The 268,361-nt window shown below is 46.2% G+C and overlaps 1 protein-coding gene and 1 long non-coding RNA gene across 18 annotated transcripts; both read left to right on the forward strand.

Moving 5' to 3' along the window:
• The first annotated feature begins 11,173 nt into the window (after positions 1-11,173).
• LOC119437274 (ankyrin repeat domain-containing protein 17-like) lies at positions 11,174-201,219 on the forward strand. 17 transcript variants are annotated; one of them, XM_037704328.2, is made up of 32 exons: positions 11,610-11,825; positions 11,914-11,948; positions 26,087-26,258; positions 29,833-30,284; positions 33,311-33,455; positions 34,766-34,999; positions 35,392-35,534; positions 41,154-41,378; positions 54,351-54,507; positions 62,372-62,481; positions 62,797-63,219; positions 69,377-69,464; positions 69,549-69,928; positions 72,763-72,849; positions 77,736-77,966; positions 80,561-80,807; positions 94,574-94,785; positions 95,169-95,444; positions 103,281-103,637; positions 103,942-104,179; positions 114,270-114,670; positions 116,839-117,118; positions 131,292-131,904; positions 136,063-136,440; positions 142,535-142,645; positions 147,326-147,503; positions 155,370-157,080; positions 163,682-163,834; positions 167,203-167,408; positions 171,686-171,841; positions 181,742-181,876; positions 191,519-191,797. In XM_037704328.2, exons 4-32 carry the CDS (start codon positions 29,946-29,948, stop codon positions 191,555-191,557), a joined length of 8,253 nt encoding a protein of 2,750 aa, XP_037560256.1. In that variant the 5' UTR covers positions 11,610-11,825; positions 11,914-11,948; positions 26,087-26,258; positions 29,833-29,945; the 3' UTR covers positions 191,558-191,797. The 17 variants fall into 17 exon arrangements, with proteins under 17 accessions (XP_037560259.1, XP_037560246.1, XP_037560255.1 ...); XM_037704331.2 differs by lacking the exons at positions 11,610-11,825; positions 11,914-11,948 and adding an exon at positions 11,174-11,188; XM_037704318.2 differs by having other exon boundaries at positions 11,608-11,948; positions 171,689-171,841.
• LOC125942234 (uncharacterized) lies at positions 13,228-15,375 on the forward strand. The gene is made up of 2 exons (XR_007464923.1): positions 13,228-14,784; positions 14,936-15,375. It is a non-coding gene; the product is annotated as an uncharacterized LOC125942234 (long non-coding RNA).
• Positions 201,220-268,361: the final 67,142 nt, after the last annotated feature.

The raw sequence follows: 268,361 nt of genomic DNA on the forward strand, positions 1-268,361 counted from the left end.
CTGTCTGTCTGTCTGTCTGTCTGTCTGTCTGTCTGTCTGTCTGTCTGTCTGTCTTTCAGGACACTATGTCTGCGCCGCGGGGAAGGCATTTGGCCACGCTGACTTGGGTCACTGATTAGCTATGGTCTAATCGAAATTATGTGACAACATGACAGCAAGGCTGACGTCACTTGTGGGATAGGTGACACACAGAGATACCGTAACACAAAAGGGTATAGCCTTTTTCCTTCGTCAGGTGAAGGAGGGTGGGGTCGTTGGTGAACGGGTATGTGTCTCGATTGGTCGGTGTTAATTTGTTTGTGCGTTTTTCCCTCACCCGAAGAAAACAGGACAGGAAAGCTTCAAAAGGGCAGCACGAAGTATGTTGCGCGAGTTTTCGAGCACTCGCTTTATGATTTCGCTCCCTCGAGAGCATTTTTTCTCCTCTTCTGGCACCTTCTCTGTCAATATGTTAAATAGACGCAAGCTTAATTTCCTCCTAGAGCTTCATAACTCGTTCGGCAAGCAACAGCCACTAGGGCTGCGAGAGCGTTTCAAGATTCCGGACACCGTCCTGGTAAGGAGAGTTACCGGGCGTCCAGGAAGGACCTCCTAACCTCGGAATCCTAAACAGCTTGGAAGATGCTTAGTGCAGCCAGTGGACCACTAATTTAGGCTCGTATCTCCTCGCGGCCGGGCCCGCTGCTCCTTGACGGACTTTGTGGTGCAGGCCTTGAGGGCAAGCCGTCCTCAGTCCCCAATCATCGTAAACCGCTGTGACTGCTGCTGTATCTTTACGACAGCCAGACGTGGATTCCTCCAGTCCCTGCCGGAGGGTACATCTGTCAGCCAGTGCCCGGATGCCGTCTCCCCCTTGACTGCCGCCGTAGGCGAACATTGTAGGCTGGGGAGAGGCGGGAAACCTTCCTCACGCGGGCTGCACACGAGAAGCGCTATAGGGAGCCTACAAGTATATATGTAGGCTCTCTGAAGTGCAAGCGCTATCGGCGCCACCGGGCGAGTCTCGTGATATCCCGCCGACATCGCCGACTCTCTTTGGCATGCTCTTTGGTCCCCAGCATGCGGCGAGAGCGGAAGTTCTCGTCGCCGCTATTGATATTGCGCGCGTGATTCGCCAGCCATGTTTGTGCCGTGACAGACGCCGCGGCTGCCCGTGTACTCCAGCCGTTATTGACCCTTTTCGCGGCGACCTCGTGGGCGCTGCCATGTTTGATCACATGGTGACGCGTCCGTTGCTTGCCTCAACTGCCTTCGTTGCCTCCTTGTTAACAAAGGAAGTGTATGACGCCGGCCTGGCTTAGAAAACCTCTGTTTTCGAAGATATCGTAAACGGTGACTTGGTTGGATGACACGAAGCTTTCATCACAGATTCAGAAAACATGCAAAAGCGCTTTCGTAGCTGATTAAGCTATGCCCAAAAGGCGCAAGCAGCGTATATGGTGCTTGTTCTAAAAGCGGGTCTACCTATGTATCAAGCTATCCAAATGTTCCGCTCATGAATTCAGTCAGGATTAGTGTGTTTTGCTCTTTGTTCTTTATTCGGCAAATATTTTGATGCAGTGGCTTGTAAGTTTCTGACTCATTGAAGTTCCTCGGTCTGGATATCTGATTATTTTCCGCCTAATCGCTCGCGCGTGTGCTGCAGTTCCGATAGATTTGTTCTTTTTGCGCACGAAGCTTGAAACGTAGCTGTTTTTTACATTGTAATACCTTGTAGCAAATATATATTACAGCTAGTAACTCGCTTACGCTTGTGGACCGTCGCGAAACATTCAGCTTCGACCATTCGTGCGCCATCGGTGTAGTCCGTCATTTATTGTGCGTATATAGTGCGCATATATTCAAGTGTGCGCCCATTCACTTATTCTTGATACGTCGGCGATAGAGTGGGCGTAAGTTTTCCTGCCATTTGAGACAGATTTGTATAGATAACGTGCGCTAAACTTACTATGACAGGAAGCGGTGCTGTCATTATTTAACAAATGGTACTAACCCTTGCCGACGTTCTGGGTATGAAGCCCTTTCTTTGAAGGTGAGCGATACAAGGCTGGCGGATGAGCAAATTTCTGTATCCTCGAGGAAAGCCGTACATCACAAAGTGCCGGTAACACGTTCGGACAGTTGCAGCAGAGGTCCGCGAACTTGGCTCTACATATTCATTACATTCCTTAATATGCCAGTCACTATTTTTTCAGCCAACTACTGTACACGTCTTCAATCCACATTATTCAATCTAGCATGATTGGAGCACAGTGTGTTAGCGAAAACTCGGTTGCATTTCCGAGAGCTGATCGCACAGAAGCAAGGTAGAAGCGGCAATGGTTTCGTATTGGTGCGCGGTCGCTGAGGAGAAGTATGGCGCGCCGCCGTTTGCGCCATCTCGTTTCTCTAAAACAAACTGCTCCGCGAAAAGGGTCAATAAGTCGGAAGTACCACTTTAGCTAGCGCATTCTCTTCGAGGAGCTAGTTTTTTAGTGATGTTAACTATAGATAGCTGGCCTGCTCGAACTATTAGTTGTAAGCGCAATAAACGTGCTTTCCTAGTGAACACGTGGTGGTCGTCCATTGTTTCCTCTAACTTGAACCGGACCGTGGTTGTCGAGCAGGTATGCCTCAACCGCGGTGTGCCGAGGCGCAGCACCGTTCACGGTCCCCTTATATCCCTTCACATTTTCGGTGTCTATAGAAGTGTAATTTACGAATCCAACTTAATATTCGACCCTCTTTAGTGTAGATCTCCTAGACAGCCAAAAGAATACACGCAAAATTGCCGCGCGACTGGCCACTCGAGGCACTTTGCGTGTATTCGCGTGCTTCTTTCACGCTCGGAAAAACACTTTTATGTAGCACGTATTGAGCACCAGAAAGATGTATCGGGAGTTTTTCATGTTGCTCTACAATTTTCTCATTGACACTTTTCATATAATTATAATATTTGAGAAGTTGATAAATTAATTACGACTAATTATTTAATTAGGCGGAATGCAAAAAAAATTATATAAGTATCTCCAGGCGGCAGCCAACAACACTATGCCTTGGTTCGATCTGTCCAGCTACGTGGCATTTGCATACTTTTCAAACTTGGTGCATGATAGTTGGAACACCCATGTGCATATATATATATATATATATATATATATATATATATATATATATATATATATATATATATATAGGGAGACAGAGAGTCGGATAGTTCGAATTTAATGCACAAAATTTCATGTCAGGCGTACAATTTTTACTCTTAAAGGGCACTAAAGAGAAACACGATACGTTCAAACTGATAAAATATTCTCTCAGAACTATATTTTCGTTCCTTTCGCTGTAATTAGGTTGATTATTAGAACTAAAAACTAAAGGCAAAAGTTGAATATATACATATATATTTTTTTAATTTTGCGCTGAAACCTACATGTCACTGTGACGTCATGGATTTCAAGTGCCTTTCGTATTTGGACAGTTGTGGCTCAATTGAAAAATTTTGAAACTTGCTATAGTTCACTCTGGCTTTTCCATAATACAATGTATAGTCCACCTTTACTAATATAAGATAACTATAATCCTGAGCACACGCCGTTGAAATTCCTGACGTCACCACAAGCTGGTGCGGTAACTTCAAGATAGCGTCGCCACCAGTCTTCTGCGTCTTTTCTCACTTACCAAATCTCTTGTCATTGTTTACGAGTGCATTTTTAGATATCGTATGGAACAGTAATTTACTAATACAACTCAAATTATTTTCTCTTTAGTGCCGCTCTCTCTCTCTCTCTCTCTCTCTATATATATATATATATATATATATATATATATATCATCAGCCTATATTTAAGTCCACTGCAGGACGAAGGCCTCTCCCTGCGATCTCCAATTACCCCTGTCTTGCGCTAGCGTATTCCAACTTGCGCCTGCAAATTTCCTAACTTCATCGTGTCCCACCTGGTTTTCTGCCGTCCTCGATTGCGCTTCCCTTCTCTTGGTATCCATTCTGTAACCCTAATGGTCCACCGGTTATCCATCCTACGCATTACATGGCCTGCCCAGCTCCATTTCTTCCGCTTAATGTCAACTAGAATATCGGCTATCCTCGTTTGTTATCTGATCCACACCGCTCTTTTCCTGTCTCTTAACGTTACTCCTAGGATTTTTCGTTCCATCGCTCTTTGTGCGGTTCTTAAGTTAACTCCGACAATTAACTATATATATATATATATACGCCAAATAAATATTTTAAATTAGGCATCATTATATAAGTTTCAGGATTGGCGAAAAGTCATTTTTTACAGGGAGGAGGAGGTTCGCGAAGGAAAACAAAATCACCAGCCCTACCCCTGTTGAGAAAATGGGGGTAAGCGAAGGTTGTGGCAAGACGACGCTGAAGTCGCAGGCGTTCCGCTTCGTTTGCCCTAAACTCAGGGTCGGCGGCTCTTCGCTGGCGTTTCGCCTAGGCTTCGGAAGCCCTCACGTTAGAATCGGCACGTCGACGACGAGCCCTTTCCCGAGCGAGTCCGCGGCACCGTTGCTCAAACGCAGCTTGCTCCTCGGCGGAAGGCACCACGCGCGGCCTTCCCATCCGGGCGCCGAATCTGATCTGAGGCGAGGGAAGCCAGGCGAAGCGCGCGCCAACACCCTGTCCTTCCCTTTCCCTCCCCGCGACACACCAAACGACCCTGATTGGTCGCGCGAGTCACGTGATCCAGCGCCGGCGCAGCGTTCCCCGCACCTGCTCTACTCTGGGAGCAGCCGGGTTTTAGGGTGACACCACCACCACCGTTGACTCTTGTGCACCTGTAGCGCCCACCGACGCTGCTAAGCGGCGACGCTAAGGTCAGCGCTCTCGGCCGGCGCCTTGGGGCCGGCTGCGACTGATGAGACCCGAGGGGTCGCAGCGGAGCGCCAGAACAAGAGGACCAGCTCAGCAGGCTTTCAGAACGGACTAGCGCGTGCCGTGCTTGCGCCGCCCAACTTTATTTTTCTCGTCAGTCGCAGCCGGCCCCAAGGCGCCGGCCGAGAGCGCTGACCTTAGCGTCGCCGCTTAGCAGCGTCGGTGGGCGCTACAAGGCAATACAGGTTTCGCTTGAAAGACGCAACAACAAAATCCGCGTGACGACGCTTCCAAGTTCCCCGCACTGGTTCGTCAAGACGTCATGGATTTCGACAAACGTTTGCATGAATATAGTTAATTGCTCTTCATTAAATAATGATACGTTCCTATGGACTCAAAGGCTCTAACTTGCAAGTTTCGAGAACTTATCTGGCGCGAAAAACGGCCCAAATACAAGAAGAAGAAAATTGAAATTCGTGATCTCACACTTGATTGCGTACTGCGCTGAGGTTCCGGCACAAAATTAAGAAAAATGAAGTCTGGTCTTCGTTTTCTCAATTATTTACACACATTTTCTTGCAGAATGAACTAAAGGAGCTTTTAAAGAATGCTTCACCATCGTAAACGGGTTTCAAGTGGGTCTCAGAAGAGATTCGACTTATGGCTGCGCCGTTCCGTGTACGTCGACCTAGAGGCGCCCACATGTGTGACGCAATTTTTGCCACAGCGGACCCGCAGCATATATAATGGGCCACGTAGCAAAGACAGGGGAGCCGCAATCCGAAAAACGATAGCGTTTCGGAAGCGTGCGAGCAGCACACCAGCCGCTCGCCTCCAGCACAATATATATATAGCAGCTTTCATGGTCCGTAGATGAGAACTCTCAACAAGATTCTCTGAGCATAGGGGAAAAAAAGAAAAAAAGGAAAAAAAAAGGGGGGGGGGGGTTGTGATCAAATGTTATCATCTTGCCATAAATTGTCAGAACAGGTCCGGAACGACCCTCGCCTACTAGCTGATCTCCTTAATTTGGCATAATGAGAAACTTCGGGATATTTTTCCAGTGTTTTCAAACGTTCAAAAGAAAAAAAAAAACACCCTTTCTTATTCATCTTATTTCACACGTTCAAAATTTCCGGAAAGCATACATCTCTACCTGCCGGAGACTCCTGGGCAGTTGCTTCGCCAGTAGGTTGGCTGGTAGGTTGTCACTTCATGAAATGGCGCGAAACCTGCTTTGTGAGATCGTCCGGAAATCGGGGTACGAGTTCAAGAACATGAAATAATTTCGAGGAAAATAAGTTGAGACGAAATTAAAACAGTGCTGACATGAACATTTTCTCATTTTAATTTTTTTACGTTAAATGATTCTTGATCTCGAAATCCTGGAGAAAAAAAAATGCAAATCCATCACACATGTTGGAAGGTAGGTTATGTAAAGCAAAGCTTTAGTGAAGCGGTTGTGTGCGGATGTATGCTATACATCCAACGGCGACGCGTACATCCTTGTCTACTTTCATCCTATGTAACGAGTAATCTCGTGGAATGTTTATGCTTATAATTCCACTACAAAGGTAACAACATTATTGTCATGCAGTTTTTATGTTTATGCACGACATCGCTCACAATAATTAGCTATGCTAAATTCCAAACTCCAATTCAGGTGCACGCACATGCAGCGTGAGTCGTCTATGCGCAGTGACGTCACAAGGACGAAGACGATGTAAGCTGCTTATCGAGGGAAGAATGCTGATGACAGGTGTGTGCACATAAAAGTACGACACGCATCAAGCAACACTTAGGGATTCCGTACCTCTTGTGTCCCAATGGGACAAGACCCATTCTGGAGGATTGGCCAAGAACGGGCACACCTCCAGTGGCAGATACCGAAGGGCTAAATAATAATTAAAAGAGTAAATGTGAGAATCCTTGGATTATGTCACGCTTTGGAGATGTCTGTGAGCCGCCATTAAATGTCCAGGTTTTATGTATCGTAATCTTAGTGGGACATGCCAATTCTGGAGGATTGGTCAAGAACAGGCATACACACAGTGGTAAATATATACTGTGCGGCTAAAATAAAAAAAAAGTAAGTCCAAGGATCCGTTAAAACATTAAGCAATTGCGTTACACATTCCTAAAACGTGAAGGCGAAAGCCTGTCGGCCGCTCCGACTGGTAGTGAGCCAGTGCCGTCAGCGCCTTCGCAGAGGGCGGGGCAGTATATACGGGAACGCTGGCATGGTGAGCGGCATCGGAGCCAGCTGTGGAAACAGACGACGACGAAAGCGCGAGCAGTGGCGCGAGCTCGTCTCTGTGACCACATGACGTTATTGCTCACAGAAGCATCGACACGGTTTCTTTTTTCAAGGTTGTTTGAAGGGCATTGTGCGATGAGGCATATAAGGCTTTCGCCTTAATATACTTCACCGTTCCATTAACAAATCGGTGTAGCCAACAAGTATATTCACGTAGGAAGTAATGTCGTTGCGGGTCCCGATGAAACGACTGAACGAGCCGCAGCGAGCGCAATAACTATGGTCCCTACCAAAACGCCGCGATGTTTTGCTCTCACGTGACCACTTTTCTGTGTCATGACGTCACGACGCATACACATCGATCCTGAAATACCGAAACTGGTCGTAGAAAAGCTGTTATTATATATTATTTAGGTCACTCTGAGGCTCGCCAATATTTCATCTAGGATTTCGAGAATCTTCATTTAAAGCTAAAAAAATAGTTACTGAAAATTTCGAAATTAAAAGTTAACAGATGCCATTATGATATTAATAATAACTGAATCTTCTTGCAGTAACAAAAATGAGAATACAAAAAAGAAGAAAATGTAACATATGCAATTGTTTTTGCCTCCCTCAGGAAATTGAATGAAGATGGCATTACAACAGTTCCTGTGGCTAAATAAAACCCGGTAGCAATCGGGCCGCAACAAGGGGGAGGGTGAGGGGCTTCTGACACCCCCGGAATCGTCGCTGCGGCGTTATGCTGTTGTTTAGGGCACCTTACTTATATGTATATGTCAGTATATGTATACATACTGCTGTATGCTATTATATGTGAGCGATGTGCTTGAATAATTGAATATTTCAAGATGGCCTTTGCTGTCCCCGCAAGACCTCTCGAGAAAATAATTCATGGGTACGGCTATATATAGTGTTCTATATAGTACGGCCCTTCAGCTGGTATAGTAGATCAGCAGGACCGTGCTATACTGCACTATAGTACGGCCCTGCAGTAACACCTAAGCAAAGGACCTCTGGAAGAGTCAAGTTCACGCAAGGGATCCTGTCGTTCACGCAATAGAGTTGGAAATGCTCGCCCGAGAAACCTGAACTCACACGAGTCTGGCGAGGCCGGGGTAACCACACAGTCCCCACAGACCCAACACGAAAACTCTAGGTACACCTCAACGGGGGCCTCATACCAGAAACGTCTTTGCTCAGGGTGCTGGGCATGTGGCTACAGTCTAACCAGCGTGCTACCCACACCCTTACGCACCTCAAAACCAGTGTCAAGGCGATATCACGCATGATATCCCGTGTAACATCCAAGAATAGAGGCATGAAGGATCGAAGGGGACACCCTCCGACTGGTCAAAAGCCTGGTGGCGAGCAGAATCACATACCGCCTGCCCTACTACCATCTCACACAATCCGAGACGAAGCAGGCCGACACGCTCTTGAGGATGGCTTTCAAGACCGCTCTCCGCCTGCCGATGAGTACATCGACTGAGAAATCATTGGCGCTGGGGTTACACAACACCCTCAGCGAACTCACAGAAGCCCTTCACGTCTCACAACAACAGAGACTTGCGCGGACTCACACGGGCCGGCAGGTCCTACTAACCTTGGGCTTCAAAGCCACAACAATACGAACCCAAGAAACCTGCACGATACCTCGTCACGTTCAGGACAGGTATCACATTGCCCCAATACCACGCAACATGGACCCTAACCTACACTCCGGAAGGAGGAAAGCGAGGGCCCAATACATAGAGAAAATATTCAGGTTCGATACCACGGCCCGTTTTACGGACGCCGCTATGTACGGAACGAAGAAAAGGGGCGCAGTGGCAGTGGTCTGCGACTGCCGAGGCCACGTCAACTCCAATGCATCGACCCCCCCCCCCCCCCCCCCCCACGATCACGGAAGCCGAAGAGCTGGCCATCGCGTTAGCCATCCGCGAAGGCCAACACGCAAACAAACCACTGACGATCCTCACGGATTCCCAGCAGGCCTGCCGCAACTTCCTACATGGAAGAATCGCAAGACCTGCGGCACAAGTCCTAGCCCAAATACCCAAGGAGGACACTGACGACAACACCATCAAAACCATCATTTGGATACCGGGCCACGCTGCCATCACGGGTAACCTGTATGCCGACAGAGCAGCTCGAGAATTTGCACATAACCGAGCACTGATCACGCCGACTGCATATAACCCTGACCCAGTTGACCCCGAGTATTCAGCAATCCTGAACTACCCACAGATGGAGTCGCTTGCGATATCCCCCACCCCATCGAATACTAAAGACGGAGGATGCCGCTGCCTGGCGTAGGCTCCAGACAGGCACTTACACGAACCTACACATATTACATTGCATGCACCCCGCAGCCTACAGGGACGAATGTCCGTGGTGTGGGGCCACACCTACCCTATACCACATTACATGGGAGTGCACGCTACACAACACAGAACACCATGACACGAACACCACGAGGGAGCAATGGGAGGTACTGCTGTCCAGCTCGGCCCTCGACGACCAGCTCAAGCTGATCCAGAGAGCAGAGAAGATGGCAAGAGCCAGCGGAGCCCCTGGACTAGGGGCCCCGACCATTAGCGATGCCCCATTGGGGCAAAACAAAACTCTATCTTTGCAATAAAGTTTATCTATCTATCTATCTATCTATCTATCTATCTATCTATCTATCTATCTATCTATCTATCTATCTATCTATCTATCTATCTATCTATCTATCTATCTATCTATCTATCTATCTATCTATCTATCTATCTATCTATCTAGAGTTGGAAAGGGAGCTTGTAGAAAACAACGGACGTTGTGGAGTTGCCGCTTCACCTCACAGGGCTTTGAAGCGCTAAATTTCAGTTCAGTAGAACGAACTCGGCTTTTTCGCACGTTTCCGCACGTGCGTAGCTAGTTCTATTTGTCTGAGGGCAAGCGGAGACATTGCAGTACGCCAAAAGCATGGTTTCTGAGATGACGACGCGCTCCATTGTAGAAACATACATAACGTTTCCTACAATTTTATTAATGGGCCTCTTCAATTTTCCACTTCTGGATACCCGCGGGCTGCCAGAGTAGAAAACCTATGGCAACAGCGAACACCACAATCTTGGAAGCTATGCAATGCTATTGCACATGCGAAACTTCGTCGCGGAGTTAACGAAGCTGGACAGCGCGCTTAGTAAATATATAGCACTCCTTGACCGGTTTCACTACCATGAGCACTTTCGATACTACATCTCGTTGGCGTACCGTTGCACTGAGTGTGCAGTCAGCGCAGTGTTGCAGCGGTTGTAGTGTAGTTGTAGCAGCCAGCCATGCAGCGAGCGCAGCATCTCGGAGGCCATCTATCATGCGGCGTTTACGAGACGATAGCGCCAAAGTAGCGCTACTAGCTGTAGAGCGTTGTAGCAACTAATGTTACTAGGCGGCACTTGTAGTGATTTAGTAATTATCATAGCTTTGTAGCATTGTCATAGCTTATCATAGCCTATGTTGCCTACATAGCGCGCGACTTTTAAGTCGCGCGCGTATGCTGCTCCAGCTGGCTTCCTACAGTGGCGGTTCCTGGTGACTGCATCGGCACACGCCATTCCAAAATGCAATACTTTGTTCTAGGTTCGTACCCGTTTACTTAGAAATAAACTACCTTCAAAGTTATGAGAAGTTTAAACTTCAGTTATTTTATAAGCCTCGGAACTAGCAAACATTGCAGTTATTTATTCGCAAGCAGACGACGTTCTTGTAGGTAATGTATTTCCGTTTTTCTTGACGTTCGGCTGAATGCCACCCTACCTAGCTTTCGCAGCGAATCATTTCCTAACTACCTTCTAATTTATTTCACACAATACGCGCTTATAATGACTGGATTGTTTCTTTTTTATTTTTTTTTTATTTCTCTGCACACGGTGAATGCAGTGTAGTTTCTATACTCACGGTTACTCGTATACAGCACTCGCTGCACGGCTTGGTCAGGCACTGCTTAAACGCGCCTAGCTCAGGATCGAGATTTCAAGCCACCTGATTACTGAAGGAACGCAAATGAGTACAACACTGGAGTGTGTACATCACCAGCAGAGACATATTGAAACAAAACTGAGGTAAGCACGCTCAATTCAGTGCACGTCGATCGAACCGCCAGGTGAACGCTTTTGACTTTATCCAGCAACACAGATCATCAATTCAACGGGCTACAGCAAGCTCATTAATTTGCGGTGCGGCTGTGTACAAAAGTAGCAGTGCGAGAAATAACAGACCATTGCTCGTTTGTAGTGCAAATGCGTTACAATGCCCTCAAGAATGTTGATTCGGGGAGGAAACTTGCCGAACAACTCTGCAAGCTCATGATGTAAGCAAGCGCAGTTTCGTATTAAGCTTGGCGTAATCGCAAATGGTTATTGATTTTTAAACGTGGATAAAATATCTCTTAACAAATTAATTGTTTAAAGAATGATAATAATATACTAAAATAATATTTTTAGGACAAATTTAAGTACGCAACTGTTTACATCCGGGATTTGGCGTGAAAATCCTTCAATGCTTTAATGGCCGCCTTTGCTGGCATGTAAATTGTTTGAATTATTCTCTGTAAATTGCGTGGACATCTAGACTGTATTATAAAGTCGCGTATCTTCGGAAAGTTGTAGGACTTGATGTGGGCCCGTCGGATGTGAGAAAAAAATGCAGAATGTAGTTCATGGAAATGCGTGCGATGCCGTGAGAGAGGAACCACAGGAGGTTAGTAAAGGACGTACAGGAACTAGCGATAATTTCGAGACGGGCCAGAGGCAGAGCTTGAATTCCCTGCATTCCAATTTTATGGCAGATTTAACCGAGAGTGACGACGACGAGGCATCCGAGGTAACCCTGCTTCCTTTATTTTGATAGCTGCTCTTTGATCCCTGCGTGTGCGACTCACTTGTATGCGTGTGCCATACGAAACGAGAAAAAAATGCTGCTGCGATCGTTAGGCCTAGGAGGGCTTTTTCTGTCCCTGTCGCGTCGGCCAGTCGCTCGCCCCAGCATTTTTGCCTCGATGCGGTGAGTAGGGCCAGGGTCCCGGCCGGCTGTGCGGAAGTCACTGGTGGTGGCCAGTGAGCTCCGGTCGCGAGCCGACGCGGCTTCGCGAGTCTGGCGCGTCCATGTCGGGACTGGCGCGGTCGCTTACGGGGCAGCACGAGGGTTGCGGTCACGGCGGCGCCAGTGCGGTACTCCGCGCTGTCGCCGGCCACGATGGCGACTCCGCTGTGCCGCGTGTGTTCTTTTAGCGATGTACGGAGTCGCGTTGCGGCGTGCTGTGCGTACTTGCCGTGTCGGTAAAGAAAGAAAAAAAAGAAAGAAATGGGCCCGACAGCAGAGGGTCTAGGCCTATCGTGTGCCGACCCCCTACCCTTCCCCCTTCATTTTTGCACCTCGGGATATTGCACCCTTCGGTCATTTGTCTCGGCGGCCCCGGCAACGGGTCATCGTGGCACTGTTTTCTAAATTGTGGATTCATTGCGGCAACACGGCGCATGTGCTGGTACGGTGAGAGCAGTCGCAAGACGTTTTAGGACAGAGGAAGTGGGCCCCGTGCAGTGCCCTTTCGCGGATCTGAAATATTGGGAGCTTGGCCGAATGAGTGTAGGGGGGGCCTAGTACCGGGCGATGTTTCGTTGCGCGGACGCCTATCGGACTTGTCAACGCTGTAGCGTCCGAAGCAGGGCGCGCGCCTCTTTTATTCTCTGCTGTGCCTTCTCCCCGCGTCACGTCGCGAGACACCGCCGAGCCGTGCCCCCGTCGAGAGTGAATGCCCCGCTGCCAACGGACGCAGACGGTAGCCAGTGCGGAAGACTGTTTGGGTCCGTGGGGCTGCATCGCGGCCTCGTTACGCAGCCCGTCTGGAAAACACGAGTTGCCCACTGTTTATTCTGAGTGAGTCCAGCGGAATGTTTACAGCTTTACAGATTTTTTTTTTTTTTTTTTTTGACATAGGCCGTTCGCAGGCAAACACAAGAACGCTACGAAGAGGAGGGGAAGGGCGATAGGGGAGGGGGCTACGTAGCGCTAGGCCTAAACCTTCGGGCAACGTGTATTGTGCGCTGTTATTAAACCGCGTTAGGGACGGCCGCAAGCCTGTGAACGGACTCGGGTGAGCTGGCTGGGCGCAGAAGGGTCACTTGTGTATGGTGTGGCGTGTCCGCAGTTGCGTATGCATGTGTGATCCGGCGTTGCTACCGTCTCCTCGTGTCGGTCCCAGAACCGCTTTGGATACGTCGCTATGGGCCGTTTGCTCGCTAGTGTGTCGACAGTGCGCTGCCAGCCGCGCACTGGCCAGTGGGCACACTAGCACCGTACAGTAGCGGTTCGCATCGGCCAGGTCGCTTCTTGCTCCCGTCCGTCAAACAGCGCGAGTCTGCTGCAATACTCACCCGCGCCGTCCGGCTGCGTTCGTACTACACACGCACTGCGGCAAGAGTGCCCTAGCTCAGCGATGACAAGCGGTCCTAGAGCTAGAGAAGCCATCTGTTTTACTGCGCGTACGCATATGCCTCCGTCACTGGCCCGTCGTCTGCTGACGCGAGCACTCGTTCGAGAAGTGCTGCCATGTTTGTCGTCTGCAAAGCCGTCGGTGAGACGCGCCTATTCCACGGTTGCTGTTAGCGGTGCCCTGTCTATGGTTTTTTAACACCTCTCGGTGTGCGATGGGAGCTTACCGCCTTGCCTCCACGTGAACAGAAGTAACGCTCGCGGCTTTGTTTCGTTCGTATTAAACTTGACAGGTGGGCTTCCTAATGTACGAGTTTTATGGCGTAGCGCGTATACTGCGATTCTTCCGCGATCACTTCGTTGAAGCTCGTAGTTAACAGCTGTGCATGACCTTGACTCATTGAGCTTTTGCCCCTGCGTGTGAATTGCTTCTGACAATTAGAGAACCTGAGTGGGTTCTGTTGAGCTGCATGTTGCATTTATACATTGATAGGTTGCTTGCTCAGGTGTTACTTGACTGGGCTCTTCGTGTTACAGCAGTGTTATTGGTCCGATTGTTTTGCATGTCAGCTCACATTAGTCGAGCATATTGTGGCTGTCTGAATAGGCAAGCACAAAAAATGTGCATTGTTATCTCTCACACATGTCAAGGCAACATAATTTGAATTTCTAATTCTTAAGGGATCTTATTCTTTGTGTGCTGTTAAACAATGGTGCTTGCAGCATGTCACTAAATTTTGTTTTGCACCCTAAGTGATTTTGTAAGTAGTGTAGAGTTGTAAAAGCAAGTGCGCTTTGAAGAGAGAGAGCGCTGCAACTAGTGTGGTGCGATTTATATTGTATATGGATAAAGTTGCTTGTTAAATTCGTTCAGCTATGACATCTATTATAGCAAACAGGTATTGACATTGAATATCCATTGATTTATTAGAAAATTTTCCTTGTGGTCTTGGAATATTGTTCCCTGGGAGCCTTCTGTAAACTAACATTGGTATGTTCTTGTGTTTTACTGTGTTAAGTAGAAACTGAGAAAAAAAATTATGGAAGGTGGGATAGAATGTCTATTGCATTGCAGGAATGTGTAGTGCTTATAGTTCTAGCACATGTGAAGACTTGTGTACACTCTTTAGTAGTAATTGCACATGCCTTTAAGGTTTGTGTGTTGACCAGCTGCATGGGGATAACTGTTAAATAAGGTCTCAGAATAGGTCTGTTGCCTATTGGCTAGGTCAGTATTATGGAATAGTTCAGCACATGTGAGGACTTGTGTACACTCTTTAGTAGTAATTGCACATGCCTTTAAGGTTTGTGTGTTGACCAGATGCATGGGGATAACTGTTAAATAAGGTCTCAGAATAGATCTGTTGCTTATTGGCTAGGTCAGTATTATGGATCTGCTTATTGTAGTGACAGCAGTAGTGCATACTAAGGACTGTTGAGTTGTACTTTTGTGACCAGTGTCTGGTTCCTGCAAGGCAGTCTTGGAGGATGTGTTGGAATCACACCTCTGTTGTTGATAAATGGCTGTTGACAAATCGGTCTGCGTAATTATAGTCTTCACTTTTTTAAACCTTGTGCGAAATTTTGGTAATTGTGCATGTTGACGTGTGCATAAGAGTGGTGATGCAATGGAGAAACGCATACGAGCATGTATGCTTTTCTTCAATTTCACCTCATTTCTTTCAGTGCTTACATATATGGCAAAAATGAATATACAAATGCATTGTTGTTATTGCATCTGCACTTGTGTGGTTTTTATGCAGTTGAGCTTCGCGTTTAAAAAATGTTGAGTTACTAAATAAAGCGGGAGCTGTCTTGATCGGCTCTTGTGATGGCTGGTTTCCATAGCCTCTTGGTTAGCTTGCAGAGCGCTTTATTGGTGTGTGATGCTTTCATAAAAGTAGTTGTTTTAAAACACAGATTAGCAATACACTGCTTGCTGTTTTTTGGTTGCTTACACCTTGCTTGTTTTTGATGCTTGCTGGGGCATCCGAAATATCTGGGGGAAAAGTTCAGGCAGTATTGAAGAGATAAAGATAAAATGCCGCCAATTAAATGAGGATCAGCCAACTCTGCAGCATTAATATTTTCATTAATAACATTAGTAGTATAGAATTTTAAACAGTGTACGCAAAATTTGAAGTGCGGAGTGTGGTGGTAATGTGTCCTTATTTAAGAAGCTGCTGGAGAAAGTAATTTCAAAACTTCTGCATGACTCATCTTTTCTGAAAAAATGAACAAAATAAGTATGAACATTAAGTATTTTTGCTCTTCATGCATGAGTACCAAGCAGTGCATTAAGACATTTGTGACCCTGTGGTCAAGCTAAGATGTTTGTTAAAGGTCTGTTTTCACATGGAGTGTTAATCACTGCTTGTACTTGTTTCCATAATCCTACAGTGATTCTTTAGTTGGTTGTTACACGGAATTATTTGCAGGAAGTTTGGTTCCTTGTTCGAAAAAAACGGAGCACTGGGGAATTGGCATAGTACTTTGTAGGTGTTGCATTAACCTTTTCATTCACAACCTTATTTGAATAGCACATTTGTTTCTTCAGGAAAAAAAAAGGCAATATAATTATGACTTCTTTTAATTTGTGGTGGCTTTCCTTCAAAAAGAATTCCATTGAGGCAAAAGTTTATAAAGGCGTGATATTGGTGTGGCTGTTGTAACTGTTGTACAGATTGCCAGTGCTAAGGATTTTTGTATTCCTACTGAGTTCAGTGAGTGGGTAATTTTATTCTGATAATTTGAGTACAGTGTGGGATTGGGGGTGTATTTTCAGGTATTCAGTTGTACTGCGTCTGTGGGTACATTAGTAATAATATTTAGTGTCAGCATAAGTTAAAACATGAACAGAAATAACGGAGCACACTGCCCGTTATGCATAATTACATGTAAATGTGATGTGATCACTGTGGCCAGTTTCTAAGCATGGGGTACGCCCATGTGTATGTCTCAGAGTCTGAACTAAGCCACCGTTACAAATGCAGGTGAACCTGGAAGTGGAACAAAACATTGGAGTAGTTTTGGAATTGTTTGCGTTTGAATTTATGCCGATAGTGCAGCCACTTGACTCGGAACAATGAAGACACATCAGTGGCAGCTTAACCTTTAACAAACACGGTCCATAAAGAGCAAACGAATGCTCTGGGAGGAAGAAGCATTAAGCTAGCACATTCAAGGCGACCCAACCAGAAAACACCAGCACCCTGTGCAGGAGAAGCGAAAGGGCACCTAAGGTGTGTGTGCGTCAAGTATGATTGGGACTGTAGTCGGAGTAACGTCGGAATCTTCCTTCAGTTTCAAAAGGAGGGTCATTTCTTAAGCTGTATCAGTGTTCATTTTAGCATTGTGGTAGGGACTTCAGGTGAAGCTATATGTTTACTTTTTTTGAGGCTTTATTTTGTTTAACCTGTTTTGGCACTTCATTAGTGATGTTCTTAGTCTAAACTGAAAAGGGAGGGGCATGCTTTCTTTGCATTCCTTAAATCTGCTTTACCTGAAAAAGTTTAGTATTTTTAACAGCAGCATGCAAAAAAAAAAAATGCAGACGATTATGCTCTGGTGGTGTGCAATTTTGTAAATTCACTTCATTTCAGAGCAGTGCATAATTGAGATTGAATTGGCACAAATTGGCGTATGTGCTAAAATGTCAATTTTCACTGTTGTAAGATAGCTCCAGCGAAGGTTCAAGATGAGGGGTTTCTTGTAAAAAAGCTATGCGAGAGCTTGTCAAAATGCGCCACTGACTTTGCACTCATGTTATGCATGTATAATAGTGCTATTACGTATCCCTTGCGGTAGTGAGCCAGTTGCTACCTTTATAGGGAGTGTTTGTCACATTTTCTTAGGTGAAATTGTGTACTCGTGGATATATTAGGTGGAGAAAAAAATTAAGAAATTTTATTACTAGGTAAGACCTGGAACAGTGGCAAATTTTGTTTAAGGTTTAGGCAGCTATATATTTACATAGAAATTGCTTAAACCTTTAGCTCTTATGCTCGTGGGTAATTCCAGCAGCCAATTTGGAGCAGGTTTTGTTTTGTGCGTAGGAATCTATATATATATATATTTTTTTCAGTTTCAGGTAAGACAGCAGTTTCACGAAGCAATTCTCATCTGTCATTGTGAATTAAAAAAAGCATGCATCCATACAAATTGGCAACTAGAATTCACCATTTGTTATTAAGTTGTGTCCACTGTGACTGGGTTGTGTTGTGCTTTGTTGTTGGATATGGTAACTATAACTGTTGACAATTTTAGTTGTGACGGCTTCATGGTACGGCACAGGCGGTTTGATATGTCTCGAACTGAAGCTTTCAGAGAAAAGACTATTCCTCATGTTTGGCGCATCATAACTGTCATGCTGGCAGTGTTTAAAAAAAGGCACACAATTTGCCATTCTACTTGTCTTTCCAAGTATTAAATGTAAATAATGCTGCATTCAGTAGTACCTCAATTGTTAACCTTTCCTGGTCAGAATTTTTCAGTCAAGTGAAAATATTGTATTACGTGCATGTGAACGACAAGTCACAAAAAAAAAAAATAATTTCTGCTGGGGATTTTGGCAATGGATGTGATTTCTTTACACCTATAAAATAATAAATGAATTGTAAGTGGCATATCATTCTTCAGACTTCCTAATAAGACAATCACAATGATGTGAAATATGGCCACAGATTATTTGAAGGCCATTTTTATGTAACCCTAGGCATGCTATATGCATTAGCAGCAAGCTCCAAATATAGTGTGATGGCAGTGCATGGACATTTTTGAAATTTCAAGTAGAGCCATATTTATCTTTAGCACAAAATTGACATGTTATGAGCTAGCATTGCTAAGACTCAAATTTCTGAGAATAATCTTGGTCTTTTTTTTCTTGATGTCGAATATTTCCTGCAAAGCCTTATGATTCCTACAAGAATCACTGGGCCAGAAAGGGTTAAAGCTAAGCTCATGCAAGATAGCCAGCCGTTTTTTGTATCACTTGGACGTTCAATGAATTTTTTTCACCACAAGGAAAAAACAAAGATGACAGAGAAGCACACACAGACAGCGCTTATGTCTGTCACCTTTGTCTATCTTGTGTTAAAACTAGCCAAACTTTCAGTTCTGTTAAATGGGAGGTCAATGCACTTTCAGCCTAAATCTAGTGCTAGTCCTTAGAGTACCATTTCTAGGCACCTTGCAGTTTTAAATATACCAAGAACCTTGTGATTTTTGCTAATATTTTGCTTTGCGAGAAATGCAGGGAGGCTTTGTGCTCAAAGTGCAGTCGCTTTATGCTGACCTATGTTTCCTGGAGTCATCCAAATGTTAGAATTTTGCAGAGCTATGAGTGAAAGCATGACAGCACTAATATTGCTGGCATAAAATAGCCACTGCAACAATAACAATGTTAAAAAAATTTGAATGATTGTGTAAACTTTTGTGCATGAAACTTTAACTTTGTTGGCCACTTGCACAAAACATTTTGTGTGCATAAAGAGGTTACATGACAGTAAATTGCCACACTGTAAATATATTGACAGAGGAGCAACACTAGTTCAAAGCTTCTTACCTTTGTCATGTGACAACTTTATGGAAGGAGATTACCAGGAACAAGATGTATGCAGTTACAGATAAGCAGGGCAATGTCCTTGGCAGTTCCATTGATATAGTGAAGGTAGCAGAGGAATTCTGGGCTATGTAGGGCCCTGAACAGCTATGTAACCCCGGTGAGATGCAATCGCTAAGAAGTTCAGTAACGCAATACGACATTAGAATTGCTTTGCAAGAAATGTTGAGGAAAAAAGCAGCTATAGAAGATGGAATATAGAAGATCAGATAAATGGTGGCAGGGATATTGTATTCTAAAAAAAAGCATGCGTACCTTTATATGCAAGGCCTCATGAATGAATTAGTGTACTATCGGCGTCAAATGAAACGCGAACAGCGGAGCGCGTGACCGAAGCATAACTGAAGGTATATAAGCGCGCCGTCCTGTCCTCACCATTGACAGGCGCGCACGTCCGCACTGCGAGGTGATGCTGCCTCTTTTCGTTTCTGTTCTGGTTCTCTTTTATGGTTCGCGCCATCAACTGCGCCAGTATCTTTTCTTGCTTTGAACTAAAAGAGAACCAGAACAGGAAACGAAAAGGAGGAGCATAACCTCGCAGTGCGGTCAAACCGGCAGTACGCCCCTGTCGATGGTGATGACTGGACGGGTGCGCACTATACCTTCAGTTATGCTTCGGCCACTCGCTCCGCTGTTCGCGTTTCATTTGACGCCGATAGTACAAGAGACTTGGAAAGATGTTGACAGATTGATTGATGAGAAAGGAGAAGTTCAAGAACTGAAGAGTTATGGGCCCATTAACTTGCTTTTGTATTGCACAAAGTAAAGTTAATATATTGAATAGAATCGGAGCGACTCTTCATTCAACCAGAGGAGAGGCTTGCTTTAGCAGGCAGCGTTCAGCAGTTCATGTGCATGTCATCAGTCAGGTAATTGAGAAGGTGTCAGAGTATAACCAACCTGTCTATGGCTTTCATAGATTACGGAAAAAGCTTTTGATTCAGCCGAGAGACCAGCAGTAATGGAAGTATTTTGCATGGTTGAGGAGCAGATCAACCATACATGAATATCTTTGGATTAAATATCTAGAAATACTTTAGTTACCATAGCTATTTACAAGTGGAAAAATGCCACTGAAAAAAGTGTGTTGGGCAAGAAGACAACGTCTCCTATGCTATGCACTTCATGCTTCAAAGAGGCAGTTAGACTGGGAAGGATTGATGCGAGGATCAGAGGGGAATATCTTGGCCACCTGTGGTTCGCAGATGACATTATCTGTTCGGCAACTCTGGAGATGACTCAACCAATTATTGAAGGCCATAACTGTAAAAAAAATTTTATGGTATGTTTGAAGATTAATATGGCAGAGGACTAAGGTTAGTTATCGACAAGCCTACCAAGTGAGCATGAGTTTGGGATTGGTAGACAGCCTCTGGAGGCTGTGGAAAAGTAAATTTATCTAGGCCAAGTAATCACGGGGGGGGGGGGCTTGGTATTATCTGAAGAAAACTTTCGCATGAATGAAAATGGGTTGGAGTGCATATGGCAGACATTCCCCAAGTAATGACTGGCAGCCCACCAATGTCCTTAAAAACAAAAGTATACATTGAGCGTATCCTACCGGTTGTAACCTATGGGGCTGAAACTTGGAGAATAACAAAGAAGCTTGAGAAATAATAAGCGTAACATTAAGAGACTGCAAGATGGCAGAATGGATTAGGCAGTGAATGGGTGTAGCTGGTGCTCTGCATGAGAGGAAGAAATGGAGTTGGGTAGGTCTTGTAATGCGTAGATAACTGGTGGTCTATTTGAGTGACGTAATTGGTTGTGGGAAGGGAAATGAATGAAATTGAGGGCAGCAGAGGATTAGCTGGTGTGGTAAGAATGTAAAACTTACAGGCTGGCTTAGGATGGAGTTGTCTGATGCAGGACAGAGGCATACAGTCGCAGTGGAAAAAAAATTAGCATAAGTGACTGGCGGCCAGAGCGGCAAAATCACGACATTCTTTCTGACAGCCACCCCTGCTTTGGAAAATGGAATGTGCCTTTCCGGATACTAGTCAGTTGTGCTGCGTGTTGTAATTTTGCCGCTGCGGGGCCCCCAGTCACTTGTGCTAATCTTTTTCTGCTGGGCCTGTACATTGCTGGGAGAGGCCTTCATCCTGCAGTGGACATAGATAGGCTGGTGATTATCAGTTATTGCTGCATGTTGACTGTAGGAATAGTTGATATGCCAAAAACTGGTAAGTGTACTTGTCCACACAGCTCTTCTGACCTAACCAATATGGCAGGCGTCAAGCTAGAATCATAGAATGTGTCAGCGTGCGGACTGGTGCTGTCATTCGTGCTGTCTCTTGGCTTCGAGAGTGCTTATTTAGCGGAAAGTTGGCCACCTTGGTTAGGGCAAGTCAGGTGCGCAGGAAAGCCTGTTTGTGGAATTTCACATATTGTCTTGAAATGAGAGTTTTGGAACTGGGTATGGGACTGGAGAAACTCTGTGAATGAATAAGGAAGCTTGTGATTGGATAATCCCCCAGTACTTTCATTGATTGTGGCAAACTTAACTGCAGTTGCATTATAGTGAATGTTTGTAGAAAGCATTCAAGTATAAAAATGTATGTCTCCCTAGCCCTTTGAAGAAGTACCCTGATCAACAGCTTCGTTTGAACCTCAGGCTGAATCTCTCAGTATTGCCTCTGATGGTGTACAATGTGTACCCTAGATGGTGCCATGAATCCTTCCTCTGTTGGCCTGCCAAGAAGATTGACTGCGGCACAAAGAGATGCCTGGGTAGTCTGCATTTGTACTGTCCGAATCTTGGACACTGTTTTTAGAATTCCACAAGGAACAATGTTAGTACAAGAGGGGACCCCATGTGCCGTGTATGCAGTGGCATCTTATGTTTTGTGCGACTCAAGCTTGAAAATGAGAGCCTTGATTAGCACAGAAGCATCCCCTTGTCTACTACTCTCTTGGGTGATGCTAGCTAGTGGAGCCCACATACCCTCGTATTCAGAAATGCATCGTAATTTGTAGCCCATGCTCGACTTGATCGAAGTGACGCTTGGCGTGTACTCACCCCAGATGGTCATTGCATTTCCTTCGGTGCATTCACGACAGGCGTCATTTAAATAAAGTCAAGCGTGGGTTTCAAGGTAAGATGCACTTCTGAATACGGGGGATAATGTCACGAAGCCAAGCAGAAAGCATTGCATGGCTCTGTTGGGAGTTCCTAAAACAAATACCAACAGGGCCTTAATCTATCTGATCGGTAGTTATTTCACGTCAGGAGTACGAAAGGCACATACTTTTCTAGAAAAACATTATTTTTTTAAAGAAAATTCCGCATCTAAGTCTCCCCATAACTTGCAAAGCTTTGTGTAGTGATTCAAATTTCAAGATTTTTAATGGGTCAGTAACATGTAAATTGTCCTTAGTCTCCATTCATTAGTCAGTCAAATCTACATTAAAACTGTGTTGTAGACTTGTCTCTGTAAAAATATTGGTGTTAAAAGCTTTGCATAGAACACATCTACTGGCACTGCTTAGCTACAGTACTTCACAGGAGCAGTGAAAGAAAATGAGAGCACTGCTGGTATGTGCGGTTTGTCGCTTTTTTTGTTTTGTTTGTTTTTGCGGGGCAGTATGAAGCAGATACCATTTTTATGTAGCTCCCTCATGAGAGGAGAGAAAGACGTTTATTAAATAAAAGAAATTGTGAAACCATTACAAAATATTCATGCATGCCTTTAGTAAGTGAGGGAAATGGCAGTACCTGCAACTGAATGAAGCCGCAGTCATTGCCGTATTGGTGTCACAAACTCTATACTGCACCACAAGTTCAGTGTGAAACTTGGAAGGAACAGGGGGTCCTTTAGCGTAGATCATGGATTTTCAATCTCATAAAGCTGTATTGCTATACCCGTGGACAAGTTTTTGTGGCGCTCGAGGAAAAGCTATGGTGGCAAAGCTTCTTCACATGTGTAACTTTGTCCAAGTGATCTGGCAGAGTTTGCCAGCGCTTTCTGTTATTGAAGTTTCATTTTATTGTAGCAGATATTGAATCAGTGTAGCTTGTGCTTGTGATGGTTTCGCATTTGCCAAAACATGAAAGAGAATAACGAAAAAAATCAAATTCAAATTTAGCACTGAGTGATGTTTTGTCTTCAATATACGTGCTGCAGTACAAACGTGAGTGAGACAGTGGAAGTATTTTCAGGAGCACTGTCACTTCTGCGGTTCGCTTCCGTACCTTTTTCCTTCATTTCCACAGAATGTTGTCTGTGATTGTAGGGGAAATGTTCTTTCTACATATGGTGCTGTTCACTAGTGTGTTGCTTGGTTTCAAAAACGGAGCACAATTTTTTTTGGTTTCTTTTAAACCTTTCTACTTTTGCACATATTCATAGTGTGGGCCCATTAAAACTTCAGTAGGGTCTGCCAGTAGCTCACCCAGGATCTCTGCCAAGGGGGGGGGGGGGGGGTTGACAGTTTGCCAATACCATCTAAACAGCACTAATTCGATTTCTTCACGGGAAATTGTCAAAAAATTCACTTTTTGCGAGTGTGCAGACGATTGCGCGTCTTACATCTTAGTTGCAGTACTCAAATGCGTAAGGAAAGAAAAGGGGTTAAACAAAAGGGGGGTCAAGTCGGCCTCAGGGGGGCGGGTTACAACCCCCGAATCCCCCCCCCCCCCCCCCCCGTCGGTGCGCCACTGGGGTCTGCAATTGTCCTTGTTTTCTTCACTGTTCTTGTTTTGACCCCAACAATTTATACCAATTGGCCCAAAATACTGGTATATGTCCCATTTTCCATGTTATTAAAACATGCACAATGGGTGTGCGCAGAAGTGATGTCAAGTTCAAAGAAAGGAATTTCATGTAAAAACTGCGCGCACATGCTCGATTTTCTTGTGCACGTTGGATACATGCTTAGTGCACCTGCATCTAATATGTATTAGCTTACATTACAGTGGGGTTCAGTATGTGCTGCAAGAAAGCTTGGCTTGCAGTACTCCAAAGTGGAACAGTAGACCCGCTTCGCAGCTTTTTTAAAAAAAATTTTTAGTTCTGTGAGCTTCTATGTAGGCAGCACATCTGGTTGCCTGTAGCTGCAAATAAGCCTGTAGAAATGTTGACTTTTTTCCTTGCAAAATTTGCTATAAAAGGTTACAAGAGAAAATGATTGATCAGAGTTTTTAAATTGGGACTTCACATCTAAAACTATGTGGGCTTTGTGTAAAGCCTAGCATAGGTATAAAAGTTCGTTGCAGCAATTTTTGTATTTACACATCTGATAGTAGCTGTTCCTTTTTTTTTTTTTTCGATGGATAATATCTGCCGAGAATAATTTGCAACTTGAGCTTGTGTAAGTAAATACTGCAAATTGGGTGTCGGGAAAATTGCAGCAATGCAGGTAGCTGTGTGCTCTTGACCTACGATCATAGGTAGCTGTGTGCTCTGGTCTTGTTTCACGTTAACGTTTACGTTTTGTACAAGTAAGATGATGTCGGCTGTTAATGTGTTGGTGCATATGCAAACCGCGTGCCCCGAGTTTTATTTCCTGCTGCTGATGTGCTGTTGTCAATGCGAACAAGAGATCAGGCGGTGTACTTTCAGAAAAGTGAAACTTGAATCTAATAGAAAAAAAATACTTCTGTTAAAATTTTCAAAGCTGCTGACAGATTGACGATAGATTAAAGTGCCAAATTTAGCATTTAATTTAGGCAGGAAATAGCAAGGTGCCCGGCACTATGAGAAACACTCCATCAGTTTAGACTGGTAAAATATTTTTTAAAAGCTGCATTTCCTGTAATTTTGAGGCAATAGGTTGATTATTATAAAAAACATGTCAAAGTTGTAGTATTTTTTTAAATTTTGTACCGAAACACCAGTGCATCACTGTAATGTCATGAACTTAAAAATACTTTTTCACAATTAGGTTATTGCAGCTCAGTACAAGTTTTCTTAGAATTCAATATAGTACATCTTAAACTAATAAAAAAAAAAACTATGCCCGAGCAATGTCAGAGCAAAGACTGTCAAAATTCATAATGTCATGGTGAGCTGAGGGCGGTGTCAACTTCTATGCGGTGACCAGTCTTTAACTTTTGTGCTTGTTTTTTTTTTTTGGCCTACTGAGCCTCTTCTCACGATAAGTGTCGTCTTTGTTTCATATTGGTGAAGGGGTATTTAACAGTTCAGCCTGAATTATTCTTCTCTTAAGAGTCAACTACCTTTAGTCAAAATAAACCAAGAACAAAAGAAGGCACATTGGAAGCATCGGGAAGAGCGTGTGTGTCCAATGTGCATTATTTTGTCCTCGTGTTTCCCTGCGCTCAACCACCATTATTCCCATTAGTGTCCCTTTAACATGTGTGTTGTGCAAAGGTGTGTGTTCTGTCTTTCTGTGAAATGGTCATACACTTCTTGCCTCTGCTTATAGTGACTTTTATTTTTCGGTTGAGCTGTATTCGTGATGCTGGTAGCTACTTAGCCACATTGTGCTTGGTGCATTTGAGGCATCACCACTTTAGCTTTAGCAGATGGGCGCATCTGTGAATTCTGCTATAAATGGCAAAAAAATATATCTTGTTAAATATTGCAATAGAAACAGCCAGTGAGCATGCAATTCATTTGACGTTGGTGTGCTGACAGCCAATGGCTTGTTAACTTTGTATGTTTGAAGACTTTGCTACTTATGCTACATGTTTCTGCATATTTCTGCCAGGACCACATTGCTGGCTAGTTTTGCCATATAGCAAGTGATGAGGGTACTGACAACAGTGATATCGGCTTCAATGTAAACTGTCAGTCTGTGTATAGCTGCACCTTTGTCAGTTAAAGCTGTGTACTTGTGTCCACCTTATTTAGGGCATTCTGGGAGCTTGCCACTCTAAGTGCCACCTTTGTGAAAGTTGTCCCAAGAGTGGTGTTTGTAGTGTGACTGTTGGTACAATGAAATGCAGGCCGAGTCATTCATCTTGGACCCAGAAGAGCTGGAGGAAGAGCGCGTGCTGGACACGTCCAAGTTCCTGCTAAGCTCATCGGAAGGTGGTGGAGGCGAGAGCCCTGACCTGCAGGTGGGCAGCGTCGATCCCGACACCCAGGCGCGCCTTGAGGCACTGCTTGAAGCCACAGGTGGGTGGTTTCTGGGTGGTACGCTTTCATTGTTTCACTTTACTGCTTGATGCCAGGTAAAAAGTTTATATGGCATGGCATGGGCTTGGCACATTCTTCTGCTCGCTTGAGAAGCAAGATTTTATGCGAGGCTTGTGCAGTGGGTTGGGGGGGGGGGGGTGCAGCTTTTGGAGAGTGAGAGAAATGGTCAGATTTTTTTGAAATGAAACCTTTCGTTTATCTAGGTGTTTTCCTGTGCATTCCGAAATTTTTGCTGGAACCAACTGTAAGGGCATAAAAAGAACCATTTCATCAGCCAAGGTGACAAAAATACCTTTGTGATCAGGAAAGAACAGCTTATTCAGGGGTCTGTGTTTTGGCAATGGCACAGTGCAGATTCACCATCTCGGTCTCTATGAATTGTTTTTTTTATTAGTCTTCTAAATGGCCAACTCAACTTCTACTCAGCAGAAAAATATGCGTAGACTGCCAGTTTCAAGGTTCAGCAAAAGGAAATGACCGCTTTCTATTGCTTCCCATGCCATGGGACTCCGGCATGCTGTGTCACTGGCCTGACATCTAAGAACATCCAGTGTTAGAAAATACAAAAAACAAACAGCACACACCGACACACGCATACATGCTCAAACATGAACACACGTTTGCACACACACATTCACACACATGTGTATGCACGCATATGCAGGTGCACACACACAACCAATATATCGCATAATATTTACATATGCAGAAGTGACTTTAAACGACAATGAAAGCTACTTTAAAAATTTTATCAGTAATTAGTTTACAAGCTCAAATGCTCAGTGTTTCTGAGCCATGTGTTTGACCAGATTCTTCTTGCATCATAACAAACTATCCTGAAGTGGGAGGAAAAGATGCATATGCAAGAAAATAAAGGCAACAAGGAACAAGTGCCACTGGTTTTAGTAAGTTTCCATTTCCTGATTCTGTTCTTGCCAGTCAATTCGTCTTCATTTGTACTGTTTACCAATGAACTTTGGAAGCTGGTAGCTGTTGTGCCATCTGAAATGCAATTTTTTTGAAGTCATTATTACAACTTCAGAGTTGTGTGATTGATTTTCAGTCAATGCATAGGCACATACTTTCTCTCTTGATTGGCATTAGAAGATCATTGTGTTGAGGGCATGTTTCGTACAAGCAGAACATTGTGCCGGCAGAACATTGTGAAGCTAAATGGAAACACATGTTTAGGTCTGTGTGGAATTGGGAACATTGGACACAGCTGAACATATTAGCAATATGGAGTTTTACTGCTTCAGTGTACATTAAATTGTGAACCTTGGTCGACAGATGAGTGTAGTAGAGTACTGTAACCAGTGAGAAGGAATAAATGAGCATGCAGGGAGAAACTGCACTTTTTTATGCATTGATTACATTACATTTAAAGGGACACAAGAGAAAAATGATTTCACCTGTAATAGTAAATTGCCCTTCCACAATACCAAAGAAATCACTCTTGCTGCGAGAAGAGGCTTCGTAAGTCAGAAAAGCAGCAAAAATGAGACTGATGGTGACGCCGCCGCTGCCTTCAATTTCTTGCACCAGCTCGCTGTGACATCATAGGTATTGATGGTGCCTGCTAGTCTTAATTGTCTATTGGTAAAGATGTCTATTGTCTATTGGTAGAGATGAACTAAATTGTGTTCTAAAGGAGATAAAGATTGAACTTGGCAAGTTGCTTGAAAGTAAACAGCGGCTCGCACAGCAGACATAAGAAGATATGGGAAGCTGGTAGCTACTGCGACCTGGCAAAGAACTTGTTAGTGCAATGCTGATGACATGCTGCTTTGCTTGCACAAGTGTTTTGGAACTATCTATATCGGCAAGTATGCTATACCAACTTGCCTGATCTTCAGAATTAGAAATAGCACTTGTTCAGTCTGGGCAAGAGGAAAAAGGCTACTATGTAAATGTACAACTAGCTGTACTTCGTGGTGAAAACAAATTTTGAAGTGTAATCGAACACTCTCGTACCATGACGCAAGTAGCAAGTCACAATCTGTTGTTTTCGTTCACACAAAGCCCCTTGTTACCACTAGACGGCTGCAGCTTGCCATGACAAATAGATTTCTTATGCTGGATCTCCCTAAATCTGAAATGTGCTGGGAATGCAAATACACCTAGCTGCTGAAGAGTCAAGCCATCCATTTTGCTGACCCTTTTCAAAGACCCTAGCCTCACTGACACTTACCTTAGCTGTAGCGTAGCCAAAGGTGCATGCAATAGTGACGCGTGCATTTCTGCACTGGTACCACTATTGCATCTTGTGCACAGACACGCAAGCAATGTGAGGCCACGGGACCCTGTAAATTTCTGAATATGTGAGTGGGATGTCATGTTCACACACATGGTGAACCATCATGAACAGCGTGTTCAGAGTTCGAGGGGCTGACGCGAACAAGTAACATGGTAAACAGCACAGACGACGGACAAGAGATATAATTTACTATAAATCAATCCACTGTCCACTATATGGACAGTGGATCCACTATATCAATGCGTCTGTCCAGTTTGTATCGCTTGTTTTGTTGTCTGCGCTGTTAGCCATGTTGAATGAAAAACAATCTATCTTCAAATACTCATGCAAAAAAGAGATTAGTTTAGAAATTGTTGGCCGGGCTTCGTAACTAGATTTTCTAAAAACACAAGCTGTCTTGCTTAACTCTCTCGGCCTGTGCGGGGGTGTGCTAGAAAGCAAGGATTGAGTGAGGGCACACAGACACATATGGGACTGCACTAGCAAATTATGTTTATTGAAGTTTAAAGTGTTCATAAATAGGCACATTACTTTATAGCCATGTGACTGCTGAAAGGGTGCCAAAGAAGTGTTAGAGCCCTTTTATTTCTTATGCAGAAGGAGTGATTTACAACTTGCTCCTGTCATGTGGCCAAAAATGCATTGAACAGGCGGGCTGACATATAAATGACCGGGATATGAGAATACAAGAAAAATATGTGTTACAGAGATGGGCACTTGTCAAAGCACATTGCAATGATTTTGACTGAAATGAAATGGCCCATTGAGTGAAAAAGCTGGTGGCATCTGTAGCTACGAAAAAACGGCACCTAACTTCCCATTGGCTGTGATGTCACGCTGCTTACTGGCTTGGGCAGCATGTACTGCTATGGAGTCTGAATCATCTGTTCAAAGTGCTACATAATCAGCTCCCACAAAGATAAATGTGTACAAGAAAGGTACAGTACTTGCCTGGCTAACATGGCAAGGAATATTGATAGAGGTAATCTTAACTGTCAGGGCCAACTGCACAACTAGAACCATGACAGAAACTAAACATTTGTTTTTGACAATGCAACAGAAGAAATAAGAGAATGTGCAACTTAGCTGTCGGGCATTATTAAAATTAACTATGGTTTTTATTGACTGTTATTCAGTAAAGAATAGTGTTAGCTGTCACATTTCGCCGTCCCTACACTGAGGGTCAAGTCGAGACCCTGTTCTGCTAAGGTCAACGGGCACAGACATGCCCGTTGCAGACAGATCGGGGACTTTTATGGTTGGTTAGTTAATCTGAGCATGTCTGTGCGGGTGCAGGGCTGAGCAAGCTGTCCCTTGAGGGCAAACAGTTTGCAGACCCGGAGGTTCTTCGGCGGCTGACGACCTCAGTGAGCTGTGCCCTGGATGAGGCGGCGGCTGCGCTCACGCGCATGCGGGCCGAGCACGGCGGGGGCGCCCCCCATCAGCAGCAACAACCACAGCAACAGCAGCAACTTCAGCAGCAGCCACAGCAGCAGCAGCAACTGCAGCCACAGCAGCAATCGCAGCAGCCTCAGCAGCACTCGCAGCAGCAACAGCAAGGATCAACTGGAGGAGCACCTGCAGCAGCAGCCAACAGCAGCCGGACCCTGGCGGAAGCGTGTAGTGAGGGCGACGTACGTGCCGTGCGTCAGCTGCTTGACGAGGGCCGCAACGTCAACGAGGTCACCGAAGAGGGGGAGAGCCTGCTCTCTCTCGCCTGCGCCTCGGGATACTGCGAGCTGGCACAGGTATTCCATGGCCTCTGATGGCTGTCCTCATAAAAGAACCCAATGGGTTTCAGTGACTGCATGGCGGTTGTGGCATAATCACTACAAGTGCTAGCAAGTGCTTGTGCTAAGTGAGGGATACGAATTGACTTTGCACTGAGATGGCACTGAGGTAGGACAAAGGCAGAGCATACTCACCTGTGCTGTTATTTGATTGGTCCCAGTGCCTGAACTATCCAGCCTATCTTTGGACTACGGTGATAACCATGACCAGTGCTCAGTGGTGGAACATCTGTGCAAATTGCACCAAACTTGCACCAGACACCTGATGATGCCTGTGTGTATTATGTGTGTGTATGATGCCTGTGTGGCATGTGTTTTATACAGAAACACAAGAAAAAGATTAATACATTGATTTAAAACTTTGCATTTTTAGGGTTTACACCCTGCTGTGGTGGCATAGTACTACGACTTTTGCAAGCAGGATCGAATCCCGGCCACGGGAGCTGCATTTCGATAAAAGCAACGTGAAAAAATGCCTGTGTACTATGCATTGGGTGCACCTGGGGTTAAAGAACCACAGGTAGTCAAAATTGATCCGGAGACCCCCACTCGTGATCATTACGTTGTTTTGGCATCATCAGGCATCTAAAACTCCAGAATTTCATTATTTTTTGTTATGGTTTAAGTGAATTTTCAGCTGTAAGCAAAATAGTGCTACTATAGCTACTTGGCAAGGCACGTCACAAAAAATAATTAGGGAAGCATTCGATTAGCCTTACAGGGACATTAACTTCTGTGACTTGTACTGCTTTATGCTGATCCTGGAAAAGATCAAGAACTTATTCAGTAGTTCAGTGAAATTTAGGGATGGTATTACATTTTTGCTAACTGATTATTCACACGTGGCACGGATTGGCTAAAATTTGGGAATGCATTTCTCCCTATAGCACATTTTCGCACCTAATGGCAGCATCGATCATGGTTAAAGTGGCAGACAACCGTTAAGAGCGTGAATTAAGATAGCCTCGCTGATGGAAAGATCATGTCTCGTATTGAGTGAAACGAGCTCTGTTTTCCTCATTAAATGAACATCTTAATTTTAATTCTTCACAACAAATTGCGAGAAATGACCTCTGGCGTCCTCGCATGGCAGAAGCATGACAAAGGTAGGATGCCCCCTCACATGTCCTTTATTAGTGTACGCGGCTTTTTGGTCTTCTTTAAATATTGAAATGCAATACACTTCTATGTTTTTTCTGTAACTTATAATGCCCCGCTAAACCTTAGCTGGTTATGAGTATAGAAGTGGCGCCATGGCCTCGTAGATTGGGCGGCTCATGCTGTAACCCATTCTTGGAGGCTGTTGTGGCACTGTAAAGGCTCTGTTATACTCCGACGTTCTCGGCGGGCGGGCGGCGGTTGTGGTCGGATACGTCACGTCGGCGACGCCGCGCCAGGCTCAAGTCCGACTCTCTACAGTGCAACCACTTCCGACGCGGCGCAGCGGCCGCAGCTGGAGAAGCGCATGCGCAGTTAATGCGCAGAACGTCGCGCCATCTGTCGTGAACCCGCGAAACAATTCCATTCGCCACACGGACCTGTGCCTGTGGAGTGTCTCCCTCGTTTCGTGCGGATACAGTGCCTAGAATATATATTCTAGGCACTGTAGTGCGGATTTTGCACGCGTTTTCGTGTGAAGCGGCCATTTTGTACTGGCGGTGAGTAGCTACAGCGACGAGAGAGGGCGCTCCGTGCTGACGTGTTCGGCGCGGTCGGCGCGAAATGCAGGCGGTTCTATTCAGAGCCGAACGACGTCCAAGCGCGTCAGGAGCCGCCGGTCACGTCGGCGGTCGGGAGCCGTCGGACTGTAGAGGGTGGCGCTTCAGCCGACGTGACGTCGCCGTGCCGCGCGTGTGAACGCTACGACGGAGTATATCTGCCCCTTAAGAACTTGCACACATGACCAAAAGAGGGCGCCACATTGTCACTAGCTAGCACTAGGATTTGCAGCAGCCACAGCTGCAGCAGCTTATTACAGCAGCGTTTTATTTTTGGACTGGTTGAAAAAAGTCAAAATGTAGATGGGATGCACTGAATAGGCGTTGCTCGCAGTGTTGTTGGCGTCGGGACTCTTGTTTCTTTAGAGATTGCTCATATTGAAAAATACTGCGTACTTAAATTTCTATGTGCTTTTGGAAGTAACCGCTGCAAGTGTAACTACCGAGGTTGAGCATTTCGTTGCGCCATAAAAAAAAAAAAAAAAGAAACTGGGCCCTTAAAAATCGGTTTTCAGTCCCTTTAAAATGAAGTGCTAATTGCACATGCTGACTCTTGTCTCCTGCGCATGGTTTCGTCATGAGAGCCACGTCTACATTTTCCATGCTGTAAGATAATTGGGCTGCTCAACCCGCTGATTGCAAAAATGACTATGCTGCCATTAGCTTGGCAAGCTGCCTTGCACAGACGTTATCTTTACAATTATGAAAAGGGTCTATTTGACGTCTGAAAAAAATTTCTGCCATTGTTTTGCATTTGTATATGCTGGTTGTGCCTCGGTGCTTGGTAATCGTGCCCGTATAAATTTTTGTGTCTGAGAAATAGTTCAGCGACTCTGCTTCACTGCTATTGCATCAAGTGGTTTAGTACTTACCAAAAAAGCAATATCTTCCAGTTGTCATTTCCTTGCCAAACATACCTATCTTTTCTGTTTCCTGTGATGGTGCAGATTTGTGTTTTGCCTTACCTCTTGTTTTCTCTGAAATGTTGTAGCAGCTTACAAATTATGGGAATAAGTTTTTTTTTAAAGTCACTAAATGGTTAAAGATCTTAGAGTGGCCACATGCGAGGACAGAAAGAGGAAAAATTTTTTTGTGTGGTCATTATGCAAGGCATGACAGGTAAATTTGGCTGCAGTATTCATGCTTGTGCATACTTACACTTTCTCTAAGTGTGAATCTTTGGCTGTTTGAAATACTGTACTTCAAATTTGCATCAGTTATAAAGGTGTAGGATGGCAAGTCACTGCTGTTTCAACAATTCTGCAGTTGCTGCTGGCGATGCGTGCCAACGTGGAGGACCGAGGCCTCAAGGATATGACCCCGCTGATGGAGGCGGCCACTGCGGGCCACACTGACATTGTGAAACTGCTCATAGAGCATGGAGCTGATGTCAATGCGCAGACGGCGCAGGGTATGTGTCTCACTCTTTCTTTCTCTTTGGTTTGCATGTTCAGAGGTTGCGTGGCGAGAGGGACTGACCAAACATGCCACAATATGTCGGCAAGGTTCTTTAGGCGTGTATACCGAGGCATCCAGAATTGCAGTGCTTGATTTTAGAAAATGTCTGACAAAGGTTTTCAATTTTTTTCTCTCTGTGTAGATATTCAAAACTTAGTGCACTTTGGTGTATTACTGTGAAAGTCTTGATGTAGCATAAACATATAGCATATGAGATTTTCTAAGATCTTCATTTGTAACTTTTGAATTCCTGATTCTCATTTTTATCAAAATTTTAATTGTGCATCCCAAACTTCAGAGGGCTCATACTGAAATAGTTGAGCTATGTTCATCATTCAGGCCTTCCCAATATCATAGTATACAAGTGTGTTTCATTTTAGGTACAATCGTAGCTTTGTCGTGTGTGGGTGTGTTCAGTAACTTTTCAGCAGTATTCATCTTGTATTATGTGATTGCATATGTATTTTTTAAGGTGAATGCTTATTTTTGTAAAGAAATATCTAGCTGAGAAGCAGTGGCGTCTATTTGTGGAGTAGCTGCACCATGGATTTCAATGCCAAATTGCAATGCATTGCAAAGGGCTAATTTAGGCTGGTTGGTTGTAAAGGCAAGATGAACCTATGTCGATGCCCGTCCTTGGAACAGTTTCATTCTTTATTATGCAATTATATATGGAACATGACATGATGAAATGGTCAGTGGTAATGTTATCTTCCAAATTTTATCAGGATGGAGGCCTCATTAGCATGCATTCTTCTGTTTATAATTTTCCTCTGGTTGTATACTGATCTGAATATTTGCAAGAACAAATTTGGTGCTGCTGGAACAGTGACTTGTCCTTATGCACACCATTGCCATATGTACCCCTTGCATTGAGTTTTGTTCTACAAGAGTTCCAGAATGTGGACAGAAGGGAGGTAGTTTTGTAGCATTTCTTCAAATGCAACAATGTTTAGACATTGCATGCATTTCATAATTGCCATCCCCTTGCGCACTTGCATTACTGTTGCACTCAAACGGATGACAGTTACTTGTTGCTGCCTTGCATTGAAATGCGTAGTGGCTGGAATTGGTAGTGTTTCACTGCACTAATTTTTAGCAAATGGTTTCTTTTCCATACCCGAGCTCATGCCTGTTGGAGAGATCTCACCTTCACTGAGGTGTTGACTGGGTTTCAGTTGGATGCACATATTTGTGAACTGCAGGAATGCATAAAACTGAACATCTGAAAGAGTACTTGAGATGAAGCACCATGCTGTGCAGGGCACACGCCACTGATGTTTGCCTGCCTGGGGGGCCACGAGGCTGCTGCTCGAGCCCTGGTGGAGGCGGGTGCAAACCTTGAGGAACACAATGAGAACGGCCACACCCCCCTCATGGAGGCGGCCTCTGCCGGGCACGTGTCGACTGCCCGTGTCCTTGTGGCTGCTGGCGCCTCCATTAACACCCACTCCAATGAGTTCAAGGAGTCTGCACTCACGCTCGCCTGCTACAAGGGTATGCTGGCTTGATCACTTGTGCTCCCGATTGGTGGTGTAGGTGAACATGACTGCTGACGCTTCTTTGCTTTTGCTCATTTTAATGCTGCACGGAATGAGCCCTGTCTTGGGGAAGCTGCTTGCCAAGATAGCCATAGTTTTTGCCAACTAGTGATGTGGAACGTAAATGTGTCTCTTAGATTTGTGCTATGCTTGTGCCGTGGTCTCAGTTTTGGGGGGGTTTAAGATATCGAATGCAGACAGGTAGTGAACCCATTGCTGTGTTTTGCATCAGTCTGGACACTGCACTTTTGCTGTTTTGGTGCCCTTAAGTTGGCTGGCTGTTGTGGCATAGAAATGGGGCTGAAAAGGCTGTATTTGTTGTGTTTTGTATTGTATTTGTATGTGCAGGGCACCTTGAAATGGTGCGGTTCCTGCTTGAAGCGGGTGCCGATCAGGAGCACAAGACTGATGAGATGCACACTGCCCTCATGGAGGCCTCCATGGATGGCCATGTCGAGGTGGCCCGGTTGCTGTTGGACTCGGGGGCTCAGGTATGCTGTGCAATGTTCAGTCTTTGTCTAGGGGGGCACTGTCCGAACTTTTCAGTGTTGTGCAGTGCTCAGGCAAATTTCTTTTTTTTTGGAGGCGCAATTCAGTGATGAATGTCTCGAAAAATATTTCTATATATGCTCAAGTGTCCCGATCGTGTCCATTATCATGTTGAGTGTGTCAAAATTCAGGTATTCGTTGTTCATTTGCAACAACACTGTTTTATTAGCCAAGTGCCAGTTCTTATTTTGAAAGATCGACTCCTGAAAAGTGATCACAGATGCTGTGTGGCTTAGGAGGCCTCAATTGAAATCACGTGCAGTAAAAACTCGTTCAATTCGAATTTCACATTCGAAAGGGTAGCGAAAGGCTACCCTCAGATACCAACTTTTTTGTTTATTGAGATATCTTAATGAAAATTTCAGGATAGACTCGTAGCTAAAGCATTAGTAGAACTACAAAATTTCATGCAGTTATGTTCACTAGTTCTAAAGTTATAGCATTATGTCAGAATGGTGCATATGGTTTTCTTGTTCCAGGCCTGGAGAATTTTCAAAAGGTGCTGCAACTGTGAAATTCACTATGATGATTCCCAAATGGATACCTCAGGGCAAGACAGAGCCCTTTTTTTAAATTTCCTCGCTGAAAACTTTTAGCAGACCACCGAATTTAGTGTTGGTGATTAAGATTTTATCAATCAAATTTTGATTAAATATCACAAATCACAGACAGAATATATAAAAAAAATGGGCTTGTCTTGCCCTCAGAAATTTATTCAGATACACAATAAAAAAAAAAAAAAAACCTTCTGGAAATCTGATGAGCGGTTACAGAGATATGGCTGCAACAAGCAGCCTCAGCAGCCAAAAAAGTCATTTTGAGAAAATGAGCTTTGAAAGTTTAGACCACATATATTGGTCTAAAATGACCCAGCAGCGTAACTGGAGATGTCCTTAGGCACTCTCTTCCTTTGCCGCCTTTCCACCTTCTCTTGAGATCGCTTCTTGGCCTTCTTCAAAAATGTTCGGCTTCACTTGTAGCGGTGGCAGCTTCAGGATCGCGCTCCATTGCTCGAAATTTCCGCTCCGTCGCCGGCATAGCGCCAAGTCGTCGTTGCACAGCAGCGCGCTTTTTATCCGCCGCCTCTTTCTCCTCACACGTCAGAAACGTGTTTGCAATTGCACAGTGGACGACGCAATCGCACTGTCCGAGGCAGATGAAAGAGGGTATGTGGAAGCTGCTGTTATCTAGGGCCAGTATTTTGTAGCGATGTGTTACGCTTTATTCAATGCTAGTCTTATCATCCACCGCTCACGGCCGGCTGATCCCGTTGATAACGTTAGCGGACCGTCGCTCTGATTACTGACCAAGCGCAAAAAGGCATTAGCATCGGAAAGGCATCGCTACAAAATACCGGCCTAGGGCACTGTACTGCTGTCGATAAACACGAGACACCAGGCGCGCTCGTCACGACAAATTCTCGCGCCGGTGGAACAGGAATCACGTTGCTAGGAGCGTCGACGCAATCACTCTCGCGTAGATGAAGCAGAAGCTGCCCCATAGGAACCGTCGGTGCGGTCATCGGCGCGCGGGCGGGCGGGCGGCGAGCTTGGCCATGCGGACGAGCTCCATAGAACGCTTCCTTGCACCGAACGCATGTAGCGTCTCGAGTTTAATCGGGCGCATCGTGACCGACCGCACAACAATCGGCAGGCTAAACGCAACAACGGTCTCGTAAAGACGGTAGAAACTTCGAAAATATGCGGACGGCAGCAAAGTTAGACGATAGCGAGCACAACACACAAAGGTCGCCGGCGATGGAGGAGCCGAAGCAGACGACGGCCGGAGTATTATGCAGGAGACCACTACGTCATCGCGCCCAGCAGCCAATGGGAGTTGCGGGCTCCCCCGCGTCTTTGAGGAGCGCGCGCTTCGCCCAATCTCAGCTTCGCCTCTCAGCCGCGGGAAACTTGAAAGCTCTCGCGAGCCCTCCAATCATGAGCGATTTACGCCTCTCCCGCGCTGCCCCCGCCGTCGCGGGTGGCGAAAAAAAAAAAAAAAAAAAAAAAAAGCGCAAGAATGCACGAACAAAACAATACCAAAATGGCGGCGCTCGGTGGAGCGGTAGAGAAATGGCGTTCGCACCAAGTAGGGGTATTTTGAGCACTCGCTCGCCGCTCGAGGGCTGCCGCGGCTCGTTATAAACTTTATTTGAAATAGTTTCGCGATGAATTAGACGTTGATATTTACAGAAATTGTAGTTTGTAAGACATACTGCCCGAATATGGGATTTTCCAAAAATCGCCTTTTTCGCGATTTTTCGGTTTTCAAAGGCCGCGTCCCCCCTTAACGAGTTCGAATTAAACTGAATTTGAACTAACGAATGTCATAGCACGGGTGCAACAGCTGCGCCAATCGATAGAATTTCGTATTTTTGCGCTCAGCTGCGCCAAAACCGCGATATACGTGCAAATTGCGCCACGCTGCACCAAAATGCCCGAACGGCCGCGAAATTTCTCTGTTACGCTAGTTTTAGCGGGAAATAAAGGCCGCGTTGGCAACGTGTAGCTTGACACGCCATTACAGTCATACCAGTAGGGTAGACGAGATCCAAACTGGAGTGCCTAGATTTTGGCGTGTTTGGTGGTGAGCGCCGAAGAATATTTTCGCTGCTGGTTGCAGTGCGGCAGGTTGTATATGCAGTAAGTGCTAGCGGAGTGCGCATTGCTTGCAGCAACGAAAGCAGTTGAGTAGCAACAAGAGGTCTCGTAAAGACGGTAGCCATTGCCGCGGTGACTCGACAAGATCGCCGCCGTATCTGTGCACGTGGTCACGAGCGGAGCAGGTACGAATACTCCACGGGAAACTCGCTTGTACGGTACAGCAAGCGACCCGGCACTGACGGTGTGAGCTTTGTAGGCGACACAATGCACAAAACTAGCAAGAGTTCGGTTCCATGCGGCAACAGGCAACCGCGGTAATGAAACGGTGCCGATTGTCGCTGTACGCCGCCGAAACGCCAAAAGATTGTCAAACAGTTGCTGCATGTTTCGACTACCGCCGGAACGTCGCGACATATCGTCGGAAAAAAAAAAAAAAAAAAAAAAACGAAAGGGAACCACTCGCGAAGAAATGCATGTGTACTTTCCACGTGTTTGGCGGAAACAGTTGCGTGCAGTTTACTGCTGGGCATGGCCTAGGTCAACCGTGCACGGCGAAACTGAACGCGCGCTCCGAACAACGATCTCCGATCGCGCCCCTGCCCTTACCTACGCTGCTAATGTGAATTACCGTATACTAGCGTAATGAACGCACTTTTTTCCCCCCCCCAGAAATCTAATGCAAAGTTGGGGGGTGCATTTATTATGCGGGGTAAATTTTATGGTGTTTTGTGAGTAAGCGTTCTTTGTGAAACTGCTCCAAATTTGGGATTTAGTGCTTCAAAACGGTGTTGTTTTATTCCCGTAATATGCTGCAAATTTGGATTTTCCTGCTCCAAAAATTGCTCCAAATCCTATTTTGGCTGTTGCACCACTGCATTGAAAAACAGGCAGAATTGAGACCGGGTTGCTAGAAAGCACTTGTAAGTCACAATATTTATTGACCAATATAATCTGTAATCACTTTTTGCTTCTTTTCTTTGAAAGTGATGGTCATCAGTTCGTCTTTCAATGTGCGAAGGTGACACATAGCTTCATCTTTGCCCTCCTTGAAGTTGAAAAATAGGTGCCCAACACCAGCGCGCACCTCCATTACAGTAGCCGATAGATTTTTCGGACTTGACTGATATTTCTGCCTTCATAAATGCACCATCAGGGTTCCCATAGAGCTAATGCAATACAGTAGAACCCTGCTGATACGTTTTTCACGGGACCATAAAAAAAAAAACTTTAAGAGCCGGGAAACAGGAAAAATTGAGAAATGGTAGTAGTGTTGAACTGCACACAATATTATTTTAATTCTTACATGTGAAAAAAACTTGTAGTTTCACCCGACAGCCGAAGTATCGATTGCGATAGCAAATTAGTAGACAGCTATACAAAGTAAGATTAATAGTTTTATCGTCCGTATAAAGTTGTAAACATTTGCTTATTAACTCGATGATCGCGGAGAAGCGCTGTCAAACGCTGGCGTGAGGAATTTAAGCACTGCTGCAGAAGCGAGCGAAGGGACCTTCGTGCTGTTGTCTATCGCTTCAACGCAAACTGAGCGCCCAGAACACACAGCACACACAAAGCTACGAGGCGCCGACATACCTACACTGCGTAGACTCTGCCCCCAACGTAGATCACTTTCAAGATACGGCCCGCGAACGCGCGCCGCCGCGCAGTGCGCAGCTGATGGCCAGAGTATGCACAACGCAGCCCGCTATTCCTCCCCCCTTGCCGGTGCCTCGAGCGCAAGGGATGAAGGCACGCGCTTCCTCCTTGCTTTTCTTTCTCTCGCGGGCGAGACTTAGACGCGGTCGTCGGCTCCCCTCACACTTCACTCGCACATACAGCATACGGCGCTATATCGCCCTTGGACTTTATACGGAACATCTATGAGCCAAAACCAATTTTAGGGCCACAACGCGTCATAGACACCATCTTTAGATAGCAAATGCGGATCTCAAGGGCCATACTTTCCGAAAATACGTCATAAGTGTTGCCCCCGGCACTTCGGGCAGCCAATGCCATCGTCAAGCAACCAAGCCAAGCGACATAAAAAGTCAAAATGGCCGCTCGGGCCGGCGCGGGATGGCAGTTCGCAGCGTATGATGTGGGAACGGTCCCACAGTTGCGACGTAACAGCGGGGTTACCAATGCATTGGGTTCTATAGGAGCTGTGCCGGGACCGGCCGAAAACGACGTAACAGCCGGGAAAACGCATCACTCGGGAACGTAACAGCGGGGTTCTACTGTATTGCGACTGATTTTTTAGACGATTTTAGGTCCCAGAGTTTGATTTTTCAGATTAAATCGCTCGTTGCGAGTCACGTTATCCGCTCTTTTAAAGGGCACCATGTTGGATTTTCCGCTGGCTTGGCCAAGCTTGGCTTCCAGTGGCTTGCTCGATGGCCTCCATAATTGGCAGTGTGTGCCATTCTCTCGTCTCGGAGGCCATGCCCGCTCTTCCTTGGCTGACAAAAAGCTCCAGGGGACGGCACTTTTTCTGTTTTCTTACAAATTTCGTTCAGCACTATCGTCATAATCGCTTATTGCAGATTCCTTTTTTTTGTGTGTGTGTGACCACGTGGCTGCATACAGTTTGGTGGCGCGCAGTTCGAATTATTGATGGAGGAGCCGATGTGCATGCGAAATAACGAGTTGGTTTACCCATAGAGGCCTATGCTGCGTGGCTGTACCGTGACAGTCAGTTCGAATTAATGAGGTGCGAACTAACAAGCTTTTACTGTACTTAGTCTGGACCCAAGTTAGCACAAAGGGAGGCCTTGAGCCAGTGGAAAGAAAATAGTTTTCATCCTGTATAATGTGCAAAAAAAGTATGTTTATCTGACACCTGAAGCATATCTTGGAATGCCTGGCGATTCATTCAAACAGCAAAGCAAGCCATAATAAACAGTTGTGCATGTGTAAGTGCATTTGTGAATGAGTATTTTTTGTTTCTGTGCATCGTAGGTGAACATGCCGACGGACAGCTTTGAGTCACCATTGACATTGGCAGCCTGTGGGGGCCATGTTGAGCTGGCTATGCTACTCTTGGAGCGGGGTGCCAACATTGAGGAAGTGAATGATGAGGGCTACACACCACTCATGGAGGCTGCCCGTGAGGGCCACGAAGAGATGGTGGCCCTGCTCCTCTCTCAGGGTGCTGACATCAATGCCCAGACGGAAGAGACACAGGTGAGTTTCACTCTCGGGTGTGTGCCACTTTCCTGGGAAGTAGTAGGTGCACTTGCATCTAACCATGCCGGTATAGCCCAGCTACAGTCTAACCCTGCAATAACGAAAGCCCAAGACAACGAAACTCTTGCCACAGTGAACTTTTTTTGTATCCCCATAGGATTTAATGGATTTTGTAAACCTCTACACTGAAATGTCACTAAACCACAATCCCACATTAAGGGGGGACATGGGTTATTGAGATAACATTATTTCTTCATGAAATTTGATAAAACTGCATATGCTCATTCAGTTTTTTGTGTTGATTTTAAATATCCAATTATATTTCCCATATACATAGTGGTTGCCAGGATAATAATCACCATCTATTGTTTGCTGAAACAAATAAAATTGACCTGCTAAAGCGAAAGTTGTAAAAAACATATAGTTGGATACTACAGTGCTTAAGGATAGCAACGCTGCAAGCAGATTCGAAATTGAACAATAATTCGTCATTTTACAGCCCATTGAAGTTATGTGTTCACATTATCAATAAGAGCAAATGTAGATGTAAATAAAAATTTTTTGAAGTTGAAGATGAAAAATATGCTCTCAGCGTTGCCTTGCCAACAAATTTAGCTTTGTGCTGCAAAAAAAAAAAAAAATAGCTCTAGCTGTCCTAGGTCGTAAGATATTGATGCAGCAAACAAGCAAAGTGACCAAAAACCATGTTTTGAGAAAAATCCGAAAAAAGAAAACAAACTTTACTCAGTGCAATACAGTTAGGCTATTTGTATGTTTACATTCAGAATTGGCTCGTAAGCCCCGTAGTAATCTGCTTGCAGCACTTCAAGCATAATGCATTTAGCTTCATATAGCAAAATAAAAAAAATAAATAAAAAGGTGTCATTTGTTGATTACCAGTGCACGACATTTCACGCGCAGCGAGATTGCTCACGAGGGATGGGTTGCACGTTTAGTCGACGCAGCATCAGCATAGATGGCGCACGAGATGAATATCTTTAATCCCAAAAAATGTCATTGCCGTTTGCCAATTACCGGTGCTCCGCATGTCGTGCACAGCGAGATAGTTCACGAGAAACGGCGTGCACGCGTGAACGGCGGCCGCTGCTTACGCGCCGTGAACTCCGCGCCGACGCGGCATCGTCGCAGATTGCACGCGAGATGACCATCTCTAAGGCGAGACCGCTGTCCTGTTCACCTTTGCCCACTGCGGCACTGCAACCTGCGCTTTACACAAGACAGCAGAGTATTTATAGAATTGAGGCTTACGATAACAAGCGCGTCGCCAGCTAGCGCATCCGAGCCAGCCGCGGCGGCATCAGCGTGGCGGCATCAGCGTGGCGGCTTCAGCGTGAGCGAGAAAATGCAATTTTCTCTTTGCAGCCGGCGTCGAAGCAGCCTCGCACTTTTTTCTTGAGTCTTCTTCGCCTGCTCCAAATTGTCAGGCTGCAGTAATTGTGCTGGACTGCCGCATGAACACAGGCCGCTGTCAGTACCACTTTCGTCTGCTAAGCCTATTTCGCAGTCACGGGGGGAGGCGTCGGCGGCGCCGCCGTGCCGAGCACATCTTTCAAAGCTACTCTGCACTTTCGAAAGTTGAACACCCCGCATTTCTTCCGTTCGCGGCATCCAGCAAACCGAATTTGACATCGTTTCATGCCGAGTTTCGCACGCCAGAGCGGCCCGAGCAGACGATGGCGAAAATCCGCCAATGGCATGGCGTGCTTACGGTCACGCGTCTCAGTCGACGAATGAAATTGCGCATCGGGACAACTTTTTTTTGGCTTTTTCTTCGTAGCCATTCAGCGCACAGAGTAGCAGTGGCGCGAAAATTAAACGAGAAGAGTGGCTTTTTCAAACAAGACCAAGATGGCTGCGATCGGAAACGTAGAACGGCAACTGCGCATCACGGAAAAAGGCCCTTTTTGGCGCGTTCATCAGTAAAAATGCAGCTCGCCGACGTGATAATAAAAACGTAATTGTGACCAAAATATTGGTCCAAGATGCGTGAAAATTTCTGAGATAATGCATCAGACACTGTTGATCCCAAAAATAATGTTTTCAAAAAAGTGATTTTTCCACGATTTTTTGGTCTCGAAGACCCGTGTCCCCCCTTAATGAAAGCAACCTGAATGTTGATCTGCATATTGTCTACTCATGTAATGCTAACAAAGTCCAAAAAGTGCTCAAATGCATTTTCTGCCCATTTGAATTACGTACAATACCGCCACAGTGTGCTTGCCTCTGCCATTTTTGTTTACAAAAGCTGCAAAGTGCCGAAAGCGATTGCCACCATATTCTTGTTGATCGCCAATTTGAAATGGCATGGTCGTTTTGCTATAGACCTGTACTGGCAAGTGACGATACAGTGTAGACCGCTTATAACGCAAGTCGCCGGAGTCGCGAATATCCGCACTATAAGCGGTACCGCACTATAACCAAAGCAACAATTTTCAAGGCCCACACATATGCAAAACATGTGCACCGAGCCGCTACGCGTATGCGACAGTCAAGGAATGCGGCTACAACGTTTGCATTCAATTTACAGTCGAATCTTGTTAATTCGAACCAAATCACGTGGCGGCGCGTCCGACCGGCATTACTCTGGCACCGCTATAGAGTAAAAGCTTAGGGGAGACCCCTCAATGTCGCGCGCTAACAAAAAAAACAAAAAAAAACGCGGCGGACATTTCACCCTCTCTCAAATGGCAAGGTCGCCGATTCTGCGTTGCGCCGGAACATGCGTGTACCAGAGAGCTGGAAGAACGCCAACATTATACTTATCCATAAGAAGGGAGACGTTAAAGAATTGAAGAATTACAGACCCATTAGCTTGCTTTCAGTATTGTATAAAATATTCACCAAGATAATTTCCAATAGAATCAGGACAACACTTGACTTCAGTCAACCAAGAGAACAGGCTGGCTTCAGGAAGGGGTATTCTACGATGGACCATATCCATGCCATCAATCAGGTAATCGAGAAATCTGCGGAGTACAATCAACCTCTCTATGGCTTTCATAGATTATGAAAAGGCATTCGATTCAGTAGAGATATCAGCAGTCATAGAGGCATTGCGTAATCAAGGAGTGGAGGAGGCATACGTGAATATCTTGGCAAATATCTACAAGGATTCCACAGCTACCTTGGTTCTCCACAAGAAAAGTAGAAAGATACCTATCAAGAAAGGGGTCAGGCAAGGAGACACAATCTCTCCAATGCTATTCACTGCATGCTTAGAAGAAGTATTCAAGCTCTTAGACTGGGAAGGATTAGGAGTGAGGATCGATGGCGAATATCTCAGCAACCTTCGGTTTGCAGATGACATTGTCCTATTGAGCAACAATGGAGAGGAATTACAACAAATGATTGAGGACCTTCATCGAGAAAGTGCAAGAATTGGGTTGAAGATGAATATGCAGAAGACAAAGATAATGTTCAATAGCCTGGCAAGGGAACAAGAATTCAGGATTGCCAGTCAGCATCTATTGTCTGTAAAGGAGTACGTTTAGGTAGGTCAATTACTCACAGGGAACCCTGATCATGAGAAGGAAATTTACAGAAGAACAAAATTGGGTAGGAGTGCATACTACAGGCATTGCCAAATCCTTACTGGGAGCTTGCCATTGTCGTTGAAAAGAAAAGTGTACAATCATTAGTAGAACGGTACTAGCATATGGGGCAGAAACTTGGAGGTTAACAAAGAAGCTCGAGAACAAGTTAAGGACCGCACAAAGAGCAATGGAACGAAAAATCTTAGGAGTAACGTTAAGAGACAGGAAGAGAGCGGTGTGGATCAGAGAACAAACGGGGGTAGACGATATTCTAGTTGACATTAAGGGGGGAGGAGGGGATGAAAAATAACTTTTTTGTTTCTTGGCAGAAAGGGCTGAAATTTGGCACACACGCTTTACATTGCAATAGAGGGACAAATCCAAAATTTCATTAAGATATCTTCATTAGTTTTTGTTTTATAAGAATTTACAAAAGTTTACAAGTTCCTTGCTCGTGGAAAGCCTGGCACAGTAACGAAACATGGTACGGAACTGGGAATACTTTGTATGTTTGCCCAGATGTCTAATCTATATCAAGACAGTGTTAGATTTTTTTTTAGTGCCCTTATAATTTTTTACTCAACATGACATGCATGTAACTTGTGTTTGACTGCATAGAGCCATGCAGTAATTGTGAAGTAATTAAATAATGGAAAAATAAATGAACATTTGAAGACTGTCTTGATGTGCAGCACAGTTCATGGATCACAGCAAAACAAACTGGATCAAAATCGGTCCAGCCATTGTTGTGCTATGCTTTCCACGAGCGAGGTGACCGACCAAAAAAACACTATTGAGAAAACGAGCTGCAAAGTTTTGCAAGCAGTGCAGGTTTATTAGAACGCATCAGGGCGGTAATTTTTGGCATCAGTGCTGTCAAGCATCTTCTTGCACCTTTGCCTCTTCGTTTGGTGGGCTTTGAAAATTTAATAGCCTGGCTAGTACATCAAATTGAACTTCCGTTCAGTTGCGGACATCGCGCGAAGGGAGTCGCGCACGCTGCATGCTCGCGATTCTGCCGTCACCGCTGACGCGAAACGCGGCTCGAGGCGCGTCTGAATGGTGCGCCGTTCGGGCGACTATTTGTCCGGTGAATTTTCGGTTATTACACTGTAGCTCGTTGACGGTTGGGGCTCGCTCAGAGGCGGCGTGTTCATGTCGCACGATGCATCAAACTAAGTAAACCGTCTTCGCCGGCGATGGTGACCTTCGAACCGCGTCGATACGATCTCGGCTGGTTCGCGCGGCCGTACGCCGAGGCGCGGGAGCTTCCGTTGGCGCGTCTTCCGTCGACTGCGTTATCGGTACCGATGGCACAGGGCGATTGTCGGTTTCGCTGCTTGAGTCACACGGTGCAAGATAGCGCGGAACGTAATCCACGGTGCAAGGTAGCGCGGCACGTTCAGTCGGGTGCTCCTCCGCTAATCGCCGTACGTTTCTCGCCGTAGGAGGCTTGCGCTTCCGTATTCCGAAGACGTGCTTCGTCCAAAATTTCTTCTCCAACAAGCGACGATCCTTAACTAAACTGGGCGCTCTCAGAAATCCGAATTCTGCGTGTCAAGTGAAGACGCCGGCATGGTTTGCGAAGCGAACAACTGCGGTAGCCATCTTGCCCGCTGCCGCAGCAGTAACCAATGGGAAGACGCCATTCAGCACGGCAGCCAATCGCAGGCCCGCTTTCATCGGAGGGCCCGTGTGACTACCTCTAGCAGACCCGCGATTCTTTTGTGTTTGTGCGTTTGTTACAAGATGGCGAAGACCGACGAATTGAGAAGCGGAACGGCGAAACTTTGAGCTTTCGAACGATACCAAGATGGCGGCGCTCGGTGGCGGGAAATACGAGATATGGCTCCGTGAACTGCGGTGATTTTGCGCGATTTAAAGCTGTTTTTTCGCCCTCTGCACTGACAAATTAATTTTTTTCGGGCACTTTTAGTGCGTTTCCAGCCAAATCATTTTGATACAGCGTAGATTAGGCGTTGCAGATACCGAAATGCGGGGTTTCCAAGAACCGATTTTTCTCGTGATTTTTGCGATCTGATCCCCGCGTCCCCCCTTAAGCGGAAGAAATGGAGCTGGGCAGGCCATGTAATGCGTAGGATGGATAACCGGTGGACCATTATGGTTACAGAATGGATACCAAGAGAAGGGAAGCGAAGTCGAGGACGGCAGAAAGTCAGGTGGGATGATGAGGTTAGGAAATTCGCAGGCGCAAGTTGGAATACGCTAGCGCAAGACAGGGGTAATTGGAGATCGCAGGGAGAGGCCTTCGTCCTGCAGTGGACATAAATATAGGCTGATGATGATGATGATGATGCGTGTACGTGCCGACGTCTCAGCCACGCTACCGTAGCCACGCGTAGAAAACGGCAGTGAACCCTTCTTTCTCCTTTATGCTTCCTCTACTTTCTAGTCACGTGTTGACCTGGCACGCTGCGGCTACAGCGCAGAGGGAAGCAGCGGCGCTGTCCCAGGCCGGCCAACGAAACTACCCACGCCGACAAACGCCCGCTTCCCGATAACGGCAGAAAACGAAACTTCGGGGAGCTGGCGCCGGGCCGGCTGTAGCGGCGGCGCCTGCACGGCGGTGGGCGCGCACGGTGACAGTCGAAAGTGAGGGAGCTACGAGGGAGGGCGAGGGGAGCCACCGAAGCGGCGGAGTTGCCGAGGTGAAATCCACTTCCCTGCCGCCCTCCTCCCTCACATTCCACGGTCTCCGCGTGCGCCCTTCGCCGTGCCGGCCCCCGCTTGCTCGCTGAAGTTTCGTTTACTGCTGTTATCGTGAAGCGAGCGTTGGCCGTTTCGTGGCCCTCGCTCGCTATGCGTGCCGTGATATTTCACCACTCGCACTCAAGATTCTGGTTACAGCCTCAGTGACTGTTCGTTCGCACCACGTGCCCTTCTGCTCCACTTCGTCTCTTTCTTCCTTGAGCACTCCTTGGGGCGCCCGTTTGAGGGGAGCGTTCGCCGTCTCCGCTGACTTCCGTACTCCCAGGCAGCCGCACTGTAACCGGTATTTCGTTTCCCGCAACTGCACTATAAGCGATACGTGTATACATGGAGTGCTATGGGAAAATTAACGGGAGTCTGAAAAGACCGCACTATATCCAGTCCTGCACTATAAGCGGTTACGTTATAAGTGGTCTATACTGTACTTGGTGTACCATGTGCATTGCATCCTCTGTGGCTTGGCATGCATTGAGGTTGACCTGCGATGTGCAGATAAAACGAATGAAGTTCAAGTCCCACCAACCCTGGAGGAAAGAAAAACTAGGAGGGTGCGTTACGGTTGGGTATCCAACCTTTGCAAGGCAACCTCCTCTGATGCCTTACTTTCTCTGCTTTCACTAGTAGAATCAAGGCAAATGGGCACATTGCACATTGAATCCTGGGACCAGCATGCCATAAGTGGCTTGGTTCGTGCTTATTTCACAATTCGTCTTTTTAATTCTTTTTTATGAATTGACTTCAAAATTGTCATGTGACGCTTCCTCCTAGTCTTCTTCCTTCCTGCATGCCACTGATCTGGTCTTGGTTATGCCGATTGAAATGGCGGCTGCATCATTGGCTGCCATGCTTCTGGCCGTGATTGAGAACAGGGGATGTATTGTCGCAGAGTTGCTTTCAAGGATACTTAAGCTTTCGCAATACAGTAAAAGCTCGTTAATTTGCACTTCGTTAATTAGAATTTTCGAATAATTCGAAATAAGTGGCACGCTCTGGCCATGCTCCATAGAGAGCCCCATGTACTGAAAAGCTCGTTAATTCGAACTCTAATCTGGTCCGCCACAGATCATTCAAACTGCGCGCCGCCGTAGCCAGCTCCACAGTCTCTGCTGTTGATCAACAGATGGTGCGACATACGCTATCATCATCGCGTGTTTTTAGGGGCAGCACTTCAGTTTATTTGCAAATGCTCTGCCGCATCATCATGGACAGCGGGATATACAGTGCGTTCGGTGGCAATCCCAAGATCGGCCATTCTCTCCGTCGCCAGTGCAATCACGTCTAAGCCTACAAGTGCGCCGTTGCTCTCTTTTGTTCTGTACGCGTCTGTCGCAGACCGACACTGCTCGCGTGCCCCTATGTCGTCGCGTGGAAAGTACCGTGCTAAAACATTGAAGGAGAAATTCGAAATTCTGCGGGAAGTGGATGCAGGGAAACAGAGCAAGAACGAAATCGCCAAGAAGCACGACATACCGAGAAGCACGCTGTTGACATACATCCGTAATAAGAAGACGATTGAGGACTCCAACGTGGCTGAAACTTTTGCCAAGGATCGGAAAATGCTTCGTACAGCTATGCACCCGGACCTGGAGGCAGCATTGCTCTTATTGATCAAGGAAAAACGGAGCCAGGAGATCCCATTGAGTGGCCTCATCATCGTAGCTAAGGCGGCTGATTCGGCAGGGGCAAATTTTCCTCCTCGTCGACAACTGCTCGGTGCACAAGATGGAAATCGAATTGAGAGCCATTGAGCTGGTTTTTCTTCCGGCTAACACCACTGGGGCTCTTCAGCCTATGGATCAAGGCGTTATAAAAATTTTGAAATGTTTTTATAGATGCCACATTCTCGAGAATTTGCTCCTGTGCTCCGATAATGAGAAAAGCTACACCGTGACTCTGCTCACAGCCCTGCACATGCTTGTGCGTGCCTGGAATTGGGTAACCACAGAAACAATTGCAAATTGTTTCAGGCACTGTGGTTTCGGAGCCCTTAACGCCGACGCTGATGAAGTTGAAGAGGACGTCCGCGCTCTGGTTCATGTACAGGAGGTGCTCGGCGATGTGGACTTCAGCGACTATGTGAATGTCAGCAGCTGCGCCGCGGTCTGCGGTGCCATGACCGATGATGAAATTATCGTCCAAGTCGTCGGCGAAGACGACCAGCCGTGGACGATGACAACGCGAATGATGAAGATGTTGGTGAAACACCGTTACGACCTTCGTTGGCACAGTGATGGACGGACTGAATCACGCCCGGCTTTTCTTCACTTTCGAAGAAGGCAAAGACGATGCTTTCCGGCTCATTCGAGATCTGGAAGATAAATCGGTAGCAATCGCTTTCAGAGGGAAAAAGCAAAAAACCATTACGGATTTTTTTTTTGCAAATAAAGGTACCCAGAGGTGCTCTACTTTTTATTTGCCATCTGATGTGGCAAATAAAACACATAAACAAATAAATGAGGACAAGTGGCTCTCCGCTATCAAGAGCCCCGATGCCGAGGCGCAACTATGGGCTGTCCAGAGGGCCCACGATGCGGCGGTCGGGCATGGCCTGACTGTCCCAACGTGGGAGCGGCCCGCTGCGCGCTGAGTCGCGTACCTCAGGACGTTCATTAAAGTTTTCCATCCATCCATCCATCTGATGTGGCCTTTTCTTATTTACTTTAGTTAGTTTGAATTTTCGCTTAATTCGAACTCGTTAAGTGTCCCTGTGAAATTCGAATTAACGAGCTTTAAGTGTATTTCTTGTAGGTGTCACTGTCTCCGGACAACAGGCCTCCTGGCACTGTTATGAGCCGGCGTGCGTGGCACTGCCAAGAACGCAGTCAGTCGTAGACGCTGTGGGCACGCCAACTCCATCGCGTTCCTTTATATTGTTTTCCCTGCATAGCTCTTGCACCTCCTGGAACCCAGTTTCCCCTCGTAGCACAGGCCGCGATGGGAGTTGGTAGCTATGCAGTATGACGAGAGAAAGTGCAAGTGTTTCGATGCTTGTGCTACTGGATGGTGTGGGTACTTAGGGCACAAGAGGAACTTACTTCCACCTTTTTTGGCTTGGGGATAACGTTGTGCACGGTCGATCCTTGTGCTAATCGGCATGCTTCGCGGGACCGTTTGGCGAAAGGCTTCGGATCGTGACTCTGGGACGGACGAACATGATCGTTTAAATGTGCCTCCGTTCGTAAGACTGTTATGGTAGAAATGCTGGAAAAGGGGTTTGTGTTTGAGTTTCCTCGTAACAGAATTGCGTTTTCTTGTACATTCAAATTACAATCTGACGCTTATCATGCCTGTAGGTTGTATGTAGTTAAGGGGGGACGTGGGGATCATATTGCGAGAAAAATCTATTTTTGGAAACCACGCGTTTCGGTATCTGCCTAATCTACGTATGAAAATGGATTGGCTGAAAACGCACTAAAGGTGCCCGAAAAAAATTTCAGTGCACAGGGCGAGAAAACAGCTTTAAATCACCGCAGTTCACGGAGCCATATCTCGTATTTCCCGCCACCGAGCGCCGCCACCTTGGTATTGTTCGAAAGCTTAAAGTTTCGCCGTTCCACTTCTCGATTCGTCGGTCGTCGCCATCTTGTAACAAACGCACAAACACAAAAGAAGCGCGGGTCTGCTGGAGGTAGTCGCACGGGCCCTCCGATAAAATAGGGCCTTCAATTGGCTGCCGTGCTGAAAGGCGTCTCCCGATTGGTTACTGCTGTGGCAGCGGGCAAGATGGCAGCCGCAGTTGTCTTTTCGCAAACCACGCTGGCGTCTTCACTTGACACGCAGAATTCGGATTTATGAGAGCTCCCAGGTTAGTGATGGATCGTCGCTCATTCGAGAAGAAATTTTGGACGAAGCCGCCTTCGGAATACGGAAGCACGAGCCTTCTACGGCGAGAAAAATACGGCGATTAGTGGGAGAAGCGGAGGAGCACCCGACTGAACGTGCCGCGCTACCTTGCACCGTGGATTACGTGCCGCGCTGTCTTGCACTGTATGACTTCAGTAGCGAAACCGACAATCGCCCTGTGCCATCGGCACCAATAACGAAGTTGACGGAATACGCGCTAACGGAGGCTCCCGCGCCTCGGCGTACGGCCACGCGAATCAGTAGCCAAGACCACATCGTTAGAGGCGACGCAGGTCGAAAGTCATCATCGCCAGCAAAGACTGTGTACTCAGTTTCTGATGCATCGTGCGACACGGACACACCACCTCCGAGCGAGCCCCAACCGTCAACAAGCTACAGTGGGATAACCGAAGATTCACCGGACAAATAGTCACCCGAACGGCGCACCATTCAGATGCGTCTCGAGCTGCGTTTCATGTTAGCTGTGATGGCAGAAGCGCGAGCATGCAGCGTTCGCGACTCCCTTTGCGTGGTGTCTGCAACTGAACGAATGTTCAATTTGATGGACTAGCCAGGCTATGAAATTTTCAAAGCCCACCAAACGAAGAGGTAAAAATGCAAGAAGATGCCTGACAGCAATAATGATGCCAAAAATTACCCTGATGCGTTCTAATAAACCTGGACTGTTTGCAAAACTTTGCAGCCCGTTTTTTTTAACTGTTTTTTTTTTTTTTTTTTGTCGGTCACCTCTCTCGTGGAAAGCATAGTACAACAATGGCTGGACCGATTTTGATCCAGTTTGTTTTGCTGCGATCCATAAACTGTGCTGCACATCAAGACAGTCTTGAAATGTTCATTTATCTTTCCCATTATTTATTTCAGAATAACTACATGGCTCTATGCAGTGAAACACAAGTCACATGCATGTCATGTTGAGCAAGAAATTATGAGGGCACTAAAGAAATCTAACACTGTCTTGATGTAGATTAGACATTTGGGCAAACGTACAAAGTACTATTCCCAGTTCCGTACCATGTTTCGTTACTGTGCCAGGCTTTCCACGAGCAAGGAACATGTAAACTTTTGTAAATTATTATAAAAACAAAAACCAATGCAGATGTCAATGAAATTTTAGATTTGCCTCTCTGTTGCAATGTACAGTGTGTGTGCCAAATTTCAGCCCTTTCTGCCAAGAAACAAACATTATTTTTCATCCCCTCCTTCCCCCTTAAGTCGTACTTTAAGATTTTTCTGACGGATTTTACTTTGACAAATTCAATTTTTGTTCACTAACTCCTTGCGCCACGTGGAGGGCCTGTGTAGTCGGGGTGGTTCGGGATGAATTTCTCCGCCACGGATGCCGATGCTTATGCCGGCGCTCACACCGACGCCGACGTTGGATTTTCTGCGACATGGGGGCCCTTAACGCTATCTCGTTAAAATGAGCTTATTAGTAATGGTAGCACATGGGCAGACAATGTTGCTCACCTAGATCACTTTCTTTTTGACTAATTGTCATCCTGACTACGGTTCAGTTGAGCATTACATATAAACTGTCTTGATGCAACATACATTTGAGCTTCATTAAACAAGTTATTGGATATAGCTAAGGTATTTTCGTGTCAGGTGTGTCGTTGTTATGGCGACTTTCAACTGTATTAAGCTGTAGTACAACTTTGAATACAACTTTTGTATTTGGTTTGAAAACCAAACTGTGCGGGAGCAGACATAATTATTTGCATTTGTTTCTAATTTGCAAATGTTTGCTACCAAGAATGCTTCTGTCAATGTGAAATTCGATCCTAAAATTGGCCTTCGTCAGATAAATTGAAATTGACCAGTCAGCAGGCACATGCCTGAACCCTATGGTGACCCCAATAGCTACCCCTTTAGTGGTAGTGTTCTCGGCGGAGCTTAGGGGGCGGTGAGTGTGTCGCCTTTTATCAAAAATGCCTATTTTCAGCCTGCCTTAGGAAGGTTTTCAAGCAATAACCATAGCTCACAATGTCTGATAACAGTATTTACTCAATTCTAACAAGCATATTTTTTTTTTCAAGAAAATTGGTCTAAAAATTGCCTGCGCAGTGCAAATACAAAACCAAAACCGGCTATGCTGCGTTCATAGCTCTACCACTGAACACGGACGTATTGCGCTGAAGCTGACTTTAGCTGACTTTGCGCTGAACTGGTCGCCACGGTGCCGCACGTTACACCCTTTCACATTTCCTTGCTAAAAGCTCAGGTGTGTGTTTGAGTTCTGCTTTGTTTAAAAGCGTTAATGTCATTTCTACTTTAGTTTTTACTTATTACACATAGAAAGTGGGTGCACTGCATTTGGTTCAAGGGTGTGTGTTAGAATTGGGCAGGTATTGCCAATGAATCAGCGGTGTGTTTTTGTTTTTTTTCTGCAACTTGTTTAATTCTACTCGCCAGATAATTTCATCGGGATGGAATTAACACAAGTCGACTATTTAGTAATGGCTTACTAGTTTATTTATGTTGCAATTATGCAATTATGTTGTAAATATTGCAATTATGTTGGCAACGTAATTGCAATATTCTAACATGATAAAGAAATTTGCTCATAAATTAATCTGCAAATCATTATTTTATATTCAATGCAATATTTGAAGTTGAGCAGTCGTATTTGATTCAAATTTAAAAAGTTTAATGTTCACACGTCATTACAAGTAATTCATGAGTCTGTAGCAGTAAATCTCGTGTGTTCCCTTAGGCAGGGTAGTGAAAACATCTTGTGCACGTTTGTGCATTGCTCAAGGCAGAAAGCTAGGCGAATTATTTCTTGAGGGCAGGACTGACCTGGTTGTCTCTGTGGCTGCAGGAGACGGCCCTGACACTGGCCTGCTGTGGGGGCTTTCTGGAGGTCGCTGACTTCCTGCTCAAGGCGGGTGCCCAGCTGGAGCTGGGTGCCAGCACACCGCTCATGGAAGCTGCCCAGGAAGGGCACCTAGAGCTTCTTCGGTACCTCATCAATGCTGGTAAGGAATGCTGGCCAGCGGGCCCTGGTTGTTGGGCTAAATACAGTCGACTGTGCAGTTAAACCATGACGAAACCCTTTTCGTTATTGTAAAGCTAGCTTTTCTGCGAGAGCTTCTGCCCAACTAATGCGGTGTAGTAATTTTTGCTAATAGCGTTTACAAGCACTGTTTCCTTGTATTATGACATGCAAAATGTAGGTATGGCTCTCGTGATGAAACCAAGTGCTAGAGACAAGCCCCCGCATGTGCATATAGCAATCCGTCTTTGTTTGAACGATGACCGGTGTCGCCATTAGCTGGGCAAATGTGCAGTGCAGAGAAGAGCATCTGATGGAAACGTTTTATTATATCGGTGTCACACATACACTTCTGATCCTGATCAGGGCCAATCCGGATTGAGCTTGATCCAGATAGACTGTTGCTAAATGGTTATTTGCGATCATGATCTTGCAGGATCTGGATCCGGACAATTGCGATCAGCCTCTTGATCGCGATCGCAAGCTGACGTCTGCGCCCTCTAGCGCAATACTCTGAAAACGCTAAAAACAAAGTGAAGGCAGCTCAATAAAAAATGTTCAAAAACCTTTTTATCAGCATTAGTAAGCTGTAAAATTGAAGTATTGTCCAAATTTCACCATATTTTGCAGAACTGAATTTGTAGCCAAGGCATTATGGCAGTTCTGAGAGTTCCCGACGATCCACAGACGATATGGATCAGTCCCGATGGGTTTTAATGTTGTCTTTGTCTTAACCAAATTAGGTAAAAGCTGGCATGCTTGTTTAGTTTGTTGTTCTGATTCTAAAAATGCACATATTTTTTTGTAGGTTCATTATTTCATGAGATAATTTAAAAAATGTTTCCTTTTGTTTATAGAACAATGGACAGATAACCACTGCACAAAAATATGCAAAGGCACGTACTTGAATACTAGAAAGCGTAAAACAAATAGTTTCACTTTCGCGAAATTTCGCGTGGCTCAGCACCAAATGTGTCTCAGACAAGTGTTTCTGGCGCTGTGCCAAGCTATCTTTGCACAGTGTCAAGAGCGCTGTCGGCCGTATACTCTGACTCTCTAGCATTCGGGCAGAATGCCCGAATGCTAGAAAGTCAGAGTGCACAAAAGCTATGATATAGGGTTTTAGGACACTGCAACATTTTTAAATCCTCTAGAAATCGCCAATAAAAAATTCACATTTGCAAAGCTGCAACTCTAGAATTTCATAACTTCAGGTAAAATACATATAAACATTCAAATGCAAACTTGCACTCTCTGAACATTGAACATTCAGGAAGATACCTGCTTAATTTTAGCTCTCTTGGTGCCGTACATTTTTTGCAAGTCACATCCCAAATTTATAACACATAAATAATGGGAACATTTTTTTTTGATTGACTTGAAAAAAACCAACTTCAGTGATTCCACTCCTGCGCCAAAGTGCGCCAATTGGGATTTACTGCGCCATCCTGATACAATCGACGAAAATTGCGCCTAACTGCGCCAAACAGTCTCGGATTTGACGGCGTCTATCGCCAATTGCACCACCGGGGAATTAAAACGTTTAACGTGACGATAGGGCGAGGCTTAGTTGCAACCTTAGTTGCAAACAGGAGACGAGAAAGCTCTAGCGCGTGCGTCCCAATTAAGGTCACTGGAACCTGGAAAGTACCGCAGCCCTTTTCTCTTAGCCGCCGCGTCGCCGATTGGTCAGTTGCCGTCAGGTGATCACTTTCCACTATAGATGGCGGATCTAAGCCGCGCCGGAGGAGATAAGCAGACAGACATCGCTCGCACACGCCGCGCGTACGAGTCATCAACGAGGTCAGATTTTGCATTTTGTATAATTTAGTGTGTATGTAACTTTAGTAAACTTAAAACAAAACGAAAGGAAATGCCCGGGTGCTGCACGTTCGGGTGCAGCAACCGCCGGGAGTCCGGGAAAGCGCTTTTCGCGATACCAGTTAAGCGGAAAGAGCAACAGCAAGCGCTGTGCTATCTCTGGCTGCACCGGATAAAGAGCGACAAGTTCACTCCCACTTGGTGAACTTGTTGATATCGCAAAGCTGAGAAGCTCCTTGCGGTATTTCATCGAACTCCCTAAATGCCATAATGTGATGGAAAAGCTTCTTCGCGCATTTGCTTTGAAGACTGCGGTTTGCCTTGAGTAAACAAAGCGAGGAGATGCTCAGAAATATGCAGAACCGAGCAAAATGTGGCTCGAAGAGCGACGGAATGTGGGCGGCTGTGTCAAAAATAATGAAGTGTAGTGAGAAAACCACTGCAATAAAGTAGCCACGTTAGAAAGCGATAATGTCCACGCGTATAAACGATTCGGGGCAGCGCTTGGTACCTAGTCATCCGAAAAAAAAAAATCTTGTGTGACAGACGAGCATCGAGATCGCTTTGCAATTAGAACGGGTGGCGCACAGTTGAATGCTTCACTTTCCGAGTACAGTAGCCGACCGATTGTCCGGACTTCGCGGGGACTGAAAAATCTAGCAGTCCGAAAAACCGAAGTCCGAAAAACTGAACAGTCCAAAACCCCCCCCCAAGAGAAAAAAAAATTATGAGGCTGAGAGCGGCTTAAGAAAAATGTCGCCCTTTCGCCCAAAAGGCGGAGCATCGATTGCGATAGCCAATTAATAGACAGCGATACGAAGTAAGGATGTTAGTTATATCGGCCGTATAAAGTTGTAAATATGCGCTTACCAACTAAATAAGCACGGTGTCACGCGCGCACAGGTTACATGAACACATCTCGTTCGATGACCGCGGGCATATTGACCTTCGCGCTGTCTATTCTCTCGCTTCAACGCGAACGTCGAAAAAAAAACGGAAAAAAAAAAACGGCGCATACGAAGCTAGTGGCACTCGGCGCACGCCCTTTGTACCCATCGCAGATCGCGGGCGCACACTTCGGCCACATAGCAGATCGCTTTCAAGATACGGTGCCTGCGCGGCAGCTCCGTCGGCAGCCGCAAGAGCAGAATGCAACTCTCCATCGTCTCCGCCGCCTTCTCCCCGTGCCCCGCGAGCGAACGAGGTCCGCGCGCGCCTCCGGCCGCCTTCCTCTCTCGCGTGCGTGAGATTAAAATTGCGGTTGCTGGCTGACCCTCGCAAGCTTTCACCCGCACACAGCGTACGGCGCAACCGAAACTTCAAAAAAAAAAAAAAAAAAACGCTTTCCGCTTAAATGATATGACGATAGTGCCGAGGTGACTGAACAAAAGAAAAAAGAAAAGCAAGTGCAGCTTTTTAGAACGTTTTGTCGGCCAAGGAAGAGCGGGCATGGCCTCGGAGACGAGGGGATAGCATGCGTCTACTAATCTTGAAGGCTATACAGGGGGGCACTGAAAGCCAAGCCCGGCCAAGCCAGCGGAAAATCCAACATGGCGGCCTCCAAGATCGGTTAGCGTGGCTCGGAGCGAGCGATTTAGTCTGGAAAATCGAACATTGGCACCTAGATTCGTCCGAAAAATCGCTCGTGAAAATGCATTAGCTCTATGGGAATCCTGCCGGTACATCTATGAAGTCCGGAATATCCAACAAGTCCGAATTTCTGCAGTCCGAAAAATCCGTCGGCTACTGTACTTGTAATTTACATCGTATCTAGCTAAACGAAATGCGGTTTTGTTTGTGGATTTCACAGGGCCCACTGCGGCAGCCATCGTGCAGTTCTTCACTGTAGCAAGCCTAGAAAACCCGAGGAAGAGCTGCTCGTCTTTTCCGCAACACGTCGAATAGCCACGAGTTAGCTACGAGGGTGAAACAGTTAATCTAAACAAGCCCGAGGTTCACGTAGGCCTGCCACGCATAAAATGCTTAAAACACGAGTAATGTTGCTTAAATATGCACGTTGTTAAGCAATGTAGTATACTCCTTGGATAGTGTTCCAGCGAGCACAAAACTTATTGGGAAGGAGAACAAACGAAAGAATCCCCTCTCAAGTGCCCGTCCTGTCGCTGGTCTTGCTTCATCCAATTTGGCGCCTGTAAAAATATTACGATCGTACTTCGCTGTACTGCTTCTCACGCACAGTAGATGCACCATCTCATCTTCTATGTAAAGGACGATGAAATGTGTCGATTTGCGATAACATAAACAGCTGAAAGCGAAGCTACATAGCTGAGCCATAGAATAAAGACCAACTTTGGCTGAGCTGCCGCCGCCCGAGATACGCGTTGGACCAAATCTGGCAACAACAGCGCTCGCTCCGGCGGTTGCGGTACTTTCCAAGTTCCAGTGACTTTAGCAGTGCCACGCACGGCGCCGACGCGGCGTCTGCCTTGCAAGGCAGCTTGACGGCAAAGTGCGGTTTCTGCTGAGGCTCGCGGCTTCAAGGTTAATTGGCGATTCATTGGCGGACGTTATCTACTCCGTTAACGCAGCTAGTTGCTTGTTTGAAGCGCAGCATGACGTGGTTATAATAACTGCGTGCCGCCAATGTGTCCATCATTTCTGTTTCTGGATATTACCGATGACATCTGGGAAAACTAGCGATATACGAAATGATATCAATTTGTGTCTGTGTGTGTCGCATGCACACAAGTGCATTTTTTTCTCCACGAGATCTGCAATAGATTGAAATGTTTACGAAGCTTCTCGGGGTGAGAACATAAGAATTATTCAGGTAATTGAATGTAAATTGCAACTCGCTTTTTCGAAATACTTCAGGATGTGAAAAATCAGCTACTCCAAGCTGCTCCAAAATGCCAAATTGCCTGCTCCAAAGTGCTCCAAAATGAAATTTCTGATGCTCCAAAAATATCTCCAAATCATAAGTCCGCAGTAGCATCACTGCAACTTCATATTTCTAATCAGCATGCAAGGTTGAATATTTCCTGAAAATTTCACGTGTCTAGAGTCAATAACAAAAATGTTTTTATCTGGGACCCATGTCCCCCCTTGAAGAGGGCCTCCCGCTGGTCCCGCCATCCGTGAATCGTCGACTTTTTGACGTCTAGCCGCCGAGCCGCGGCGGAGTTTCGCAGCTCCTCGGCTATCACAATTGCTCATCTCTCGAAGAACTATAACACCAGTCGCATTTCGCAGCTCCTCGGCTATCACAATTGCTCATCTCTCGAAGAACTATAACACCAGTCGCAAGCACTGCGAAAATGGCGTCAATTCGAACAAAAACATAAGTTTTGACTTTGATCGACTTGCCTAGAGATTCGATTGAAACGTAAAGGTACAGATTGCCAACATCAGGCTAAAACGGCAGGATTTAAAAATTGTTTTAAAGGGATCAATTTTTCCGTTCGAATGTGTGGGGTCTCCCTCAGGATCTTGGGACAAAGGAACGACACCACAGTAGTAGGAGCAATCAAAAGGGAATTTATTGCACCTTTCCTAAGCTAGCGCCTGTTAGCCGAATTGCTACCCATAAAACATGCCGATTGGTGTGTGACAAATCGAGGATATTTGACTCATTGCAACCGAATAGCAAGCAAATATGTTTGCCCCCATGCTGGACACAAACGCCTAATCGTTCACGTGTACAGTCACGCGAACGGTGACGTGTTCGAACGATTGAGTTCGTTCATTCCGGTGTCCTGCTCCGTAGCCTTTCTTGGGACGGGTCCTGCGAAGCATTGGCCATCGTGCGAGACTGCGCAAGCCACCATCCCCAAGCCAAAGAACGAGAGCCTACTTATTTTCGCGGCCCAGTAACGTGAATACAGTTAAACCTGCTTATAACGAACCTCCATATAACGAATTCCTGGATATAACAAAGTTTTTCTATTCCCCGCCGTTACTCCTTAGAAGCACATGTATTTGAGACCTCTACGTAACGAAGTAGCAGCGGGAGGCCCCCTCGAAATAACGAATTTTCCCCGCCGACAACCTAGAGATTTCGCCCCAAATTTTGTCATTCTTGCGCAAGCAGCAACCGGAAGCACCTTCTCCACCGCGACGGAATGCGAAGCGGCGACATCGCGCTTGGCACGCTCGAACTCGTGGCGACTGCGAGGCGAGAGCAAGTGCATGTGTGCGTGCGTGCGAGCGTGCATGAGGCGGGCCTGCATCCCTCGACCCGGCTATCTTGCCGCCCGGGCATGACCTTTCCTCCTCCCTCCCTTCATTCAAACCTGATGCCGCCGCTTGCTGCAGCTGGCCTAGCCCACCAAGCCGGCACTCTCCTTTTCCAGTTGATGTTGCCGAAGGAAAAAAAAACATTTTTTTTTTCAACGCGCTGGCAGCGCCACTCTTTGGTTAGTGCACAAGTGTCTGTGCTTCACTTCACTAACCTTACACTAGGTGACACTATACGCCGCTACGACGCCATCGTGTCGCTCGCTCTTCGTTTCCGACGCCTCGCGCTTGTGCGAAACGATACGCGTCCGCGGGACTTTGTTCATCGCAACTTTAATGCAGTGGGAGTAAATCTTGAGCGATAGTTGTATTTCTGTATGAAAGCATGAGGGGCACAGTACTGTAAAGGATTTTTTCCCTCTTTTGGTCACGGGAAAACGGGTACGCGTTACAATCGAGTGCGCATTAGAATTGAGAAAATACGGTTAGCGTTTCTTTTTCGAATTTTTGTGCCAAACCTGCATATAACGAAATCCTCTTTATAACGTAGTTTTTTGGGAATTTGTCAATTTCGTTATAGCCAGGTTTAACTGTACTAGTAATTCGGGATGGGTGATTTGGTCGAATAATTTCGAATCAAATAGTTCGAATAGTATATATCACATATTACAGTAAAACCTAGTTAATTCGAATTTCAGGGGACCGAAAAAAAATGTCCGAATTAACCGAATGCCGAATTATCAGGGTATCCAGAAAACAATAAGCAAATGCTTACTACATCAGCACGATTTTATTAGTGTAATGGATGAGCAAATCCTTTTGCTATTTTGCACAAAAGCAGTGTGGAAGCTGCAATTCTCGCCATCTCGTGACTGATTGGCTCTCGCAGCGGCGATCGAGGCCTCGCGACTTCCTTCGCAGAATGGCCGCGGCGCGTGCCATCATTTGCGACACGCTTTGCACAACCGCGCGCACATCCCGATTATTTTTTTGCGAGTAAGCTTACCGCCAACAGATTGCACGTCCATCGCGATGTAGCCGGTGCTCTTCATCCTCGACAGCTTTGTACTGAGTCAAACGGAAACAACTGTTTGTTGCAACCGCGGCCGCTATCGACGCGATTATGAACGGCGACTTTTCGGTGGGTACGGCCACGCTAGCGGCAAGAACGCGCGCGTCATGCCACTAGCGGCAACGCGTCATGCCGCGCGTGGCAGGAATCGGGGGGTTTTGCGGCGTGCCGCGCGAAATCGGTTTGAGACCCATTTCTGTGGCAAATGCCGCGTGCCACGAGATGAATGACCAATCAAGAGCGTCGAGGCTGATGTCACGGAGCCATGGCAACCGGACCGCCGCTGCTTCGCGCTGGCTTTCCAATCGACGATCGTCTCTCGCGGTTACATGGAGGGATTTGTGGACGCTCTCCGATCATGCCCGTTCTGTTCACGTTGATTGCGCGTTCCGAGACCGCACGAGATCTTATCGCGCTGCCACGCGGCGAGACGCGCTTGCCACGGTGGACTTCGCGGCAAGGCGCTGAAGCGCGGCAACTTGCCGCTCGCGGCATGACGTGCGCGGCAACCTGCCGCTAGCGTGGCTGTACCCTAGGCCGACGCACGCACTGAGTCAGAACGAACTGTATTTGATATTCGCATACCCCTAGTTACTTCGTGAACACCATTAAAAAATTTAGTTCAAAGTCGAGGGGCTCTCTTTAGCTTTGTCTGCAGCAGCTCATTGTAGACTGTCCATTTGCTTTTGAAGAGCACTTGACGTTGAATGCTCACAGGGCCTTGTTGTTTGCCAACCATGATCTATGTTGTGTGCAGGGGCATGCGTCAATGCGAAGACTGCCACGGGGGACACGGCTTTGACGTATGCTTGCGAAAATGGCCACACGGATGTCGCTGACCTGCTGCTCCAAGCTAATGCTGACTTGGTGAGTGCAGTTCAGTGTCTTATTTATCTTTTGCTCGGTAGTGGATGTTTGCTTTTTTTTTGGGGGGGGGGGGGGGCGTACTCGCTACCCCTTGGGATCAGTGTCATGCTGCAGCCAAATTGCCGCGCGTTGAAGTTGCAGCAACAGCAGCCCTTCTTACTGTGGGAAAGATGTGGAAACAAGTAAAGAAATGACTGGACAGGAAAAAATGTGCTTCGCTGTCCGGTTGTTTCCTTACTTGCTTGAAGTCTTTCCCACTGCAAGAAGTATGAACCAACTAGCCCAGCAACAAGTATTAAGCAGCAGCCCTGTCAGCAATGCTGCCATCATCTGCAGGAGCACGAGTCCGAGGGCGGCCGGACACCGCTGATGAAGGCGTGCCGGGCTGGCCACCTGTGCACGGTGCAGTTCTTGCTCAACCGTGGTGCAGACCCCAACCGGCCAACCAGCAGCAATGACCACACACCCCTGTCTTTGGCCTGTGCGGGTGGCCACCTGTCGGTGGTGGAGTTGCTGCTGGCTCATGGGGCGGACCCCAGCCACCGGCTCAAGGACAACTCCACCATGCTGATCGAGGCATCCAAGGGGGGCCACACGGCAGTTGTGCAGCTCCTGCTGGATTACCCTAACCTGGGCACGGCTGCGGCTGCAGCTGCTGCAGCAGCAGCAGCGGCGGCCGCAGCCGTGACCTCGACGGCTTCAGGAACCACAGCAGCTGCCCCTTCTCCTGCAGTTGAGGTGAGTGCCACGTGTTGTGGGATAGGCACCATAAAAAGACTATCCCCTGTAATAATGCATGCTGGGCATGTTTGTCACTCTGGTTTGAGCAAACATTTGCAAGAATTGCAACGCTACACATGTGTCGGATAATGAACCTTTTTGAAGATTGTAAGGCTAGCTTCCTGTGAGGCAGTTTCCATGCTAATGGTGATAGTCATTTTTGCAATCGGTGTGTATATGACATGGAAAATGTAGACGTGGCTCCATTGATAAAACCCTGTACAAGAGCCATTAATTGGGCAAGTGTGCTATGTAGAGAAATGCACTGCCAAATTAGGAAAAGTGTTTGTTTGGTTTAAAATGTTGGCAGTAAAATCTTGGTTAAACATTGATGACTGCAGCTGCAGTCTTGTTGTAGAGTGGCCACCTTGGTTGCAGGAGGCATAGGTTCAATACCCATTGCCACTGGGCACCCACCAGTTTTCTGAAATGGGTACCAGCATTCCCCTGCCAGGTGCTGGTACTCATTTCTAGTTAGCAACCGGGAGTCGGTGTCAGAGTGAACACCCAGTTGTGTAATGCAGATTCTCTTCACAGTAATGTACAGTAAAACCTTGTTAATTCGACCCCTGCCCCTGTTAATTTGGAAAATTGGGCAATTTGGACTCGTTCTCTGGTCCCAGCAGGCGTATGCATTATTTAATGGCATCAAATTTTTGTTATTTTCGACGTATTTGGCTGCACACCAGTTAATTTGGACAACGCTGGGAGCGCGGCAAGTGTGGAGTGCCGCAAATGTGCCATGTGCACAACCAAAACAAAGCGGTGGAGTGTGCATCGCCAGTCATCAGGGGAAAACGGCCGGAAGAATTCGTGTTTGTCTTTATAGGCTTTATTGTTGCGTTGCGGCCGCGCATGACACCGCGTGGGCAAGTGCCTTAGAACTGTGTAGTACCCATCAGTGATTGCGTTGATAGTGATCATGGTTCCGTCCGCAGTGGTTGCACCTAATGGTAGTTTCGTTTTCTCTCAGTGTGTGCATTGCCGGCATGCCTTTCAGTACTGCGTAGTCACCATCTATGATTGCGCCGATTGCAACCGTGGTTTCGTTTGCAGCAGTTCAGCAAGTGGTAGTTTTGTTTTGACTTAGTGTGCGTTGCATACCTGCCAAGTCTCCCGGATTACCTAGGAGACTCCCGGATTTGGACCATTTCTTCCGGTTGTATGGCTGACAGGAAAATCTCCCGAAAATTGATATTGTGTCGTGTTCCCGTGTCCAGTGCTTTGTCAGGCCACATTGGAAAAAAAAAAAAAAAAAAACTCCAGCCCACTCTAGTCCAGTGACAAGTTCATCACGCAAAACATTGTTAAGAAAGTAGTCTGGAAACCCTATACATGCGCTACTGTATTTCGTTATCGCAGAGCCGCTCCTTATGCTGACGTGGTTGTTGGGTGCTATAGTGGCCCTAGTCCCATTAAAGCTAGCCAGTGAATGCCGCCTTCCACAACTAGCAACACTAGACTCTCCATTGTTCTCCTCGGCATCAGCCGCTTTGGCATTGCGTAGGCCTATTGTCAGTCATGGCTTTAAAAGCGAGGAGCATTAGCGCGAAACGTATCAAGTATTTTTAATGTAGTGCTTAGTCGCAGTGACGCTGGGTATGGGTATTTTGTTGATACCACAGAGCAATGCAGAGTGCGAGCGGCAATTTAACTTCGTGAAAAATGCAAGCGCGGACGCAGTGCCGCTCGTTCATGTGTCGCTCGTTCAAGACTCTGGGAAATGTGAACCTCGCAAAATGTGATAGAATTGGAATTTCGTACAATCAAACATTATGTGAAGAATTTTTCAACACCAGCCATGGTTGCTTAGTGGCTTTGGCATTGCGCTGTTAAGCATGAGTTTGCGGGATGAAATCTAGGCCGCCGCGGCCGCATTTCATTGGCAGCGAAATGCAAAAACGCCCGTCTGCCGTCCATTCGGTGCACGTTAAAAACCCCAGGTGGTCCAAATTAATCCGGAGTCCCCCACTACGCTGTGCCTCATAATCAGATGGTGGTTGTGGGACGTAAGACCCGAGAATTGAATTAAATTGTAAAGAATTTTTGAAGGCAAAATTAGCAACAGCGAAATGCTTGTAAAAGTGAGACCTTGATGTTTATGTGATCATTTGTATATCGGTAAATAAAAGTGCAGTGAAGTTCTCCTGGCAGTACTTGAAAATATCGACCTTGGGGGAAGGGGAAAACTATTAATAGGGGGGTTGTGTAACTGACTGACCCCCCCCCCCCCCCCCCTGCTGGTAGGAAGATCTCCCAGATTTAGTTTCCTCGAACTTGGCAGGTATGGCGTTGGCAGTGTTCCTACAGAATTGTGTGGTCGCCATCATTCATGATAGACGGACAACTCACCAGCTCGCTGGGAAAAACATAATCGGAATGTGTGCACGATAGCAAAAAGCATGTCTCAAATGAAGACGCAGGCATTGCTCTGTGGCCGCAATATGAAAGAATCTGCGAGGCCTTTGTGGCTGCAATCACTAATCAGTCACGAGATGAAAATTGCAGCTTTCCGCACTGCTTTTGTGCAAAATAGAAACAGAATTTGCTGATTCATTCGCTGAATAAAATTGTGTTGATGTTTATGATTTGTTTATTGTTCTCCTAGTACCCTCGATAATTCAACATTCGGTTAATTTGGGCAAATTTTTTGGTCGTGTGAAATCAGTATGACCGTGGTTTTACTGTAAAAAAGAAATGCAGTGAAAAGAAAAGCAAATTATTTGCAGATGTGCTTGAAAAATTGCGCATATGAGTGGGGTAAACACCAAATTTGTTAGCCTAGGCACCACACTATATTAGTATAAAATTCATGCATGCATTTTTCAGAGCTTAGTTTCAGAATTCAGCCCAAGCAAAGAGCAAGATATCAATTTAATTTTCTTAATTTCATCACTCAGGGATTTCATGCACCAGGATATGTTTGTGTTTGAGGGTTGGTTTTCTTCCTCTTACTCGTACTCCACTCAATTGGCTCTGCAGTGGAGCCAGGGCAGTGTTGGGGTACGGCCACACTAACGACAAAAAACGCGTGCGTCATGCCGCGGGCGGCAAGTTGCCGCCCGTCAGCGCCTTGCCGTGAGGCCACTGTGGCAAGCGCGGCCGCGTGGCAGCGCGATAAGATTTCCCGCGCTCTCCGAACGCGCGAGCGCTCATTGTTTCATGCGAGAGACGGCGATCGTCAATTGAAAACACGGCGTGGACCGGCGGCGGTCCGGTTGTGATGGCTCCGTGACGTCACCCTCGTCGCTCTTGATTGGTTCATCTCGCGGCACGCGGCATTTGCCGCATAAATGGGTCTCGAACCCATTTCGCGCGGCACGCCGCAAAACCTCCATTCCCGCCGCTTTTGACGCGCGTTTTTGCCGCTAGGGGGGCGTGGTGGTACCCTTGTAGTGCACGTTAAAGAACCCCAGGTGGTCAAAATTATTCCGGAGCCCTCCACTACGGCGTGGCTCATAATCAGAACTGATTTTGGCGCGTAAAACCCCAGAAAGAAGGATGTGCCAGGGCAGTGCTCTGCCTTCCACTCCTAACATAAGCGTTGCGTACACAAACTCTAGTGTTCCTGCTGAGGAGCAAATGCTGACTATTTTCTGTCGGTCTTGCCTCGTGTACCAACAAGGCTTGCAGCACTGAGCATTGCGAGGTGCCTGGTAGCTGACAGGGTTTCAGCAGCAGTTGCCCCTGAGTCGCCCTTGTGTATTGTAACACTGTTCGAGGAGCTCGAGCACGACACTCAGCTTTGTCATTGCTTTCTCTGCCTCAAAACTGACAATTTTTTCTTTTTTTATCCTTTGAACTCTCGCAGTTCTTGTTCTAGGGTAGACTAGGCAGAGCAACAAGGTTTGTCTTAATGGATTTCTTGAATCATGTAAAGGCATTAATAGTAACACCCTACTTAATTAAATTTGAGGCACTTATTTTTCCCGAACTTGGAGAAAATTGGAACTTTGTGAGATAAAACGAACGGCATGTTCAAAAGGAGCCCATACAATTACAGCTCAGACCACTTACAACGTGACCGCTTATATTATGTAGGACCTGATATAACACGAGGTGTTCTCCGACTCCTATTTACCCTCCATAGAACTCGAATGCATATGGATACTGGTTATGACACAGCCGCATGAAATATAGTTGGCTTCCGTTAATTGAACCCTGACAGGACCGATGAAATTGATTGAAATATCCGGCAGGTCTAATTAATATGATGCAGAAAAGGGACACAACACACTACTGATTTGTTTGGCAGTATTTGCCCTATTCTAACATGCCCCCTAATCAAATGCACCCCCACTTTCTATGTGTCCTATGTGTCCGAAGTAGAAAACTAACATGAAAATGACATTAAAACTCCTCAACAAAGTAGAAATCTAACGTGCATCCAATTGTTTAGCAAGGAAAATGGACAAGGGTGTAATAAGTGTTGCGCACATTGGTGGCTGGTTTCCTGAAGTCAGCTTTGCAGCAAATACATCTGTTCTGCGGCAAAGCATACAAACGTTGTGTAACTGGTTTTAGTTTTGTATCCGATCGCACTGAGCAGGCAATTTTTGACGCAATTTTCTTGGGGAGAAAAAGGGGCACATTAGAAATAAGTAACTACTGTAATCAGACATTGTGAGCTACTGTTATTGCTCGAAAATATGCCTAGGGCAGGCAGAAAATAAACGTTTTCGACGGGAGATGGCGTGTATTCAATGCATTCACTGTTCCCTAAGCACCGCTGAGACAGGCACTGCCAGTAAAGGGGTCGCTATTGGGGTCACTATAGGGGTCAGGCATGTGCGTGCTGACTGGTCAAGTTCAAATTATCGGGCAAAGGCCAATTTTAGGATCAAAATCACGAAAGTTTGGGCCCAGAAAAATGCATGGGCACCGCCGGCAGAGACTTTCGGTTGGGATCAAATTAGATGGAGTCGGATTATCGGAAGTCCACTTTACTGGTTATAATGTGGTTAAAATCCCGCAGACAAGCACGGCAGCAGGCTCATTTGTCAAGGGGGTGGCGCTGGCAGAGGAGGGGAGAGGGACGAGGGCAATGCGGAGGAGGAGGACACGTGAAGGAAGCAAACAAGGAGCAGAAAAAATGCAGTGCGCTGTATGCGCTGTATAAGCTTCACGGTATGAGGTTCTCTACGAATGCAATGGCAGAAGCTGTGAACGCAAGGTTGTTGCTTAGGTGACTGAGAAGCCTGCCTCTGCTTACATCCTTTGAGATCGAAAGGTGCACCGCAGCTCGTTAGCAGCATGGGCTCAACGTAAAGCTCTGCACCAAACACAGGCATTCTGTTACTTTGTCTTTTCACTTCCTGTGCAGAAAGTATTTTCTTTTACATTCTTTTTCTATTACTTGGGCTACTTCATGTGACATCCGTCTGGAAAGGCTAGTCCTGAAGCGTTAATTGTTCATTTGCAAATTTAAAAGGATGCGAACGTCCAGAATATGTGCTTCAATTGTTGTAAGTGCTCTACGGCCTGGTGTAGATGTTTTGCACATGTGCTGGCCTTTAATGCTGATATTCGTGACTCCAGCAATGATCACTATAAGTCATCTACGATGTGCCTATTTCTGCAAGCTTTCAGCACTGTAATTCGGAAGAGCAAAGAACAGAGAAAATTTTTTTGGTCCAGACACAACTTCATAATTAAGATCTGCAAATATTGTTTTTCCTTGTCTGACCACTTGTGTTCGTAAATTAGCTACATTGTAAGATTTAATGTGCTTTGAACACTGAATGCATGGATAGGGCTGGATGTCTTGTCAATGGGCCAACAAGCACCTTTCTCTGCTTTCTCCATTGAGTGCGCGCTCCTAATGCTGCCTGCCTAGTGACAGTTTTTTGTTGCCTGACGAAAAGATTCTGCTTTGAGACAGAGTGTCAGTTTGTGGAATGCTTTACACTGACAGCTTGGCTTTTGTGTGCCCTTCACTGCACCTGTTCTTAAAATGAGGCATTTGAGCGGAGGTAGCAAAGTTGGCAAGAGGTGTTATAGAGGTTCCTCGGATAGCTTCTGTACTTTGGCCACTATTTCGGCACCGATAGTGTGCAAGGGTGTCGAGCACTACATGGGGTGTCCCCTAAAGGTATCATGTGACTGTGTGGTGCAGGTTGTCCCCATGACTGAAGAGCAGAGGGTGGCAGCACTAGCGGCAGCAGTTGCTGCCGGGCACCCCTACCTTCCACAGGTTGCTGGAGGTGAGTGTTGGTCCTGCTGTTGTGAAAAGCACGTTGAATGGAGTGGGTGGCATGAAGCTCACGTGCATTGTGTTCCCTTCTCAGCGGCAACGCCCCGGGTGGCGTCGGCGTCGTCCTCTTCGGTGACTGCCATTCCCTCGGCTGATGCATCGTGGCCCAGCAGCAGTGCCCCTTCGACGAGTGGCAAGCGCAAGGCCAGTGGGGACTCCCCTTCCTCCTCTTCCTCGTCAAGCCATCCACCCTTGATGTCCTGTGGCGGGGGCACTGTGCTGTCGCGGGGTGGGGCAGACCAGTTGACAAAGCCAAGCCAAGGGCAGCCCGGCCTTCGGCCCAGCGAACGGCTGGAGGCCTGCATCAGCAGCATGATGCGATCGGCTGAGCTCAACCACCCCAGCCGGGAGGAGCAGATTATGCAGAAGCAGCAGATCCTTGAGGAGTTGCAGAGGGTGGAGCGTGAGCTGCAGGTGGGTCGGGATGGGAAACAGTATCACGCACGCATGCACGTCCCTGGCTGCGCTTGGACGTCTCCCTGCACCCGGACTGAGAAGCCTATTTCCGCGGGCAAGCCTCAGGCTGGTGGCTTTTTCTACGCAACAATTTTAGTCGCGCCTCGAAGGAGGCCCATAGAGCAGGTGATGGATCTCTTGATTATCTTGCACTGCATGGCTTGATTGATTGGCTTGGTCACTGCAACAGTCTGCTCCTCCCTATTTTGTAGCATGTGTTCCCCAGCATGATGGACAATTCCACATGATAAAGGGCAGACTTGTGCTCTTTTTTTCATTGATATGAAAGGCATGACCACGCTTTGCAGAGGCGGGACGGCTCCTAGTGCAGAGCTGCATTGCTGTGGCTCCAGAATGCTTGGCAGTAGGAGTTAATTGGACTGCATGCACTGTTTGCAAACAAAGCATTTCTTGTCTTGTAATGCACAGTCTGCCCTGTGCATCTAGTGCATCTTTAACTTAGTCATATCCTCAGGTTGTGCAACCTTTAAATCAGCTTGCACGTAATCCTGGATTACAGTCGAGCCTGCTCATAACAACCCCAAGTGTCACAGGGCATCAGTTGTCTCTCAAAATTCCTGATAAGTGGACGCTTTGAAGTGAAGTTCGCTAGGTCTAATGGTGCCCCTCGGCGGTGGCGCTGAGCTGCTTGTGTGATCTTCCTCGTGTGATCCCACAACTATTCGGAGTATTCGCTTCGAAATTATTTGACACTAAAAATTATTCGCTTTGACTTCGCTTCGAACCAAAAAGTTGATATTCACAAAAGCGTATTCCAATGCAATTGCGCCTTGTTAATATGGAAACTCACTGTCTGGACAATGGGCAGGGCAGAAACATGCAAGCCCGTAGAAGCCCATGTATTTTTGTCTCATTAATATAGACAGCATTGGCATGAACAGGACCTCCTCTAAGTTTAAAGGGAGCCTAATGGCCCGAGCACACTGGCTGCGAAACTCTTCGTGGTGTACCGGTGGCTGCATGCCTTTCAGGTTGTGCCAACAAGCAGCACAACCTGTTCATGTACATGTATGTACACAAGAAGGGTTGGTGTGTGCGGTGGTGAGTGCGAAACTTGATGCATGCTGTGGTGTGGCCTAACAATTACATATGGCACCACCGTATTATTTGTGCAAACATTTGGCATTGTATAGTCGGCTACACAGTGGTGCATTGTTTTAAAGTGTACGGGAGTACGACGAGACCATATGAAAAGTATAACCATGGCAATGACACCATTGACACGTTCAAACAGGTTTGGGAACCATAGCATGCCAACATCCCCTGTGTAACACAATGTCCCACTGCTACAGTCAACATCCAGTATTTTTTGAACTTCCCATGGGCTGCAAAAACCTCAAAATAAAGGGGGGGGGGGGCAGTTGAAAAGGATGCATGCTTTTACTGCCCCCAAGGGCTCAAAGCACCACAAGGCATGTCCAAAATAGCTTTGAAGGCCTGCCAGTTCACTGATTAGCTTATCTGTGCACATACTGTCACAGGAGACGGTAGATGCACGCATATATATTAAGGAATGCAAACTGAGTCCCATGACAGTGACCCCATTCCACTCTTGGTATGCTTCACCACAATACGTTCCGTTTGTCTAACATCGCTATATTGTGGTGAAGCTGACTTTTGGAAACGGGCGTTATGCAACGCTTGACCCGTGCCGTTATTTCCACGCTTTCAAGCCATTGGCGACAATGACAAAGACTGAGTCGACGCCAGTGGTGATAGTGGAGAATTGGTCCTGTAAAAAAAAAAAGGCACCGAACAGGAGGAAGCTTGGTAGCGAACGTCAAATCAGCTAGGCCTATCGTTGCTGCAGTCAGTCGTGGCTGCGAGAGAATCAGTGATGACTGCGATACGGCTGCCTGCCGATCGTCGTGCGAAAGTGCTGATTCAAGGCTGCGAGACTGTCGAAATGGTCTCCGTGGTGGCTTCGATTAATGCTGTTTCAGGCCTGTGCTCACGGCAAAAGGTCTGGAAAATTGGACGGTGAAGGTTTTCGGTGTCTGAAATTTCGGACATTCTTATACATTGGCTCTGTGGGGTTCATGGGGGTGCTGCAAAGGTATTTCGGTGTCTGAAATGTCAGACATTCTTATACATTGGCTCTGTGGGGTTCATGGGGTGCTGCCAAGGTGTCTGAATTATCGGGCATTTTTGAAAAATCAGGCGTCCGAAAAATCGGTCGTTGACTGTATTGGGCACACATTGTGGGTGAGTGAAATGGGGTATCAAGAGACGCAAAAATGTTCGAGTTAAGCGTAGCTCTGCGTTTACTTTTGTTTTGAGGCTTCCGCATTTGATGACTGCAGTTTGCACCCGTTGTCATAGATTTTGTTTCCATCTTTTCAACATGCAGAGAATAGATCTACCAAAAATGGTGCCCCAGAGAAAGCTTTGCAAGGCCTCTTATAATGGGGCTCCTATAGGCGGGCTCAGCTGTAGTCAAAGATGCACTGAAGTGAATGCGTATGCATGCCAGATATATTGTTTTGCTGTGGCTGCTATGCATGCGAGCAATGTGCATGGTCTTGCATGTCTTTGCTATGGTGTCCTTTGTTGCCGAGCAAGAAAGGGTGCCATGCAAAGCACCTCTCAAACTTTGCTGCTGCTGCTGGGAGCCAAAATTGTAGCTGCGTTGCCATCACAACTCTTACTCGGGGACTTGACGCTACAAACGGCACATGCGACCAACAGCGACTTTGTATCATGAGCTGATTTGCGTAGCACAGGAACGCTGTCCTGGTATCAATTTCGCTTTGGTCTGTGCTTCACTCCAGGGTTCCGAGGACATGATGCCCAACGAAGATGGCGCCCCTGCATGTGCTTGCCAGGCGCACACCGCATTCAGCTGGCAGCAGGCAGAGGTCGGCGGTCTTGCGAGCCCTCAACCAATATTTGCTCACGGCAGGCCGAGATTTTCAAAGCTAACTCGCACTCGCCTCACTTACTGCATCACGCGCTCATACTCACCAGAATGAAAGCTACAAAATCGTGGACAAATGCGTATTTTTATTCTGCTGTCCAACTAACTCGCTCCATCACTGCTGCTACTAAATGTCAGCTAATTTGACTTTCGATCATCTCAAGTTCACAACTTATGTCCTTGTCTAAAGACTGCTAACTCCACTAACTTGCGCCAATGGTCAAGCTTGTTAACACCATTCTGGCCTCGACTTTTTCATGATGGCATTGGGTGTTCAGGAACATCAACTTATGCTTAGCTGTGCACGTGTAGAAAAGAGAGGATAAAAAATGTAATTTAACGAAATGTAAAGACAGACTCCCTTCTAAATGTTGTACTATAGCGCAGATGACAGGAACTGAGAAAAAGAGTTAGACCGTAACATTCATTTTGCTTGTTTTCATTCATTGTCCATGTGTCATCTGCGCTGAATTGTGAATTGCCTACATGCCTGCCTTGATGTCTTAGCAGATTCCTTTGGTAGCTACCAGCAATTAAGGAAGTAAGGCCCCACTTTTGGTGAGCTTCCATTCCTTATGGCATAATATATTTCAGGAATCCACAACTTTGAAACTTGCCAGAAGATTTGATTTCACAGTTTTTATTTCCATGTGTCCGTGCACTTGTGCGATTCACTCGTAGCTTTCTGAATCGATGGACTAGTATGTAAAACTTAATCACTTGCACATTCAAGCAATGACAAGCTAGGAGGAGTGCTTACCAAAGTGAAGTAGGTACCAGGAACCTTGCTCCTGTTGCCTAATTTGTGCTATTTAACCTGAACAGCCAGGTTCAGCTGAATTTGCACAGTGCCGTGAATGTTCATTGAAAGATCTGCTATTTAACACTTTCCTGCCCATGAGAAAAGCAGCCGTTTTTAGGTAGCCTAGTAAATACTTTTTTGTTATCACAGAGCATGCCAGATACTAAGGTTTATACTATCAAATTGTAGATGGAGAAATTCTCATGCCAATTCAATTCAATCATTGTTGCTTCTAAAAAATTCAGGATATAGATTTTAAACGGAACGGACGTGTGCAATATTCCAGCAAATACAAGCTTTCTGTGTGAAAAGAATTTCTTTAGTTACGAAAACGTTAGCCCTAGTGACTAGCCCCAGCGCAATGCCGAGGTCCATTCCCAGCAGTCTGTTCAGGCTAAAAACTCAACTCCTTGTGTGGCCGCCGCCAAGTGATCCCTACCGAGGGATGTTGACACCTTGCAGATAAGAACTGTGACCTTTAGGACATGCCCAATATCTTTATATCAGTGCTCGCCAGCTTTAGAATAATTCGGACAAGAAAGTGAAAGTCCTTGGCTAACTATGACAAACCAAAGTTGTCTTCTGTGTGAGTGTTATTTGCAAAGTCCCAAAACTTGCGTGTAGGTACATCAGAATTGGTATAAATGCAACATTTCCATGGATGAGCGGTGCGGGACGTCATCTTGGGAAGTACGTGTGCTCATCGTGCCAACCATGCCCCTTCTCTGTAGGTGCTTTAAGAAACCTCGTGTGGCGGAAACAGAAAGGCGAAACCGATTAAATAGTTGGTAAATAACCCAATGGCTGGCGCTAGTGCGAGAGTGCTTGGAAAGCAGCAAAATATGAATTTGCAACCATTTATAGTGGTCTATCGATGGGAATAGGCGCGGACAAGAAAGTGTTAAAGTGCTGTCAGCGTAAAGCACCAGAAAGTTGGTTTAATTTTGCAATTGGATGACTGAATTAATAAGAAAAATATCAGGTTAGCTCATGCCATAATCTTTAAGGCAGTTCTTGTGGTGCCATGTGGATGTGACATTTGCATTTAAGTGAATTTATCATAACTTATTCACACCCACTGGAGGCATACTTTTGTCCATTATTAACTACCGTATTTACTCGAATGTAGGCTGGCCCCAATTTGAAGCCGATCCCACAAATGCAGAAGGTCAAAAAAAAAAAAAAAAAGCAAGTCTACCAAAATAATGGTAAATGGCAACAGCCACAAAAAGCAAATGCCATTTATTACCATTGTATACCACTAGCCACACACATTGTCCCAGTTCACTGTCGGCACCGCTTTACTAACACCGCTTGCTTGGTGCCAGCGTCTTGTCGAGAGCTAACTTTGAAAAAACATTGGCTGAACCCGCACTGCATGCATTAAATGTGGTGAAAGTGGTGTACTGTTACAGTGAGTTGTAGTACTGCTGGGATATGGCAGCAGAGAGTAATGCACACCTGCTTACTTTTACAGTTTTATCATAGAATACCAGATTTTTAGAGCTTGTTTATGATTGTCGTATTTACACAAATAATTTTACAGCTGTTCATATGTAGCCAGTTTAGGGCAGGACTCGTTTTATAAAAATAGTCGCCCACCAATTTTTCGGAGGCTATTTTCGGATGCGCTCATTTATTCTGACCTACCAGTAGCAATGCCATTCCTTCATAGAACCAATGTATAACAGCTAATAAAATTTCAACTTCTGATTTGTGAATATTATATGACAAAGTTAATGGACATTCCCATATTTCTGTGGCACAGGTCATTCCTCTTGTGACTACATAGCAGTTTGCCTGTTCACAGTGACCCTAGAGAACAGTCTGTGTTTTTTTTAATACACAGTTAATAATTTGATTATTGAAACAATTTTAGGATTTTTCACCAATCTTTAGTATTTTTTGGCTTCAACTGCAGTATTTCTTAACTGTTATGGTTGGCAGGTCTGGCAATGGCTACAATACTGTCTTTTAGTGTAGGCGTTAGCGGGGTGACATTTTCCAGTTCCGACGGCTCCTAACAAAATCCTTGAGTCGAAGCCGATGTAGGAGTTTCATCACTCATCTTTAAAAAAAAAGGGCCTATATTAGAGTGAATATGGTACTTGGAATATTGCATTCATTTTAAGCAACAAATTATTAACTACAACTTTGAGTTGGGAAGAAACATCTTTATCCAATCGTGTTTAATATGACAGGCACTCCTGTAAACGCTTAAAACGGTTAACCTGCAAAAAGTTTAACAGTGCCAGCAGTTCCCCCACCAGTTCGCTTGTTTTGTGAGGGCACCTGAATGTCTTAATTGCCATACAAAGCAATGGGCTTGCAGCGCAAACAAGTGAAATGTGCAATCCTGTAGTATGCAAGACTGCTTCTTAAGTCGGTGCTGTTTGTAGTGAGCATATCTTTATGAAAACAAATTCATATTCACCATCAATGGAATACAAACTACTACAGTTGAACCCGCATATATCGAATCTGAAGGGGATCACGGAAAAAAAAAATTGATATATAGCCATCTATAAAATAAAAATGTTATACCAAAATTTTCAAGGGGATTTTACTGCTCTTCGTTGAACGCACATATCCAGGTTCGACTGTACTACAAAAAAAAAAATTGTGTACGAATTATTTCTACATAGTTCAGTCTGATAATGTTAGTATAATGAATTAGCTGGTGGATCAAACATCCTCAGTATTCAGAAGTGCATATAACCATGGTAGCTCATGTGAAGTCAACAGTAAATTGAGTAATCACTCAATATTCTTCCCCTATCCTCTAGACATAGCTTAGTGACCACATTGTATGAAGTACCTGTGTACCAATGGAATAGTTTTCTAGGCTCTGTCGTACTGGCATATGAAAATAAATCTGGACATGGGGCATTGGCTTTATAAAGCCTGTCATCAAGGAACTTTCACACTTAGTGCCATTAACCTTGCCTCTGTGGGAAGGGTGCAAGTTACTGCACAGTGTCAAGTGAAGCACCTGAAGTGTGAGGGGCAAATTTGCATTCCAGGGAGTGTGTTAAGACCTGGCAGCTAGTTTTGAGATGTGTATATTTTTGTGTGATGCATGGTATGCATGCCTGCTGTCTTGTTGCTGTTTTCATTTGCATAATTGTTACCATTTGTACTTCAAGATTCAATTTCTTTGTTTCTCTCTCTCTCTGTGGGGAAATCTGGGGATGTATTCTCGGATGATCACTTTCGGCGATATCACTTTCAGTGCATGCTTATTGGCTGGCTGAGCACTGTGTCACGCGAAGACGCCGAAAGTAATTGTCCAAGAATACGTCTCCTGCTTGAGGTTTATATGCATGGAGGGCAATCATTTATTTGCCTGACCACACTGATTCAGCACCAAGCAAACATGAGGGAAGCAAACTGTACAGTGCAGTTTATTCTGAATCCACTGATGCACCACGAAGTGTGATGCTAATGCCCTATTCGAGATGTTGCATTGGCAACCAGGCTACTTTTTTTTTTTTTTTTTGCCCGAGATAGCTCTTCGTTGTTGCTGGTAGCAGGTGCATTATTTTTAATTTATTTTATTTTATTGAATGTGATCACAAACAGCTTGGCGCCTTTATTGTGGTGCACTACAGTACAAATTGGATGGTAGAGCAAAAAAGTCAAATAACGAAAAACACCCCCCCCCCCCCCCAAAAAAAAAAAAAATACTGCATGTTTTGAGATCTGGGAAAGTCTTGAACTTTACGGTGGATTTCACTGCCGACTCATGCTGCAAATTGCGCTGGTGTTGGATCTTTTGGTCTGGTTTTATTTTTCTTACAAGTGGCTTATGAGAACAGCCTCGTGTTCTGTAGAGAACCTGCTGTCTTGCCGATTTTTTGCTAGTGCAGTGGTTGTGACTGTGCCGCTGAGCATGCCTTGAGGTTACAGTAGTGGGTGGGCACTGCACCAGTGTTTGCCTCTTTTCCTTCCCTGGGATGGGTCATAAAGGGGCGGAGACGAGCGGTGGGCTGCATGTCTGTTGTCCGTGTGGGCCGTGCGTGCAGGAAAAGGCTCATGCCCAGATCGTGCTGTCTGCCCAACATCACCAGCACCTGGCTGCAGCCGCATCGACCGAGGACGTGGTGGAAGAGCTGAACCTGCGCAATGCTGCCCTCTCCTCCTCATCAGCGGCTGTGCCCCCCTCCTCCGGTGCAGAGATCACTGCCCTGCCCTCCTCCTCGTCCGCGACAGCACCTACACTACTACCCGCTGCTGCCAAGAGGCATCTTGACAAGGCAAGTGATGTGTGGCTTTGAGTTACTGTGTTGCTTCTGCAGCCCAGTGGTGATGTCTTTGGTCATAATTCTTGTTTAACTATTTCCTGCCTGTGGGAAAAGAAGCAGTTCTTGGGTAGTCTAATAAATACTTTTTTTTTTCCTATCGCAGAGCTGCACTCGGGTGCAGGTGCATTAGAATCTGAAGCATTGCTTCCGTGCGTAAGCGGCGCGCGGTGCTGATGCCATCTTGGAAATTACCAGCGCACATCACACCAAAAACTGCAACTGAATAAATAGCTCCAAAAACCCGATCAATAGCGCTAGCCGTCTGAATGCGGTCGGAAAGTGGAAAAATACGAATTTGCAATCATCCATAGCGAGGTATTGATGGGAATAGGCGTGGACAGTCAAGTGGTAAGGAGTGACATTGGATTGAGGGGGAAAAAAAGGTGTCTTATTTTTCATTGTGTGTAGGGTATTGCTTTTTTTTTTCTTCAGCCCAGTTCTTTTGTGCACTTCAGGCAAAAAACTTTGTTGCCACCGTAGGTGTAAAAAAAAAAAAAAATTGATGTTCACATAAGCATTGTAGCGCTATGTTTGTAGTGTGAGTGAGGTCTTGTTAGTTGAAATTGGCAGTGACCAATACAGTCAAACCCACTTATAACGATTCCAGATATAACGATTTGTCGGTTATAGCGACCACATTTCACTGCATTTTCGATTTCCTGACCCTGCCTATTGAAGCTGTGTCCAGATATAACGGAACGTTTTAAACAGTGGCGTACTGTTACAACGAACAGTTCAAAACCGGTCGCGGGAAAAGGAGGGCACACGCGAAGTTCCGAAGCATGAAATCGCAGCCGAAGTGGGCGCACGGCAGCACGCCCTCGCTCCAGTTCAGCACTGGTGAAGATACGACCGCCGAGATGAGCGAGTGCCGTGCACGGATTTCAGAAGCCGCGAGGAAAGTCACTCTTTCAACCATGCTTCAAAGCATGTCTCCAGTATGCTTCAGGGTGAGGCAAAACAGTGGCCATGGCCTCCGCGATAGCACGCGCCGATGACATCGCGGAGGCCACGCGGCTCTTTAGTTCTTGCGCGCAGTTCTCCCAGCGGCACCGCGTGCTATCTTAGACGTCCCAATAGCGGCACTCTCTTTTAGAGCTGGTCGGCTGACGTTACTACGGCGTTATCTGGAGATTGCGGTTCGTCGACGCTTCGTTAATGTAGTTGCCGATAAACATCACGATGGCATTCTACCTTCGAACTTCATACTTTTTCGACCGAAGTGAGATACAAAAGGGAACTTCACGGCTCTTGACGCGCACACGTCTGGCACTGCAGCCATAACGGCAAGACGCTTGCAAAATGCCGGCATTGTTGCAGTAGTTCCAGCCAATAGATCGCTTCGCTATCATTCCGAATCCACTCAAAATATAATAATTAAGCTCTCAAAAATTGCGGCGGCTGTGCTCGTAGCTTCGAAATGGCCGGTGATTGGAATCGGCTGTGCTCCATTTTTGAAGAGCTGCAAGGCTGCATGTCGCTCTTTAGATGACGTTTATAACGAAAACTTTGAGTTACTAGATGCGGGAAAGTGCCGGTAACAGAATGTAAAATACTAAAAATGTGATTTTCGGACCAAAGTGCCGTCTAATCGTAACTGCCACGGGCAGCTTCAGTGTCGTTAGTTTTTGTGAGTTTTGAAGGGCGAGTCCACATGTAACGAACTACTGATACAACAACCACTTTCCGTGGAACTATCAAATGCGTTATAAACGGGTTCGACTGTACTTCATAAGTGCTAGGATTCTGCTGGGGAAAAGAAAAGTTGGCTTGGTCAGGAATGCTTCAGTACATGGGTGTTTTAGTGGAACCAGTGACTTTCAGAGTATGTATTGACATCTGAAGGATTGCTGGTGTTTTCATAGTCCCATTGCACTGTTGGTTTATGCCATAGTTAGTGTGAACTGGCACTCTTGTTGTGTGCTGACATTTTGTTTTCACAAGTTTTATTTTCATTTTTCTTTGGATAGAAGGCAATACAGTCACAACAGTATGGGTTGGCTGTCAGTGTGCCTGATATACCGTATTTAATCGAATATAAGGCTTGCTTCTTTTTCCAGGAATCCTTAGCCTGCTGCCGTCTTATCTGCAAATTTTGCCTTGAAGTGTAGCTTTACATCAGCACGTGCTGCAATGCTGTGAAGCCACACTTAGAGGTGAAATTCGTGCTTCCGTGAAGTTGCACTTAAAAAATGGGTGCTGGGTCCCGCGATCTTGGAAACACTTGAAAGCGGTTCATGTGCTTGAGACTCCATTAAAGGCAAAATTCACATATAACCCACACTCCACGTGTTGAAGCTCCATTCCCCCCTATTTCATGGTCGCCATTTTGCGTTTTGGTTGTGTTAGTAATGAAGTATTTTGGGCAATCCCCAGCGAGTCTGAGTAATCCATCTGCTACTCTATGTCGTTTTGTTTTAGTGTGCATAAGGTCCCCCAACTGAGTGCGCTCGTCTTATAGACTGCCTTATATAATTGAATAAATACAGTAGTAATACTAGCCCAGGTCATGAGAAAGTGTCTGAGGCGGAATGGCACTCCTCCAGGCGAAGGCAAGTGGTGGCAAGCAGCAGTTACCTCTGGCTGCCGCTGCGGGGGCTATCCCGTGTGCCAAGGACGCCTGCAGTGGCATAGTGTGTGCGGCAGCAGCAGGAGCGGCGGCAGCCGTGGCGAGCAGCTGCAGCGGAGCCTCCCTTCTTGGCTCATTTGGGGCTGCACCCCCGCAGGCTGAAGGACTCATGGTGGCCGCTCCTGCACGCACGCTCCATGAGGCCTTGGGCGAGATTGTCACTGGTAAGTGAATGACTGGCAGGCATGTACGTGGTGGTGGCGGTAGCTTCTACAGCCAACAACCTCTTGACAGGCTCCGAGAGCAGTTGTGTCCTCCCTGATTAGGAAGGGCAACAGTTAGTTTGCCAGTACATGTAACTCATCCAGCTGGCTCTGTACTGTGGGCTGAGCACGTGGTGGCCGATGGCCTTGTGAATGAGCCAGTGATGCCAAAAGTGAGTCTCGCGTCTGGCACGGCAATGTTGTAGCTTCCCCTTTTGGCATCAAGTTCTTTACACCTGGCCTTTGCTCCAGTGCTCTGGCTACAGGCTGGTCATGCTGGCTGTTCTGGCAAACTCTTGGTGATTTGGGCATAGAGACAGTGTCTGCACATACGCGGTGTGCATGCCTGGGGATGCTAGCGCCAACAGTCACAATATGTGCAACTAAAATTGAGGTCTGCTACAAGCTCTATTGGCATTGAGGTGATGTAGGATCAAGCTTCTGACTTATCGATGTCTGCCTTGTTTCCTTTAGAATTTGTAGAACAAAGCACTTTTATTTATTTCGAACATATAATGGTATAGAAATACTCAAAACTAAGTACTGTGAAATCTCGCTATTAAGAACTTCAAGGGACCGCGGCACATTCATTAGTCTGAAAGGTTGTTATAGTAAGAGCTCCAAGATTAACCATCAATTTTTTTAACCATGAATTTTTCATACATTCTGCTCCCACGCTCCGCCTTAGCACCGTATAGCAACCGTACTGCACACAAAAGAGACGCCAACAAAACCACTAACAAGAAGGAAGCTCCATGTCGCCTCGACAGCGGAATATTTCTTTTTGTCACATTCCTTGTTTCATGGACACTGCAATTGTTTCGTTCAAGGCGGGCAGCTTAAGTATTCTGAAGTGCAAGTGTGTGTAAACGACATCGTCCGGATAGGGCTGGCTCGCAAGCATTGATATTCCATTTCTCCATGCGTGTAGGAAGAAGTTCGGAGAGAAAAAAAAGGCATATGCAAAAATAAGTGACAAAAGGAAGATATGCACCTTCATTGCTAGACGACAACTGTGTGGAGGGAGCATGCATTAGCGTGGTGGCCTAGGCAATAAAAAAAAAAGTCCCTCCTGCACGGTGGGTTTTCTGAGCCCATGCACTGTGCTTCCCTGGGAGCAAGTTGCAAGGCGCCCGCTTTCTGGGCCGTGTCGTCTGCTAGCCTACAGCTCCAGTTGCCGTGAAGGATATACAGAGCAGATTTAGGAATATGAATTTGTGGTACTGAGGCGGTGTTAACGTGACCTGGAAATTGAATAACAATTGTCATTCTAAAAAGTTCGGTATTCTGAAGTTCGTAGTACTGAAATATTGTTACATTGAAACTATAAAGCAGTCAGCGCGGGATTTCTGAAAAGTTCGTTAATCTAGAGTTTGCAGTAACAAGGTTTCACTGTATTTGTCAGTGGGTAGTCTTGATTTTTCCACAAGGTTATTTGACATAGACTTAACAACATTGAGGCTTCTGGCATTGTTCATTCCTATCACAAGGATTTAGTAGTGATTTTTTGAGCGACCATTATAGTTATGCATATTCTTCCTCGTCTGGATGCTGGCACTGATGTTACCTCGCTCATTTATCATCAGATTGTGAAACTTGCTGCACACTTGATGACAAGTATGACACATGACATCTGGTGCACAACCAAACACCTTCCATTTAATGAGTGTGTAATGCTGTAGGATAAGAGGGCCCAGATAGGGAATTAAAATGTATGAATTGAGGATCAAAGAAATGAGTCTTCACTGTTGTAACCAGGGTGTCGAACACAAATAATACTGGTTCGGTTCGGGTTCGAAGCACTCAGATTTCGTTCTGGTTCAGTTCTCGTTTCGGAGAAATACCGTATTTATTCGAATCTAGGCCGATAGTTTTTTTCAAATAATCACACACGAAACTCTAGGGTCGGCTTAGATTCGAGGATTTTAAAAAACGCGCCAGTTCTTAACCGAAACTGATAAATATGGTGCATAGTTAGCGCCATCTAGAAAAGTCAGTATCGCAGCCGCTACTAGCCGCGCCAGTAGCCAGCTGAAGTATACGAGCGACGTCGCCATTTTGACCTGCGTCGTATCGGTAGTATCGGTATGGTGCAGCATCGGCGCGCGGTGTGGCGTTATCGTAATGGCACCAAATGGGCGATGCAACTATAGTGCCGCTTTCTAAACGAATACTGTATTTACTCGAATCTAACGCGCACTTTCAACACGACCCTAAATCTGCGTCGGCATTTCAAAATGGCCGCCTCGCACGCGCGTCGTGCCTAGCTACCGTAGCATGCGGAAGCTTCCTCCGTGTGCTGCAGTACACAGTGCTTAGACAATAGTCTACCGTCTGTCTTCACGTTCTCAGCGTCTGCTCTATCTATCAGCATGAAGTACCGAGTTCATCATGATGCCGCATTTAAAAGGAAAGTGATCATCTGTGCGGAGACGGACGGAAATCGGGCCGCATCACGGGCGTTCGGAGAATCCGAAACTTGCGAGCGGGACTGGCGCAAACAGAAGGAGAGGATTTTCGCCAGCAAAGCAATGCGGAACGGTTTCAGTGGACCGAAGCAGGACGTAATCTGCGACGATTCACTCCGGCGATACGATCAGGCTTGGCCCTATCTTGAAAGCAATCTGCGACTGGTAAAGTCCGCCGCGCGCCGTGTTTTCGCCGCGTTGAAGCGAGAGGCATGCTAGCACGAAGGCGCGCTTCGTCTCCAGCGTTTTGACAGTTCGTTTCCGCGGTCAACGAGCGAGGTGTGTTCATGTTTGCTTGAGCGCGCGTGACACCGTGCTTGTTAATAGCGGTCTACTAATTTGCTACCGCATTCGATGCATCGCCTTTCGGGCGAAACTGCGACTTTTTTTATTCATCGCAACATCAGTGCATCGGGAGGAAATCTATTTTTCCAAATTTTCCCTCGCGGAAAACGGGTGCGCGTTACAATCGAGGAAGCGTGAGAATCGAGTAAATGCGGTAGTTGTGCTAGCCGTAGAGGCATCGTCAAACGTTCAAACCGGGCGGAACTTCGGCATCGGTCTGTCATTGGAGGGGGCCACGGAAGATGGTTTTTGCGTGCGCCGCAACGTGCGCTCCTTCCAAAAATGCAGCATCTCTAATGCGCTGGATGGTACTGAATATAGCGCACTGTTTGAAGATGTCAGCAGTAAGGAAGATAGCGACGAGGCTAGCAGCGATGGTGACATAGAATGAGCTCGGCATGTTCAAAATTAATAAATGGTGTTTCATTTTGCGAATGCTGTCCTCGCTTTTTCGTTCGGCCTACATTCGAGGTAAGTTTTTTTTTTTTTTTTTTTCAGACTTCGAACTTTTGGGGGGTCGGCTTAGAATCGGAGTCGGCCTAGATTCGAGTAAATACGGTAAAACATTCTAACAGTTCGTGAACCAGTTTGCGAAGCACTCAGATTTCGTTCTAGTTCAGTTCTTGTTTCGGAGAAATAAAAAATTCTAACAGTTTGTGAACCAGTTTGCAACACTGAACCAGCTCAGCAGAGTAAACATTATCCTGTCCTGTGGTGAAATGCTGCAGAGTGCCATCGACTTGCCCGCATAGTACAGGCTTTGCAGGAGTTTGAGGGATGGGCTTTCTGGCACATTAGAGAAAAATGAATGTGTTTTACATTGATACAGTCAAACCCACTTATAATGATCCCAGATATAATGATCTATAAGTTATAACGACCACATTTCAGCTTATTTGTGATTTTCCGGCCCTGCCTATTGAAACTGCTTCCAGCTTTAAATGTTTTGAACCTGGTCATCGTAAAAAGAGGGGATGCGTGAAGTACCAAAGTATGCAAGCACGACCAAACTGGGCGCAAGGCAGCACGTGCCCATTCCAGTCTAACCATGATGATGATACCGCCTTAGAGGCCTCCTGAGAGGACACGTGTAGCATAAACAGCATGGCGCATGGCATGTGCCTGTGCGATATTGGATGCCACGACGGCATCACTCTTGTTTTTGCAATTCTCCGTGCGGCACCATTATGCCTGCTTCGATTTGGAATGACTGTCTTTTCACCATGGGGACAAAGGCCTCTCAAGCATTCCTTTCGACACTGCCCGAGTCGGCGAGGACGCTGCACCATGCACTGCCGCCATGTTAATGTTGCAAAGGATTGGCGGTTACTACGCCGTTATCAGGAGATCACGGTTCGGTGGCGCTTCGTTTACACGTGGTCGATTGCTGATAATGGTTCGCAGTGATGTTTTACCTTTCGAACACTGCATTTTTTTCGCCCAAAGCAACATAGATAACGTAATTTTACAGTTCTTGAGTGGCCGATGCGCAGTCGTAATGCCAAGACTATGATGTCTGTGACATTCGCTGAATGGCGGCATGCCACAGTAGTTTCCGAAGTTTACGCTTCTGGCCAACTAGAACGCTTCGCTCTCATGTGCAGGAAACAGTGATGTCCCCCCGCTGATAGTAAAATATGTCGCTAGCTCTCAAGCAAAAAAATGGTAGCTGCGTTTGCAGCTACTAAATGACAGGTGATCAGAACCAGGTGTTGTTTTGAAAGAGCTATACGACGCTGCATTTCATTCTTGAGATGGACGTTTCTTACGGAAGTTTGCAGCTAGGTGCAGTAATGCACCGGAAATAAAAATGTAACTGAAAATGTGGTTTTCAGACCAAAGTGCTGCCGAATTATAACTGATTACACCAGCTTTCATGCAGTTAATTTTTGAGCATTTTTAAGGGCAAGTTCATATATAACGAACTACTGATATAATGACTTTTCGCAGAACTATCGAGTTCGTTATAAGTGGGTTCCTGCTAGTTTCTCAGGTAGATTTTATGCTAAAGAATATTGTGTGCCAAGTTATTAAATAACATCTGGCCTCAAAGGAGAAATGTTTGATGAATGTGTATTGCTCTGCTTGCAGTCTCAATCACAGTTGTCTAGAACAGTGAAATGGTTATTGCTGCATGTAATGTGTTGAGTGAGCATCTGTGGACAGATCTTGGCTAGCTGTACCTTGCCAATTGTATATTTAAGTATTGCCATTAGAGATTTCACTCAATGCCTCTCATTTGTAATGAGAGGCACCATCCTAGCTATCAAATAGAAGTTAATGTTTTTAAGACTAAGTGCCTCTCCACTCAATCCACCGAGGCACGGGGTGTGGCAGGTGTTATGGGGCATTGCTGTGAGGGGATTACAGTGCTTGGCACGTGCTCATTTTAGAGTAAAGCTTTAAAAGATTATATTCACATGAGACTATGAACGTAGAAGTCTTGATGAATTTGAGAGGACCGGAAAGTACAAAAGTGAGTGCATATTCGACCTTATAAAACAGTGTCATGTATTGGCACGCTCTTTTGACTGTATCTGTGCCTGAGGGTTGGAAGCCAGCTCCATCTTGTATTGATATATTTTTGCTTTGTTACTTGTCTGTCGACTGTAATTGCAGTATGATGCCTCAGTTCCTCGCGAGCACAAAGAATTAAATCACATAATGTAGTCTGTTCAAAATTATGTGCCAAGTGCAGAGCAGCTTCACATGAGAAGGGGGAGATGGTTTGTCAAGGCAACTGAAAGCGGTGGTCTTGTGCTACTATTATAATCACCACTGACATACGCACCCACACTTAGACCGTACTGCTGAGAGCCGAATCCATTGAGCGTGCATAGAGATAAGGTAGAGCAATGTGAGAGGGACCTACTGGTGTTTCCAGAAGTGACAGTAAGGGACCAGGCTTGAACAGTGTCGAATGCAGACATCTGCCAGCTGCACACGGCCATCTTTTGACCTTCAACAGCACCGGGCCATCTGGCATGTGTGGTTTGTAATACAGTAAAACTTCGTTAATTCATATTTCGCAGGACTGGAAAAAAATTTCCGAATAAACCCATATGTCGATTTATCGAGGGTATCAAGAGAGCACTGTGAGGAGGGAGGCGGCTCAAGCGGACCGAGAGCTTCAAGTGAGGCGAGGCAAGGTGCGGTTCTCGGAGGCTGCACGCGTGTTTGACCGTAATTGCCAGAGAGAGGACCAGGTATCGCGAGTGCGGGGGCGAGAGGGGAAGGAAGACGCGGGTGGCGCGAAGTGTGTGTGATGTGCACGGATGGACAGCATGTGTACAGCATGGGGGAAGAGTTGCGTAATGCAGTAATAAAGTGGATGTTTGTGACGAACGTGTCGGTCTGTCGTCATTTGTAACAACACAAAACAAATGCTTACTATATCAATGTGCTTTTATATCTGGACCCTGTGCCGTCATTGTCGGACTTCGCTAAAAAGGGGCCATGTGACCTAGCGGGAGAGGAAAGGAAAAAAGCTCAACAGAGGGAAAGGGGTTGGAGTGACCCCTTTCCCCCTGGGAGAATGCTGTGAGAGGGTGCAGATGAAATGGAGAACGGGGAGGGGGTGAGGGGCCTCGCGACATCCTTAATAGTGCAGCCGCGGCACGAGACCCGGCCTTGTTTTTTTACGAGATGTGCTTCTCACTACCACGCACACATCCTGATTAGTTTTTCGCCAATGAACTGAGCTGTGATTTCGTAGCAATGCTTTCCACTCTATTTTATGCCACTATTATAATCTACCGTTTACAATTGGCTGATCCAATTGCTATCACGGGCGGAGCGTACTGCAAAAAGGAATGGCATTTGAAAAGGCATCGCTACAATATTGTAGCCCTGGTCGACAACAGATTGTCCGTCAATTGCGATGCAGCCAGCGGATTGGTTGCCAGCAAGCCGGCAGCAGTAGAATCGCTCATCATCCTCAAAACGTTTTGCCATGTTTGTGACATTGTTTGTGTTTGCACTGAGTCGAAGCAAAACTAGTCTTTGCTACTATTTAACAGTGGTCACTGTCTATGCAATCACGCATGGCGACTACACAGTCGTGAAGCCACGTGGCCAATGCTGTATCATCACAGCGGTAAACGCAAGTATAAAGGCACAAAGACACATGAAGTGTTCCGGTACAGTTTCCGCTGACGACTGTGGCAATACTCTGCTGCTTCGTTTCAGTTGGATGCTAGTACTTCTTTAGTTCTTTCATGTTGCAAATTTGCAGTGTTCCGCGCTCGGCACGCTTTGAAGGCCGTCCGAATTAGCCGTGTTTTTACTATGGTGAAGCGCAATAGTTGGGACCAAAGGAAGGTGATACACACAGGACTTTGGTCCTGTCTATTCTGCTTTACTGTAGCCAAATATGCATGACCAACTGGCCCAAAGTTCTACTCTTCTATAGAATGAACCGGTGTGCAGCCAAGGACGTCGGAATTAAGTAGAGTTTGAGGCCATTAAATAAAGCTTACGCTTGCTGGCACCAGAGGATGGGTCCGAATTATCTGATTTTCCAAATGACCGAGGGTCGAGTTAACGTTTTACTGTACTATGGACCACCACTGCTGGTTTCTCCGACTTGTCCAGTCTCCACCTAAATGCCTGAAGCTGTGCTGCACTTAGTATGCATTTCAACTGTTTGCATGGAGAGGTGATGTAATTATTTGTTGTGCTTTTGAGAAATTCCAGGCTGCATACCACAATCATGGAGTTGACAGCTACCTAAGAAAGCAAAAAAAAAAAAAAAGAAAAACAGAAAAATGTAAATCAAGTCGATCCCAGATGTATCAAACTCGTATAGAATTAGTCTTTATTGAACATTGTAAAATCCCCTTGACAAAAATTCCATGCAAAAGTATATCGGTGTACTATGCTTAAATCACTCCCATTCACCACCACATTCACTACATCGAACGCTGTGCCCCACCGTGCCCCTGCAATTGCGCTTCTCCTAAGGAATTGCGGTCACCTCACCGGAAATATTTAATGCTGGCAAATTTGTGATGGCACTGTTTTGGCAGATGCTGTCAAACAAAAGACTGTAGTGCAGTACGCTATGGAGGGGGAAAAAAACAGGGTGCTCTCAGTTTTGCTCACTGCACATATGAATGGCTCGACTACAAACTGCAGCCGTTCATTATATTGGCAAGAGCAGATCACCACTCTGCTTCAAGAACGCAAAAGGCCTCCCGGTCCGATACGAGTTCTACAAGAAAGCGTGGATGAAACTTGTCTTGTAGACAAGGGCTTTCTGCGAACAGCATTTTAGGATTGCGCGAGCTGCCAAAACAAATCCAACCCCAACCTCCACTTGGATGTATTTTTACATTAGAGTTTGAATTTAACTAAGCCACCACACGCCACATCTTAACTTTGCGGAAATACTATTGCGGCAGAGGCACGCAAGACTCATTGCTGTGTGATTTACGGGTCTGTGCTGAATGCATTTTATTCGGGCTCGCACAGTTACATGTGAGCAGGAATTGACTCTGGATGTTCTGCAAGCTGAAAGCCACATTCAAAACTAACAGTGTTTGTGTAGTGTTGGCAGTCACCGATGCATAGGCTGGAGGGGAAGGGCCGAGAAGGAAGTAACGTATCGTCTGCAAGGCTTTAGAGTGCTGAGCGACACGCAAGAAGGGGTGCGCAGGCTTTTTTAGGGCGGTCGAGAAGGGAGGACAACTGGTTCCGAGAGGAAGACGATTCCGAAATCTGACATAATAGTCCGCCTGGCTCACTGGCCATGTACGAAAGTAGGCCGTTATAACGGCATATTGTAATGGACATGCAGCTGAGCACGTTCACGCATGATTCACAGTAACAAGTGGCATGGCGCATATCCATACAGGCTAGTTTGCTCCCGCAATGCTCCATTTCTACCTTATCTTGAATAAAAACACGCAACAAGCACTTCAACTCTCGTGAGGCACACCGCGGTCATGCCGTTTGGCCGACGCTGGCATTAGGTTTAGCATTTCGAAGACCATTCTGCAGCACGAGCAACTTGCAGTGTTTGTGAGCAAAAAATAAGTCTTTTGTGCATTCGACACGGCCTTCACGAATCAAATCGGTAAGTTCCCGCTTTTCACGATCTCGGGGCGGAATCTGTCTGGGATGTGCCGAGATCTCAGATAAGCTTCAGGTAGACATACCTTATATTTTGAATTATCGATATTATCGGTATATCAAACTATTTAGCTCAGTATATCCGGGATCGACTGTATACACAAGCGCACACCTAGTACAGTAGATGGTCGTTCATACGTTTTATAAAAAAAAAATACCACCCGAAGTCATCAATCGTTTCAGGACGAGAGACGAGAGCCAATAGCTTTTGCAGCTTTGGCAAGGTTACGTTTGCGCTCCTCGAATTCAACTTGGGTCAGCAGCTTATTCGGCCGGGCATGTTGCCGGGAAGTTTTTACGTGCCCACTCGGGGAGCCTCAAGCTGGTGAGGCCCGAAGCAGCCCCAGACCAGCTTTGTCATGTGTTTGGATGGGAAACCGAGATTAGATCTTGCTGGTGAGCTGCACTGGAATATGATGCTGCCAGAGTGAAACATGATGCTCCCGCCGCCTGCAGCAGGGGCACAGTGTGTCCGCCTAATTAAAATATGCAGTACGCTTCCAACAGCTCTGTGCCAGACGCGCTGGGAATTAAACAGATAGGTGAAGATGCTTATCGCAATAGGGTTGGAAATGACGGCTGTGAATGCAATGTGCGACGACGAGCGAGTAGATTTGCTGGTACTGGAAGAGGAAACTGAGCGTGTGCCAGCGTTTTCACACGGCATGGGCGGACAAGTACTGCGGGGAAGCTGTGGCACTCGTGCCTCGCGGCTTTTCTCACATCGGATCTGGTGGTCGGAAAAAGTATCGTATGATTGCAGTTTGGCAATAAACCGAACATTGGTGCCAAAAGATTGTTTTTCGTGACCGTAATAACTGGTAAAGAAGCATAACTGTATTGGGTCATTTTTTTGTGTTTGGTGTGTATGTGTCAGCACTACACACCACTGATTCATTTGGCAGTAGTTGCCCAATTCTAACAAACCCCGAATCAAATGTGTGGCCACTTTCTAGCTATCCAAAGTTGTAAACTAATGTAGAAATGACATTAAAGCTCCTAAACAAAGCAGTAATCTAATGCGCAGCTGATTTTCATTTTTAAAAATGTTGCACAATTGCAGCCGGTTTTCTAAAATTGAATTTGCCACACTTTTTTTTTATATATAGTCAACTTCCCCGCAATTCATTTTGTGTCACGCGTTAAAGCATGCAAACATTGTGAAGGCGGTTTGGTTTCGTGTCCTGTTGCACCGTGCAGGCAATTTCCGGCCCAATTTTCCTAAAAAAGCAAAAAAATAAATGTGTGTTAGAATTGGGTAAATACCGTAGTCATTGTGAGCTATGGTGTAGCTTGAAAATCTTCCTAATGCGGGCCGAAAGTAGGCGTTTTCGACGAGAGATGAAGGTGTGCTCAATGCATTCACTGTCCCTTAAGGTCTGCCAAGACAGACGTTGCCACTAAAGGGGCTGCTGTTGGGTTCACCATAGGGGTCAGGCGCCCGTGTGCTGACTGGCAAAGTTTGGGCTCATAGAAATGCATGGGCGCTGGTTGAGACCTTCGGCTGGGATTGAATTAACCGAAAAATTGAATTAACGCCAGTCTACTGTGTTTGTGTGATGCACTTATGCAAGTTACCCCCTTTTTTATTATGCTAGTAACCTTGAAAAAAATGCATCAATTTAACAAATGGTTCATATGCTCATTCTGCTTGTGTGAAACGTTTCCATCTCTAAACCTGCATTGCACAGATGTTGGAACTGGTTCGCAGCATAATGTGCATATCTGTTGAAGGAGCTGCTAGCCTGAAGCTGAGCTTGCATGCACAAACTTTTCACAGGCCTACAACAATTTTGGCCTAGACTTGCTGCCGTCATCCAGCCAAGGCAGTGGGTGCAGCCGAATATGAGTTGCTGGCAAGTAAACCATGAGTGTGCAAAAAATGGGGGTTGTTTTCTGGTTTTTTAGACAATGTGATTGAGACTGATCTTGTTTCTAAGTGGTATTGGGGGGAGGGGGGATATGGTGTAACCTATCCTGTTAAAATGCAGTTAAAATTTATCTTCAGATGTTCTTTGCTTCACACTGTGGTTATTGAATGATAGTGCTAGCAATTATGAGGGTGTAATTATGTATGGTATGAAGGTATATCATTGGCCATTAGTGTGTGAACGTTAAATTCTCCTTTGTTGCTTTGGGCTTGAATGTTATTTTGTCCAATACATGCATTATTCTGTTGCATCAACATTCATTATATCAAAGGAATTCGCTGAATGTTGCAATTTGGACAATCCGTGTAGCTCCGCTGCAATTGTGTGGAGGATAGTAGTAACGAGCAATGGCTGAGAGGAAGTCATTGCCAGAGTCATCACTTTGACAAAAACTGGAAAGCAGCTGCAATGCCTTAAATGTATTGACTTTGCTCCCCCCAGTTCACATTTTCGACGTGCATGTGCAAGACTCGTGTGGGAGAGTACGTGCAGCAATTTAAAATTTCATTTTTGTTACGCAATGTAGTGTGAAGTCGCACATTGAAGTGGGACCTGTACGCCTACACTCAGCCCAATCATGGTGTATGATTACTTTGCTGGCTGGGTCTTAAATGAGTTAATTGGTGATGTTTTTTTTTTTTTTTTTTTTATAAACAGCGGGCTTCATGTAGTGATATGTGTGAATACTGTGAGAGAGTTCACACAGCCCTTGCTGTTTCGGAGAATTTCCACGCGAATTCCCCTAACAAGTATTTTTTTTTTTCCTAATCCTTGCATGTGTCGGAAGATTTTTCTTTCCACGCATTTTAGTAGAGCAAAAAAAGAAAGGAGTGTAGTGGAGTTAGTCACTAAAGTATGTCGATGCAACAACCATTTGTTAATTGTTTTCATTGTGCATTCAGTAAGTCAACACAGAACAACTCGGGCATTTTTTCCCAGTTGCATGAAATTTGAATTGTGAATCTTTTTCTACAGTGTAGACTGCTTATAACGTAAGTTGCCGGAGTCGCGAATATCCGCACTATAAGCGGTACCACACTATAACCAAAGCAACAATTTTCAAGGCCCGCACAAATGCAAAACATGTGCACCGAGCCGCCACGCGTATGCGACAGTCGAGGAATGCGGCTAGAACGTTTGCATTCAATTTACAGTCGAATCTTGTTAATTCGAACCAAATCACGCGGCGGCGCCTCCGACCGGCATTGCTCTGGCACCGTCATAGAGTGAAAGCTTAGGAGAGACCTCTCAATGTCGTGCGCGAACAAAACAAAAAAAATTAAAAAAAAATAAAAACGCGGTGGAAATTTCACCCTCTCTCAAATGGCAAGGTCGCCGATTCTGCGTTGCGGCGGAACATACGTGTACGTGCTGACGTCTCAGCCTCGCTACCGTAGCCACATGTAAAAAATGGCAGTGAACCATTCTTTCTCCTTTACGCTTCCTCTACTTTTTAGTCGCGTGTTGACCTTGCACGCTGCGGCTACGGCGCAGAGGGAAGCAGTGGTGCTGTCCCAGGCTGGCCAACGAAACTGCCCACGCCGGCAAACGCCCGCTTCCCGATAACGGCAGAAAACGAAATTTTGGGGAGCTGGCGCCGGGCCGGCTGAAGCGGCGGCGGCGCCTGCGGGCGTGCACGGTGACAGTCGAAAGTGAGGGAGCTACGAGGGAGGGCGAGGGGAGCCACTGAAGCGGCGAGGTTTCTGAGGCGAAATCCGCTTCCTTGCCGCCGTCCTCCCTCACATTCCACGGTCTCCGCGTGCGCCCTTCGCCGTGCCGTGCCGGCGCCGCCCGTTCCCTCCCTGAAGTTTCGTTTACTGCCGTTATCGTGAATCGAGCGTTAGCCGGCGTTGGCAGTTTCGTGGCCCTCGCTCGCTATGCGCGCCGTGATATTTTCTCGCACTCAAGGTTCTGGTTTCAACCTCACTGGCTGTTCGTTCGCACCACGTGCCCTTCTCCTCCACTTCGTCTCTCGTTCTTCCTCGAGCACTCCTTGGGGCGCCCGTTTGAGGGGAGCGTTCGCCGTCTCCGCTGACTTCCGTACTCCCAGGCAGCCGCACTGTAACTGGTATTTCGTTTCCCTCAACTGCACTATAAGCGATACGTGTATACATGGAGTGCTATAGGAAAATTAACGGGAATCTGAAAAGACCGCACTATATCCGGTCCTGCACTATAAGTGATTATGTTATAAGTGGTCTATACTGTATATTGAATTTTAATTGCATAGGAGAAACAAATGGTTACCAATGAATTTTAATGCACAAATGAATGAGGTGTGAAATGTTCACTTAAGCTCTTTAACATTTGCCAGTAGATTCTGGTCAAGAGGTTCTAAGGTGGGGGCCAAAGGCAGCAAATTCCATTCCACAGCTGCCAGCATTGTGGGCACACACTTAGAAAACGTCTGTTGAGTTTTGAATTGGCACCTTGAGCAGGTACAAAGTGGAGAGGCTTCCACCTTCTTTGCCAATTTGAAGACCCATCTTTGTCTTCAATTTGACAAGTTGATATCCACACCTTCCACACTGGGTATGTATCTCTTTGAAGCAGCATGTCAGGTGGTGTTCTACCCAAGCCTTAGATTTTCATTTGAGGCCTAGACTATGACCACAAACTCGGCTGATGCGGTCAGGATTTGGTGGCACTAAACTGTGCACAAGCTACCATAAGAAGCTACTACTATTTTAAAATTGCAGATTGTCTATTTTAAAATTGCAGGTTGTCAGGTACCAGGAACACCTGACTTTGAAATGCCCAGCTGCTTGAGGTGCCGCTTATAAACACTCGAGTACATATAAGATTGGATGGTGTTGTACACAGCATTTTTTGGTGTGACTGGGAATTGCAGGGCCCACGGTAGTGAGTACTCCATGTGGCGGCGGAAGTGGTGCCCAGGTGTCAATAACAGCGCAGCAGGCGGTGACTGTGTGCCCTGACCACCATCATCACCACCACCATCACCACCACCATGGGGGTGGAGCTCACCCAGCAGCATCCACCTTGGGCCAACAACCACCTACCCTGGCCTTCCACCCGGCTGCCTTCCCCATTCATGCCCAGGTTAGCACTTCAACGCAGTGCCCTGCGGTACAATAGAAAGCAGGGATTGTTGATGAAAATATCAAAAAAGCAGGCCATCCCAACTTTCCTGATGTTGCTGTGGGGAGCACTTTCCCTTTGCAGTGTACTTCCAACCTATTGGTATGCTGCATGTTTTAAACAATGGAAAGCACAACAAATGCAGAATGCATTTGTTGTGCCACACGCAGTTTTCATTTTTCAGAGCCTATCTGTAGGACAGATCATCACAGAGTAGCTTGCTCAGGGACTTTGAGCTTGCCCAAGCAGCCCGGGTGTAGCCCATTCCAGTGAGAGGCCCAATAAATGGGGATATTAGATGGGGACTGCGCAGTGTTATGTACGAGTAACCTCGGTGACCTTAGGTGGACCTCAACTGGCAGACGGAGAGCAACCATGACACGGCTCTGACGCTGGCGTGTGCGGGTGGCCACGAGGACCTGGTGAGCCTGCTGTTGAACCGGGGAGCCCACTTGGAGCACCGCGACAAGAAAGGCTTCACACCACTCATGCTGGCTGCAACAGCAGGCCATGCGGGCGTTGTCGACATCCTTCTCTCGCATGGTGCTGACCTGGAGGCTCAGTCAGAGCGCACAAAGGACACCGCCCTCTCACTTGCCTGCTCGGGGGGACGCTACGAGGTATGACCCCACTTGTTGTGCACACTTCTGAAGGTTTTGTCGTGTCACTAAGTTGTGCTTCCTGACTTAGAAGGAAGTGTGTGAAGGTGGGACAAAAGAGAAAAAGTGCTCACTAAAAACTGTGTGAGGGACTTGCAATAGAGAAAAATAGACTATGCCAAGCAGGGCAAGCAAAGGTGAGCTGATGCATGAAGGTAATATGCTACTAAGATTCATACCTTCATGCAGTCTTCCTGCCTTGCTTCTGAGGAAGTGGAGGGACATGAAAGCATGGATATTGTTGTGCAGTCGGAAACAGAATTTGCTCCAATTATGATCATGGGCTAGGCTGTTCGGAAACTTGAGTTCCAAGAAAAACATACGTGTGCAAAAAAAAAAAAATTCAGAGACAGACAATATAGTCTAGTAGATGTGTGATGTCCTGTCTACATTAACTGGGTGCTTTGTGTTCTTTCGCGCATTAAAAAATATTTCTAGTAGTAGTATTAGTAGTTATAAACTTCATTGAGATGTAAAAGGATTTGAAGTGCGTCTTTTCTCGGGGAGGGGCCATTAGTCCAGGGCTGCTCTGACCTACATGGAGTTATAGGGATGACCGTACTGTGGTGTAGGAAAAGGTCCTGGCAAAACCCCTATAGAAATGATGTATTAAGGGAGAGACGGGTCTTTGGGACCGGAAAATGGCGAAAAAGTATTTCTTTTATATGACATTTTAGGGTTCTGCGAGCCTTTTTCTATCTGTCTGCCAATTTTCTGACTCCAGGAATTGGTAACTTATTTGTAATAACATTTCAAAGAGCACGCGCGAGTCGAGCTTGCGCAGATTCCGACGCCAAAATGGCAGTTTTCTTGCGATGGAGAGCTGTCGTTTCGCGAACACCGTTTGAACACCGTCTCGTTTGAAAGAGCATTTCTTCGTTTTGAAGTTCCCGCTGCTACTTCGTTTTGCTCATTGATTGCTCACAAAAAATGCAAAAAAAAAGCAACATGCGCGATTCTATTCATTGTTAGGCGCACGTGAGGTCGCGGAGCTATCTCATTGGCAGAGCGTGACTCGCGTCGTCTGCTTGGCGCGTCGAAACGCGACAAACGTGACAATTGGACCGCCATTTTGCCAGCACTTCGATCTGTGCGCTTACGATTAAAGCTCTCGCGATGCCTGGTTTAGCGCGAAAGTTTCATTCGCGGAGTAAGTTTGGCAAGGAAAGGAAGAAGTTGTTGGCCAACAACTTCGAGGCTCGTCTACCACCGGGAAGCGTCGACGAAGAATGAGATGAGTCGCCAGCCGCCGCCGATGTAAGCTTCTTGGGCCTATCAGTCTGTGATGCTCCGCCAGACAACAGGGGCGTCTGCAACCAAGGAAAGAAGCCGCTGGCGTGTCGATCAGCGGAACGCGCGGATGAAGATAGGGGCTCCGCGTCACCCACCCCATCCGCCGACAGAGAATGATTCGCCGAGCCGCCTGAGGCCGCTGACGGAGAATTAGGCCTTGCTGGCCAGCCGGCCTGCGAAGTTCGGACGAACAGCGGCCGGCGACCGCCGTGATACATTAGACAGTACTGCGTATGTTGCGTACGCAACCGGCGTTGCGTACGTAAGGTCGCTACGTTCTGCAAAGTGCGCATGTGCAGAATGCAACACGGAACGGTACGGGATGCGTACCCGGCAGCTGTGACGAACGCATCCAATTCTTGCGCACGTACGTGGGGAGCCTCTCGTGCTGCTCTCATGGTTTGCATTTGTTCAGGAGAGCGCAAGAAAATAGAGTAAAAAAAATGAGAGCGAGACAAAAGGCGCAATAGGTTAACGTACGTAGGCGTTTCCTTGTACTAAAAGCGCTGTCGTGACATGCGCTGCCACGTTCCGCAAAGCGCTTGCGTGCTGCGTATGTATCATGCCGCAGTACTAAAGCTTTCTATTGATGCGGACGCTGTCAGATCTGCAGGCAAGGCAGACAAAAGCCGATGCAAAACTGTGGGAACTTGCTTCAACCGCTGCAACGAAAAGAAAATTCGATTTCTTTTATGACAGCAACGACGCACCGGCCAGTGCTGCTCCGACTCGGCTGAGCGACCAGGAGAGTTTTTACAGCGAAGCTGTTAAGGGCTCAGTCTTCGATGGTCGCGTCCGGATGTAGAAAAAAAACTTTGTTGGCCGTATGCTGTATGTGTGAGTGAACGCACGGCGGAGAGCAAATGCCACTTCCGTCGCGCGAAAGGCCGTGGGGGCGGACGGAAGGGAGGGGAGGTGACGTTTAGCTGCGGCACCAAATGCGTATATTGTGACCAGGCGCAAGGGGAACTGGTGACTCAATCTCTCACGCGAAAGGAGGACAGCGGGAAGGCAGCTCCGAAGGGAGGGTTTGCGGCTTCTGCTCTGCGAGCAACTTGTACTTTTCGCGGCGCCGGGCGGTCGCGTGCACCGTATCTTGAAAGCGATCTGCAACAGGGTTCCTACCTTTGTATGCGCTGTGCTTTTGCTGCTCAGTTTCCGTTGAAGTGATCGATCCCATGAACCTTTGCTCGCTGCTGCTGCTACTGGCGTGCTTGCTCACGCCAGTGTTTTGAGAGCGGTTGTGTGCGGTCACACAACGCGCAGAACTGTTGTCGACGCGGGCGGCGTTTTGCCCGTGTTTATGAAGAACGTGCCAACCTTTGCCGTACACCCTATGGCGGGATACTGAAGCGACCATAAGGCCATGGTGAAATATAGGCCATGGGTAAATGAAAACCACCGGATCATATATATTTCTCATTCTTTAAGTTCAAATAACCAATTACACCATCACATCTTAATAGTCATACTTGGAAATACCATAGTACAGCTTCGCTGGTCTTCCATCTCCACCCCAGTGGAAGGGCTGACAGTTTTTTCATTGCCAATATTCAGTGTATGAGTGGACTGCTGGCGTTCTCAAATGCAAGTTTTGCGGCGGCGGCAACGTCAGCTTATACAAACGCGAGAGAGAGTACGGCCTTGCCGTGAAAGTGTGTGTCAGCTGTGCGAACTGAGGGGACATCGCGAAAGCGGGTGTATGGCGATCAAAAAGTGAATCCGTTTGCCATGAACATCCTCGCTGCTCGAGCCGTGCAGTCTATTGGCAATCATCAAGCGGCTATGAATGACATTTCCCATCGCGATCTCCATAAGAAAACGTGGCAGGGATATGTGAAACAAAAATTGACTCCTGCAGCAACTCGTGCAGCCGATAAAGTCACCAGCGAGTGCGCGACGTTGGTTCGGGAACTTTATAAAGAACTGAACATTCACAACGCCAACAACATTGCTGTTTCATTTGACGGCTCGTGGATGATGCGCGGGCACTCGTCTCGCATAGCTGTGGGCGCGGTGATGGAACTCTTCACTGGGCTAGTGCTCGACTACGTTGTCTTGAGCATTTTCTGTGCCTGGTGTGAACGAGGGCCGAAGGAAAAAGATCCGGCATATCAGACATGGTGGGACAGCCACAAGTGCCAGAAAAACACTGCAAAGAAAGCTGGCGAAATGGGGGTGGAAGCAGCTGTTCTCCTTTTTAACAGGTGTCTGAGAAAAAATGGCCTCATATACACGACCATTCTTTCAGATGGTAACTGCCTTCCATGCTTTGCAAGAAGCAGATGTGTATGGCTTCATCAAAATCCAAAAAGAGGATTGTGTGAACCATGTACAGAAGTGCATAGGCACTGCCTTACGCAATTTGATTGCAAGGCACAAGGGAGGCGGCTCTGAAATCCTCGGAGGAAGGGGAAGGCTTACTGGCGACCTCATTACAAAGTTGAGCTCGTATTATGGCTGGGCCCTCAAATCTTACAAGGGATATGTTGAGGCCATGCAAAAGGCTGTGATGGCGACATATCATCATGTAACTTCAAATAACAATGTGTCAAATCACAGCGGGCGCAGGCCCAGATTCTTGATGCCGCCAAAATGCAGCAGCAGCTAAGGGGGAACCCGCTCCGAGGCACCATTATAATTAGCCACCCCATGTGTCTACAGCTCTGCTACCGATTTATGAGCGCCTGTTGGAAATAAAGCTTTTAGAAAGGTGCCAACAGGGTAAAACCCAAAACTCTAATGAAAGCCTTCATTTCCTTATCTGGGCACTGGCTTCTAAGGAACGCCATGCTTCACTGTTTATAGTTGAAGCTGCAGTTGCAGAGGCAGTGATGAAGTTCAACTGTGGCAATTTGAGAACCTCGTCGGGCATCCTGGAGGAGCTGAATCTAAACCCCAGACTCCCAAGCACCAGATGGATGACCGAGAAAGACAGGCATCGAGCGACTGAGTCTGCACGCAAGCACCGAGTGTGTCCAGCAGGCACTAAAGAAGTGCACTGCAACGCTAAGCAGCAGTCGGACTATATCCCTGGTGGCTTTTAGCACCTGCATGAAAAAATATGCACATGCTACTTGTTATTTTTTAAATGAACTGTGTGCTATTTCTTTTTTGCACTTTTCCTAAAATGTAAATTTGACTCTTCAATTTTGAGGCCTACATATTGTGGGAATCCTCGGGTCCCATGACCGCCGCACGCGCTGCGAACGTCGCGTCAGGCGGTTGTGCGCCAGGGAGAGTTGGAAGTGGGGAAACTTTCCTTCCGCGGGCGGCGCACGGGAATCGCAAGCGCTATCAGCTAAATATTGAGTTCATCTGAGCAAAATAAGCTTTCTGTTTCGAACGAGGTTTCTCCGCTCGGGCGAGTATAGTAAAACTAGCGAATTCATTTGAACCCGCTAAATGTCGCGGCATGGTCGTCTTCGAACATGCGACCAGCAGCTCCGAAGGGCCTTAGGCCTAATTGCGTCTATGACGGATACCAATGCCACAAAAGACCCATAAAGGGTTCCAATGAGCCGCCGTGAGGAGATGCAGGCCTAGCTAAGTGGTCCCCGCTCGCTGCTCAACCCACAGCTTCCGAGCTTACTCCGGGGACTGCGGCCCGCTGATGTCCTAGCCAGCCTTTCCGGCGCCCCGCTCCCAGAGCCAAAGAAACAGAAAGGAGGCTATTTACAAATGTACAGGGAAAATCGACCACCGCGTCGGCTGCTGCACTCAGGCGTACTCTTAGGAGAAAACTCGCTACAAATCTCAGCATCTAAGTACGAGTTCGGTAACACTGGTGCAGCGTTAACTCGCACTCAAGAAAGCACATGCCCAATCTAGTTAGCAATCACGCCTTTGGGTGAGGCGTAGCGCTGGTGCGGACAAAGCCTTCCTCGCCCTGAACCGATCATCGTCCTGTTTTCCAAGAGCTTGCCCCACGTTGGGAACGCCAAAGTGTTGGGATATGGGGGGAAGCCAACGGCTCTCTGCCTCGGCACAGCTAGCCCCGCGGTTGGCGCATGCCTGCGCATCAGCCGCGGTCCAGTACAAGCTCGAGGAAACAATAGACAACCACGTGTACACTCGGAAAGCATATATTACGACTGCAACTAACACTTCGAGCAGGCCAGCTAGCTATAGTTGACATCACTGAGGGTTCCCTCGAAGAGAATAATACACTAGGTAAAGAAGGGCTTCCGACTTAACCAACTGGGGAATACGGGCGGCCGCGGAAGAACGCGGTTGACTAACCACGTGCGGGAAAACGGGATTGGCGGCGGAGACTTACGTGATTTCATGTGACCCACCCGGTGGCGCTGATAGCGCTTGTGATTCCCGTGCGCCGCCTGCAGAAGGAAAGTTTCCCCTCTCCCAACTCTCCCTGGCGCGCATGCGCCTGATGCGACGTTCGCTGCGCGTGCGGCGGTCATGGGACCCGAGGATTCCCACAATATCTCGGCACCTAGGGCAGGTACAATAATAATTCTTTTTGCAATCGAAACCTAAATGTGTACAGAATCCAAGTAGGGGAATAGATTTTTGAGCACAAGCCTTCATAATTAATGAAAATTATAACTGCATGGCAGGTGCTTTTCAAAGTGTAAAGTTAGTTGTTGTGCTGTAAAATAGCTAGGAATGGCCAAATAAAGAAAGTGCTTGCATTACTTCAATCTTTAGTCATTAATGAGTCTATTCAGCCATAGCTTTGTTGAATTTCCCGCGTTCTTCCTACAAGAAAGAAGAGGACAAGGATCGGACCAGGGAGCGCGTGAGCGCGTTCGAAGGAACTAGCGGCGTTCTTAGACGTTCTGGGCTGAGGCGGACGCTAATAAACGCTTCTCTGCGTCTCGAGTTTTTTGTCGGCTGTTCCGTGTGCCACGTAATCTAACAGCTTAAATATAATTTTTAATTAAACACTTTTTTTCCTATTGTCTCCTTAAACAATGGAGGATGAACTTCAGTTATCTCAGGAACAAAATAACTTACTGGAAAAGTAATTACATATTTGAAATCAGCAGGAAAAACTGCACAAACCTGTGCAGTTGCATTAAAATTGATGGATAAATAAAGAAAAGGTGTCTAAAATGAGTCTCATCCCTTAATAACCTCAATTATATGACGCAATTTTACGACGACGACTCTGGTACCATCCGTGGAACAAAAAAGGTCTAAGACGCAGGCTGGCACGTAAGCACACTTTCCAGTCACGCGAAATCAAGAAAATAAAACCGCTAATGTAACGCGAGATGAACGGAAAACGAAATGGTACCTTTATTCAAGGAATCGCAATTCGGAAACATTCTCTTCACTTATCATAGTCGTCTGAAGAGGAAGCGGAGCTTTCCTTAGGTGGTCTTCTCTGGCGATCACTTTCGCGAAATTTCACGTGACTTTGGAAAGAAAGCGTCCCCGACAAGTGTTTCTGGCGCTGTCCTAAGCTTGCAAACCGTGCCGAAAGCCGGGACGAGTCCACTCTCGCGAAAGCGAAACTATCTCCAAAAGTGATTGCCCGAGAATCAATTCATCCGTCCCGTCGAGCTTGTTTGAGATTTAAGTAGTACTTCTTAAAAGACCATGCAATCATGTCACCGCACAATCATGTACCAGGCCACTTCATGTTGCACAGAGCCTTCCCGACTGGCCTCGCATATAAAGTTAGCCTGCCGCTGGTTTCGCCATCCGCAAATCGTCGATACACCAAGCCTTGGCAGACTTACCCAGCTCCATGGCCATCAAAATTGCTCATCTCTCGAAGCGACCGTCATACCGAATGTTGCCATAATGTTGCGAATGAACAAAGTCGAACTGCAAAAGGCTGTAGGGTATAGCAGCATGGTAACCAGTCACAAGCACAGCAAAAACAGCGTCGATTCCAACCAAAAACAAGTTCTGACTTCAAGTCGACTTGTCTTTGGATTGGATTGTGACGTAAAATTACAGGTTGCCAACGTAACACTAAAAATCGCTGGATTTAGAATATTTGTTTTAGAATGGTCAATTTTGCCATTATTCGAATGCAACGCGAGGGTCGAGTTCAAGTAATGAAAATTATGACAAGAAAGAACTGTTGTTACAATCGAGTAAATACGGTAATTTTTAATAATTTAATCTACCTTCCTTGGAAGCAGCGCAGATTCATGACGCGGGCTTATTCAGGCGGTCTGTACCCGTTTGTTGGGCAAGACTGAGCGTCATTGCCGATATTCTTAGTTTTTCGATTATACGACACCCGGATTATACGACGGTTTTGCGCGGCCCCTCAAAGTCGTATAATCAGGGTTCCACTTTATTTCTTAAGCTAGTTAAACTAAAACTGAAAAATACCAATTAAATAAGTGAAAATTAGCTTTGACTGAGTCGTCGATATACACCAGCAGGTATGTGCAGAGGATGATTCTTGGGAATTATTTGGTTTGAAGTTTTGTCACATAGATTTGTTAAACAGTTATATAATGGACTTCAGTCTAGTATATATGCATGCATCTAACAATCAGTGATTTGGGTGCCGCCCAGGTGGTGGAGATTCTGTTGGCCCGTGGCGCCAACAAGGAACATCGCAATGTGTCCGACTACACACCACTGAGCCTGGCCGCATCTGGAGGCTATGTGAACATCATAAAGCTCCTCCTGCAGCACGGCGCTGAGATCAACTCTCGCACGGGCAGCAAACTGGGCATCTCGCCTCTCATGCTGGCTGCCATGAATGGTCACGTGGCTGCCGTGCGTCTCCTACTAGACAATGGCAGTGACATCAACGCACAGATCGAAACCAACAAGAACACAGCCCTAACCCTGGCATGTTTCCAAGGTCGCCAGGAGGTGGTGGCGCTGCTGGTGGACCGTAAGGCCAATGTGGAGCACCGTGCCAAGGTGAGTTTGTACTGCTGAGCAGTGTGCACCATTATTGCTGCCATCTTTGTTAATCAGTTTGAGGGCTCATGCCATACAGGGCCAGTCATGCAAGAGTAGTAGCCAATCCTAAGATGGTCCTGCAACACCACTGTTCTCCCGGTTTGTCAGTTCATCATAATCCTTTGACACTGTTGCATCAGTAAGTGCGTGTACTTGCACATAGGCACACACCTATGGATGGGCTCAACAATGTCGCTTTGAGTTCAGCTTGAATGACCTGACCAATCCACTTTGTCTCAACTCGACTCTGCTCAAATTTCAGACTGGGCTTACACCCTTGATGGAGGCTGCATCAGGCGGCTATGTGGAAGTTGGTCGGGTGTTGCTGGACAAAGGAGCAGATGTGAATGCACCCCCAGTGCCATCATCACGTGACACGGCTCTCACTATTGCCGCTGACAAAGGCCATTATGCCTTCGTTGAGCTCCTCATCAAGCGCGGAGCAGCCATTGATGTCAAGAACAAAAAAGGCAGCTCGCCCCTGTGGCTCGCATGCAATGGCAAGTATTCTAGTTTTCTCTCTTGTATAGGGGTATCATTTCGGTGTTTATGTACAATGTTCAGTCAGGACTAGGTTCTTCACATGTTTGTAAAAGCTGCAAGTGACACAGTAAGTTTCCATACTAGACATTTCAATGAGAGCTCCCTGGGTGTCGACGTAACGCTCTCTGGGCTGCTGTAATTACTAGGGCTGGGCGAATATTCGAAGTTGGGAATAAGAATCTTGATACACACTAACTAGTCATATTTGGAAAGAACTACAGTTGACTCCCGCTGCAACGAAATTAGCGGGACACGAAAAAAAATACAGTAAAATCTCCTTCAAGAGACATTCAGGGGTGGGACTCCTGCACCAATTGCGGCATTTTGATACCAACGCAAATTCCTGCGCCAAACTGCTCCAAACACAGAAAATTGACCGAAATTGCGCCATGCTGCGCTAGAATGGTTTTGGCACGTGTGCTCTGGCAGTGGCCACGGGCAGAGAGCAGATTCGTTCTCCGAGAAAGAGTGCAGCCATTCGCATTCTGCACCCCGTGCGATGGCGCCTCCCGCACATTGTCTCGTAATTTTTGCGCTCATAAAACTGGACTTTCCGGCGCTTCTGACAAGTGGCCAGCGCGCGTGTGCGGCCACTCCCGGCTGTTGTCGCAATGACCAGGGCGGCTGTATTTTGAGTGTACTAGAATATGGTAGAGTAGGCCGAGTGGTGCGGTGCTTCCTAGCTGAGGCGTAAAACAACGAAAAATAGACTGAGGTCGCTGCGAGCGAAGTAGATATTAGGGACGTGCGCGCCGCGGGCAGGCATTTTTCTGTCCTCAGGACCGGTATAGCCCAATACTATTCTAGTCTGTGTTCATGCCCATATGCACGATGCCTCAGCCATTTTGATCAACCACGAAGGGCTAATGGCGGATTTGGAATAAAAGGTCGCAGTTTCGCCCTAAAGGCAAAGCACCGATTACTAGACAGCTTTTCGCAGTAAGGATATAGTTTTTTCGCCCCTATAAACTTGGAAACATTCTTGGAAGCATGGTGTCAGCGCGCACAAGCAAACATGAACACATCACACTCGGTGTCCGTGCACGCTTGCTGTCAAAACGCTGGCGTGAGCAAGCGTGACAGCAGCAGCGAGCGAAGTGACCTTCGTGCTGTCTATCGCTTCAGTGCAAACTGAGCGGTGAGAACACAGCACGCACAAAGGTATGAGCCGTCTGCAGATCGCCTTTCAAGATACGGCGCACGCGGCCACACAAAGTACGCAGTTGCTGGCGGAGTAGAAGCTGCCACCCCTCCCTCCCGCACAGCCTCTTAGCTCTCCTCCCTTTCGAGTGCGAGTGAGCCGCGATCGTCAGTTTCCCTTGCTGCCAGTCGCGAAATGCGCAGTTGCTGCGGGAGCACAACCCCCCCCCCCTCTCTCCCATTCTCCCACGGTCGTTCGCGCGACAGAAGACGATGCATTTGCTTTCCGCTTTCCACATTAGCGCGAAAGATTGAGTCGCGATCGTCGGGGCTCACCTGGCGTGCTTTACTCGCACATGCAGCGTGCGGCGCTCGGCGACGGTGTTGTCGCCTTTGGACTTAATATGGAATGTCACGGCGACGGCAAGAGTGCGCCTGGAGTGTCCATGTAATTGCTATCACAATAAAAAGAGTTTGGAATAGTTTTACGTTATACAGTAGAATCTCGATAATTCAAACTCGAAGGGGCCCGAAAATTTGTACGAAATTAATGGACGTATTTTTGAAGTATTCGAACACTATAGCACGATGCACGAACGGTGCGAGTCGTGAAATATCGCGCTGCGCAAGCGCACAGCGAGCACAACTGCCCACGCCGGCCAACGCTCACTTCCCGATAACGGCAGAAAACGAAATTTTAGGGAGCGGGCGGTGCTGCCAAGGTGCCGGACGCATTGCTGGTCGGAGGCGCCGCTGTGTTATTTGGCGCGCTGCTGAGAGAGAGAGAGACAAAACTTTATTTTGATGAGGCACGGAGAAGCGTCGATCTCCGTGGTGGGTGGAGTCTTCCGGCCAGGGCCCTAGCGGCAGTGGCAGCACTTTCGGCTCTGGCGATAAGCTTTCGCTGATCCTGCAGTGCCGAGCTGGCAAGCACCATCTCCCACTGCTCGTGCGTTGCGTTTCGATTTGGGGAGTTATTGGGGATATTTTGGCATGCCCATTTGGTGTGGTAGAGGGTAGCTCGCTCTGTACACCTCTGAGAGAGGCTGCTGGCTCTGGCTGCTGAGAGCATTGTCAGTGCACGGTATGTTCGAATTAACCGTTGCAAATGCTTTCGCGCCCATTGGAGTACACATACCGTATTTACTTGATTCTAACGCGCCCTCGATTGTAACGCGCACCCGTTTTCTGTGACCAAAAGAGAGGAAAAAGATTTTTTACAGTACCGTGCACCTCATGCAATAATGCTGAAATACAGCTATCGCTCAAGGTTTTCTCCCAATACACTAAAGTTGTGATGAACAAAAAAGTCCCAGTTTCGCCCGAAAGGCGAAGCATCTATTGCGACAGTAAATTAGCAGACAGCTATATAAAGTAAGGATAGTAGTTTTATCGGCCTTAAAAACATGTAAACATTCGCTGTTTAACTAAATTGGTAGACTAATGCCTAAGCACACGTACCACAGCAAATCGTCGAAGCTACGGGAGCTAGGCTCGAAGTGCATAGGAGGCGGCCATATTGAAATGCCGATGACGATATGGTAGCGCAAATTTAGGGTCGTACTCGATTCTAACACGCAGGTAATTTTTTGACCCTTTTTTATCGGGAAAAAAGTCCGCGTTAGATTCGAGTAAATACGGTAACTTTGACGCGACCACAGCGTCAGTTCGAATTAACGAGATTCGACTGTACCAGGGTTTATCGTTCCTATCTGGGTCTGCGGTTACATATGATGACTCACAAATTTTTACTGCGGCGATTGGACCACATAATTTTAGAAAATTTTCTGCTATCATCATGAACGTCGGTCGGGGAATATATAGTTCAATTGTAGTGCTACCGATGTTTTCGGCTTTACAGAAAAGCATGCCCCGTGCTACCGTTCGACCCACTCTTCCATATTATAGTACGCTATAGCTACAAAGTGTGCTTCTACTATGCGCTTCGTGTTGGTATATTTTGTCTTTCGCCGTTGTTTCGAAGTGCACTGCCATATTCCATTATTCCACCAAAATCCAGATTTGCCTGAATGATGAAATTTCGTATGCTCCAAACTGCTCCAAAACATAGTTTTACTTACTCCAAAAATGGCTCCGAAAAGACTTCGGGCAGTCCCACCCCTGGACATAGCTACAAGAGACACTTGGTTATAACGGACATTTGAAAATCGTTTGGTTGGTTTTCCTATGTTTGCCATGTTAACAGCATTGCGTACAGGAGACATGATTACAAGAGACAGGACAACTTTCTCATGTCCCTAGACGAAGTTCTTCACTATTTAGGAGAGACACAACCCAGGCACACAGGATGGAAAACTGCCCTGAAGATAAAGCTTCGGCCTGCATCCAAGAGACCGCAGATGTGGACCTCGTGTGCTCCGAAGAGCTTACAGATCATGCAATCCTCGCGCAAGTCAATGGTACATGTGCCCTAGAAGATGAACCAGAGGAGGAGGACGACGACAACGAGGACATTGCAGGGTAGAAAATGTTGGCAGTTGAGGCTGACGAACGTCTAAAAGCACTTCAAAGGTATTGTGAGCAACAGGAAGGCTTGCAAACTGAAGTGCTTTACCCCCAGAAGTTGGTATGGAAGCTAATACCATCTGCAGTCACTAAAAACAAACTACAGTCGAATGTCGAATGTCGTTAATTCGAACTGCCGGTTTATTCGAACTGACGCTGTGGTCCTGTCAAAGTTATGTGTATTTCAATGGGCGAAAACGGTCGGTAATTCGAACGCTAAAGCATTTGCTACGGTTAATTTGAACATACTACGGACCGACAATGCTCTCAGCAGCGCGCCAAATAACGCGGCGGCGGCTCCGACCGCATTGCTCCGACACCGCCATAGAGCAAAAGCATAGGAGAGACCCCTTAATGCAGCGGCAGAGGCCCAGTACAGCCAACGAAACTGCCCACGCCAGCAAACGCTCGCTTCCTGATAACAGCAGAAAATGAAACTTTAGGGAGCGGGCTGGCTGTACCGGTGGCGGGCGCTCACGCAGACAGTCGAACGTGAGGGAGCTGCAAGGGAGTTTAGAGGGCGAGGGGAGCCACCGAAGCGGCGGAGTTGCCGAGGCCAAATCTGCTTCCCTGCCGCCCTCCTCCCTCACCTGCGCCCGCCCGTCACCATGCCGGCGCTGTCTGCTCCCAGAAGTTTCGTTTTCTGCCATTATCGGGAACAGAGCGTTGGCCGGCGTGGGCGGTTGCACTCGCCATGTGCTTGCGCGCCGCGATATTTCACGACTTGCACCGTTGGTGCATTGTGCTATGGTGTTCAAATACTTCAAAAATACGTCCTTCCTTCAATCCGAACTTCTTTTAATTCGAACAAATTTTCAGGCCCCTTCGAGTTCGAATTACCGAGATTTGACTATACTTGAATGACTTGTTTAAGCCATCCTAAGCAATTTCCTGTAGATGTGTTCAAACACACTTTGATGCTGATGTATTAATAAGGTAATCTAGTCCGACTACTCAGTGTTTTTAGAATTTTTGGTTACAAGAGACCTTGGTTACAAGAGATGTTTCCCGGTCCCTTGAGTGTCTCTTGTAACGAGGTTTTACTGTAGTACTCCGAACGGCAAAGCTGCGATGGCATGGGGGCAAAGGTTGCGATGTACCGAAGGCGGTCAATAAAGTGTCAACTTCACGGGAGAAAGCATTTTGCGCTGCTGTTACAGCATTTTTCTTACATTGTGGTCAACGCCTAACCTAACGTGCGTGGCCGGCCGATCGCGAAACACTCATTTTGCACCACATGCACCGCCGCCATGAAGCGGTTTGAATTGGCAAGGTTACGCTTACCAGAAGTTTCTTTTCCAGACAGCTTGGATTTCTTACGTTTCATGGCAAATGCTTTACTCGAGTTACACAGTCCGTTAAAGGAGCCATCGCAATGTCATTGTCATAGGCTCTGATAACTTTTCTGATAAAGTCAGAGGGATCCATTATTTTCAAAGCAGTCGGCCGGAGTCCGTGTTTCTTGCAGATTGCTATTTTCCCCAGATGGCGGGACGTCATAGCGACTGCTGCCTGCGGTGCCGTATATTGAAATCGATCTGCGACGTGCACAAAGTGCGTGCCCGCGCGGGCCTCCTCTTAAAATAGATCTGCAATGTGGGCAAAGTGCAACTTCTGGTGGTAAAGTCGTATGCGCTGTGCTTTTCGACGTTCGTGTTGAAGCGAGAGACTGCACGTATGTCAATTTGCTCGCGGCTGTTGCTGCGCCTCCTCACTCCAGCGTGTTAAAGAGTTTCCGCGGTCATCGAGCGAGATGTGTTGATGTTTACCTGTGCGCGCGTGACACCGTGCTTGGTAATTTAGTTTGTAAGCGAATGTTTACAAGTTTGTACGGCCGATAAAACTACTATCCTTAGTTCGTATAGCTGTCTACTAATCTGCTATTGCAATCGATGCTTCGTCTTTTGGGCGTAACTGCGAATTTTTTTTCCTTCTGCATTCTGCCTCGGCGATCATATGTGCCTCCTCCTCGAGAGAAATTTATGCTTCTTCGCTGGTGTAGCCATTTCAACCGGACACACACCAGAGAGGAAACAGCAGCGATTGTGGTGATCCCATGCAATCTCGCACAGGCGCGTGGTGACCATGTGTGGCTATGGATTGCAGTGGCTCAAATCTGTACTTTGAATTTGATTTCGATTACGAAAACCCCCGTTCAAGTGGACATACGATCGTCACAGCTTTGGAAGGGCCTTCTAATTTGACTGCTCGGCAGTTCCAATTTCAGTTCTAGTTTCAGTTCTCGAAAAGCTTGTTGAAGTGGAAATACCGAATAAAGCGCCTTCGTTATGTAGAGACTTTTTTTTTGTATTACTTTCTATGGGCAGGTGACGGGGAATCGGAAAATTTTCGTTGTGGCAGAAATTTCGTTGTAGCGGCGTTCGTTGTAGGGGAGATTCGACTGCATTCAGGATTTTCGAATACAGTGAAATCTCGTTACAGGGGGCACTCAAGGGACCCAGGAAACGTCTCTTGTAACCAAAAATTCTAAAAATACTGAGGAGTCGGACTAGGTCACTTCATTATATATCAGCATGATAGCGTGTTTACACTTAAATCTCGTTATAACGAAGTTGGACGGGAGCCGAATTTTTTTTCGTTATAACCATTAGTTTGTTATAGCCACTGACTAATTATTATACAGCTAATTATGGTATGCGAGGGTGTACTCACTACAGGTAAGTCAACAGCGCCAGTGATGACTTCTTGCTGCTGAGAATTGTAGAAAGTGTGTTCGGGTGCGATGCCGAAGTCCTTGGCCATTTGCGTTTTCTTCGTCCCTAATGCAACAGCTCTTATTATGGCTGCCTTTTGATCTAGAGCAATAACTTTCCGTTTTCGTTTCGCTACCAGCAGTCATTTTCCTGTCGTGTAACCGGCAACACTGCGTAAATAGCAAAGGGGCTGACTGACCTACGCCCGCTTCCGAAACAAAGCAAACGAGTGCACACAGCGCGCTAACAGTAAGTTAGGCTTGGCCAGCTTGGCTTAGCTAGCTTGGTCAGCTTGGGCTTGGCTAGCTTGGTCAGCTTGGCTTGGCTTGGGGTGTTGCCGGTGCAGCACAGCCGCGGGAGATTTAAACTGGTACATTAAGAGGCCCGCAAAGTGCCGCGCATTTTAATAAATCAGTATTCTGTGTGCAAAGCGGGTGGTTAATTGTCATTTTGAAACGAAAATGTTTTGTTATATCCCTTAATCAGTATAAAAAAAATTTTGGTAAAACGAAATTTTAAACACATGGGTTTCTATGAGGACTTTCAAGGGGAATTAAGATTCTTACGTTATATCCATTATTTCGTTATAAACCATTTCGCTATAACAAGATTTAAGTGTATAAACATCTGCAGGAAATTTCTCAGAATGGCATAAAGAAGTAATTCATAGTATGATTTTTAGTGACTGCAGATTTTATTGCCTTCCTTCCCAATTTCTGGAGGTTTAAGCACTTCACTGTGCAAGCCTTCCTGTTGCTCACAATACCGTTCAGCTCCGCACAACCTAGTAAGTGCAGGAGCAGAGAAGGGGGGCGGGGGGATGCAAACTGCAGATGGAGGGATAGTGGTATGCAGCAGAAAGTGCGAAGTCCCGACGTGGCAATGATTCACAGCAAGATAACCGGGCCGGTCACACATCCGCCCGCGTCTGCTCGGCGCTGTTCGGCTCCCGGTGATTCGAACAGAGTGGTCTCATGGAAACATGGCAATGGCTCCAGAGTCCGACTACCGGCATACGAAGTGACTAGTGCCCTGGACGCTGCTATGTAAATCCAACTCAATGGTACTCTGTTACAGAGTCGGTGTGGGAGCATGACAGCAATATGAAAGCATAATGACAAAATGTTCGGTGCAATTTGTAGTCGCAACCATGTGAGGAATGACATCCGGCTGCGGAACGGAACAGAGTCGAGCCAAGGGAATGAAAATAACGTTTGGTACAATGTTGGCTGCGTTGTGTGACCATATCTGGGTTGTGTCTCTTCTAAATAGAGAAAAATTTACTCTAGGGACCTAAAAAAGATGTCCTTAGTAACCGAGTGTCTCTTGTTGACAATATTGCTTACAAGAGACATGGTTACATGGCAAACATAGGAAAACCAACCAAACCATTTTCAAATGTCTCTTATAAGCGAGTGTCTTGTAACCATGTCTCTTGTAACGAGATTTGACTGTATTTGGAACTCTCCAAATATTCCGCTACAACAGACTAAGTCCTATTACTGTTCTCCGCCTGCTAAACAATGTACAGTTCAACTCCGCAGTAACGAAGTCGGCTCCGAAAATAAGAATATTTGCTTTTGCGAGATTTTCGTTATGAAATCAGACAGCACAGATAGGCAATGCGTGGCAAAATGAAACTTTACTGTCTAAATTCTGTTAGCCGGCAAGCCTTGCTTGAGAATTATAATCGCATGCAAGATAACTGAGGTGTGCATCAAGCCACCATCCTCCCTTGCTCCTGGTGCGTAATGCGCAGACTGCTCACTGGAAAAGGTCTATAAACACACTTCGTTATGTTTGGGTTCAAAATCCATCGTTTTCTATAGACAAGTTATAAAAAGTGAAATACTTTGTTATATTGAGAATTTCATTATATAGAAGTTCGTTATATCGAGGTCTAACTGTACTTCATTTTTATTCAGTTCCGTGTATCGAAGAATTCGACCAACTGGCACAGTCCTACCAGAGTTATAACGAATTATCGGATAGGTTAAAGTAAATCTAAAATGGACACAACAAAGGTGTTAATAGAGAGTTTTAGAATAGGGGCCCCAAAGAGCTTTGCGGGTGTTAGCGTTGGGGCATGCAAGAGTGAAGAGTTTTAGAATAGGGCTTTGCGTTTGCGAATAGCGTATTGCGCTTGCAGCGCCACTACGGTGTCAAAGAAAGACTATTATAAATATTAAAATAAACTATACCATTTTATGATAGGAAGAGTAATTTTGACTTTCGTGGTTTTGCGTTTAATTACAATTGAGAGATTATTCTATTAGCAGCAAGCGATTTGTTGCGCCTAATTTTGATTAACCAACTTGACGTGCCTTCACCAGCCAAGCTAATCCATGTTAGGCCTACGAGCGATGAAATCGACAATCGAATTCGGAATCAGCGGCGTCTAATGAATCAATCTTCATTACACACGTTAGTTGAGAGAAAGCGATAACCGCAGTCACTTCTCCTAGCTTACGAACTTCACGCGTTACCAAGAATCAAGCCGAGTTTGGTACTCGGAGAGCCGTCGCTTCGATGGGTGCCGCCATGTTTGTTGACGCAAAGCTTTTGGGGCTGCTTTTGGGGCTCCCGCTAAATCGGTGAAATAGCGTGCCCAACGCAAAACCCAAACGCAGTTAGCGTCTCGCGCATGCGCAGTGGTGTCGACGCTATTTCTTTGGGGCCCCAAAACGTTTGGGGCCCCTATTCTAAAACTCCCTAATGTGACTTCATTGTATTGAGGCTCAACTGCACTTGGAGTTCGGGCGGTCTGGAGTTAAGCTATTTGTCAGCCGTCATTGGGGCTGCCAGGAGGAGCCGCCTTCGAGGATGTGCCAGCTTGAAGGCTCTTTCCTGTCTTTTAACAGAATGCAGTGCCATGGCAGCGACTGTAATAAGGCAAGATATAGCTGTGCGAATGAGGTTTAAGAATGAAATAAACAGTAAGTGGGAGACTCGCAATGACACCTCCATAAAATTTCTTGGGAAGTGCTCGTTGTTATGGTACATAAGTGGCCTGGGCCAGTTAAAGGCTTTCAATTAGTTTTTTTTTTATCTGTGTTCCTAGTGCTATTGATGCCTGCTTAATAAAGTGACGTCTGTGGCTTTCAATCTGGAGTACAGCCACTGGATTTCCTTATTGTTTTTATAGTTTGCTTCTGCTTCAGCATCGTTGAATTGGCATGTGCTCGTTTGGAAATTTTACAAAATGAGTGTTGGTGCATGAAAAAAAAAGGGGGGGGGGGGTGGCGAAGGGTGAGTAGACTGTTATTTTCAATATTCTCTAGGGTTATCTTTTTCTACTTGACAAATGCTGTGAGAGCTTTATAAGAGTACAGTATTTATTTTTTTTTAACTATTGCAACGTTTGTGCTGCTTGCTGCCTGTGTACATGTGAATTATACTACTGGATTTCGGGTTTTATGTTAAACCAGTGAAAGATATAGGTTATTTTTTGGCTTCTGCTGTCTCTGAGCTTCAATGATTGTGCTTTTTTTTATTTTAAAAAAGTTTTTTTTTTGTAATGCCTAAATTGCACATTTGACTCCTGTGGCCTTAACACTAGCTGCAGTCATGGTAATCAGTGTCCTAACATTTCTTGCTTCGTAGCACCCTCGTGAGCGCTTGGCTTTGCATTGCATCTGTGCTCACGATGCCCATATGTTTGCCGTAGGTGGCTACTTGGATGTGGTGCAACTACTGGTGGCGGCGCAGGCCGACATAGACAGCATGGACAACCGGCGGGTGTCGTGCCTGATGGCGGCATTTCGGCGAGGTCACGTGAAGGCGGCCAAGTGGCTGGTGAAGCAGGTCGCCCAGTTCCCCTCGGATCAGGAAATGGCCCGCTTCATGGCCACTTTGGGGCCGGATTCACGGGATCTCCTTCGCAAATGTCATCAGTGCACTGAGGTGATCCATGCTGCCAAGGAACGCCAGGCAGCCGAGGCCAACAAGTGTGCCTCTTCTCTGCTTGAGGAGCTCGACCTCGAGCGCTCACGGGAGGAAAGCCGCCGGGCTGCGGCCGCCCGCCGGCGGGAGCGAAAACGCCGCAAGAAGAAGGAAAAACAGGAACAGGTTGGGTGGATTTCTTTTACTTCTACCTGTCAATTGCTCAATCCGTCCAATTCATTGTTGGGCTCTGGTGAAACTTGCATTAACCCTTTCTGCTGTAATTGAATGTGTGCTGTAATTAAGAGATGCTACTTGAAACAACTATTTTTGAATTATTATTTGACTAGAGATTTGAAAATACTGCCATTCGTAGAGCTTCTTGTGTAGATTTCAAATATGTCATTAGTTTTGTGTAGCTACTATACTTATTTAGGTATGTCCTACACAACTGCAAAGTATAGTGATCTTTGCAGGCACTTGGTAGTGTATAAAATTTTAACAAACAGCATCGTGCAGTAGTTTGTTTAGCTTGTTGTAGACCGCAAAGTGCTGATATATATCCAAATGGCATGTACAATTACTGGACCTATGCAAAGAAAATTAAGACACTTTAATTTTTTTCATAATCTCGTGAAATATAACCTTGTGCTTTTGCAACTACTGCCGAGAGATTTTGCTATTTCAAGTAGACATCAGTATTCACATATCTTGAGTATGCACGTAAAACTTTGTTAGTATAGGACAATTACCGTATTTACACGATTGTAGGTCGACCCATTTTTTCAAATTTGACAATCCCATGTTGGGGGGTCGACTTAGAATCGAAACCGAACCGTGTACCGCTAGTAGCGGCAAGAGAAACGAGAAATCAGGGGTGCTACAGCGTGGTTACAACATTGCACCTACGTCTCCGTGGTTTCGGTAGAAGCGGAGCGTACCGTATTTACCGTATTGCATACATTTCGATGGCGCGCACCACGAGCGCATGGCTCTTGTGGGAGCATCGATCATGGCAGAGCCGCCATTTGGGGGGTATTGATAGTTGGCGGAAGAGCCGTCGTTTGGGGGGTATTGATAGTTGGCGGAAGAGCCGTCGTTTGGGGGGTATGGTAGTTGGCGGAAGAGCCGTCGTTTGGGGGGTATTAGTAGCTGGCGGAAGAGCTTTTCTTTGAGATACGTTTGTTTTCGACGGCCGCGCGCATCTGCCACTTCTGCTGTTGTGCAGAATCGTCGCGCCTGTCATGAGTGCCAAGAACTTTCGGTGGTCGTTCAGCATTCAAACGGGCTGCTATCCTCCATGCCGAGGAAACTAACAACTGCGCAGCGGGACGCAAGTTTGGAGTCAGTGAACGTGTGGTGCGGCAGTGGCGGCTTCAGCACGAGGAAATTTGGCCTCCCTGGTTACTATGTGCGCGTGGGTCCTCTCTGCGTGGGCGGCTGTACCGCGCGATGTCGTGGTGCAGTCGTTCGCGAAGTGTGGACTCGCACTTGATGACGACGCGCTGTGGGACCGCACAGCTATGACGGCAGCAGTGCCAGTGAGGTCGACTCTAGTGACGATGAGTAGTCTTAGCAACCCCATGAATAAATTTCCCTTGTGAGAATGCACTCGCGTGGTTTTTCTCCACCCCCCCCCCCCCCCCTTTTTTTTTTGAGACATGCAATTTTGGGGGGGTCGACCTACATTCGAGTCGACTTACAATCGTGTAAATACGGTATAAGTGCTCAAGGTTATGCTCATAGGATTGTGAAAAAAATTAGTTCAAGTGTGCATAGTTCGCATACTTTTATGCTCAAGCCCCAATTGTCTTAAACTTGGTATTTTTTTGTCTTTCCTGCATGGTTTATTCAGCCCTCACTGCCACACCAGCTTCCCTCAAATCATTTTGGTGACCGTAGTAACTGTAATTCAAGCTGAAGAAGAGGCCTTGGAATTACTTGCAGGATACTTCTTGTGTGTTCATTGCTCTCATGCTGTCGCTTGTAGATATAAAGCACAATGTGTAGAGTATAAATAAGCAATTTAGCAGCACAGGAGCACACCATCTGAATGCATGGGATGTTGAGAATGTGCTGAAAGGCTATGCTTTCATTTTGGTACATGTGGCTTCACACGCAATGTACACTAGTCAGAAAGCAAACTTCTCCGCTAATCTGGGCTGGTTTTACAGTTCCAAGAACTTGTCTCTCTCTCTCTCTCTGCTAGACTTGTTTGCCAGTGCTATGTGTACATGACAAGCAGACGCTTTGGCACTTGTGCATAATTTATATTTACTAGTGCAATAACCTGTGCGTAAATGTTAAATATCGGTACGGTCACTGTGGATGACGCCATATTTGCTGGCCTGCAGATGCGGCTGGCCAAGCTTGAAGCGGAGGGCGGGGACAAGGCAGCTGTGGCAAGTGCTAACAACGGCAGTGGCAAGGACTCGGACAAGGACTCCAAGAGCGAAGGAGACAAGCCCCCAACAAGCTCCCAGTCGGAGGAGGAGGACGACGATGATGAGGAAGAGGATGAAGAGGACAACCGGACTTCTGCCCCCAGTAGCGGAAACAGGACAGCAGAGCTGGACGAGCGGCTACCTAATCCTGGAGGGGGTGGAGTGAACCCTTTGGCGTCTGCCACCTCCGGTGGGTTTGATGGATGATAAAACAGATAGACCCACCGTGGCAGCCCAGTGGCTGCTCAAGGTTGTTGGCTTTATCCCGGCTGTGGCGACTGCATTTCAATGCGGGCGAAATGCAAAAATGCCTGCATACTTAACTCCATCTCACAAGTTATTTGCAGCACCGTGGAAGCTGCAGGCTCCTTAGTCAGTAGGAATGCTGAATGCCCCTTGAGATGTTTTTCCGTGCCGCGTCGTCTGCTCAGCATCTGTTGCCATGCTATCGGTTTTTGGATGGACGCAACAAATGTTTTGCCGTTGTGAGCATAAGCTGCACTTGCATGAATGCGACAGCAATGTTTTCCTTCATCTAAATGCTTTCACAGCAGTTCCTTGCAGCCTGCTTATCCATTAGTAAGGACGAATGCTCTTATAAATGTTCACCTGTGCCACGTCGTCTGCTTAGCGAGACTTTGGCATTTGCTTGCCACCGTCATCCCCTGCCATACTAGAGCGTAGTAAAATTAGGCCTTTATATTAGGGGTGTGCAAATACTGAATAGTGGATTTTGAATCTAATATCGAATTGAATCAAGAAAAAAAATTAACCAAATGTCGAATCGAATATCAAATATCACAAGTTTTTACAAAATTTAATGCTACACATATTGTGCAAGGAAATACGGTGCTCCTAGCATTCGAGCCTTCTAGCATTGCGTAACAAGAATTTAGCAAGATATCAGTAATTTAGGTACATAAAAAATCGAGATATACAATACGATCTACTTTTGTTAACTCTCGTTATTGCACCTTTGGAAATCAATAAGTTTGATTGACAGTTTTTCATCACGTTGTTAAACATTTCTGTTGGAATTCTTCTAGCTGCATCATGCTCAGTCTGAAATCGTGACTGAACTTTAACTATATGTATGCCAGATTTGAAAATTTTTGGCAGATTGGGGAGTCTAAAAATAGAAGTTTGAATGGGGTAATTGCCGAAACTAGCCTCCAGTGCTCCTAGCACTTTAATAAGAAGATGCAAAACTTGCGCTTTGGTTGAATAGGCAACGTAATTTTTAAATGACAGCAGCAGTGAAGGCACAGAAGCTTCACTCGGTTGTCAATTTTCTTATCCGACATTTAGGCTGTTATTGTTTTAACAATGTCTCGAACAACGATAGATGCTCATGAGTGTGTTTTATTTTTATAATTGTGTTCGACAAATATCAAGCCCAACATTACTTTTCCCACCGTGGATTCCTTTTATCCATCAGCACTTCGACAACGTATATGCAAGTTATTCCGAGCAATCCTTCCCGTCGTGAGGGGTTTTCACTCACACGAGAACTCAGTAGATTTCAGACCGACCTTCAACTGAATCTTGACTAGCTGTCTGTTCTTAGAGTTTAAAAACTGCCTGTGCAAGTGCCCTTTATTCATTATTGTAAGATATTATGCAACACTCCACATTACTGCACAGCACCATACAGGAACTTAACAAAGCATGTGAAGGTTCCAGTGCCAGTTGAACACACACCTAGACACGTTTGCTTGCACAGAAAATCTAATCGAACGCAATAACCAAGTATGAGCAGGCTTCTGCATGCTTCCTTGACCTGACAATCATTGCTTCGCAAGCCTAAAGAATGCAGTAAAACAAAATCAATGTGCCTGCTGCAATTGGTAAAAGCAAATGCTCCCTGTACTATAGGAACTTACCTGTTTTCACATTTGCAACGCTACTGCTTTCCCGCATAGCATGGGCTGGGCATCACTATGGCTAGTATTGACGCCAACAAATCTTCATAAAAATTTGGTTGCGTGATCTGAGTTGGAAACTAGGAACCAGGTGCATGTTTAGTATATTTCACATTCTTTAAGCTCTCGGTACTTGCAATAAAAATACCAAATTATTGCTTTCATTCGTGTTCCTTGAGGTCCTCTTTTGAAGTTTCGCATAGGAGTTCTCAAATTGTTTGATCAATTAATGCTATGCACCCATTCAAAACATCAGTGATCAGGCTATAATTTTGTGTTTTGAAGTGTAGGTATACGTCTTGAAATAAAATAGTAAACATAAAAGCACCAAAAAGGTGCACGTTTTGAGCAGTAACGAAACATTTAAAGGGAACACCAAATTAGTATGCCAGCTTCGATTACAGCTCAGTTCTAGTATATAAAGGTCTGGAAAATGTTTTTTTTTTATCAGTGGAATTTCGTTTGAAAAGAATCAAGTGCTTGTTTTCCTCTGAAACTAATGAATTAGTGGTGTTCCGTTGTACAGAATACCAATGAGATTCTCAGTTTAATGGCAGACCTGTGTTTTGCGGCAATAATTTATTTATTGCATAGGAAGTTTTGCTTTCCAGTTTTTCTCCAACATACAGAAGGGCTATCCCAATTATACAGCAGGTGGGTTATTGTAAGTCAATCTGCGCCACAGACAAAAGAAGGGCGTGTGATGACTTGATCACTGCTCTGCGCGTAGCAGCCACCTTTTGATTGTCAGGTTCAGTGTGATTTGCCACCTGCCAAAGGTGCTGAAATCTGGAGGGTCACGGCAAGTTCGCATGATGCTTTTACGACTTATTTTTTGCTGTCAGAACAGAGAGCTAGTAACAAGTGCAAATTTGGGTCGAAGTGGGCGGTCTGTACTGTATGGGTGCTGCCATGTTGCTACGTAATCACTGTGGTTGGCTATTGCCGGTAACCGCTACAGTAATTCACAGTATACAATGTGCATGCGCAAAGGTCCTAACATGTCACATATCGTGTACCAAGCAAAAATTAAACTTTAATCCCGCCACTAATCAGACAGTTATGCCCGGACTAGGGATGGGCAAATATTCGGTATTGTCGAATATTCGATGGAATAATGCTATATTCATTATTCGCTTCGCTTCGAATTCAGGTATTCGATATTTTCGAATTATTCGGCGCTCCCGAATAGGCAGCCAAAGCCACGGACGGCTGGTACACATCTCGGAGGCTATGCTTCACGTCATGGCTTCCATACATCAACCATAAATCTCGAAGGCTATACGCTTTTGCATTAAAGAGCCGGAAATGTGCGACGTAAAAGAGCAGAAATGGCACTAGCGTACAACCGAAACGAAGCGGCGGAGTCCGCATCGCCAAATCGTACGTGAATGACAGCAATGACGGAACGCTTCGTGCCTTTATTGCGTTTACCGCCGTGCATAACATCGCATTGGCCACGGGATTTTATAGTTTCCATCCATGATCGCGTCGATGGCTACCGCGGATTCTTCCGCAGAGGTTGCGGCAAAAAGGAGTTTCATTTTGACTCAATACGCACGTCGGCCGCGTGCCTAAAAAGCTGCGTAGTGGTCATCCATGATCGCATAGATAGCGAGCGCGATTTCGTCGGCAGTTGTTGCAGTGAACGGTAGTTTCGTTCTAACTCGGTGCGGGCGTCGGCCAGGGTATGGCCACGCTAGCGTCAAAAACGCGCATGTCAGCGCCTTGCCGCGAAGCCCACCGTGGCAATCGCGTCTCGCCGCGTGGCAGCGCGATATGATCTCGGCGCTCTCGCAACGCGGAATCATTGTGAGCGAACACGGTGCGATCGGACAGCGTCCAGAAATCCCTCCATAGAACCGCGAGAGACGATCGTCGATTGATAACCCGGCACGGAGCAGCAGAGGTCCGGTTGCCATGGCTCCGTGACGTCACCCTCGTCGCTCTTAATTGGTTCTTCATCTCGCGGCACGTGCCGCAGAAATGGGAGACCCATTTCGCGCTCCCACGGTTGTGACACAAAGTTGTTTGGGTTTGACTCGGTGCAAAGCTGTCGAGCACTGGCTACATCACGATGGGCGTGCGATCTGTTTGCGGTCAGCTTACTGGCGAAAAAATCATCGGGATGTGCGCGCGGTAGGGCAAAGCGTGGCGCAAATGATGGCACGCACCGCGGCTGTGCTGCGAAGGAAGTCTCGAGGCCTCGATCTCCGCTGCAAGAGCCAATCAGTCACGAGATGATGAGAATTGCAGCTTCCTCACTGCTTTTGTGCAAAATAGCAAAAGGATTTGCTCATCCATTACACTAATAAAATCGTGCTGAATTAGCTTATTGCTTTCTGGATACCCTGATAATGCGGCATTCGGTTAAATCGCACATTTTTTTTTTCGATCCTGTGAAATTCGAATTAACTAGGTTTTACTATATATATATATATATATATATATATATATATATATATATATATATATACTATTCGATTCAAAATTATTCGACCAAATCACTATTCGCTTCAAATTCGCTTCGAACCTAAAATTTTTTCCAACTATTCGCCCATCCCTACCCAGAACTATATTCCACTGCGCAGGATATTGCCTGTGTACGCCTCGCACCTTTTTTATTGCTGCAAACGACCTGTGAGATGGAGATAGATTTAGGTGCACGTTAAGGAACCCCAGGTGGTTAAAATTAATTTGGAGTCCCCCACTACAGCATGCCTCATTATCAGAGCGTAGTTTTGGCACATAAAACCCCAGAAATATTTTATAAGACTTAGGGTTTGTGCAAGAAAGCAGCGTTTATTTGAAAGCAGGTTTTTTTTTGTGCCCTAAGCTGGCACCAAGTGAAGCTGCTTGATCAATCCGGGCAGCAAGTATTCCTAACAGCAACCAAAGAAGTTGCCCAAGGCTGTTGCTATCAGCAGTACTGACTACTAATTTTTCATGTTAAGTGAATGTCTGGGTCCACGGAACTATTGAAAAAGTAAAGCGAACCTCAGAGTGCCCTGAATAATTTGTTATAATAGTCAAACCTCGATATAAAGAACCTCGATTTAACGGAACTATTTTAATTTCCCCATCTTAGTTATATTGAATTAACGAAACCTTGATGTAATGAAATTCTCAATATAATGAAGTTTTTCGTGGTAAGTACAACTTTGTTATATCGAGGTTTGACTGTAGCTTTTATACAGCCGGTTTCGGTGTTGTTTCCCAGAAGGCGACTGTGTTGCAGCGTCATGATGCAGAAGGTGGCTATGTGAGAGCAGGGCCGGTATTTTGTAGTGATGCCTTATGCCTTATTCTATAATAGTCTTATCATCCACCGCTCATGGCCGGCTGATTCCGTTGATAACATGAGCGGACTGTCGCTCTGAGCACTGACCAAGTGCGAAAAGGCATTAGCATTGGAAAGGCATCGCTACAAAATACCAGCCTGGGACACTGCAACATTGTGGCTCTCGCTGTGACTTGTTCAGTCATTTGCTATGCTGCTAAATCTGGCCTCACAATGAGTTGCAGCATAGGAGGCAACCAAGCAAGCCGGAGTGAGTACCAAAACATTGTGATGCCCTGCTCCCATGCGGCCACGATTTGCATCATGACGTCACAATGCAGTCGTCTTCTGGGAAGCCACACTCAAACTGCTGCAAAAAAAGCTTTTATATTGATTTATTAGGGCAATCTGAGGCTTGCCTGTGTTTTTTGTATGGTCTCGGGGAGTCGGAGCTTCATTTAATGTGAAAAATGAGTAAAAGATATGTCGGCACTCCTTGAGTAAGTGACCCTAGAGCACAAACTTAAGTTTTGATAGAACTCTGTCTCAATTACACAAGTGTATCAAAAAAAGTTGGAGGATCCCTAACATATTCTCACGAGATCAGAACATGAAAGCATTTCTTTTGGCTAGGTTGTTGTTACGGAAGGGTGCTGCAATGTGGTGTTGCCTCATTGTTTGTGTTTTCATCTCATAACAATGTGCTTAGGGATTCTCCAACTTTCTTTTTTCTTTCTTATTCGTAGTTGGTGAATTGAGTGCCACTTCTTGTCGCTATCACTATCCATGCTGCTGCGACAGTACCTCCACAGAAACTGAAGGCAAACTGAGACTGCAGGCGAGGGTGCGCTCCTTTTGTAGAGGCTACGTCGGTGACCACATGTTGACCGCGCCGACTATTGCAATCCGCTTTCTTTCTCCCCTTCGAGTCGGGGCTTCCTCTTGTGCTGCGGGGATTCCCCTCTTCTATGTCACGGCTGCAGGCGGTTGCTGCCTGCAGCGGAGTGGAGTGCACGTTGAGTGTTGCTGCGGAAGGCGTCAATTGCAGTGGGAGATGTCACATGCTTTCCAGCATGGCTTGTGCGGACGCCTTTTGCGGACGCCAGCCGGGTGCGCGCTTTCGCCAACCTAGCCAAGAAACGCTTTCGTGTTAATAGTTCACATGCTTCCCTTATCCCAGGCCTGTAGCATTTGTAAAATGTGCTGGCACTGTGAAATTCATTATGATGATTCTTGGGATAGCTACGCCGGGGCAAGACGGAGCTTTCCCTCAATTTCGTTGCAGAAAAAGTTTGGCAGTGCATTAAATTTATTGTTGATTACACTTGCATATAAAATTTTAAATATCCCAAATTCTTGACATCATTCATATCTTGGAAAAAAAAAAACAGGCTTGTCTTGCCCTGACCAATTTATTGAAATACAGAATTAGAAAAGAATGTGATGGAAATTCAATCACCAGTTTTCGAGCTTTTGCTGGGACGAGCAGCCGCACCAGGCAAAAAATCAATTTCGAGAAAACTGCCCTCGAAAGTGCACATTTTCTTGTCTAAAATGGCCCCACGTTGGTCAGGAAATGCATTTCCCAGGGAACATTGGATGGTGCGTTCCCCTTTGCGGGGCAGGCGCGTGAGAGAGATAAACATCTTTAGATTGTGGGGGAGGCCCCTACATGGCTCCTATGACGATTCCCGCATTGCCCTGTGCCCGCAGGATCGGGGCCCGGCGGACATCGGAGGCCCGTTGCCGAGGGCATTGTCCCACTGCTTGCCAGTGCGGGTGGTGAGGGTGGTGTTGCGGCCGGGGGTAGATATCCGGATATCGTGTGGGGTAGATAAGGAAGAAAGTGTAAATTAGGGAAAGTCTGTGTTTGTAGCTGCCTCAGTGACACTGATTTCTCGTAGGAGAACGATGGGTGAGGCAGGGGAAGAGAACGCATGATTGTGTGTAGTTCCGAACAGTGTCGCAATGTGATAGTAAGGGTTTCTCGCAGTCTGGGTTGGTCACCTCGTCGCACAGGGGCTGTTCGAAGGGTAAGTTCTTAAGCGACCGCGTTAGTTTGTTCATTGCCCTGCACTGAGGCATGAACAGGCGTTCAGTGCAAGTGTAAGTGGCGTTGGTCGTGTATGGTGGTGTAGGAGACGTGCTGGAAGATGGGGTATGCGGCTGTTGGAATGTCACATCCTGTCAAGAAGACGCGACACGAAGTGTCCACGTAGAGCTGCAGTGTGTGCTGTATGACAAGCGACACCACAAGGATCTCCCTGTGCACAGCTGTAGACTTGCGTGTAGAGGAAGCCTTTGCAAGGGTGTGAATACTGTGAACCACCACCACCACCACCACCACACTGTGCCCCAGAGGGCCCCTGAACAGTGTCCGTGTACAGAGCTCAAGTCTCACTGACGATGCCCAGCGTGTGCATCAATTGACTTGCCCGAGCCTTGCAACACCCACCATCGTGTTTGGGGTGCATGTTTCATGGTGTAGGATGAACCTTCAGGGCTGTTGGGTCTATAGGGTTATGGGATGGGGTATCCTAACTGTAGGAGTAGGTGTTGCCTCATGGGGGTGTGTAAGGTGTTTGCTGAACCATTGGTTCTCAAGGAGCTCACCAAGGATGTTGTGTGTTCTAGGGTCATGAGGCACTGCGTGGCAATGTAGTGCAAGAGGCAGTGAGCTATTTTGGTCACCCTAAGTATTCAAATGTCAATGCACATCTGCTGGGATTGTGTAAAGTGGTGAAAAGGTAGATTGGTGCGCTCCAGACAGCAGGTGCACTTGAAACGACACATCGTTGTACTGCTGGAGCAGAAGCTATGACTCATTGTTGGCAGCTCACTTTGCCATACGAACAAGCCTAATGGAACGCTTTGGCACACTGAATGCCCGTAGCATCTTGAACTTCGTTCCATGCGTTGTGTCCAACCAAGCAAAATCAGGCAGGCAACACGGAAACTGTCAAGAAAAAGCTTGGAGTTTGTAAAGGCTGCGAAAAGTCAACAAGACAGTGCATTGAGCCATTATGAAATACCGAAAAGTGACGCAGAACACACAAAGACCGGCAGCAATGAAGCAAGCAAGCAAACAGCAGCAGCTCGGTTACCCTTGCATGCTTAAGGAGTGCGCGCTTGGTCCAATCCCAATTTCGCATCCGAGACGCAGGAATCTCGAGAGCTCTCGTGAGCCTCCCAATCACAAGAAAACTTTGCTTCGCCTATGCCCCAACCACAACTGAAGGCACAGTGAAAGAAAAGGTGCAGCAGATCCAACAAACCCTGTTGGAATTAATATACAGCCAAGCTTACGAGGCAGTGCTCATGCCTCACCTTCTAATCTGGCTCAAGGATACCTGAATGAGGAGCAGTAGGTTAGACGGCATGGGAACTGTGCATGTGTGAAGTTGGGGTTTGTTTTGGAACTAACTGACCATTCAGGAGCTGCCGCGGCCTGTTATGTATTTTAATTGAAGTAGGCACTGATGAGAGAAAATGTAGTTCATGACATATAGACCTCCTGCATGTTTGCAACCAAACCAGAAGGAATAAAACTTTGGTTTCGGCTAGTTGGTTCATTATGTAAGTAACTTCGCGATCGAGAACACGGACACCCAATACAGATACGCCTCTATTTCATTGGTTGGTACGTTTCCGGAAAAAGCAACCTTTCGGCACCAACCAATGCGATCGTACGATACATTTTCCGGCCGCTAGATCCCAAATAAACAAGGTACGAGGCACGTGCGATTGACTACAGTAGACGCCTGCAAGGTCAGCTTCCTTGCTGTACTCGCCCGCCCGTGGCCCGTGAAAATGCCGCTACGTGCCCAGTTTTCTATTCCGTTACCAGCAAATCAGCTCGGGAGTCGTCGCACGTTGCCATTCGCAGCTATTACCGCCAACCCAGTTGCGTTAAACATCTGTGTCACAGCGCGCGTAGTGTAGTGCCATTGTAAGTGTACCGCCCGCTTTTAATAGGCGATACATTCGTCGCCGTTCCGTGCTCCTGGCAGCGCGAAGTAAACTTCATGTTTCGCTGCCCACCAGCTCGATTTCGTTTCGGTTTCCCATTGCCGTCTTAAAATGATCTTTTAGAAAACGCGCGTCTCGGGGCGCCCGAGGCCCCGCACGGGCTTCGGTGTCTTGTGCTGCAACAATGTTGCAGGTTGTGGGTTCGATTCCCGCCAAAATGTCCCACTCGATGAAGCTAGGCCGAATTCGAGGAGCGGAACCGAAAAACGGGAAACACTCATCTCTAGGCGCTCCGGCTCTACTAGCTTCTCCTGCTGCAACAATTTGCGCAGCGCTTAGCATTAAGTAGATTTCCACTACAGTTGAGTCTGCCAAATTTTTAGTGACTTCAGATCGTATGTTTTCCCGGTCGGTACTTTTTTTTTTTTTTTCTCGATGTTTTTCCAAAGCGTATGAACGAGGTTCTACCATACCGGTCACTGATTTACGGGAAAAGCACACACTCGACATGACTTTATCCAGTTAGTTACTGTTTCATGTCAGTAACAAACTACAGCCGATTTTTATGCTGGTTTGAGTGGCGATAGGAGCGATTGCCTCGGCTTTGCTGTTGGGACTGGCGAGATACCGGCCCGGTTCTATGGCGAGCAGTCACATGTTACCTGCACTGTTATACACAGCCAACCAATCGCGCGGGTCATTGTAGAATGATGTTCAGGCACTTAGTCGTTCACCCGGTGTCCGATCCAACGCCGAACTTGTCGGAATCTGCTGGGTGCAGTTGTTGGGGCAAGTCGGACGCCAGATCGGATGCTGACAATTCTGGTTGTGCACGGAGATTCACGAACCCGTTAAGATACGTGTAATATAACTACTTTCTGCGGGTGGGAAAGTGTGCCATAGTTGTTTGAGGTGCGCATGCTCGCTCTACATGAATCTGACAAGCGAATAGGCGAGGCTAAATAAACACTTTAGTCGGGTAAAGCATACTACACCAGCTGAAAGTTTTAAATAACAGGCGAGAACGTGTTGCGAGATGTTGGTGCAAATGAAGAGACCATGATTTAGTTATAGAATCGAGCATCATATTCGTGATGTAAGTAGGAATTATAATTTTAAATTTGCACGGAAAGTCTCAAAAACCGGTAAGTGGCGCGAACTGGGGATGAAGCCTTGATACTTGGGTTGTGTAGTATACTAAATTAAGTAAGTCGGCTGTTAAGTGCAGCATAGTTATTGTTAGTACTTATTAGGCCCTTGCGCTTTACGCGTATTACGAAATTAAATAAAAAGTACGTGCGAACGGGCGGCACTGCTTTCTTGGTAACGAGTGGAGCAGCAGACCCGTTCAATGCATGCGGCGCTGCATTGAACCGAATGCTGGTGTACGTTCACGAGTTAGTACCCCGAGTTCTGTGGTCTCTGTGAAATGCAAAATGCCATCGACAAATTGTGCCGTGAGTGGGTGCTAGCACAGTAATAATAGCACTACGCGCATATATCTTGCCACTTGGCTTTAAATGCATGCAGCCAGCAAAATCGTGGGTTGCTGTTATTTGGAGGGAGCTGTTGCTGCGTCTTGCATTTGGACACCACCTATTGTAAAAAATATTTCAACACTTCAGAAAACCCGAATCGCAGGAACATTGGCTCGATAAACAATATAATTAAGGGTGTGTGAATATTCGATTTCGAAGGGAATGACTAACGTTCGAATACAATTTTCCGAATGAACCGGCCGTGGTCGGTGCCTTGACGCGCACAATCATTTCGGTACAGGGTTCGACCAGGTCGTCCGGAACGATTAACGCTACGCATTAACTTACACGCAGCGCATGTGGAAAGCACGGAGGCATGTGTGAAGATCGGGCCAATTAGCCACCGACAGGCACGCTGATTTTGTCGAGTACGCGAGTTCAGTGTCCCCGCACGCAGATTCGCGCATAGCTCTCTACTCGCATTCGAGCACACACCCGTGCTCGCGGTAGTTGCCGGCTGGTCGACCGCGGACCCGACCGCCGATATATCGTATCGAACTTGTACGCGTGATCTCGCTACATGTCACTGATGAACCATCCGTAGTCGCATCAGCGACAAGCTTTCCGCGACCGATTGCGACCCGTTAGGCCTACGGAGCTGCGTCGTCGGGTGTCGGCGACTAAAGTTACGGTTACCGAATTAACGCAGATCGATTCACAGCGGTCGCACGAGCCTCGGAAAGCCGACAAGCCGCCACTCCAACGGAAGCTAATGCACGGGATGATCGTTGCGTGTTCACGGCCGCCGTCTTTGCGAAATACCGTACGGTGACCCCTCGTTCCGAACGCCGTTCGTAGGCGCACAACGGTCTTTTTTTTTTTTTTTTTTTTTTTTTCGTAGCTTCGAGCAACCCGTCCCAAGACTAGCTTTGGATTTGCATGGCGGCCTCCAAAATATTATGTGACAGCGCGCTGCCCCCCGGCTGCAGACACATTTTACACGGACAGCAGGTGGACGCGGAAGACGTTCCGCGAATCTTGCCGGGGTCCTGCCGATTTCAGAACTCGTACCGTGAGCGCCGGCCGCGGTCGACGCGGGCGGCGCCGAGTACCACGATGCGCATTCCCTGCTTGTCTTGCGCAGATTGGCCTTAACGAGCCGACGATAACACACAACCACCTGCCATAAGATGGATAAAGCCCTCCTGTTTTCTGAAAACAAAACTGGAATACTTTCTAAGCAATAGAAGATTGCCGTTAAGCACATTATGGCGAACTATTAAACTGAAAGCCCCATTGGTATATAGGAGAACTTCGTATCTCTTCAGCTTCAGAGGGAAAAAACTGGGAAAATTCTAGACATTCCATGGATATACGAACTGAGCTGTTACCAGAGCTGGCATAATGTTTCCTTTAATTCATGGGTTCTCAAAGTACGTTCCGCGGAACCCCTAGTAGGCGCCTGCTCGGGGTTCCGCGAGCCACTGATAAATTTTCCCTGGTCCCGCGCTCGACAAGTGAATAAAACGACGAACACGAGGTGTGCTCGATCCACAGAACTTCCATTACCCATGCCCGAATGTCATAAAGCACATCACAGTGCGTAACAGCAACGCGCGAACTGCGCAATAAATACGCAAGCCGCTTTTAGCCACCCAACCTCTGAGAACGATCAGCGCGCCTAAGCTTTCGCATTTAAATCTCGGAAGCCGTAGCTTACCACCATGCGCCTTTCTCCTATTTGTAGATAGTATACGTTAGAGGGAAAAAAAAAAAAAAAAATGCGCGCCGCAGAAGAGCAAGAACGGCGTTAGCGTCCAACCGAAACGAAGCGGCAATCGTACGCGGCACGTGACTGACAGCAACGCCGGAGCGCTTCGTGCCTAATTGTGCCTTTAAAGCCTTTATTTTTGCGTTTATCGCCGCGCGTAACACCGCATTGGCGGCTAGCTGCGTGCCTCCGCAAGTGCGTAGTCGCCATCTATGATCGCGTTGATAACCACCACAGTTTCGTCCGCAGCGGTTGCGGCAGATACTAGTTTCGTTTTCACTCGGTGCGCGCGTCGGCTGCGTGCCTTCACAACTGCGTAGTCGCCTCCCATGGCAGCGTCGATAGCGACCGCAGTTTCGTCCGCACTTCTTGCCGCGAACGGTAGTTTCGTTTTGACTTGGTGCGTGCGTCGGCCGCCTGCCTTCTGAACCGCAAGGTTGCCGTCCATAATCGCGTCGACAGCGGCCGCGGTTTCGTCCGCAGCGGTTGCGGCAAGCAGCAGCAGATGAAGAGCACCGGCTACATCGCGATAGACGGACAATTTGTTGGCGAGCAGCTGAGTGGCGAAAAAATAATCGGGATGTGCGCCCGTTGGTGCAAAGCGCGTCTCAGTTGAAGACGCGCGCCGCGAAGGATGTCGCGAGGCCTGCGCCGCTGCTAGCGCTAATCAGTCATGCGATGAGAATTTAAGCTTTCGCACTGGTCTTGTGCTAAATCGAAACAAGATTTGATGATTCATTGAGTAAATAAAAGCGTGTTGACGTAGTTCAACATTTGTTTATTGTTTTCTTGATACCCTCGATAATTTGACATTCGGTTAATTAGGGGGGGGGGGGGGGTTCCTTGGCACTTTATGGAGCTTAGCAGGGTTCCCTGGGATGAACGTACTTGAGAACCCCTGCTTTAATTAGAGTAGAGCATACTTTGCATCTCGATTCATAGGTACCTAAGTTACTGATAGCTAGCAAGATTCTTGTTAAGTACTGTGATTAGCCTCATGAGCATTTGCAACACTGTTTTTTGCGCCAGATTTGGAAGCATAATAGTTTGTTAAATTTTCTGATATTTCATATTAATTTTTCTTGATTTGGTAATAAATTCTAAATCTATTGGGTATTTGCACACCCCTAAAAAATACTTTCTTACAGCTGGGGCAGCATTTGTCATCTGCTTCCCACCAATACTGAAATATAGTAATCACTATCGTGCTCACTTATCACTATTTCCAGCATGTTTCTTGAATTTTAACCTAGCAAACTGAAGTAACAATATACCAAGTAATATAATTTTAATTTATGCGTGTTCTTTACAGAACTAGTAGTTCATATTAATTTATGGAGTCAGCACCACCTGCACAGTCCCATGGGAGCAACAGTCTTGAAAGTACACCAGCAAAGTGAGCATTAGGAATTGTGCCAGACATCTACCCCTTATTTAAAAAATCATTCTCCAACAGGCCAGAAAGCTAACATGTAAAGCACGAGAGAGAAAAAAAAAAAAATCTGCCTTTACTGAAATGTCAGGCAACCTCGTAACATTAGCAGATATCAGTAACAACTGGTGGCCAACTGCACCTAGGCAGGCACCTGTGCTTGCTTTGTCCAAGCTTCTTTCAGTGGGCATTACTGTCTCGCCTCCTAGCACGTTCTCGCTCAGGAAAAAAAATGTTCTCAATCAAACAAAGGTGAACAAAGTTTGGGAAGATCAGGCCATTTGGTTGTACAGGAGACACAAATGAGTGTAGAGCAAAGAAACGTGGCTGTGTGCTTTGTTCATGTACATGGAGTCTTAAAACCCCTTTAGTTGAAGACATTTTGTCATACAGGGTATTCCAGATAATGATGCTGTTTTGTCTGTTAGCCTGAAAATGTTTTATTTTGTTGTTTATCAGGGATTCATACCCTGTATGTTAGTCACTGTTGTGTGTCAATTACTGTGTACAGGCTCCTCTGATCGTGGTGGCGGGCCACCCAATGCACCTGGTCGACCCAAGTCTAATGGAGCAGCAGTGTCTTCCTCTTCCATGCCTAGCAAGGTTCGTTTAAAAGACATCTCCGACGATGCACCACCCAGTGGCAGCCACGAGTCATCGAATAGCCCTTCCTCCTCTCCTCCCAAGACCACTGCCCCTTCATCCGTAGCCGTGGAGGGCAGCAGCAAGAATTCACGGAAGAAGAAACAGGCAGCAGCCTCCTCCACCATGGAACGCCCTTCCGAGTCGACGCCACCCCGGTTGAACCACGCCGCATCTCCGTCACCTGCGGCACCCAGCAAAAGCGGCGGCGGCAGCAAGCAGGGAAAAATTGCTCAGACAACCCAAGCTCTACTGCAGCAGCCAGCATCTTCAGTGACTCGATCATCTCTGGGGTTGGGGCCACCCTCAGTAGTTCAAGTGCATCGCCAGGCAGCTATGGCAGGCAAGCAGCGAAGTGGCGAGGTCATGGTGAACGGGCTTGCTGATGGTGAGGACTTCTCGACCGTGGTGAAGGGGACCAAGCACCGGGGACAGGGACAGGCTCACCATGCAGTCACTGATGGCTCCTCCAAGACCAGCACGTAAGTAATTCGTGTGATGGCTTTACAGGACTCGCAGGATGCCACGGGCAAGAGCTTGGTCAGCTGCAGGGTCAGCTTCATGGAAAACAGTTCATACCTGTTACAATGGATCTGCCTACACTATATTTACCGATATAACGGACCATATTTCTTACTTACTTTCTTCTGCTTATAGTCTTGATGAAACAAGTTTCACTTTTAACAGACCTGGATGTGTTGGACTGGTGGCTACAGTTCATAAAACAATGATAATATCATCAGAGCTTCTTTCGCAATACATCTAGACAATGTTAAAAAGTAGGTATCAGTTAACATGCGTTACCAATACAATAAGTAAAACGATAATAACATATTAGCAGAACTTTTGGTAAAATACATGCAGGGGAACCTCGATAATACGTCCCCCGGTCATGCGACGACCCGCATTTTACGACGAATTGGTTTGGTTCCGGCAAATCCCCCGTAGAGATAATGTATTAAAAACTTCGATTATACAAAGCAATTTTACGCCCACCCCACCTCGTACGACGCCTCTCTGGTACTGTCCGAGCAAACGTCCTAAGCAGACGCAGGCTGCACGTGAGCACACTGCAGCCAGATAACGGGTGTGCAATACCGTATTTATCAGAATGTAACACGACTGCTATTGTAACGCGAGAGGCGACTTTCCAGTCCTGTGAAGTAAAGAAAATAAAACTGCTAATATGATGAACGGAAGAAGAAATGTTAACTTTATTCAAGGAATTACAATTCGGAAACTAGTTCTCTTCACTCGTCGTCTGAAGAGATGGAGATTTCCTTGGGCGGGGGGGGGGGGGGGGGGGTATTCTTGGGCAATCACTTTAGTAGTTCTACTTTCGTGAAATTTCGTGTGGCTCTGCACTGGAAGCATCCCTGACGAGTGTTTCTGACGCTGTCCTAAGCTCGCTATCAAGAGATAGCTCCCAAGAGAGCTGTCGGCCGTATTCATCTAGGGGTTCCGTGCCGGGACGAGCCGATTCTGGCGAAAGCGAAACTACATCTCAAAAAGTGATAGCCCGAGAATCAAGTCATCTTCCGTGCCGTAGAGCTTGTTTGAGATTAAAGTATGTCTTAAAAGACCGCACAACCATATGATTCGGGGTCGGTACCAGGTCACTTAGCAAGTTTCACAGAGCCTTTCTGACTGGCCTCGCATTTAAAGAGGGCCTGCCGCTGGTCCCGCCATCCGCAAAACGTTGACGTTGAGACACTGAGCCACGTTGGACTTTCCTAGCTCCTCGGTGATCAAAATTGCTCGTCTCTCAAAGCGGCCGTCATACTGAATGTGCTGCGTCGCCATAACGTCGCGAATTAATGGAGTCGAACAAAAAGCCATAGGGTATTGTAGCATCATAACCAGCCACAAGCACAGCATAAGCAGCGTCGATTCTGTCGATTCCACCCAAAAACAAGTTCCTACTTCGATCGACGTGTCTATGGATTGGATCGAGACAGTTACAGGTTGCTAACGTACCGCTAGAAATCGCGGGATTTAGGCAGAATATTTGTTTTAAAATGGTCAATTTCGCCGTTATTTGAATGCAACGCGAGGGTCGAGTTCAAGCAATGAAAATCATGAAAGAAAGTTGCATTAAAATCGAATATGGTAATTTTTTAATAATTTAATCTACCTTCCTTGGAACAGTGCATCTTCGTGCCGTGGGCTTATTCAGGCGATCTGTACCCTTTTTTGGGGTAAGACTGAGTATCACTGCCTATGCAGTCGAACCTTAATATAACGAAGTTGTAGCGAAAAACTTCGTTATAACACGACTTTTGTTAATTTCAGGTTTTGTTAATTCAATGGAACTAAGATCGCGACATAAAAATAATTCGTTACATTGCGATTTTCGTTAAATTGGGGTTCGTTATATCGAGGTTTGGACTGTATTCTTAGCTTCTCGATTATACGACGCCTGGATTATACGATAGTTTTGCATGGTCGCCTCAAAGTCACATAATCCAGGTTCTACTGTATAAACATTGTTAAACAGTAGGAATTGATTGACATGGGCTACAAAAACAACACTGGCTGAAACATGGGCTTCGATCGAAATAAGAGCAAGAACTTAAACTCGCATAGAGCAAAGAAAACATCACTATACAGAACACTGACGGTACTGGAAGGCAATCTATTCCAATTTTGAATAGCTTTAGTAGGGGGTGTGTGAATACTGAATAGTAGATTTTCGTATCCAATACCAGAATTTTTCACAAAATTAAATGCTTGTAAAAAATTTTGGCCAAGAAAATACGGTGCTGCACGTGTTCAAGAGTCCCCTGGCATTGCATAACAAGAATCTAGCAAGCTATCAGTAACATTAGTACATAGAAATCAAGACATACAGCAAGGTCGGCTCTTACTAAAGGAACACCAAATTAGTATGCCAGCACTGATTATAGTTCAGTTCTAGTATATGCAGGTCTGGAAAATATTCTTTATCAATAGAATTTCTGTTGAATAGAATCAACTGCTTGTTTGCCTTTTTTGCATAGCATTTTGCATTTATTGCATAGAAAGTCTTGCTTTCCGTTTTTTTCTCCAAAATGCAGAAGGGCTATCACAACCTTTCGGAAGGTGTGTTAATGTTAGGCCAATCTGCGCGACAGGCAAAAGGGTCACGTGACTTGCGTTGCCGGCACCGACAGTATTGAGCAGGTGCCGTCTGCACCATTTCATTGTCAGGTTCGGCGTGATTTGCCACCGGTCAGATTGTGCAATCTGTAAGGTCACGACAAGATTGCATTATTACATCACATTATCGAATTATTGGGATGTTCACTGTTCGATTTGATTCGGTGATATCTGATATTCGCGCACCCCTAGTTTTTAAAAAGTAAGACATCTTGAGCAAATCTGACTTGCAGGCAAGTTCCAGGACTTTTAGCGAGTAGTCAGCACGTAGTGGCCGGTAATGGGGTTGCATTGTATATCTCTCCCTTTGTATACCAACTGTGCTGTGATAGATGCTGTGGGAAAGTTTCAAACAGTCTTTTTCGTTGACTCTAGTCTAGAGTCTCCCACTTTAGTTCTTTCTTAACATTTGTCGCACTAAAATTTACACCGTATTTTCGTGAAACATAACAGAGCAGCTAAATTCTATATTCTTTCAAGCTTCTCTGTCGCGTGTTGTGGGAGGGTCCCATAATACACTGATCTAACATATGTTTTATAAAGTAACTCGTGTGTAGGTTGGCTTAATAATGGAGAGTTACGTCGGAAGAAACCCAGTTTTATTCGCTTTAGCTGCAACATTGTTGACTTGTCGCTGCCATGATAATTCGGCTGTGCAATGTACCCCTAAATATTTAAACTCTGTGACTTTAGTTATTAGGTCATTGTTAACACTGTAGGAAGAATTGAAGGTGTTCTTTTTGCGAGTAAACATCATATGAACTGTTTTAGTGCGATTTAATTATCTAGGTCCTTCTGAATGATTTTAGCATCATCCATTTTAGTAATCGCTGTATAAAAAAACGCAGTCATCTGCAAATAGCCTAATGTGTGATGTAACACCTTCAGTAATATTATTTATGTTTAATACGAACAAGAGGGACCCCAGAATGGAACCCGAGGTTCCCCGGACGTAACCTTCTGTGAACGCTACTTACCTCATTTATAACCACAAACTTGTCGTAATGTAAAGTAGTTTGTGAACCGAGTGACAATCTGAGGATGGATATTGACATGATCATTTTTTTTTCTATGAGTAAAGAATGCGGTACCATATCAAACGTCCTTCTGAAGTCCAGAAAGATGCATTCAAGAGAAAGTCGTTTATCTATAGGAGAAGCAAGATCATGTATTAATTCAATTAACTGTGTGATACAGGAGAAGTCCTTCCAAAATCTGTGGTGACAAGGCAAGGCTGGATGTACATTGTCTTCCTTCTAACAGTTCGCTGTTGCTGATGTAATCACCAGCTCTTGAACCAGCTCTCTTTACACATCTGCTTTAGTGTAAAGATGGCAGGCATATTTCACATTTCACAGCGGAATGGCAGGGCCAGAAGCAGTGAAGCATAAATAAAAAATAAATGAGTAGGACATTCTTCTTGCACCAGTTTGCTCCCTGCTCTTTTGGTTGACTCGAACATGCTTTTTGGCAGGATTGTGACCCCTCCTGTTCCCTTGCAGGCTAGGTGAGCTCGCCCTGGATGTGATGGACTCGTGTGGCGGGCCCCGCAGTCCTGGCGGCGCGGGCCGACCCTCCCCCGGCGTGGCCTCCTCGCCCAAGAAAAGTGCCTCAGCCGGCAGCACCAGCCTGAACACATTGTCTTCCGCCATCACACCTGTGTCTTCGGGTGCCAGTGTGACATCCAAGAGTCACCATCGGGGTGAGGAAGGTTGGAAGGAAGTGGTACGGCGTTCCAAGAAGGTGACGGTGCCCTCAACGGCTATAAGCAGGGTGATTGGGCGCTGTGGCTGCAACATTAATGCCATCCGTGAGGCCTCAGGAGCCCACATCGAAGTGGAGAAGCACAAGGGCCAGGGAGAGCGCACCATCTTGATCCGGTGGGTGCTTCCGCCTATCTGTTGTAGTTTTGAATTTGTAGGGTCCTTCCTTGGTTACAGTGTCTTATGTGGTGGGGGGGAGACATTGGTGCACTGAGTGCTCATGGGGATTGCTCTTCATGTGGCTAGCACCGAAGGCAGGCTCTGGTTCTAGACAAACTCAATCAAGAGCCCATAGTGCAAGTAATTTGCAACTATAGAGGTTTGGGTGACTAAAGCGGACTCGTGTTTCCCACAGGCTGAAACAGGCACGATTTGGTGCTTGAGTTAATTTTCCAAATCCATTATTGAGGTATTTTTCAGCATATTAGATGGGGACAAGAAATTGGATACAGTGCCTTAGCGTCTAATACGCTAAATAATACTGTAGTAATAATAACAATAATAATGTTTATTTACCATCATACATAATAGATTGGATATGTATTGGATGCATACATAATGCAGTACCAACTAGCCCAACGATCAACCTTGGTGAAATCCTAATAGCTGGTTTAAAACTGTCCCTTCCTTTGGAATGGCTGTGACATTATCTCACGTGGCATCATCTAAGTCAATTTCAGTTGGAGTATTTGCTGGCCACTCAGAGACACCCATCAATTTCAGTTGGAGTATTTGCTGGCCACTCAGAGACACCCATTTAAAGTATTCATCGTTATGCTTTGTCTTTTAGCATGTGCTGTCACACACCCTACTGCAACACACATCTTGGAGAAATGTCCGAGGACATATCAACACATAATTGAATGGACATCTCAAGTATGTCATGCAAACAGGACTGAAATTTCCACAATATTCTTGGCATCACAGATTACTGGGGAATGTTTGTCTGCAAAATGTATTACAAAATGATATTTCATTGCAGTCAGTTTTGATAACAGCTTCTACATTCTTTCATGTTGTTGCCCAAGAACTTGGTTTTGCATCCAATGGCACCGTGCTGGCAATCTTCTGCCCAATTTTTCTAGGGCAAAAAAAAAGGCGCATGTTAGAATCTGGTGATACAGTTGAACCTCGTTGATACTACCTCGTTTCGTACGATTTCCTGGCGCCAATATTCACGATCAAGTACACAAAAGACGACTGGATACAGTCACGCTTTGTTTTTACAGGTTAATACATTGCCGGAAAACACAATCTTTCGGCACCAACATTCAGTACATCTGAAACTGCAATCATGCGTTAAGTTTTTCGGCCACTAGATCCCATGTGAACACGAATGGAGGCGAGACGAGCCATCAAAAGCAGTAGGCGCCCGCCACGGCAGCTTTTTCGCAGTACTCGCCTGCCTGTGTCACGTGAAAATAGCATCACACACTCTTTCCTCTTCCAGTACTAGCAAATCTCCTTGCGAGTCATTGCATGTCGTACTCGCAGCTATAGCCACCAATCTTGTTGTGATAACTTGGCCCATCTGTTTCACAGCATATGTGGCGTAGTTCCATTGGAACCGTACTGCACGCCTTTAATAGGCAATAACCTAAGTGTGCCGCCATTCTCTGATGCAGGCTGGGCGAAGTGAGCATCGTGTTTCGCTGTGGCAGCATTGTTCGGCATCACCTACCAACTATATTTCATTTCGGTTTCCCGCCGTCTTACACTAAGTAATAGGAAAAATGACACTGCGCGCGATTCAGCCCACTTGAGCTGCACTAAGTTGACAGGTGTCATCTTGTGCCGCAATGGTTCTCACTGAGGGGGCACATTAACGTCCTGCCAAAATGTCTTGATTCAAGAAACTGCTGACCCAGGCTGAATTCGAGGAGAGCCAACATAAGCTTGCCGAAGCCGCAAAAACAACCTGTGTCTTGGGCAACTTGGGGAACGCCATATGCAAACGCAGGCTGGCACGTGAGCCCACTGCAGCTGGCTCGTAACGGTGTGCAATACCATATTTACCCAAATGTAACGGGACCGCGATTATAGCACGACAGGCCACTTTCGACTCAGCAGTCACGCGAGATACAAAAATAAAGACGTGAATGTAACGCAAGATGAACGAAAAAAGAAATGGTACCTTTGTTCGGAATTACAATTCAGAAACTAGTTCTCTTATTGTCGTCTGAAGAGGAGACGGAACTTTCCTTGGGCGGTATTCTCGGGCGATCACTTGCGTACAGTCAAACCTCGTTAATACGTAGTCAGCCGGGACCGACGTTTAGGTATGCACTAAACGGTGTACAAATTAACTGCCAATGCCAGTTTAGCGGCTACTTACCGGCCGGAAAAGAACTACGTCATGATGCTTTTAAACATATGCACTCTGACAGGCTTTATTTGCCGGTAGGCAGGACAAAATCGGTAATCGTCACTTGCTGCTGTGGCGGCCTCGCCGCGATGACAGCATCTTCGAACTTGATAAGGCCGCGAGCCAGTTTGTCCATGAGGCCCCACTTACTAAATTAACAAGCACGGTGTAACGCACGCACAGGTAAACACGAACCCGTCTCGCTCCACGACCGTAGAAATTCGCTCTCAGAACGCTGGAGTGAGGAGGCGCAGGCAGTGAGCTTCTCTCACTTCAACGCGAACTAGACTTCGAAAGCACAGCGCCTATGAAGCTACCGGCACTAGTTGCACTTAAAGTCCCTATATAAGAAAAGTACCGCCATCCTTTGATCAACGCCGCTTCTCTCTCTCCTGTATCTTCGATTGGACGATGATAGCGCGCACTTTCACTTCTTTATATTTTGTTTTTTCCGCCTGAGAGCCATGTTGAAAGTTCTCTGCGCAGTCGCCGGCGGCGGTGCGCGCCCGGCCTGAAAGCTTCAACGTGGACTTTCTAGGTGCGCCACCATCGCAAGCAAAAAGTAAAGAAAAAAACGCGCTTTAGGAGAGGAGACCGCGGAGGAAAGAGTAGATGGCGGTACTTTTCTTATATAGGGACTTTAGTTGCACTTTGTCTGCAGTTGCTTTGAAGATAAGCCCACGCGGGCGCACACTTTTTCCACATCGCAGATCGCTTTCAAGATACGGCAGCCATAGAGTTAATATAACTGACTCTAGAGGCAAAGCTGGGCCGAAAAAGGTGGGACCGCTAGGGCGCCGCCATCTTGTAACTTGTCAATGCGGCCAGCGCAATTATTTTTGTACTATGGAAACAAGTATAGGTCGCCTTATGCTGTGTCATAAAAAACGAATGCCTGATGGCTTTATGAAGGTGACGTGTGGATATTAGGATTACAGGAAGTGCTTGCTAACGTAATTTAGGCAATTCTTGATGTACTCGTTCATTCAATAACGCGAGTTTCGGTTTCGGATATTTATTATTTCTCTTTTCGGATGCGTGGTAGTTTCGTTATGGATGTTCTGTGGTTTCGTTTGGTATAGTTTAGCTCTGACATGGGATCGCGTGACGACATCGGTTGACGCGATGGCACCTTCGTGCCTTTTATGCAAGACTAAAGCTCCAAAGGGCTCTGGCATTTCCCTTCATGCGCAAGTAAACGTGTCTGACTTGTTCAGAACATCATGCGAGTAGACAGCTTCCGTGATTCATCGCAATTGTTCGAGAAGCATTACAGTACAGCATTTTTTTTTACCTATTGCTCGTCAAATGACACTTGCGACAGCAAACAGGGAAGCCTTAACAGCTATACGGTATTTTTGCTGGTGCGTGACCGTTGAAAAGCACACACCGCCGGAAATTTTAACAGGATCATCCTTGGGTTGCGTAAATGCCGGCTGCACGGCCAACACCTCCCACACTCACACGCACACGGCTGCACACACACTACAAGCTATAGGTTGCCAGATTAAAACCGATTGCTATTGCCAAGTCTAGCAAGTGTTTTAGGAGCTGGCAACATCAGCTTATCATAATGGCGGCGCTCTTGCGGTGACCGATTTCAGTGCATGGGCCCTATGGGCAGCTTGTCCTCTAGAGTCGGTATATTAACTCTATGAAGGCGGCCGCCGCCGAAGTAAACGCCTCCCTTTCTCGCCTCCCCCGCCGTGCCTCGCGCGTGCGAGATTCGAGTCGGCTAACCCCCACAAGCTTTCACTCGCACACACAGCGTGCGGCGCGCGGTGACGATGTTGCTGTGTTTGGACTTTACACGGAACCGCAAAGCGACGTCCACGGTGACGGTGACTTTAACGTGCACTACAACGCAAGGACACGGGCGTTTTTGCATTTCACCTCCATCGAAATGTGGTAGCCGCAGCCGGGATTCAATCCCGCGATCTCGTGCTCAGCAGCACAACTCCTTAGCTAACCGAGCCACCACGGTGGGTTGCAAAAGCGAAACTATCTCCAAAAGTGATCGTCTGAGAATCAAATCATATTCGTTTCATCGAGCTTGTTTGAGATATAAGTACTTCTTAAGACAGCACAGCCATTTCATTCGGGGTCAGTACCAGGCCACTTCAAGTTCCACAGAGCCTTTCCGACTGGCCTCGCATTTAAAGAGGGCCTGCCGCTGGTACCGCTGTCCGCAAAGCCGCAGCGGACTTTCCCAGCTCCTCGGCTATCAAAATTGTTCGTCTCTCAAAGCTTCTGCATACCGAATGCACTGTGTCGCCGTAACGTTAGGAATGAGCGGAGTCAAGCTGCAAAAGGTAGGCTGCAGGTTATGACAGCATTGCAAGCACAGCGAAAATAGCATCGATCTCACCCAAAAACAAGTTCTGACTTCGGTCGGCTTGTCTATGGATTGGATAGAGATGTAATGTTACAGGTTGCCAACGTAACTCTAAAAATTGCGGGCTTTAGAATATTTGTATTAAAATGGTGAATTTTGCTGTTATTCGAGTGTAACTCGAGGGTCGAGTTGAAGCAACGAAAATTATGAAAAAAAAAACTCTCGTTACAGTCGAATAAATACGGTCGTATTTTATAATTTAATCTACCTTCCTTGGAGCAGTGCAGGTTCGTGCCGCGGGAATATTCAGGCGGTCTATATCCGTTTTCTGGGCAAGACTACGTCATTGCCTATATTCTTAGTTTTTCGATTATACAATGCCCGAATTATATGACGGTTTTGCGGGGGTCCCCTCAAAGTTGTATAATCGGGGTTCCACTGTAGTTGCGTGTTGCGCATAGGGAAATCCGTTCAATTAAATGTAATCAAACTAGTTTGGTCATTTTTAGCCTGAATGCCTCATTTGTGCATGTAAAACTGACTCTGATATGCTTATGGACCGTATCTGGTGTCTACAGAACGTTTCAGTTAACTTGAACCAAAGTTTAAAGAGGTACACCTTAGACAAGGCCCCTGGCATGTTTTCTGCTGTCGTCTCGAGTTACTCACTTTTTTGAAGTGCGATTAGTGAGTACATAGAAAACCCATTGATACATTCCTTGCTGTTGCGTTTTCAGGTTGCTATATGGCATTTTCTCAGTCCGGACGTAAAGCCCATTGACTCCTATGTAGTATTATGTTGCCATTTGATATGTCGCTATTCTGTAACGTTCCCGCATATTGTGTTGCGTGGAACGCGGTTGTCACATATTTAGTGGTGCAGAGATGAATTCACTCTCGCAGTTTGCTACGAAAACAATAAATGTATACTTGCTGTTAAACCAAGTCTCGCCCATGGCCTCACCCGTGGCCCCTCCTCGAAATGCGGAAAGTATGCGATTGTCAGTCCTGATAAGCGTGTCTCTGCGCGGTTGTGCTTTTTGCCGGTTATGGTACCTGTCCCTTAATTATACAGGCTTGCACGTGCTGTCTCGCGTCGCAGTACGAGCACCGAGACGCCTAATAACTGTACTGTCAACCATTCAGAGCTGTTTCTGACATTGCTGTGGCAATTTGGAGCCTTCCTCACTTATGTTTTCCTGGCGGTACGTTTTCTTTTTGCAGTTTCTTGAAAAACGTATCAACGGGGTTCTGCTGTAAATAGTTGGTAGTAAAAAAAAGGTAGCAAAAAAAAGCACAAATAGCACACACAGCCATGCTTTGCAACAAGTGTTATGCCTTTCTTTGTCTTGCAAGCCCTTGTTGACGTGCATTATAATTTTTGCAATTTCAGCATTTCGTTGTCCATCCTAGACTTGTTGGAACTTTGCGCATACCTTAGTTGTATAAAAACGTCCTCTCAACGTTGCTAGACGTCATGCTTTCTCCTAATACTTTTTTCTTCCATGTAGACGAGCCAGTGACAGAAGCTCAAGGTCCAGTGAGATTGCCTCGTTAGTCTCCAACGCAGAACGGTTGCACAGAAACGAGACACGACCTTTGAACGAAAAGCATGTTACGGGGTGTGTGTGTGCCGCCGTCTCTGTGAGGCTTCCTGTTTCTTTTCTTTTCGCGTTGCACTAGCAGTGCCTTGGTTTTACGCGCATGCACATACCCACCGATAACACTGTCAGCTTGTGCCTGATTGTGGAAAAAGCGACTATTATATCTCGCTTTCGAAAAAAAGGAAGAGAATTCTGCTGGCCTCACCAGCCACGACTGACACCTGAACAGTGGCCAGAAAGGGGGTGCAACAAAAAAGGGGAAGGAATAGGGTAAATACAATTAGTGAGAAATAAAGTAAACAGGAACTACAGTCTAATCTCGATAATACAAAGCCCAAGGGGCCTAAAATTTATTGCAATTAAAGGAAGCTCATTGAATGGAATACTTACGTGCAGCGCTGCGTTACTTTACTTTCGAGTTTTTGAATTTTTGGTGTGCCAAGGTATGATATTTGCAGCGGGAGACGGGAGCAGCAGTCGGCGTGCAGACACACTGCCGGTTCAGAGGTGCTGCCGCATGAGATCATGCTCCGGAGTCTATGGTCGGCGACACAGTGTGTTAAAATTAGCAGGATTTCAGTGGGTATGGTATACTTACAATAGCGACTGTTCGTGCAATTTACACAGGACATTTCACTTCCCGTGCAGGGTACATCAGGAGTGCATGCTTGGTTGTTGGCAGGATAAGTGCCCACAAGCCATTGTGGATACAATGAGGTTCTAGAAATTTTCAGTTCTCTTCACTTTTATTGGCAATTTTGAATGAACGCTGACATATGGTGGGCCTCCCCTCGTAGAACACATTGGCAGAGGAAAAATTGAAAACTTTGTTGTACTAAGTGGTTCAGTTCCTGTACTTTTTTTTGTCCTGATGTAATAGTCGCTTTTTCCACAAGAACCATCACATGTCGATGAAGCGGCGGCGTTCATTGGTCTTTAACACCTACATATTTTCTTACCCTTTACGAAAGACTGTACTTAAAGGAGAAATAGGGTTTAATTAACACTTTCCTGCCCACGCCTATTTCTATCGATGGTTGCAGTATTGTATTTTGCTGCTCTTTATTTTGCGCTCTGATACAGCTAGCACCATCTAATGCATTAATTATAAACTCTTTCTTTAGTTTCACTTTTCTGTGCAATTGTTCCACTGCATGATGACGAAAACCCTCTGACTTACATATGTATTCAACGCCCCTGCTTGTGTTTGTGAGGTCCTTCCATCTCTATGGAGTCGCACAAACTCGTTTGAAGTTGTTTCCCCTCACCGGGCCACACAACTTGACTTGTTTACCTCCGAGTGTTCGCTCACTTATTCGCGCACATGTCATTCGCTACCTCCAAGACGTGTGGAGGAGATGCTATCGTTTTTTTATGGCCGCCACTATTGTGTTTCCGGTAGCTTAGATATAGCCTTGCATGGCTGAAGTTCAGTGATAAGTTTAAAAAAAAATTCTTTTAGTAATAAGGTTCCCCTTTTGGTAGCCGTTTGCATATTCCTGTACACAGGAATGCGTGCAGTTGTGATTTCTGTATGGCTGCAGTGCCTCTTCTTGCAGCAACCCCTCAAGTGTTTCTTCTTCTGAATTTTTTGTACAAACCAAGTATCGAGTCAGAATCGACGGATGACAGCTCGTCATTGGATGAGAAATTTCTCACGAGCCGCTCAGATTCGAGTGCAATATGGCCCAGAACATAGTGCAAGCGGGCACAATGCGACGATGCTATTTATGGAGCAAAGGGGACTTTTCGCCCACTCTGTTCTTCTTTGACTCCATTTAAAGTGGCCAGGTTGCTGGCTCTGTGCTACCACCAGACGCTAAGGAAGTGGAGTACAAGCTCTTCTTTGATGACAGTTTTACTCATAATGAGCGAAACAAACAAGTACGCACGTGAGAACTCGTCTGTATCTACCCTGTGGATCGCACCTCAGAACCTGGGAGAACGTTTGAGGTTGCTGAACTTTACTGTTTTTTTAAGAGTAATACTCCTGATGTGCCTAGTCCGGAAGAATACATTGTGAGATTTTTGGTCAGTTTACTCCATGCTATAAAGACTCCGTTTTTCTGGTGAATCTTGTCGGTCCACCTCTTGGGTCTCATCCTGCGGGTCCTGCACTTCAGCTCTGTAACAGACGTGGCGAATTGCCTGAGAGCTATCGGATCGATTGTGAAATCCATTAAGGACAAATCGCCTCATCTTTTTCTTCCCTACCAAGACCTTTACGTTGAGTGATAGATGCCTTGGAGGGGCTGACTATCATTCTGCCAATACATAACATCTAAAAGGTGCCTATGTGGTGTGAACCTTTTTTTTTTTATTTATGTGTGACATGAAGACCGGATATGTGTTGAGGTTCTTAATCTACACTTGGGCCTCTACAGACGTGACCGTCAACAAAGAATTAGGTTTGTTGGTCTCCATTGTTGCTGACCTTCTAGCTGATTTTCTATACAAATGACATTCTCTGTATTGTATTTGTAGACAATTTTTACACCAGCCCAGCGTTATTGAATTTTCTGCAAAGCAAGAAGACCAGTGCTTTTGGAGCTGTGCGTCAGAACAGAAAGGGCCAACCGCCATGCGAGAAAAAAAAAATTAAAAAAGGGTAACTTGAAGTTTTCACGTCAACACATTGATGGCACTAAAGTGGTGTGACAAGAGAGAGATGCATGGACCTGAGCTGGGAGAGACTGACAAGGTTGACAAGGGACAGGGGGAAATCGGAAGAAGCCTGCATGTGTGCTGGAGTATAACAAGAAAATGGGTCTTGTTGATAAGGTAGACATGCATCTCAGCTTTTGTGAGAGCATTGGATAGGCTCTCAAATGGAACAGTGAGAGCACTGCGTCAACAATGAAACTTGAAGAATTTAGAAGGCAGCAGATCGAGCAGCACCAGACACTGAAAGGACCAGTCACGGATGACCCCGCGGAGAAAACGTTCTGAAACTGACAGCTCGACATTTTCTCAAAGCTGCCACAAACGTTCGCCCAAGGCAGCTGCACGCAGTGCAAGTGCCATGTGGGTGCGAACACAAGCCGCCGCTCTAGACAAAGAAAGGACACACAATTTATGTGTGTTGCTTGTGACAAGGCACTCTACGTAGAAATCTCTCTGAAAAGATACCAGATACCTTTTTTTTTTGTTGTTTTGTCTTGTTTTTGTGTGAACATTTCTTTGTCTATGTACTGTGCGTGCATGGAAGGTTTTTTTTTGGTGGGGACAAATTGATAGCCATAAATTGTACTAAACATTTTTCTTGATCCTACTGTATAGCATACTTGTATGTATACTATTGGTGCGATTAAAGTGTTTTTAAGACAAAATGTAGCTTGCAGCAATTTTTTGCTGTATTCGTGAGTTTTAAATAATTTCATATAAAACTGCAATAAAAAAATTGACTACAGGGAGGGGCAGGGTTCGTACAAAAAAATGACCCTCATCAGGAAGGGAGCAAGGTTCATATGAAAAAATTTTACCCACAAAGGGTTAAGGCATCTCCAGAGTGTAGTTAGGGCACAGTCGATGTCCCCAAGATGGCATCGACGTTGCAAGCTGCTGCTTCACTGAAAAGCCGTATTTCTGCCGATTATGATGCATCTGCACGCAAGATTTTTAATTATGGCAGCATCACTGAGATAACTTCCATTTGTCAGATTTTAGCACAGAGTTTAGCGTTCTTCTCCGAACCGTTCTGTTGCAGTTGATAAAGATATCATGTGTGTTCTAAAGGTCAAAGTTCTTATGTGCAGGGTGTAAACATTCTTTGGTCAAGATCACTTGCTGGAGACCATGCAGGGAGTTGAGCTTTGCCTGAAAACTGCCCAGGGGTCTACCTTGTGCTAGAGCTAGTCACTACAGCTACAGGCGATCAATACTTCTGATCACGAACTGCTATGGGAGCGTTTCGTATAGCGCCCGCAGTGGACGCACTGTGACACTGGCGCAGATAGAAAGGCGTTGAAAATGCAATGAAAATGTATATTCTAAAATTTGTTCTCTCTCTGTGCGAAGCAACGATGTTTTTATACAATATTTACAAAACGGTTGCGTAGATATTTTTTTCTTCATATTCTTAATAAAAATGTTGTTCGGAACTAGTACCTTTAGAAAGAGAATTTCTTTCTCTACAATTTGATAGTATGCACTTAGTATTGAGCATGCTCAGAGGAAAAAAATATTTGCTAGACTACCTGAAAACTACTGCTTTTCCCGTGGGCAGGAAAGTGTTAACCCAATTTTCATAAAATTTGTTCGGAGGTGCAAAAATTGAAACCAAAGGATCCTAATTATAGTGCCTATTTCAGCCCCTATCGTAGCTAAAATAACGATATAAATGCCGGTTTAGGTGCCTAAAACTCGCATTTTTATTGCAATTGGGAATTGAACTGACTCATGACTGACTTGAACTCGTGCGATCTTGCATGGCATAGTTGGAGACTTGTTTTATTGTCTAATTGAAGTTTCGTATGTCTCCCAAACACCCAAGAAACCTGTGGTAATGTTTCTACAGCTTCAATGTTTTGTCTTTAGGGCTATTTACACAAAAGGGCACTAACATGAAACATTAAAGAAACTGTACACCCATCACAAAGTCGGAAGAAAATGTTTTTGTAGCATGCATGATATTGACCTACAAATAAGGCAGCATGGGGAGTAACAGCTTGACCGGACTTGTGCGATGTACATATGCAGAGGCTCAGCGGAGGCAACCAAGCAGGCGCAGCTTCTGATCCAGGGCCTGGTCCAGGAGCCTGACCGTGACCTCTCGGACATAATGGCCCAGCATGGTGTTGCGGCTCCAACCTCTGCGAAGGCATCGACATCTTCCGCAGACCATCGAACCTCCTCCGCCTCTTCTTCAAACCACACGGTGAGTCATGTGACTAGCTTGTCTCGCTATACACATGTCACAACTGTATTCTCTTCATTTTGAAGCAACTTAATGCATTGCCACTGTAATGACATTGTATCGGTAGCCAGGGCTCTCTCTACAAAGGTATTTCAAGTTATTGTCCAGAGCGGCAGTGGTAATATCCTAGTGACAATCCGATACAAATAACATGATACACTCATGGTGAACAGCTCGTACATTTGGAATGCTAAAGGGCTTGAAACTAAGCATTGAATCTGAAGGGCAGTACATGCCATGGAAAAAAAATGAGCAAGGTGCCTGTCCCAGTATTGCTTGTGGCAAATAAGAATGGCTTGTGCAAGCTGTGGCCATGCATTATCAGCAAGAGCAGGTCGTCATGTTGCTTCAAGAATGTGAAAGGCCTTTCTGTCTAATGACACTCAATCTTTTTACTGAGCCACTCTAGGCATGGGATGCTGAGTTGGCGATGTCTGTGCCACGAGGTTTGCCTTCTTTTAAGGAGTTCCCACTGGCAGCCAAAAACAAATCCAACCCCAACCCCCCACTTGGAAGGATTTCGACAATTAGGTTTGGAGTTTGGACTTAACAAAACCATCGCACGTCACATCGCACTTCTAGCAGACCATTGCAGCAAGGGTCTGCAAGACACTGTGATTTGCAAGATGCTGTGTGAAGCATCATTTGTTGCATTAGAAATGCAGCACAAGGAAGAAGCACGGTCAGAGGAGACAGACCAATGCAAGGTCCCGGGCTGCAGTGGTATCACAGGAGTAATGTAAAGCAACTGAAATGTACGGCTATGTTTCACATTCGACAAGAACTGTCTGTACAAAGTTTCAAATGGCGCCGTAGGTGGCTTGAAAAAATAAAGGTCTCTACTTTGTGAGTGGCCAGAAAAGCTTTGACACAAAGGGTTCCAGGTTAGTCTTATATTCAGGCCATTGTCATGTTGTTGCCATAGACAGACAAAAGTGCCTGCACCAAATTTGCATTTGTTTTAAACAACAAACTGAGGTCATCTGCTCTCTGCTAGCACAGATCATGGCCTTCTTCAACATTTCCACTGTCTGGTACTGCCCCTGCTTAATCGTGGCCCTCGTTGACAAAGTGTGGGTGGAGTTTGCACCATTTGAAGCTCCCTGGTGATTCTGAGTGACAAAAGTTGGTTACAAGGGACAGGAAGGTCGCCCAATACTGTTGCTATTATTATGTTAAATGGGCCCTGAACCACTTTTTATCGAAGGGGAGGAATGCATTTGAAGTCAAGCTATCTCATAAATACTTTGCTGCAAAAAGTACTTCAATGTGTTCAGAAAAAGCGGACTTATTGGCAATCAGACTCGCTGTGCTTCCACTTCAGTGCCTTGCACTGCAAAGCTTACTGTGGAGCAGGGCATGACCACAACGCTCCGCCTACTGAACATCACAGTCGTGTGCAGTTCAAATTTGATTTTGGATGTTCACGTAAACCCCACTACTTCCGGTTGTCCTCAGTGAGCCGCAGTGCGCTCAGCCAGCAGACCGCAACTACATGCAACTCTAGTGCATATATGCACAGCGTTTGCTTTATGCATGACTGGATTTGAGTGCGAGCTATCCTCCAGTCTGGCCGTGCTACTTGGTGTGGACCGGCTTTGTCCTGCACCAGCTTGACTGACAGACAACAGCCGCATCCAACTTGTACATTTTGAAGTGCTGTCAATAGCTCAAGTCTGGCAAGGCAGGAGCAGCCACGAGTGAGCGCGTGCTGGCAAGTGTGCGTGTGGTCTGACCTTAAGTTTCGCGTGGTTCAAGGCTAGTTGAGTGTTCAAAAGTAGTCTAAATTAGCGAGAACCGACGGCTATGAAACTGATAAGCAGGGCGGCCGCTAGCCAGGCGTGAGCAGACGATAGTCGGCTTCCTCCAGAAGTACATAATTGTTATAGAAATTCGAAAGCACATTTTCGCTTACTTCAGCCTGTTTATTAAACCTAATGAATTAATATACACAGTAACTGTAAGAAGTGCACTGATCCAAACACCCTTCTTGATTGATGTCAGCTATTGGCCAATAGCAGCCAGGTGTGGGAATCTGCTATATGATGAAATAAAATGTCCAGGTAAGAGTGAGGAGCAGGCTTTTGTTGAAAAGAGAGCGTTTGAGAGGAATGCGAGCTCCACGGACCGCGCATGACTGCAAAATGACACCACGCGTGCCATACATGCGTGGTGTGAGCGATGGGAAATGAAATTGAATCTTAAGAAAACGGTGTGCATAAGGTTCTCCAGGAAGAAAGAAACCTGGAAATTTTGAATACACAACTGCTCTCCGGTAAAAACAGTATGTGAATATAAATACCTAGGCGTTTACTTTTGCCCCTCTTTATCATTGAATAGGCATGTGGATTATACAGTAGGCAAAGCTTGCCAGAGCTTGATATTTTTACGATGAAATACACGTGCGTTTCCACAAGAAACCCGGGAGTTACTATATAAATCATACTTCAGCGCTGGAATACTGTGTGTGGGATCCTTTAACAGTAACTAACACAGAAAGGCTAGAAAAAGTTCAGTCTATGGCGTCAAGATATGTACTTGATATACCAATGTATGACAGGCAGTTCAGTGTAACGAAATCTAAGGCGATGCTAAAATGGGAATCTCTGCAACATCGAAGCGCGTCATTTCGATTGAAGCTTTTACAAAGCAGATATCATTTTCGTACTCGAATTTCCCGTGACATTAACCAGCCTCACTACACATCAGCACACAAAGATCATGGACACAAGATTAGAGAACACAAATGTAATACATTGGCCTTTAGCAGCTCTTTTTTTCCAAGTACCATCAGTCAGTGGAACCGACTACCTTCCTCAGTTGTAGTAATCTCGTGTACTAACAAGTTCTTTTCTGCATTAAAAACGATAGAATCTTTTGAACACTAATGCTTGATGAATATCGCAGTTATGTCTAACAGTCACCATGACCGATACAGAATCCTAGTTGCAAATAATATTTTTCTTTTAGTGCTTCTTTTTTGTTGTACTGTACCCTTTATCACTATCGTGTGTTGCTGCTATTTTTCGCTTGTTCTTTGCCTTTTTATTATGAATCTTTGTTATCATTGTGCTTCCTGTACTTTTTTTTTTTTTTCTTTTTTGTCATGCGACATCTGCAACGCGTCTGTGTCCGACATGGCTGTGTGCAACGTGGCCGTATGCTTTCGTGTCTGCGTATAATCTGTTTTTCATTTACACGAATTTATGCAAACCTGCAATTTTATTTTTATGCTTGTTATGCTTCTGTACCCCCCCCCCCCCCCCCCCACTGTAATGCCTGAATGGGTGCTGTGGGTATTAAATAAATAAAATAAAACTTGGCTGAGATGTTCACAGCAGCATATGCTGTCCATGGATTGTTTTTTCACCAAGCCTGAGGGGTGATTCAAGACCCCTTTAAGCAACAAACGCAAGTTGCGCAGGACACTCCGATGTTCATGCTAATGCTTGCCACCCAGCATGGTAGCTTAGTGGCTATGACGTTGCGCTTCTGAGCTTGAAGTCACAAATTTGATCCCGGCTGCAGCGGCCACATTTCAGTGGGCACGAAATGCAAAAATGCTCGTGTACTTAAATTTAAGTGCACACTAGAGAACCGTAGGTGGTCAAAATATATTAGCCGGTCAAATCCCACATTACTGTGTGCCTCATAATTAGTCGCCGACAGATTTTTCGGACTTCATAAATGGACCGTCAGGGTTCCCATAGAGCTAATGCATTTTCGCGACCAGTTTTTCGGACGAATTTAGGCCCCAGAGTGATTTTCTGGACTAAATCGCGTTCCGAGCCACACTACCCATTCTTGGAGGCCGCCATGTTGAATTTTCCGCCGACTTGCCCAGGCTTGGCTTCCAGTGGCCCGCTCTATAACGTCCAAGATTGGGAGACGCAAGCGCGCGCCTTCCCCCTGTCTCGGAGGCCATGCCCGATCTTCTTCATTAGCTGACAAAACGCTCTAGGGGACGACACTTTTTCTTTTTTTTAGTTCTTTTTTCGGTCAGCGCTATCATCATAATCGCATTGCGAAATCGGTTTTTTTTTATTCTTATTTTTTAAGTTCAGTTGCTATTTTGCACGAGTTGTGTGCGCCACCTTCTATGCCTTCGCGAGAGCCAAGTGGAGCGTGGTCTCCGCGATCAGCTCCAGCAGCACGCCATTGCTGAGCCGTTATGTGTTTAGCAAGATGACACTTCTCCACTGGGCTACGCACCGAACGGGACGGCCAGAGCTGATCGCGGAGGCCACGTGCAAAGTGGCGGGGCTCGTTTTCTTCGATCGCCAACGCTGTGACGCTCTTGTCGACTGTATGCGGAGACGCCAGTCTTGCGCAAATCCAAGCAAATCTGATCATTTTTCGGACTATTTTTTGGTCCCCGTGAAGTCCAGAAAATCGGTTGGTGACTGGTACATCATGGTTTTACATAACACATAAAATTAAATGTTTTGCCAGCTTAGCTAATCTCACTTGAATTTAGACGAGACTGGCAACTGCTGGATTGACTAATGCCAGATGAGCAGCATGTACACTGCAAGCACTGACTATGCTTTTGTCGTGTCTGTGGCAGCGGCATTGCAATGGCCTGAATACGAGACTGACCTGCCTGACAGCTTATGTGTGTCGAAGCTTTTCTGTCCAAATGTCAAAATGCTAGTATGTATAGATTTAGGTGCACATTAACTCTTTTGTTGCAAGAAATGTGCTCATTTTCAGTGCTTTCGTGTTTTAACATTTTATTTCGAGACGTAGTAGTAGTCGCAACATATACTGTGATACATAAGATTATAGCCTGATTGCTGGTGTTTCAAATGGATGTCTAGCAGTAATAATTGCTCAGACAATTTGTGAGAATTCTTATGTGAAACTTCAAAGAAGCACCTCATGCAACATGAATGAAAGTAATAATTTCCTGTTTTTATTATAAGTACAGAAAGTAAAAAAAATATATATATCTGCAATATACAATATATGCACTTGGTTTGTAGTTCTCAGCTTCTGTAAGTCAGGTCAAGCAAAAAATTTATGAAGATTTGTTGGTGTTAATAGTAGCCATAGTGATGCCTATGCTATGTGGGAAAGTAGTATCTTTGCAAATGTGAAAACGGGTAAGATCATATTGTACAGGGAGCATTTGTTTTTAATCATTGCAACAGGCACCTGGATTTCATTTTTTCCTGCATTCTTTAGGCTTGCCAAGCAATGATTATCAGGTCTGGGAGCATGCAGAAGCCTCCTCCTACTTGATTATTTCGTTCGATAAGCTTTTTTGGGCAAGCAAGGTGGTCTAGTGTGCATTAAACTGACGCTGGAGCCTCGACACGCTTTGTTCAGTGCACTTCCGTAATGTGGAATGTTGCACAATATTGTACAGTAATGAATAATGGCACTTGAACAAGCGGTGTTCAAAATGGAAGAGCTTTGACAGCTAGTAAAGCTTCGGTCGAAGGTCGGTCTGCAATAAACTGCGTGCTGTTGTGTGGGTGAAAACCCTACATGATGGGAAGAATTGCTCGTAATAATTTGGGCAATAAGTAGCGCTGATGGATAAAAGCAACCCATGGGGGAAAGAATAAAGTTGCACTTGGTATTAGTCAAACACAATTATCAAAATAATGCACACTCATTAGCATCTACCATTGTTTGAGACATCGCTAAAACAGCCTATACCTCTGATCACAAAAATGACAACCCGAGAGAAGCTTCTATGTTTTTGCTGCTGCTGTCATTTAAAAATTATCTTGCCGAATCGACCAAAGTGCGAATTTTCAGTCTTTTTATTGAAAAGGTGCTAGGAGCACCGGAGGCTAATCTCGACGATTCCTCCAGTCGAAGTTTTATTTTTCCAGTCTCCCCAATCTGTCAAACACTATCCAATATGACAAATAGCTAAAGTTCAGTCCTTATTTCTGAGATTGCTTGATGTTCCTAGTAGACAAATTCCAACAGAAGTGTATAACAACATGTACAAAAACTGTAGATAAAATTGATTGATTTCTATGGATGCAATAGAAGTGTACAACAACAAGTACAAAAACTGTAAATAAAATTTATTGATTACAATGGATGCAGTAACGATCGAGTTAAAGAACCCAAACCCGTCGAAATTGATCCACAGTCCGCCACTACAGCATGCCTCATAAGCATGCCCTCACTACAGCATACCTGGATTGTGGTATTAGCATGTAAAACCCAGAATTAATTAAATGTGTATTAGGGGTCATATTGCTGTCACTATTTACAAGAAGCCAGGGTTCGCCCCATGGGGTATGGTGGGGGAAATGTTGACCACCACTCCTTTGAGGGCGATTGGGCAATTAGAATGGTTGATTTGGTCAGTTTCTGATTCTTTTAATGTTATTTCCAGGTGTTCCTTTGTTATCCGGAGAAACATTAGAAAAAAAATATTAAATAGAAGTTGACAAAATCTTGCTTTTCTAGTGGGGAAGGTCCCTTCACATCATGGTTTGCGCAGCTTCCCATTGACTCAATGCCGCCATCTTGGTAGTGTCGTAAAGAGGAGAGATCGGCGCTGTATTTGCACTAAAAGCAAAAAAAAAAAAGCAAACGAAATGAGGATTCACTGATGTTGTGATTTGCATGGACCGTCTCTTCCCTTCATGGCGATTCCTTCATGGCACATAAGCACAGGAAGTGCTCCTATTGGCTGACGAATGGCAAGCTGTGCATTCGTTTATTGTGGTGATGTTTGGCAATCACGGTAGGCTGCATCGCTGGCTTGCGTTTCATTTGAAATGTGAAAGTCTTGAATGTAAATGACGGAATGGTCATACTAAAAAAAAAAAAGGCTTATTTGCATAAGCCATTTCTTATTCACTTCGAAAATTCACTATTTGAAGCTTTTGAATTTTTTTGTTCAAATGCTATAAGGGACAACAGCAGTTGGTTGCAGTCTACAGAAAGCAAGTCTGATACAAATGGAGGCTTTTCTTAATTATTCTGGTGCAGGGGAACTGCAGTTGTTGCTCAGATGGTTCAGTTCCTAAACAAAATCCTAGAGGAGGTCATTTACGCACAATAGTTAGTAGCAGTTGGGTAAGCAAGTCTCACCTTAAGCAGCCCTGCTGTCTGTGTTTTGCTGTCTCTGTTAGACAAAGCAATTTATTAATTGGCCTATCTAGCCATGTTTGTATTCCTTCAAAACGATGCACAATGCTTCAGCTCCTTCATTGAGCCCTACACTCCACTTCATGCATCTGTGACGTTTTTTCATAGTTGGCATTGTTGTCAAGCACCAGATATGATTTGGATTTCCTTTGTTTCCCATTGATAAGCTTCTCAATTGACCTGACATCTAGGTAACAGCATTACATGTATAAAATAATGTAAATAAGCCTTTTGTTGCCAGAGTCCATAGAACTTCTTTTTTTTTTTTTCTTTTTTTTTTTTGAAATTGTTACTGTTCGATTCGATATTTGAAAGTAATTTTTTTCTCAAATACGTGTTGCAGATCAATTTCAAAATTTCACTATTCAACCACCCCTCCAAATGACACAAGCATGAATTTGCTATGTAATTCTTGTACCTTTAAATAACTGCTTCTGCTCCCCTACAATTATTTTGTACAACATTGTTTTCGTACATTTGCTAAACAAAAATGTTCGTAAACAGTACGCCATGTTCATTTTGTGCTTTGAATGCCTTGTCCTGAAGGCCACCAGATGAAGTGCTCCTAATAGTGCTTGCCACACTGGTTCTTGAATTAAAGTTAAATGCTAATAAACGCTTGCCAGTTTAAGCTGAGAGTAAAATTGGAAGCCCAGTTCTGGTGAAGCCTGATGGAACTTTTGTTTTTCTTCTTTGCTGCAGGGGTCTTCTTCAGTGCTAGTCTCTGGCAGTGGTGGTAGCAGTAGTAGCAAGGTCAGTCGACAGGGCAGCTCAGCCAAGGTGGTGGGTGTGAAGGCTGCATCAACACCTGCACCCTCTCTGCCACCGTTTGGTCAAACACGCCCTGCCCCTCGGCCTGGGATACCTACACTCTCGGGTGGAGGCAGCAGCAGTAGCAGTGGAGGCTCTGCACCGGTGACATCGTCTGCAGCACCACCATTTGCCTCGGGCTCTGCTGGCTGGGGCACTCTAGCATCATGCTCTGCCTCTGCAAAGCCTGTTGCGACCGCTGTAACAACTGTGACAACTGCATCTGCAGTAATCACTGCAATCCAATCTATGTCATCCACTTCAGCTACCGTGAATGGGACAGCTGCTACGTCAGCATCGTACACCCAAGCTGTTATTTCACCAGCCAAGAGCTCAAGCCGTGCAGCTTCTGCCGATCCACGACCTAGTTCATCACCAAGCTCAGGTGGTGGCAGCCCTTCACCGACACTAGGCAGTACTGGCCATGTGGCAGCGTCGTCAACGGCTGCTGCGGCAAGCAGTACCTCTGCAGCCACTTCAGTGCCAGCTAGTACCTCCTCGACCAACACTGCGCCAGCTATCAGCATTCCGCAGACCTTCTCGCCCTTCAACAACGTGTTCAGCAAGGAGACACAGCCGAGTGTCTGGGGCCAGCGGGAATCCTCCAAGCCTAACTTTGCCTCCGTGGCCGCTTCTGGTGTGTGTGGCGTCCCTAGCTCCAGTGGCGGCAGTGTGGGAAGTGCACCAGCACCGCCTGAACCTCTTGTGGACGCAGCCAAGGCTCCGGGCTATCGAGGCAACCTGCACGTGTCACCACCAAACTTTGGCCCTATTGGCAGTGGACCACGGAGTGCCCCCTGCACACCCCCCATTGGTGCAGGGGCACCACCTTCACCACCTTCCCAGCCGCAAGCACAGTCCCAACCACCAACGCAGGCACAAGAATTTTATGAAAGTGCTTCGACGCCAACGACAGGGGTGCCACAGGCAGTGCAACCCGCCCCACAACCACCATCGTCACGCATGGTGTTTGGTCCACCCCACTATGGGTCATCAGCACCCGAGCTGGCACCACCACCCCAGCAGCAACAGCAGCAGCAGCCACAGCAGCAGCAGCAGTCACAGCAGCAGCAGCAGCAACAGCAGCAGCAGCAACAGCAGCAGCAGCAACAACAGCAGCAGCAGCAGCAGCAGCAACAGCAGCAGCAGCCTCAGCAGCAGCAACCAACCATCCAGAGCACCCTGAACCCCAATGCACCGGACTTTTCTAGTAGATCAGCGCCACCAGTGATGCTTGCAGCACCATTCCCGCAAGTGGGTGCAGGTCACCATCACCACCACCACCACCACCACCACCAACAACAACAACAACAGCAGCAGCAGCAGCAGCAGCAGCAACAACAACACCACCCAGCGGCCACAGCAGGTCATCATGGAATGCGAGTGCCTTTTGCACCCCCGCAGGAATATCTGCACCAAGTGCAAAGTGGCAGCCACCTTGGACACCACCATCAGGGAGCAGCAGGAGCGCTGGGAGCGCACCCTGGGGTATATCCACTGCAATTGATGTCACACCTCCAACAGCAGTACTCTGGTCTAGTGGCCCCTGTGGGACAGATGCCCAAGGGTGCCGACCGCGCACCGCTTGGGGTGCGGCTTGCGGGTAAGTAATGACATTCACTTTCTGTATTTAACTGTGTCTAACACATCGGCAGTTTTTTCATATTCATGTTAACTGTCCCTTTAGGCTCTGTGGGTATAGAGTTGCATATACAGTAAAATCTCATTAATTCGGATCTCGCGGAACCGCAGAAATGCTGAATTAACAAATAAACAACAAAAACAGCATTAAAATAAAGCTGGAGCGGCATACCTTCATTTGCTGAAGTATCGTGTTATGGACTTCTGCCTTATTGCACAAATCCCAGCTCGCATGACAGTTTTTCTGAGTCCTTCTAAGTAGACGACAGTGCACAAGCTGTCTGAAGTGCCTAAACAAAAATCTTCTAAAAATAAAGCGCCTCCGTTGCCTATCTTGAGGTGCAATGAGGTTGCGGCTACACCTCGCATGGCCTTTCTTCGTCTGAATTGTGGTCGTCCTGGGAATGCGCAACATCATTTATGATTTTTTCAGTTAGCCGGCCAGCTGTAGTGACACTAGTCAATCGTGATGTAGTCAGCAAGTCACATCAGTTCGCAAAAGAGCATCAAAGCTCAGGCAGTCATTGTTGCTGGACTCCATCGGCAACTCCTCAGGCGCAGGCCTAACAAAACCGCTGTGTCGAAGGCAGTTGGCGATAACATATGGAAGTGTGTTCTTCCACACATGAGCGATCATGTGCACCGCGGTAAGTAGGTCCACTTCGTATTGCTTCCCAACTTCGCGGACCACAAGAGCATCAGCTCTAGCACTTCTCTGGTATTTAGATTTCACATGCTGAATCATAAGGGTTAAAGAGAAGTAGTATTAGGCGGCAAAAAAAAACTTCAATGCTTTTCAGTTTGATAATGCGGTTATGTGCACTGCAGTTGTCGACGGGCATTATTATTTTGCGCCCCTTCGAAGAGAACTGTTGGTCCAACTTTTGAGCCACCCTCAAAAAATATCTGAGGTCATCCAAGCCTTCCTGTTTGCTTGGTATTCAACAGGAAAACTTTTGACGTTTTGGAAACAACGTGGGTTTATAAGCCTTCCAAATGACAAGAGACAACCACTTTGGCCCAGTCATATTGGCGGCAAGAAGCACAGTTTATCTTTGCTTGCATTTTTTGCCATTGACGCACGGGTCTTCTTTGAAGGCCACTGTCTTGTCCTGAAGAGCTTGAAAGAGAGCACCGTCTCGTCCGCATTCAACACATCATTTGGGTGATATGCATGCGATGTGCTGAAGCAGCCGCACGTTCCTCCGCTCGATGGTCACGTTTTCATCAACACTGCTCTTTTTCCCACACAAACTTCTGAAAACGAGTTCATGCCTATCTCGGAACCTTGTAAACCAGCCTTCAGAAGCTTTGAATGAATCGGTGTTCATCATCGTTGCATACTTCCCCACTTGTGCCATTAGCAGAGGTCCACTCAGATGCACATTGCGGCAGTCAGTCACCCACCGAAACAAAGCTCCTCCCAGCTTAGGATGGGCTGTGGTTCGCAGCCGCTTTCTTGAAGCATGAAACTTTTCACCTTCAAAGGCTTGCAGGATCTGTTGTTTGTTTTTCACATACGTACCTTTCCATGACGCCTTGTTGCGATGCACCATTCTTCAACACTTGCAAAATTTTGGCTTTATTCGCCAAGTCCTTGGCCACATACTTTTGTCGCTTTGCCGGCGTTGCCATCAGGCACGGTGGAACGGCATGCACAACACGGGAACAATGAAAAAGAAAACTCCCGACGAGAAAAGACAGTGTGGACACTACAATGACAACAGGGAAACAGGCAAGCAAAGAGAACAAGAAAATAAATAAAATTATAGTGACGCTTAACTTTGTGAACGTGGGTTATGCGCGAGAGTGTGGGTGCTGTTCAGGTGTTTCTAAGCTATGCCATCTTGCCTGACACACCTGCATTGTCGAAAGCCGCCTAGCGCATTCTTCAGAAGTCTCCTGGACACACGTAGCCCACGCCGTTTGATGGTCTTGTTCAGCTCGTGCCCGGCGCTTGCCAACGACTTCAGGATCGATCGACTCGCCTCATCTCTACCTCCAGGCTCCCTCCTCCTATAATAGCTTTTCACCAGCAATAGCTTTTCACCCGCCACTCTGCCGGCTGCATTGTTTAGCCTAACCAGCGCCGCTTCATCGGGAATCTGCTACCAAAGTTGCAGTTTCGTGCCTAGCCAAATTTTATATTTACAATTCTTTGTATCCGATAATTTGTTATCCACCACATTCATTATGCCAACGTTGTACTGTATGTGCCTCTATGACTTATAGCTGATCATTCAGGTGCATAATTATTCCTGGAACTGCCTCTGGAATAATGTAACTTACAAAACGAGACAAAGCAATGCCAGAGTTAACTCATTTGCAGTAATACATTCTAGTTCTTACATTTGACTGCAGGTTTTGGTCTGGATGTCTGAGCTGCTGGAAGATATCACAGTGGTGGCATGTAGTTTTGTGATTTCTTGTGCGTGCATGCATGCAGTGTGTTTCTTGCCTATGATCAGCACCAGCATACCCCCCCCCCCCCCCCCCCTTTTGTTTATTTCTCTTCATAAGCAGCAATTATTTTTCTCAGCTTCTTTATCTCGGCGTTGGCGGAGTGATGCAGCTTCAGCGGCTCATTGTAGGATTGGCCTGTCGATGACGTGCCCTTTTACGGGCGATCTCCCGTCGGCACTCGGCGAGAGCTGCCTGTTGTTCAGCGGTACGCACAATGTGCGGCCGTCCCATCGTGTTTTTTTTTTTTTTTTTTTTTTTTTTTTTTTTTTTTTTTTTGAGACTGAACTGAACTACTAAGTGGTTCGTTATCAGAAAAGGAAAGGTTGGGGCTACCTTCTGCAGCCCTTGAGGAAGCACGGCTCTGTGCCACGAACTGAATGGAAATGACGTGGGCGCACCGCGCACGAAACCCTTTCCTGCCCTTTTTCTTCCCGGCGGAAGCGAAATGGCTCCAATTGCCTGTGCACGTGGCGTGAGCACGCACCTATGCAGCTGGCACCGTGCCTAATGACTCGTGCTCTGTGGCCAACGAGCCGCCGCTGAAGCCACAGTTTTAGCGTTGCATCGCCGGCACAGGCTAGCATGTACAAGCTTCGCTTGAAAATGTGAAATTGCACGTGCTCAACTGCTGTACAGTTATGATATGCGCTCGCTTCTTGATTATCTTGTTTATATTATTGTTGTAAGTGGCGATTTAAAATTTTCATAGAAAGGCGCCGTCTGTGGAAAACACATGAAGACCAAAACTAGCCTACAATTTCTGCACACTAATGGAGAATAAAGAATTATTCAGTATGTCACGAATTCATGACACTGGGCATTAAGGGGTTAATTTTAATGACAACTTCAAGAATAGTTACAATCTGATTGTTGACTCTGCCGCCTGAAGCAGCAATAGCCACGGTTGGCTTTACAGGGTTCTCACTCATGATGGCCTCCACCTGCTAGAGAAACTCGACTGCCTTTACCTACATCTGATTTCTGGCAGCACATATTTCTCGTTGTGAACGGCTAAAACAATGGATTTTATGACATTCAACAAGGTAGTGATCTACAAGTTGCTGTTGTTCACACGTAGGACGACTAAAACGGTGTACTGCTTCATCTCCTGTGTCAGGCTGGAAGCTGCTACTTTGTAATAAATGTTCTAGGTGGCAGATGGGTCGGTGAAGACAATGTTAAGTGCCCAGACAGATAGAATGGGAATGTTAATACATATAGCAATTCGAAGCCATGTCCTCAAATACCTTGCACACCCAGTAAAGGTCCTGTAGAAGTCTTCCAAGTATTTCTTTAATCGAGCAGTACAGTTGAGCCTCGTTATAAGAAGTCATATTCACCTAATACATTCATTATAAGCACAAATACATTGATATCAGCTAAAAGAAAAATCGCAATCAGGTCTATGTGAAAGAAAAAATGCAAGCATAATGCCTCTAAGCGTAGGGTCCCCGGCGGATTTTGGTGGCCTGTTGGCAGCTTGTCATGCCATTATGGATCACCAAAACAACAATAAATTACATGCACGAATTTTGCAGTTTTACTAATACACAACCATGCAATCGGCATGATCACACGGGATCTGCACATTGGCTTCCCAACTGCTGGCCAAAACACCCACGTCCATCCCTAATGTGCCATTGGAAGTCGCTTTTGCAAAGTATAGTCGCTGATTGATTTTTCAGGCATGGAAGGAGGCACTCGCAGACCTAAACTTCGCTACTACAGCCATCAGTCTAGCTCGTGTGTGCGATCCCACGCTTAATTGCCAATGAGCGAGCTTCGGCCATTCTGGCATTGGCAAATTTACTATCACGGCTGAACATGGGGATGGTTTAGCCTATGCCGCTAGGCCTAACAACCATCGCTTTGTCAGCAGTCAGCAACCAAAGTGCTGCAGTCAGCAACCAAAGTGCTGTGGTGCCAAGTCTACATGGCAGCAACTTTGTTCACAACTTCCATGTTAGTGGCATTGTGCACGTAGATGATGTCCAAAGAAATCTAGTGGCACAGCGTACGGTGTCTGAAATTTTGGTTGCCATTAACATTGGTGATAAGCGTATGTGGTGGTGATGCTGCCGAGAAGTCTCAATAATTGTGCAGGTCCATAAAAAGTGGCATCTGAAAAATCAGTTGACAGCTGTATTTGACATTTTTGCTACCAGTACACATTTCCAGCCACATGTATTCAACTGTACTTACATATGTTAGTAGTGTCCAAAGATGTACTTAATTTGTGAGGTACATCTTAAGGGTTAACTAACCTGTGCACCATCTTACAAGCATCCATGAGCTGTTGCCCCAACCTTATACCCTGGAAAAATTGGTGGTCAACCATTTTTCACTCATTTTTTCACTCATGCTTAGTGTGCTTCCTACTTGGCTCTGAAGCTGTAAGCAGGCTTACTTGCACACCACTCCAGAAAATGACACAAGGGCAAATGGACCACTGTTTCCTAGACTTATTTCTGCAGGCTTTTCCTGCTCATCTTAGGTTTCGCATTGCTCAGCTTCATTTGCTTGGCAGGGGCAAAAAACCTGTCACTCAAGTAGGGGGAAAATGGCCGAGGCGTCTGGTACTTCTTGTTTTCTAACAATGTCATGGACGAGGTGGTTTTGTCTCGGTGGTTTGACGTGTTTCTCGTATATGGTAGCACACAATCCATGGGGCAGCACAAGCAGGAGCGATGCTTTTCCGGTGGAGGAAGTAAAACATGTTGGCTACTGGGGTCTTTAAAAGTTGGCCATTTTTGGCCAGAATTTGGGGTAACAGTGTGGCACAAAAGGGGTTAAAGAACCATAGTTGGTCAAAATTAATCTGGAGTCAACCGCTACGCTGTGCCTCATAATCAGATTGTGGTTCTGGCGCTTGAAACACGTGATTTTATTTTAATTTAGATTTTGCTAGCCAGACGACTTCCAGAGTGCTACCCGACTAAAATCGTCCTGGCAGGTTCTGGCAGCCCGCAGGTAGCCAGAAGTGGAAAATGAAGAGCCCCTCTGGGTGAACGAGGAAGTTTCGGCCTGGTGCGAGCGTTTCAATAAGGAGATTTGTCGTTGTCGGGGCAAGTCTCGGTGTCAAAACATTAGCTCCAGGCTGAGGCTTCTCTTGTTATCTCTTTGTAAATGTGCAACACTAATTCATTCCTGGTAAGACAAAGGGCTTCATTATCCGCATTGCGAGACCCGAACACTTTTTGAGCTGGCGAACCTCTTTACATGTTGTTTCCTCCTCTTGATGGTGGTGAGACAGTCATTAGCAGTTTGTTTTAGATTTGAGCTGCCAACACAAACCAGTGGTCAGATTTGACACAATCGGCTGTGGTTTGTATGACTGTGGACATCTTGAAAATGTAGATTGTACTGATCTTTACTGGTCTTGCTTCACTGTCTGTGCCTATCTGTGGCACTTTTCATGGGAACAGAGTTAAAGTAAGAAGCATGACGTCACGGTTGGTCATAAAGTTGTATAATATGCTAGTGGTGATCAATAAGCTTTTGTCACCCGTCAACCTGGGTCCTTGTACAAATGCAGCAGACTATAACCTTCAATTACAGTACGGACAGGATTATTCCAGTGACAGGAATTGCTGGAAAAAATTTGAAGAAGCTGAAGGGGGTGACCCTCTTAAGTTTTGATTGCTGCCTATTTGGTGTTGAAGAGCCCAGTGCGCTCACTTGTCCACAAACAAATCTTTCAGCCTGGTCGTGGAGCTGATTCCAAATTAGGAACGAGCCCTGCTTATAAAGATTTCTTGGATGCAAAGCGGAAACCACTAACACAGCTGATAAGCATGTGAAAACATCTCTGCGTGCTTCCTGCCATTGCGGTGGTTCAATGCCTGCCATTTCATTTTTCGTGGTGTTTGCAAGGCAGTGCCACAGTGCTAAGCAAAAGGCGACTTTCTGAAAGCAGCTTTATTCCCACTATCTATTTCATCACTCCTTTAAAAGTAGTAACCACGTGCAGGTCTATGCATGAATACATGTTCGTCTGATGCAGTCATATTGAGAAGTGCCCTTTCAGTAATACTCGAGTGACTCTTTCTCCGTTCCCACCATAAATGCTGACACCTTATCCACCCTGCTTGCATGTGCAGACGAGGGTTCCCCGTCGGCGGTGTCCCCTCAGGGGGGCCTGTCTCCCGGTGGGGGCCTGGACGACCGCAAGCTGCCTCGCCCCATCGGGACGGAGCGGGCCCAGAAAAAGGGGGCACATGCTTCCTACCCGGGCATCTGGTCCTACTCCAACAGTGAGCTAACTCGCTGTTCGCTTCTCATTCATGTGGCCTACAGGGGTCTTTTGGGCCTTGTAGAGTGTGCCAGCTAGTGGGGTTTGGTGGCTGTGATCTCACCTCGAGCAGCTTTTCCTCCTTAATGTACCAAAAAGTGCAGCCTGGAATGAGACTGTGCTTCATTCCACATGATCAGAAATGGGGATAGTGAAGCTCAGCTTGAAATTATTGTGGGATGACATTTTGAAACTTCATCAGCAAATTATTCTCATGGGTGCCCTAAAGTAGCACTTGTAGCAGTTTGCAGATTCCTTTGCTAGCTCATCGCACCCAGTGAGACAGGTTTAACCTCAATGTAAGCCTAGTTAGTGGGAGTGCTCATATTTCAGGGTTTTTGTGTTGCATCCACAGCATTGTTCATGCTGTAACTGTGTCAGTAGGTAGAGTAGTGCTTATACAAGGTGCATTCAAGGTCTTTAAATTAATTTTTCTTGAAATAAAGATGTAGTAGCCATCATTTCCAACACCTACCACGGTGGTTCAGCAGCCATGGCATTCTGCTGCTAAGCACATTTCCGGCCAGTGGCCACATTTTGATGGGGGCAAAATGTAGAAATGCTCGTGATTTAGGTGCAAGTTAAAGAACCCCACCCCGTGGTCATAATTAACCTTGAGTCCCCTACTACAGTGCCTCTCACAGCCTCAGTGTTACTTTGGGATGTTAACTCTTTTTTTTTTTTTTTTCCCCTACCAAGGCTATTAAATATGGGCCACAGGCAACCCATAACTGCCGGCTGCCTAAGTACACAGCACCCGGTGCCCTTACAGGCTTGCTGTGACATCTAGAACATAGCCTAAAGGCCAAACTACATGTACACGTGCCGGCGTGCGAAAGCTCGTGCCCAGGCGCCTCATGCATGCGCAGATGGTGCAGAACAGATCGTACGCGTCAAAGCTCTGCTCGAGTACGGATATCTAATGTTTACACACGCTAAGAAGTAGTGTCCAACATGGCGTTGTCCAACAGCCATGGATTCTACAGCCACGTTCTCACTCGTGTTGATTGCCAGTAACTATTGAAATGAGCTTTCACTTTCTCTAAACTGAAACATTAGTTATCAGTGCGTAGCGTGTCCAATTTTTTAGATTGTTCTGGGACTCCGGCTTGTAGGCCTAACAAGACGCTTGCACCTAACAACGTGGTGGTTGCTAAAGGATTGTCTTGGCTTGGGTATGTTTGGTATGAGGCACCAGATGAAAAGATGTCTACCAAGGCGAAAATGTGAGCCAAGCAAGCGCGCGCTGGCACGCGTCTTGCAGGTGAGCTGTTACTCGTGAGGCGCGACAAACGCTAGGCGCTTGGGCGCAAGCTTTCGCGTGCCGGCATGCGTATGTGTAGTTTGGCCTTATGAAGTAGACTTTTGTTTTTGAAATGCAGTCTAAGGCACGGACTTAATTTTCTGAAAAGTTTATTTTTGGAGGCAATTTCTTACGAGCACGCAGAGGTGTGCATCTGGTGATTGCGAAAATGGCAGGCCCTCTTGTATCTGAGCTTGTGATACTGCTCTATCCTCAGATGAGTTTTTTTTTTAATTAACTGTTGGGATGCTACTAGTAGTAATGAGACCAAGGAAGATGTCAGATGATGGGATTTTAATTGTTACGATAGAGACCCACAACACCAGCCTGGACCAGCTGTTGAGTGGCTAGTTTCGTTTTTTGCCTGTTGATGACCGATGATTGCTTGTGCTGACTGAGATGTCGTAGTGATGTTGGCAATTTTATAGGTCTTATTTACAGTGACTTGCAGCATACGGTGGACATTTGCTAACATGAGCCCAGCCAAGTATTTGTGGCACCTGCCAAAAAGAGGTAGTTAGCTCACATTCCTGATGAGTTACAACATTAAAACTTCCATGTGCTGTAGGTATTTGAAGCAGAAAAATTTTGTGTACGTATTTGGCTTTCTTTTTTTTTTTTTTGTCATCAGTGTAACATTCAGTTGTTACCAGTAACTTATATTACATATTAGGCCCTGACATGAGTTGTTGAAAATATTTTAGCTAAGCACATTTGTTTAGCTTTCTTGATCATGTATTCAGTAAGTAATCACTACTAAAGCATTAAAAAAGGGGGGGAGGGCCATTTCTTCTATGGTAAAGAGTTAAATCCCATGAATCAGTCATTTTCAATCATGGTTATTTTGCAGGCATAAGCATTTTTTCTCAAGGTCGGGTAAGTGCGTAGAATGGGGAATAAGAATTGGTGCTGACACAGAGCTACTTCTGAACGTGAACCACTCGGTCTGCAGGAGCATTGTTTTGATAGAGCCCAGCGTCTCTCAACTGCTCTCCTTGCATTGTGGGAAACTCCCATTTTCAGGAAGGGCGAGATTGTGGTTGCAGCCACCACCATTGTGGTGCCTTTTGCTGTTGTCCAAAAAAGATGCTATCATACTTTTTCTAAGCACATGTTGACCCAAAATTTTTATAGTGGCTGTGATTCACCGAGTACCTATTAAGCTAATCACCATTCTGTTCCATGATTGCATATCCACCAATTAAATTCCAGCTGCACCTTTTCAGTTTTTTGCAAAAATGACACAGGATTTCTCCAGTGTGTGTGGCGCCATTATTAGCCAATGTTCTTCCTCAGCACTCATTTTTCTCTGAATATCAACATCGCAGTTGTTACCTCTGCGTGTGTGGCACTTGGCCATGAGTGAAAAGAATTGGGATAACTAAGGGGCTCGATTAAGGAGCAAGGAACTAAGGAGCCAGCACTGAACCAAGAAAAGCATAGCGGAAATGTACTGTGTTATTTATTTAAAATCTACAAATTTTAGACTTGGGGGGGGGGGGGAATGCAAATTTAAGTGAAGTATCGCTGCCGCATTTCTTGCCATGCTTATTAACATAAAATAGCAGTATCTAAAGTTCCTAAATCACACATCACAGATATCAACATGCATCATTAATCGTGCAACTTCATTCTGGTTTGTCTTGTGCATACTTCCCCATTCTGTCACTTATTCAGTGACTGGTCTATCCCACAGCATATCAGACTTCGCTGTGCCCTGCCACAGTGACTTAGTTGTGAGGAGGAAGTGGACAATTGTGAGTGGCTATTCAGACATGAATGTCACTTTTGTTGGTGTCTGCGTAAAGCCGTTTCCAGACCAACTTCCCGCAAGCTCCACAGCACTGCCATCTGGCTCGCTTGACTTCGCTGGTTGGCCGTGTCCTTAAAATGGACTCTTGCATTTGTGCTCGCTGCTATTCTTATGAGAAAAACCACAGAACTTAAATGCACCTTGCATAGATGTAAGTCATTGCCTGCCTGCGCGAGAGTTCCCCCTTTGAAAGACGAGAACCCTTGCTTTGCAGGTGCCGCAGGTGTGGGCGGCGGTGCAGGCGGAAGTAGCCTGACTCCAGACCTCAGCGCCATGCAGGCCTGGGTTCAGTACCAGCATGCCACGGGGCCCCAGGGAGATGGCCTGGCTCCATTGTTGCAGCACAACCGCTTTGCTGCTGCCGCTGCTGCAGACACGGTGTCAGAACAGCAGGCACTTGAACAGCACTCTTACCACCACGTGAGTAGTAGTAGTAGGTGGGAAATGTCGTAGGTGCAGGTGGGAAATGTCTGTTGCACATTTGAGAAGCTGCATATTTCTCCCATTAAAGGCCCCCTCGCCAGGTTTAGGCATCACGATTGTCTCCAAAATATTACACCGATGTATGCCATGAAAGTTGCTGAAAATTCTGAAAGTGCTCTCGAAGGAGCCCTCAGCCAACCTTCAAGAGATAACGTGCATGTCAAATGGAATGCGAAAAGCAGAGTGCGTGGCCAAAGCATAACTGAAGCCACAGTATGCACATGTACGCACATGTGGTTTCCACGCGGAGTGTGAGGCTGGTCACCCTACTACAATTATGCTGCTGGTTTTCTCACACCATTGCTGCACCGGTCAGTACCATTATGCTGCCCCGGGCCATTGCCGCTCTAGAAATTCTTGCGGTAAAATCATGCCTGCCAAATCCGACGTAAAGTTTGCGAATTTGGGCTTGTTCTACAATTTTACTACTGTTGCGTGATATTTGCGAAAAATAGATTCTGTTCACAAAAAAACTTTTAAAGGTGTTGAAGAATGGGGCGGCACAAGATTGCAAAAGATACATGCAAGAAAGAAATTTTGATGGTACCTGCACTGTCCTCTTGTGGCAGCGCAAGGCACCGTATGGCAGAGGGTTACTTGCTTCAAGCAAGTTTACTCTTACAAGTTCCTGAAGCATGTCATATCGGCAACAACAAAATTGCTGAAAATGTCACTGTGATCGCTGTGAAAAATAATGTGTAGCTGTGGCTTGTGTGTTAAATTAAATTGAAACCTTGCTATTGCTTTCACTGCTTCACCTTTGGGTGAAACTGATTTTTTCTTTTAAATGTGACGTTTTGTCATTTTTTCTTGCAAGGATTCTGCTTTAAGTTCTGAGTCTGCTAAAGTTCTCCTACAAGAAAAACCAACAAAAGTATATTTAATGCCTGCGAGTACCAATTAGTAGTACTATATTGTGGTAGCGACACTGCAATACAGGAAAGTGCTTATTGAATCCCTATGAACAAATGGTTCATGTTTAACTGAATGTTGCAAATCTGCAGTAAATGACATGAGACAAATTTTATGTAAGACCCACCAAACTAGATTATGGGAAAAATCTGAAATGGCAACTCTAGTGACTCCTGTGGAACTAGAAAAAAAATCGTTTGTGGCAATAAGTAGACTTCCGTTAACTCAACTCCGGTAAATTGGATTGTTCGGTTAATTCGATCCCAACTGAAGGTCCTGGTCGGCGCCTATGCATTTCTAGGGTCCCAAACTTCCGTTATTTCGATCCTAAAGTTCACGTTTGCCGGATAATTCAAACTGGGCCAGTCAACATGCACGCGCCTGACCTCTATGGGGACACTATTAGCGACCAATTTATGGCAACATGTCTCGTAACGGTAACTCACAATGGCTGATATTTCCCCCGATTCTAACATGCGCCCCCCCCCCCCTCCCCCTGACAAAATTGACCCTTAAGTTGCCTTTGCAGTGCAGTCGGATTGATGACCAAAACCGCCTTAGTGGCTTACATATACTTTACTGCATAACACAGATGTATTGCAGTGAAACCAATTTTAGGAAACCACCCACCACACATTACACTCTTGCCCATTTTCCTTGCTATAAAATGAGGTGCACGTTAGATTTCTACTTTGTTTAGGAGCTTTAATTTCCTTTCTACATTAGTTTTCTACTTGGGACACAAGTGCAGTGTGTTTGATTGGGGGCGTGTTAGAATCAGGCAAATACTGCCAAATGAATGAGTGGTGTGTTTCCGCGTTCTTTCTGCTTCTTGTTTAATTCAGCCCACAAGATAACTCGATCAATTTCGTTGGTCGAATTTTGTGGGTCAAATTAAATTCTTTAGCATTGGAAATCAACTATGGCAAATCAGTTCTGCAGAAGCTTGCAAAGTGTAAAAATTGGAAAACTTAAGAAATTTGCTGTCCATCTGACTGAAGCACGAAGCTACGAAGGAAGCCCATTCATGTCTATCAGAAAGAAAGCTTCATAGTTGAAAAAAAATTCACCCTGATCCGGGATTCGAACCTGGGACCAACACCTTACTGGGGCAATGGCTCTACCATCTGAGCTAACCAGGGCGCTAGTAGATCGCAGAGTGAGGGCGAGTTAACCGAAAGCTCTAAGCAGGGAGACACGAAGCTGCCTTGGTAGCTTCGTGTCTTGTAGCTTCTGTACCTTGTAGCTTCCCTTTCATGAATTCAACTACGTGCTGTGAAATGATTTGACGAATGTGGTTTGTTTGTGTAAACCTTCTCATGGGTGAGGAGGAAAGGAGGGAGTAGACCTCAGCCTCTCGCTGGAGTGCGAAGTGAGAGTGACTGGATGCCTAGTGTGATGTCTAGTGACACACTCAGAAACGCTCACTTTTCACATAGATTTGGAGTGGCATATTCTACAAGTTTGGTCGCCTAGTGAAAGCATATGGCATCGCTTCGCTCATTAGCGAGACTTGGTGAAGACTCGGCGGGATTGCATTGTCCCAAAGATGTCACATTCTGTGAAAAACACGCACCAATCCATACAGTCTTGAGAAATGTGTCCTTCCGGGGTTACATTTCTTTTTTGCAGGTTTAAGCTCTTCAGAGTAGCTTATTTCGAGAAAGAAGACATACAGTATTTACTCGTGTGAGGCCCGCATTTCTTTTTTCCTAATTTTTTACTGGGTCCATGCTTTACACAAGTCAGGCTTCTGGCTATTTACTAAAGCATCGAACTACGCTCAGATTGCTATTCATAATAATGCAACCACTGGCAGCTAAGTATGAGCACATTTACAGTCACCGGCAGATTTTTTCAGACAGTGCCACGAAGATGTTCGAATAATTAGACAGTCCATAAAAACTAATTCTGATGGTAAAATCGGTTTTGTTGGTTTTTAAAGTGCCAGCACAGCAGAACATTTATTTGTTCAGACTTTTGCTTAGTGTAGTGCTCATGGGTGTCAATTGTCGTGATGGTCACGAGTGCAGGTTTCCCCATTGTGCAGCACTATGTGTGTTGTGGGTCATCGTGAGGTGCAGATACCACACGCATGACCTTCACTCCGCAACACCTGTCAGTTTAGACTGGTGCACACAATCAATTCGCAGCTTTATTGCCTTTATGCCCACACGCGAGCTTACACTGTTCCATCTAGTAAGTGCACACTCAAATTTGGTAGGCCTTCGCAGTAGTTGCCGGCTGATCGCCCGTGGACTTAAACTTCGCTGCAGCCTGCAGCCACAGAGGCCGTAGGTCCAGCCCATCCATGTATCTCAAGCCTGATCACCAGTGTAACCTACTGGTAGCAACATTTAAGGTGAACTTCTCACAGACTTTCTGCCCGCCGCACCCGCTGTCTTGGCCTAACCAGTACCGCTTCGTCGGAATCGGTGACCAAAGTTGCAGTTTGGTAGTTTTTCGTGCTAAGTGCAAGTATGGTGGGGATAATGCCATTGTCGACAGAACAACTAGTGCCCTCTAGTAGCGGGTTGCAAAAATGAACCAGCATCAGGGTATGTCGTTCCAGAGTCCGAGCTGGCGCCGCTCCACCGGACCACGAATGAGTACACGCTTGACGCTTAGTGAAACTCGTTTCGTGAAAGTCACTCTGAGGATTTTAAATCTGCAGTAGAACATGTGACCCTCAAACTGCTTCACACGCACAGTTACAATGTGCACTGCCTTCGCATCCTGTTTTTATGACCTGTGACGTGCATCTGTGTGTCTTCTTCGTGGTTGTGCCCTTGCGCTACATTATGTCAAGATTAGTAGTCCTGTCCGCCATTGTCCCTTTATTCCGGCTAATAAGGAAAACTTCTAAGATGTGAGAAATGCTGGAATCTCATGCTACAAAGGCACCCACGAAATGTGCATAGGAAAGAGTTTTTGAAAGCAAACGTGCTGATTTTTTAACTGAGGAAGCATGACCCATGTGAAAGCATCATCATGGGTGCCATTTCTTTGTTAGCAAGCCTTCAGTAGGTGTAGAGGCATTTTTTGTAGCATCTATGGACACAGTGCACAAGTGCACACATTACGAAATTATGCTGTGTGAAATTGCTCTTTATACAGACATTTTTCAATACACTGATTTCAGCATGGTAATAAGGTCATTGTATGCCTTTCAATATATGGCAGGCATGAATGAGTGTGGCAGCTAATTCATAGGTAGGGAAGTGCAGAAATGATTGTACTGCTACCAGCTTGGGTCAGATGTGCAACAAGCTCTCCTCTTTGCTTTTTTTGCTATGCTGCAGCAGCCTCAGCAGGCAACAATGAATGCTGGAAGCCTGGGTGGCTGCCCGCCTTTCCTCAACGGTTTCCCTGGCGGAGCAACTGGAGCAATGCTAGGAGGCGCTGCGCAGCTTTTCTCCTCTGCTAGAGTGGCCGCCGAGGCGCCGCACCAGCCTCAGGTGGGTGCATATCGAAAGGGAAATGTTCCTCCATTGGTATTGGCTGCCAACATGCCAAAAGTTGCTCGTGTGGCGACATATTCCTGTTTCGAGAACCTTACTTGAAATCATTACTGTGTAGGCTCATGTAATGTCCACATCCCCAGCATCAAGCAGAGAGTTCTGCAAGAAAAGTATCTTCAGGGTGTGTTCAGATAAATTTAGCTAGGCATGTCCGGTAAGCATTTTTAATTTTGATCAAAACATTTTCCGTTGCCCTAGTGCTAAGGACAACAAAATCAACCTTAGTCTCACGAGAAATAACAACATTTGCCTTGGGAAACAGAAGCATTATTTGCGAATATTGCCGAATCCGCAATTTGGTTAGCTTCAAAAGAAAAAGTGTTCTGGTTAGCAGCTCTATAAATATATTGTGATAGACTGCACGTCGATAGCATTGGTTCTACCTCGTGACAGAGTATCACTGCCATGATGTAGAGTAAAAAAAAAAAAAAAGTGAATGCAGACCATCGAGGGGGGGGGAATGCGAATGCAGCCCATTGCACAGTATTTGTCGAAGTCTGGATTTTTTTCTCTGCATCCGGTGTAAAGCACGGTTTTCAAAATTTGTCAGCCTGTTGCCGTGACAGTTGTTAAAATTTTAGGTAAATATCTTGGCCCTAGTTGGGCAAAAAAATTATGAGAAGCGCTCAAGCTTAGGCATGTTAGTAAATTGGCAGTAATTGAAAGTTTGTTTTTTTTTTTCTTTTATTTAGAAAAGGCCATCCTTGATTTTCTTTAAAATTTCCGAAAGTAAGTCTGTTGACTTGAAACTGATGTAATCTAGAAAAACATATTGCATCGTTTCTTTTGTTTTGGAATTACAAAGCGAAAAATGTGACCGAATAAATGGTACCCCCGCTACTATATACATGATCTGTGCATGCTCGTGGTTGCAGCAGGTTCCTTTATTTTACGACACGAAAAGGCTGCAGGATGGTTCGAAAAACGAGAGTTGACAAAATTGAAAATTTTGGGAGTGATAACACTCGGTGTGTTCTTGGACGGAAAGGGCAAAATCTGTGCATGCAGCAACATAAGGGTGGGGCATTGTCACATGGTTTGGAACACTTCCTTGGGCCTTTAAGTGCATGTCCTGCAGACAGTTCTTTAGAAACAAAGTAGAGAGGATGCAAGAATAATTTTCTTAGCCAACGCTGGGTAGTACAGTGAAATCCTGCTAATTTGAAACCTCTTAATTCAAATTGACAGATAATTCGAGCTGGTCTGTTCATCCCAGCAAAGTCATGTATTTGAATAGAGCAAAACTCCAGTGAACTCGAATCCCAAAAACCACAGAACGGTTATTTCAAACAAAATCGCTCTCTCCCGTGCACCGCTTTTGGACAAACCCGAGCCAAAGCCTTGTGTTGCAGGCTACCGTAACGTTGCTTGCATGTCGTAGCCATAAAAATGACCAGGAAAGGCGTGCAGGTAGCCAAGACCGAACCGGATGCACGCCCTCTTTCCCCTCCAGATTCTTGAAAGGAGCAGGAAGGGGAGCCCCCAGATCAGATTACAACCTAACCCCTCCTCCTCCTAGTGTGCTTTATCATGTTACCGCGTTATCACATTACCAGTGCTCACCTATGCCCCCTTCCTAGCGTGCGCTGGATCAGGTTATCTCCAGCATTGGGCACGCAGAAGTGGGGCGTGCTTCAGTTTACCATCCTTCTCAGCTAACCCTTGCACATTTTCCCTCACACCCACAGCAAGCTGCACACAAGGCGCAATCTTATTGAACTTTCTACAGAACCTAGGCTTCTGGCATATGTTGCGTGCTGATGAAGGAAAGATACTTTTTTCGGTGCAAGCCCAATGACTGTTTTGGGTTTTTGGGTTTGCACACTGCACTGCACAATTGATTGGACCCTATATTTGAAGGAGCTCTCCTTAGTTCGACCTCCGTTTTTACTCCAATAAATGTCCGGTCCCCTTACAGTTCGAATTAACGAATTTCTACTGTAATTTGATCAGTGAGGGAGCACGCAGCGGAACTTGCAGTGAGCCAACACCACATAGGAGCACGCATCACAAACTACATCTAGGATGGAATAGTCATGGCACTGGTGTTGACGCAATCGGATTTTTAACTTGCCAGTGCCATCTCACAGTTAGTTCATGGGTGCCACACGAGGGGTCTCCACAATTACATTAGGTGAGCTCAGGGCAAAGCGATCAAAGAAGCGAAGCAATTCCTACAGAAAGGTAGCTTGGTGCTTCACTTTCACTTTGCGAAAAGATGCACTTTTGTGCTGCCTAAAAAAGAGAAGTGTCACTGTCAAAAAAGTTGAAAAGCGATTCAATCTTGAGTTACTCTATCAAAAACAATGTCTTCCTGAGCAAATTGCGGGGTGCGAATGGGGCAGCCTATTCTTCGCCCTGTTCGTACCCCCCTCAAAAGTTCAACATTAAACACTCAACATTAAAAAGGGTCACTGGACATGCCCGACCGAACTTATCTGAACACAACCTTGTTGTGTTCAGATAACAAGGTTGTGTTCAACAGGGCTTTTATATTAGCCGTTAAATTGCAATAAAATCTTGTTATATCCGACTTTATGGGAAACGGGAGAGAAGCACCAATGGAGCAAGAAAATACAAAAAAAAAATTTTTTTGTGCATCAACACACCTTGTGAAGAAATTCGTCATGCTTGCTTGTCTATTTCACACTCTATGTACAAAGTGTCACTGCAGGGCACATCTCCCGATTGTTTCGTCGTCAGTGAGCTGGCTGGCAACTAATCAGTTATCACAATGTAGTAGAGCAGTTTTATGCCACAGCAGGCTGACAGCAGTAGAAGCGCCTTTCGTCCTTGACAGCTTCCACAATACAGTTAAATCTCGATACAGGCGACTCTCGTTACAACGGACCCTGGTAATCCAACCATGAATGTCTGTTTTATCCAAAGTCCGTGATATCCGAAGAAACGCCTCACTTTTACGAAAATTTGTTCACGATGTCTAACGTTATTGCAAAGAGTGAGTGACGAACTTCGCTGTTTCGCTCGAAAGGTGAAGCATGGATTGCGATCGCAAATTAGACGATAAGAAGTAGACTGTAAGAAGTAAGGATAGCAATTTTATCGGCCGTATAACCTTGTGAACATTCGCTTATTAATAACTAAATTAACAAGCACAGTGTCACGCGTGCACAGGTAAACATGAACACATCTCGCTCGATGACCGCGGAAAGTTGCTGTCAAAACGCTGGAGTGAGGAAGTGCGGCAGCACCAGCGAGCAAATCGACCTTCGTGCTGTCTCTCGCTTTAGCGCAAACTAAACCTTGAAAGTGCAGCGCATACGAAGCTACCGGCACTGGGTGCACTTTGACTACATTGCAGATCGCTTTGAAGATGAGGCCCACGCGGCGCGTACTCTGCACACGTTGCAGATCGCTTTGAAGACTGCGCGCGGGCGCATACCAGTGGCGCACCGACGGGGGGGGGATTCGGGGGTTGTAACCCCCCCCTGAGGCCGACTTCACTCCCCCTTTTGTTTAACCCCTTTTCTTTCCTTACGCATTCGAGTACTGCAACTAAGATGTAAGACGCGCAATCGTCTGCACACTCGCAAAAAGCGCATTTTTTCGACAATTTCCCGTGAAGAAATCGAAATTAGTGCTGTTTAGATGGTATTGGCAAACTGTCAACCCCCCCCTGGCAGAGATCCTGGGTGCGCTATTGGCGCATACTTTGCACACATCGCAGATGACCACGCGTGCGCGCGCACACTTTGCACACATCGCAGATCGCTTTGAAGATAGGTGCAGCACCATAATCAGGAGCCGCTGGATAAGAATGCCCCCTGCCCCGCCTCCCTCCCTCGCACGCACGCGAGATTGAGCCAAGTTCATTGACTGACCCTCGCAAGTCTGCTGTCAGCCTGTGTCGACACGGCCAAAGAATGTTTTATATGCCCGATTTCGAAAAAAATTGCCGCTAATTTCGTCTGCTGTAGCCGATAGTCTGTTGCAGCGCAGTCTGTTAAAAGCGAACTTCGTTGCTATAATAAAATAGGTAGAGCAAACAACGGTTGAAATATGGTCTATTATATTCGAAAGGGGGGGGTCTGTTGTACGCGGGTCCGTTGTAACAAGCGTAGACACTATAACGAAGGCGATAAAATAGGATTCTTGCAAAGAGTCTATTCTTGCCATCAGCTGTTACGAAAATTGACACTAAATTGATCTCGGCCATTGTTTCGTCACAGTGAAAAAAAGGAGCAGTGAAGTGCATTTCAAATACTGCAAATTTACATTAAACCCAATATGTAGCATGAACATGTGAGTTTACCGCACAATGTTACGTCTTCATCTCTTGTGTTCAGGCAAAGGAAACTTTTTTTTGCAACAAGAAACAATACGGTTACGGTTACTTTCTTTATGTAGATGGAGATGCTGCCTTCAGCATCTAATGGTGACATTTAAAAAAAAGAAAAAAAAGGGGGTTCTTCGTGTCCATAAAATCACAGTTGGCAATAAGAACCATCTTGAAAAGTGATTATGCACCTTAGCTTTCTTGAGGTCCCATAAGGATATACTATACCAACTTGTAACTTGAGTCATCAAGACAGTACTATCTGAAGTGATCCTCACCAAACCTCAGTTTATATATGGCAGAGTGTAACAAACCCTCACTAAGCTGAAGAGATGCACTGATAATAATAGCGGTGGCGTTTTGGAGAGAGAAAACAACCACCGCAATGTCTCTCTGCTCGCGTGTCAAAGCACTAAAAACTGCGTAAAAGCACTGCTGCGCCTCACGCCATCTCGCCCCTGAAGAAGAATCCGGTCAGGCTCTGAGACATCGGGTTCTAAAATAAAATTTTGCTTTGTGCTTCTTTTATCTTTTATAATAATATCCTACAGAATCGAAGTTTTGCTCAACTGCATATGCCCCAGTCTTGTTACATGCTCAGAGTGCACTGTACAAACAAGCCAAATGACATTAAGGTGGTGGCCCACTCCGGCATTCACGCGCTCGGCATTTTAGTCATTGTTTGCGGACGCACTGTGCTTCCTGCACTCACTGGACGAATGCGAACTTTTTTGCATTAGAAAGCTTACTTTCTGCGCTTTCCAATGACACCTAGTATTGTTGCCTAGCCTGAAGAGTTACCCGACGGCAGTCAAAACAGTGGGAGCAAAAGAGGATGTTTTTGCTGTAATAGCCTCCGTTGTACTGCATTTCCGGCAAAACTGTTCAACGTAATAAAATGAAATTTGCTGTGTCTTTAAATGAAATGTTATACAAGATTTCTATGATGAGAAATTGTGTGTAAAGCAATTAAAAATTAATATAGGCACCAATAAAAATGGGCAAAACTGCAAAAGTTTATGAATGAATATCTGTTTTCCTTTTAAACTCAGGACAACAATATTTAGTGGTTTTCTAGGCTACAGTATACTTATCATCTATGTAAAGTTGTTTTGTGTTCTGATGAACAGTTCGTGAGTTATTACTACTTCAAATTGGCAATTTATGACTATACTTTGTCACGCGTTACCGAAGAAGGGACAAAACTATTCAAGCTGAAACTGAAATTTTCAATAATCAAGCAGCAAGCCCTTCTTTCGGATTCTATGAAGAGAAAATTGGCTTATGTTAATTAAGGAATCTACAGGGGAGCAGTGAATTTAGCTAATTTTTCTTCTGGCCAGGTCCGTGCAAATTGACATTCTTTTTCATGTACACGCTAATTCACAACAATTGTTGCACATTACTAGAGCCATACAGTGTCTTGTAATTACTAGCACTCACGAGTTTTATACTAAGCAGTGCTTGAAACAAAAGCTTTTCAATAAATAATAAATCTCACAGGGGATTTTTGGTGGTGGTGCCATCTGTGCTAAAAGATATCAAGCTGTTTCACGTCAGTTCTAACGTTTGTCAAATTTGGCGCCACTAAACATTACAAAGTGGGCAAAACGCGGAGGGAATTCCTTCTCCAGGTTTGAGTGTTTGGCTCAGTCTAGTCACCGTGCCTACCCCACATTCCTTCAAGCACGCGTGTCTGGAACTACGCCTTCAATGTAGTCCTACATGAGCTCACTAACTTGTGGCTGCGGGGAGAAAAATATGAAAGAAAGAAAGCACCGGTGCACGGGTACATCATGAGTGCATGCCAGCAGGTTAGGCTATTGCGCCATTGTGCCAAAGAGAATTGCAAATTGCCCTTGCCTCTTGCAGGCAAAGAGAATTGTGCCAAAGAGAATTGCCCTTTGCAGGCTTGTACGACGATATCTGGAAACTTGCTTTCCCCACGCGGTGGGGAAAGAGAGAGAGAAAGGAAAGCATGGACAGCGCGAAAAAGGCAGATAACATGTGCACAATTTACACTATATAGACTGATGACTATTAGAAAAAGTACTTTTAGCAAATAACTATTCGCGCAGGTTAAGCGGGCTCTCTAGTGGGTGCGCCATCGAACCCACGACTGCACGGGAGCGTGCGTAATTTCTACCCCAATAAAGCAGCCTAACCACGTGTATTATGCTGTCTATTTGATAGGGGCACGCGAATAATAACATTTGACACTGAATCGAATACAGCCTATTAGATTCGTTGTTCAAAGTTATGAATATTCACACACCCCTACTAGTATTTCATTCTCGGAAAACTTAATTCCACAGTACAGCTGCAACTTGCAAATTTATAGCTGCTGTCCTGTGATAGTTCGACTGCAGTATACTTGGGGAAAAAACCAAACAAGAGGACATCAGCAACTGACAGCAAGCGTTGAAACAAACCCATATAATAAAAACTTTTTAGGTACGCATATTTATCGTGTCACTGAGTGACACTTATCAGTCCAATCATAATGCCTTCTTTTACTCCTGTGTTTATCTGCAGAGAATACAGCGACACGCAAGCAGTATTCTTTGGGTTCCATTGCTTGCTTCACGTGTTCGCTTGTCGAATTCTTCATGAATTTGACTAGTAAGTTGCTTAGGCAGTAGGTGCACATGAAACGCGGATTTCAGTTTTATGCATACTTGTGCTACGTGGTACACAAGGACATCGGTACACAAGGGCATCGATATGAAAACTCGGACGTACTAAGCTCATATCAACGCTTCATAGCTTCGGCAGGAACCGGTGCTCTGGCACCAAAACATGGCCGACGCCCTAGGAACATTTGTTTGCCAGCCTAATCCCTATTCATCTAACAGAGCGAAAAAAAGTCAGCTGTTTTGGGATACATGAGACTAATAGTGCTTTAGTTGGTTGCACTTGAAAGCCTTTCCATCGCGCATGTATGTAAAAAGCACCCTTTTTGGCGCTCTGCAAGGTGTGCAAAGGGGCTCTGTGTATTGTTAGCACAGAAGTAATGTAAACGAGCTTGCTGGGGCTTCTGAACGTTGGTCAAGCGGCACATGCGGTCGAAACAAAACTGGTGTCAGCCGTGCCCACAACTCTAATTTCTATGCATGTGGAACAGGGTAGCTTACAAAAGCACTGCTACTTCTTCGAATAGTCCAGCCGCAACACCCAGCTGCTCCACGTGACTTAACAGTGCCGGTGTGCGGGGCCGGTGACAAACATTCTCAAGGAAATCGCTCCACAAACGGTCTTCTTTTTTCTTTTTACTTAGTTGCTCTGTTGTAAATATTTCATTGTTACTCTATACTCTCTCTACTAACCTTTACCCCTACTCTTACCGCCACCTCTCCTCCACTGCCCTGACCGTTCTCCACGTCCTCCTGGAGTGTCTAGAAGCCAAAACAGAGAGAAAGTAATATTTTCCACAAGCGTACCGATATCATGTCCCTCTTCATGCCATTATGTTTCTTGGTGAAGAACCGCTTTTTCATGCCAAAGCAGTCGTCGATTTCTTGATGTGGTCCTGCATGTTATTAGCCCAACAAGTTCGTAGCGCATCCTCTTCCCAGAGGATGCCGCTGTGATGGTAGTTTTTTATAGCACATGCCTCCAGGCCCTTATGGTTCAAGGGCTCTGTTTAGGCAGCAGTGCTTCTTGCCAATTACTGAATCTTAAATATTTTAAATATCGTATCATTCTTTCTCAATGCATTCTTCATTTTCATAGTACACCTTGTTAGTCATTGCCATGATTTAGTACATGTATAATTTACGCACTTTACAGCGGCTATTTTCAGGCCCCTTTACAGCCACGCCTCATCTGCTTCTCAGAATTCATCGCTCCACTGCAAAATCACAAGAACTGGCATGGCGCTCTTTGGCCATATCTGGCTCTTGCGCCATTAAACAACACACATTCATTCATTCATTTATTCATTCATTCCTCCACTGCTGACCGCTGTTCGGATGTCAGCAGACTGCGCTAGACAGTTACTGCGGTCCTTTCCTTTGTCTTTATAGGCACAAAGCAATAGTGCCCATTTAAAGCCTAGAACCTTCATTTAGCCGGCCCATACTTTGCAAAATGCTAAAAAAAATACACTAGGAAGAGAAAGAAACAAAACTAGTTGACGATCAATGTCACTCGAGGTTCTGCAGTGAGCACTGGTCTGCAGGCCATCTGCCGAGACAGCTTTCGAAGCAGCGGCCCACACTCACATGACAGCCACGTCAAAAGCTGCAGTGACGAACCACTAATAGCCACCATTTTACAAGGTTCGACTGAGCCATTGTTGAAAGTATCAGTGGGGAGAAGGCCACCACGCGCAGCAACAGAACAACAATGGTGCGATGCACAACTTGTCCTGGAAAGAAGGGGAGAGGGGGAATTTTCCTCAACTCAGCCTATCGCCTGTCACAGCGTCGCAAGAGAGCCAGACCCGGGGCATGCTGTGACGGCAAAGAGTCGATTTTTTTCGCTTTTTCCAAACATGACTGAGTGGCGTCACCTGGTAGGAGAATCTGAACTGAACTACACGCAAGATGGCGGCAGTGATACATTCACCTTATAAACACTCTTCCTCCACTTTGAGGAAGGGAGTCTAAGTTTCGACTTGCCATACGTGGCTGCTGTGTATTGCCAAGAAACCATAGTAGACTGGGCCTATAGACTGACTTCAGTTTTGCAACTTAATGTCAACCTACCAAAAACATATTATCCCAAAAAACTTATGCAGAATCGTATCAATGAGATTTCAATGTATCATCACACATCTAGGGTATCAAGTATAAAACAAAGCCTAAACATTCCTTTGCTCCTCGCACTTCGTAGAAAAGCATCACCATCTATCTTTTTTCTTTAAAATATATCACCTGAACCAGGAATTGAAACACGACCTTTTTTTCGGAACCGTTTTACACTTCGTCTCGCGCTTGATTATCAATATAAAGTTGGCGTTCCCTTTTGGAAGTCTAACCAGTTTCCTAATTCATTTGTTCCCCAGGCAAGTTGAAATTCAAACACTCTGCCCGCCTCCATGGTTTCAATCAGCCAGCTTGATGCATTTAAAATTGCACTTGATGCCTGTAATATATTGCTTAAATTTTGCCCTGTATTTATAGCTTGACTTGTGTGCATATTTTGAAGTGGTGTTTTTTTTTTTTTATACTCGTGCATTATTGCCATTTCTCTTGTTACATGTACATTTTGCCCAACTCCTTTCTGTAACATCCTTTGGGCCTTGAAAGTATTTCAATAAATAAATAAATGTAGCCATTGCTGGAGGCACCACAGCTTATGCAGAAGGTGAGGTAAACAGCCAAAAAAAGTAAGAGCAGAGCCAGTTTCTGTGGAAGAAGGCATTTCTGCCACAAGAATGTTACGTTCATGCAGTTACAGTAATTATACCTTGTCACAAAAGCATGCACTGTCTTTTTGTCGGCTGTCGTTGGCCACCCTAATCTGTTTACATGAGCCCCTCTAATTTTCGCTATGCAAGTGCTTTGCTCAGAGGTTCACATTTTTCTTTGCGGCAGGAGTCAACGCCCTGGTCCCCGCATAAGCTAATGGGTGGTGCGCCAGGCGACTCCCTGCACCACCATGCCGGCCACCACCCCCACCACCCACAGCAGCAGCAACCTCACCATGCCCATGTGGCAACTGCCAAGCTGGTTGGTTCTCTCTCTCCTCCTCTCTCTAAGCTTCTGTAGAAGTGCATGTTGTCCTGCATTTAGCACACTGCCTCCATTTTCAACATAGTACCTGCAAAAGTTTCCACTTCCCAACATGCTTTCTCAGGGCCCCAGTTTTTCCTCTCTGCCACCAGCAATTATTATGGTGACAGTTCACTCGTGCTCAATCTAGGCGTATTTATTTGCGTAGAAGTGCAGCACTGGTTATCGTGTAAAATGATTGGAGACAACCACCTGACCTAGTGGAATAGCCTGTAAAACTAGGTTCGAAGTAACTGCGGCCAATAAAGCATTGTCGCTTACAGAGGCCATCACACATGCATGATATTTGAGCAACGGTGACATGCAATGCGACAGGCAGACCCTGTTGCATTGTGGTGTGGAGCAACTACTAGGACACAACACCTTGACAAGTAGTGACAAATTTACACTGTTGTCCAATTAAAATACAATTGTACGCTAGTAAAAAAATTTCCGAAACGTGTCACAAGATCAATGTTTTGTGAGGTCTAGTTTGAGGTATGAGAAGCATATAAGGTCGATTTTTAATACCATGCTTCAGCACAGTAAAAAAGAAAACATGTAGCAAGGGTGAATTTAGATTGAAGCTGGCAGTCATATTGTTACGAAACCATGGTAACCAGCAGAAGCCTCTGTGCGGACTTCTGGGCAGCAAGTGAAAATTTTAGTGGCCCAAAACTGGCGACACAACAAGCGATGGCGACACATCCCCCTCTGCAACAGCAAACCTGTCACTTGAATTTTGTGTGCATGTGTTTAAGCCTTTGAAATCCTCTTGAACAGCTATCAGCAGATGCTTAGGTTTTTCTCATTAGCGTGAGGTCAGGAACATTACGGCCCGAGATTAATGTTGCCAGAACTTCATTTTATCCATGCTACCAAGTCACTGTGGTATCACTAGTGGTGCTTCATTTGACGGCTGCCTGGTGGGTGAAGCAAGCAGCAAAATAAATAATGCGGTCCGTTGTCAGGAGCCACCTGCCATCCGAGAATTGCAGTTTGTTAGCTGTCGGAAGGCACCCTTTAAACTGCACATTCTTTCTCGACGCTTGTACAAATGTGCACTTCTGTTATTTTGTACTATAGGTGGCAGCACTAAGGTAACCAACTAAAAGAAATTCAAAAGCACCATCAGCTTAAATGTTTTCTTTTTTTGACGCCGCTCAATGCCACACGCTTTATGGGAAGGATTCTCCTTGTTTCAGCGAAAGTGGCAATGACTTTATTGAAGAGGAAAATTATTTCTTTTATCGGGCAAAGAGACCTTGTCAAATGAATGTACTGATGACAGTGAACAGGAAGATGACCCAGCAGACGACAGCATCAGAGGTGCCTAACTAACCACATGCGACAGGCTAGAAAGTCTATACGAATGATTTTTCACCTGTGCAACTCGTCCAACCTGACCTGTTAGACTACTTTCAGCTCTTTTTCATGAAAGAATGGATTGAGGAAATCGTGCATGAGAAAAACTGCTTTGCACATTAGAAAGTTTCCTACTCTGGCGTCCTTACAGAGCACTCCATATGGAAGAGCTGGAAAAAGTAAATTTGTATTAATTCAAAGCTTTTCTTGGAGTTCTACTGAGTATGGCACTGAATCCCAAGCCAGAAATCAAGGGATACTTAAGTCGAGACCTGTTGCAGATGTTCTTCCCTCATGCGTTCACATGTGTGAGATTCCTCCAAATCTTCTGGATGCTTCACGTTGCTCTATCCATGGATCATTCTTCAAAGACGTCAACGTGGGGAAGCGAGATAAGAGACATTGTACAATTCAGTAAGCCCTCATTATAACAAAGTAAACGGGACGGCAAAAAAATTTGATATAAGTGGTAATTCGATATACGAACTACTCCATAATAGCTCTGAAGCTGAATTAGCCATGAAAACGCTGCAGAAGTGGTAAGTGCGAGATATTCAGTGAAACAAACCTTTATTGAGGTACAAAAATGTCTAAGCTGGGTCTGTCGGATGTTTCTGCTGGGCGCGAGGAGTACCTGCTCCACTTTGTTCAGGCACAGCATGAGGTCGTGGTCATCGCCCGAGCTATAGTGCCTAGTATATTGGCTAGTGCTCTTTACAACGGGCGAACATCGCACCATCTGTCTGCAATGAATGCCCACGGTGGCCAGCAGGGGTCACAGCCGTGTAGGTGGGTGCCAACTATGCCTGTCGTCTGCTTCGCCAAAGCAATTTCACAGTGGTTACATCGATTTCTGTGTTTGCATTTTCAGTGTCATTACGGTGTAGCATGTTTGTTCCTGGTGTCATCAAAGCTTAGAGTGAGTGCGCGATTGTTGTGTTCCCGTGCCTGTTAGTAGCAGAACTACGTGACGGCGGTGAAAGAACTTTGAAACCACAGCGACAGTGAAGAGAGAGGACTTGCTTTGCTTGGTTGAGCAGGAGTGGTTAGTGCTCTAACAAAGAGCTTGTATCCTTGTTCACTGCACTATCTGATGGCACGCGGCTCTCGGAAAGGGAACGAAGGATAAAGAGAAATGACACAACGCTGACGCCAGCTGCTGTGGTTTGCGAAAGGCATTTCAAAAGCCGTTTCATTGAACATTCGTTCACTATCATTGTGATGTCAACTATCTTCGCCGTGAATCGCCTCTGAAACCCGATGCAGTACGGACGATATTCAAGTGTCCTACGCACGTTGTTCCTAAATTAGAGCAGAAAAAGAGGCAGAATAAAATATCTGTGCGAAAAAACTTCCAGTAAAGCAGCATAGGCGTGCCCATCGAAAGATCAGGTGTTCACCGCAAAGCTTCTGTATCTGAAGAGTGCACTCCACGCTGTAGTTCCAAAGTCGCGAGCGCTGATGGATTGCAATATGATACGGCACAATGGTCGCAAACCACCAACGAAAGTCGCCATCTGTACTGCGATATCGATCTCTATTCCAGTCGCATGGATGAAAGTGCCATCTCTGCCAATGAAATCATTAGGTTATGCCTATTGTGAAGGTGAAATGAATAACCCAGAATAACTTACTTGCCACGCTTTCCTTAAAAAATTATCGTGTTCGGAATCCTGTGATGAAGATGGAAGACAAAAACAACTTGTGATGAAGCATAATTGTTGATAGTTGCCTTAACAGCTGCTGCTGGTTTGTGGGGGATGCAGTTTAATTAAAGCCTGCTTCAAAGAAGCAGTCCTATATAGAGACGTGGTTCTTGCTGAAGAATGTTAGATCTTTACAGTCTGATGGGGAGCGTTTTATGTGTTTTCTGCATGTACCAAACAGTCCTGGCACGAAAAGCAAGTGTACAAGAGAAAGAAAAAGAAGGAAGTCGCAGTTTCTCTGGAAAGGCGAAGCATTGATTGAGATGGCAAAATATTAGGCAGCTATACAAAGTAACGTCAGCCTTTCCATCAGCTGCATAAACTGTTGTAAACATCCGCTTACTAACTCGATTAACAATTATGTTGTCATGCGCACACAGGCAAACAAGAACACATCTCACTCAATGGCCGCGCACACTCGCTGTCAGTACGCTGGCGTTATGAAGAGCAGCAGCAACGGCGAGCGTATTCCCCTTTGTGCTGGCTCTCGCTTCAACGCGAACTCGGCACGTGATAACACAGCGCACACGAAGCCGTCAGCTATAGACGGTTTCATCCAGCGCCCTAAGGAAACTTCCGGTAGCCATTCCTTTTGCTCGTTTTTGCTGGTATTTGTTCGCTCGCATGCTCGTCCTGCGCATATTCTGTGTTATTTTTTCGGGTATATCGATATAAGTGCGACTTGTGGCATTCAGTGTGTTTGCGTGACGGCGGGTAGCTCTTCTAGCATCGACTGTTTTCATTACGTTTGCTCGTCAACGGTGTTTATCAAATCTGGGAGCTTACCAAGAGCTCACAGATTTGCTCTGCTCACTTCATCCAAGGTACGTTACTACGTGGAGTAGCCGGACTGCTATAATGCTGAATAATAAAAGTGCTACTGCGCGATTGATCTGGCCGTATGTCGTGTAACTCATGCGAGAGCAGCTCGACTCTCGCCCTGAGTTTGCCCGCTCAACCAGTTTCTTGCCTCGGCGTGGATTGCCATGCTACGAACATGAGTTTAAATTATTGTTTAGTGGGTGCCATGCTGCCGCCATTTTATTTTAATGTTTTTCGTATCTGGGGCACAAGTGCACTTCTGTAGCTTTACTACATAGGTACATGTGCGCATTGGTTTATCGTGTTTAACGTCCCAAAGCGACTCCGGCTATGACGGACGCCACAGTGGAGGACTCCAGATAATTTCGACCACCTGTGGTTCTTTAACGTGCACTGACATCGCACAGTATGCGGACCTCTAGCATTTCGCCTCAATCGAAATGCGACGGCTGGTGCCCAAACGGCGTCTTTCGGGTGAGCAACCGGGCACCGTTACGTAACCGCTGAGCCATCGCGGTGCCATGTGAGCATTCGTATCGGTGTCACAGAGCAGAATCACAGAAAAGTTAGCGATTTCCGTGCATGCATGTAGGAAGTTTCAGCCACATTCTAAAAGCATTCACGAATTAACGGAGGCCAATTAATGATTGCAATCTCGTGCCCAACACTACAGGTTTCATTTCGTTAGAAGTGTGGTAAATTCGTGAGCATTTAAGTTAGTCCCATTTCAGTCGACCTAGGCTTCTTGCACTAAATGACTTTTGAGAATGTACAGTTATTTGTGAATGCATATTGAAAAGCAGAAGCAAGGCATATGACGCAGAAAACATGTGCATGTACACATGCACAGCTTACCGCTTAATCCTCCATCTTGCAGCAATAAAAGTGCCATTGCGAAATGCAAAAACACCCGTGTGATTGTGTTGTAGGGCTCGTTAAAGAACCCGAAGTGGTCAAAATTAATCCGGAACCCTCCACTACGGCGAGCTTCATAATCAGAACTGGTTTTGGCACGTAAAACCACAGAAAGAAGAAAAAATTGCCATTAAAGTTTTTCTAGTTTTCAGCAGTCCCATTACCTGCCTTGAAGACCAGTCTGCGTTCATTGCATGTCCTCACTAAGATGCCGCTTGTTGCTCCGGGGTTGTAACTGAGGGAAGGTGTTTGGAGCCCGGCGAAAACGAAAATCGCACGACATCATCGTCCAGTGGATCGGGCAGCTCTCTGCCTCTAAACGTCAGCTTTTGGCGATACCGATCTTTTGCTTCGGTGCTAAGCGCCTTAAAAGAGTCGCTCGTCATCTCGACAATATTCGCAATGTAGAATCAGCTCATCACAGATTCCACCAAGCAGTGCAAACATCGACACGCCGGCCTCACGTCGCGCATGCCTTCAAACAACATAGCCGGAAGTGCTTCTAGCTCTCCTGCCGGAAGTTCCAATGGGGCAACCAATCAGCGGCAAGCGAGGTTTGTTTGTAAACACTGAAACCATCTATAGCGGGTAGGACAGGCTTCGAACTGCGCAACCGAGCTCAGCCGCCATGACGAAGTAGAAGAGATGTCACCTTCCCCCTCCTTATTTATTTTGGCATAACTACATTGCCTGTATGGCATTATCGTAGGGAGGTTAAAATACAGGAAGTCACAATGGAAAAATGTTCGTCAGTATCAAAAGAATACATCAGTAAATGCAACATCAGTCAAGCACTGAAATTCGCAATAGCGGAAGACAAACTAGTAGAGAGCAATAACTTCTAGAGTAAAAAATAGAAAAACAGTTCACATAGTAGTGCATGTTCAGAAATGAAAACAACATTAGCATTTTCAATACTAGACACTGTTATCACTTCATTAGGGAGCTCATTCCAATCGTTAATTGTGTTAGGAAAAAATGAATATATAAACACATTGGTACGGCATAAGCTCTAATTTTGTTAGCGTGGTCTCTACTAGATGAAACGTAATTCGGCTCCTTAATGAACAGTGTTTTTTCAATACCGGTTTTAATTTTATATATATTCTAAAGGAATTTCAATATTAGCATTTTTCTGTGTGGAGAGAGTTTTCCAACCCAACCCTTACCGTTCTCCGGATCCTCTGATAGTAAAATTATAATTTCCTGTTGCAAAGCTGCTTGCTTCTGGACACATTCTGTTTTGTCTATGAGGTTTTTACTGTGCTGATCCCAGGTTATGCATGGATATTCTAGAATAGGCCTAAAGCTAGTTAAATATAAGGTTGCTTTCAGTGATGACTGAGAATGCTTAAAATTTGGTTCGAAAAAGTGGAAAAGACTAAGATTTTGCGGTAATTGAGTTAACATTATTAGACCAGTCAAGCGTTTCAGATTCCAAGGTATTTAACATGCTCAGTGGTACTGAGTGCAATATTATTTACATTATAGGAACTGGGGAATTTTTCTTTTTCTTTGTAAGCTGCACATGGTAACATTTACCGCTATTCAGAGTCATCTGTCACCGGTTACACCAGATGGACACTTTTTCAAGGTCGGCCTGCAAGACGGACATATCGGCGTGGCATTTCACTGGATGATACAGTCGAATGGTCGATTTAAGGCCTACTACTAAATCATTAGAAACAAGAAATAAAAGTGGCCTAAGTACAGAGCCTTGAGGCATTCCCAATAGCATGTGCATTGGAGCCGATGTCACCCCATTTAAAACAACTTGCTGTTTGTGCAGGTGTAAATAATCCTTTATCCAGCCGAGAATATATTCAGGAATGCCCAGTAAATATAATTTTAAGCAAAGCAGATTGTCCGGGACGACATCAAATGCTTTCTGCAAATTTGGAAAGAGTGAATCTATTTTGTTCACCGCGGACCAAGCCAACTGCAATGTCATACATAAATTCGGTTATTTGTGTTCAGAAATGTTCAATGATGCTCAAAAAAACTGAGTGGAACCCATGCTGAGCTGAGGTAAAAAAGTGATTTGCTTCAAAATACTTCATCTGATTAGAGTAGAGGACATGTTTGAGCGTCTTACAGCAAACGTAAGTTGGATACTGGCCTGTAATTGCCTACGTGTGTTCGATCACCCTCTTTAAATGCCGCAGTCATGTTGGCTGTCTTCCAATCTTGGGGTAGCTTTTAAATTTCTAGTGACTTGTTAAATAATACTACTAAGAAAGGCGCTATCTGTCTTGAGCAGTGTTTCAAAATATGATTAGAAAATCCATCGAGTCCATGAGCTGAATGCGGGTTCAGACTACACAACAAAGCTCCACTCTTTGCTCGCTCACTGCAATGTTTTTCTATTTCCGGTAATCGTGTGGCGTGTCAGAAATTGCAGTGCTACAAGGCTTTATGAAAACTGAATGAACATACTTGTTGAAAACTTCTGCTTTTATTTTGTCATCTTTGATTATGTTACCATCATTTGCAATGGCCTGAATGCCAGTGTTATCCTGCTTGTTGCTCATAATATACCGCTAGACCTGTTTGGGATTCGTTTTGAGTTTATCTGCTAAGGCTGATAGATATCCATTCTTCGCAACCTTCAATTCGTTTTAAGTTTTGTGCTGATATCTCTTAGCTTTGTGTGCCAGCTAGGGTTTTTTTGTAAGTTCCGAGTTTTTTCTGAATTGATGAATCTTTGCGGCGCTTAGCCAAAACCACTTTAGACGGAACAAAATCTGAGGTCAGTGAAAGCATTTTATCCTTGAATATGACCCACAGACTGTGAATGCTACTAAATGAACTATAATGTACAAATATAGGTAGGAAATCATTTAACTTTTATGAGATATCCTCATAATTACTCCTTTCAATTACCGCCCAGCGCGCGCATGTTCGTCCTCACCCGCTTGCGCGTGTGAGGAGACCGCACGCACCCTTCTCGGCTCACCCTCGCAAGCTTTTGCTCGCACCTACGACAAGCAGCCGCGATGTAATAGCACTCGGAAATTATACGGAACGTCACGACGACAGTGGAACTTCACCTGGAGTTTCCATACAATCGCTATCGCAATAAAATGTAAGTGCAGGAAAGTATGGGGAAAACAAACAATCGATAGGAATAATTCCGTACAGGAACGTTCTGGCAAGTGATGCTAAAGTGAATATTTTTTCCTAAAAGAGCAGACCGCTGTGAATAGCTATAGCTCTTTCCTTGTTGCACGACAGAACTGGCATCATGGCATGTGATGCAATGGTGAGTGGATTGTCAAATGTATGATGAGGCACATGCGAAGCGCATATACGAACTTCTTTGAAGGGAAGACAGGGTCCTTTTTTAGACAATACCGATTTTTTATAAAGTGGCTATAAGTACAGCGAACTTTGTAGACGAGTTCCTAGGTGAGGTGGACATACTTTGCTTCTAATAACATGAGATTCACAAGACTAATTAAAAAAATTTAATAACTTTATTAGTGCCTTAAGGGCAGTTGTTTAAATGGCGAATATGAAGGCAATCGCATATTAACACACCCTTAATTATTAAAGAATCTTGAAAGTCGCACCTAATTCGAGGTATTTATCTTCGAATTTCAACGGTAAATCCAGGCAATATCGAAATCGGGCGCTCGGGAAAGCCGGCCCCGCCATCATATCAGACCGAAATGCCCGTGACGACAAGCGTGAGGAAGTAGGAAACTGAACACGTTGGCCAATCACGGCAGCTACTGATGCGTCACACATGCTTTGCCTGGCAAGGATGTGTGTCGGGTCGGGATTTCCCGCGGCATGCCATCATTCAAACTTTGCCCCACACTTTTTGAATATCCCTGATTAGGTACGATTTTAAAGATCTTTAAAAGATGAGTGTACATGAAAATATCACTGCCTCCAAATTTGCCATTTATACAATACAACTGTCCCCAAGGCACCAATAAAAAACGTTGAGTAATGAATATTTCCTAATTAGTCTTCTGAAGCTCACGTTATTAGTGGCAACGTATGTCCATCGCGCCTAGGAACTCGGCTGCGAAAGCGCCATGTCCTCTGCACTCGTTACTTTTTTTATAGAAAACATGTATTGTCTAAAAAATAAAGATAAAGTTGCCAAATAAATACTTCACAGAATCCTACGTTGCAACGAGCTGGACTAAAAAACGAACATAGTGCTCCCTTTTCCTGCATTGAACAACTGAACGCTCGACACGTGAAACTTTAGCGCAAGCAGGAAATAAGCCTTTTTATAGTCGAACCCTAAACCAGTAATCGGCTTCCTACATGACAACTTTGCTGCTCGTACGGCTTTATAAATACAAAAATCGCAGCAGCCTCCTTGTGAAAACATGGCGGGCTGTGAAGAGCGGGCAGCGCCATGGATGGATGGATGAGGCTGAACTCTTTAAATCGGGCGGTGGCATACGCCACCTAGCCATGACTATTAACATATTTTGCACTTTGTGGAGGGTGAAATTTCTCCCCTGCCTTGATTTTAGCCACCAATCAGATAACCTCCGTTTGGTTATTTCTACCCGCTTAAAGTCTATTTTGTCTTCACTGTCCCTAAACCCCAATGCTTTGAAAAAGGCTGTACCCGCCTGCACTGCAGTGCTCCTAGCGGCAGCCGCCGACATTCCTTGCATGCGGTGACACCCGGAAGCCGCGGTCGGCTCACTAGCAAGCATGTTCTAGGCACTATACACGCGCACTCGACTGTTTCGCAACAGACTCTGTCTGCGTGTTGGTATTTCGTGAGGCTGTTTGTCTATAGGCTCTTCTTCCTCATCAGGGTCACCAAGAACCAAGTCAACTATTTCGGAATCCGTAGCTGGGGCGACGACGGGAGCATCTGCGTCAGGCATCGTGAATGACTCGAAGTTACCTTCCACCTCTTCGCCAACGATTCTGTGCACAGCTTCGTAGGGATCGTCGCAGACCTCGTAATCATCATCAGCCTCTCCTGCATGCGACCGGGAAAATCCGGGAAATGTGCAAAGCAGTCTTTGCAGGTGCCAGCTCTTTCCATGAATGGCTTAATAACTGTAATAGTGAAGGTGTAATAAAAAGGCCTGTGAGAAGAATCGTGTTAAACATCTCGTCTCCTGTGCCGCCGAAGTGGTACATAAGATACCACTCGACTGTGGGAAAGCTTACATCGGGCAGACGGGGCGCTTTCTAAATGACGGGCTTAGAGAGCATTCGTCATCTTCTAAGGCCCTGAGCAACACAGCGCACCTTCCTGCGCACTGCAGGGAATGGGGCTGTAAAGCCCTTTTCGGAAAAAAAAAAAAAAAAACGAAATTGCATGCCGATCCAATGACAGACTCAAACGGGAAATCCTCGAGGCTGGTCAGATCACACTGGCCTTTGTATAGTGCAGTGTCAGTGCATCTGAAGGGCAAGAAATTAACGTTGCTCGTCCTTGGCTGAAATTGCTACGCCCCCCTCTCCCCCCCCCCCCCCCCCCCTGTTTCTTGTTTTTTTTTCCTGTCGGGCCACTTGCACCTGCAGATGTTGCTGTCACCCACACAAGGTTGTCATTATTGTTGTAGTGATGGTTGCTCCTTTGTTAAGCGACCTTTTAAAATTTTGTTCACAATATTCAATGTCGGCGCATACGCAATAACATTCCTGGTGGTCTGTCTCTGAAAATAAAGTTAGTTGCAAGTGAGCGTCTTTCCTGTGCTAGTCTCCTTTTTCCGCAAAAATTAATAAATGTATTGCACCAAGCATGTCGCTGTTGTATCCCGTGTTGGCATCGTATGCAGCGAGCATACGTTGCAAACGACTTTTGCGGTATTACTTCGGCGTTATTCCGGTTCTGTTCGCTGGTAGAAATTCCAAAGTGATCGCGTGGAGATTTTCAGTCGTGCCATGGCTGGGGCAGTTGTCGATAACAAAAAGCCCATGCCTTTGCTTTGCCCTAAACTTTCGATCGAGCAGGCACACATACTCTTCGAAAACGCCTGCGGTCATCCAAGCTCGTTTGTTGCTTTTGTATATGCAGTCTTTGGGCATTGTTGCGTTGCGGAAGCACCGCGGCATTGCCGCATTCCTCAGTATCAACAAATGAAGCTTGTCCTCCCCGGCGCACTGTAACGCGCTCTTTGCTTTGTTTACACCCTGATGAGGACACGCCCGGTGCAGTGTGCGTGCGTTTCGGCAATATTTTGTAAAAGAATGCCGCCTCGTCGTAGGGTGTAGGTGTCCTTTCTTATCTTCCTACTGCTGAATTAGGGAGCTCAGCCGATGCTTGAGCCATCCGTCCACGGTGTGGTAGTCCACGGCTGCACTATCGCCGACAATCAATTTTGAAGACACGCCGTGCCGTCTCTTGAAGTTCAAGCCAGCCGTTAGTGCCACTTGAAATCTTGCTTGCCCATTTGGAGGGCTAGGAATTCTGCTTTCGCGATCAGTGCCGGCCCATTTACGGGGAGGCTTGCTTTTCTAGCATTCTTATTCGAGAAGCGCACCTTCCACTTCGGGATACACGGAATCACGGTTGCGCTTTCGTTTGGCTGAGCTTTTCTCGAATCCGTCCGTTACGGCTTCCTTATTCTTCAGAACAGTTCATAATGTTGACGGTGGTATTTCAAATTGCCTAGCGACTTCAGACTTATGCCGGTCCTCGTTTTTGCACCTCACGTATCAATTGGACCTTCTGCTCTGATGTCAGACTTTCGTGCGGGCACCGGTGGTGCCATTTACACTTGTCGGCCACAAAAAGCGCACGCGATGCAAGTACAGGAAATCACGCGTTCACACACACTTTAGCAGACGACAAACGTGCACAACGAGTGGCACAGAAGAGCAAAGTAAGTAGTGCGTCTTGGTTCTGGCATTGAACAAGGTGCGCGCGGAAGCATAGCGGAAGGCTGCGCGTATTAACATTTGTCTGTAGCGCACTATTCCTAAGCGCCGCTCGTCTCTGATAATGCGGTAGACGGTCACCGAGTAAAGGGGGAGGAGGGGGGGGGGGGAGCGCACGCACCGGAGAGAGGTTTCTTTTTCGTCACGCAGGAAAAAATAGGGAAAGGCGCCGCGCTGTTATCACCCGCGTGCTGCGCAGGGCATTCCGCGCCGGGGAGACGCCCACGCTGCCTGCGCCACCGTGAACTTATGGCGAATTCTATTGGGATGGATGGATGGATGTATGGATGAGGCTGAACCCTTTAAATCGGGCGGTGGCATACGCCACCTAGCCATGACTATTAACATAATTTGTACTTTGTGGTGGGTGAAATTTCACCCCTGCCTTGATTTTATCCACCAATCAGATAACCTCTGTTTGGTTATTTCTACCCGCTTAAAGTCTATTTTGCCTTCACTGTCCCTAAACCCCAATGCTTTGAAAAAATCAGCCCCGTTGCCTTGCACTGTAGGGTTAAGCCCCTTACAGAAAAGTATGAGGTGTTCAGCCGTTTCCTCTTCTTCTCCACACGCACAGCACAACGTGTCTATACCTTGGTACTTGACTCGGTACATCTTAGTCCGCAATACTCCCGTCCTGGCTTCAAACAACAAAGAGCTTCCCCTAGAATTATCGTAGATATTTTCTTTGGCAATTTCTTGCTTGAAAGTTCGGTATGTGCCCAGTGCTGATTTCGTCTGCATCCCTGTTTTCCACAGACCCCTCTCAGTTTCCTTAACCTTTTTCTTAACCGCTGTTTCCTGGTTTGCACCCCTCCTGCAGTCCTGTTCCAGAGAACAGGAGCAGGGCGCCGCGCAGTGCGGAGGCGGGCGACAGTGCAGTGAGAGCAGGCACACTCGACCCGCCACTGGAATACGGCGAGCATTCGGAGAGCAGGTGGGAGGGGGACGTGTGAGGAGAAATGTACCATGTGACTAAAGCAATCGACGTCCCACCACTCTCTGCAGGAGAGCGGCAAAACAAGCGTGATCGTCTTGTAATCTGTCGGGCGTAACCATGTCACCGTTTGCGGCCACGTACTACATACTTTTGTGCAGCGCCGACGCATCCCACAAAGTGTCCGCCTGCGAAGATCATCTCAAAGTGCAACTTGAATCTGAAGTTGAGGCTCCAGCAGCTTTCGCTGCTGTCACCGTCGAGCGTCTCAAGCACTTCAGCAAGGCGACGACGCTTTGCTGCCACTGTCCCCCGCGCATCCAACGAGAAGCAAGGCGGACTAGAAATGCCTGGATCTGTCGCTAAATCGCTGCGAAGCTCGCTCGTATCACCCACGTCAAAAACAGCGGTACCAAAACACCACCTACACTTGGCTGCCGCCATTGCCGCCGCGCGCGCCGGCTGAAGCAAAATAAAAAGAAATGAGGATATGACGTTTTAAATCACGTGACTTCCTCCGTACTCCGCTTTTCAGGCGAGAGCAGTCCGGACTGCTCCCGGCTCCTCTCGGCGCAGCGAAACTGCTCTTGTTCTACCACTGGATGACGGCTCTCCCACTCCTGTTCGACCACTGAAACACGTCGCCTCTGGAACGAGCACTTTCAGCGTGCTTTTGAGTGCTCCTGTTCTCCCAGTGGAATTCGCCATAAATCCGCTTGGCGCGGAGCGTGGAGGGAAAAAGGGTGCAGGCACTTCGCCGGCTACGGGGAAAGTCATTCGCCCGCTCTGAGCGCCGCCGTGTGTACGCATCCGCAACTTGCCAGTTCGCTTTCAGCGGAGCAGGCTATCGACATGCTTCGAGTAATCCGGTCTAAAATGCATGCATTTGGGCCGGGACTGCGTGACACTTCGGTGAAAGAGAATTCGAATAAAGCGACTTTGTTGACACCAAATGCTGTGAGCGCTTCAAAGCCGGGCCAAAAATTTGCATTATTGAGAGTACCGGCAGCTTCAAAGGAAGTCTCCTTCAAGTGCTATAACCTACAAGAGCTGACAAAACAGAGCCTGTACATTTTTGTGCCTTGCCGACTTCCTAACAGGGTAAACCTCCGCATTTGCGCTGTACTATGGCAGTATTACTACAAATGCAGACTGTCCGCCAGACCTTCCGTTTACGCGTCGAATTATCCTTCACCTACTGGACAAATTCCAGCTGTTTTCACCAGGAAGTGGCTACCATCTCTGCAGACAGATTTTATACATCCCCATTGCTTGTAGAAAAGTTGGGTTCGCAGAGCGTATTGCTGACAGGGGCCACCATGACGAACAGGAAGCAGATACCCCAAGAACTTAAGAAAAAAAAATGGCTGCATACCGAACCGGCGACTCGTACATCAGTGCTGAGCTTATTCACAGTGCTTCTTGAAAGAGAGCACGATAAAATAATGAAACCGTGCAGAAGCCCGTCGTTTGGGATTACACGGCGCGCGTTTGTGCCATCAACAGAGCCTACCACTATTGCGTGAGCTGTGCATTTTCGTAAACGCCCATGAAATGGAGAAAGCTCATTTTCTGGCTTCCGGAAGTTTCAATAGTGAACAGCTTCTTCTAATGAAAAAAAAAAAGTCGCAGTTTAGGCCGAAAGGCCCTCAGCTTTATTTCTACGTTGGCTAGCTTTTCTTCTACCTCCTTCCTCTGCTTCTGTTCGCTCTTAAGTTCCTTTTCTAGCTTTCCAACCTGCTTAGCTAGCATATTCTTCTGCTCTAGACTGTCTAGCCGCGACCCTAGCACGCAGATCCTGCAGATAAAATCTGCACCGGTCGCTTCGCGTACCGACTCAAACCGCGTTTCTTCAAACGTGTAAGAACGCACGCACTCAGTACAACGCACTCGTAGGTTCCCCCTAGTACCAACCATCATCTTCTACTAACAAGGCGCAGTACAAAGTAACCCTATACTGTAAAAAGTTTTGTCGGACGTATAAATTCCAGTGAACATTCGCTTACAAAAGTACGGTGTCACGCGTGCATGGTCAAACATGCACGACTGTAAGCACTCGCTGTCGCAAGGGATGAATAGCGGCCACAGCGAGCAAATTGTCCGTCCTGCTGCCTCTCACTTTAACGCGAACTAGGCGCGCGAGATAACGCAGCGCACACGAAGCTGTCAGCCTTCGGCGTGCCTAGCCTTTCTACACACCCCAGATTATCTCCAAGATAGGGTGGCCGCGCACAGCCGTGCCATTCGCAGCCGGACTAGACAGACGTGCTAACGTACTCACACTACGTTCCCGTTGGTTTATGTAGAAGTGAAATATATCTGCAAGAGTTCATCTGCCAGAAACACACTATATCTCGCTTTTTTTTTTTTTTTTTTTTTGGGGGGGGGGGGGGGGAGTTATGTACGTTTATTGCCTTGTGAGCTGGTTTCAAAGCCTTTAACGAGTCGCCTGCTGGTGGTGTCAGCGCTCGCATTCGTCTGTGCATTTCGTTGTCGTGACAGGGCATGAAGCAAAACGTAGCATGATCCACCCACAGAAACATGCTGCAATTTGCTCGTGCACTTAGATTTACCTGCGCATAAGAGAACCCCGGTGGTTAAAATTATTCCGGAGCCCCCATAATGGCGTGCCTCATAATTATGTTGTGTTTGTGTTGGCACATACACCACAGATTTTTTTTTTTTTTTTCACAATTGCCACACTAACACTTCGTCAGGCTAAGTCACCTACTGTAATGGCCACTTTGCTATTTCATCCTAAAATGTTCAACTCTGTTTATTGACAGGAACCAGTGTTCCGCTATAGACATGCATCAGCCCACAAGCGAAAGCGGTCAAGTTGTTATACGAGAGTACAGAAACATTGTATGCTTCTCTACGTATCTAGTGTTGCCTGTGTCTAGCAAACAAACCTAACAAGCAGGATTACGTATACCAGTCCAAAGGCACATATTCAAGATGAAGTGGGCATGTGCAAATGCGCAAAGATTTGTTTCTGCTAAGGCGCACCAACCTTTAGGAAAGGTTTATTTGCGGCATAAATACAATTCGTGCTGCGCAAGTTGGCGTGCCTTTACCTGCTGCGTGCCGCAGTCTCAAGGATGGACGGAGCGAGAAATTGGGCACCAAAAAGTTGGAAATAAAAAATTATGCAATTATTTACTCATTTATTCGTATATGTAGTTGCCACCAAACAGACATTACCATAACTAAAAACAGCAATGATTAAAATTTTAATTACTTCGAACACAGAAATACTAGTTTTCCACATGTCTGCTTACAGCATGTTTATGTTATGTTTTAGATATATTTATTTTTGAATACCTTGCATGCCTTCAGGAATGATAAGGGGGAATACGGTTATATTAACCTGAAACGGGCGTTATTCAGCAAGTTAAAAAAAAAATCGGGTAACAAAAACATTCGCGAACACAATAGTATGCAACTCAAACTAAAACAGGAAAAAGTATGAACGGGGAGATACTAGTAAATACTACACGAACATCATTGCACTAAAGAATAGGCGTACAAACGCAACAATTGCCATATTAACGGAATGCAAAAAGAAATAAAGATACAAAGAAAGACTAGGCATACAACAATTAAATTCTGCCATCTACTATGGTAAGGTACCGGTTCGCAGACAATGGATAGTTTAGAATGTGATTTGTTCAGAAAGGTAATCTAACGAACATAAGTACGGACTATAGATGCTGCAATATCAATTGATACGTTCGCGTAACGATATAAAAAGGCACAGGAAAAAATAAACGTACAAAAGAACTAAAATGTGTAAACGGCAAAATGTTCGAGGCAGAGGTGAAAAATTGCCTGATATCTATCCTGCGAAAATCTTCAACACACGAAAAGAGACGCAATGCGCACGTTGAGATCTCGCGGCCTTCTGCGGCCGCCTAGCTAACAGCGCGATCATCTCGGAGGCCATTGGTAGATAGAGCAATAAGGTTTGTCTTAGTGTATTTTTCTTGAATCATGCGGAAGCCACTAACACGCGGTTTATTGAAAGCCGATGACCTTACTTTTACATTTTTTTTAAATAAAGCAAACTTGCCTAGCGTTACAACCAAGTAAGATAGGCAGAAATTGAGCTCATGTTTGGAATAAGCGCATAAAGTTACACATATTTGCAACTACTCAACGCCATAATTCTAAGAACAGTGATGCTACCGCTGCGCCGAACTGCGTCGAGAGGCCAACTCTGCTACATCCTGCTACATTTCAGCAAAATGTGGGAAATCTGCGCCGAAAGGGTTGCTCGGGCTTTCAAAAACGGTACTATGCGCCTTCAAGCGCCGTTTTACTGCACCATCTAAAGCGGACCGAGTCGAGGGATCGTACTGCTGTTCCTTCCGTGGGTTCCACCCCGACGCGTGCGGGTTGCTTAGGCAACGGGACAACCTCGCTTTTCAAGCGATTGCCAATGCTGGTGCAATCGGTCGGTTTTTCGAACATAACGCGCACATTGGCGTGGCAATTTCGCGGCGTAAGAATGGCGTACGACCAAGGTTTTGGTCAACTGGGCAACAAACGGCAACTTCCGCTGAGAGATACTGACGAAGCGCCGCTGTTTAAGCCTTGCTGTATCGTACGGCCGTGACAAAAAATCTGCTAGCTGACGCGGTCATACGTCTTTGCGGCGAAATGGCCTCCAATATGTTCAGACCAGTAAACTGCTTCGGTGATTGGGGCGTGAGATCACGCGCTATAGACTGGTGGCCGGTGAGCGGGTGACATGCTGGCAACTACCGCGAACGCTTTCGCGAAGTTTGTTTTTTCACACTGGACGGAATGGCGAAAACTCCAAACTGAATTCGCTGATCGCAGCCTAATATGACAGCGTTGCATGTGCACAGTCAAAGGTCCCGCGCGTATATCTGCACTTTGCGACGGTGCGCGACGCACATCGAGCTGCGCGACGAGCGAAAGCTAACCGCTACGGCAGTGTCAACCATCGCAGTATTTCAAGTGCAGTCAACGGCCGATTTTCCGGACGCCCGATTTTTCGGACATGCCAGATAGTTCGGACGCCTTCGCCGCACCGCCACGTTCCCCGTATAGTCCAAAATTTCGGAAGCAAGAAACCCTTCGCCGTCCGATTTTCCGGACTTTTTGGCATGACCGCATGCCTGAAACGACTTTATCGAAGCCACCACTGCCGCCATTTTATCTCGCCGCCTCGAACAGGCGCTCTCGGACGCAGATCCGCTGGCAGCTGTAGCCACCACCGCGGCAACGCTAGGCCTAACTGCTTCGACGTTCGCTACCAAGCTTCTTGCTGCTCGGTGCAGTGTTTTTCATTGGAATAATTCGCAGCAGTCAGCAATGGCGCTGACTCCGCCTTTGTAATCCTCCCCAATGACTTCGAAGCTTGGTGCCGGTTCCCGAAACTCGATGCAGCAATGTTACGCGGTGAAGCATACCAAGAGTGGGAAGGGGCAATTGTTACAGGGCACAGTATGCATTCCTTAATTATACACGTGTGCATCCGCCGTCTCCTGTCACAGTACGAGCATCGATACGCCTAATAAGTATACTGGCCGGCCTTCAGAGCAATTTCCGACGCGCCTGTGGCGATTTTAGCCCTTAGGGGCAGTAAAAGGCATGCATTAATTTTTTTTTTTTTTTGACGTTTTCGCTGCCCCTAGGGAGTCTGAAAAATCGGACGTTGACTGTAGATGGTTATCAGTGAATTACAGCACAGGGAAAACTAAGTAAATTTTTCAGACCGCTGGCAGCAACTTTTTACAAAAGAGTGCTCCCTCTTAAAGGATACATTTGTAGGAGCAAGATTACGCTGAAGGTTTTCAAAATGCTTCCGAATTCTGCACGTAGCGCTTGCATGCTTTTTTTAAGTGACTGAAGTGCTTTTTAAGCACATCTTAATACACCACCGCTTCGTCGCAGTCCACAGTAAGGATTGCGACGAAAGGGGGAGGGGGGTTGGTGGTTGGGGGTCATTTTTAGTGTTTTGATTGAATTTATGAACCAGAAACTTGCTGCTTTCACATGCATTGCCCACTGTAAAAGCCCCATATAGTATAGTTTGCAATCGTTTTCATAAGCCTGCTCCAAAAGTCCATTTTACTGCTCCGAAAGGGGGTGGCCCAGTAGCATCACCGCAAGAATAAAGATCATAAAAATGTTTTGTCTAAGGCCCAACTCCACTGTTAAAGGCAAAGGACACCTTTTCTTTCACAGGGTGGGAATGGGGTGGCATCGTATTGGGGACTCAGTGCTGTGTGGAGTGTATTTGGGGGCTCAGTGTTGAATTTTTCTCTGCTCATGGTGTTGGCGGTGGCATTTCCTTGCAGCCTTGGCAGAGCTGGACGCACCACCAGACGTGATTTGGTCCCGCGGTCCCTTCCACAAGTAGCCGTTGCCATCCCGACTGCAGTGCGGGTGGCCCAGCAAGCCCCCCAAACCAGGGGGAGGGGAGCAGAAGGAACCCGTTTATATATATTATAAATATATATATACACACACAGACAGACACACAAGCGTGCCAGACACACACACACTGAACGCACACACAGGAGACAACACTAGCGAGAGATTAGAAAGGCCACCGGACAAGCCACCGGTGTTGGAGGAGCAAACCTTGGGAGGGCATGCTGCAGCGCTGTTATAAATAATAAAAAAAAATAAAAGCAGGTTCAAAAAAACCTTGTGTGCAAAGTTGTGTGTTCACCAAGTGCAGGGCGAAGTCTGTTGACTAACGCTTGCACATGGCTGTCATAGCGGTTGCTGTTAGAGGTCAGCTTGGGACACTCAGTTGTCCTATGTCTCAAGACAGTAGGCCCAGGCAAAGTAGCAAAGCTACTGACCCAACTGTGCTCAGGGTCTTGCTGCAATGCACAGATCGTTTGCAGGGTTGAGAGCTATAAACTTGCTATGAAAAGTATTGGGCCGGGATAGTCTAAAAATTGTATTCCAATGATGATCATTTTAGTGCTTTGTCAGTGTTCCGTGTGGCTCTCTGCCTATGTTATCACCGAGATCACCCAAAGAATAGAATTGCGCGAAAGTAATCCTTGCATTATACCTGTATCCTGTTCATCACTACTACTTTCATTCGAAGTAGTGATGAACAGGATACAGAGGCTCCTTTTATAACTAGCTGAAGTTAGGGCCTTGCAAGACATGACCGGGGGAAAAGCTGCTGGAGAAGATAAAATAACAGTCAATTTAATCAAAGATGGAGGAGATGTGCTTCAAAAGCTTGCGGCTCTTTTTGCATAATGCCTCACGACTTCCAAGTGCACCAGAGAGCTGGAAGAACGCCAACATTACACTAATCCATTAGAAGGGAAACGGTAATGAATTGAAGAATTATAGACCCATTAGCTTGTTTTCAGTATTGTATAAAATACTCACCAAGGTAATTTCCAATAGAATCGGCAACTCTTGATTTCAGTCAACCAAGAGAACAGGCTGGCTTCAGGCAGGGATATTCTACGATGGATCATATCCATGTCATCAATAAGGTAATTGAGAAATCTGCAGAGTACAATCAACCTCTCTATATGGCTTTCATAGATTATGAAAAGGCATTTGATTCAGTAGAGATACTAGTAGTCACAGAGGCATTGCGTAGTCAAGCAGTACAGGAGGCATACATGAATATCTTGGGAAATATCTACGAAGATTCCACAGCTACCTTGGTTCTCCACAAAAGTAGAAAGTTACCTATCAAGAAAGGGTCAGGCAAGGAGACAATCTCCAATGCTATTCACTGCATGCTTAGAAGTATTCAAGCTCTTAGACTGGGAAGGCTTAGGAGTGAGGATGAACGGCGAAGGCAACCTTCGGTTTGCAGATGACATTGTCCTATTCAGCAACAATGGGGACGAATTGCAACAAATGGTCGTGGACCTTAAACCGAGAAAGTGTAAGAGGGGGGTTGAAGATGAGTATACAGAAGACAGTGTTCAATAGCCTGGCAAGGGAACAAGAATTCAGGATTGCCAGTCAGCATCTATTGTCTGTAAAGGAGTACGTTTAGGTAGGTCAATTACTCACAGGGAACCCTGATCATGAGAAGGAAATTTACAGAACAACAAAATTGGGTAGGAGTGCATACTACAGGCACTGCCAAATCCTTACTGGGAGCTTGCCATTGTCGTTGAAAAGAAAAGTGTACAATCATTAGTAGAACGGTACTAGCATATGGGGCAGAAACTTGGAGGTTAACGAAGAAGCTCGAGAGCAAATTAAAGACTGCACAAAGAGCGATGGAACAAAAAATGTTAGGCCTAACATTAAGAGACGGGAAGAAGTGTGGATCAGAGAACAAACGAGGATAACTGATATTCTAGTTGACATTAAACGGGAAAAATGCAGCTGGGCAGGCCATGTAATGCATAGGATGGATAACTGGTGGACCATTAGAGTTACAGAATGGATACCAAGAGAAGGGAAGCGCAGTCGAGGACGGCAGAAAACTAGGTGGGGTGATGAAGTTAGGAAATTTGCAGGTGCAAGTTGGAATCGGTTAGCGCAAGACAGGGTAATGGGAGATCGCAGGGAGAGGCCTTCGTCCTGCAGTGGACATAAATATAGGCTGATGATGATACCCGCCTTTGTGTCCATGTGCTGTTGATACTTAGAGCTCCACCTCTGACACCTAGCAGGCACAGGGAGCCGTAGAGGGACTAGGCTCGAAGGTGCAAGTGCTCAGCATTTTGCCATGAGTGGATATTGTGGACAAAAAGGGCAGGTTAGAAGACTGGATAGCATTGTCCGTCTTTGGGAAATTCTGCCCTGTTAGCTGACCTTTCGAAAGTGCAACATTTCCCCAAAATCATTTGCTTAGAAAGGGTGTAATATCTGAGCATGTTCTCAGAAAAAGTGTGACGAGTAAGGACTTAAGATAGACCTCTATGCACATTTTGTGTTGAGGATGTATCTTGAAAAATGTAAGGAATGAGTGGTTGTATATGTTTACGTGAATCGAGTGAGTGATGGCGTAGTGAGCAACAAGCTTAATGCATACTTATATACTTCACGCAGATCGGGAGCTTACCACTGTCGTTCAAAAGAGAAGTGTAGAATCATTGCACACTACCGGTGCATTGCACACTAGGTTAGCAAGGAAGCGCGAGAACAAGTTAAGGACCACGCCAAGAGCGATGGAATGAAAAACGTAAGGCATAACGTTAAGAGACGGGAAGAGAGCAGTGGGGATTAGAGAACGGGGATAGCCAATATTCAAGTTGACATTACGAGAAAAAAATGGATCTGGGCAATGTTCTGGCAGTGCCCTGTGTTACATGACTTCGACAACAGCGAGGACTAGCAGAAGGCCATCACGAGCACTAAACAGGAAGACCAGTGCAAGGCTGTCCAGAGGGCCCGTGAGAGAGCAGAGAGGCATGGCCTCCCGGCCCCAACATGGGATTAGACAACAGCCAGCCAGGGGTCCTCTCTGGTGCTCCAATGGCTGGCTCCTCAGGACTTTTAATAAAGTTCCTTGTCTGCCTGTCTAGGCAGGCCATGTAATGCGTAGGGTAGTAGATAACTGGTGGACCATTAGAGTTACAGAATGGGTGCTAAGGGGGAAGGGAAGCGCATTGGAGGATGGCAGAAAATTAGGCGGAGTAATGAAATAAGCAAATTTGCAGGCGCAAGTTGGAATCGGCTAGCGCAAGGCAGGAGTAATTGGAGATCGCTGGGAAAAGCCTTCGTCCTGCAGTGGACATAAAAATAGGCTGATGATGATGATAATACTTCATTTTCATGTCGGAATACATGCTATGCAAAAACCACAAGTTCATTTATCCACACATCTCGTTTTATCTAACAAGGATGTGGACCTAAGGATAGAAACCGTTAGTAAGGTGTTGTGAACTGGTGGGCTCGACCCTGCCATTCAAGCTTTCGGAACGTGTCTCAGCTCGAGCTTAGCTTTCTGACTTATGGCCAATTAGATGTGCGGAGAAGCCTGCTTGCCATACTTATTGTGCCAGTCTTCCAAAAGGCAAGAAGGCAAGTACCCAGAATACCCTCATACTTCCTAAGCAAATATTTGCTACTGCTGTAACAAGTGCAGGCACTGGAAGACACTTTAGGCTAATGGAGAAGTGGTGGAATTAAGCCTGACACAGTGGCCACCTTGCTGTTTTTTGCGCAAACATTTGATATATATTTTGCTGTCAAACCCACGGTTTTACTGTAAGTATTCTCAGGTAAGTGCTGCATCTTTTTTTCCACAGAGTCTAAAGTAATGTGTACTGAAAAACAGACATGCTTGCCGCGGTGTATGGTTGCCTTGAGAAGTATTTCTTTTAGCTGAATTTCTGCCTCATTCGTGGTTGTTGGCACATAAACCACAGCCCTGGAGCACTTGGAGTCTGTTTTAACCGAATTATGTTGTTCAGACATGAAGCCATCATTGGATGCTGGCATGGACAGTGGACCACAGATAATGTTGTGTGATGAAAAAAAAAATAGATACCGTTGTTTTCACCTGAAATGTGAATGGAATTTTATTGAGTAGTGCCTGTGTATGTTTCAGGCAACAAAAGCTCAATGCGTGTTAAACGTGGAAAGATTTTACGTGAGGCAAGAAAAGCTCGACGTTAGGATGGATAGTTGGGCGTGTTGGTTAAGCATGATCTGAAGTGAAGGCGCGAAAACGACGACGGACGAAGAGAGAGTGCCCTGTGTGTGTGTGCTCTCTCTTCGTCCGTCGTCGTTTTCGCGCCTTCACTTCAGATCATGCTTAACCAACACGCCCAACTATCCATCCTAACGTCGTATATTTCTTGTACATCGGGCTCTTCACTATGTGTTTAAGAAAAGCTTACTACACAAATGTGTTAAATCTAGTGTGCCTGATGACTCTGACCATGTGCAAGCGCCTCCACAGATGAAATGCTATGCATGCACAAGGGAGGTAACACAAAGTCTTCGGTATGGGAATGCCAAGGACTAAAAACACTCCGGGAAAAGTACCGGCTTTTCCTGGAATGTTCCTGGAAAATGAGGCGACGTCGTTTGAGTACTGGGTCACGTAACTCACTATGTAGCTTCGCTTGCAAAGCTTTCATAGTGAGCCACACTTCCTCTTACCCACTTCCCCAAATAGGCCTTGAGTCATTATTTAAATGTATAAATCTCTCTGCACATACTAAGGCAGTGCCCACAAGCAGGTGCTGCCGACAGAAAGCAGTGTGCAAGCAATGAACTTCCGTCTAACAGACTACCAACTGTTGAAGCACCAACATGGACTCCATTGGAACCCGATGTGCCTCCATGCACTGGGGAAATAGTGCAGTGCATGCGATGCAACCACGGATGGAGATAGTCATGCCTAGGAGAGAGGGGTTTGCTCGTTGTGGGGACGCGCGACTCTCACGCTTCCCCTGATGTTTTCCCCGCATGGCTATCTCATCTGTAATCCGGCTTGCCCGCGTAACTGGGCGCCGCCAGCGATAGGTGTAGTTTCAGATTAGTACGAGAGATGGCGCGAGTGTTCCGCTGAAAGGTAACGGCTAAAGGTAACAGAAATGCAGCTGTGATGAAAAATATGGCACTGTGGAATTACAATAGGTATGATGTATTGAGAGGGATTTGGAAAGGGGTGATGGTCCCTAGTTTGACTTTCGGCAATGTGGTCCTGTGCATGAGATCAGAGGTTCGAGCAAGGTTAGAAGTTAAGCAGCGAGGGGTAGGTAGGCTTGCTTTGGGAGCACACGGAAATACACCAAATCAGCGGGCACAGGGTGACATGGGATGGACGTCATTTGAGGGCAGGGAAGCTAGCAGCAAGATAGAATTTAAGGAGCGATTGAGAGAAATGGCAGAAAAGCGGTGGGCAAGGAGAGTTTTCAGTTATTTGTACATGAGGAATGTTGACACAAAATGGAGGAAGCTGACCAGCAAACTGTCAATCAAATATTTGGACTGCAGGAAGGGTTCAAACCAGGAAACCATGGTTAAGAAAAAGGTTAAGGAAACAGAGAGGGGTCTGTGGAAAACAGGGATGCAGACGAAATCAGCACTGGGAACATACAGAACTTTCAAGCAAGAAATTGCCAAAGAAAATATCTATGATAATTCTAGGGGAAGCTCTTTGTTGTTCGAAGCCAGGATGGGAGTATTGCGGACTAAGATGTACCGAGTCAAGTACCAAGGTATAGACACGTTGTGCTGTGCGTGTGGAGAAGAAGAGGAAACGGCTGAACACCTCATACTTTTCTGTAAGGGGCTTAACCCTACACTGCAAGGCAACGGGGCTGATTTTTTCTAAGCATTGGGCTTTATGGACAGTGAAGGCAAAATAGACTTTAAGCGGGTAGAAATAACCAAACGGAGGTTGGTGGCTAAAATCAAGGCAGGGGTGAAATTTCACCCACCACAAAGTACAAAACATGTTAATAGTCACGGCTAGGTGGCGTATGCCACCGCCCGATTTAAAGGGTTCAGCCTCATCCATCCATCCATCCATCCAAGGTCGCAGTCGCTGCGCGAAGTGGATCTCAGCGCAGCAGGAGCAGCATACCAAAGAATAAGTTCAATTTTTGTTTATTTTTATTTGGTTGATAGAAGTGTTAGGTTAACCGAGCTATCTATATGTATTGTTTTTCATGCTTTCTTAGTTTCTTGGTTATTTTGGTTGGATGTTAGTAGGTAACGAATAGTTGTATTTTTTGGAAGCGGGCTGTGGCGCACGTGTTGCATGATGAAAGCTGTGTAAAGCGGCAGTTTTAAACCGTGTTAGGGAAGCTAGCGGAGGTAGCCGGATAGCGAGATTGCCGTACGGCTTACCGTGGGGCTTTCTTCAGGTATTTTGGCGGGCATTCTCGTTAGGTGGTCGGGCGGACGATGGTGCGGTGGGCTAGAAAAGACAGGGGTGATGGCGAGCTGGTGCAGTGCGAGGAGTGCAAGCGTTGGTGTTATTTGGACGAAACGCACTTCGCAAGTTTAGCCGACGCTGAGGAGGCTAGCTTCGCGTGCAGGTCGTGTGAAGGATTTAAGGGGGCTGTGCGGCGAATGGAAGGGGAATGGGCAGCTAGTGTGGAGGAGCTCAAAGGGGGAGCTGAAGGTGGAGCGAGAGCGGCGGATTGAGCTCGAATTTCGGATCGGCGAGTTGCTTGACAGGTAGGGGGCCGAGGCCATCCTGGTAAAGCGAATAGCCTGGCGAGCTAGAAGAAGAACGGGAAAAGCGGGCCGTGCTGGAAGAACGGGTGGAGACGCTAATGGCACAGACGGCGTCAGGCGGGCGGCGGGGACAGCGCGGAGACTCAGGCAGAGGCATGCTATGACAGGAGGGAGGGACGCCTAGGGGCCGTGGAACAGCGGGCAAGAGCCGGCGGCAACACGGCGGTTCCACAATGCTACAGCGAGGTAGCGCGGCAGGCTTCGGGTGGGACGGGACGAGCAGCAGGGAGCCTGTCGCCGCGTGTCAGTGGCGCACGGCGGGTGGAGAACCAGCTAGCGCGAACTGGAGGACGGCAATCGCAGGCGGGAGGCGAACGTGTAGAGCGAAGGGTCCTGGTGGTGGGGGACTCCAATGTAGCGAGGGTTGAGGAGGGCATCCTTACAACAGTGAAGGCAGACGGGCGGGTGAGGGTGGAGGCCCAGTCAGGGAAGTGCATGGTTGACGCAATGGCAAAAGCTCAGAAGGTGGTATGGGACAACATGGAGCATGAAAATCTGGTCGTTATTCATGCTGGTCTCAACGATGTGCTGAAGGGAAGGAGCCAGAACCTAAAGAGACAGTTAGAGGTTGGGTTGCGTAAACTCAGAGAAGCCTCTGCAAAGGTGCATGTGACCATATGCACAATCCCAGAGGTCCAGGGCCAGGCTAGCGGGATGGAACGGAGTGTGGTTGAGGCTAACCGGGTCATTAGGGGTCTGAGCTGACCACTTGGGTACGGCGTAATGGACGTAAACCGGGACGTGTACGAGTCTGGCTCCCACCCTTTTGCACGGGATGGCATTCACTACAGTGGTGCCACGGGCGGGAGCGTAGGTAGTAGGATAGGGCGCCAAGCTACGGCTTTTTTTGGGGGGCCCAGAGCGCTAAGGCCACCAGTGTAGACGAAGACGGACCTAGAGAGGCCCTAAGATTCAAGAAACGTAGAGTCGGTAGGAGAAGAAATAGACGTAAGCACCAGGGGCAAGGTTATTCTGACATGGGGTACATTAACATGCAAGGTGGCAGGAATAGGCTGAAGTGGGAGGTGATAGACGAGCAACTAAGGCAGGAAAAGCTGATGGTATACGGGTTTGTGGAGACACATCTTAGGGACATGGAGCAACCACCCTGTAATCCTGACTATGCATGGGAATATTGCAATAGAGCAGAGGGCAGCAGAAAAGGGGGTGGAATTGGGGCATTCATTCATAAAAGTATGAATTGGCAAAGGGTCAAACAGGAATGCAAGGAGCATTTATGGCTAAAAGGGAAAGTTGCAGGAGAGCAGACACTCCTTGCTTTGTGTACCTGTGGACAGGAGCAAATGCCAAAGATGAAAAAAAAAAAAAAATGCTGGAATGCATATCAAGTGACATTAATGAGCTAGGAGGAGTGTGCGAGATTATTATACTAGGAGATATGAACGCACACATACAAGACATGGACCGGTACACAGACTCAACAGGCAACATGATGCTGGATATGTGTGAAATGCATGACTTAGTTGTATGCAATAGTACTGAGAAGTGTGAAGGGCACATAACATGGGAGGTAGGGAGCCTGCAGAACACGATAGATTATGCACTAATGTCGCATAGGATGCATGATAGGCTAAAGGTAATGAACATAGATGAATATGGCTCCAGAAGTCTAGGTAGTGATCACAAACGTATAAAGGTGAGTTTTCGAAGAGAAATGAAAGTAGGTAGGAGGCAAGATGAACAACCAGGTGGGATATCTTACTCGGAAAAGCAGCTTGAAATAGCAACACAACAAATTGAGGAAGTAATTTCAGCGGATACAAAAACAGAATGGACATATGCAAATTTAACAGGGCGATTTAAGCTAGAGCTTGCTAAGGAACGAGTCAGGCCCAAAGGGAACAGAAGACGTAAACCCAAGAGCTGGTGGGATGACGAGGTTAAGAAGGCCATAGAGAAACGTCAGGAAGCATCCAGGTAACACAGATATTCAAAGCAGAGGGGTGAACCAGAAGCTGATGTAGACAGAAAATGGAATAATTTCTTAAACTGTAGAAGGGAAGCAGCCCATTTGATCAGTGAGAAGATTAGAAGAAAGGGGACCCAATGGTTGGCAGAAATAAACAAAAAGGATAGAAAAGCAGCGAAGAAATTTTGGGAACATCTCAACTCCTTGAGTAATAAGACTAGCCTAGAGCAGAGGTTTATAGTTACAGCTCAAAGTGTTCGGCTAGAAGGAGATGAGGCAATGGAACATATAAGAACAATGATGACAGAAAAATTTAAAGAATGAAATGTAGCATGTGCTCAATCAGGTGAGGATAGACTGGTTAGTGCAGTGGCTCCACTTGAACAAAGCGAAGGGGAAAGGGCAGAGAAGAGGGTTCCTAGTAGCATGTCGACAGGTCCTGATGGCATCCCAATTATGTTAATAAATACATTGGGCCCAAAATCTAAGAAAGCATTAAGAGACGCAGTGAGCAAAACGATAATGGAAGATAAAGCCCCTGACGGGTGGAGACTGAGCAGGATAAGCATGATATACAAGGGAAAGGGGGACAAAGCCGACATAAACAACTACCGTCCCATAACAGTGATGTCAGTGGTTTACAGGGTGGTGATGCAGATAATAAAGGACAGACTGCAGGCATGGGTGGAGAGCGAGGAGGTGCTGGGGGAACTACAAAATGGGTTCCGGAAACAAAGAAGATTAGAAGATAATCTGTTCTCATTGACGCAGTGTATTGAAATATCAGAAAGGGAACACAGGCCCCTATGGCTCGCATTTCTGGATATCAAGGGAGCCTATGACAGTGTAATCCAAAAGGATTTGTGGGATATACTGGGCACTCTATAGATGTGAAAGATGGAGCAAGTAATCTTTTAAAAGATATCTATAAAAGTAACAAGGTGCTTATAAAATGGGAAAACAAGGTATCTGGGCCTATAGAGATACAGCAGGGGCTTAGGCAGGGGTGCCCTCTGTCACCTCTGTTGTTCATGCTGTATTTACAAGGATTAGAGAAAAAATTAGAGAGGAGCGGACTTGGCTTCAACCTTTCCTATTTCAAGCAAGGAGAATGGATTAAACAGTCATTACCAGGACTGATGTACGCGGATGACATTGTACTTATGGCTGACAGCAAGGAAGACTTGCAGGGATTAATGGACATCTGTGGTAAAGAGGGAGATAGCTTAGGTTTGAAGTTTAGTAAAGAAAAATCGGCAGTCATGATTTTTAATGATAATCAGGGCAGCGAGCATAGGATACAGGAGGTTACGATGGAGGTGGTGGATAAGTACAAATATCTTGGAGTGTGGATAAACAACGGGGCTGCAGCATGAGTACCTAACGGAACATGAAAATATGTAACGGCTAAAGGTAACAGAAATGCAGCCGTGATGAAAAATAGAGCACTGTGGAATAACAATAGGTACGAAGTGGTGAGAGGGATTTGGCAAGGGGTGATGGTCCCTAGTTTGACTTTTGGCAATGCGGTCCTGTGCATGAGATCAGGGGTTCGAGCAAAGTTGGAAGTTAAGCAGCGAGGGGTAGGTAGGCTTGCTCTGGGAGCACACGGAAATACACCAAATCGGGGGGTACAGGGTGACATCCCAGTGAACCACAAATATCCATTGGATGTACCACAAAAGACCAAATATCCAAGACATTTAACGACGTCCAGTTTACATCTATAGTATGTTCGACTAGTACGTGGCAGTCAAGGGTCATCCAGAGGACGTCGAATGTCCTTATGATTTGGACAGCTCTTGCACATTCAAAGCTCTCGTGCATTGATCGTACATTGTGCGTTATGAGTCGATGCACGCACTATGCCACAGAAATACAAGCAAATTGTCTCTAATGCCTAACAATGGGAAGCTAGGAGAGCAAAAGCATTAAATTAATTATTTTGCAATTTAGCACGACCTTTGCACGCACTGCTGGAGGTCTAGTAACGTTGCTGCCGAACACCGCGCGCAAAAGCCAATACGTTCGCCATTTTTTCGCTAGGCTTTCGGTCTCGGTTACGTCATTTTCTTTCTCATACAAAGATGCTTTATTTTTCAGTTATATCTATTAGTACATTGTTGAAAATACGTAACCTTTAACTTGCTGATGTATTACGACAGTTTATAAAGAAAAAAAGAAGCTTGAACTCGCAATAGCTTTGACTTCGCATCGCCACTGATATCAATTCAGCAACATGCGCCTCGATGCATGTGCGCAGCAATGTTCCGGGCGCGAGCAGCGTGTGCTTTATTTGTGTCTTTTCGACTTTTGTGCGGTTGACCATGGCCCAAGTACGTATATACTAGGCAGAACTGTACAGTTGCGTGCTGAAATTTAGAGCTGTGCTCCTGACTGCTATTTGTGGTACGTTTGTTCGCCTTGCGGAGCGCTTACGGGAATGTTCTGGAGGCAATGTTTTGATGGTTAATTTTCGCACATGTTTGTATCGCTTGGTTTCCGGCGTTCCTCTTCAAGTGTCGGGGATATTTCTCATTTGCAATGCCTATCTCCAAGTCTCTGGCAGCATTATGTTATTGGCACTTTTGTGATCTGAGAAGCTGCCTGACCAAGTTGCCTATCAAGATGAACATTCCATCTCTGGATTCTGCTTGCGTGGAACTTATTTTACCATATATTTTTCAATGCAGCTAGAAAGTACTGGCTTTCTATCTTGAATCCGGTGGCCCCAGAAGCAGATGCTGGCAAGCAGGCCATGCACTTTTGGTCATTAATTAGTATGTGATACTACCTCTTACTAATCAATTTTATTCTTTTTATCTATAATTGTGGCACTGTGCCTGCTAGTCATTTTGTGCCTACTCGTTACTTGTGTTTTAATAAAGTTTAATTTTCAAGAATCTGTTTTTGATTACGTGTTTTTTTTTTTTTTTTTAGATCCGCGTTTAACCTGTTTGTATACAGCGAGAACATGTAATGAATAATTTCATACATGTGCGTGGCTGGGGGCCGATCATTTTTGTAATAAAGCTTTATCAGTTGTATAAATAAAAAGTAACATTGGTATGACATTGTGAGTTTCACTGGTGTGCTTTAATTAATGCATCGTGAGTGCGCAGGCTTCTGCCTTCATCCTCTTCAGTGTTCGTTAAAGTGACTGTCAACTTTTATATATAGTTCTAGCGCTCATCAAAATGCGAAAACTGTGCTAACAAAACCGTAAATCCGCATTTTGATCATTATGCATCATTACAAATCCTGCAATGGATAAATGAAAAATAGTGAGTTCAGTAAGCCAGTATACCTTTAGTTATGCTTCGGCCACACACTCCGCTGTTCACATTTAATTTGTCCTCCATGGTACATCTGCTAAGGCACACTAATGGCACAGTTACCCCAATTTTGGTGCCATTGAATTTTAATGCTGCAATGCTGGACATCAGATTTTTCGACCATTGAGCCATCTAAGGATTTCACCTTAATAAGTGTTGCAATTTATATTTTCACATTCACACGTTTACACGTTAACAAAACATTTCAAGCAAAGTCACCAGCTACATGCCGACAATGGGGGTAACTGTGCCATTAGTGTGCCTTAGCAGATGTACCATGGAGGACAAATTAAATGTGAACAGCGGAGTGTGTGGCCGAAGCATAACTAAAGGTATACTGGCTTACTGAACTCACTATTTTTCATTTATCCATTGCAGGATTTGTAATGATGCATAATGATCAAAATGCGGATTTACGGTTTTGTTAGCACAGTTTTCGCATTTTGATGAGCGCTAGAACTATATATAAAAGTTGACAGTCACTTTAACGAACACTGAAGAGGATGAAGGCAGAAGCCTGTGCACTCACGACGCATTAATTAAATTATTTGTCATTCTCATTCGCATGCGTTGTTGCTTCTATTGTTTTCTCCTACCAAAGTTGTGGGCTCAGGTGCCTTAATTACCTGTGCCTTAATTAACTTTATCATAATTAACACCAATGGTTGTGGGCGCTACTCCCACCAAAGGTCGAGGGTTTGAGTTCCTTAATTGTATCTTCATTAACTTTGTCTTAATTAATGTCAAAAGTCGTGGGTTCGACTTCCACCAAAGGTCGAGAGTTCGAGTGCCTTAACTCTGCCGTAATTAACTTGCCTTAAGTAACTTCGCTCTAATGAACACCCAAGGTAGTGGGTTCGACTCTACCTTCATCATGTCAATTGGAATCCAACCTGGAGATAATTTGGAGATGTGGCCGGTTCGCCCATATCTCCAAGTGGTTTCGACTCCCAACAAAGGCCGTGGGTTAGAGTGCCTCAATTAACTCTATCTTAATGAACTATGCCTTAATTCGCTTCGACCTTATTAACACCAAAGGTCGAAGGTTCAATCCCCAATTTTGGTGCCATTGAATTTTAATGCTGCAACGCTGGACATCAGATTTTTCGACCATTGAGCCATCTAAGGATTTCACCTTAATAAGTGTTGCAATTTATATTTTCACATTCACACGTTTACATGTTAACAAAACATTTCAAGCAAAGTCACCAGCTACATGCCGACAATGGGGGTAACTGTGCCATTAGTGTGCCTTAGCAGATGTACCATGGAGGACAAATTAAATGTGAACAGCGGAGTGTGTGGCCGAAGCATAACTAAAGGTATACTGTGCATGTCGTCGGCCAGTCGTTGTGCACGTGCGTGGGATGTAGTTCTCGAGGAAGAGTGCAGCGCTGCTCGCCCTATTGCGATAAACGTCACCCGTATTTTGTCCGAAAGTTTTCTCATCTCTCCTCGGGCAGTGCCATACCCACCTGGCAGTACAGTGTTATGGTGACTAGCACCATCGCTACATCTGTAGCGTGATATAGCTGGCGTGCACCCAGCTTGCTAACGTGCATTGCTTTGCTTTTGTTACCACCATCAAAGCTGCCAGTGTCTAATCGTAATTTGAATAGCACGAAAAATGTATTGCATTGGATGCGCAACAACAGTGCTAGCCACCTTAAAAGTAATCACAGATAGGAATGGCACTGCAATGGCGGGGTGAGAATACAAGCTTCCAACAAAATACAGGTGACGTAATATGCACTAGGACAAGCAGCCCCGCACACCGCATCGAAACCACATGCATGTGTACAATCATCGCTGGCCGACGCCACACACTGTGCTTTTAGTTACGTTTTGGCCACACACTCTGCTGTTCGCATTTCATTTGTATTCAATAGTACATCTACTGTGGCACTCGCAGGTATACAGCTCATTATAGCGTCAGCAGGAAAGATCCACTAGATGTTCTATGGACCTCCTGCGTCCCCAAAAAGAACATCTATTAGAGGTTACTTATGTCCAGCTGCGACATCCTTTCAACGTTAAAGCAACGGGATCTGGATGGGACTTAGATTATCCATGGTACGTATTTGTAACGTTGTTTGGAGAAATATAGATATCTATAGGATGTGTGCAATGTCTCAAACATGATGTTCTATGGACATCTATGGTACATTAATGGTTCACTGGAATGGGATGGACGTCATTTGAGGGCAGGGAAGCCAGCAGCATGATAGAATTTGAGGAGCGATTGAGAGAAATGGCAGAAAAGCGGTGGGCAAGGAGAGTTTTCAGTTATTTGTACATGAGGAATGTTCACACAAAATGGAGGAAGCTGACCAGAAAATTGTCAATCAAATATTTGGACTGCAGCAAGGGTGCAAACCAGGAAACAGCGGTTAAGAAAAAGGTTAAAGAAACAGAGAGGGGTCTGTGGAAAACAGAGATGCAGACTAAATCAGCACTGGGAACATACAGAACTTTCAAGCAAGAAATTGCCAAAGAAAATATCTATGATAATTCTAGGGGAAGCTCTTTGCTGTTTGAAGCCAGGTCGGGAGTATTGCGGACTAAGATGTGCCGAGTCAAGTACCAAGGTATAGACACGTTGTGTGGTGCGTGTGGAGAAGAAGAGGAAACGGCTGAACATCTCATACTTTTCTGTAAAGGGCTTAACCCTACAGAGCAAAGCAACGGGGCTGATTTTTTCAAAGCATTGGGGTTTATGGACAGTGAAGGCAAAATAGACTTTAAGCGGGTAGAAATAACCAAACGGAGGTTATCTGATTGGTGGCTAAAATCAAGGCAGGGGTGAAATTTCACCCACCACAAAGTACAAGATATGTTAATAGTCATGACTAGGTGGCGTATGCCACCACCCGATTTAAAGGGTTTAGCCTCATCCATCCATCGGGGCATAATGGCGGGGTCGCAACTTGCCGCGCGACTGCCCGCTCGAGGCGCTTTGCGTGTATTCGCGGGCTTTTTGACGCTCGGAAAAACACTTTTATGTAGCGCGTATTGAGCAACAGAAAGCTGCATCGGGAGTTTTTCGGGTTGCACTACAATTTTCTCATTGACACTTTTCATCTTAACTTATGGCGGCTTCGGATGTGATAAAATAACGTCATCGAAACCTGTTGTGGCGGTCTCGGACCTAAGCATTGACGCATACACACACAGTCACACACTATGGCTGTGCTGACAATTAAAAGCCGACGTATACATTCAACTCTCGACAGTGTAAGAACGGCAAGCGTGTACTCCTGCGTAACTATCACCCCTGCTTGGAGTTACTCAAGAGCGTGAAGCAGCAAACGCAAGGATTTAGCGTTAGCGCTGCGTGATCCACACATGATCATGTCCAGTACGCAAGCGACGCTGGGGCTTTGCGGGCTTAAAGGCTCATTCACACCGGCGACTGACAGTGGTCGCGCGACCAAGTTTGTCGCAAATGGTCGCTCGATTTTTCAATCGCGCGACTGTGGTCGCAATTAAAGCTGCTCAACTAATCAGCGCCGCGCCGAAAATGATGTTATGTGTTTTCATCCGGCGGTTGTCGCCACCATATTCAGACTACAGGCCGGTAATTGGTGTTTTGCCTTGTGATGCTGGGACGCAGCAGTTGCAGCAACGTGTCGAATGTACGCGGTGGCATTCGCTGGAAGCTAAACAGCAGCAAAAGAATGCACAACAAACACAAGCCCCCTTTTCCAGCTGCCGTTCGTTATATGAGCACGCCACCCAAAGGTGAACAGCGGGTGAACATCCCACGCAACGCGAACTAGAAATTACAACTTGCTCTCGATAATACTCGTTGTCATGTGCACAAAATTCGGGCAGGAGGCAGCTTGCGTGGCCGGCCACTTCACGCGAGCGGAGGCACGGGCGCACCCACCAGCGTCGCGTTTTCTTCGGAGGCTTCCGCGCTGCCACAGCTGACACCACGGCAGAGCACATCAGCACAGGGACGACGTCTTCCTGTTCGCTCGAATCAAAATCCATGGCTCTTGCCGGAACGCGCAACCAATTTACAGTGCCAGCGAAGTGCGCGCGAACTGCGTAGATTCCTAGAGTTCTCGCTGAGAACGATAATCTCCGGGATTGCGACTTGCGAGTCGCGCTCAGCCGGGCTGGCTTGCCGGTGTGAACATCGGTCGCTTTTTGGTCGCGCGACCATTTGGTCGCGCGATCTCCTCAAGTCGCTGGCTATTTTTGGGATTTAGTTCAACATGGTGGCGGTAACCGTCGAAGTGGGCATGATCTGCTTCAGATCTATCAAGTCGTCACACTGGGCCTCTTCGATTATGCAATCCCGGACTGTCCGCAAACCATCCGCGGCTTCCGGTCTGACTAGCCCTGACAGAAGAGCGCGTCACAGTCACGTGATCCAGCCGCGGGCAGTCCGGAACTTCCGGTCCGTGAAAAAACGAACGCGCTTCTGACAACATTCGGACTAGTGGGCGGAGCTTCGGAAGCTGTCCGAGCAAAATCGAATGCGGCACAGCAGTCCCAAGCAGTCCGGGACTGTCAGGGACTGATAATCGAAGAGGCCCACTGCATCGTTCATCCAATTCGTTCCCAACTTGTGTCATCATCAGATTTGTGTCATCATGCTTCGACAACAAAGAATCAGTAACAACAGGATGCTTTGGCCGAGATTGCTTCTCGATATTTCGGCGCTTTAGGCCTAATGAGGAGTTAGGCCTAATGAGGAGAGAACCTGTACCAGGTGTGCATGGCCTCCGAGAGTTCGCGGCGCGCGCCGCAACTGCACTGTCTCAGAAGCCATAGTTTTCTTGTTTTTTTTTTTTTCTGGGGTTTTACGTGCCATAACCACGGTCTGATTATGAGGCACGCTGTAGTGGGGGACTCCGGATTAATTTTGACCAGCTAGAGTTTTCAACGTGCCCCCACTACACAGGACACGTACGGGCATTTTTTTCATTGCGCCCCATCGAAATGCGGCCGGGATTTGATCCGGCAACGTCGTGCTTAGCAGCGCGACACCACAGCCGCTAAGCCACCGCGGCGGGTATAGCCATAGATGGCGAACTTTTGCTAATACTGCGTATTTTGTGTAAAAATGTTAAGTCTTATGACGTTCTCGGTGCCACCGTGGTCGTGCGCATATAGCATTTGGTTAGGTTGATATTTGGTGGGCTCTTGGTTTACTTGTACATGGCGAAATTTTACGTCTAGGAAGCGTCGCAGTCGTTTGTGTTTTGAGCTTCAACTAAAAAGTCGCTAACGGCTATAAGGGACGAAGACGGTAACATATTCGAAGGAGACGACGCGCTGCAGTACATAAGAGGCGTCACTGGGGATAACTTCTGCAAGAAAGGAAGCGTACAGTCCAGACTCAAACAGATTCACCAACAGAGAAGCCTGAGAAATCAAAACATAACGTAGAAAATTTTTACTGGAAAAAAGCATCTACGCAGTTCCCTGCAGTAGACAGTTTTAGCAGAGAGCCGCTTATGCTCCGCTCCGCTCAGATTTCACGCTCGGAGATACTGCAGGGAACTGCTTAGATTTCGCATTTGATAAGCGCGTCTTGCCGAGACGCGAGCGACGCGCTATCATCTCGGCTACAAAACGACGAAGAGGCCAAGTAGACACGCTGTCACGCTCCGCTCAGTCGGCTTTGTAGCGGAGCGAGGGATGCGGTCTTCGTTCCGCTGCCGGTATGAGCGTTGTGCGCAAGCGCAATAGCGTTCCCGCTAAGCGGTTGTGTGGCATTTGCTAGCATATGCCGGTCTGAGTGGAGCGGACAGCAAGCGCTCAGCGAAAACACTCTAGTATCTCTGAGCGTGAAATCTGAGCGGAGCGGAGCGTAAGCAGCGATCTGCTAAAACTGTCTAGTTTTAGCAGATCAGCTTAATATTCTCTCTCTCTCTCTCTCTCTCTCTCTCTCGATGATGATGATAGTAGCCTCTCTTATTTACCGAAATTCACCGTTTCTGCTCAAGATTAACCCGCCTCTTATACGGCAAGTGCAACACCTGTAACGAATCGGTTTCTCAGAACTTACAGGAAAAGGACGTTGCCCAACACAGCCATGTGATAATATATTTAGGTCTGTATTGTTTCTGATCATAAAGTTTGGGATGATCTCTTGCAGGTTCGTTATAGGTGCGCAAGTACGGGTTAGTCTTTGGAGTTCTGTTGGGACACCTTGAGTTCCTAAGAAGTTTCTTTGTGTTCGGCTGAGACACCTTCGTTTGCTTTGTAGGGCTAACGCTTCCGCTCCAACGCGCCAACCACTACGCTGGTTCTTTACGATATGCGATTCACCACGTATGAAGACCATAGGTCGGCAGTGTGGGAGAATACTCACTCACACTCACTCACCATAATTTTTTCCAGGCCCCGCACTCACTCACGTTCACGCTCACCTCCACTCACACTCACAGCACTCACTCGCACTCACTTCCACTCGCACTCACTGGCGCTCACTCGCACTCGCATTCACCTCCACTCACAGTCACTGGCACTCACTCGCACTCGCACTCACCTCCACTCACACTCACAGGCACTCACTCGCATTCGCACTCACGCTCACCTCCACTCACACTCACAGCACTCACTCGCACTCGCACTCGCTTCCACTCGCACTCGCTTCCACTCGCACTCACTGGCGCTCACTCGTACTCGCACTCACCTGCACTCACACTCACTAGCACGCACTCGCATTCACCTATACTCACTCGCACTCACTTCCACTCACACTCACCTGCACTCACACTCACTGGCACTCACTCGCACTCGCACTCACTTCCACTCACACTCACTGGCACTCACACTCACTGGCACTCACTCGCACTCGCACTCACCTGCACTCACGCTCACTGGCACTCACTCGCACTCGCTTCCACTCGCACTCGCTTCCACTCGCACTCACTTCCACTCGCACTCACTGGCGCTCACTCGTACTCGCACTCACCTGCACTCACACTCACTAGCACGCACTCGCATTCACCTATACTCACTCGCACTCACTTCCACTCACACTCACCTGCACTCACACTCACTGGCACTCACTCGCACTCGCACTCGCACTCACTTCCACTCACACTCACTGGCACTCACACTCACTGGCACTCACTCGCACTCGCACTCACCTGCACTCACGCTCACTGGCACTCACTCGCACTCGCACTCACCTGCACTCTAACTCACTAGCACGCACTCGCATTCACCTATACTCACTCGCACTCACTTCCACTCACACTCACCTGCACTCACACTCACTGGCACTCACTCGCACTCGCACTCACCTGCACTCACACTCACTGGCACTCACTCGCACTCGCACTCACTTCCACTCACACTCACCTGCACTCACACTCACTGGCACTCACTCGCACTCGCACTCACTTCCACTCACAGTCACTGGCACTCACTCGCACTCGCACTCACCTCCACTCACACTCACAGGCACTCACTCGCATTCGCACTCACGCTCACCTCCACTCACACTCACAGCACTCACTCGCACTCGCTTCCACTCGCACTCACTTCCACTCGCACTCACTGGCGCTCACTCGTACTCGCACTCACCTGCACTCACACTCACTAGCACGCACTCGCATTCACCTATACTCACTCGCACTCACTTCCACTCACACTCACCTGCACTCACACTCACTGGCACTCACTCGCACTCGCACTCGCACTCACTTCCACTCACACTCACTGGCACTCACTCGCACTCGCACTCACCTGCACTCACGCTCACTGGCACTCACTCGCACTCGCACTCACCTGCACTCACACTCACTAGCACGCACTCGCATTCACCTATACTCACTCGCACTCACTTCCACTCACACTCACCTCCACTCACACTCACTGGCACTCACTCGCACTCGCACTCACCTGCACTCACACTCACTGGCACTCACTCGCACTCGCACTCACTTCCACTCACACTCACCTGCACTCACACTCACTGGCACTCACTCGCACTCACTGGCACTCACTCGCACTCAGTGGCGTAGCCAGAAATTTTGTTCGGGGGGGGCTCAAGTTGCAGCGCGGCCTCCTCCTTATAGAAGTTGTCGAGGCATCAAATACATGAATAATAACTGCATTGCCATTGCCAATGCCATTGTATATTAAATGCTGCAAACGAATTATTGAACGCTACGCACTGTGAAGACAAGTAAAATATGTATTTTTTCCTAAAACAATATGTTCGCATGTCGCAAAAATTGTGGCAGAAATAGCTGATATCAATGCTTCCGTGTTTTTTTTTTGTCTATTTAATAAGTAAAGAACATATCACGCGAACTTTATAACTATATCAGTTCGAAACGAGCAAAGAAGTGCATGCAGCTTATATGAAAAACGTAAAGGCCATAAGATGAACAAGTTGAGGACAAATATTTTGATGAATCTTTGTCATTCAAAAACCTTGTTTACATTTTTGTACATATGCAAGGGCCAGTGAAAAACCTCAATGACGCTGTCCTTCGTTGGAATGGATTGCACAGAAGCAGCTGTTAGCGGTCGTATATTCTAATTGCACCGAAATTATAGTCGCAGCAGTGAGTACATATAAAAAGCACGAGTTCTGCAAAATGTACATTAGAAATGCGAAGATAGAATGGAATATACAAATGTGAAGATAAAGGGCAAGAAAGTGTCGCTGGAAACCAAGTTCACCGCTTGTATACACAAAACCTCGCAACAAGATACTTAAATATACATATAAGTCTGCAATAAATCTACGTATCTAAGGAAACGTCACTGTATATAATGCGTCAAACAAGACAAACATGTTGCGCAGTCACAGATAGTAAGCTTCATGCATACGAGTATAAAGACAGACGATCCAGGAAGGAACAAAACTATGATATCAGAATTCGTGATATGCATTTGGGCCATGCTGCGGTCGCGACAGCACCATGTGGCTAGAATAATAGAAAAGAATGCAGAAATCAATACGAATATGCGTATTTTAACTGCCTGCAGAGCGGCAACAGTTATTCTGCACGCAAAATAAAAGAAGGGTATTGCTTCGTTTCAAAAAATGAAGTAAAATCATCTAGCTAAACAGGAAAGAAAAGGACAAAAGAAAGCCACGGATGATGCTGCAAGTTGATTTATCCAACATCCGAGTGCGTTTTGGGGAAACGCCGCGTGTGCCGGGCTTTCAATGAGCAAGGTCGGTCAAAATTGGTTATTGATGTCCCGTAATTTTTGTATTCGCATGATAATTTTGATAACCATGCTGTTACCATAAACTGTGAAAGTTTCTGTGGTTTTAAAAGCTAATGAACAGTCATACGTTTTCATAATTATTATAATAATATTTATAATATTGATTATTTTATAATAATTATTATAATTATAGGAACGTGAAGGAACAGATATTTTTACATGCATTTATTTTTGCTGCTTCGCTATCTAAACGATAAACTTCACTCGGCGGGGAAGTTTAGCGAAGCGTTTAGTAACTTCGGACACGTTGATGGCGACGTCTCTGTGGGCGTATAGAAGCACCAGCATAACCATGCGTTCCTCAGACATTGTAGAGCGCAAGTGATTTTTTAGTAATCTCATGTTTGAAATTTTCTCTGCGCTGGCAGTGGCAGTGGAAGGGTGGCTAGAATCTGCAGAAGTTTGTACTTATGTACATTTAACCTGCAGTCTCAATGAGAGAGGGCATCTATTGCTGTGCTAAAACCCAAACCCACTTATTCGATATCGTTCGCTGAGCACCACGCTCGACAAGATAGACAGCCGTGCCCTCACGGAAGCCAGAATTCTTGGTCACTGGTCCCAGCCGACGTCGGAACGAACTGCTTGAAAAGCGCTAAAGCGAAACTGAGACATCCACACAAATGTAGCAATTTGCTACAATGGAAACCCAACCGGGTTCCTCAAAAGAAAGCTTCGCAGTTGAAGAAAAATGGTAGAGCGGCTGCCCCGGAAAGGCGGTGGTCCCGGGTTTGAGTCCCGGACCAGGACGAATTTTTCTTCAACTGCGAAGCTTTCTTTCGAGGACCCCGGTTGGGTTTCCATTGTAGCAAATTGCTACATTTGGGTGGATGTCTCAGTTTCACTTTAATTACTTCTCTCCACCTAGCGGATTTCCGCTGAACTATTACGTCATATACTTGCCTTCGCTTCGAGTTGTCGACAAATTCGACTTCGCCCTGCCATCTGCTAGCCGCCTGGTTAGCTCAGATGGTAGAGCGGCTGCCCCGGAAAGGCGGTGGTCCCGGGTTCGAGTTCCGGACCAGGACGAATTTTTCTTCAACTGCAAAGCTTTCTTTCGAGGAACCCGGTTGGGTTTCCATTGTAGCAAATTGCTACATTTGGGTGGATGTCTCAGTTTCGCTTTAATTACTTCTCTCCACCTAGCGGATTTCCGCTGAACTATTACGTCATTTAAACGCGCTAGTACGCTTTTTAAAAGAAACAGGACTTAGTGAAAAACTATAGAATGTGCGGACTGATACGTTTCTTTTTCTTTTCTTTTTAATCTTCTCTTGTTTTCTATTTCTTTCAGCCCTTACTCCATCCCCGTGTGCAGAGTAGCCAACCGGACACTTAACCTGGTTAACCTCTCTGCCTTTCACTGCTTATTTTCTTTCCTTCCTTCCTTTATTCATTCGATATCGTTGACATCTTTGTTTATGTACCTTGCACAAACAGTAAGCTGTTCGAGTCCATCAATATCAGTCGCTTCGTCAGCAAGTACGGAGAAGCAGTCTGCAGTGTTAACTTTTGCATCTAGGCTTTCTTTGATAATTTCACCACAAATTTCTATAATTTGGTTTTGCACGTCTGATTTAAATACGAGGCATTACTGGGGCAACTTTCCAAATGGTTTTTCAGATGTGTATCTCCACAATCAGCTCGCATGCGAAGAAGCGTTCTGGAAATAACAGTATTTTCAGCGGGGGCTTTACTTAAATCCATAGGACCAGTGTCCCTATCGCCACGGAGAGCAAGACCTTGCCGCCCGCAAGAAAGAACTATCTCAAATTAAATAGGCCGTTGAGTTTCTTCTGTTCTCTCTTATTTTACTTTGCCTGCCCTGGTCCAGCTTATCGATCACATTGTACGCGCTTCCTGAAAATGTTTGGAGAAAATTATCAGATGCCAGCTGGCAGTCACGGTGATATTTAATATTTTAGTGTGCGTGGAAGATTGCGAGCGCGTGCTTCCATTTCTGGAACGGCTTAGACACGCGCGTTTGAGTGCGTGCATGTTCGCCCAAGTTTATAAAAACATTAAACACAGAAAGTTCCAGAATTAAAAATCAGAAGCACGCCTTTGGAAATGTCAGTGCACTTTCGCGTCAAAAGTTTATGAGAACTTCATACCCATCAAGTTTCGGAATTTAAATCAATGCGCTCCGTAGATTCCGGGGCCGCTGCAAGATGCTGCGACGCGCCCGCTCGCTACCGAAAAGCCCTTGAAACTTTGTGCTCGGATGGGGCTCCTTACGTTATGCGACTCCAGGTGCATGGGCGTTGCCACAAAATCCAGCCTGAGTTCGCAATTTTCGCGCCAAAATGTCTTTTCGAGCGTCAAAAAGACATTGTAGACAAAATCCAGAATGATTCCCGGCGACGGTGGTTGTTTTGGTCGACGGTGCACGACAGCACGAAAAAATTTCGGGGGGGGCTGAAGCCCCATCAGCCCCCCCCCCCCCCCCTCCCCTGGCTACGCGCCTGCTCGCACTCACGCCTTTGAAATGAGTGCGAGTGTGAGTGCACTCATGAGTGAGTGTGCCGATCTATACTGCTCACAATTCGTGTATATTCATAACGAAGCTTCCAATTTAGCACCTGTTGCATCGGGAGTGCGCCAAGGCAGGGTTTTGGTCCTAGTTTAATTTTTATTATACATAAAAGATTTGTCTTCCCGATTACATGGTAACATCCATCTATTCGCTGACTATTGTATTTCGTACCGCGAAATTAATCGCAGTGATAATCACCATATACAAAATTCTGCCTTTCCTTGGTGTCAGGTATGACTCTAAATGCCCAAAAATATAACGCTAACAGTAAGTAGAAAGAAACAGATATCTGATTTTACTTACATTATTAATGACACACCTCTCACTAGTGATATTCAGCGTAAATATTTAGTTGTCACTTTAACACACGCTGTCCGATTGGAAAGCTATGTTAACAAAATAACCTCAAGTGGAAATCAATGTACACGCTGAGGCACTAAAGCGACTCTTCTTTCTGAGAAGACACCATCGTCTTGTGACCCCAGATACAAATGTGCTGGCCTACAAAATGATTGTTCGACCAGTGCTGGAGCACGCCAATATTGTTTGGATTCCGTACACAAATGAATTCATTGCATGAATGGTAATGGTGCAGAGGAAGGCAATAAGGTTCTGTTTTAATAAATACAAGTTAACGGATTCATTGACTGAATTATTAAAGAGAGCCGGTTTATTAACACTGCAAAGTAGAGCAAAACTAGCACGATTAAAGTTTTCGTTTCAATTTATTGATGGTGACAAACATTGACGTATCCGTACTAAGTTCTTTGAATCGTTCTAGATCAACACCCCAGAAGTACTCTCGAACACCTAAAGAATACTTCTTTAACTCGAATTGCTTTAAATGTTCATATTTCCTTAAAACAATTAGAGAACGGAATGAACTTAGTCATTCCGTTACTACCGCTTTATCTTTAAATGACTCCTTCATAACTTCGAGCGGCCGCCAACTTGGAACAGCGTTCGCTCAAAGCTTGCCCCTCGCTGATCATTGAGGGAACGGCAGGCAGACAAGACGTAAAACACACTGGTTTAATACATCGCTATGGGCGTGTGAACATGGAGGAGGAGGAAACAACTTTATTTTGTTAACTTGGCTTAGTGAGGGGTGGCCACCATACCAGGTTAAGTTAAGAAGCTGAGTTCCTATCTACAGCGCAGGACGCTCTCTCTTCATATCCCGTCCGGGGTTCTGTCTTCACAGCACTGAGTCTGGAACGTCAATGCGTCTTAATGCTTTGGGGACGCATTGGCATTGTATGTGTGCTCGCGCGTGGCGCGCCGTGCGGTCTTTATGTTTTGAATGAAAAAAAATATATATTGCGCGGTGTAGCGCAAGAAAAACGCGTCGAGCACAGGCAAAAAATAAAAAACACACACAAACCCGTGCGCGCGACATGAAGAGGGGGGGGGGGGGGGGGGGCGGAACTGGTAGCGAGCCGGCCAAGTCGGCATAATAAAAACATACAGAAAAAAGGGGGTGCCACGCGGCTTCTGTTTCTGTTGTCATGACGACGTAAACAACCATGTGCGCCGCCATTTTTATACAGTATCGCCCGCCTGTAAGGGCCGTCCAGGGCGCCTTGGCGCTAGCGTCGAAAAGAGCGGCTGCTCGACCAATGGGAGCCATGCGGAGATTCGCACGGCGGTCAGGAACACGAAACACGGTCTGGTTCAAGCAGGAACGCAGGCGCAAGATCGAACCATAAATGGGCACAACCGTCTCATACGCGCTCCTGCAAGCACCCGGCGCCAACTTGTCGCGTCGGCAGACGGGGAGAAGGGTGAGCGTCCGAAGGAAGAGTAGGCGCCGTTGGTACACGCACGCACGCAGCTCGCGTGACTCTCAACTAGAGTGTACTAGTTCTAGTTCTAGTACACTCTACTCTCAACGGTCATGTCTCGCCAACTCGTCGGCGCCTCTCTATAGCCGACGAGCCTTCACGGCCCTTTGGCGCCGTCTGCAAACGTCTTCGGATGCCTGATTTTTTACGTCATGCACTTTGCGCTCGCGCTAACGGTTGCCACAGAAGTGCAGTGTAACATTAGCTATCGTGGAAATGAATGGACATGCTGAGCAGTTTCTGTGAACACTTCTTTTTTAAACCTGTATCGGGATTTTTGTTGAGTAATCTGATCGCATCATTGCGCATCCTGTCATTTTCGTGATTTCCATTTGTTTACTCATACCAAGCTTATTGCTACTAATAATTTCGTGTATTAATCCTGTTAGTGTTTTAGTGCTTTCCATGTATAAATTACTTGATTGTGATTCTTTTGTATTTATATGTATACCCTCCCTGCAACGATCTCGAGATCGGCAGTATTTATAAAATAAAAAATAAACGCTACGCGACTTCTGTTCGCCTGCTTGAGTGCATTTCAACCGCGCTCTTTCCGCTGCAGGAAAGAAAATATTTTCCCACCCCTGTCCCGCCTAACAACGAGAAGGATTCTGCGGAAAAGCCATTCGCACAATAAATGCCGAGAACACTATATATATCAATGTAGTACGCGCAAGTTTGGCAGGGCTGGAGAAAACGACCTGGCTTCAAAATACTACCGAGTTGCAGCAGTCAGCAAGAGCAGTGCGACAAAAAAAATAATAATAATAAAACCGCGCAAATATTCTGCGGAATTGCACTAAACTCACTTGCTTCACGGAAGTCAAAAGCGCATTGTTTCTAAAGTATTACACAATATAAAATATAAACAACGCCAAAATAATAAGCGAGACCTGAAAGGTTCTTGGAAACCACCGAGTGGACGTATGCCACCTTAGCCACGGTGAAAACCCATGCGCAAACCGCAGAGCTGAACGCTATGGAAGCGGCTTCCCGCCTCCCGAGCAAGCGCCGAAACTGGGAGGGCGAGTGTCAAGTGACGAGAGGAAGCGGGGCCGCGAGGAGCTTAGGATGAGGAAATATGTCTCCGTGCTTAGTTTTTTTCAGCCCTGAAGAAACTAGTGAATTGGAACAATTTGCAGATTTTATTTCACTTTGCTACCAAAGCAGTTTTGGGGGAAGTATCACAAACATGGTGAACAGCCCAGAATACCTGTAATCCAAGAATTTACACCAGTAGACACGTTAAGTTCAGCGTAATAAGATCCGCTGGCTATTGACTTTTGTGTTTGTGCTATCTTTTGAGATTATCCTTGAGGTTTTGCAAGCGCCATTACATATGAAAAGTAGCACTGCTAGGCTCGTGGACACGGGATCGATCCCCGGCCGCGGCCCCCATTTCGTCCCCCATATCGATGGGGGCCGATTGCCAGAACCCCAGGTGCTCAAGGTTAATCCTGAGTCAGCCACTGCGGCGTGCCGCTTAATCATATTGTAGTTTTGGCAAGTAAAACCCTGGAAATTATTATATTTGAGAAGTTCGCTGAATCGTGTGTAATTCATGCACCTTAAATGCCAAAGTTTTGAAATGCCTTTAAGGGCCCTTTTTTACAATCAATCTGGTTAATAAAGGTATAAGAACGTGATCTCTAATTCTCCTTAAAAAGCATTCCATAATTTGATTACCTGAGCGTTATGATTTATTGAGCAGTGCAAAAACTAACTCAAAGAGAAAGACATTTTAAAAATATAACCGCACCACCAAGTGACGCTGCCCTGTGTCGGTTGCGAGCTCTTTACAGCGCAGTTGGGCATGTTCGACAAAAATTTCGAGGAAGAAGGCTGAGGGGAGTGTTTGCACGGGTTTACTGCCGACGAAGCTGCTCATTTGAAGTATCCCTGTTCCCCACAAGCACAACTGCAGTTAGGCGTTATCGGATCGGCTTGCACTGCAACATAACTCAAGATTTAATTCCAGGCATTCCAGGAACAAGAAGCAATTATCTTGCCTTCAACTTCCGAAAAGATTCAACAACAGCTTTTGGAGCATAAGCGAATGCTAAGTTGCGTCACAACAGCTTCGCAGTCTCCGTCTAAGATATTTCAGTGTGCTTGAGTCCTTAGCGCCATGACGCCGATTTCTTACACCCCGCGCGGCGGAGACCACCGTTTCAGTCGCTAGACGGGCGGTCCAACCAAGCACAGACCAAGCACTGCTGTTCCGGGCTTCCAGCGAATGTTTCCGAGACGCCAGAGGTGTTTGCCTGTGATTTCGCCTCTCGCATTTGAACTGCGGTCGCTGTGTTCTGACAAGTTCGAAATATCGCTGCATCTGCCATCAAATCTGCTTTCGAAATGGTGCACTCCAAAACTACCAAAGGTTAATGTTGGGGGTGTGTCGGAATGCGGTCTCTATGAAGGGTATGCAAGGTTCTTTATTTTAACACGCGACTCGGCATCAGGCCCTTTTAAAAATGCAGCCGATTTCTCCCAAGCAGCATCTCTCGTCGGCTGAGCTGCCAGAGGTAGAATAACCGTCACTTCGATGACGCTGTCTCGGCCCCTAGGCGATAATGTGACCTGGCCGCAGCTTCCCAGAAGCGTGTCCTCGGGGTGGCAACATAGCCACGGGCAGTTGGAATGTGAGAGGCATGGTTACATGCGAACAGCTCTCGCTTCTAGCAAAAATACACGGAAAGAGCCGTGCGTGAACTGTTCATCATTTCAACGACAGAGGATGTCGTCTCCGGGGCGCAGAGTTTGGGAAAACGTCATGATAGCGCTCGGAGCTCCAGCTCACCGATATATCTTGGTCAGAGTCCCTGAACATGTCATGTAGCACGCTCCTATACGAGTGTGTGTGTGTTTGTGCATGTGTGCGTGAATATATATGCATACAAAGTAGTGCAAAACTTTTGGAATGGGTCGGGAGTTGAACCCCTCCTTCCTTCTCCCCAGCCAGCCCCCTCTGTTGCTACGCCTACGATCACCGGCAAAGTACTTGGTCGAGTTCCAGCGGCGTGCACGTCAGCCCGAGTCGTCAAGATGGCTATTTGTTTTCGTTTCTCGTGGCGCCATAGTAATGACGAAGAGAGCAATAGTGGCGCTGCTGCAGCTGCGCGACTCAAGTGAGAAAGACCATGACCCAAATCTCGCTTTGCCGACGTTCAACGCTGGTCACTTCACTGTTTTTAATAAATACCGTTACAGCCCCAACCTCCCTCTCTCCATATCTCTCTGTCATTGACATTAGACGTGTTCATGCTTGCCGCCCATGCTCGCTAACCTCCCCTTCGGTCGGATTCAGCCAAGAGAGCGGGAAATAGAGGGAGAGATTGACTGTCCGTATACTTAGTCAACAACTTAACGCCGAAACACACACACACAAAAGGGAGAACAAAGCGGTATCTATCATTGCATCTTCGCTTTTTCTCCATGTATATATGCGAGCGTGCGTGTCTGTTACTCTGTGCTAACTTGGCTAGTCCCTCTTCCGCTCTGCCTGTTTATATAGGAGCCTGTAGGTGCACGTTTAAGATGGAAGGAGGAAGAAAATGAGGAGCCATTCCACCCTCTGAAGGCGGATGACGAGCGAAGCTGTAGCAAATCACACGGTTTTAAGCGTCTTCACTCCGTGGAAGTCATGGCAAAACTTGTCGGTCATGATTTGGATATGCCTGCCATCAGCGCTCCAGCCCATACATATTCCCAGGCGTATTAAAGAAAATGTCGCAGTTTCGCCCGAAAGGCGAAGCCTCGATTGCGATAGCAAATTAGAGAGCTATACGAAGCAACGATAGTAGTTTATTGGGCCGTATGAACTTGTAAACATTCGCCTACTAACTAAATAGACAAGCACGGTGTCACGTGCGCACAGGTAAACATGAACACATCTCGCTCGATGACCGCGGAAACTCGCTGTCAGAACGCTGGAGTAGGGAGGCGCGCATTGACCTTCGTGCCGCCTCTCGCTTCAAAGCGAACTAAACGTCGAAAACAGCGCATACGAAGTTACCGGCTCTAGTTTAACTTTGTTCACGTCGCAAATCGCTTTGAAGAGGAGGCCCGCGCGGGCGCGCACTTTTTCCACGTCGCAGATCGCTTTCGAGATACGACGCCCACGCGACCGCCGCCAGACTACGACGACCCGACCCCCCCCCCCCCCCCCTCCCTGCCTGGCACGCGACAGAAGCAGCGCGCTTCCGTCCCGCCTTTTCCCTCGCGCGCGCGAGATTGAGCAGCAAGCGTCGGCTGGCCTGACCCTCGCAAGCTTTCACTCGCACACACAGCGTACCGCCGGCACGCGGCGACAATGTTACCGTGTTTGGACTTAACACGGAACCTCACAACGACGTCCACGACCACGGCAGAAGTGCGCTTGGATCGAGTGTCCATATAATTGCTATCGCAATATAATATATCCGCTAATTTCACTACTATACATTGTCTCACTCATGCCTGAACATTGGATTATTACGACCTTAGTGAGTGGTTTCTATCTTGGTGTGAACAATGTGCTAGCGCGATAAGTCATCACCGCGAGTGAGCTTGTACACACAACGTGCGTCCATTTTCCCGCAAGCAAGGTGAACTATCACCTCTGCTTATCGTTCAACTACTCACCACGTTCACACTCGGGCCCACTCACAAGCACTCACTCATGTTCACACTCTCCTGCACTCACTCACGTTCACACTCACCTCTATACACCCAGAAGCACTCATCACGTTCACACTCACAGCACTCAGTCTCGTTCACACTCAGCACCACTCACACAGCACTCAGTCACCTTCACACTCATCTCCACTCACACTCGCTCACCACTTTCACACTCACTTCCACTCACACTCATTGGCACTCACTAACACTCACTGGCACTCACATCCACCCACACTCACTGGCTCTCACCTCCGCTCACACTCACTGGCACTCACCTCCACACACACTCACTCGCACTCACTGGCACTCACACTCACTGGCACGCACCTGCACTCACACTTACTGGCACTCACTCGCACTCACCTCCACTCGCACTCACCTCCACTCACACTCACTTCCACTCACACTCACTGGCACTCACTCGCACTCACGCCTTTGAAATGAGTGCGAGTGTGAGTGAGTGCACTCATGAGTGTGCCGATCTATACTGCTCACAATTCGTGTATATTGATAACGAAGCTTCCAATTTACACTCACCTACACTCACTCGTACTCGCACTCACTTGCACTCACTCGCACTCACCTGCACTCACATTCACTGGCACTCACTCGCACTCACGCCTTTGAAATGAGTGCGAGTGAGTGTGAGTGAGTGCACTCATGAGTGAGTGCGCCAATCTATACTGCTCACAATTCGTGTATATTGATAACGAAGCTTCCAATTCACACTCACCTACACTCACTCGCACTCGCACTCACCTCCACTCACACTCACTGGCACTCACTCGCACTCGCACTCACGCCTTTGAAATGAGTACGAGTGAGTGTGAGTGAGTGCACTCATGAGTGAGTGCGCCGACATATGATGAAGACTCACGACGGCACCTACAAGAAGAACGATGTGGCGTGTTAGCCGAGAGCACGAGCCAGCGTCTTTTTATTGATGTTTTGTTTCCCACGCGACGTCATCCTTTTACACAAGGCGCGCATCTGCTCCCGTTTAAGTTTAGTTTACCTCGCGACGCCATTCGCGCGCTGGCGTTGGCCGCTGATGTTCTCGCAGCCGCGGCTTCGCCCGCTCTGCGAGAACGCCCACTCAGACAAACAGATCCGCCGGGTTCGAGCCTCCTATGCTTATTGTACGACAATAAAACAGCCCGAAGTTATAATGCAAAACTTGTAGCGTACGAACGGTACTGTGCTTGTACTGTATATTATATATGTGTAATTGATCACAATGAGCGTTTCAGTTTTAAAGTTGCCTATGCGTAGTTCTTAGTTTAGTTGTTAGTTGTTATTACTTATATATGAACACTTCAGCGAGAGATCTTCGTTAAGCAGGTTGGTCGCGGAACCACCTTATGAACTGCGAAACTGAAAGCTGCGTACTCCTCCCGAAGAACAGATGAAGTTGTGAAAAGAGTGCGGGGAGAGTTACTCACACCTTTGAATAAGTCTGACACAACGCTCAACTCTTAAAAATAAACTGTGCATAGCTTAACAGTTTATTCTTTTATTACGGTTTACCCTGAGAATGAAAGAAACACGGGAATAAACCAACGTATAGGGTGTATGCCCTTGACGTCATCCGCAAGGATGACGTCGAACTCCATAAAAAGTGGTTCGTTTCGGTGAGGCGTCAAAAAAAGACAAACGCCTCGTTTACAGTGTCAAGAACCGCTCTGATGCTAGGGAGCTTGCAAGCAGCAGCCACCGACAAGTTGAGACGATGGGAGTGGCAGTGTACGTAAAGGGCCAAAGGAGATCATTCTCGGACGCGCCCCTGAGTACCAACCCGCGCTGATGACATTGACGAAGCGCCATCGTATGACTGCCCTCTAACCGACTTAACATCCAGCTACTGTTTGGACAACGAGTTCAATATTGCGTGAGCAATTGACTAATTGACTCTCCAGTCGTTCGCTGAAGTTCGGCAACATCAAAAATAATCTCCTGAATTTCCTGTGCGGAATCAACAAATCGGAAACACACAGCAAGAAACTCGCGATTTGAATAAGGTTCTGTGACCTCATCCGCCATGATCGAAAACACCCGTTGACCGTCTAGAATCTGCGATGCGAGTTTTTCTTGAAATAATTCCTTAGTGATCCTAATGACTTCATTTTGAGTAGTCTTAGAGGTCATTGTCGCGTTGCGTGGTGCGTCTTGCAGATGCTGTTTCAGCAGAGGATCATGACTTGCAAGCAGGTTCAAAATTGCAAAGAAATTTCCTCTGTTTGTTGAATCACTTGTGGGGTCATCTCCATGATCTCGGAGACTGATGGACTGTTTGGCACAGAGTAGAACAACATCAATAATGCTCTTAAGAATGCGCAAGTTTTTCTCGTACAACTCCTGGCTTTGCTTAGACAGTACAGCAGGAACCGTTTTCATAGGATTCTCCACTGCTGCGGCATTGCATCCCTATGGCCCACACTCGACTCATGGGAGTGAAGGGATCCTTCTTTTCCACATGCCTTGGCCAGGGTTTGTCATACGTGACCTGACAAATACGTTAGAGTTGTAGGACGAGCGCTCTGTCTTTGGAGAGAACAAGATGCAGAACTTGCACAATCCGCCATTTAAGTGCTTGCTGTAGACGAGCCAACGGCGCCTCTCTAACCAGCTTCTCTGGAAGGTAAGTCTTTTCTGCTGACCTTTATCGCCTTTTTTAACAGTTTGTGTAAGCAGCTGCATGCCCGTCGGCGGTACATATGGGTCCCTTAGGAATTGTAGCTTCGCGTCGTCCGAGATCGCCTTTAGGCTGCGTGTACCATCGACAATGTAACCGAGGTCCCGTATGCATAGGGGTAGCTCTTCATTCGCGGCAGACGGGCGCACCGCTGTGCCTTGTCCGCGAAATGATTGGGAGGCACTGGATGGGCCTCGGAAAGTATTCACTGCAGCGGTGTTGATTGGAAATAAAAAACATTTTCACCTGAGCGACAGCTACGTAAATAAACAGAAAGAATGCAGTTGATACGAGTGTACCTACGCCTTGCTGCTGAACATTATATGTCATATGGTATGTGAACAAACAATATATGTTTTATTGAAAAGTAGAATGTACCATTTACAAGATGCTTTTTTTCCTTTTCCTTTCCTTTCTTTTTTTTTTCTTTTTATTAGGGAATAGGATACGTTGTGTAGACGACATTACGTTTGCAAACAAAGCGGACAGGCTATAGGCAAAAGGCAGAGGCGACAAGTTGAAAATATGCTTACATTTTCCAAAAAAATTATCCGCATTGAAGTGCGCTAAAAATTATGAGCCATTCCACTCTTTGAAGACGGAGGACCAGTGAAGCTGTTTAGTACACGACACAGAGGCCTCCCCATTCTTCTTTTTGCGGTTTTTACGTGCCAAAACCAGTTCTGATTATGAGACACGCCGTAGTGGAGGGCTCCGGATTAATTTTGACCACCTGGGGTTCCTTAACGTGCACTGCAACTCAAGCACACGGGCATTTTTGCATTTCGCCTCCCCATAACTACGACAGAAGTGAAGTGAAATTCAAAATGGACAACGGCAACTTGTCTTTTTGGTTTTTTTTACATACATTGGCGTGGGCTTACCTTTACTCTCTCTATATACCATGGGGAAAATCGGTGTTTTTTGTAGGTTACGCTAGATTTTTTTCTGACGGAACTACTGCACTCAATATTTTATGTAATACATAAACAAAAAGCAGTTTGAATGCACTTATCCGGCATATAAGATTTATTAACGAGATGCAAGCCATAAAAAATTACGGTGGATGCTTAGAAATTTCTAAGAATGCGAAGGCGAAAGCCTAGTTGGGCCGACAGCGATGTGGAATGAAGCTCTGAGCCCGCGCGGCGACGTATAGAAGGCGCGCGAACGCGCTGCCGCCATTTCCAGGACGTTTCCAGGACGCTGAAATTTCCCTCCTTCTCCCCAGCGCCGCAGTTGCCCTGCCCCTCAACGCATATATTCTACACATAGTGCGCATATATTCAAGTGTGCGCCATTCACTTATTCTTGACAGGTTCACGAAAGAGCGGGCGTAAGTTTCCGGCGCAGTTGGGGCGGATGTGTGTAGATATTGTGCGCGAACCCTACTATGACAGGAAGCGGAGCTATATACTGCCTTTATGGTTGTTTAAAGAGTGGTACTCACTCTTGCCGACGTACCAGGGCTGAAGTTTCTGTATCCTCGAGGAAAGCCGTACATCTCGAAGTGCCCGAAACACGTACGGACAGTCCCAGCCGCGGTCCGCGAACTTGGCCACACATATTCATTACATTCCTTAATATGCCAGTCACTATTTTTGTAGCCATCTACAGCACGCGTCTTCGATCCACATGATTCAATCCAGCCTGATGGAGCACAGTGCCGTTAGCGAAAACTCAGTTACATGCATTTCCGACAGTTGATCGCACAGAAACAAGGTGGAAGCATGGTTTCGTATTCATGCGCGGTCGCTCACGCGACGTACGCCTAAAGCGCCGTCTCGTTTCTCTAGAACAAACTGCTCCGCGAAAAGGGTAAATATATGGTTGCCAGATTGGGCTATTATTAGCCAAATTGGGCTACTTTTTACGCGGCTTGGCGTCGAAAATTCCGAGTTGGCTACATGGCTATATTTGGGCTATTTTTGTATTAAGGACGTCAGCACTGACAAAATTTGGGAACGCCGGTTTATGAAAACCCAAAGCTCATCGCTGCGAAAAAGTTATGTAATCAATCTCGAAGGCCGTGTTTTTAGGAATTGTCGGCGCTGAGTAAATGGCGTTAAGTCATCGCTGGCGTGTTTACACGGCTTTCATGGCTAAGCTCTCTTTTTGTTTTGGTTTCGGCGCCATCTGCTGCCGCTTCACACGTGTATCAGTATGAAAACCGTTCTCAAAACTAAGCATGGGCAAGTGGGCGAAATACAGCCGTGCACATAAGAAGGAATTGGACAAGGACCCCTCTTTCAAAGGTAAATTGTACTTTATGCGCATATTTGGTTTTAAGAGCGTCTGGTGGTGCGTTGTTTCGGAATGGAGTAAGACATTCGGCAGATTTATTACTCTATTACAAAATGTCCGAAATTCATTTCGCATTCGAAGGCAACGCATCTGCAAAGCATAAAGCCATTCAGAATTTAAAATATTGCAGTTGAGAATGAGGATGTTTTAAGGTAGCGTGAAGGTCTTGCGTGAGGCTCCCACATGATCACGAACTTCGGCACAGGCATGGGCGCACTGTCGCACCTCGTACTTGCGGTGGACGTACTTTGTACTCGCTCGTCGTCTGCCGTTATCTCAAGATCGGTAGCCACGGCACGGTGCGCGTGGAGGACCTCTCTTGCCCTTTTAGTCTTTGGAAACACACAGATATTGCCGGCCCACCGGCTTTATTAAAGAAAAGTTAATCGAATGCGCTATAGGATATTTATTGCGTTTCCTTTTTGCAGAAGTAAGAACGCAGGTGCGCCATTTTCAGTTAGTGTGACGTAGAGACGGTAACGGAGGGTGCGCCAGCCAGTTCGAGCCGAGTGTGTTCGCGAAGAACGAGTTATCAGAGTGCGCGGGCTCGTTTCCTCTGTTGTCTGCCCCGGCTGGCTGACCACCCGTAAAATGAGTAATTTCGGAACGTGAGAATGCTTTCACTAGGTTTAACAAAAGTGGTTGCCTATGATAAAATAACAGGTAAATGAGCAAGAGGTATTTCCTTTTATTGCGATAGCAATTATATGGGCACTCCAAGCGCATTTCTACCGTGGTCGTGGTCGTCGCTGTGAGGTTGCGTCTAAAGTTCAAACCCGGTAACATCGTCGCCGCGCGCGTATGTTCCCCAGTGGAATTACATTTCTTTATTTTTTTCAAGTCCCACTGAAGGTAAGGTAAACAGCCCCCCTCGGAAATTTGGCAACACATGGATTCGTTCCTGCATTCACTGAAACTTACGCACACGTTTTCAGATTGCACGAATCTTGCCAGGGAATCCCTGTTTAAAAATTGCACAGTTCAACGCTTCGATACTAATACCACCTGGGTTATTGCCAGCGCCGTAATCCAGGTGGCAATTGAAACTGTAAACTTTAATTCACCTATTCTGCTACGGGCCAACAGGTCGTTCCGTTTTTGCACTATTGCAGTCACAACTGTCCCTTCTTCGCACGAGGAAAATGCGAGAAGGTTTCAGGTTTTCTCCAGAGTCCAGTGTGTCTCTAAGCGGCAGCATTTGCTAACTAAGCGTCAAGCTGCTTTCGAGTAAAAAATACAAAATTGACAAAGAGAAAGAGAGCGGGATAGAAATAACACGCTTATTTTATGAATCAAGCTTAGGAAAGGCATCACTATTCTAAAATGCATTGAGCTCGGGCCGCCTCTTGGGCACTCGATTGTGACCAGCCGAAGCTGATCCTAGAGGCTGGAGCTGGCAGTATTTTGCCCGACACTCATAGAAAAATGCCTCGAGTAAAGCGAGGCGTCAACTAAAGTTAGCTCACAACGTGGCTCAGTAAATACTGATAGCGTCATGAATCAATCGGAAACGAAATCCTTCGGCTCGTTGTAACAATAACTGGTGTCCGAATCCACGTCTGAGTGGCAGCTCTCACTAGAATTCTTTACGCAGATCTTGAGGCCACTGTTGTGCTGGTTGCATGCGGCCGAAGTAATGTTGGAGCCGGAAATACGCGGTAAACCATCTGCACCATCTATAAGACACCTGCAGAACATCATCAAACTTTTGGCTATGTTTTTGGCTACTTTTGGGTCACAAAAAATTTGAGTCTGGCTATCTTTGGGCTACATTTTGAGATCATTTGGATATTTTTTGTTGGTGCCATCTGGCAACCCTAGTCAATAGATCTCTCTCTTCACGTCCGATAGCGCAGTGTGTCTAGGAGCGGCGCCGAAGAGCGGCGCGGAAGGTCTCGAAAGCGGCGTTTCAGACCATCGATAGCGGGGCTAAAGATGCCCTATGGGCGCGGTACGAAAATAATTAAGCAATAGAAAACCCCTAAAACAAAGAGCGTAGTTATAAGGTTTTTTTTGGTAGGCATATTTACCTTTGCTGGCTTCAGTGTCTTCAAACGAACGCTTGGCACAGGAGAAAAAAAAATGTCGATATCTTCTTCTGTGACATTGTAGCGCAAAATTTTGGGCAATCGTAGCTACGCTGCATTGTAGGGCAGACAGGCGAACTACGGAGGACAGGGGGACATATTAAGTTGATTTATTTACTGCTTAAGTCGATCAAGATTAGACTGTACACTGGGACACTCTGACAGGAGACAACATAAAACTCAAAGACGGCGTGGTCTCAGCTTGGTGCGGCTACAGTGGCTGAATCTGTAGTGCGGCTACAGTGTCCTATAGATGGTTTTGGCTCAGAGGAAAGCGCGGGCTGATGTGTTTGCATTTTGCCCCCGAGAGGAAAAGTAGCGCCATTCTTAGACCTTGCCGCCACCGCGCTCACCCCGGCGTTTCTTCCTCGCAGCCTTCTGTCGCCCCAGCCTCCTCCGCTTCCCCATTGGCCAATCCGTGTCACGTGGAAGCACGCGTTGCGCTTTTGTATATATATATTTTTCTTTCCAGCGCGCTCCGACCGCCATTCTCGGACCTGTGCTGTACGCACAAACGGATCAAACATGTTAGGGACAAGACCTTCGTTGCGATGGCATGCTGCTGCGCCTTCAGTTGCCGCAACCGACAAGACGAGGGCAAAAGGCTTTTTTTGTTTACCATCCGGCGAGCGCAAACACTTGCTGCACACTTGGTTTATGCGCTGTCTCGCATCGCCGCGTTGCTGCTTCCGAAACGGCATTATTAAGGCCAGTTACTGACTGACGAAGCAAAATCGCGGCTCAAAAACTGCTCCGCAGGGCGCGATCGAAGTTTTCCGCGGATTTCCTCTGGCAGCGCGTTAGCTGTCGTCTGCCACGGCAGCATAGAGTAACATACAAGGATAAGAGAGGACACTTCCATAGGCCCTTGCGGCCGATTTTGGTTCGCAGCGCACCTAGCGGGTGTGTGGAATCTACGCAGACTCAGTAATTGGGACCTCAGGAAAACTAATCTCGAAGGCTATCTTCTGGCGATTAGAAAATGTACACGGCCTCCAAGATTGCTTCCGTGCGAGTGCTAGTCCCGGAGGCTATATTATGGCTATATTTTGATTTTTTTTAACGCGTTGCTTGCATGCATCGAGTAGCTTCGTGTAAGCTGTGCCGCCAGAGCAGCAAGCACACGATACCACTGTGTGTTTATGCAGGCACTTTAAATAAACATGACAAGTGTTGGAAGAGACGAAACTTTATTTTTCAGTCATTCTCAGTAAGCACATGTACACTTTTTTTCGCAACGTTAGATGAACGTAAGCACAAAAAGATGGGCACACTGTACAATGAGAGACATGCTAATACAGCTGCCACCTGTTGAGAATAAATTTCACAAAAGGAATAAACAGGCGATATTATGAAAAACCCCACCGAACAGCAAAACTGCAGAAGATGGCATTAGCATTAAAGAGGAAAACAACGCTCGTCCTTTGAAGCCTAACCTTTCTTATTAAGTGGTAGTTTCGGGCTGCATAGCAAACAAGGAATGAAGGCTGCTCACTGCAGTTGTCAGCCAACCACGCTCTCTCCCTGTCCTGCCGTTGTTACTGCACCTCGCAACACAGCAGTAATTCCCGTAGTACTTGACTATGGTCGGCATGACCTGAAAAAAAAAAGTATTGGTATGTCTTCTCTCCCGCCTTCGCACAAATTTTCACCTACGCACTTCAGATCGCCCTTTCGCGAAAAGCGTCACGTGCAATTGTCGCAGCTAAAAAAAAAAAAAAAGCAACCTTCGGTGCCATGCATGCGCTACTGAGGCAGGAGTGTTTATTCAGATACGTCGTAGCCACAGCTTACAAACATGCCTCTCAATTCGCAAGTTCTCTCTAATTGCGCTCGTAACAAAGGCTTCAAGCAATCTGCGCACGCCACGAATAACGATCCTAAGCATAACTGCATTCTTTCACACAAGTGCAACACACGTGCATTAAATTCAGACTACGTATACCGGCGTGTGTCGACTCACTTTCTCGCGCCCAGAAACGATTTTCTCGCAAACGTGCTGCGCAGCATTCCAAATTGCTGTTTCTTACATAATGTGAAGCAATCCACGAACATCATGCGCGAAGTGAAGAACACAAAAAGCTCTCTGCACCGAACAGCACAATGCGACAAATGTTAACTTACGGCTGAAGTGACAAATGCATAAGCAATTTGCAAAGTAATGAAGGGAAAAAAGAACGTAATAAAGGCCTTCTTACCAAGCAGCAGCCAAGCAGACAGACACGTTCTGGCAGGCGAACCCAGCAAAGACCACGCAGACGTTATCGCACATCTTTTGTAGCGTCGCCTTGCCTGATCACACCATGGCCGATATTTTGTAGCGATGCGTTATTCTTTATACTAGTCTTATCATCCACCGCTCACGGCCGGCTGATCCCGTTGATAACCTCTACGTCTACAGCCACGTAGACAAGTAGACGTATAGTGCACTATAGAAAAGTTACTACAATAGATAAGTAGTACGCGCGTTCCCTTGGAGAAAGGGAGTGTTGTATTGCCCTCTAGCGGGCGGCATGAAGCTACGTAGCTCGGCCGCTTTTAGGCTCGAGTGGCCACTCTTGTAATCCGTATGTTACTCTATGCGGCAGGCCCGACGTAGGCGGCGCCACTGTCGAGATCGCGCCTCGATCGCGCTGGCCGCGCCGAGCGCGACAGTGGAACGGAGGAGGAGGGAAGTGGTTGACGCTACTTTTTATACGCAGGGTGTTTCATTTTAGTTGCACCAAATTTTTAAAAATTGCCTAGTTTTGAGTAGTTAACTTTTTGAGGAAAACGCTGTTTTATGCATTGAAGCACTAAGTTGAACGCCCATGCTTTTCATCGGACACTTTGAAAATTATGTCTCGAAACTGGTTCAGTCCTTAGACTTCGTTACAAGTGGATACGCTTTGCGAACTAAACGGCTATAATTCGTAGATTGAAAGATGAGTCGTAAAATAAATAATTGAATAGTTAATTAGCGTAATTATGTTAATTATTCAATTAGGCGTTTCGATTTCTCGTACAAGTAATCGCCACCTCATCGAGTAGTTTCGATCAATGATTATATTGTTGCTATCTGCCACAGGCAATTTTTAAAAATTTGTAGCAGCTAAAATGAAACACCCCGTGTAGGGGTTTTATTCGCCCTGAAGTTTCTCTGCCGTGAGCGACTGCAGACGACGTTCTTCCTCGGACTCTGATCCTTGGACGCATTTTCCGCTTTTCCATGGTCCCGCTGTCACTGTCTTTGTTCACGTTGTCTGTATTCACGCTGCTGCTATCGACGCCTCTCCACTTTGTTAGCTTTTTTTTCTCCGGCGTGAACGCGCTGCGGCGCACCCCTGGCTTTTTCAGGTAATGCTAAGAGGCAACCGATGACTGTGCATTGGGGCACTCTGACAGGAGACAACATAAAACCTAACTATAAACTCCCAAGAGGGACCTAAGTTAATCAGGCGCGAAGGCGCTCGCGCGGACATCGGCGTGCTTCACAAAAGGGACGTCCCCTCGTTCGCTCGACGACGCGGACGGGACGAGTAAGGCACGGCCGGCGCCAGGATGTCCAAGGTGCATGAGAAAAATGGACTAAGGCAACTTCGCGACACAACACCCCTACGGAAAACAGCTAAGCTTGTGAGCGAGCTAGCTTTACTTCTACATGACTGCTACCACTGGTACTCGCGAAAAATACCTGTGAAGAATGCTGGTGGCCGTAATTTTTATGCGACAAGCTCATCACCTTGTCAGCGAGGGGCGATGCAGAAATCTGAGGGGGGGTCAGGACATCCGGACATCCCCCCTGGATCCGCGCCTGCAGGACATGCTGGATTCCACAAACAGTGACCCCGACTTCATGAACACCATAATCACTGGTGACGAGTCTTGGGTGTACGGGTACGACCCGGAAACCAAACCTCAGTAGTCACAGTGGAAGCATTCCACGTCACCAAGACCAAAGAAGGCCCGCCAAGTGCGCCGCAACGTCAAAGTGATGCAGACTGCTTTCTTTGACTCCCGAGGGGCGTATAGCCAGGGAAGGGGGGGGGGGGGGGGGGCATCTGACCGGGCTTCAGCACCCCCCCCCCCCCCTTCGAAAGTTTTTCGTGCTGTCATGCACCGTCGACCACAACAACCACTGGCGCCGGGAATCATTCTGGGTTTTGTTTAGAATGTGTTTTTCACACTCGAAACGACATTACGGCGCGAACATTGCGAACTCGGTCCGGATTTCGTGAAACGCCCATGCTCCTGGAGTCACATAACGCAGGGAGCCCCATCCGAGCACAAAGTTTCAAGGGCTTTTCGATGGCGAGCTTGGCGAGCGGGCGCGTCACGGCATCTCGCGGCGGCCGCAGAATCTGCGGAGCGCATGGATTTCAATTCCGAAACTTTGTGGGTATAAAGTTCTCTTAAACTCCTGACGCGAAAGGTTCAATGATATTTCCAAAGGCATGCTTAAGATTTTCAATTTAAAGTTTCAATTAATTTTTTTCGGTTTAATGTTCTTATTAACTTGGGCCAACAAACGCCCACTGGAGCCATCGCGTCCAAGCCGTTCCAGAAATGGAAGCACGCGCTCGAAATCTTTCACACACACGAAAATACTAAATAATAAATATCGCCTTGACTGTCAGCTGGCAGCTGATAATTTTCTCCAAACATTTCGAGGAAGCGTCGAATGTAATCGATCAGCTGAACCAGGGCAAGCAAAGTAAAATAAGAGAAACCAGAAGGAAAGTTAACGGCCTATTATTGAGGCAGCTCTTTTTTGCGGGCGACATTGTCTGGCTCTCCGTGGCCATAGGGGCAATGGTCCTATGGATTTAAGCAAAGCCCCCGCTGAAAATACTGGTATTATCAGAGCGCTTTTTCGCATGCGAGCAGACATAGATCTGAAGAACCATTTGGAAAGTTTCCCCAGTAATGCCTCGTATTTAAACCCGAGATGTATAAAACCAAAATATATAAATTTGTGGTGAAATTATCAAAGAAAGCCTAGTTGCAAAAGTAAACTTGCTGACGAAACGACGGATATTGCTGGAATCGAACAGCTTTCCGTTTGTGCAAGGTACCTAAACAAGGATGCCGACGACATCGTAGAAGTATTTCTTTAGGTTTTGTGCCAATTCAGGACCAAAATGACAGGGCCCTCACCGACACCATTATGCAATTTCTGCTAGACCTTGGAATAAACATGCATCACCTTCGTGGCCAAGGTTATGATGGTGCCAGCTCGATGGCTGGTAAAACGAATGGAGTCCAAGCTGCCGTTCGCCAGAAATATCCAGCCGCACTAAACACACATTGCGCCAGCCACTCCCTCAACAGAGTTCTCTGTGCGGCGTGCTCTCTCACAGATCACAGATATCCGAAACTGTTTTGGAACGCTGAAGACAACACCGCACTTTTTCCGCAAATCTCCTAACCGCTCACACGTTTTACGAGAAATGTTAATTTGGATGTGTCCTGAGTCCACCAGGCAGCCACTTTTGGGATTATGTGAAACGCGCTGAGTGGAAAAACGTGATGCAGTTCTTTCATTCATTAATCTGTTTGAAGCGGTAATCGCGTCTCTAGAGGAGATAAAATTAAATGGCAGCGGCGAAAGTCCAGTTCAAACTAATAGTCTAGCTTTGGCACTTTTGTCACCGGCATTCCTTGTGTGCCTGCGTGCAGCGGAGCATGTGTTAGCGGTGACTTTGCCTCTGCCAAAGAACCTGTCGACCAGGAACATCGACATGAACGCCGCCATTGACGATATAGATCCGGTACAGCAAGCGATCAAAAATGACCGCAAGAATGCGTCTGCTTCATTCTCAAAAATATTTGCACAAGTACAGGAACTGGCAAAAAAACTGGATGTGGAAATCCCCAGCCGACGAAGCCGGTGTCCGACAGCAGATCGTGGGAGCGTCGCATCAGAAAATGCTGACGAATATTTCCGCAGAACTGTGTTGACTCCATTTCATGTACCACATATTAGCACAGTTAAACCAACGGTTCGAAACGCACAGGACAATCTCAAAGGACTTTTCTATAGTTGTACCATCCGGATTACCACCAAGCTGTATCTTCGCATCTGTATATTTCACTGTATCTTCGCATTTCTAATATATATTTTGCAGAACTCCTGCTTTTTATATGTACTCTCTGTTGCGACTAGTAATTTTCGTGAAATTACTGACAATACACGAACGGTAACAGCTGCTCCTGCGCAATACATCGGAACGAAGGACAGCGTCATTGAGGTTTTTCTCTGGTCGTTGCATATGTACAAAAATGTAAACAAGGTTCTTGAATGATAAAGATTCATCAAAGTATTTGAACTCAACTTGTTCATTTCATGGCCTTTATGTTTTTTATATCAGGTGCATGCACTGCTCTACTGGTTTCGGACTGATACAGTTCTAAAGTTCGCGTGATATTTTCTTTACTTATTAAATAGACAAAAAACGTGGAAGCATTGATATCAGTTATTCCTGCCGCAATTTTTGGGACACACGAATATATTCTTTTATGAAAGAATACATATTTTACTTGTCTTGACAGTGCGTAGTGCTCAAGAATTCCATTGCAGTATCTAATCTACAATGGCATTGGTAATGGCAATGCAGTTATCATTCATGTATTGGATCCCTCGACAAATTCTATCAGGAGGAGGCCGCGCTGCAACGTGAGCCCCCCCCTCGGACCCTCGAACAAAATTTCTGGCTACGCCACTGGCGGTGTGGTACACCACGAGTGCGCACCACAGGGTAAACAATCACCAAAGAGTACTACAGGGATGTCCACCGTCGCCTACGTGATGCTGTGCGGCGCAAGAGACCGGAGTTGTGGTCAACAGGAAATTGGCGCATCCATCACGACAATGCTCCTGCACATTCCTCGCACTTGATTCAGACTTTTTTGGGCGAAAAACCAGACTCCCGCAGTTCAACAGGCTCCTTACTCTCCTGATATGGCCCCTGCGACTTCTGGCTGTTTCCCAAAATCAAGAGGCCATTGAAAGGAGCGCGATTTCAGACAAGAGAGGACATTATGACTGCAACGACAGCTGAGCTAAACTCCATTCCGAAAGAGGCCTTTTCGGAATGCTTCCAACAATGGCAGCACCGCTGGGAGAAGTGTGTGGAGTGCCAAGGAGGACTACTTTGAGAGTGATTAGGTTTCCAACGCTCCAGTTGTGCCAGTTTTTTTTCTTCGGCCAAAGGTCGGATAGTTTTCTAACAGACCTCGTACAAATCGAATACGAATAGTAAGTATCGAATAGTCAACCACAGGCACTTATGTATTTACAGCGGGAATATTTATTTCTGCATGCATAATTATATATACCCCGCCAGTACTGAGTAGTCAAAAAATAGCTCATCAGCGATAAATAAGCAGTTTGAAAAACAAGATTATTAGTTGTTATTGAAAACTTCACAAATAGCGTCTCAACGTCTTTATAACCAGGTTGCAAACAAGCTTTAAAAAAATGACTGGCGGTTGTATGGAATATAGAAGTTTATAAGCACGCCAAATATAGCTGCCGAAAAAAATATCGGAAGTTGATTGAAAAAAAACTGCTGAAGGACTTGTGAGCCGCAAATACATTTAAAAGGGCCAGTTACAAGAAACACATATGTCGTAGCGCAAAATATAAAAATGCTGCATGACTAGACTGCCGAAAACATTAAATGACAGACTCACAGGTTTCTGCTGTAGCGTCAATACTCGCAGGTTGTCATGAAGGCTACCGCCGCGATATCGAAAACAGAACTTCCATTATACATTTTTTTTTCTGCATTCATTCGACAACTTTTTGAGATAATTTGAGATACTTTGTTTATAGAGATGGAGAACAGTAAGAATATAACAGTCAGTCGGTTGTTGCAAAATATTTGGTTCGAAAATGCCAAATAGTTCCTTTCCTGATTACGATTAGTTAGTGTGTAATATTCGATTCTTATATCGAATATTCGCCCGCCCCTAATAATAAACGAAAACAAGGGACGCGACTATGTCCTAATAGTATCTTTGAGAGCAAGCAGAAAAAAACAAGCAGAAAGAAACCCTTTTCGCGGCGATCCCGTGGGCGCTGCCATGTTTGATCACGTGGTGACGCGTCCATTGTTTGCCTCAACTGCCTCCGTTGCCTCCTTGTTTACAATGGAAGTGTATGACGCCGGCGTGGCTTAGAAAACCTCTGTATTCGGAGATATCGCAGGAGATGACTATAGGTGGACGACACGAAGCTTTGACTACAGCTTCATAGAAGATGCAAAAGCGCTTTTGGAGCTGAATAAGCTATGTCCAAACGGCGCAAGCAGCGTATATTGTGCTTGTTCTAGAAAACCGGGCTAAATATGTATTCCAAGCTATCCAAGCTTTCCGATTATGAATTCAGTCAGGATTAGTGTGTCTTCCTCTTTGTTCTTTATTCGGCAGATATTTTGAAGCAGTGGCTTGTCAGTTTCTGAATCTGTGAAGTTCCTCTGTGCAGCCACTATATGATTATTTTTTGACTAATCGCTCGCGGGTGTGCTCAGTTCCGATAGATTTGTTCTTGCTGCGCACAAGGCTTGAAACGTAGCTGTTTTGTACATTGTAATACCCTGTAGCAAATATATATTACAGCAAGTAACTCGCTGCTCTTGTGGACCGTCACGAAACGTTCAGCTTCGACCATTCGTGCGCCATCGGTGTAGTACGTCATTTATTGTGCGTATACAGTGCGCATATATTCAAGTGTGCGCCCATTCACTTATTCTTGATACGGTAAGCGATAGAGTGGGCGTAAGTTTTCCTGCCATTTGGGACAGATGTGTATAGATAACGTGCGCGAAACTTACTAATACAGGTAGCGGCGCTACTTCCTTTGTCATTGTTTAACGAGAGGTACTCACTCTTGCCGACGTTCTGGGGATGAAGCCCTTTCTTTGAAGGTTAGCGATACAAGGCTGGCGGATGAGCAAATTTCTGTATCCTCGAGGAAAGCCGTACGTCACGAAGTGCCGGTAACACGTTCGGACAGTTGCAGCAGCCGTCCGCGAACTTGGCCACACAGATTCATTCTATTCCTTAACATGCCAGTCACTATTTTTGCAGCTTACTACTGCACTCGTCTTCAATGCACATGATTCAATCTAGCATGATTGGAGCACAGTGTGTTAGCGAAAACTCAGTTGCATTTCCGACAGCTGATCGCACAGAAGCAACTTGCAAGGTAGAAGCGGTAATGGTTTCGTATTCGTGCGCGGTTGCTGAAGAGACGGATGGCGCGCCGCAGTGAGCGCCATCTCGTTTCTCTAAAACAAACTGCTCCGCGAAAAGGGTCAATAGAAAAAAAAAAAAAGTCACAGTTTCGCCCTAAAAGCAATGAATGCGATAGCAACACAGCAATGTCATACGAAGTAAGATGAGCAGCTTTGGTAGCAATATGAATTGTAGTAAACATGAGCTGATTAAGTAAGCAGGTGTGCTGCGGCGTAAGTAGACCGACATGAAGAGAGACTCGATGACCACGAGAAGGCGCGTGTGAAACGGTGGTGTTGATGAGAAGCGCTTCCCGTGGGCAGCGCGTGCGAAGGGACACACCTGTAGCGCTGCACTGCCGATCCGGGCAGCATTGCATGTGTAGCGTGCGTTGGAAAATGTGGCCCGACTATTACTAACTGAATGAACAAGCGTGGTGTGAGCGCGCACAAACAAACACGAATAGATCACACTGAATGACTGCAGACAACGACTGTCAAAACGCTGGCAGCAAGCATACGCCGCAGCGGGCGAAGGTACGTGCGGTCTATCGCTTCAACGGAAACTGAGCGGCGAATGTACGGCGCATAAAGGTCAGAGCCGTGTGGAGATAAGAGACGGTGCGGACGAGCCACGAGCGCGGTTGTTGGCAGAGTAGAAGTGCGCCCCCCCCCCCCTCCGCTCCCTCCGGCGCTGGCTTCCTGCTGCCTTGCTTGCGCGTGGGAGATGAGTGCGTTCGCTCTCCGTGATAGCGCGCGTCCCCGCACGCTTCCGCTCGGGCATACGGCGCGCGGCGAAGATTTTATCTATAGGGAACCTCACGGCGATGGCGACGACGACGGCGACGGCAGAAATCCGGTTGAAGTGTCCATATAATTGCTATCGCAATAAAAACGCATTTGCTTACTTCGCGCGCGCCGGCCGGCTGCAATCCGCCTAGTATGACGTCCAGGGAAATAGATAAAATTACGCCGTCACGGCAAGGCGTATACAGGTTGGAATGAATTTCCAGAATGGCACCAGTTTGGAAAAATGCACCATCAAACTCGCCGTAAAAATACGCTTTTGTTCCACTTACGTTTTTAACAAAACGTTCTTTCATGTATTGAAGCACAAAAGTAATTGGAACACACTTTGGGAAATAATATCTCGAAACTGGTGTCATTCTGGAGATTCATTTCAAGTGGATCCGTCTTAAAAACTCACCGGCTTCAATTCGTAATGTGCCGGAAAGTAATTAAGAAGTGAATTAGTTAACTTTTGTTAAGTAGTTGAAATGTGTTTTCATTTATCGTGCTAGTAATGTCCGCCTCTTCATAGTAATCAAGTTCAAGGACAATAATTATGCTATCTTCCTCAGGCGCGACTTTCAAAAATTTCGGCAAACTTAAAAAAATGTCACAGTTTCGCCCTGAGGGCGAAGCAATGAATGCGATAGCAACACAGCGATGTCATACGAAGTAAGGTGAGCGGCTTTGGTAGCAATATGAATTGTAGTAAACATGAGCTGATTAAGTAAGCAGGTGTGCTGCGGCGTAAGTAGACCGACATGAAGAGAGACTCGATGACCACGAGAAGGCGCGTGTGAAACGGTGGTGTTGATGAGAAGCGCTGCCCGTGGGCAGCGCGTGCGAAAGGACACACCTGTAGCGCTGCACTGCCGATCCGGGCAGCATTGCATGTGTAGCGTGCGTTGGAAAAAGTGGCCCGACTATTACTAACTGAATGAACAAGCGTGGTGTGAGCGCGCACAAACAAACACGAAGAGATCACACTGAATGACAGCAGACAACGACTGTCAAAACGCTGGCAGCAAGCATACGCCGCAGCGGGCGAAGGTACGTGCGGTCTATCGCTTCAACGGAAACTGAGCGGCGAATGCACGGCGCATAAAGGTCAGAGCCGTGTGGAGATAAGAGACGGTGCGAGCGAGCGACGAGCGCGGTTGTTGGCAGAGAAGTGCGCCCCCCCCCCCCCCCCCCCCCGCTCCCTCCGGCGCTGGCTTCCTGCTTCCTTGCTTGCGCGTGGGAGATTGAGTGCGTTCGCTCTCCGTGATAGCGCGCGTCCCCGCACGCTTCCGCTCGGGCATACGGCGCGCGGCGAAGATTTTATCTATAGGGAACCTCACGGCGACGGCGACGACGACGCCGACGGCAGAAATCCGGTTGAAGTGTCCATGTAATTGCAATCGCAATAAAATTAAAATTAAAAACCCCGCAGTACGTTCGTGCTACTTGTTATGAACCTGTTTTATTTACGTTCAAGTATTTTTTGTATGATTGGGACAAAGTAAGCTGAAAATGCTGTTTTGCTGCAATGCTGTAAGTTGACAATGCTGTATTTGTTTTTGTCCGTACTGAATATAAGCAATCGCTGTGGCCAAATTACAAACGGAGCAGGCGCCTCTGTCAGGCCTCGATGCCTTTTGCTCTTCTGCCGTTTCTGTAACAGATACATAAAAAATAAATCTATATCTTTCTTACTCATTAATTACGCAAATGTGCGTTCACGGGTATTTACGAAATGCTTGTTCACGTTTGAAAAGTTGATATTATCAGTATGCGGATGGTAATTGTAGGATATGGCGCGAGAAAAAGTGCACGAGAACACATTGAAATCATTGATGGAGATTGGCAGGTCGCTATATATAGTGGCTCCACGTCATCGTGACAAATGCATTCCACACTTTGAGCACCGCGTTTCTGCCGTTGAAGTAAGTGAATTGGTTAGTTGAATGTTTACGTACAGGTTTTAAAGGAGTGCTGACATGACATTTCCGACTTTTCACTTTTTTTAATGAATGCTGTTGGTCTCGACACCGCCGCAGAAGTGTCAAACATTGGCCCTGCAGTTTGTTTCTCAGCAATTTAAAAAGAAGTACATCCGCGGCTCTGAAATCCTGCAAGAGGAACATTCGCACTGCAGTGGCAGTGCGGATCTTGCCCGCGCGCTGTGTCTTGACTGCCTCGGGGTTTTCAGCTGCGTCGTACAAACAGAGCTAGTAATCGCCCGGGAAAACCGAAAAGCTTTCGCCCTCATTACACGGCCTCGTGTCGCACATTGGGTCTTTCTTCATTCGCCCTTGTATTTCACAGGCGATATGTTTCCTTCATATTTAAAGCGACTACATTCATTTGCCCACTCTTACTCACTTTGCTGAATCTGTGTTTCTGCGCCTGACGATGATGCCCGTAATGTTGCTATATTATGCTATAATAATGGTGGTGATGAGTCTCCAGGCGAGCCCTTAATTCGAATGATCTGGCATTGACCGCCATCGACGGATGGGTTCTACCGAAATGTTCTGTTGATTTTTTTTTCGCTAATGTTCTTCGCCACGCAGTCAACCACAACACGGATCTTCATCGGTGATTTCGTATAAATTATGTTATCTGTCTATTCCTTTTGCCCTTCATTGTTGGCTCACACGAAGTCGGGATTGCTCACTCGGCAAGCCGGATGACCCGAAATTAATAGAATCGAAAGAGAAGAATACTTACAAAGTGCGGCCCCAGGATCAAGCATAGGTAGTATTCTAATGACGTCGTCATATTGTCCTTATGCACGTATTCCACTGTGCTTGCTCAACATAAGCGAATCGACGTAACGCCGCAGCTCTTCACCCTGCAACATTATCCCCCGTATTCTAGAATGTTCTCAGCGCTGCACCTTGACTCGAGAAAGTTGATGGCAGCGCCGTACCTCGACAGAAATGGTCGCTGTGCTTTACTGATACCTCACGACAACTCCTGAGAAGCGTAGAGTCTTCTTGAGCCGAGGGGCGGCACTGTGCTCAACTCACCGGAGTGGAGGAAGAGCTTCGAGCAGAAGGATCGTTTGATATTACGGGAGTGCGGCGGCCTCGATGATGTCAGTATACATGCCCCTCTATATGCGGCGTCGCCGAAAGGGTGGCCCTGTTGTTGTCCCTGCCGCTAAGTTACATTCAACACCAGCTGAATTCTCCGTGGTTGTCGACAGCCTCAAACCTTGACACGTCCCGATGTCCTACTTGACGCTTTCAGAGACAGCCATTCGTCGCGGATTGATGTTTGATAAAGCCTGATGACGGGGAGACTGTTCTCCCATCGCAGCGCAGAAGTACTGCGAGCATATCGGAAACAGTGCCGCTTGCAAGTGTCACGTCAGATTCACCAAATGGTTCTTTGTGCCCTTGTCAAAGAAACTTTTCTAGCCACAACAGATAATCGAGTGATCGAGGATCGTTCATGTGATCACGGAGCTTCAAGTCAACGCGAAATATCCACCGAATGTGCCCCCCCCCCCCCCCAAACGAAAAAAAAAAGAAACAAAGCTATAGAAGCGCGGAATCCGAGCAAAAAATATAAATAACACTTTATTTGCAGTGAATGGAAACTCCATCCAGTTGAAATGTGTAGTGAATACCTTCTCTTCCGACTACCACATTAATCATATAAGCATCGGGCTGTCTCACGAAGTTGCGCGAAAACAAGCTTTTTCGCGAATGTCGTGCTCCGAAAACTTCGGCATTCGGCTCACGATTGTCCGGTCGTACATCCACTGAGCGCATTTGTCCCTTTAAAAGTACGTGATAGTGCACTTTGACGCTCGTTATAGACGGTTTGCACTGATGTAATGGCAGCCATCTCGGGGAACTAGGACGTCGAGAAACTGCGTAAACAAGAAATGTGACACAACACGACAGGCGCGTCTTAATTCCGCCGAGCCACAAGTCTCGAGATGGCTTGGCGGTACGCGAGGAGCAATAAACTTGGAACAACAGAAACTGTCAACACTGTCCTTGGATCACAGGGAGTTTTTTTTTTTTTCGGCGCAGGGCTGCTGAAGTTTTTGTCTCCTACAGAAACTTCTGTGAATAAACTCGCCGGATGCAAGTACCCATCTTCTGCGCATCACAATATATTTTTTTCTTGCAAACTTGCGCCGGCCAATTTTTCAGCGCAGCTAAACATATTCACGAACCGAATTTAGTTTTCGTCAAACTTGACACAACATTCGCAAAATTGTAGAATTAGCCCGAATTTGTTTAGTTGCCCGACTACAAGCTGTACGCGGACACTATAGTTTGCCCGACTACAAGCTGTACGCGGACAGTCTTTTCTCCTCCCTTGTTACCGTACCATGCATACCATGGACGGAAGCTTGCTACATACCGTTGACTGAGCTAAGGAGCTTTACACTACAGGGTGTCTTTTGTTTAGCTGCACCAATTTTAACGCGAAAGCGTTAAGGGCCCCATATCGCAGAAATTCCGATGTCGCCTTTGTAGCCGCCGTAGGCGTCCCGTGAGCGAAAAATATATACGGCACTAAAGTTCTTCTATGACTAAAGTTGCTCGTACCTTGCCTGACATTACTTACAAAGATATTCCTCGGAATTATGAGAATGACAGCCCACAAACAAATGTCATGAAATAAAACACCGACAGCTCATGCCTTTTATGTTAAAACTTCTCAGACTGAAATATTAAGTGCGAAACAACAGAAGATCGGCCCACGCAAGAGGCCGCGTTTCTACAAGGAAGCTGGCCTTCTTGCATAGCGTTCGAGGTAATGAGGTTAAAAAACAAACAAAAAAGCTTTCTCTCGGGCACTGGGACGTAGCAGCTGCATGTCTTCTAAATGCTGCCATGCTTTACAAGAAGCCTCTAACAATGAATAGGGACACCAAGAAGCGGCTCGGCTGAAAAATAACATAAAGGTAAGAGAGAACAGGTCTCGGCGCACCGTTCCTTTATTCAAACGTTTTCAAGTACCGCCCTACCAACCACATAATTTTCTTCACGGGTACTTCAATAACCTGCGCGTTTAGGGCTTCACTGGCTCGAGCCGACACATTTTAAGGTGCGGACGCACCTTAAAAGGTGCGTCCGCTTACTCGGGCTTCGTCAAAGTTCACCGTTTCATCGTTCTCTGAATTGTTCACCTATTCAAGTGGTGTGCCAATACGGGCACAAAATAACACCCAAATATGAGAATAGACGAAGCACACCTTAGCGGCTACAGGGTTGTGCTGTTCCGCTCGATGTCGCGGGCTCCATCCCCTCCGCGGCGGTCGCATTTTGACGGGGGAGAGATCAGAAACGCTCGTGTATGCTTGGAGTAATGTGCGCGTTAAAGAACCCCAGGGCGTAAACATTTTTCTGTGAACCCCCACTGCGGCGTGCCTTATAATGAAAGCGTGCATTTGGCACCTAAAAATCCCGTATTTCATTCATTAATTCGAAAGCATTACATGTCCCATGAGGCAGAAAAGGCGGCGTTGTCCGCAACAAGTGGTAACAAAAAATGTTGCAGTGGCTTAGCTCGGCTATGCCAGGATATACGTAGCGTTAGCAAAGGTTCAGCTGATTATTCTTAGCTTTCCTGGTTGTCTAGATTGTCAAGGATTAGCTTGATTGTCATGCTTACTGCTGCTCCAATGACACACACAAACGCCAGTCAGAAGCGCAGCGGCTCCAGCGCAGTGTCAGACGGCGACTGCACAGCGAGCGCGCGCCGGCGCCAGTGCGTCTACCACGGCTACGACGTCACTTCTCTGGAATGCGCAGACCGGCGGCGGTGAGTCGCGCGCGGCGGCGGCGGAGTGCGCGAGAGGTGCCGGCTCCGGTGGCTCCGGTGCGCAAGCCGTGTGACATCACTGATCCTTGCGCATGCGCAGCACGGCTCTTGATGTGCCGCGCGAAACGGGCTTGGCTAGGCCAGTGTAGCTAACGCTACAAAAATGTCGCAGTTTCGCCCGAAAGGCGAAGCATCGATTGCGATAGCAAATTAGTAGAGAGCTATTCGGAGTAGGGATAGTAGTTTTATAGGCTGTGAAGAAAATTATGTGGTTGTGTAGGGCGGTACTTGAAAACGTTTGAAATAAGGAACGATGCGCCGAGACCTGTTCTCTCTTACCTTTATGTTAGTTTTCAGACGAGCCGCTTCTTGGTGTCCGTATTCATTGTCAGAGACTTCTTGTAAAGCATGGCAGCATTTAGAAGACATGCAGCTGCTTTGTCCCTGTTCCCGAGAGAAAGCTTCCTTTTTTTTTTTTTTTACCTGATTACCTCGAACGCTATGCTAGAAGGCGAGCTTCCTGGAAGAAACGCGGCCATTTTACGTATGCCGATCTTCTATTATTGTTTCGCACTTAATATCTATTCTTGATTCACTTAATTTCATCTTAATTCACTTTACTCCACCTTAAGTCACCTTCCTCTAACTTGTTCTAGCTTCAATTCACTTCACTCTAATTCACTTTAATTCATATTAATTGCCCAGAATTACTACTTATTAACGGTACGTGTTATATATCATTTACAATCTTCTGTATTACTGCTGGCGACATACAAGACGCTGATGACGTCACATTTTTTTGTTACCACTCGTTGCGGACAACGCCGCCTTTTCTGCCTCATGGGACATGTAATGCTTTCGAATTAATAAATGAAATACGGGATTTTTAGGTGCCAAATGCACGCTTTCATTTCAAGGCAAGCCGCAGTGGGGGTTCACAGGAAAATGTTTACGCCCTGGGGTTCTTTAACGCGCACATTACTCCAAGCATACACGAGCGTTTCTCATCTCTCCCCCGTCAAAATGCGTCCACCGCGGAGGGGATGCAGGCCGCGACATCGAGCGGAACAGCACAACTCTGTAGCCGCTGAGGTGTACTTTGTCTATTCTCGTATTTGGGTGTTATTTTGTGCCCGTATTGGCACACCACTTGAATAGATGAACAACTCAGAAAACGATGAAACGGTGAACTTTGACGAAGCCCGAGTAAGCGGACGCACCTTTTAAGCAGTCCTTCAGACAACAGTTATGATGGTGCGCCCGATACTCATTGTTGCTGGGGCCCGTGCTTTGCACCTGTCGACACGCGACTCGCGCTTCTCAAACTGTGTCGGCGCGAGCCAGTGAAGCCCTAAACGCGCAGGTTATTGAAGTATCTGTGAAGAAAATTATGTGGTTGGTAGGGCGGTACTTGAAAATGTTTGAAATAAGGAACGATGCGCCGAGACCTGTTCTCTCTTACCTTTATGTTAGTTTTCAGACGAGCCGCTTCTTGGTGTCCGTATTCATTGTCAGAGACTTCTTGTAAAGTATGGCAGCATTTAGAAGACATGCAGCTGCTATGTCCCTGTTCCCGAGAGAAAGCTTCTTTTCTTTTTTTTTTTTACCTCATTACCTCGAACGCTATGCTAGAAGGCGAGCTTCCTGGAAGAAACGCGGCCATTTTACGTATGCCGATCTTCTATTATTGTTTCGCACTTACTATCTATTCTTGATTCACTTAATTTCATCTTAATTCACTTTACTCCACCTTAAGTCACCTTCCTCTAACTTGTTCTAGCTTCAATTCACTTCACTCTAATTCACTTTAATTCATATTAATTGCCCAGAATTACTACTTATTAACGGTACGTGTTATATATCATTTACAATCTTCTGTATTACTGCTGGCGACATACAAGACGCTGATGACGTCACATTTTTTTGTTACCACTCGTTGCGGACAACGCCGCCTTTTCTGCCTCATGCGACATGTAATGCTTTCGGATTAATAAATGAAATACGGGATTTTTAGGTGCCAAATGCACGCTTTCATTTCAAGGCAAGCCGCAGTGGGGGTTCACAGGAAAATGTTTACGCCCTGGGGTTCTTTAACGCGCACATTACTCCAAGCATACACGAGCGTTTCTCATCTCTCCCCCGTCAAAATGCGTCCGCCGCGGAGGGGATGCAGGCCGCGACATCGAGCGGAACAGCACAACTCTGTAGCCGCTGAGGTGTACTTTGTCTATTCTCGTATTTGGGTGTTATTTTGTGCCCGTATTGCCACACCACTTGAATAGATGAACAATTCAGAGAACGATGAAACGGTGAACTTTGACGAAGCCCGAGTAAGCGGACGCACCTTTTAAGCAGTCCTTCAGACAACAGTTATGATGGTGCGCCCGATACTCATTGTTGCTGGGGCCCGTGCTTTGCACCTGTCGACACGCGACTCGCGCTTCTCAAACTGTGTCGGCGCGAGCCAGTGAAGCCCTAAACGCGCAGGTTATTGAAGTACCTGTGAAGAAAATTATGTGGTTGGTAGGGCGGTACTTGAAAATGTTTGAAATAAGGAACGATGCGCCGAGACCTGTTCTCTCTTACCTTTATGTTAGTTTTCAGACGAGCCGCTTCTTGGTGTCCGTATTCATTGTCAGAGACTTCTTGTAAAGCATGGCAGCATTTAGAAGACATGCAGCTGCTATGTCCCTGTTCCCGAGAGAAAGCTTCTTTTTTTTTTTTTTTTTACCTCATTACCTCGAACGCTATGCTAGAAGGCGAGCTTCCTGGAAGAAACGCGGCCATTTTACGTATGCCGATCTTCTATTATTGTTTCGCACTTACTATCTATTCTTGATTCACTTAATTTCATCTCAATTCACTTTACTCCACCTTAAGTCACCTTCCTCTAACTTGTTCTAGCTTCAATTCACTTCACTCTAATTCACTTTAATTCATATTAATTGCCCAGAATTACTACTTATTAGCGGTACGTGTTATATATCATTTACAATCTTCTGTATTACTGCTGGCGACATACAAGACGCTGATGACGTCACATTTTTTTGTTACCACTCGTTGCGGACAACGCCGCCTTTTCTGCCTCATGGGACATGTAATGCTTTCGAATTAATAAACAGCACAACTCTGTAGCCGCTGAGGTGTACTTTGTCTATTCTCGTATTTGGTGTTATTTTGTGCCCGTATTGGCACACCACTTGAATAGATGAACAATTCAGAGAACGATGAAACGGTGAACTTTGACGAAGCCCGAGTAAGCGGACGCACCTTTTAAGCAGTCCTTCAGACAACAGTTATGATGGTGCGCCCGATACTCATTGTTGCTGGGGCCCGTGCTTTGCACCTGTCGACACGCGACTCGCGCTTCTCAAACTATGTCGGCGCGAGCCAGTGAAGCCCTAAACGCGCAGGTTATTGAAGTACCTGTGAAGAAAATTATGTGGTTGCGTAGGGCGGTACTTGAAAACGTTTGAAATAAGGAACGATGCGCCGAGACCTGTTCTCTCTTACCTTTATGTTAGTTTTCAGACGAGCCGCTTCTTGGTGTCCGTATTCATTGTCAGAGACTTCTTGTAAAGCATGGCAGCATTTAGAAGACATGCAGCTGCTATGTCCCTGTTCCCGAGAGAAAGCTTCTTTATTTTTTTTTTACCTCATTACCTCGAACGCTATGCTAGAAGGCGAGCTTCCTGGAAGAAACGCGGCCATTTTACGTATGCCGATCTTCTATTATTGTTTCGCACTTACTATCTATTCTTGATTCACTTAATTTCATCTTAATTCACTTTACTCCACCTTAAGTCACCTTCCTCTAACTTGTTCTAGCTTCAATTCACTTCACTCTAATTCACTTTAATTCATATTAATTGCCCAGAATTACTACTTATTAACGGTACGTGTTATATATCATTTACAATCTTCTGTATTACTGCTGGCGACATACAAGACGCTGATGACGTCACATTTTTTTGTTACCACTCGTTGCGGACAACGCCGCCTTTTCTGCCTCATGGGACATGTAATGCTTTCGAATTAATAAACAGCACAACTCTGTAGCCGCTGAGGTGTACTTTGTCTATTCTCGTATTTGGTGTTATTTTGTGCCCGTATTGGCACACCACTTGAATAGATGAACAATTCAGAGAACGATGAAACGGTGAACTTTGACGAAGCCCGAGTAAGCGGACGCACCTTTTAAGCAGTCCTTCAGACAACAGTTTTGATGGTGCGCCCGATACTCATTGTTGCTGGGGCCCGTGCTTTGCACCTGTCGACACGCGACTCGCGCTTCTCAAACTGTGTCGGCGCGAGCCAGTGAAGCCCTAAACGCGCAGGTTATTGAAGTACCTGTGAAGAAAATTATGTGGTTGGTAGGGCGGTACTTGAAAATGTTTGAAATAAGGAACGATGCGCCGAGACCTGTTCTCTCTTACCTTTATGTTAGTTTTCAGACGAGCCGCTTCTTGGTGTCCGTATTCATTGTCAGAGACTTCTTGTAAAGCATGGCAGCATTTAGAAGACATGCAGCTGCTATGTCCCTGTTCCCGAGAGAAAGCTTCTTTATTTTTTTTTTTACCTCATTACCTCGAACGCTATGCTAGAAGGCGAGCTTCCTGGAAGAAACGCGGCCATTTTACGTATGCCGATCTTCTATTATTGTTTCGCACTTACTATCTATTCTTGATTCACTTAATTTCATCTTAATTCACTTTACTCCACCTTAAGTCACCTTCCTCTAACTTGTTCTAGCTTCAATTCACTTCACTCTAATTCACTTTAATTCATATTAATTGCCCAGAATTACTACTTATTAGCGGTACGTGTTATATATCATTTACAATCTTCTCTATTACTGCTGGCGACATACAAGACGCTGATGACGTCACATTTTTTTTGTTACCACTCGTTGCGGACAACGCCGCCTTTTCTGCCTCATGGGACATGTAATGCTTTCGAATTAATAAACAGCACAACTCTGTAGCCGCTGAGGTGTACTTTGTCTATTCTCGTATTTGGTGTTATTTTGTGCCCGTATTGGCACACCACTTGAATAGATGAACAATTCAGAGAACGATGAAACGGTGAACTTTGACGAAGCCCGAGTAAGCGGACGCACCTTTTAAGCAGTCCTTCAGACAACAGTTTTGATGGTGCGCCCGATACTCATTGTTGCTGGGGCCCGTGCTTTGCACCTGTCGACACGTGACTCGCGCTTCTCAAACTGTGTCGGCGCGAGCCAGTGAAGCCCTAAACGCGCAGGTTATTGAAGTACCTGTGAAGAAAATTATGTGGTTGGTAGGGCGGTACTTGAAAATGTTTGAAATAAGGAACGATGCGCCGAGACCTGTTCTCTCTTACCTTTATGTTAGTTTTCAGACGAGCCGCTTCTTGGTGTCCGTATTCATTGTCAGAGACTTCTTGTAAAGCATGGCAGCATTTAGAAGACATGCAGCTGCTATGTCCCTGTTCCCGAGAGAAAGCTTCTTTATTTTTTTTTTTTACCTCATTACCTCGAACGCTATGCTAGAAGGCGAGCTTCCTGGAAGAAACGCGGCCATTTTACGTATGCCGATCTTCTATTATTGTTTCGCACTTACTATCTATTCTTGATTCACTTAATTTCATCTCAATTCACTTTACTCCACCTTAAGTCACCTTCCTCTAACTTGTTCTAGCTTCAATTCACTTCACTCTAATTCACTTTAATTCATATTAATTGCCCAGAATTACTACTTATTAACGGTACGTGTTATATATCATTTACAATCTTCTGTATTACTGCTGGCGACATACAAGACGCTGATGACGTCACATTTTTTTGTTACCACTCGTTGCGGACAACGCCGCCTTTTCTGCCTCATGGGACATGTAATGCTTTCGAATTAATAAACAGCACAACTCTGTAGCCGCTGAGGTGTACTTTGTCTATTCTCGTATTTGGGTGTTATTTTGTGCCCGTATTGGCACACCACTTGAATAGATGAACAATTCAGAGAACGATGAAACGGTGAACTTTGACGAAGCCCGAGTAAGCGGACGCACCTTTTAAGCAGTCCTTCAGACAACAGTTTTGATGGTGCGCCCGATACTCATTGTTGCTGGGGCCCGTGCTTTGCACCTGTCGACACGCGACTCGCGCTTCTCAAACTGTGTCGGCGCGAGCCAGTGAAGCCCTAAACGCGCAGGTTATTGAAGTACCTGTGAAGAAAATTATGTGGTTGGTAGGGCGGTACTTGAAAATGTTTGAAATAAGGAACGATGCGCCGAGACCTGTTCTCTCTTACCTTTATGTTAGTTTTCAGACGAGCCGCTTCTTGGTGTCCGTATTCATTGTCAGAGACTTCTTGTAAAGCATGGCAGCATTTAGAAGACATGCAGCTGCTATGTCCCTGTTCCCGAGAGAAAGCTTCTTTATTTTTTTTTTACCTCATTACCTCGAACGCTATGCTAGAAGGCGAGCTTCCTGGAAGAAACGCGGCCATTTTACGTATGCCGATCTTCTATTATTGTTTCGCACTTACTATCTATTCTTGATTCACTTAATTTCATCTTAATTCACTTTACTCCACCTTAAGTCACCTTCCTCTAACTTGTTCTAGCTTCAATTCACTTCACTCTAATTCACTTTAATTCATATTAATTGCCCAGAATTACTACTTATTAGCGGTACGTGTTATATATCATTTACAATCTTCTGTATTACTGCTGGCGACATACAAGACGCTGATGACGTCACATTTTTTTGTTACCACTCGTTGCGGACAACGCCGCCTTTTCTGCCTCATGGGACATGTAATGCTTTCGAATTAATAAACAGCACAACTCTGTAGCCGCTGAGGTGTACTTTGTCTATTCTCGTATTTGGTGTTATTTTGTGCCCGTATTGGCACACCACTTGAATAGATGAACAATTCAGAGAACGATGAAACGGTGAACTTTGACGAAGCCCGAGTAAGCGGACGCACCTTTTAAGCAGTCCTTCAGACAACAGTTTTGATGGTGCGCCCGATACTCATTGTTGCTGGGGCCCGTGCTTTGCACCTGTCGACACGTGACTCGCGCTTCTCAAACTGTGTCGGCGCGAGCCAGTGAAGCCCTAAACGCGCAGGTTATTGAAGTACCTGTGAAGAAAATTATGTGGTTGGTAGGGGGGTACTTGAAAATGTTTGAAATAAGGAACGATGCGCCGAGACCTGTTCTCTCTTACCTTTATGTTAGTTTTCAGACGAGCCGCTTCTTGGTGTCCGTATTCATTGTCAGAGACTTCTTGTAAAGCATGGCAGCATTTAGAAGACATGCAGCTGCTATGTCCCTGTTCCCGAGAGAAAGCTTCTTTATTTTTTTTTTACCTCATTACCTCGAACGCTATGCTAGAAGGCGAGCTTCCTGGAAGAAACGCGGCCATTTTACGTATGCCGATCTTCTATTATTGTTTCGCACTTAATATCTATTCTTGATTCAATTAATTTCATCTTAATTCACTTTACTCCACCTTAAGTCACCTTCCTCTAACTTGTTCTAGCTTCAATTCACTTCACTCTAATTCACTTTAATTCATATTAATTGCCCAGAATTACTACTTATTAACGGTACGTGTTATATATCATTTACAATCTTCTGTATTACTGCTGACGACATACAAGACGCTGATGACGTCACATTTTTTTGTTACCACTCGTTGCGGACAACGCCGCCTTTTCTGCCGCATGGGACATGTAATGCTTTCGAATTAATAAATGAAATACGGGATTTTTAGGTGCCAAAAAGCACAACTCTGTAGCCGCTGAGGTGTACTTTGTCTATTCTCGTATTTGGTGTTATTTTGTGCCCGTATTGGCACACCACTTGAATAGATGAACAATTCAGAGAACGATGAAACGGTGAACTTTGACGAAGCCCGAGTAAGCGGACGCACCTTTTAAGCAGTCCTTCAGACAACAGTTTTGATGGTGCGCCCGATACTCATTGTTGCTGGGGCCCGTGCTTTGCACCTGTCGACACGCGACTCGCGCTTCTCAAACTGTGTCGGCGCGAGCCAGTGAAGCCCTAAACGCGCAGGTTATTGAAGTACCTGTGAAGAAAATTATGTGGTTGGTAGGGCGGTACTTGAAAATGTTTGAAATAAGGAACGATGCGCCGAGACCTGTTCTCTCTTACCTTTATGTTAGTTTTCAGACGAGCCGCTTCTTGGTGTCCGTATTCATTGTCAGAGACTTCTTGTAAAGCATGGCAGCATTTAGAAGACATGCAGCTGCTATGTCCCTGTTCCCGAGAGAAAGCTTCTTTATTTTTTTTTTTACCTCATTACCTCGAACGCTATGCTAGAAGGCGAGCTTCCTGGAAGAAACGCGGCCATTTTACGTATGCCGATCTTCTATTATTGTTTCGCACTTACTATCTATTCTTGATTCACTTAATTTCATCTTAATTCACTTTACTCCACCTTAAGTCACCTTCCTCTAACTTGTTCTAGCTTCAATTCACTTCACTCTAATTCACTTTAATTCATATTAATTGCCCAGAATTACTACTTATTAACGGTACGTGTTATATATCATTTACAATCTTCTGTATTACTGCTGGCGACATACAAGACGCTGATGACGTCACATTTTTTTGTTACCACTCGTTGCGGACAACGCCGCCTTTTCTGCCTCATGGGACATGTAATGCTTTCGAATTAATAAACAGCACAACTCTGTAGCCGCTGAGGTGTACTTTGTCTATTCTCGTATTTGGTGTTATTTTGTGCCCGTATTGGCACACCACTTGAATAGATGAACAATTCAGAGAACGATGAAACGGTGAACTTTGACGAAGCCCGAGTAAGCGGACGCACCTTTTAAGCAGTCCTTCAGACAACAGTTTTGATGGTGCGCCCGATACTCATTGTTGCTGGGGCCCGTGCTTTGCACCTGTCGACACGTGACTCGCGCTTCTCAAACTGTGTCGGCGCGAGCCAGTGAAGCCCTAAACGCGCAGGTTATTGAAGTACCTGTGAAGAAAATTATGTGGTTGGTAGGGGGGTACTTGAAAATGTTTGAAATAAGGAACGATGCGCCGAGACCTGTTCTCTCTTACCTTTATGTTAGTTTTCAGACGAGCCGCTTCTTGGTGTCCGTATTCATTGTCAGAGACTTCTTGTAAAGCATGGCAGCATTTAGAAGACATGCAGCTGCTATGTCCCTGTTCCCGAGAGAAAGCTTCTTTATTTTTTTTTTACCTCATTACCTCGAACGCTATGCTAGAAGGCGAGCTTCCTGGAAGAAACGCGGCCATTTTACGTATGCCGATCTTCTATTATTGTTTCGCACTTACTATCTATTCTTGATTCACTTAATTTCATCTTAATTCACTTTACTCCACCTTAAGTCACCTTCCTCTAACTTGTTCTAGCTTCAATTCACTTCACTCTAATTCACTTTAATTCATATTAATTGCCCAGAATTACTACTTATTAACGGTACGTGTTATATATCATTTACAATCTTCTGTATTACTGCTGACGACATACAAGACGCTGATGACGTCACATTTTTTTGTTACCACTCGTTGCGGACAACGCCGCCTTTTCTGCCGCATGGGACATGTAATGGTTTCGAATTAATAAATGAAATACGGGATTTTTAGGTGCCAAATGCACGCTTTCATTTTAAGGCAAGACGCAGTGGGGGTTCACAGGAAAATGTTTACGCCCTGGGGTTCTTTAACGCGCACATTACTGCAAGCATACACGAGCGTTTCTCATCTCTCCCCCGTCAAAATGCGTCCGCCGCGGAGGGGATGCAGGCCGCGACATCGAGCGGAACAGCACAACTCTGTAGCCGCTGAGGTGTACTTTGTCTATTCTCGTATTTGGGTGTTATTTTGTGCCCGTATTGGCACACCACTTGAATAGATGAACAACTCAGAGAACGATGAAACGGTGAACTTTGACGAAGCCCGAGTAAGCGGACGCACCTTTTAAGCAGTCCTTCAGACAACAGTTATGATGGTGCGCCCGATACTCATTGTTGCTGGGGCCAGTGCTTTGCACCTGTCGACAGGCGACTCGCGCTTCTCAAACTGTGTCGGCGCGAGCCAGTGAAGACCTAACCGCGCAGGTTATTGAAGTACCTGTGAAGAAAATTATGTGGTTGGTAGGGCGGTACTTGAAAATGTTTGAAATAAGGAACGATGCGCCGAGACCTGTTCTCTCTTACCTTTATGTTAGTTTTCAGACGAGCCGCTTCTTGGTGTCCGTATTCATTGTCAGAGACTTCTTGTAAAGCATGGCAGCATTTAGAAGACATGCAGCTGCTATGTCCCTGTTCCCGAGAGAAAGCTTCTTTATTTTTTTTTTACCTCATTACCTCGAACGCTATGCTAGAAGGCGAGCTTCCTGGAAGAAACGCGGCCATTTTACGTATGCCGATCTTCTATTATTGTTTCGCACTTACTATCTATTCTTGATTCACTTAATTTCATCTTAATTCACTTTACTCCACCTTAAGTCACCTTCCTCTAACTTGTTCTAGCTTCAATTCACTTCACTCTAATTCACTTTAATTCATATTAATTGCCCAGAATTACTACTTATTAGCGGTACGTGTTATATATCATTTACAATCTTCTCTATTACTGCTGGCGACATACAAGACGCTGATGACGTCACATTTTTTTTGTTACCACTCGTTGCGGACAACGCCGCCTTTTCTGCCTCATGGGACATGTAATGCTTTCGAATTAATAAACAGCACAACTCTGTAGCCGCTGAGGTGTACTTTGTCTATTCTCGTATTTGGTGTTATTTTGTGCCCGTATTGGCACACCACTTGAATAGATGAACAATTCAGAGAACGATGAAACGGTGAACTTTGACGAAGCCCGAGTAAGCGGACGCACCTTTTAAGCAGTCCTTCAGACAACAGTTTTGATGGTGCGCCCGATACTCATTGTTGCTGGGGCCCGTGCTTTGCACCTGTCGACACGCGACTCGCGCTTCTCAAACTGTGTCGGCGCGAGCCAGTGAAGCCCTAAACGCGCAGGTTATTGAAGTACCTGTGAAGAAAATTATGTGGTTGGTAGGGCGGTACTTGAAAATGTTTGAAATAAGGAACGATGCGCCGAGACCTGTTCTCTCTTACCTTTATGTTAGTTTTCAGACGAGCCGCTTCTTGGTGTCCGTATTCATTGTCAGAGACTTCTTGTAAAGCATGGCAGCATTTAGAAGACATGCAGCTGCTATGTCCCTGTTCCCGAGAGAAAGCTTCTTTATTTTTTTTTTACCTCATTACCTCGAACGCTATGCTAGAAGGCGAGCTTCCTGGAAGAAACGCGGCCATTTTACGTATGCCGATCTTCTATTATTGTTTCGCACTTACTATCTATTCTTGATTCACTTAATTTCATCTTAATTCACTTTACTCCACCTTAAGTCACCTTCCTCTAACTTGTTCTAGCTTCAATTCACTTCACTCTAATTCACTTTAATTCATATTAATTGCCCAGAATTACTACTTATTAACGGTACGTGTTATATATCATTTACAATCTTCTGTATTACTGCTGGCGACATACAAGACGCTGATGACGTCACATTTTTTTGTTACCACTCGTTGCGGACAACGCCGCCTTTTCTGCCTCATGGGACATGTAATGCTTTCGAATTAATAAACAGCACAACTCTGTAGCCGCTGAGGTGTACTTTGTCTATTCTCGTATTTGGGTGTTATTTTGTGCCCGTATTGGCACACCACTTGAATAGATGAACAATTCAGAGAACGATGAAACGGTGAACTTTGACGAAGCCCGAGTAAGCGGACGCACCTTTTAAGCAGTCCTTCAGACAACAGTTTTGATGGTGCGCCCGATACTCATTGTTGCTGGGGCCCGTGCTTTGCACCTGTCGACACGCGACTCGCGCTTCTCAAACTGTGTCGGCGCGAGCCAGTGAAGCCCTAAACGCGCAGGTTATTGAAGTACCTGTGAAGAAAATTATGTGGTTGGTAGGGCGGTACTTGAAAATGTTTGAAATAAGGAACGATGCGCCGAGACCTGTTCTCTCTTACCTTTATGTTAGTTTTCAGACGAGCCGCTTCTTGGTGTCCGTATTCATTGTCAGAGACTTCTTGTAAAGCATGGCAGCATTTAGAAGACATGCAGCTGCTATGTCCCTGTTCCCGAGAGAAAGCTTCTTTTTTTTTTTTTTTTACCTCATTACCTCGAACGCTATGCTAGAAGGCGAGCTTCCTGGAAGAAACGCGGCCATTTTGCGTTGGTCGACCTTCTGTTATTGTTTCGCATCTAATATTTCAGTCTGAGAAGATTTAACATTAAAGGCATGAGCTGTCGGTGTTTTATTTCATGACATTTGTTTGTGGGCTGTCTTTCTCATAATTCCGAGGAATAACTTTGTAATGAATGTCAGGCAAGGTATGAGCAACTTTAGTGATAGAAGAACTTTAGTGCCGTATATAGTGCTATGGAACAGTATTTGCCTTGACGAAGAGGCGAGCAGAGTGAAGACGACGACGAAGATTAGAGGCTACTGCGGGCTGTGGCTTCTTGGCCAAGAGCGGCGCATTTCTTTGTAAATATACTTGTACATAACTTTTGGTTTGCGTCTTCCTACGTAACATATCTGGTGGAGGTGGACGTTCCCTGTACCTCGTCACGGAGCTTTGCAGTGGACGGTACGTCGAGCCTCACACAATGGCTCCCGGCGATGGCAGCTCGACTCAGCCGGCTCCGACACCTGCTGCCACTTCGACGACCTACATCGCTCTCCCCGATTCCCGCGATCCTGGCGTATTCTCGGGCAAAGATGGGGAAGACGTCGACGACTGGATCAGCCTGTACGAACACGTCAGCCGCAATAACCGGTGGGACCCTACTATCACGCTCGCCAATGCACTCTTTTACCTCGGTGGCAGACCTAGAGTTTGGTTTCGGACACACGAAGATGATATCACCAGTTATGATTCGCTTAAGCAAAAGCTCCGAGACTTGTTCGGCAACCCCTACGGTCACCAACTTGCCGCGCAGAGGGCGTTATCCGGCCGTGTGCAGACATCCACAGAGCCCTACGTCACGTACATTCAGGACGTCTTGGCTCTGTGCCGCAAAGTTGACGCACACATGACTGAACCAGACAAAGTTTCCCACATCCTCAAAGGCATTGCCATGACACCTTCAACTTGCTCGTACTCAACAACGTGGCGACGGTGGATGCGGTTATAAAAGAGTGTCGCCGCCTGGAACTCGCTAAAAGCCGACGTATCGACCAGCAGTTTGCCCGTCTGCCGAACACCCCAGCGACATCTTCCTGTGCCGACGCTCCTCGTCCCAACAACACTGGTGATGTTACCAGGATCGTCGGGCGTGAGATTGAGGCCGCCTATCCGGCTGCCTTCGACTCCAGCTCCTCCAACGCCCCTGCAGTCACGGTTTCCCTGATCCAGGCAGTTGTCCGCCAGGAGTTCGCTAACATGGGTCTTCACACCGTCTGCTCGGCCCATCGCCCTGATACCCACCCGGCTTCTTCGATTCCGCCCCGTCCCACATCTTATTACCCACCACGTTTCCGCAGCCCATCTGAATGTAACCAATTTTGACCGACCTTGCTCATTGAAAGCCCGGCCCACGCAGCGTTTCCCAAGAAGGATATTGGGTAGTTAAACTTGCCGCATCATCTGTGGCTTTCGTTTGTTCTTTTCTTTCCGTTTTGGCTGCCTGCTTTTACTTCTTTTTTGAAACAAAGCTAAAGCCATCTTTGATTTTGGGTGCAGAATAATTGTTGCCGCTGTGCAGGCAGCTAAAATGCGCATTTTCGTACTGATTTCTGCACCTTCCTCTATTATTCTACCCATACGGAGCTGCCGCCACTGCAGCATGGCCCAAGTACATATCACGATTTCTGCGATCATAGTATTGTTCTTGCCTGGATCGTCTGTTTTTCTATGCGTTAAGTTTACTATCTGTGACTGAGCAACATGTTTATTTGTCTTGTTTGACGCATTATATAGAGTGACGTTTGCTTAGATACGTAGATTTATTGGAGACTTATACGTACACTTAAATATCTTGTTGCGAGGTTTTCTGTATAAAAGCAGTAAACTTTGTTTCCAGCTACACTTTTTTACCCTTTATCAAGTTGTATCTTCGCATTTGTATATTCTATTCTATCTTCGCATTTCTAATGTATATTTTGCAGAACTCCTGCTTTTTATATGTAATCAAGCTGTTGTGACTATGATTTCGGTGCAATTACT

Source organism: Dermacentor silvarum, chromosome 1 (genome assembly GCF_013339745.2).
Source record: "Dermacentor silvarum isolate Dsil-2018 chromosome 1, BIME_Dsil_1.4, whole genome shotgun sequence".
NCBI classification, from domain to species: Eukaryota; Metazoa; Arthropoda; class Arachnida; order Ixodida; family Ixodidae; genus Dermacentor; species Dermacentor silvarum.

Excerpts from the sequence above, each read along its gene's own strand:
- LOC119437274 (XM_037704317.2), top strand. The coding sequence starts at position 11,769 with ATGCAGAATGTAGTTCATGGAAATGCGTGCGATGCCGTGAGAGAGGAA. Across the intron at positions 94,786-95,168 it reads CCTTCCCCATTCATGCCCAG|GTGGACCTCAACTGGCAGAC; the intron begins GTTAGCACTTCA and ends CGGTGACCTTAG. Across the intron at positions 136,441-142,534 it reads GAGCGCACCATCTTGATCCG|ACGAGCCAGTGACAGAAGCT; the intron begins GTGGGTGCTTCC and ends TCTTCCATGTAG.